Consider the following 288,358-nt stretch of genomic DNA (forward strand, 5'->3'; position numbering starts at 1 on the left):
CAAATATAGTGGGGTAGAAGTATGCAGAATTTTATGGAAATGGTTCCAGGTCCCTATCATTGTTAGAATGACAGAATTAGGGGTCTGCGCCACAGGTGTTTTATGACATTAGAGAATATCCAAACCTGGGCCACAATTGATCAAGGCTTGTTTCAGTATGACCCAGAAGGGAGGGTCTCTGGATTTTGGGTCCATGTGTATGAGTTGTGGCAAATGTAAGGATTGATAGTAATGTTGTACACTGGGTGCCCTAAGTCCACCACACCTCCCCTGTGCCAGCCGTCTTGTTTTTCCTGCTTCTCTGCTACCTTCTGCCTGGGTACAAAGACTGGATCTTCAACTGTCCCAGGACCTCCAGAGTGACTCAAAAGGCTATTTGCTCGTCTCCTATTCAGAGCCACAGGGACACAAAAGGCTCCCTCCATCTAGAACCTGTACCCATCCTGAGTGAGAAGTAACCCTAGAAGTGGTGCCCCCATGCCCCCAGTTCTGGACCCTTGGAAGTGGTGCTAAAGGTTGCCAGTAATCTAAAATCTAAAAGTGAGGGCATTAAAAAATATTGGCTATGATGTTGTTTTTAGAACCAGGAGTAGACTGGGACCAACCTGCTTGCCTGTCTGCCTGAGGTGCATCGACACTGACAGTCAGATTGACTTTGCACTTCATCCACTATGTTCTTCTCCACTGCAGCAAATCCGTTTCAGTGGTCCTTCGCCAAAGAGGTATCTGACCTTGTGAACTGTTGTCGGATACATTCCTCTGCCGCGTCCTGCTGGAGATTTTCAACTTCTATTTGAGAGACTCTGGGGCTCATTTGTGAGATTGTGGCGCAGTGCGGTGCAGCAAGTCACATTGCTGGGCTGCACTGCGTGACAGGGAAAGGTCAGGAATGCGCCCTATTTAAGGCAATATGGAGCATTCCTTTCCTTTACCTTGCACTGGCGCCTTTTTGGCAGCCTAGCGCCAATGCAGGTACCCTTGCACCATGGTGCAAAGGTGCCTGTGTTGCATGCAGGATTGTTTTTTTTCAGCAAGGGGCACTTTCTTGCACAAAAACAATTCAGGGAGGCATACTCCCCTTTCTATGTGGACTGCAGAATGCCAATGCAGAAACCCATTCCAAAAGTGTTCACCTCTGTGGTCATTAAGGGTATAGCACTGCTATTGTTCACAGCCTCCATATCAAGTCAAAATGGGCTCCTTTTTATCAAAAGCAGCCAATATACATTGCACGATGCCCTCTACATGACCTCCCGTATATCCATCTTGGCTTTCCAAGATTAGGTACTAATTGTAGGTGGATGATACCCAGCTCCATCTAAACATTGGTGATGAGCCTGGAAATCTAAACAAGCTGTCACGTTGCCTTTGCAACATCTGCTGGATGTAGTATAACAGCTGTGCCTTAGTAAAACAACGGAATTCCTGCACTTTGGTCTGGTAAGGCCATTCTCCTCCCTTTCATGGCCAAAGCATCTGGTTCCTTCACCAGCCCCCAGAAAACCATGCTGATGATCTAGGTGTGATTTTGAACAACAATCTCTCATTCTTTTCATAGATAAATGCCCTATGAAAGTCAACATTTTCCCACCAATGATAACTGATAGGCATTCTGCCTTTCCTACATATCGCCCAGAAAATCACACTGATACTGTCCTGACTGGATTGCTGTCAGGGCCTCTGCGCATTCCTCCACAGGGCATCTATGACCAAGCTGCAATTAGTACAGGACCAGGCCTTTGGCATGGTTCTGGGTCTGAAATGCCATGATCATATTACCCCGGCACTCAGAACCCTCTAATAGCTTCCGGTGAAATAAAACATTCATTTAAAACACTCTGAATTGTTCATCAGGCTGTACATGACAGAACTCTGAAATACATCTCCAGTGCCATAACGCAAAATTAAGCCCCTTCCATAGACTGTGAAGAGAGGCCCCTGAGTCTGCCATATCTTGAAGATATTCATTGGCCCTGGGCTGAATGTGGCCCTCTTGAATGGTTTGAGCCCCCTGACCGGTTTCCCCTTGTTAGACCTGTCCACCTTAGGGTAGTCTTCCCCAAAACCATTTGCCTACTCCCCTCCTGTTTGCTGAAATTAGTTTTCGTTGGCTTTAGGACTCTGTGCACTTTACCACTGCTAACCGGTGCTAAAGTGCCCTTGCTTGTGCTCACTCCTTAAAACGCAGTACAATTGGCCTATACTAGATTGCCACATTTAATTTAAGTCCCTAGTAAAGTGGTACAACACATGCCCAGGGTCTGTAAGTTAAATGCTACTAGTAGGCCACCCACTTAAGTGGCCTTTGAAAACATGTCTCAGGTCTGTCATTGCCATTGCAAGCAATATCTTCTATAGCTTTGTGTTGGTGGTCCTCACGAGCTGTCACTGCTGTAGCGTGAAGGGCAGGTCTTGCCTTGCTAGTTGCTTTGGATTGTTGCTGTCGTGGTCGGTGCGGAGAGCAGATTTCACCAGAGCTTTGCTTTAGTGGTCGTCGCGGGTGGCAGAGTCTTGGCGCGAATGAGTTTGTTCATAAGCAGCCCAAACTTCAGAATTTTCACATTTTCTTCAGGAAGGGTACACTTTTCATGCCAGCCGATGGTCCAGGGCCTGGAGCGGTACCTCTTAGGATCAGGACTCACTCCAGCAGAGCCCAGCAGGTCTTAGGCAGGCCCAATTGCAGGTGCAGGTAGGTCCAGTTGCAGCAGGTCAGCTTTGCAGTAGCAAGGAGTCCTCTGAAGCCTATAGTGTCCTTATAGCTTTTCAGGAGGTTAGACAACTGACCCTTGGTGTTACTCTGGGTAGCCTGGAATCAAGCCAAAAAATGTCCACACTTCCTTCATAGACAGAAAGGCAGTCCTTAAATCAGCAGGTTGGTCTTTCTTCTGAATCTCCAGAGTACCAGGAGTTTTCTGATGAGTGGTTTTTAGAGGTCCTCTTTTTATACCTGTTGCCAGCCTTTGTGTGGGGAATTCCCTGACCTACCCCTAGAACTGGGGGTCAGTTCTTCCCCTTCTCCTAGTCTACGCCCCAAATTGTCTGGGGTGACAAGCAGGTCAGGTCTGTTATCAGGTTCCTTTGTGTTTGCGATAGACAGAGTCCTTTGAAGTCTAAGTTAGGCTAGTTACAGGCCCTCTCCAGCCATCCAGGATGGCTTATCCTGTCCACACCTAAAACTCCTATGCCTCACTGGATGAAATACGCAAACCTCAGCAGCAGTTCCATTCACAGTCATGTGACCCAGGACACTGGCTCTTCAGCGGAAACTAACCTTGTCCCTGATTCGGACCCATACTCCATCATGGTCGGCCTGAACTTTTGACTTTCCCCCGGTCTAGACAAGATGACCGTGAGTGGTGATTTGTGCTTTTAGGCGCTGTTTTCACTAAGTCATTTATAATTCAATATCTCTGGTTCTACTGGATGGATTTTTGTCATTCAGGTATCATTTTATTTATAACAATTTACTCCATTCTTCTAAACTGGTCTGAGATTTTTCTTGTCTTGTGTTTACACTTAATTATTGTCTGTGTGCTGCATAAATTCCTTAAACATTGCCTCTAAGTTAAGCCTGACTGCTTTGTGCCAAGCTACTAGATAGTTAAGCACAGGTTAATTTAGTGACTTTTGTGGTTCATTCTGATTGTGGTTGTTGCCAAGTGGGGTTTCCATCCCTCTCAACTTACAACCACATTTCATACAATATTATCATTTAATGTGGGTAGTGAAGGAAGTAAGGTGCGGAACGTTGCGCAATTAATATACGTCTTCTAAATGTATCTCAAGCATCAAGATCCAGTGATTTCTAGAGTTGAAACCATACCAGATGGTTTTTCTCAGTTAAAAGGAAAATACATAAAGCCTTTGATAAGATTATCCTGATCGCAAAACTAATCACTGAAATATTTTACAAGTTCATCAGGGATATTTATCTGTCATACCCATTGAGTTCCCTTTTACCCTCCACACCTCGTACAGTCATTATTAACCTCTAAGACTATATTAGTTCCCAGAATGTCTTGTCAATGTATTGTAGTTGAGAGCTGATAAACCCCTTAATACCTATGAATTCATGGTATTCTGTGACCTTAGTTTTGAAACTGGCAACTGTTATGAAGAATAAACTACAATTATCAGTGTAAGAAATGACCATGTTTGGTGTAATTTCCCCCCAATGTACCCCCTATCTGTTATTCTGTCTTAAAACTCTTTACACATGCTAAACAGGAGTAAGGAGCATGTGATCCCCATTTAAACATATTTACATTGAATTCTCCCAGATTTAGATATATGACTTACATGCAAGTCCATAATACAAAAGAGGGGACCACAGGGGCTAGTTTACTTGAGGTCCAGTGTACATGCCCCAAACGACTGTAAACGAAACAAGGTACACAGTTCCTCATATACAGAGAAGAGATCAGGGAGTAAAGGAAGTGAATGTGAAGAATTAAACATCCACTAGCTACCAGGAGAGGACCAAGGGAAGACAAGGGGAATTCCCTTGGTGGAACTAGAGCTCTCACACACCGAGCAAGCTAGGTGTCATGCTTCATCATATGAGCAATGCCCCTCGTCAAGTCGGCGCTGCAATACTTGACGGGCTCCCGAAACCGGGGCTCTTTATCGGGGATCTTTTGTTCCTGCCGATTAGTGCATGGGGGTGAGGGGCCTAGTGTGTGTAGATGTAACAATGAGTGAGATAAAAAGGGTCAGTTAGTCCTAGTCGGTATTTATTCAGAAGGTAAACTACCCTATTAAAAAATAATATAGAGTGGCTGTGTACTAGAGATAATGGATCTAGTCATGTAGCTCTACTCTAGGGGATCAACATGTTTCATGCCTTGTGTGTCACGAGGATCTGGGCAATTCTTCAGGATCAGAAAATCTATCTACACTAAGTGGTAGCGTGCAGTCTACCTACCACGTCCTTAGGTCCGTGACCTGTGGAGAAAATGTAAGATAATTAAAACGTCTCTTCTTATTATCAACAGTGTATAGTACTGATATGATAAAATTAGATTACTGGTGTGACGAAATGACTATCACAAACACGTTGCCAGAAGTAGTTCAACTGAGAACTCTATATGGTGAGGTACCTTACAGGGCCGTGTGTGAGTAGTGAAAACGGGGGGGGGGGGGGAGAGAGAAGGAAGGTTTTTGTTAAAACAGCTGACTATCTGGCAAAAATAAATGGAAAAACGTAAGGGCGGATTCACCTAGTACGTTACTAGAAATTGCTAGCAACAGTTCTGGCGGAAACTAAAAGGACACCGATTTGGTCCTGTAAAACATAAAATGTATCAATGTAAACGAGGTGGTCACAAAGGGCTAATTAGATAAACCTCTAATGGTACTACAGAAATTATAATAAGCGTAACATCAGGGTACTGGGAGGTAGCAGCGTCAAATGCAAAACAAGACCCACTCCAGACCGAGCACCGACCGGTATCCGGTGCCTAGGCGAGGGTTGTGCATATGCCACCGCAAACGGAAGTCCGATCAGGTCGGTGGGGGAGGAAGGATGCATAGGCGGAGAAACTCACCATGGAATCCTGAGTACTGCTTATCGGACTACGAACGGACAGCAGGATCCAAAATGAGGTGTACTCACCAGCGTGGAAGCACGCAAAGCAGGAAGACTTACCCAAACCGCCAGGAACCGGGGTGGTGACTGACGGCGGTCTTAGTGGGAAGATATACTCTGTGAAAGAGTCAATTACGCTGCTACGTAGAGGGCGTATGGCAACGTGGTAACGCATATGATTGCTACGTTACGTCACATGATGTAAACAAATGGGCGGCCATATTGGTGCAGGATGGAAGTTTAGATCAAGTAAGTTATTCATGCGGATAAAGAACGAGAAGTTCAAGGTAGGTCCCTACATTAAAACACTGTCTCCTAGTAACATGAGATAGTAAAACAATAAGGAGGGAGGTAAGGTCGGAACAACCTCTACATCAGTACTCTCGTGAAGTCTGGCGGTCTAAGGAGTACATCTGCCTATAGAGGTGCTCTCTAGGGTTGTAATACCGTAGCCTAGTTAAGTACTATATCGATCCACCTCAGATGCCAAATTACAAGGTAGGTTGTGGCATCTGATTAGGAGAACAGACCCACTAGGAGATTGTGTGTATTGATGTCTGTAACAAGTAATGGAGTCAAAAACGTGAATAGCCACAATAACAGGGCTCAAGAAAGAACGCCAGTTTAGGGGAGGGAACTCCTTGGAATATCATCATTGAGACCCTCAGTGTGACATGCTAGTCTATGTACCCATCTCTGTTCTATCCTGAACAGAGAAAGTTTGGAGATCTGTACGTGGGATTCCAGTACAATCCAGTGTATTGAATCAGGGGTGTGTTGAGCCTCAGTGAAGTGTCTGTATAGTCTAGTGGTGGCCCGTTGACACCGTATGTTACTCCTGTGTTCAATTATGCGGGTTTTGACCGGTCGCATGGTCATACCTATATATTGTAAATCACATGGGCAGGTAATCAAATAGATGCACTGTTTGGTGTTGCAGTTGGTATGTTTTTGGATACACCACTTAAAATTAGGTCGCAAAGTGACTTCCTTAGTTATTGTTGTATATTTACAAACAGTACAAGTGCTGCAGGGATAGTGTCCCTTAACAGGTGGTAAGCCCCAAAGGGTGGTTTGTGATGGATTGGTATGATTATTAGGTCTCGTGTGAATCAGAATATCTCTCAGGCTGCAAATTCTAGTGTGAGCAAATCTCGGTTTTGGTATCTGTAGGTCTCCCGTGTTTAGAATGCCCCAGTGTTTCAAAATAATCTTCTTGGTTGGGGCAGAATTAGGTGTGTAAGAGGTGACACATGTGATCAAATCATCTGGTGGTTTACGGTGTACCTCTAATAAAGACTCTCTAGGGTTATTCCTAGCTCTCTTCATTGAGTCCTTGATAACTTTGGAGGGGTAACCTCTAGTCTTGAGACTGGTAGCTAGAGTGGCAGATTCTACTTTGTAGTCATCAGTAGATGTACAGTTGCGTCTAATGCGCAGAAACTGACCAAAGGGTAGGTTATCTTTCAGAGCTCTGGGGTGATGGCTTTGATATAAGAGTAGGCTGTTGCGATCGGTAGGTTTCTTATAAAAGCACGTCGAGAGTTGTCCCTCCGTGAGCCTAATGTTCAAGTCAAGAAATGCAACAGCGGTGTCTGAAATGGTATGTGAGAATTTCAGAAAAATGTTTTGCTGATTGATCCATTGTACAAAGGCATTGCAGGTATCAATGGAGCCATGCTAGAAAATTAAAATGTCATCAATAAACCGTTTCCAGAGTTTTAAATGTTGGAAGTACGGGTTGTTGTCATTATTGATGATTTCTTTTTCAAAGGCTGCCATATACAAACAGGCCAGGCTGGGAGCGAAGGTGCTTCCCATCGAAGTGCCCTGGCATTGATGGTATAGTTGTCCATTGTATTAAAAAAAAAAATCAGTTAGAGCTAGGGATACACACTCCATTATAAACGTAATAGGAGTAGAAGAATGCCACTCCAAGGAATTCAGGGCCGCTTCTACAACTATCAGGGTATCTCACTGGGGAATATTAGTGTAGAGGGCCTCTACGTCAAGGGTGATCAGAAAGTCAATATTGTTTGTATCCTCCATTGATTCAATTATTCTGAGGATATCAGTCGTATCTCTTATGAAAGATGGTGTGTTTCTCACCAGGGGTTATAGGAAGTGGTCAACAAACTTAGAAAGGGGCTCAAGTAGTGAGCCAATGCCCGAGACTATGGGACGCCCAGGGACCGGGATTATACCTTTGTGTATCTTAGGTAAGGTATAAAAGTAGGGGGTCCTGGGTTCTGTGGCGTTTAAGAAGGCTGCTTCTGTTTTTGCTGATCCACCCGTTAGTTAAAGCCTCATGTACTAGTATAGAAATGGTGTTGGCGAGGCGAGGGGTTGGATCAATAGTGATGGGAGCGTAGTATTTATCATTGTTAAGTTGACGTTTACACTCCTCATCGTAGTCATCTATGGATTGGATCACAGTAGCCCCACCTTTGTCAGCTTGTTTAATAATTATAGATTCAGCTCCTGCGAGGTCACTCGCAGTTCGCATCTCGGTTTTGGAAAGGTTGTGGAAGGGAGAAGGAACAGGTATAAGGGCTAGGTCCTTCAACACCGCCTTCTCAAATGTTAGAATTTCGACCGGGATCATAGCATTGTGGCGTGTAAAAGTGGAAGGATTACTCAATACTGAGTCATCCTCTTGGGTATGAGGTTTATCTCGAAAGTATGATTGTAGTCTTATCTTAGGAACAGTTTTTGGACCTCACATAGGTCCCTGAACTTATCCATTTTGGGGGTGGGAACGAAACCTAACCCCTTCTGTAATACTGATACTTCGGAGTCTGAGAGGGCACGTTTAGATAAATTCACTACTAGTTCTTCTTGTTTAGAGTTTTGCTCCTTGTGTCCATCCCTCCCGTGGGTAGGTCCTGCCATTGGACCTATTTCTGCGAGCCTCTTCTGTTGCGACCTCTTCCTCTGCCCCAACCTCTGTCTAAAAAAGCGGGGCCATTGTTGAAGAATTGAGGAGGTCCTTGTTGAAATGGCGGATATTGCCAATGGGGGGTGGTGGGTGGCCGGGAAATAAGGGTGGTCCCTGAAAGGCGGGGACATTGTAGTGATAGTTAGGGCGCTGATTTCTCCGACCATTATTACTGCCCCAACTACCTGTACTGGAATTACTGTCAGAGGAGTTTCTTCTGTCGGAGTTATCATCAGATGAGTAGCTATTCTTAACCGAAGTATAATCTGCTTTAAGATAGGGATATACTTTCTCTTTGTCGAATTTCTGAATGTCTTTCTGCAGTTTTGCTATTTTCTGTTTCATTAGATATTCCTTATTATCAGTGATCTCCGCATTGATCTCAGCGAGCTTGCTCTTGTATGCTGTGATCTGGATAGTAGTTTTGAGTGCTCCTTCTGCAATTTGAATTCTAACAAGAAGAGCCTCTGCTAAGCGTCTTGCTGTGTTAATGATGAGTACTAATAGGTCCCTGGTGCATTTCCACGCAACAAGGGACCATTCCTTTTTAAAGGTAGCATCATCTAGGAATAATCTTGGGAAAGTATTGACAATCAATCCTGTAGGTGCAATGTTGGCACGTAGGTATTCAGTCATGAGGGCGCCATGAAGAGTTATTTTAAGCCACTCCCTTTTCAGCGATGTCAGTGAGTTCCAATCATCTGACTGTGAACCTGATGCAGAGCTGCCGTCATGCCCTAAAAGGGATGGCGTTCTATCGAGTATATCGGAGACTGCTTCATCCTCGAAACTTAGGCCTTGGTTATCCATGAGAAAATGAGGAAGTAGGTTAGTAAGAGAAGGATAAATGGTCCAGACTGGATAGAATTGCTAATCCGCTGGTAACCTATTTGTACTGTCCCGCGGGAGTTACCCGCGCAAGGACTATAATACAAAAAGAGGAGACAACAGGGGCTAGTTTACTTGAGGTCCAGTGTACATGCCCCAAACGACTGTAAACGAAACAAGGTACACAGTTCCTCATATACAGAGAAGAGATCAGGGAGGAAAGGAACTGAATGTGAAGAATTAAACATCCACTAGCTACCAGGAGATGACCAAGGGAAGACAAGGGGAATTCCCTTGGTGGAACTAGAGCTCTCACACACCCAGCAAGCTAGGTGTCATGCTTCATCATATGAGCAATGCCCCTCGTCAAGTCGGCGCTGCATTACTTGACGGGCTCCCGAAACCAAACTTCGATGGGGAGCACCTTCGCTCCCAGCCTGGCCTGTTTGTACATGGCAGCCTTTGAAAAAGAAATCATCAATAGTGACAACAACCCGTACTTCCAACATTTAAAACTCTGGAAACAGTTTATTGATGACATTTTAATTTTCTGGCATGGCTCCATTGATACCTGCAATGCCTTTGTACAATGGATCAATCAGCAAAACATTTTTCTGAAATTCTCACATACCATTTCAGACACCGCTGTTGCATTTCTTGACTTGAACATTAGGCTCACGGAGGGACAACTCTCGACGTGCTTATATAAGAAACCTACAGATCGCAACAGCCTACTCTTATATCAAAGCCATCACCCCAGAGCTCTGAAAGATAACCTACCCTTTGGTCAGTTTCTGCGCATTAGACGCAACTGTACATCTACTGATGACTACAAAGTAGAATCTGCCACTCTAGCTACCAGTCTCAAGACTAGAGGTTACCCCTCCAAAGTTATCAAGGACTCAATGAAGAGAGCTAGAAATAACCCTAGAGAGTCTTTATTAGGGGTACACCGTAAACCACCAGATGATTTGATCACTTGTGTCACCTCTTACACACCTAATTCTGCCCCAGCCAAGAAGATTATTTTGAAACACTGGGGCATTCTAAACACGGGAGACCTACAGATACCAAAATCGAGATTTGCTCACACTAGAACTTGTAGCCTGAGAGATATTCTGATTCACACGAGACCTAAAAATCATACCAATCCATCACAAACCACCCTTTGGGGCTTACCACCTGTTAAGGGACACTATCCCTGCGGCACTTGTACTGTTTGTAAATATACAACAATAACTAAGGAAGTCACTTTGCGACCTAATTTTAAGTGGTGTATCTAAAAACATACCAACTGCAACACCAAACAGTGCATCTACTTGATTACCTGCCCATGTGATTTACAATATATAGGTATGACCATGCGACCGGTCAAAACCCGCATAATTGAACACAGGAGTAACATACGGTGTCAACGGGCCACCACTAGACTATACAGACACTTCACTGAGGCTCAACACTCCCCTGATTCAATACACTGAATTGTACTGGAATCCCACGTACAGATCTCCAAACTTTCTCTGTTCAGGATTGAACAGAGATGGGTACATAGACTAGCATGTCACACTCAGGGTCTCAATGATGATATTCCATGGAGTTCCCTCCCCTAAACTGGAGTTCTTTCTTGAGCCCTGTTATTGTGGCTATTCACGTTTTTGACTCCATTACTTGTTACAGACATCAATACACACAATCTCCTAGTGGGTCTGTTCTCCTAATCAGATGCCACAACCCACCTTGTAATTTGGCATCTGAGGTGGATCGATATAGTACTTAACTAGGCTACGGTATTACAACCCTAGAGAGCACCTCTATAGGCAGATGTACTCCTTACACCGCCAGACTTCATGAGAGTACTGATGGAGAGGTTGTTCCGACCTTACCTCCCTCCTTATTGTTTTACTATCTCATGTTACTAGGAGACAGTGTTTTAATGTAGGGACCTACATTGAACTTTGCGTCCCCTTTCTTTATCCGCATGACTACCTTACTTGATCTAAACTTCCACCCTGCACCAATATGGCCGCCCATTTGTTTACATCATGTGACGTAACGTAGCAATCATATGCGTTACCACGTTGCCATACGCCCTCTATGTAGCAGCGTAATTGACTCTTTCACATAGTATATCTTCCCGCTAAGACCGCCGTCAGTCACCAACCCGGTTCCTGGCTGTTTGGGTAGGTCTTCTTGCTTTGCATGCTTCCACGCTGGTGAGTACACCTCCTTTTGGATCCTGCTGTCCGTTCGTAGTCCGATAAGCAGTACTCGGGGTTCCATGGTGAGTTTCTCCGCCTACGCATCCTTCCTCCCCCACCGACCTGATCGGACTTCCGTGTGCGGTGGCATATGCACAACCCTCGCCTAGGCACCGGATATCGGTCGGTGCTCGGTCTGGAGTTGGTCTTATTTTGCATTTGACGCAGCTACCTCCCAGTACCCTGATGTTACGCTTATTATAATTTTCTGTAGTACCATTAGAGGTTTATCTAATTAGCCCTTTGTGACCACCTCGTTTACATTGATACATTTTATGTTTTACAGGACCCAATCGGTGTCCTTTTAGTTTCCACCAGAACTGTTGCTAGCAATTTCTAGTAACGTACTAGGTGAGTCCGGCCTTGCGTTTTTCCATTTATTTTTGCCAGCTAGACAGCTGTTTTAACTAAAACCTTCCTTCTCTCTCCACCCCCACCCCCCGTTTTCACTACTCACACTACTACTCACACTCGGCCCTGTAAGGTACCTCACCATATAGAGTTCTCAGTTGAACTACTTCTGGCACGGTGTTTGTGATAGTCATTTCGTCACACTAGTAATCTAATTTTATCATATCAGTACTATACACTGTTGATAATAAGAAGAGACGTTTTAATTATCTTACATTTTCTCCACAGGTCACGGACCTAGGGACGTGGTAGGTAGACTGCACGCTACCACTTAGTGTAGATAGATTTTCTGATCCTGAAGAATTGCCCAGATCCTCGTGACACACAAGGCATGAAACATGTTGATCCCCTAGAGTAGAGCTACATGCCTAGATACATTATCTCTAGTACACAGCCACTCTATATTATTTTTTAATAGGGTAGTTTACCTTCTGAATAAATACCGACTAGGACTAACTGACCCTTTTTATCTCACTCATTGTTACATCTACACACACTAGGCCCCTCACCCCCATGCACCAATCGGCAGGAACAAAAGATCCCTGATAAAGAGCCCCGGTTTTGGGAGCCCATCAAGTATTGCAGCGCTGACTTGACGAGGGGCATTGCTCATATGATGAAGCATGACACCTAGCTTGCTCGGTGTGTGAGAGCTCTAGTTCCACCAAGGGAATTCCCCTTGTCTTCCCTTGGTCATCTCCTGGTAGCTAGTGGATGTTTAATTCTTCACATTCACTTCCTTTCCTCCCTGATCTCTTCTCTGTATATGAGGAACTGTGTACCTTGTTTCGTTTACATGCAAGTCCTTAATAAATGGTGTAGAATATGCACCAAAGGCCTGGAAGTTAAATGCCACCTGTGGACGGCCGCACCTATTGTACCATCCATGGAGTAGGCCTGTAACACCTGAATTCAGGCCTGCTATGCATGGCCTGACAGCAGTTGCATAAAAGCCTGATGTCACATCTGTCTAAATACTCTTTTCTGACAGGGAGAAAATTCTGCTTTTAAATAATAATGTGACCCTTTTTAGCTCGCTAGATAGAGTGCCTGATATTTAAAAGTACAATGTGTGAAATTAAAGTTGACATGTTCCTCCTGTAACTTGCCCCCGAAAGCTATTTTCACTGACAGGTCTGTAGCTGGATCCAAGAAAATGTCAAAGTACAGATTATAAACTTTACTCTGTATTTGTGACAGGAAACAGCTAAACTAGTCATTTAAAGTCAATTTTTCCTATTTATTAAAAATCCAATTCATTAGTGGCGTTGTTATTTTGGTAAATATGTCGCAAAACTAACTTTTAGAAACTATACTTTTCCTGCCTGAGTTCCTCAAATTAGCATGTGCCTGGGAGAGCTGGCCTGCCAATGCTTACCTGACAATGAGGTGTCAAAATTGCTCCACAGAAGAGAAAGTAGCCCTGGCCTTTTGGCTCTCAATATCCTGAGTGTTGGGTGGTGTTTTCCTTTCCCTTGAAGGAAGGGCAGTTGTAGAGGGCCCAGTAACTTCATTCACTCAAAAGTAACCAACTGAGACCTACCCCTTTCACACATAGTTTTAAAATAGGACCTAGAGGAAGGAAAGTCTTTGCTCTCTAAGCCTACACTAGCTAGGCTGGCTCCACAACCAGTGGGAGGGAAGCTTCCCCCAAACACTGTTTGGAGTGGATGGAGGAGAGTTACTGCACATTTGCCTGTTTTCATCTCTGTGTGAACATAAAGGTTCTATACAAAGGAGGAAGGGTTGCCCCATCTTGAATTTTAGGAGTATAAGATCCTCTGTGATATTGTTTGCTGTAGAGCAAACAGGAAAAGTGGGTAGGGTACCCCTGGGAACTTTTGTGCTATTGGTCAGGGAGGAGCCAGGAGTCACCTCAACACACAGGCCAGTGCATCCATAAATGTGGTGCCTAAATGCACCCTGCTCAGAACACTTTCTGGACCTGGAAAGGATTGGAACCCACATAATGTAACCTGAGAGGAGCTCTGAAGGACTGGATCTGCTCCTCTTTCTATGCAGGACCTTCTTTAAGTGACTCCAGTGGTCAGTGGGCTGACCTCCAGCGTGGCTACAGGGACACAAAAAGCAGAAAAAACACTTTTTCCTGGATTCCTAATTTCTCACTTCGAACAGGGTTTGCTCTGGACCATGCTCAAGGCCTTTTCTGGATCAAGCTCAAAAGTCCCCAGTGCCTCACCTGATGTCTAAGAGCCTCAATGTTTTTTACAACTCTGCTCTACATGGTGGATGATTAGCTTATTTTGGCTCATGAATCCATAGTGAAGGTCTTATGTGCTGGTCCCTTTTAGGTTTTTGGCAATGGTTGAACATCTTAGAAGAAATTCCTACTTGAAGTTTGATATTTAAATGTAAAATGCATATTACCTATTTTTCAATGGTGATTTCAGTGGGTGAAGTTAACCAAGTTTTTCACTTATAATGCAGTGTGATTGAGCATGGATTGATTGATGGAGTTTATGGCATTTCAATGGAGGGGTGGCAGCACCAGGCACATGCTTTAAGTATACATGATGTCTGAATAGAGAGGGAAGAGTGGCCATGATGGGATGATTGCTTATGTGAGACGGCTGATGCTGACTATTACAGCAACAACATTTTTACAAATGTGGGATGCAAGATCTAAGCTTAATAATGACTGTAACAGAAGCATGTTTGAATGGCCTAAAGATTAAATAATGTTAAGATTAATGTAGTAAGATGCAAATCATAAAAGAATATTCCTTGAATGTGAATAGCTCAGGGGCCCATGTCCGGGACTGCCAAATGGCAGGTGTTAAAAATTGGGTTGTAGGTTGAGTGGGGTATGAGCCCTAGTCAAGCAGAAACCGCAATCTTAGTTGGGGTAAGAAGCAGGCAAACCCTAAATTAACCTGTGCTCGCTGGTAGCTTGGCGCAGAGCAGTCAGGCTTAACTTTTGAGGCAGTGTGTGAAGTATTTGTGAAACACTTCAAACAGTAAAACAGTGAAAACACCACACAAAAATATACCACACCTGTCTGAACCAGGACGTGGGACCCAAATGGGTATGGTCTCAACTTTGTCAGTCGCCCAACAAAAGCGTCTCTTTCAATGGCACTCTACCTCTGTTACCATGGAAGTAACCTCCTACGAACGATGGCTACCGATTGGTCTAGGACCTTCTCATTCAGCTGTGCCAAGACTGCCCCATGCCATGCTCTAAAGCAGTGTGTGAAAAAACAACAAGGGCACCCAAAGGAATTAAAAAGGGACCTTGGGTAGTTATCTATTACAGGAAACACTGGTCCCTGAAATCAAAATATAGTTAGTCATACAATGAATATAGCCAAGATTGGTAATATATTTCAGCCAATGTCCAGCCGGACAAGGCACCATTAATAAGTAGAAATGATTAACAATAATAACGAGAATGTAAGTAGATTCTTAGTGGGACACAAGCCTGTATCCTTAGACTTACATTTCGCGAGGACAACATGTGAAAAACATGCAGGCAATTTCAATGATGTTTCTATTTTGAAAAATTTAAACAATAGCGAAACATCAAATACAAATACTGTCACCTTCACAGTACATCAGTGTTTCCCAAACTGTGGTCCGCGGACCCCCAAGGGTCCGTGACACATTCCCAGGGGGTCCGCAGGAGGCAGTTTTAAAAACACTGCAAAGTTCCTTGTCTAATTAGCAGTTTTCGAGCAGCAATAAAAGTGTCAAAATAAAGCCAGTGATTAATGCACCTGCTGGAGAGATGAGAGTTTGTCCAGTGGCAGCTTTGAGTTATCTAGTGTAGCACAGAGGGTTAATATGCCTGCTGCAAAGAACGTGTACCATGCATTTTGAAAAACAGTATTTTTTGCGCATAGGTGAGTGTGTTACTGCTTTTTTGTCACAGAGAATATTTTGTTACTGTGCAGTGCATAAGTGACAACCAAAATCTAGCAAAGTGACCTATAAACTGTCATCAAAGAGCTGCTTGCAAACTGCATGGTACAAGTTAGTAACCTATGTTTTTTCCCAGTCTTTCATTATCCTGATGCTGCTAAAAAGGCTTATTTGGGCGGAAATATATTTTTATTGTTAAAGTCAATGCTGACCACTGGGTGAAGAGAGGCACTGTTGAAGGGTGATAATAAGGGAATCGTTGAAGAACCCCAACAAAGAATGTTGTATCCTAGTGTATAGTAAGGTCTTCATTTACTATTCGTTAAAAGCTAATACAATTTATTATATAATGATAAATGTGTTTTAGAATGCACCATTGCTTCCTACATTTCTTGGGGAGAGAGCCTCCCAAAGCCCCCTTTGTAGTGGTCAGGCTCACTCACTACACTTGGTGTGCACCGTATGGCGACTGGTTTGAAAACATTTGCCAGGGCTGCTTTGGGTTTCCAGTCTGTCCCAGGGCTGCACCATATTTACAAGAATATGGTGCAACCCTGCGTTTCCCCCAATGCTGCCGCTACACTTAGCAGTTTAGCGCCAACGCAGGCTCCCTTGCACTATGGCAAGGGTGTGTGCATGCAGGGGAAGATTCTTTATGTACAGGAAGGTCCCCCTTCCTGCACATAAACAATCTTGAAATGCCGTTTTGTCACTTCTATGTGTGCTGCCTAATGGCATTTAAAAAAAAGATTGTTTATGTGCAGGAAGGGTCACCTTCCTAAACTTAAACAATTCAGGGCGTTTTGCTTTTTCCATGTGTGCTGTACAAGGCAACCCACATGGAAAAAGCAAAAACGAGGAGAAATAAGGTATTTCTCCTTGTTTTGCCAAGTTAAGACCTGGTTTTCCCTGGTCTTAATTTTGGCGCTGCCTCCTATTTATGCTGCCCTTGTAAATAAGGGGCAGTGTCAAAATCAATTGGTGTTGCGGTGGCATTGCCTGACAGGGGGTCCTTATTTAAAAGGCAGCATAAGCCATGTTATGTGGCTTAACGCTGCCTTGTAAATAAGACAAAGCCTCTATCGACACGGTAATGTCGCAAAAAGTGTGCACATGTGTGTTTATTTTTTGGGAATTACTGTTTTAATTTTGACAAATTGCTTGGGGGTCCCCGACTTCCAGTGGTGACTCAATGGGGGTCCTCAGGAGTCAAAAGTTTGGGAACCACTGCAGTACATTATATACAGAGAATCGAGTGTGTAAGGTGAACAATTATGTCGACGGCGTTTCGATCCTTATCAGGGGGATATCGGATCATCATCAGGACTGAACAATAAAATTGCCCATATTCAGATGCCTGAATATACATAAAGTAAACATCAAAAACACAAAAGTTTGGGAAGAATTTGCAGGGAGAAAGGGGGGGGGGGAAATAACAACGTAGTAGTAATTAAATACGTTTTCAAGGTAGAACACATGACGTAGAAGAGAAAATTCGCGTCAGATCAGGCGGCTATCTACACTTACATGAATTAGAAATTGTTATGATAGTGGTGTTGTGGACAGCAAGCGTCCGAAGGATCTTTAAGAGGACATAGGAGGAGAGTAAAGTTATAGAGGTAAAAAGATCAAATACGAGTAAGAGCTTAAAGAACAGAGAGTGAGTGGAAGGTGAGTAAAACCACAACGGGTTAAAATTTACAAATTTGTGCGCACGCCTGCCCTCAATTACACTGCTGGGCATTTTTACGGCATGTCTCCGCCTCACAATAAATCTTTGACTACGATACTATCCTTCCTTTATCATCACAATTACACGCACAAATTTGTAAATTTTAACCCGTTGTGGTTTAACTCACCTTCCACTCACTCTCTGTTCTTTAAGCTCTTACTCGTATTTGATCTTTTTACCTCTATAACTTTACTCTCCTCCTATGTCCTCTTAAAGATCCTTCGGACGCTTGCTGTCCACAACACCACTATCATAACAATTTCTAATTCATGTAAGTGTAGATAGCCGCCTGATCTGACGCGAATTTTCTCTTCTACGTCATGTGTTCTACCTTGGCAACATATTTAATAACTACTACGTTGTTATTCCCCCCCCCCTTTCTCCCTGCAAATTCTTCCCAAACTTTTGTGTTTTTGATGTTTACTTTATGTATATTCAGGCATCTGAATATGGGCAATTTTATTGTTCAGTCCTGATGATGATCCGATATTCCCCCTGATAAGGATCGAAACGCCGTCGACATAATTGTTCACCTTACACACTCGATTCTCTGTATATAATGTACTGTGAAGGTGACAGTATTTGTATTTGATGTTTCGCTATTGTTTACATTTTTCAAAATAGAAACATCATTGAAATTGCCTGCATGTTTTTCACATGTTGTCCTCGCGAAATGTAAGTCTAAGGATACAGGCTTGTGTCCCACTAAGAATCTACTTACATTCTCATTATTATTGTTAATCATTTCTACTTATTAAAGGTGCCTTGTCCGGCTGGACATTAGCTGAAATATATTACCAATCTTGGCTATATTCATTGTATGACTAACTATATTTTGATTTCAGGGACCAGTGTTTCCTGTAATAAATATGCTCTAAAGCATCTGCATGCAGGTGCCTTGACCACGGGTACACATGGGTTCCTTGAGGGTAACAAAGGTTTTTTGGCAACCTTCTGTCCAGATCACCAATCTGGGCTGTTTCTTGGAAGTTAGCTCAGTTAAAGGGGAAACAATGGTGCCATAACCCTTAACAACGTTTTGGTTTTAGCCTGTGAAGCCTAGAAAAGCTCTCACTTCCCTCTGAGTTTTAGGTGGCTGCCAGGCCACGGTAGTTTCGGTCTTGGCCTCGAGGGGCTTCACATTGCCCCCACCTACCAGGTGACCCAGGTACACCACCAAACTCTGCCCAATCTGGCACTTGCTGGCCTTAGTGGCCAGGCCTGCCTGTTGCAGGACCTGAAGCACCTTGTAGAGGTGATGCAGGTGGTCTTCCCAGCTAGAGCTGTAGACAGCAATGTAGTCTATGTAGTTGGTGTAAAAATCCTCCTCCCCAGCCAGAACCCTATTAACCAACCTTTGGAAGGAAGCAGAGGCATTCTTCCAGCCAAAGGGTATCACCCAAAATTGGTCCACTGGGGTTGAAAATGTTGACCTCTCTTTAGCTCCCTCAGTCCGAGCAATCTGCCAATACCCTGATGTCAAATCAAAGTACTGAGAACTTGGCAGAGCCCAGCCTTTCAATGAACCCGTCAGCTCTGGGGATGGGGTGTGCATCAATCCTAGTGACGAAATTGAGTCCTCAGTAGCCTACTCAGAATTGGAGTTCTGGTGTGGCACCCAGTGGGGCAGCCTTTGGTACAAACACCACAGGGCTGGACCAGGGACTATTAGAGGGCTCAATTACCCCTAATGCCAGCATCTTGGAGACTCTCCCCTTGATGCTGGCCCTCACCCTGTCTGACAAACTGTAAAGTTTGTCTTCACATGGAAGCTGTCTCCAGCATTAATATCATCGAAGCATAGATATGTGAGTCCAGGGGCGAGTGAGAACATTGAGGCAAATTGTCCCAGCAACAGGTAACAGTCACTCTGCTGCTCTGGGGTTAGGGTGGAAGAGAGGTTGACACCGTTCACTGACCCATTGTGTTCCTGTGCAGACAAGAGGTCAGGGAGAGGTTTGCTATCCTCTTGCACCCCCTCATCTTTCACCATGAGCATGCTCACTTCGGACCTCTCGAAGCTTGAGTCTGTTCACATAGAGCACCCTTAGGGAGTTCCTAGGGGTCTGGAGACCCACCAAGTAGGTGGACTCACTCTTTCGCTTCTTAATTTCCTATGGGCCAGACCAGCAGCCCTGGAGAGCTATGGGCTATACTGGGTCATGAGCCATACTTTCTGACCAAGTTGTAATTCCATCAGAGTGGCCTTCTGGTCGTCCAGAGCTTCATGCCTTCTTGACTGGCCTCCAAATTACTTTTTGGCTTTTTCCAAGTGCAGTACATCTGGATTCAGAGAGCCAGCATGTAGCTGATGACAGCCTGGGGGGGGGGCAGGTGGAGGGCATTTCCAGGGAGCTTGCTCCCAACCCTCATTGACAAGGTCCCCTAACAGGGTGGCCATTGAGGAGTTCAAAGGGGCTGAACCCAGCTCCTATCTGTGGCACCTCCCTGTATGCAAAGAGAAGGCATGGCAAGAAGACTTCCTATTTACACCCCAAAATGGATCAAGATCCACATCACAGCTCTAGCCATCACTGGTCCAGTTACTGACTTCATAGGGATGGCTTCTGGGTACTGGGTGGCATGGTCCACCACGAACAGGACAAACCTGTTGCTTAAGGCTGTCTTATAGTCCAAGGGTCCAATTATGTTGATGCGCACCCTTTCCTTTGAATGGGATGAGGGGAGCTTTTTGTATTTTCCCTGATTTCCCACTGTCCTGGCAGGTTGGACAGGACCAGCAGAATGCATCTGAGGCTTTCTTCATTCAGGGTCAATAAAAGTGGGAGACCTGCCTGGTGAAGGTCTTGTCTTGACTTAAATGAGCCAAACCCAGTAGGAAGGTCCCGTAACACTGGGGGACCACCAGCACATGGCCTGCCCCAGCACTAGGAGTCTTAGGCTCATAGAGGTGATCATTCTCACAGTAAAATAGGTGATCCCTAAAGGCTTTACCTGCTGCATGGGCTGAGGCCTGATGTCTCAAGCCCTCAAGAGTAGGACACTCCTTTAGTGCTTGGCAGAATTCCACGCTGGTAGTCTTACCCTCAACTTGACAGCGAGCAAGTAACCTATGGTGGCAATGTTCTCCCCAGTTGGCTCAAGGGCCTCCTCCTCAGGGACCCTTGTCAACAGTGGCATCTTTAGCCCGTCTCCTTGGCAGTTGTCTGGGCTTTGTTCCAGGCTCCAGATGCCCTTGAACTCGCTTTCTGGGCAGCCATGGACCGTGCGGTCATACAGACCCACTCAGGCAATCCCATCATCTTCAAGTGAGACCTGAGCTCTACCTACCTGCATCTAGTGTGCTCCAATTTGTTGCCCGACAAACAATTGACAGGCATGGCAGGGCTCGCAGCCACTTTCATAGATCCTGAGGCATCCCCACTCAAAGGGAACCAGAGCCCCCACTAGATGGCTCTTCGATTTTCGGCGACTACGACTTTGTGGAGTATTTTCAGTAGGCCCTGCTCTGCAGACACCAGCTGATACCTGAAAGTAGTCATGCTGGCTACTGTGTCTCATAGAGCCTCCACCCATGACCCACTGCCTATACTTTGCAGGATTAGTAGGAATATGGGTGTTAGGCACCATCTCTTTACCCCCTATGGAAACTATGGTTACCTCTGTCTGTTCCCTAGAGATTACACAGACTATCTCATCCCCAAGCGCTACACTCGCCAACCCAGGTGTCTGCCCACCGGTGGTGGGCTTTGCCCTCTTGGGACATTTGGAGTAGACCTTGTAGTGCCCAGACTTGTAGCACTCAGTACATTGGGGTACAAACCTCCGTCTTGTGATAAAAGAACCCCTTTTTTCTTAGGATTGAACTGGGACTGGTTATCACTACTCCATTGAGAATTATTTTGGAGGCTATTTGAGAACTCCTTATTTTTAAGCTCCCCCCCTTCACTTTCTTCTGGTTGGAACTCTGACCACCTTTGTGGGAGTCTACCCAAGACACCTTCATGGACATTCTGATCCTAGCCCAGAGCTCTACATCATCTGAAAGCTTCCTGGGGTCAAACAGCTTACTGTCAACTAGGTGCTGGTGCAACTCAGGAAAACAGATACTGGGCATGTGCTCTCTGATAATTAAATGGTGCAATCCATTAAAAGCAATAACCTTCCTGCCCCCACCCGACCATTTAGTGGCTTACTGTAGTCCACAAATTCTACCATGAACCTTTGGCTATACTTTTCAGGGGTCAACCCAAAATTGACAATTAAAATGGTCTTCATAGGAGTATATGTGGTTTGGTCCACAACCTCTAGTGTAAGAAGTGTGACCCTTCCCAGATGAAGGCATGTGTTTCCACAGACCTCCCCCCCCCCCCAGTGCTCCTCAGGAACCCAGTGACCCTTCCATGGTACTTCATAAGCAGAAAACAATTTGTCAATGTCATCTCCCACTTCATAACTGGGCACCAAATCCATATGTATGCAAACTCTTTTCTCTCCTTCAGGTACTGAGGGTATGCTGCCACCATCACTGCTGGAATCAACCTGTCTGGCCTTGATATCCAGCTCCTTTAGGCTCTTCTAATTAGCCAACAACAACTTTTTCTCTTTTAAGACCCTTTCAGCCTTCTTCTTCTCCATGGCCAGCTTTGTTGCCTCCATTTTTAAGTTAGCCAGCTGTAGCTCAAATTCACTCTCCTCCCCACTCTCCGCCAGTTCCTCTCAGGGTAGGCCGCGGGAAGAGACGCTGCTCCTTGCCGACAGAGAGCTCCAATTCAGGGTGTTGACCCTCAGCCACTGCAGGTGGTTCCTTAGAAGAGCCATCCCCTTGGCTGTGTGGTCATCCTTCTAGGAGTGAGCTTCTGCCCAGGCCCTCAGTGCCTTTGTGACTCCACCTTCTTGGTGGCACTCTTGGCAGGAAGTCCAGACTACTTGCAAAAGTCTCAGAGCAGGGCCAAAGTATAGGTTTCCAGATTGAACAGCTCAAATTCCATGCTTCGAATTGTAGAACCAGCTGCCATAGACTTGATTTTGAAGAAAAATCTAAAATGTCAATCAGAGAATTTAAATTTCAAATTGGTCTTAGATGTGACTTGGTAGTGTGCACAAAGATACTGTATGGTACTGCACAAACGCAAGCCATGTTAGAAATTGGGTTGTGGGTTGACTAGAATACAAGCCCTAGTCAGCAGCAACCACAATCCTATTCAGGGTAAGAAGCAGGCTAACCCCAAATTTACCTATGCTCACTCTCTGGTAGCTTGGCACAGAGCAGTCAGGCTTAACTTAGAGGCAGTGTGTAAAGTATTTGTGCAAGACTTCAAACAATAAAACTGTGAAAACACTGCACAAAACAAACCACACCGAGTTAGAAAAATAGTTCCTACTTTAATAATTAAACAAGACTAAAATGACAAAAATCCAATATGTAGAACTTGAGATATTGAATCTTAAAGGGTTTAGGTAAAAATAGTGGCTAGAAGCAAAATGCGCTATTTGGGATATCTGGTCGTGCTGTATTGGGACAAAGTCAAAAGTTCCGGATGAATATGATAGAATGCAGGCTGGCTACATGCCTTTGACGTGTACAGAGGTCTTCCCTTCCTGCCCTGGCTGCAGACTCACTACAGGGGGGTATGCAGCCCGCTTTTTGGGGACAGGACACAGCCTATTTAGGTGTAAGTAAGGTGTAAGTAAGGTGTAAGTAAGGTTGGGTCCAGATCCACCTCCCATCCTGCCAGGATGGCCCATCAAGTCACAACTAAGCTCCCATTGTGTGTGGCTGTCTAAAGGAAATACACAAAGCCCAGCTGTCACTCATCCCAGACGTGATCACAGACAGGCACCAGGCACGAAATGGCTAAAATAAAAAAAGAGCCAACTTTCTAGAAGTGGCATTTTCAGAACTGCAATTTAAAATCCACTGTTTAAGATGCAATAAGGTAATCCCAATGTTATCCTATGGAATAGATAGGCCTTGCAGTATTGACAAGTATTTTTAATGCAATAGGTCTCGCATTTGTAAAAGTAAAAGCTACTGGTATTATAAATTATAATGCTTTTTATTGATATTTTTGGGTTTGCAGTAAAGTGATTATTTAGCAAATGTAATTCAGTTGCATTTTTTGAGATGTACTTTCCTGCAAGCTATTAAACTTAGTATGTGAATTTGATTTGTGTGACGATAATACTGTTTTTAGTGTGGGCTTGACAATATTGTTTTAAAATGTTGGGTTTGTGTTGCATATTGAAGCATTTCATACCGGAGTACAATTTTGTTGACCTAGATAGTGTAGCCTTTATAACACTACGAACCGTTTCAGTCAATAACAAAATAAAATAGTTGCCAAGTTCTGTAGGATATTGCCCATAAACCGTACATGCCTGCCTTTTTTTATGTGAAAACGATGGTACGTTTGTTTTGTGGCTTTGCGCGTTATTCCGATTTTTGTATTTTTCTTCTAAAGACCAGCATGTTTTCCAGGAATTATAAAGTAGAAAGGCTTTACATGTCAGTTCGCACTTGGTATCCTGTGCCTATAAAGGGGTTTCATGTAATTCTCTTTTAAACGGAATACTGGGTTCTGGTCTGGAACCACATTAAGGGAAGTAGAGCTTTACGGGCAGCCAAGTAAGGTCAAAACGCAGAGGCACAGGCTCTTTGCAGCCTGAGCTGAGGGGTTTGCTGACAGAGTTTGAGAGCTGTAACATATTACTCTAAGACAAAACAGATGCATACGCACAAATAACTGTACCTCTCTGTTCTTTAAGCTCTTACTCGTATTTGATCTTTTTACCTCTATAACTTTACTCTCCTCCTATGTCCTCTTAAAGATCCTTCGGACGCTTGCTGTCCACAACACCACTATCATAACAATTTCTAATTCATGTAAGTGTAGATAGCCGCCTGATCTGACGCGAATTTTCTCTTCTACGTCATGTGTTCTACCTTGAAAACATATTTAATAACTACTACGTTGTTATTCCCCCCCCCCTTTCTCCCTGCAAATTCTTCCCAAACTTTTGTGTTTTTGATGTTTACTTTATGTATATTCAGGCATCTGAATATGGGCAATTTTATTGTTCAGTCCTGATGATGATCCGATATTCCCCCTGATAAGGATCGAAACGCCGTCGACATAATTGTTCACCTTACACACTCGATTCTCTGTATATAATGTACTGTGAAGGTGACAGTATTTGTATTTGATGTTTCGCTATTGTTTACATTTTTCAAAATAGAAACATCATTGAAATTGCCTGCATGTTTTTCACATGTTGTCCTCGCGAAATGTAAGTCTAAGGATACAGGCTTGTGTCCCACTAAGAATCTACTTACATTCTCATTATTATTGTTAATCATTTCTACTTATTAAAGGTGCCTTGTCCGGCTGGACATTGGCTGAAATATATTACCAATCTTGGCTATATTCATTGTATGACTAACTATATTTTGATTTCAGGGACCAGTGTTTCCTGTAATAAATATGCTCTAAAGCATCTGCATGCAGGTGCCTTGACCACGGGTACACATGGGTTCCTTGAGGGTAACAAAGGTTTTTTGGCAACCTTCTGTCCAGATCACCAATCTGGGCTGTTTCTTGGAAGTTAGCTCAGTTAAAGGGGAAACAATGGTGCCATAACCCTTAACAACGTTTTGGTTTTAGCCTGTGAAGCCTAGAAAAGCTCTCACTTCCCTCTGAGTTTTAGGTGGCTGCCAGGCCACGGTAGTTTCGGTCTTGGCCTCGAGGGGCTTCACATTGCCCCCACCTACCAGGTGACCCAGGTACACCACCAAACTCTGCCCAATCTGGCACTTGCTGGCCTTAGTGGCCAGGCCTGCCTGTTGCAGGACCTGAAGCACCTTGTAGAGGTGATGCAGGTGGTCTTCCCAGCTAGAGCTGTAGACAGCAATGTAGTCTATGTAGTTGGTGTAAAAATCCTCCTCCCCAGCCAGAACCCTATTAACCAACCTTTGGAAGGAAGCAGAGGCATTCTTCCAGCCAAAGGGTATCACCCAAAATTGGTCCACTGGGGTTGAAAATGTTGACCTCTCTTTAGCTCCCTCAGTCCGAGCAATCTGCCAATACCCTGATGTCAAATCAAAGTACTGAGAACTTGGCAGAGCCCAGCCTTTCAATGAACCCGTCAGCTCTGGGGATGGGGTGTGCATCAATCCTAGTGACGAAATTGAGTCCTCAGTAGCCTACTCAGAATTGGAGTTCTGGTGTGGCACCCAGTGGGGCAGCCTTTGGTACAAACACCACAGGGCTGGACCAGGGACTATTAGAGGGCTCAATTACCCCTAATGCCAGCATCTTGGAGACTCTCCCCTTGATGCTGGCCCTCACCCTGTCTGACAAACTGTAAAGTTTGTCTTCACATGGAAGCTGTCTCCAGCATTAATATCATCGAAGCATAGATATGTGAGTCCAGGGGCGAGTGAGAACATTGAGGCAAATTGTCCCAGCAACAGGTAACAGTCACTCTGCTGCTCTGGGGTTAGGGTGGAAGAGAGGTTGACACCGTTCACTGACCCATTGTGTTCCTGTGCAGACAAGAGGTCAGGGAGAGGTTTGCTATCCTCTTGCACCCCCTCATCTTTCACCATGAGCATGCTCACTTCGGACCTCTCGAAGCTTGAGTCTGTTCACATAGAGCACCCTTAGGGAGTTCCTAGGGGTCTGGAGACCCACCAAGTAGGTGGACTCACTCTTTCGCTTCTTAATTTCCTATGGGCCAGACCAGCAGCCCTGGAGAGCTATGGGCTATACTGGGTCATGAGCCATACTTTCTGACCAAGTTGTAATTCCATCAGAGTGGCCTTCTGGTCGTCCAGAGCTTCATGCCTTCTTGACTGGCCTCCAAATTACTTTTTGGCTTTTTCCAAGTGCAGTACATCTGGATTCAGAGAGCCAGCATGTAGCTGATGACAGCCTGGGGGGGGGCAGGTGGAGGGCATTTCCAGGGAGCTTGCTCCCAACCCTCATTGACAAGGTCCCCTAACAGGGTGGCCATTGAGGAGTTCAAAGGGGCTGAACCCAGCTCCTATCTGTGGCACCTCCCTGTATGCAAAGAGAAGGCATGGCAAGAAGACTTCCTATTTACACCCCAAAATGGATCAAGATCCACATCACAGCTCTAGCCATCACTGGTCCAGTTACTGACTTCATAGGGATGGCTTCTGGGTACTGGGTGGCATGGTCCACCACGAACAGGACAAACCTGTTGCTTAAGGCTGTCTTATAGTCCAAGGGTCCAATTATGTTGATGCGCACCCTTTCCTTTGAATGGGATGAGGGGAGCTTTTTGTATTTTCCCTGATTTCCCACTGTCCTGGCAGGTTGGACAGGACCAGCAGAATGCATCTGAGGCTTTCTTCATTCAGGGTCAATAAAAGTGGGAGACCAGCCTGGTGAAGGTCTTGTCTTGACTTAAATGAGCCAAACCCAGTAGGAAGGTCCCGTAACACTGGGGGACCACCAGCACATGGCCTGCCCCAGCACTAGGAGTCTTAGGCTCATAGAGGTGATCATTCTCACAGTAAAATAGGTGATCCCTAAAGGCTTTACCTGCTGCATGGGCTGAGGCCTGATGTCTCAAGCCCTCAAGAGTAGGACACTCCTTTAGTGCTTGGCAGAATTCCACGCTGGTAGTCTTACCCTCAACTTGACAGCGAGCAAGTAACCTATGGTGGCAATGTTCTCCCCAGTTGGCTCAAGGGCCTCCTCCTCAGGGACCCTTGTCAACAGTGGCATCTTTAGCCCGTCTCCTTGGCAGTTGTCTGGGCTTTGTTCCAGGCTCCAGATGCCCTTGAACTCGCTTTCTGGGCAGCCATGGACCGTGCGGTCATACAGACCCACTCAGGCAATCCCATCATCTTCAAGTGAGACCTGAGCTCTACCTACCTGCATCTAGTGTGCTCCAATTTGTTGCCCGACAAACAATTGACAGGCATGGCAGGGCTCGCAGCCACTTTCATAGATCCTGAGGCATCCCCACTCAAAGGGAACCAGAGCCCCCACTAGATGGCTCTTCGATTTTCGGCGACTACGACTTTGTGGAGTATTTTCAGTAGGCCCTGCTCTGCAGACACCAGCTGATACCTGAAAGTAGTCATGCTGGCTACTGTGTCTCATAGAGCCTCCACCCATGACCCACTGCCTATACTTTGCAGGATTAGTAGGAATATGGGTGTTAGGCACCATCTCTTTACCCCCTATGGAAACTATGGTTACCTCTGTCTGTTCCCTAGAGATTACACAGACTATCTCATCCCCAAGCGCTACACTCGCCAACCCAGGTGTCTGCCCACCGGTGGTGGGCTTTGCCCTCTTGGGACATTTGGAGTAGACCTTGTAGTGCCCAGACTTGTAGCACTCAGTACATTGGGGTACAAACCTCCGTCTTGTGATAAAAGAACCCCTTTTTTCTTAGGATTGAACTGGGACTGGTTATCACTACTCCATTGAGAATTATTTTGGAGGCTATTTGAGAACTCCTTATTTTTAAGCTCCCCCCCTTCACTTTCTTCTGGTTGGAACTCTGACCACCTTTGTGGGAGTCTACCCAAGACACCTTCATGGACATTCTGATCCTAGCCCAGAGCTCTACATCATCTGAAAGCTTCCTGGGGTCAAACAGCTTACTGTCAACTAGGTGCTGGTGCAACTCAGGAAAACAGATACTGGGCATGTGCTCTCTGATAATTAAATGGTGCAATCCATTAAAAGCAATAACCTTCCTGCCCCCACCCGACCATTTAGTGGCTTACTGTAGTCCACAAATTCTACCATGAACCTTTGGCTATACTTTTCAGGGGTCAACCCAAAATTGACAATTAAAATGGTCTTCATAGGAGTATATGTGGTTTGGTCCACAACCTCTAGTGTAAGAAGTGTGACCCTTCCCAGATGAAGGCATGTGTTTCCACAGACCTCCCCCCCCCCCCCAGTGCTCCTCAGGAACCCAGTGACCCTTCCATGGTACTTCATAAGCAGAAAACAATTTGTCAATGTCATCTCCCACTTCATAACTGGGCACCAAATCCATATGTATGCAAACTCTTTTCTCTCCTTCAGGTACTGAGGGTATGCTGCCACCATCACTGCTGGAATCAACCTGTCTGGCCTTGATATCCAGCTCCTTTAGGCTCTTCTAATTAGCCAACAACAACTTTTTCTCTTTTAAGACCCTTTCAGCCTTCTTCTTCTCCATGGCCAGCTTTGTTGCCTCCATTTTTAAGTTAGCCAGCTGTAGCTCAAATTCACTCTCCTCCCCACTCTCCGCCAGTTCCTCTCAGGGTAGGCCGCGGGAAGAGACGCTGCTCCTTGCCGACAGAGAGCTCCAATTCAGGGTGTTGACCCTCAGCCACTGCAGGTGGTTCCTTAGAAGAGCCATCCCCTTGGCTGTGTGGTCATCCTTCTAGGAGTGAGCTTCTGCCCAGGCCCTCAGTGCCTTTGTGACTCCACCTTCTTGGTGGCACTCTTGGCAGGAAGTCCAGACTACTTGCAAAAGTCTCAGAGCAGGGCCAAAGTATAGGTTTCCAGATTGAACAGCTCAAATTCCATGCTTCGAATTGTAGAACCAGCTGCCATAGACTTGATTTTGAAGAAAAATCTAAAATGTCAATCAGAGAATTTAAATTTCAAATTGGTCTTAGATGTGACTTGGTAGTGTGCACAAAGATACTGTATGGTACTGCACAAACGCAAGCCATGTTAGAAATTGGGTTGTGGGTTGACTAGAATACAAGCCCTAGTCAGCAGCAACCACAATCCTATTCAGGGTAAGAAGCAGGCTAACCCCAAATTTACCTATGCTCACTCTCTGGTAGCTTGGCACAGAGCAGTCAGGCTTAACTTAGAGGCAGTGTGTAAAGTATTTGTGCAAGACTTCAAACAATAAAACTGTGAAAACACTGCACAAAACAAACCACACCGAGTTAGAAAAATAGTTCCTACTTTAATAATTAAACAAGACTAAAATGACAAAAATCCAATATGTAGAACTTGAGATATTGAATCTTAAAGGGTTTAGGTAAAAATAGTGGCTAGAAGCAAAATGCGCTATTTGGGATATCTGGTCGTGCTGTATTGGGACAAAGTCAAAAGTTCCGGATGAATATGATAGAATGCAGGCTGGCTACATGCCTTTGACGTGTACAGAGGTCTTCCCTTCCTGCCCTGGCTGCAGACTCACTACAGGGGGGTATGCAGCCCGCTTTTTGGGGACAGGACACAGCCTATTTAGGTGTAAGTAAGGTGTAAGTAAGGTGTAAGTAAGGTTGGGTCCAGATCCACCTCCCATCCTGCCAGGATGGCCCATCAAGTCACAACTAAGCTCCCATTGTGTGTGGCTGTCTAAAGGAAATACACAAAGCCCAGCTGTCACTCATCCCAGACGTGATCACAGACAGGCACCAGGCACGAAATGGCTAAAATAAAAAAAGAGCCAACTTTCTAGAAGTGGCATTTTCAGAACTGCAATTTAAAATCCACTGTTTAAGATGCAATAAGGTAATCCCAATGTTATCCTATGGAATAGATAGGCCTTGCAGTATTGACAAGTATTTTTAATGCAATAGGTCTCGCATTTGTAAAAGTAAAAGCTACTGGTATTATAAATTATAATGCTTTTTATTGATATTTTTGGGTTTGCAGTAAAGTGATTATTTAGCAAATGTAATTCAGTTGCATTTTTTGAGATGTACTTTCCTGCAAGCTATTAAACTTAGTATGTGAATTTGATTTGTGTGACGATAATACTGTTTTTAGTGTGGGCTTGACAATATTGTTTTAAAATGTTGGGTTTGTGTTGCATATTGAAGCATTTCATACCGGAGTACAATTTTGTTGACCTAGATAGTGTAGCCTTTATAACACTACGAACCGTTTCAGTCAATAACAAAATAAAATAGTTGCCAAGTTCTGTAGGATATTGCCCATAAACCGTACATGCCTGCCTTTTTTTATGTGAAAACGATGGTACGTTTGTTTTGTGGCTTTGCGCGTTATTCCGATTTTTGTATTTTTCTTCTAAAGACCAGCATGTTTTCCAGGAATTATAAAGTAGAAAGGCTTTACATGTCAGTTCGCACTTGGTATCCTGTGCCTATAAAGGGGTTTCATGTAATTCTCTTTTAAACGGAATACTGGGTTCTGGTCTGGAACCACATTAAGGGAAGTAGAGCTTTACGGGCAGCCAAGTAAGGTCAAAACGCAGAGGCACAGGCTCTTTGCAGCCTGAGCTGAGGGGTTTGCTGACAGAGTTTGAGAGCTGTAACATATTACTCTAAGACAAAACAGATGCATACGCACAAATAACTGTACCTCATTTATGAGGAACAAATGCTCTGAACTTTTGCCTGAGCAAATTATGGTGTTTGTCTTGGAAGCCAGGCAAACCATTATGTCCTTAGGAATGCCATTGATAAAAGTATAGTGCCCTGCCTGACTCTATGATGGTGGACTTGTGTCAACCCAGCTCCACCCCTACTGAGCAGTGCATGCACTATGGTGAAGGCTCATTCTGTGAGTTTTGCTCTGCAAGGCGGGGCGCCTCTGCAGCCATGTGAGGCCCAGGCAGAAAGAGAAGGCAGTGGTCTGCAGAATATGGCAACAGTGCGTGGCTGTAAAGAGGTGGCATGCCTGGCAGTGTAAAGTGAGCGAGGCCGCAGTGTGAGTTTCATGAATCAGCTGGGACCTGCAGCCCTTTATGCAGAACCTCTGCTCCTCCGCCTTTGCTACCCCCATGTCCAGAGAGGCACTGTCACCTCTGCCAGTGTTGTTGAGTTATGGTTATCCGGGCGGCCCTGGCAGATGAGCCTTTCGCTTTCACCTTCTTCTCCGGGTAGCTGGCTAAGGTTCCCTAGCCGAGCTGCATGCCACAGGCGCAGTGCTACAACTTGAAGCGCGGCGTCCGTGCATATTAAACTAGGCGGGCGCTGTGCTCAGACCGGGCACTGGGAGGCACCATGATGATACATATAAAAACATGAAAGAGGGTGCTGTGCTAGGCACCACAGTGATACAATATCTCTAGCACCAAATAAAAGAAGTAGTCCTTAAACCAAACCACTAAACACCTAGTAGCGTAAGTAAACTGTAGTTGGCCAGTGCTGCTTGCCATAAAACAGAAATGATGTATCAGGAGCACCAACCAATAAGAAGCCAGGAAACAAGAGCAACGTAGGTGTGAACCAGTGGCAAGCAGCAGGCAGGATTACACTCTGTATACTGATTACATCAGGTCTTGCGGACAGCGGATGCGTGTTGCCCTGGTCTCGACCTAAAAAACGACTTTGGGAGTTTTTTCCTACCAGGATTTGTAAAATTTTTAATTACCTGTCTTAGCTTTTAAATACACTACACCCTGCCCTCTGAGTTGTCCAGTGTCTTCCTTAAGGGTGAGTTATAGTTTTAAAAAGACATGGAAATCTACCCTAACACTGTTTACGTCAAAATGGCAAGGCACACTAAATAATACAGTCCAGGGGTGCCCGATGTGTGGTTATAAAAAGGAGGATGTTCCCCACTATTTACTATTTGCAGGAAGCTTGGTACAACAATTTAAGAGGAAGCCTACAGGATCCTTCAAACCAATATGACCCCACTTTTGGTATTTGCTTTATCTAGATATTTGTTTCATGTTTGTCTGATAAGTAACACAGAGGCTACCGAACTTAACTTCAATAGCCCGTCTAATTGAATTTTATAAATTCCTGTCTCCACTTCTTATACAGTAGTTGTTCTAACCCTTGGCTCAGTGGTGGCTGGCACAGGTAAGAGCGGTGAGGCGGGGCAGGGCGAGGAAGTCGACAGACGACGGGGTTGGTAAAATTAATTTTTTAAAAATTAATAAAACCACTCACCTTGCGCTCACCGCATCGTTGACTAGGCAATGCGGCAAGCGAAAGGTAAGTGGTTTTATTTATGTTTTATTTAATTTTACCTACCCCGTCGTCTGTAGATGCCTCCCCGCCCCATCTCCATCCCCACCTCCCAGCTCTTGCTTGTGCCGGCCACCACTGCCTTGGATTTATTTTACTTATGAAGCATGAAAAGGTAATTTGGTGTTTGTAGAGCATGTATTTTTATTTGTATCTTAATGGGCAGGTGCTGGCTTTACCTTTTTAACTAATGTTAACTTTAACCTATTTTAACTATTGTCTTTTTTGCACTGTTCATCTGTTTTATGGTATATTACCGAAATAAAGAGCATTATGATGATGTTATAAAAAGAGAAGGTTTGGGCCTGGCAAAATGGTTGCTTTGCCAGGTCGACATGGCAGTGTGAAACTACACCTACAGGCTCGGCAATGGCACTTCCAGAATTAATACATCCCTTTTCATGTCCCTCAAGGAAGTTCTTACAATGTTGTAAAATATGTAATCTATGCCTTCATGATCCTAATGTGTTTTTGAGTTTTGTGTGACTGCCACCTATTGTTTTATTTTACTTTTTCATCTTTCTCGTCTGTATCTGTATTTCCTCTTGTAACTTTCTTGGTTCTATTGTGAAGAGCTCTGACACCTTTGGGTACAGTCCGCGCTATATAAAATTGCATTAAATAAATAAATAAAAATGGCAGGCCTGAGCCATGGTTAGAGGGCTACTCAAGTGGGTGGCACAGTCAGTGTTACAGGCCCACTAGTAGCATTGATTTTGATTGACCTGGGTACATGTACCACAATACTAGGCACTCAAGTAAACTAAATATTGCAATTGGGATGAGGCAATATTACAATGTTTAGGGAAGAGAGCACTTAAGGACTGGTTAGCAGTGGTAAAGTGCAAAGGGTCCTAAAGCCAGCAAGAACGAGATTAGAAAAGTGGATGAGGTAGAAAAGTGACTATCCTAAGGTTGTCAGGTCTAACAGCAGGGGTGCCAACTACCACCTCAAACATTTTTACTCCACCACCAAACACACTCTGACCATGTATCCCACTTCTGCAGGTCCCTGCTTTCTCCCTTTGTCACGATCTTTCAATTTTTTGTCTTTCTTCTTCTTTCCTCCTTGTTTGTTTTTCTGTCTCTTGCTCTGTGTCAAAGTCTGATGAACGAAAATAATTGCCAATCCCCAACAAGAACTGTAGTGGGCCCTACCTGCAACTACCAGCTCAAATTAAGCACTGACACAGTGAATTAGCCACTTTGAGAAATAGTGACAGGACTGTAGGATGAGCCGGGGTTACTGATTACCTTTTTCATTTGTTTGTGCATTAATTGCAGATACTTCCATAGGGTGGACCTCACCTCAGGCCAGTAGATTTCTTCACATGTAACAACAGTGTTTATTTAGCCAATTAGAGCAACAACAGAATAAAGGAAAATGGGAAGGGTGGTTCATTCTTTGACCTTTTAAGAAACCTAGCATGTTCGAAACAAGTCCAAGTTGTTCAGGGAGGAAAGGCTCCGAGTTAGCTTAAGCCACTAATGAACTCGAAGGCTGTGTAACAGCACCCAAACTGAAGAATTGTAGACATTTCAATGAGTGGTACTTACTTGCAAACCTCACTGAGATTTAGTAAAAACTTTTTTTCATGTGTAAAATTCGGGATGACTGTCTGAGCTGTTGTGTTACAATGGACAGCTTTTGAAATGTGCTCGAAATGCAACACAAATAGTGGCAGAATTAAATGTCCTTCTTTCATCACCTACATTCTGAATGTAGTGATTCGCCGCACTCCTTTGTTATTGTGATTAATGGTAACCTGAAAGATGAACGGCTGTCCAACAGTGCTGTAAATACTCCCCTGCCTGACACCGTTCAGTACATGAGAACCTATTTTTCAGTGTCTGTGTACTTTGTAATGCGCCCTCGCAGGAAGGAACAATGTGTGCGTGTTATTGACTGGTGTGCAAATACGATGTACGAGGCTCCGACTGCTGGGAGCTGAGGCTGGACGCCTATACCAACAATGGCGAGCAAAATTTGAATGTTAAAAGGCTCAATTTCACAGCTTCAGAAATGTGCAGAGTTGCTAACGCCACTGCTGGTAACAGGCACTTATCTGCAAGGCGGGCTGGCTTGGCAGCAGCTCTGGCGGGGCAGCCATTTTAACAAGTCTGGGAGGAGGCCCTGTTTAGCAAAGAGTAGCCATAAGTGTGCACTAGTAGGTCTACTCAACCTCGCGATGCAATTTTACGGCTTCCTGTAAGTCACGGAACCTTACCGAGTTAAACATAGAAAGCTCTGCCAGTTTTACACTTTTTGTATTGTGAATTCTTAGCTCTGACATTTCCCCTGGTGTGATTGTGTGAAATTACATTAGATGTGGTTCCAGCACCTTAGTGAAAAAGCGCAGTATTTTTTATTTTCTGGTGTGGTAAAACCTAGTGTTTTGCACACCAACGAAGTTTGGGAGCAAACTATTTCCCGTCATGCCCTAGAATGGAAGAGGTTGAAGAGCAGTTTGTGAGAACTCAAAAACTCATGTTTGGATGTATGCAAAACTTGAAAACAAACTACTCTTTCTTTGGAGTGTCCACTTCTCACAAGCCTTTGCAATATTACACCAATGTGAGGTAGTATTTAGGCCTGGGCAGAGTTTGTGGAGTTCCGCTATATGCGGAACCACGTAAAGTGACCAAAAACCTCCGCCGTGCTATGCGGTGTTCCGCAAGCAACAGAATGTGTTAGGTTGCGCAATTCGCGTTGATTTTTAGCATCGGGTGTTTGTCCAGCACGAACGGCACCATGCGCATGCGCAGAGCAAAAGGGCGCTGCTTCTTTCTGCTGCTTGAGTAGATGTTCAACTCAAGTGGCTGCTTCGTCAAAGCGAACAGAAAGTTTCTCAACGCGAGCGGTTGCCACCATCCGCATTGAGAAATCTCGCTGGGAGGTGGTCTAGCATTAGATCTTCCTCACTCGCCAAACGATTATTGGAGAGCGAGAAAAAAACTTTGCTTCACGACATGGAGTGGAGTTTTTTGGAACACTGCATGTTCTGTGGAGTGAGGAGTGCAGAAAACTCTGCAAACTGCACTAACGGAGCGCCGTTCACCGCCCAGGCCTAGTAATATTGCATGTGGGTAAAAAGGTTTCTGACTGCAGGGTCACCTTCTGTGAATTGCTCTCAGCCAGAAATGAAAACGTATGAGCACAAATAGCTTTGCGAATCAGTCGTAAAGGGTTTACGATTGGATTGCCCCACACAGTGATTACAGAGTACAGAATTAGCGTATCCTGCACGTGGCAGTTGCACCTCTATGACAATTATCATGAAGGCAATCTTATAAGTATTTATTTATTTATTCAGGAGTTTTATATAGCGCTGGCCAGACCCGAAGTTATCGGAGCGCTTCACATCATGATCACTCGTAAGATACATAGACGATACTTAGACATACTAGTATATACAATGGCTCCAGACGTATCATAGTAATATTGTCGTAGAGCGAACAATGTCACTTGCAGGGTATGTTGTCACAGTAGAATGTACACGCCCTTGTCGTCAGAGAGAGCACAGTGACTCATGACGGGATTGGCCGGGGGGGGGGGGGGCAGGAGGGTATAGGGGATAGTGAGGTAAGGTTCTTTAATGTCAAAGTCTCTTGTGAGCAGTTGTGGGCCTGCTTCGATGGTTAGGTTGTGGCTATCCATACGGGAGAGATCAGTTGAGGAAGAGTTCTTTGAGCTGCCTTTTGAATTGTAGGTAGAAGGGGTTGGTCCTGATGTGGACTGGTATGGAGTTCTAAATTTTGGGAGCATTTCCTGTGAAGGATCGGGATGCGTTTTTTTGTTTGCGAGTTCTTGAAGGGATAAGGAGTAGGGTGTTGGTACTCCTTTGGCTTCTTGTCTGACCGGCCTTCTGGAGCAGGTAGGCGGGTTTGCCTGTGTGCAGCGCTTTGTGCGTGAGGCAGGCGGTTTTGAAATCGGCCCTCATTTTGATTGGAAGCCATTTGAGCTCTCTGAGTGCAGGGGAGATGTATTCATATTTCTTTACTTCGGTGACCATTCTGGCTGCTGCGTTCAGAGTTGATCTGAGGGGAGCTAGGTGAGATTTAGCTGATCCTGTGAGGGTTGCAATCCCATAGTCCAGTCTGGACAGCACCAGGGATTGAGTAGCTTGTTTGAGGTCATTCTGAGGGACGAAGGGTTTTATTTTGTTGAGTAGTTTCAGGATGAGGAAGGTGTTCTTTGCGGTGTTCTTGATGTATTTGTTCATGTCTAATTTGGGGTCCAGGGTGATTCCTAGTTATTTAGCAGAGTCTGCTACGGTAAGGTTGTAGTTGAGTGCTTCGATCACTTTTAGCCATTCGGGTTTTTTTTCTCATCATTAGAGATTAGGAAGATTTCTGTCTTGTCTTGATTGAGTTTTAGGTGGTTGAGTGATAGCCAGCGTTGGACTTCTCGTAGAGTGCCGTTCAGTCTCTGAATGTCTTCAGTGGAGGAGGTTTCCAGATATATCCGGGTATCGTCTGCATAGAGGTGGAAGGGAATGTTGGATTTTTTTAGTATGGTGGTGAGGGGTTCCATGTATATGTTGAAAAGTTACGGGGAGAGTACTGATCCTTGGGGGACGCCCCTGCTATCTGTGTGTGGGTCAAATGAGAAGTTTTTGATTTTTATACTTTGGGTGCGGTCCTGTAGAAAAGAGCTGAACCATTGTAGTACCATCTGTTCAGCTCCAGCCCTTTCTTGAAGTGTCTTGATGAGTAGATTATGATCAACCGTATCGAAGGCTGCCGAAAGGTCCAGGAGTGTGAGTAGGCAACATTGGCCAGTATTAAGAGAGTTGTGCATATCATCTATTATGTTTAGGATCGCTGTCTCAGTACTGCATCCTTTTCTGAAGCCTGATTGGTGAGGGTCTAGGAAGTTGGTGTTGTCTAGGAGAAGAACACATCTTTCCAGGATTTTCTCTAGGAGAGGGAGTTTGGAGACGGGTCTGAAGTTATTTAGATCATTTAAGTCCGCGCCCGGTTTTTTCAGTAGTTTTGACTTGGCCGCTTTTGACACAGTCAGGCATGACTCCAATACTCAAAGAGCTGTTTATGATCTTGGTCCAGTGCGGGGCTAGTGAGAGTTTGAGTTTGTTGGCCAGTTGGGCAGGGATGGGATCCAGGACGTGTGCTGAGGGTTTGGAGATGGAGATCATTTTGATGACCTCTGCTTCGGAGATGGGGTTGAAAGAGTTCCATAATTTAGGAGGGTGCTTGTGTGTGGGATCATCTTTTGTCTTTGTGGGCAATTTGCTGTTTGGGGGACTTGCTTTGAATGACCAAGGAGAGTTCTATCTTGGTGATTTTGTCATTGAATAAATTGGCAAAGTTGTCACACAGGTCTTTTGAAATCACTGATAACATATTAGGTGTCAGTTTAAAAACTGAAAAAATGGTGTAATAATATCAGGTGGCATTTAAACATAGTATCAAAAACACCTTTTAGCCACCATTTAAAGTACAAGGTCAAGCTGAAGAAGACCGGTCTGAAAGGAAAATCTAATTTGAGAAACATATTGATGTATATTGAAGTTTCTTGAATATGTACAAGTGTATTGTTCAATCTTTCTTCCATCAAACCCCATTTTATTCTGCACTGGAATCACCCAGGCTCCCAGACTCTCACAGCGCTGCATGAGCAGCGTTGTGATTTGTCTGAGTGGCCTGTTTGGCTGCTCAGGCAGAACATGGGTGGCTGGGCATGTTCTCCACTGGGCTGTGCAACATAGTCTAGTGGAGAACATGCCAAGTGCACATGAATGCCGGCCAAGCCATCACGTGCACATAGAGAGGGAGTGAAAAACACTCCTGCTCCCTCTGATGGCAGGGAGCCCAGCCCAGCCCAGCCGTGCCCCGCCTGACCTAGCTGGAGTTGCAAAGAAAAATAAAATGATAATAACTTCTTGTTATTATCATTCTATTTTTATTTTCCACTGCTCAACGAGCAATGGAGCTGCCACTGCAAATGATGCAATATATAGCCTGGTTAAGTCATTCATTTGGGTGAGCATGCTTTATTCTGCTAGTATTCTGGTGACAGAGATGCAGCATATCCGATTGTTTTGTTTCATTTCAGTGGTTAGCATCAGTAAGAGCGATTTCCTAAAACAACATGTTTGTACATGGGCTTCAATTTGATGCACATGTCCAGTAATTTGAAACAGTTCATATTTACTCGTGGCTATTTCTAGGTGCAAGCCGTGCTGCCAGTTTACATGACCAACACCTTTGCATTTGCTAATTATCCCCCTGGCACCTGGTTTGCAATCATTGATGCTCTCGGGTCTGTTCCTAAACAAAGTTGTACATTTGCACCCGCAGGTCTATAATCTTACATGGGTGCAGGTTTTTGAATTTCAGGGATTTGCACATTTTTCAGAAGTAAAGCTAGAAAGCTTCCACTGTCATAGGTTTGTTGTAAAGTTTTGCATGGGTGGGAATCCTGTCTCCGTTGTGCAGTGATACCTAAAAAAAAAGTCTCCTGGGGAATGAGGATTCGCCTCAGTAAATCACCCGACCCTGCTTTGGGCGTATCCATTTCCCCACGGGAGAGGGGTTTACTCCTACTCTTGTCATTTTTTTAAAGGGGTCGTAGAAATCGAACAGAACTTTGGGATTACCCACAAACATGCTAGCTTGTGGTTTTAGGCAGCGCATTCCAGCCCTCTGATATCCACTTCCTACTACCCCCCATCCTTGCGAGTAAATTTGCACATTTACGAACCTTTGTGTAGTGAACTAAGTGCAAAGCTAACATTTGTGAATTCCAGAAATGGTGTTTGCAGTCGTAAATAGGCTATTTGCATGCTCAAGCCAAACATACAAATCTTAGTGCCAGCAGGAGATCAGCTATATTAATTATGTGCGCCATCTACAGACTGTAGAAACCAGAAACTAAATAATACATCACATGGGCACTATTTCTTCTGTGGTTTCATCGTTTCTCTTCTATGCATCCAACGCTTCTTCTGGGAACCAGGGGCCCGATTCACAAAAGTAGTCTGAGACAAAATCCTATCTTTACGACTTTCGGTATTCACAAAAGGCATTTAGGAGGAGTAAAGTTAGGATTTTGTCTTATGTTTGTCTTAAGTTTTGGTCTTAAGACAAAATCCTAACTGAAGTTGAACTTCAGTTAGGATTTTGTTTTAAGACCAAAACTTAAGACATACTTAAGACAAAATCCTAACTTTACTACTCCTAAATGCCTTTTGTGAATACCGAAAGTCGTAAAGTTAGGATTTTGTCTCCGATTACTTTTGTGAATCGGGCCCCAGATCCTCTTAATGGCATTTAGACGTATTTTTTTCTGCAGAGTATTAATGCTCTTGAGTTTTGTGGTAGACCTGAAGGTTTAGAGCAGTGACATGAGTTTACCTGTAGGATTGTTTCTAAAATGTAAAACATCTTAGGAAATATATTTTGGAAAATATGTATAAAGATAAACTATTCAGCCATGTTTTCTTATTCTTCTATCAAAGTTTCTCTTAAAAAGGCTTGGTTTGAACACACGTACTCTCTGTGGGATACAGTGCTGTCTTATAACTCTGGGATTTCAAGGGAGATAGTCTTGTAGCTGCAAATGGCTACGTGGGATGAGATAGGACAATGTAGACGTTTTTTAAATGTCCCTAATTAATATAGGTATGGAGAACTATTCATGTTGGTGATCTCTAACTTGGTTGAATGTCGGAACAGCAAGTGTCGCCATCACAAATAACGTCAAAGCATATACTCAACAAGGAACACACAGCGCTCACGTCGGTTTTACAGCCAGAGAAAAGTCACATGGTGCAAAAACAAGCTTTATGTATTTTGAAAATATATTTAGAAACATTAAAAATGTCTATATTTAAACATATATTATATGTTAATTAGTACACTTAAATAGCGTAATTTTATTTACAATATGCTTCAGATGCTTTAAGGAATAAATGCCAGTTTCAATGCGTCAATAACATCATTATATAAATATACTCGAAATACAATAAATATTTATATTACACTTGGTGGATATATATATACATATATATATATATATAAATATATATATATATATATATATATTATATATAATTTTCTTTTTCATATTGAGAACAAGGCCACAGACAGTAACTTACATTTTTAGAGAGTCTCACTTTTAACAAAGCAGTAGGCCTGTCGACATGCATGAAGTACCTTTGCCACAAACAGACCACAGCAAGACTTAACAAAAGTGACATGGAGATACCTTTCCTTTATATCTCAGTGGTGCTCAAACTGCTAAGGCTGTGATCAGCGGTGTCCCAGTTTGGGTGTCTTGTTCCATTGCACTACACTGTTTGCTCACTCTCCCGCTTGCAGAAATGTTAAGCTCAACTCTGTGAATTACTTTGGGAAATAGTGGACAGAACAAATCTGTCATATGCATCCCTTAAAAAGGACCCAGTTCAATTTTTTGACATCCTGAAATGTAATACAAAATAAGAGTGCAAGTGTTTCCGCTAATGCTTCTTAATGTTAGTGGGGAACAAGTTATGGTTGAACTTCCATCAATTTTCAGCTGGTCTTTGACATTACCAAATAGGAACAACCTTGTGCCAATCAGCCCCTTTCCACCTCCAAAAGATGCAGCCTTGCCCAGACTGATAGGTCACACCTCGAAAGAGACAACACAGAACCATTAAGGTGTTTCGACCTTAGTTGCACTTCTATTGGTTAAGATTTAACCAAATTATGGCCTTCGTACTTTTGGTCGCCATAGAGACCTTCTACGTTAAGGTTACTAGAAGGCTTCAAATCACCATTAATACCTTGTTTTACCTCAGCCTTTTCCTCTACCAATGATTAGCATATGGAACATTAGACCAAATGGTCCAGCTTAGGTGAACCCTCGTTGAAGGTGTCCTGGAGGACATTGCCTCATCTGGTAACCTTACCCTCAGTTAAATAAAATGGGTTAATATTTATTTGGGATGTGTAGTCTGTGACTCTAGGCACAGAGAGAAATTAGCTACCTACCCTTCTCTACTGAAAAGGGTACATTGCCTACCAGTTCTGGGCAGACTGCTTGTGTTTTTTCCGATATGCAGATTTGTTCACCCTTTAGAAAACATTATAATATGTAAATGTTGTCCTTTGGGTTCAAGAATGCCTTGGATTATTGGCCTCCTTTGGAGGGTACATGGCCTACCAGTTCAAGAAAGACTGTTCCCTTTTTTTCAATGAAGATATTCTGATAGTTGACTAGAATATGGCCAGGAGTAAATTCCATTAGCTGAGATTCATTCAATCATACCACTTATTACTATTTTTTTTTTAGTGTCACAACTAGGCCTGGGCGGTAAATTCCGTTCCGCTCGCGGAATTTGCGTAATTTCGCGTTCCGCGGAAAACGCGAAATTGCTCTAAAGTCTGCTTTCTGCGATTTCGCAACATTTTTGCTTGTTCGCGTTCTCAAAATGCGTGTTCGCGAGATATTTCTCCCCGAGCACGCAAACAGCAATTGTGAACAGGAAAAAAGCATCGCGAACAAGCAATTACGCGTGTTCGCGGAATTTCTGCGTGTTCGCGGAGATTTTTTACCGTTTCGCGGAGATTTGCGTAACGCAATTACGCAAATTCCGCCCACCCCTAGTCACAACCTAGATTGATAGTTATGCCAAGGCACGGATTCTCTTGATCACTTTGACTTGAGATTCAAGTTGGGGTTACCTTTGTTATTCAGAGGGGACTGGGCCTGAAAGATAGTGCTGCACTGTTCCTATTGGAGAAGGACTAAGGCTGATTTGCATACGATTGTTCCTTGTCCGTAGCACAGATAAGAGTAAATGGACTAGGATGCAGCCCATAGTAATTACCAGCGGCTTCGATTAATTGTGGGTGAGATCGTCACATCAATTGTTCGAATTCAAGCAAGGTTGATGAGGTCAGTAAGTGAGTACCAACTTCAGTTGAGTGAAAATACCTGTATTTTAAAAGTGGTCTATGTGAAGCACGTTCGGTAAAAAACTATATAAATAACAAAATATTATTCAAGAATACTACCCATCAGTTTTTAAATTTTCTTGCATAGAACTAAAGCGGATAACAATGTGCCAAAATACATTAGAGGTTTCTTTATATTTAGACTAATGAAATCATCAATTGTTTTTCTTGCAGGCAATTGCTGCCTTAAGGTCAGTGTGGATTTCATTATTTGTGCCTGGGCTGATGCCACAGTTTTATAATCATTACAAAACGAAATTTCCTCTAGGAATCTTTGCTTCCCTTTCTTGTTTTTCTGTGAAGTTAAATTTTACCCGCTGTTTTCTCCATGTGGTCACCAGGCCAGTGGCGGTACAGTTGCTATGGTCCCAGAGATGGATGGGAGACAAGGCAAGACAGATATAAACATTAAAATATGTTTGAATTTGTTCCTGTTGCTTAAGTTGGTTTTCTAGCATGCATATCGGAACGCTCGGGTTTTCTTCACTAAAAACATTGAAAAAATAGATTATCTGAAAAATAACGCAGTGAAACCGGGTGCTCTATTTATATAATTCTGCCTGTCAATCGACAGTAAAGTCTGAACTTTGGGTGTCATTTTTGTGAAACAATCTATTGGGGTACGGGTGTCCAATGTACCTCCAAGAGTGCTGGATTCAGGCCAAATTTTCACACTATGTATGTAAAGTAAATTTACATACAGTGACTCAAATTCCAACTTACTTACGAAATCAATTGTTAAGCTGAAAATCTGGAATAGATCCAAACTGCCAGGAAATATGTCACACATTATTGGATTTGTTCTTGGATTTGTTGTAAAAGCTTGGATCTAACTTTTGTTCATGGTCCGTCAAGTCTGCTGAGCTATGGTGGGAACTCTAGCACAAGGAACACTGCCTGGCTCACTTTGATGCACTGTCGTTGCAATAGTTCTCCCAACTCTTTTCTTCTACACTTAACATTTCGCACATTTTGCAGAGACCCATGGGATCATATTTCTATACTCCATGATACATACCCAGAGGGAACAGTAACTAGTTCACGTACACGTCATACACTACGGCCTCATTTTCGGCTCAGTGATGTGCTTGGCTTTGGTCTTAGATGACCCACCCTGCCATCTCGGTCTTTGTTGCCGTTTGTTCAGTCGATGCAAACCTCATTGCTAATATATGCTTTTGGAAGGTGGTACGTGAAACTCCACGCTAACAGCAGACCCATTTGTGCTGCCATCTGAGAAGGCACTCTGTGAGTCCCCATGGCATTCCAAGGAAACCTAGGGTGCTAATGATTCCAACAGAGCCACATTATGTCTGGAAGCCATTTTGAAACTGGAAGGCTGAGGCAGATTTGATGCCTTTGGAAGATCATTAGAAGAACAGTATTCTGGTTGCAGAAACCATACATGCTATGGGTCACCAATTGGTGAGTCCATTGTGTCAACCTGAATTTCCTATCCAAACTTGCAAAAGAATTTCAGCGACAAACCACCCCCCAGGCCCCAGCCTATCACAACATGGTTACAACTAAGACTTAGGGCTGTGCATTAATTTAAAAAGCCCAAGAACATGAAGTTCCATCTCAAGTTGGCCAAGGCCACATAAATCTACTTTTTCATTGCATTTAGTTCACTGTCTTTTTGTAGAGGTCCTTAATTGAAACATTTGACCTGGTCATCCACGCCATTTTGTATCTCTTGCTGCATACACTATAATCATTATCATGCGGTGTTTTCTTCATGTTTTCACAAATTTCTGTGCTAGATTTGGATAACTTGTGCCATATCTTATAAAGCTTCCATAAAATGCTTTCCACCGCAACAAAGGGAACACACATTTTTAACAAAAAAAGTTACTGCACAAGAATAAACATAAACAGCGTGATGCATACGCAAGAGCGTACAAGAAATGCTGCTTGCAAACCTGTAGGATGCAGGCCGGAACATTTAACATCAGCATTCTTTTTCGGTTGCCTTACTTTTTTTATTCTTTTTTTTCAGTAGTCTGATTTGATATTGCAAACACCTTCACAACATACAAAATGAGTTAATTCTTGTCCAGAACAAGTCTCGATGATCGTGTTAACCTTTTGGGAATAAAAAAATAAACAGTAAAGCTATGACAACAGCACCGTGACATTGTTTTAATTCCAACGCTATCCGAAGTTAAAAGCAGTAAACAGATAGACCACTAACAGGAATAAAGATACTTACTGTCTAAAATGTAAACGGAATGTTTTGGTCAAATTTAGCCTGAAAGAGGACAATTGATCAATTCACAATTGAAGCAGCATGCATTTTAGTCGTTTCACTTTTTTTTACGCTTTCAATTCTTGGCAACGGCAACAAACCACAATGTAATCGAGGAATGTAATGCGGACTTAATTTTAAGTTGTGCGCAGATGACTTTTGATTCCCTCAAGGTCATGGATATGTTCAATAAATAGAGTGTAGAACCACTGTACTGTATAAACTTCATTTATACATGCAGTCCATAAAATAATTTTCTCGTACTGAATAATTTACCCTGTTATGTATATGTACAAATAGATAATTTCTGTCTCAATATAATCTATACATCATAAATTCACTATCTTCCCCTTTTAACGGTCAATGTACATACACATGAAGTGTCTATTCTGATGAACCGCCAGCCCACTTTCTTCTTGTTATCCATGGTGAGCGCGCGCACATACGACTGAGTAGTTCGGCACTGGGAGTTCCAGTACCTCTTGTCAATGCCCCTGCAGCCCTCCTTCATGTAACCCATAATGTTGCATTTGGTCTCGTAGAAGTATTGCTTCAGTTGGCCTTTGGGTACCGGAACCTTCTCGAGAACAGTTACCGTCTGCCCTGACATGTCCACGGCAGTCTTTTTGTCAGCTGCCGTCACCCACTCGCTAATACTGTCACACACACTCAGCTCCCCGCGGCGAGCGGGGTCGGAGTGTCGCCGGACCCTCATGGACATATTTGCAGCATCCAAGTAGTTTTTGTACTCCTCGAGCAGGAAGAGGAGTGGGGGCTCCAAAGGCACTTGACTGCTCAGCATGACTCGAGATGTAAACATGTCCGCGTCCTTGTTCTCCTCACTGGGCCTCATGCTCTGCTCATCTTCAAGCATCTCCTCAATGACTTGTTCGAAAGTGTCTGCTAGCGACGGCAGCCCCCCTCTTGAACTGCCTTTGGGACCACCTATGCTCTCCAGGGTCCCGTGGGTCCTCAGCCCTGGGTACACCAAGCTGCCTTGTCCTCTGATGCCGGCTTCTTTCATGGGGGCAGCTTTCATGCAACTGAAGTATGAAATAACCATAGTCAGGAAAAGGATGGTCATCACTCTTCTCACCTGGTGGAACTGCAGGAGGAGAAAAAGATCAGGTAGTTTTTAGCGCAATGCATTTGTGAAACATCAGCAAATGTTATGGCAATATTTATAGTGAAGGATACATTTCAAAAACACAAATATCACAAAAACTAAAGGCTCCTGCCAAGTTAGGATTTGAGCCCTCCCCTCATCCTGCCTTGCTGTACTGCAAATTGCTCAGGTATTCGCAAAATACCTGGCTTTTTGTGAAATACTTTTGCCAAAAATTCACAAACGGAACCCCTTATTTACAACTATGAATTTCTTCAAATCCTACATCACTTATTTTGTCGGTGTGCTGTTCATGCAATTTGCACAGTACTGCACAAGAGATGATATATTTGAAAGTAGGCTTCGGATCATATTTAAGGGTAGGCTGAGGTCTTGGCAAAGCTTGGTAATCAGGGCAATTCAGGAGGTTTAAGCCACCTTCAAGGAACTCGCATTTCCTAAGTACGGCCAGCTTCCCCTGAGCATTGCTAAAATTCAATTTCGGGGTCTGCACACCGCATTTTATAGCATTCGGTGTCCTGTGGGTGGACTATCCTGTTTAAGAAACCCCAAAGACAGGTATATGGTGTGTGTGTGGGAGAAACTGACAGTAAGGGTTGGTGATCAGCGGTAGCCCGGAGCTCTGGTGATGGCGGGGGAGGGAAACGTGGGAGCAGGGATAAGCATGGGAAATGAGGATGGTACTTTGTACTTCTTCCATGGGCAAGGGCCATGAGCTGGGGAGGGCGTTGGGGTACTGCAGAGTGGCTGTTTCCAACTGATATCCTACACTGTCTTTTGCTACAGCAGGAGCGTTTTCAAGATATAAATATGTATATGTTTATTGGTTAAGATTTAACCAAATCATAGCCTTCCTACTTTTGGTCTCAATAGAGACCTTCTACATTAAGGTTACTAGAAGGCTTCAAATCACCATTAATACCCTGTTTTACCTCAGCATTTTCCTCTGCCAATGATTAGCATATGGAACATTAGCCCAAATGGTCCAGCTTAGGTGAACCCTCGTTGAAGGTGTCCTGGAGGACATTGCCTCATCTGGTAACCTTACCCTCAGTTAAATAAAATGGGTTAACATTTATTTGTGATGTGTAGTCTGTGACTCTAGGCACAGAGAGAAATTAGCTACCTACCCTTCTCTACTGAAAAGGGTACATTGCCTACCAGTTCTGGGCAGACTGCTTGTGTTTTTTCCGTGAGATATGCAGATTTGTTCACCCTTTAGAAAACATTATAATATGTAAATGTTGTCCTTTTGGTTCAAGAATGCATTGGGTTATTGGTCTCCTTTGGAGGTTACATGGCCTACCAGTTCAAGAAAGACTGTTTCCTTTTTTTCAATGAAGATATTCTGAAAGTTGACTAGAATATGGCCAGGAGTAATTTCCATTAGCTGAGATTCATTCAATCATACCACTTATTACTATTTTTTATATATATATATATATATATATATATATATATATATATATATATATATATATATTCCACTCGAACTGGATGCTGAACGTAACAAATCCACGAGCCCTCTCGATATGGTAAGGTTGATTAATTTATTTCACAAAAACAAAAGGAAGCATTTCGACCACGTCCGTGGTCTTGATCATATACATATATGTATATGTGTGTGAGTATCTATTATATCTATATCTATATATATATATATATATATATATATATATATATATATATATATATATATATATATCTTCACTAATAAAAACAAAGGTAACAGGAACATAAAAAAAATAGGCTCCGATTTTACACGCACAAGACCATCGAAATTCAGCAATTATAGTTACCTGAGTTAACTATAACTTATGCCCCTGGAATGCACTGGTCATGACCTCACATATTACATCACTCATGGCATGGTCAGTGACGCCACTGATGACATCTCAAATTATATCACTGACAGATAGATATCTATAAACCTTTTTTACTTTAATAACTCAAAAACTACTGAACGGATTTACACCAAATTACAAAAAAAGGGCTTGTTCTGTCCCAAGAGGTAGCTTTCTGCCAAATTTGGTGTAATTCCATCCAGCGGTTCGGGCCGTAGTTGTGTTCAAAATCCCCATGAAAAATTGCATGGGGTAAATGCATTTTGGGACCCCCTTCTTTCTCAGCCCCCACTTCACAGACCAACCCAAAACTTTCCAAGCAGTACTAGGCAAAGGGGGCACTTTTTTTTTTAGAACATTTTGTGAAGATTCGTCAGTTATTAGCAAACCAATAGACGCTTTGTCTGTGGAAACTAGGTCCTAACTATAACATAATAATAAAAAACTATTTGATAACATAATTATATATTTATTATATATTATTATATATATGTTTAATATTATATATATGTATGTGTATATATATATATATAACATAATATATATATAGATCGATGTTGGCTTACAAATATATATTTTTATATAAATACATATCTATATATTATCAAGTACTTATGTACATATAAGTTCACTTTATATTGCTAGTAGATATTGTGGATTGTGGCTATAATATTTTGGCAGCATTATATTTAAAACAAATTATTTTGCTAGTATACCTTAGGACGATGGTGTGAAGGTCTTGAAAATTGGTAGACGTTTTAGTGAGAACAGATCATGGGGGTTGAAATCGATGCTCATCCTGCCATTCCTGTAACACTCATATTGTCAAATTTAGATAAACTTAGCACTTGGACAGATCAATGTTCTTCTTGCTATACTAGCTCAACCAAATAATGGTTTATCCCTTCAGTAATTACTCACTGATATCATAGCATCAGGATTTAGTAGATTATTCCCATATGACTTCATCAGCTTAGAACCTAAAAACCTTATATTATGATAGCAATATTTTACCACAGTATGACATTTATCACTTAATTTTTTGATGTCATAGCACTCCACAAAACCGCTTTTATTGTTACCTACCTTATTACTAGATGGCGAGAAATAGGTGCAACACCTAAATCCAGCCATTATGAGTTTAATCCCCAAAATGGGTAATAACTATGTGGACCCACAAATACAAGATGCAAATATGCGTGTCTTTCCCCATTTAGGAGACTTTTAAGGTGACACGTATGCCCTCTTGCATCAGCAGCTGTGATTCAGATGAAGGAAGGTTTATTCTGTTACTGCATGGTTTCAGGGTCATTATCATGCCTGTGGTGGCTAGCTCTTTCCACTAGACACATTCATCCTATATCCCAAGTGTGAAGTCTCGAAAGTGTGCCTAGAGCATTAAGGAGTCTGTACTTCATTTCAAACAGAACCACATCAAGTTATTTTAGTGCTGGCTTTGAAATTTCCCCAATCCATCCTGCATATGAGTCCATATTATTGCACGAATTCTGAATGCACCCCTTCATAAGCAAGTAACCAAAGTCACTAGTTCTTGTTAAAGGGCTCATGCTAACTGTGTGGTAAGAAAATTGGATTAGGGAAAGTTGTATTGGAACCTCCTAATGAAATTATGCGGCTGGGCATATTGAAACTTGAAAAATGCTATGGACCAGCTGTTCCCAATCTCAGACACACTTGGAGTTTTATCAAGACTTGAGAAAAATAACTGAGGTGGTATTTCTTCAAAATGGAAAGTGTGTGCCATGATACTTCAGCCTCCAATAGAGACTAGTGCCAAGAAAGGTAGAATTTCAAATTTTCCTTTAAATCCAAGAAAATATGATCACATGCACTAGGAATGATAAACTCTAATAGGAAATGTGTCTGTACTTCCAGACCACCCTTTGCCTAAAAGTTGCAAGAGATTGAGAAAGAAATGTACTGTGTAGCAAAGAATTTCAGAGTGTGTGTATAACCTCTGCCTGTGCCTTGCAGGAAATGTTGTACTATAGATACGTTTGTTACAGTGCACATGGTTCAAAATGCTATGTATGCGACACAGTACCCTTACTGTCGCTTGCATAAGTTGTATTCCTACTTCAAAAATATGTGTGGATATCCGGAATGTGTAAGTCATGAGGAACTAGGAGGCTAGAGAGACAGGAAATCTGACAGACAGGGAAAGAGACAGACTATCAAGCAGACAGGAATTGATATGTATATATGACACTTCACCATTAACTAACAATCTCACCTCTTCTTGTCATCCAATCCTTTGTGGGGAAAAAACTGCATAAGATGATATTGATATAGATGTCAATGGGATAAACAATTATGCTGCCAGCGCCAGGACGCTTCTCCGAAAGCAGCCGTGCGCTTTATAAATGTTATTGTATTGTATAAAAAAGTCTGGCTTGACTTCTGTTAGACCTGGTACCATTGGCGTGAGTCTCCCTTCCATTTTTTCTGATTGCCTCCTCTGTTTTTGATATGTTTTGCTGGTTTTGATGCTTTGGGCACTGTGCCACTGCTATTCAGTGCCACAGTGCAAGTGCTCCCTATGTTAACTTGATGTATTGATTAGTGACTCCATGATTGGGTTATTTGATTTACTTGTCAGACCCTAGTACAGTGCACCATGTGTGCCCAGGGCTTGTAAATCTAATGCTGCTGGTGGGCTTGCAGCACTGGTTGTGCCACCCACAGAAGCAGCTTGTAAAGTGTGTCTCGGGTCTGCCATTGCAGAGCCTATGTGCAGTCTGGTACTGCCATACCGACTGACCAAGTGCACCCACTTGCCAATCCCTAAACCTTCCCTTATCTTCATATCAGACACCCCTATGGTAGGCCCAAGGGCAGGGTGCATTCTAAGTATAAGGTAGAACATGCCCTGTTGTGTGTGGCATGTCCTCATAGTGAATTACAGCCATTTTCGTTTTTCAGTATTGCAAGGCTACCTGTTCCCCATACGCTAGAATGGTCAGTTTGATTATTACATCTTATAGTCCTAACTGACTCAGGGAACATGGTAGAAATTCGAATTTAGTATGCCTGAACTCAAAATGATAAAATACATCTTTTAGTAAAGTTGGTTTTAATATTCTGTGTTTGAAAATACCTCTTTTAGAAAGTAGGTATTTGCTTGCTTAACTGTCCAAGCCTGCCTCTGCTAGGTTGTGTATTGTGTGTCTGGTTTTGTGAGTGACAGGGGCTGGGGATTCCAGGGGAGAGGGTGAGTCAGCACAGGGCTGAATAGGAAGATCTGCATGTAGATGAATGGGAGGAGTTGCACCTGGGACCTGAATAGGGCTGTGCCTGCCCTTCACAATTTTGGCTCCACCTCCTGTGGAGTGTCTGATGTCTCTGCCCTGCACTCTGAAAGGAAAGAAGGAGTCAGGTAAACAAAGTGCTCCAGGACTGACCAGAACTGGTTTGGACTAGGCAAAGGCCTCTCTGCCTTCAGAGAACAAAGAGAAAAGTAGTATAAATATGGGGACCCAAACCCCAAGACTTTAGATCACTTCTGGAACAACAAGAAGAAACCTCTGCCAAGGAGAAGAACCAAAGGAAGCTGTAGGAGTTGGACTGCCCCCTGCCAGTGTGCTGTGTTGTTGGGTTGGCCTGCAGTGGGGTCTTCATTGCCAAGGAGAGGAGAAGGAACTTTTACAGAACTTTCATCATCTTGCAGAATATTTCTCCTTGAACTTGTGCTTGCCTCCTGCTGAAGTCTCAGGGACAACACGCTTCACCACCAGCTCCCCTCTGAATTTCCTTGCTGAGAATTCTATCTGCAGAAGCCTGCGTGTCGCTGGGAGCTGGAAGTGCGACGCAACGAGAAGAAGCGTGTCGCCGCCGCAGCTGTAGTCATCGCATCGCCGGAGGAGCGTGCTGCCGCTGCATCTCCCAGAAGCGTGCCTTCGTCGCAGCTGTCTGCTGTTGCATCACCGGAGAAGCGCGTCGCAACCATGAGGGTCGCCGTCGCATCATTGGAGAAGCGTGTCGCAGGGCCTGTCGTGGCTCCAAAGTACAGAGTCGCCGCAAGGCTGCCAGGGCGTGTCACATCGTCTCAACGTCGTCGCATCAAGGGCGCCATCTGATCACATCGCACCGGATTGGCGCATCGCATCGAGGCGCCATCTTCTCGCATCGCAACTGAGCTGCAACACGAGAATCTACGCATCACCTCCTCTCCGGTAAGGATCAAGACGCATCCCCTACTCTGCGCAAGCATTGAGGCATGACACATCGTCTCCCCCGAAGCAAGGAACCGACGCATCTCCAACGCTGCAAGCCTTTGGTTTATTTTGCGTTACGCATCCAGGTACTTTTGTGTCGCATTTACCAACAACTTGAACTAAGCTAATTCTACCATCTTTAAGTCAATTTTGAGTACAATATTGTGGATTTTTGTCGTTTGTGGTCTTGTGTTAAGTCTATATAAAGAATACTTATTTTTATAAAACTTGTGTGGTGTCCATCTGTAGTGTTTTCACTCTATTACTGTATGTGTTCACAATTGCTTTACACACTGCCTCTGAGATAAGCCTGTCTGCTCGTGCCAAGCTACCAAGGGGGTGTGCAGGGGTTATCCAGTAGTGTAATCCACTTTCCCTGACTTAGAAGCAAGGGTCCCTTAATCTGTCAAAGATACTTACCTCTGCCAACTAGAGACCCCCAGTTCTAACAACTTCCTAATCTAAATACAACTCTGCCTTATCCACAATTGCAGTTCCAGTGTTGTATGTTACTTTCCAGTGCACTCGCTTGAGCATACCATCAATTGCAAACCATTGATGCAAATATAAACCAAATATAATGTGGGTGCATGTTTAGATGGTGCCCTTATCTCCCTACAGTGCTTATGACTCCCCAAAGCATCCTTAAAATCTTTTCCTCAGACCCTTGTCCTTTGCTTTTCCACCATACAAAAATATAGCACTAATGTTCATCCTGTGCTCTTCCCAAGTACTGAATGATGCTACTCCAACCTTAAAAGTAAGAGAACGCATGAACCTACAGATTATTATAATTTATAGATCATGTACCTTCAAGCTTACCCATTTTAAACATCCTTCTTTCTGTAGATCCTCCTAGGTAACTACTTCTCTTTAGCTGGACTCCAATAATTTGTCAAAAATGGTGAGTGGGTTCTACAAGACTTCCTTGAAGCCTACCATCTTGTGAACTCATGTCAATCAGGAGTTCCACTCACACAGCATCGAAACCATTCTCTTCTTAGTTTGTGATTACATCCTCACAGGCCAGAGCTGCTTTACCATTTATTCCTTCTGGACCCCTCTACTACTTACGACAATAAGTCCACCCCAACCACCCAGAGAGACTGCTTAGATGCCCTTTGCACCATGCTAGCATGGCTTCACTCTTTCCGAACAAATGGAAACAACATGGCAATCTTTGGTTTTCCTCTATAACCACAACACATTTACTCATGGCAATCCCATGGCTACTCTCCCTCAATACTACTCTTTTGCAACGTCAGTCCAGCCCTTAGCGTTTCTGACTGACTGATTGACTGACTGATTGATTTCTAACATGCCTAAATCTATTAGGTAGCTTCATAGGAATCCAGGTGCTCGGCAATGACATCTTTAAGAAGTTCAGATCCAGATGACTCTGCTTCTGCACCTGATCAAAACCTCACTCCGGCTGGAGTAAATCATTTTCATGAGTAGGAAGCAGAATGAATCACTCCCAGATTTAGTGGAGATTGGGGTAAAGTTTTTCGCCATGGAGAAAAATATGTTCCCTGTGAAGGAAAAACCCAAAAATTAATGTACATTTGCACAGGGATCCTATTCCCCTTATGTGGAGGTCTCGGCTAGGAAGACCTCTACACACAGGAAACGTGATCCCACTGGGAATATCATGTGACCTTCCAATGAGTTTACATGGAAACCTGTGCTTCGCACAACTTTCCATGTTAATTCCCTGGAACTTTGGGGGATCTCAGAATGTAGCAAATGTTCAAAGGCACATCAATGTGTGATTGTAGATTTACTAATTGTTTGGTGAATGGGGACTCCGTCTCCTAGAAATACAAAGGCTTTGACCTAAATTGGCACCCCCAAGGAGTAGGGTCTCTTGTATTGCATGGGCTGCAGCGGCGTAGGTTATGCCCTTGGAATCTACCCGCCAACCATGATTTTGCATTACAGATCATCGGCCTTTGCATCGAGGACAGATTAGTTCTTTCAAAAAAGCCATCCATTTAAATGTGTTGATTTGAGCAGTTCACAGCTATTATTAATGAGATCAGCAAAGTGGAAGATGCAAGCAGCAAATGTCGAACAATACAGGCATATTACCTCAAAACACAGTAAATAGACTGTAAGCTCCTGATCTAATGCACGGAGTGGAGGTCTTTGTTTTCAAAAGGACACCAGTGTCATAGAATGTATATGAATATATAGACTGCTAATAAAGAATTTTTAGAAACAACAAAGTTCTCAAAATTTCGCCCACACATAAATGTATCTGTACGACCTGCACCTAAATTCATTATCCAGACTTTGCTCTATTTGTAAGGCCTGGAGATACAGAAGTAAATGTATGCAGTCCTAGCGTTTGAGAAAAGTGGGTTTGGAAGATTTAGGCATTAAAAAAAGGTTGGCACTTATGTAAGGTCGAGGTTTTGCCAGTTTTTATTTTGGATTTCTTGCTGAAAGTTCATGCTGCCCCACAAATCCAGCACGTGTGTACCTTCAGAGAAGACTAGATTGACAGAGGAGAGCGCCACATTTTGCTGAATCTGAGCATCTAAGAGTAGCCCTTTCCCAGATCTGCAGTGACATGGTTTAGATGGTGACATGGGTCTCACTATGTCCGTTTCTGATATTCAGATTGGAAGTGCATACATTTCGTTAAGCACTGCTCCTTTAACTCTGCCCATACTGCCCGTGCTTTTGTGTCTGTTGACATTCTTGCTTTGCATTTTCTTTTTACACTCGCCGACACATTTGTAGAAAGAAGCAGCCATTTCATTTCTCACAGGATTACGTTCAGGGTACTATTTAGCTACACAGAAGAATGGTTAGCCGCCCAGAGCAGATGGACCTCGGTTTATTTTGCTGCCACAGAGACATGTTTGTATTTACCTTCCTCCATGCACGGGCCCCACATGTCTTCACTTGTTTAAAATCATTCAATATCCAATGGTAAATTTATCAACAAATACTAAATGTACTGTTTGGATCAGAGGCATAGAGTGAAATGTATTTATTCTTTGTCTTACAGGAGAATTGTAAAATACAATATTTAAGGAGTGCAATTTTGTAGTCAGTGCATCTAAAAAATCTAAAAGATAAAACAATTCCTTAAATTACAGCCATTCTGCAACTATTAAAGCGTTATTGTACTCTGCTGAAGATAGTATTGAATGCCCCCTGTCGAGGGTTTAACTGCTGTTAATTGCTCTCCTTTCAAATATGGATCTGGGTTTAAGGCAAGATTTTATTTAATTTTGGTTTATAAAGCGCGTGGTTAACCAGAGGTATCCTGTAGCTAATGAGGTTAAATGAAATGACCAGAGACAAACACCTGTAAGACTGAAGCCAGAAAGGTGATTGGCCCTTAGCCTCACCTCCTACACAACATATGCAGACACACGCCCACTCTTGTCTGCCTCAAGTCTCCGTACCACATGGTCACTGAAGTTCTATAGCAGGCGAACAACAGTAGTTGATGTCAGCATTTTAAGCATACTGATTGGCTGCGCCAATCAGACTATTCCAAACGGTGCAGGTCAATGCTTAATTAGCTGCTTGTCGTTCTAAAGCGGCGATCAAAGCAGTAGACTAGGTCTGGAGCTAATGTCCTTCTGTACCAAGATCTGGAATGATATTCGCTGCTGCCGCTCATCTGAGAGTGTAATGAGAAATGTTACCTAGCAACCGTGATACAACTGCAAAAACAAGCCAAGAATTTCAAGGGACATCTACTCAATGTTGGAATGCTGGACTGGAACAGTAGCAACATGAATATTTACACAGTGCTCCATTGAAGATAGACACAATATGCGACGCTTGGGCCTCTCGTCTCGTCAAGCGGGCATGCCATGGTGTACACACCATCAGGTCTACACAGGCCTGCTGAACAGCAGGAGAAGCATTGGCTTAACTCAAGGAGTTGTTAAAACAACACGCACTACAGCCTGACTTAGCGAGTCATTATCTGCAGAGCACAGAGAAAAATGTTTAGGTCCACGATTGATGACTGTGTCTGCCTTGAAATTATTCAGTCTCTGAATATATGTATTTAGCTTTCAATGTTAAAGAAGAATGCTTCAATGGATTTTGTCCTTAGAGGTGTGGTCCCAGAATATTATTGTCAGATATTCGCCTAAAGTAAACATTGTGTTCTAAATATTCACTACAAAATATAGCCTCTTTGGAGCTTATAGTAGAAAATTTACACACAAAAGTAAGATATTTTTGTAAATGTTTATGATTATGTCATTAATATTGATTGACCAAAAGAAGGCTCAAGTCGTGGTGTTGTACTTTTCACTGTTAAAAACCTTAATAATAACAATTTTAAAAAAATAATGACTTTTATGATACAATATTAGGGCACTATGTTGATGTCTGCCGCTATTTCTATATACCATATTCCCAATGATGAAATAGGATATCAAATATTGTACTCATAGTGGGAAATTCCTTAAAGTGGTGTATTTTCAGAGGACACTTGTTGGGTTTAGAGTGCCTGGTTGAATTTGTTACACCTTGTAAACTAAAAAGCAGCAGTCCTACTACAACGAATTTTGTTTACAACCTGCCTCAACAACTCGACCCCCGCTAAGCATTATACCAGATTTAACAGTTCTCCTGCATGGTAGGGGAGCTAAATCATCATTAGAACTACCAATACATTCGTCCCAAACTATTCCACAAATCCAGATCTGCTAAAATGAGTCAATCTTGCAATTGACCTTTCTTCTCCCAAGAAAACTGCACCAACAAACTGACTAGGAGATTTTGTGAAAAGAGGTTCTTGGTTTCGAATCCTAACTTTGCCACTAGACTACGATGTTTGATCCTGAGCAAGTGAATTTAACTCACAGAGACATAGGCATTCAAATGGTTGGACGGGCACTCGCGTGGCACTGGGGAATACTCGCGTGGCACTGCGGAATACTGGTCGGCGCCAATAGGATTTTATAAAGGTAATTATATATACGGCTTTGCACCCGTACACAACCTTAGGAAAAAACATCAATGGTCTCAGGGCCATTTTGTTTTAGAATTTGGAGTGGTCAGCAATGGCAAACGTATTATATAAAATAAAGCAACTTCTCACGTATGAGGCTTCAAGGTAAAGTTGGTGGCTAACTGCAAATGACGCGCCCCTTTCATTTCCCGAATGTATATATCAACTTGAGACCACAATATGGCTGAAATGAGCCTCTGCAACCGCAATTTTTTTCATTTTTTATTTATTTGGTGGCGACATTTTCCAGCTCTGTTTCTCCAAGTCAGAGGAGACGTGAATTAGCCCCCATGTTCCACGAGTAGGGCAGGGGGCCTCTGGATGAAAGCGCCGGGCGTCTTTCTGGGGAATTCCTGCCTTCTGCGTCATGGGGCAGACTCTCAGTCACGGCGCGCGGAGCTCGTGCCGTCCGCCTTTATGACTAAACCGCTGCCTTGTGACACTGTCCTTCGTGAGTAGTCGTCCTTTATAAATCAGGAACAACATATTTCTATAACGCTTTGTAATGTCTCCACTGCAGAAACAAATAGCCCGGAAGCACTCGACGCACGCTTCTATTTCATGAATTACCAATAACTTTCACCCACGCATGTCACGAGTCAATGAAAGCGTCAATCAGCCGAGCTGCGAAGCCCTTCATAATGTGCTTGAAAGCGGAGGGCGAATTTACGTGCTCTGTGTTTTATGACTCGAGACGGACTGTCTGTAATCCGGCATTGTAACAGTTTTTAAACCGGAACACTGTGATCCAGATGTTACAGCGTCCTACACGGAATGGCGCGTCAGGTGCCTACCATCAGGCCAGCTTACATGACCCTGCGAGAGTCATCGAAAATACATCAGACTATTTAAACTACTTTCACTTTAAATGCACACACTGGCTCTGGAATTTTCTAAAGAAATTGTTTTCAGGCACCACTTAATCCAAACGTATTTCTCAAATTGGTTACTTATGTTAATGTATGTATTAGGCATAGCATGTAAATAGTGGAAGGCTAATCAGTTATTAATGTAATTAATAAGGTATGTAATAACGTATTCAGTAACTAATATACGATGCAATGTAATCTAGCACGTTTTCAAAGTACATACATGTACATAAATCTATAGCAATGGCTATTATATATATATATATATATACATATATATGCATATATATATATATATATATATATATATATATATATATATATATATATATATATATATATATATATATATATATATATATATATATATATATATATATATATATATATATATATAATCTACTGGCGGTCGCCAGTAGATAGTTATAGTTAGGACCGTGTTTCCATAGGAAATCCGCAACATTCTATTTGGAATAACTTTGGCGCCGATTGACGAATCCTCGCGAAATTTTCAAAATAGGTGGGACGCTCCGCTCCGCTCCTTCCCTGGAAGTCTCGGGGGGATTCATCAAGCGGGGGCTGAGAAAAAGGGGGGGTCCCAAAACACGTTTTCCCCATGCATTTTTCCATAGGACCTTTAGTCCAAGCTACAGCCCGAATGGCTGAACAGAATTACTTGAAATTTGGCAGAGAGGCAGTCCTCAGGTCAGGGATGTGCCTTTTACAGATCTGGTGTAAATCTGTTCAGTATTTCCTGAGAAAATAGCATTTAAATCAATATATATATCTGTAAGCGTGCACCGTGCGCGTACGGTAAAATGTACCGTACGCGCACGCTGCCGTGCGCGAGCGCGATTCTGATTGGTTGTTAGATCTTAGTAAACATTCGAATCGGTCGAAACCAGGAAGTGTCGGACGCCATTTTGTCTCTCGCAGTCTGAGGGGGTGAAAAACAAAGGTGGAGAATGTTAAAAGGGGGCAGGGTGGACAGTTCCAAACCCCCTTGCCTTTGTTAGGGGTGTCCCAGAAGGATCCCCAAGGCCCAAAATTTCTTTTAATTTTTTTTAGAAAAATCGCGGGGTGCGCGTAGCGTGCGCGTACGGTAGAAGCGGAAAAATTCCGCGAACTGCGTAACGTGGGCGTGCGGTGCGCTAAGCGCACTGTGCGCGTACGGTACGCACACGGTGAAAAACCTTAAAAAATAAATAAATAAATACATAACTTAGCATTTAAAAAAACGTACAAATTCACTGAAAAAACCATAGGTTTCACACACGTTATAGTTAGGAATTAGCATTTTAAAAACCTTCCAAATTCACTTAAAAAACCATAGGTTTCACACATGTTATAGTTAGCTGGACATTTCACTCATGAAAAACCATTGAAATTCCCCCGTTATAGTTAGTGCAGGCAACTATAACTCACGCGACCGCAATCCTCTGCTGATGACGTCAGATATTACATCACTGATGACATATGTGTCTTTCTGAAAAAAAAATATTTGTAACATATGTATAGCTAAAGATTAATGGAAGAAGACATGGGTAAATAGGTGTATAAATACAGTGATGTAATATCTGACGTCATCAGCAGAGGATTGCGGTCGCGTGAGTTATAGTTGCCTGCTCTAACTATAACGGGGGAATTTCAATGGTTTTTCACGAGTGAAATGTCCAGCTAACTATAACATGTGTGAAACCTATGGTTTTTTTAAGTGAATTTGCAAGGTTTTTAAAATGCTAATTCCTAACTATAACGTGTGTGAAACCTATGGATTTTTCAGTGAATATATATATATATATATATATATATATATATCTATATATATATATATAGATATATATATATATATATATATATATATGTTATCTAGGGGCGGTTGCCAGTAGGTATTCATAGTTAGGGCCTGGTTTCCATAGGGGCCTGGTCTCCATAGGAAAAGGGTCCTTTGACTTGCCTGTATCTTTGACTCGGATAATTAATCCTCACGAAGTTTAAAAAAAAATGTTCCACTGGGTTATATTGTGCATGGAAAGTTCGGAGTGATTCGTGAAGCAGGGGCCGAGAAAAAGGGGGGTCACAAAAAATGCATTTCTCATGTTAATTCCCTTGTGGATTTTGAACAAGACTACAACCCTAACCTCTGGATGTAATTACACCAAAATTGTCAGAAAGGTAGCTCTTGGTCCAGAAAGAGCCCTTTTTAGGTCTCGCCTGATCCAGCGCATGCGCTGGTCTGGCAAGATACATTGTGAGGGCTCAAAAAAGTGCTACCATGGCCAGGCTAGAGCTACAGTGCATGTGCGCGATCGCGCGCATAGGAGCAGAGGCTGGCAAGCCTCGTCATGCTCATTAAGCGCCCGTGATCACTTTCACTTTCGCCCGCGATCACTTTCGCAGCGCCCCTTTGATGTTCTCATTCAAAGAACATCAAACATCAAAGAACATGTTGTTGTGTTAATGCTTTGCTGCGCCCGTTTGACTTACAATGTGTTTTCTCTTTCCACAAACTCGATGTTTGTGTTCTTTTATTTTGAGATGCTTTTAGTATTACTGTTTTGTGACTTAAAGAACATTAAGGAAATGTTACTGTGAAACTGGACAACGTTCACAGTGTTTATTTCTGATCGTAGAGGCTGCTTCATGTCCGTTGCACCATTCAGGGAGTCCTTTCGTTGGTGCTTTCATGAGGACATGATGAGGAAGCTGGAAACTTTTGGCATATTCTCTTTAAAAGCACAGCATGTTGGCGACTGGTTAGTCGATTAGACCTATGTAGCGCTTTAGATCTCAAAGCGCTATGGTGGGTGCAGCAGTTATAACTCATGAAATATGGGGTGCAACTCACAAGGAGGGGGCAGGTTTGAGTGCACATTGGCTACAATCGAACTCTTAAGATGATGGGCTGTGTGTATCCATTATCAGAAGTCAGTCTTCGTTAAGTGATCTTGTTTTGTTGTTGCGTCAAAGCTTTGCTGCGCCCGTTTGACTTACAACGTGCTTTCTCTTTCCACAATCTCGATGCTTGTGTTCCTTTATTTTGAGATGCTTTTAGTATTACTGTCACACACACAACCACAACCACAACCACACACACAACCACACACACAACCACAACCACACGCACAACCACACACACACACAACCACACATACAACCACACACACACAACCACAAACACACACAACCACACATACACACACAACCACACACACAACCACACACACACAACCACACCCACAACCACACACACACAACCACACACACACAACCACACACACAACCACACACACAACCACACACACAACTACATGCACAACCCCACCCACACGCACAACCACACACACACAACCACACACAACCACACAATCACACACACAACCACACATACAACCACACACACAACCACAACCACACACACACACACAACCACACAAACAACCACACCCACAACCACACACACACACAACCACACACAACCACACGCACAACCACACACAACCACACACAACCACACACACACCACACACACACAACCACACCCACAACCACACCCACAACCACACACACACACAACCACACACAACCACACAACACACATAACCACACACAACCACACACACACATAACCACACACACACAACCACACACACACACAACCACATCCAACCACACATCCACACACACCCACAACCGCATCCACAACCACACACACAACCACACACACAACCACACACACACACAACCACACACACACACACATACACACACAAACACACAACCACACACACAACAGCACCAAGCATTGGCATAGCCAATATGTCTCGCCTTTGGGACCTTATAAGTGTTTAGCCACGTAACAGTTGATGTGGTTGCACCAAGGATATTGTGCTGCATAACTAAATACTTAGAAGGTCTCAAAAGCGAGACCTATTGGCTATGCCAATGCTTGTTGTTATTTGGTGTAAATCTGTTCAGTAGTTTTCAAGATATTTAAAGAAAAACACATTTGCATATCTAGATGCGTGAATATTTCGCGAATATTGACTATCTCGTGCAGAGATCTGATTGGCTGCCAGCACTTCAACCAGGAAGTGTTGGCAGCCATTTTGGAGGTCTTGTGCTGGGGTCCCCTAGGGACTCTGTCACGGCAAAAAAAGATTTATTTAAAAACAAAAGCAAATTGCAGCAAAATCATGAATATTCGTGAATTTGCTGCACATATTAAAAAAAACAAGTGCAGTGTCCTGTGCATGTTTATACTTTAGGCCTCAGGTGGGCCAGGCCCGGGGGCATGCTTAAATATTGGAAGGGTGTGCATGGTGCCCCCCTCCCACAGCTGTTTTGAGCCCCCGGGACCACCAAATCCCTGGGGCTTTATGTAAATAATGGAGGGGGGACACCAGGACCCCCGCCCTCCTACTCGTAAGAGCCTCTGGATCCACCAATCCCCTGGGGCATTATTACAAAATTGGAGCAGGGCCCCGTGGACCCCACTCCTATGCTTACAGCAGCCCCTGTTACCACAACCTCTCAAGGGCTTTAAAGCATAATCGGAGGGGGCTGCATGGACCTCCCCTCCTTGCCCCAGAAGGGCCCTGGATACCAGGGCCAGAAATTGAAACTAAAGAGGGAGGTGTGCCACTGGCAATTTAAGCTTTTTTCCACTATTTTCACTTACATTTAAAAAATTTTTTAAATCTCTGTATGAAGAAAGGCATACACTTATGATTCCAGGTTTGTGTTGGCTGAGTTGCCTTGTTTATAAAACAGATCAGTACAAGAATAGAGGAGCATTTTTATGACGCGTGTACCAGTTTTACCATCAAAACATAGGCAGTGTGGTCTTGAATGGCAGGCCTGCTTGTAACAGGAGGACTCCATTTATCCCTGACACAAGTAGATTGTGGAAAGGAAAACTTTAAATGACTACTTTTTATGAAATACATTCTTACTTACAGGAACCTTTGCGGATGTTTTCCTTGGACTAGCCTATTTGCAGTAGTGAGAAAAGATGGAATGACACAGAAATCAGCATCTATGATCGACCACAGTGCACTTTGAGTCTCACCTGCACTAACAAAGCGTGGTGTGCCTGAATGGAGAGTGTAGTCCCTTTAGGAGAGTATATGTTGTCCTTCCCTATTTTTTTGTGCACCTATACTGGGTATTTCGAGGGCAAGAGTTGGAATGAGCGAGCTGGGCCCAGGCCCAAGGAGCCAATCTTCAGAGCATGCCGGAAGCTGCCAGCAGCGCCACTCCCCCACCAGGTATAATGATTTAGACTAAACCACTTTTAATCATTAATTCCTCACCTGCCACAGGTGACATCCTCGGACCCTATAAACCTACCACCCATGAATCAACCACCCCATATGCCCCACAAACAACTTGTCTAAGTGGTGAATGAAACAGGTGAGCCGGGGAACGCCACTGAGAGACCTGAGGCTAGCCACCGCCTGATGCAGCCACCTACCGACTGACCGTGAACACAAAATGGTCCCCCATTGCTGCCTTACCCCAATCGCCAGCTGCAATGAGGGCACCAAATTTATTTCTGCCCAGGGTGCCACCCAAGCAAGGCCCGGCCCTAGGTACATCTTTAACTCTGGGCTCTCACTGATGGTCGGAGAGCGCAGCACCACATCAGGTTTTCAGTATAACCAATGACTATGCAAATATCCGGATTCATATGGTTTAATGTATGCAGATTCATCACATAAATGTTAAACGTAACAAAATGTCTGACTGAATGTAGCCATTGATTATTATCAGCTGAAACTAGTGTCTTGGTTTTGCTTAGGAACTATTGAAGCGACGATCCTGTAGCAAAGTAGGGCAAAGTGCAAATGAAAGTTGATCAAATGTCAATGTCATTTAGTTAAGTAAATTCACGCAGTATTTACAAATTGTTTTTATGTCTCATCACCACACATTGTCCGGAAACATAGCCTACTTGAGACTGTCCAGAGCAAGAGATCGAGCACTTCTTTGATATCCTCATATCTCCCTCATCATGGGAAATTGCCAGAGTGTAGCACTCCACATTGTGCTGGTATCATCCATATCTCTTCTCTTCAAGCTTTCAACAGAGCCTGGCGTCAGAACAAGGCCTACGGCTTCCCAGGCTTAGCATAAGAGATCTCACATAATGACACATCATGCTTTCTTGAGCTTAGTTCAGACGAGCATCAACTAAATCCTTAATCCCCTTTTAAAAAAAAAGAAAATTCAGAGCCAACATATCACCATTTCTAATGATGTTTTCAAAGCTGTTGAAGCTTCTGTTTTGATTTCAAGACAATAGTCAGGATCTTGACTCAGCTCCACCATTGGAGAAAAAGCCATATGGACCAAGTTCATTTAATAGCTTTTCACTATGCCGCCTCTATAACAAGATCCTGTGAAGCAGACGGATCCTCTAAGCATGCAGGTCTGCTGGTCACAAAAACAAACTCAACAATGATATTGTACAGGGTACAAATTATTCCATGCTTCTTATGACAGATGCACTGCATCGAGCAGAATATAGCGCTCACATTCAGCTCTAGTTGCTTCTTGGCTCTACATAACAGATGGTTATTGTTACCCAACAGTGCTCCTTTTATCAATCTCGGGAGGTTGAAAACTTGAGAGAAATTGCTGGTTTTCGAACCGATTGCCATGGGGTCAAACACAGATCCCTGCAGTAGATGCATTAGTCCACTGAGTCATGAGACCCAGCTGCATAAGACACACCGAATATATAAATCAGATTTTTAAAAGTATGTCTTGAGGAAAGAGAAAATGAAGAAGGATTTCGAACACTAAGTTCCAGAAGGGTTCGCCTGAAGTCCCTTTCTTTACTGGTGGAGAGTGAGCATAGGTCTGTCTTAAAGCTTGAGTCCACAGCTCCTTTAGGAAGGAAATGTTTCTTTCCAGCTTTGCTCATAGACCAGAGAAATATACCAATAATATATGAGTTGTCTAATATATACAATATTGAACATATTATTAACTCCAGGAAAAAAACAAGGTTTTGCTTTGGGCTTAGTAACTCCTCCATAAATATACATAATCATGTATTCAAGATTAGTAGTGTCACTGAATGAGGAAGGTAAAACTATGTGAACTGTGGCTTTGAAGTGCTGGGCCTATACGGTCCTCACTAGTTTATTATTTTTCTTTTTTTAGAGTTTTATATAGAGCGAACTAGACCTGAAGATATCGGGTATCAGAACGCTTTAAATGAACCCCAGTTTCTTTACACAAGGACGCATTAATTTTTGTTAGGCACGGGGAGATTAAGTGATTTGCCCAGAATCACAGGATGTTGAGCGCTGTTGCCGAGACTCGAAACCAGTTCCCCTGCTTCGAGGTCGACCGCTCTAGCCGTAAGGCTACATCATCTCCTCTGCTATTTAATATGCAAGCATCCCTCTTAAGGTGGACATGGGCAACATCGCGAATATAATCAGCACCCCGTGTTTGCTTCCCTACATTGACCACAGATATGTTGCTATTGTAAAGTGCATTGAAATGTTAATGGTGCCTTAAACAAAGCAGGAACGCAGGTCCTCTGCCCTTGGCACCAGATCTTAACAGTGGGTTGAGCCAGTGGGTAGCCAGTGTGTCATGGACCCTTCTGCAAGGAAGGAAATGCCCAATGGCTGCTGTTTGACCTGTAGAATCCAGCTATAATCACAGTTCAGCTGGCCCCTCAGGCCTCAATGCCCTGGTGCCTCCTGCACCTGCTGCACCGGTGGAAGCTACATCCCAGCTTAAGTCCTATATTTCTCTACTGATTAAGTGTGGTACGTTTTTTTTACATCCTCATTACAAAGAGAGCAGTTTGAGCAGGAATGGTACTGGACCTTTAGCACTCCAGACTGAATACAGTTTTTCCAGCTGGTGAGCTCCTCACAAACTGAAAGGAACTATTTTCATGCCTTTTTGCAGTAATTTAGCACAGCTGCTATCAAGCGCCGCAAGGCTGCTGCTATCCCTCACCTTATGGAAACGCCAGTTCTGAGTTTGACAGATCTGCTGTTACCAAGACAATACAGAGGATACGCAGCCTAAATATGCTGTATTAATGCATCATCTGAACAGGATGATAGTGGTTTTGTTAAAACTCTCCCTTCTTCATAATATCAAGATATATTTGTACCATAAAACTCCCAGCTACTAGCCCCCAGGCCCGGCTCTCACCCAAACAATCTATTTCTTCTTCATTTCACTTGCTATTCTTGACTCTCTGGCTGGTGGTGAAGTCCACCACACAGAGACAGGCAGACCTATGGCTGCTAGTATATTTCAATTCCCATGATTAATGTGATATCCCTATGCATCTCATAGCTCCTTGTATTCTAAGCAGATCAGTAAAAGCGCTATAAAAGGGTTCTTTGGGCTCTTTTGTTCCAATTCTTGCCAAGATCACCATCTTCTGACCTTGCACTGCTCATTTTTTACGTACAGCACATCATACGACGCTCAAATGGGCACACAGGGAACTACATTACATCCCAAACACAGACCAGTGAAGTGGGGGTATACGATTTTCATTCCCTGGCAGGAATTAAAAGCGAATTCACAAAAAATTCATCCACGCTTGGCAGGAAAATGATTCCAGTAGACTGTTGTTTCATTTACCTGCCTCTACTTTCTATGGTGGATGGGGCCCATGGGAAAAGGGCCCATCATGGCGAGTCTGAGAGAAGACTTCGGTGCTATAAATGTGGGTGTTAGCTCACAGTCCTAGAACTCTAACAGAGTTTTGGAATCAGGGGCATATCTTTTGGGGGAGGGGTGTTTGGGGTGTGACACCTTCCAAATAGATGCATTCTTGGTGTGGTAGGTGGCCCGTGGGGGCCGAAGTTAGGTCCTCTGTCTCTGTGCCGCTTCTTGTTCTCAGCCAAAATGAAACATAAAACATCAAACGTTGATGTACAGGCGAGAGACAGCTATGCCCATCTGGTGGCTGGATTTGAAAACCAGATAACCTGGAATCAAGACTGGTTTAGCTGCTTGTCCAAATTGTGTGATCCTAGGCAGATATTGTATTTCACAGAGCCTCCTTTTTTTATGATCACATATGAGAGTACTTTTAAATACTTGAGTTCAGAATGTGCGCTTCAGAAGTACCTCTTGTTTTTTATTTATTTGACTATAATGGTGCTCCATTTAAAACAAGAATCTAGGCCATGTTTAGGGTTTCCATACTACTGACTTGCCTCTTAGTTCACTCATGACATTGACCTTTGGAACCATGTACATGAGCCATGGTGCACTAGCGGCTTTCATGGAAGGGTTTTTCCCCCCTCAAAAGACACATTGTTCCAATATGGCTGCTGTTGCAGCTGCATGTGACACGCTGCTGCATTTTAAATGTTTTTTAAAACATTTTCACTATGCTTTAAAAATAAGCATCGGCAAAGTCTATAACTTAGTCTTCTGACTATAAAGGTTTGACCTGTAGCCGTTGTAATCTTAATGTTAGTGATTGTAATGGTACTGTAAAATATTGCATCTCTTTGTTCTAGAGGAAAGCACCCTAATCCCTCTCTTGATGTGGGGAGCACTATGTAAAATTGCTTGATAAATATACCCCACCATTAATAACATTCATTTTTTTCTATTTTAATTATATGTCATTGACCAGCATCTACTTTTTGCTTATGTATTGTTCCATTTGTAAAGTGCTCTGACACCCACAGTTATGGTTCCCCCATTATAAAAAGTATTCATAAATACATATAAGGTGCACTATTGAGAAGACCCGAGGGGATTTTACTCCGGGTGTACCACAGTGCGTAAACCTCTTTACAGAGTAAGGCAGCCGCTGCTCAGCCCCCCTTTGTCTCTCGTCTTCAATAGACTCACTGGGGCTCGGTCTCCGCCATTCAAGCGGCAAGCCTCGGTAACCTGCTTCACTACTGAGGATTACATGCCATCCACAACAATGGGCCAGGCTAAACGCCCCGTTCATCTCACACTGACAAACAGCCAAATCCGGAGAGTTCAGAGACAGCAAAGGAGCCCATGTTTGAGAAACTGACAAAGGACGCTAATAGCTGCGTTCAGTGACATGTTGACACGGCGCTAATCTATTATGAGCAGTCTCGCAGCACCTGATTAAATCAGAAACATGCCTTTCATTCATCAGTCAGCGAGCAGGCCCCTTTCTTACAGAAATCAAATTGGCTTCGCATTTCAAAAGCACTTGCAAAGCCCACTTTTATCAGGGTTGATATTTTAGCCTTTCGCAGAAGTTAAAAGGTAGGCACAGGGATCCGTGCACCGCTGCCTCAGGAGTGCACCATCAGCTCACCGGGGCTTTAAACTGATGCACAGAGTATGCACAGATTATGGTTATGCCCTGGGGATGCCTTCAAATTAGTACAGGGATTTAGTGGGAAAGATAAGGTTGGAATTTGCCTCATCAGGGGTAGTAAGCGCTATACAAATGCAATTACAATACAATACAATTTGAACAGTGGCGTAGCTAGACCTTTTGGCGCCCATGGCAGCCCCTGTGTTTGCTGCTCCGCCACAGCCACAAGTAAGAGCAGGAGTGAGATGCTGACGATCCCTGCATTTGCCGCAACGGCCGCAGGTAAGAGAAGGGGGGAAAGGTGCTGGTGATCCTTGCATTTGCCGCAACGGCCCCAGGTAGGAGCGGGGGTGAGGTGCTGGCGATCCCTGCATTTGCCGCAACGGCCGCAAGCAAGAGAAGGGGGGAAAGGTGCTGGTGATCTTTGCATTAGCCGCAACGGCCGCAGGTAGGAGCCGGGGTGAGGTGTTGGCGATCCCTGCACTTGCCGCAACGGCCGCAGGTAAGAGAAGGGGGGAAAGGTGCTGGCGATCCCTGCATTTGCCGCAACGGCCGCAGGTAGGAGCGGGAGTGAGGTGCTGGCGATCCCTGCATTTGCCGCAACGGCCGCAAGCAAGAGAAGGGGGGAAAGGTGCTGGTGATCTTTGCATTAGCCGCAACGGCCGCAGGTAGGAGCCGGGGTGAGGTGTTGGCGATCCCTGCACTTGCCGCAACGGCCGCAGGTAAGAGAAGGGGGGAAAGGTGCTGGCGATCCCTGCATTTGCCGCAACGGCCGCAGGTAGGAGCGGGAGTGAGGTGCTGGCGATCCCTGCATTTGCCACAACGGACGCAGGTAAGAACGGTGGGGAAAGAGCTGGCAATCCCTGCGTTTATTGCGACGGCTGCAGGTAAGAGTGGAAAAGTGGGGGGGTAGAGGGAACCGCCAACCCCAAAACTCGTGCCACCTGGTGCAGACAACCCCCTTTGCAACGCCACTGAATTTGGACCACACATGTGAATATGTGCTTAATTTCTGTTACACTAGTAAATATCGCCGCCAACAATATCGAGATGCAGGAATATAGAGATCAGAACATGGAGGAACAAAATATCGAACTGTAGATGCATATATGGAAGCATAGCTTTAATCTTCCTAACTCCACATCCACCGACCTGAAAGTTGCATGTCCCGTGTAGGTACATAAACATGAAGCTAGGTATAGAAAATCTACACTCACTTACCTATCAATGTGGTTTTCAATTTGTGCTCCTCAGTATTATGTCCTATTGATATTGTGGGTTGGATATTCAGGAAGCACACCCTGCATTTCCCATTATGAGCTACTTCCAGTGACTCACAAAAGACAATTACTCCATCAGACTTTTCTTCCCCACTTGAAGTCCACTCACTGACACCCTTGTTGAGTATTGTTGTTCTACAGTATTTTTTTTTATTTCCAAGTGTGACTCAAAAGGGTACATGTTTCTCTTCTCTCCGAAAAAGGTGCATAATATGCCTGAGTAGGAAACACACCAGTGAAAGTGTGCCTGCTCCAAGTTCATTCAGAAAATGTATTTTGATCTAACGTGTTTCAGGTCATAAATGCTTGCATTGGTCTTTTGCATTGGTTGGCGGTGTTGCCATCACTGGTAAGCTGTGTTTGTAATTTTCTTTTTACTCTTGGAATCCTGGAGTTGGCCGAAGAGGACCCAGAGGCGGCGGTCGGCCTGCAGGTAAGTAATTTCCACCCTGGCCATCATTTACGTTTTGAAGGACACCCAGTGGTTAATTTGAGCTGGTGGTTTCCGGTGATCGGCACGGTCAACATTAATCGTCAACACTGGCGCTTACACAATGAACTCGACCTAAAGGTATTAGAGTGCTTTTCATGAGCACCAGTTAAGGATACATTTATTTTTGGTAGTCACTGGGAGATTAAGTGATTTGCCCAGAATCACTGGATGTTGAGCATACACCGAGACTCGATAGGCACGGGGACATTAAGTGATTTGCCCAGAACCACAGCATGTTGCGCCTACGCTGAGATTCGAAACTGGTTTCCCGGCTCCAAAGTTGTCAGCTCTGGCCATTATGCCACATCCTCTACCCACTTGTACGGTTTCATGGTAGTTGGTTCTGTTATAGGCAGCACTAATAGGAGCTATGGGGCTGGCGCAAGCTGGCTCCTGTTGAGAGCCCCGGCACTTATTTTTTCACTCATTAACCGCTGCACTGGCTGCACCTGTTGATTCTGGGTGTACTGTTGTAAAAACTTCCATATGTTTTCTAGCTGAAATTACCAATTTATTGATATGGTATTATTAGATTAGTTTGCTAAATTATTTCAGGCAGGCGTTATATGAAACATCAAGATTATCACACTAGCCTACAATGTTTTGTAACTCACAGCAAACTTTCTTGATTCAGTTTATTGTACTTTTTAGCTAATCAATCTTTAGGAAGTTCAACTTGTGTCTTGTATGATTCAACAGACACCTGATGTGGAATTGGCTTGGAAATGTTTTCCATTACAGCCTCCAAATCCAATCAGAACATGTTCCATCCCTTCTATCCATCGATGTCAGGATGTGAATCTGCTCATCTCCTCATATTATCCATCCTCTGCCGATGACTCTTCTTGGCAACGCTTCTAAAAAGGACAACGGAGCGGGTCATTACCGACTGTCTCCAGGGCAGATGAACCGTGAGAGAGCCTCGCATTCTGTCAGGTTCGATTTAGAAGGCACTTAAAGAACTAAAGTTCAGCTGCCATTTTGAACATTGAAATGTTGTGTGAGGTCACAGTCAAGATGGAGGTAAATCACACCTTGACGCCAAACCATGAAACATCCCTGAAAAATGAGTTCCATTGAAGCACATTGATGTGTGAGTTCCACAGATGTTTGAAAGATTCTGTACTTCAGTCCTTCCAAGAATGCAGCCAACTCCACCCATATGGACGGAGTAATGTTAAGAATCAGGAAATGTGATTGGTTGCGCATGGGAAGACGAGGCCACGGTGATTCATTCGGCCAGACATGCTGCTTCTTACTGTGCTGTCTTGCATGAGAAGATGGGAAAACCCTTGCCAGCAAAAGAATTAGGAGCACAATAACCATGTGTATCATTTACGCCTTACTAGAACAACATGCAGCAACTTGGCAAGTATCATTGGCATTAACTCCAAAGCCAAATTGTGTCGCAATATCGAAAATCAAATATTATTCCGCATTCCAACATCTTATCTCGCAAATTTGGTATACTTGGAGCTGCCTTTTATGTCACTCATTCCATTCTAAAAGAATTTTAATATGTTTGTAGAATTCTTAAGTTTCTGACAGCTTATCCATAATAACTTACCACTAATGCGGAGACTTGGCAAGTCATTTTATTGTGTTGGTTAGTAATTTTATGACTGCCTTGCTTCAAAAGCTACACTGAACAACATTTTAATACTTCACAAGATGCAGGTAAATTGAGGGTCACGGGTTAATGTGAAAATTACGCTTTGCCTCCATCACACATTTTTTAGTCTGGAATTTGTGTCTTTCATCAGCCTCTATGTTCCAAGTGCTAGATTGTGTTAAACCGACATGGATGCACACAGAAATATCCACATTTATAACATATTGAAATACTTCTTTAGCTTTCTACAATGCCAACCAAATATACAGTGTTGTCACTTCAGGAGGTTTGTTACAAGTACTACAAGTGGTGTAAGTGAATTCCATTTGTGTGTGGGTGGCATAGTGAGATCACTTCTAGTTTACCGGTTTCAGTGGAATCGCTGGTTACCAACAGAGCAAGTATTTATTCCTTTGAGGGTTGGTCCACCTACCCTCCATTTCTAGTGCCTACTGTGTACGCCAATTACAATTCAAAGACGTGCTTGCTATAACAGCCCACAGTAGTTTCCAGCTGAAAAGGAAGTTTGCATTAGGCCAGAAAGTTGACTCAAAAGAATTCTAGGACTTTGAGCCCTATATCACAAAGAACCTTCTGCTGTGTTTTTCTGTAGTTCAACTCTGTTGGGAATGGTGACCCAAAAATGTATGGTCTTCAGTGGTGTATAGTAGGAACCATCTTATAAAGGTATCCCAGAACCGTGCCTTATGCACAGGTTAGAAACTTTGAACTTCACTGAACAGGAAGTCTTTGGTACATTTTAAGGTGAGCCACAAATGTTCTTATTAAGGTTCATATGAAGTCTTGCAATTTCCTTTTATATTCGTTGTAACCTCTCAATATGTTTTTTGGGGTGCCCCTTGTGCATATATGCACTAGTGTAAAAAGCCTTAACTAAGAATCTGACAGGTTTCAGGTGGTGATTTATTTGTGGGCGTGATATAACGTTTCTGATGGTGGACAGTTACAAATCCTCTGCCTTTATATGGGGAAGAGAAAGTCAATTCCGAGGCAAAAATTGTGGAACTGTGACCACGTGAAAATATATTATCCATATCCACTCTTTTTCTTCTTCTGTGTCTTAAAGCATAAGCAATCTCGGTAATTGTGGTGTTCAACTGACCTTCTGACTTGTTTGCTGGGTGGACCTGAATCTGAGTGCCGGACACCTTAGTCGTCTCTACCTGGAGATGTGCATACATTTGAAGCATGAGTGAGAAGGCCAATCCCAGAGTCACTGACAGAGACATCTTTATCTTAGAGGATACAGGGAGGGCCCAGTTGTAATTTGTTGAATTCCTATTTGTGTGCACATGATGTTGGAGAGCTGATTGGACTCACTTTAAGGGACTGCCAGAAATGTCCAACTGTCCTCAGTCATATGTTGTGGTCTACTATGTCCTACGAAGAGTAATGGGCAGTTCTACACTGTCTAGTAGTCTTTGAGAAGCACGTCATTGGTGGGGACAATTCATGATTGTCAATGCTTGCACCATTTTTGTAGTTAAATTGCCAAATCAATGCGGTCAACTCTAAATGAATGGAATCTATTTGCATTGGTGGTTGCTACTTAACGGGGGTGGCGGCCAGGAGGGAAATTACTTACCTGCAGGCCGACCGCCGCCTCTGGGTCCTCTACGGCTCTTCAGTCAACTCCAGGATTCCAGGAGCAGGAAGTACACAGACTCCCAGACTCCCTTATCCAATCATGACACTGCTGCATGACAGCAGCATTGTGATTGGTCTAAGCGCAGTGGATCGGCTCTCAGACAGGGACTGGGAGCATGTGTATGTTCCCACCCAGGCTGTGCATTACAGCTGGGCAGAGAACATGCTACTTGCGCATCACTGTTTACCGGCCCAAGACAGACAGCCAAACCATCATGCACACTTATGCGAGTGCTCATCACTTCTCCCCCTGCTCCTGTCACAGCCCAGCCCCACCCAGGGACATCTTAAGGATGTTGGAGGCCCTGGCAAACATATTTTTGCCCCTTTGTTTGGAACATCTCTGAATTCATGATCGAATTACAAGCTTTTTCATGCCCTCTTTAGCCAGGTCACTGACACTGCACAGGCAGACTGGTCCAAATTCTAAATATGTTTCCATCTAAGGGATAGCGAAGTGTGTTTTGAATAGTACAATATAGCAGCAGCTTACTAATATTATGGCAAATAAGAGCCCCATCGCCATTTCTCATATCTGAGGTCCTGTTTTGTTTTAAAAGAAACTTTTTTACAAATGTTGCATGGTGTTGAAAAATAAAAGTAAAACATTTTTCTGGAAAATGTCTGTAATAGACTCCCACGCATTAGCCATATTAAAAACAAATTGAAGGAAAATGGTATGTAAAATAATGTATGTTTTAAAATCATTCAAGCTCATCAGGGCAATACTGTGGAAAACAGAACCGGATTCATCAGTGGGCCCCCTGAAAAGCTAGGGCCCTGGGCCAGAGCCCACTTTGCTCATGCCTTAAAATGCCCCTGGCCCCGCCTGCCCTAACCAGCTGAGCCACGACGGAAAAATAAAATGATAATAACATTGTGTTATTATCATTTTACTTTTACTTTTTGAACAGCTCACAAAGCAGTGGGGCGACTCCTTCACCTTAGCGAAGGAGCCGCCACGGCGCAAAGAAACCGTTGCTTATGATTATGCTCAGCGCGTTTGCTTTTTTAGAGCAGTTATATATGCCCTGTAGAGATGTGTAGGTCATTCCTGCTTTAAATATATATTAAAGTATAATATAATGAAAAAATAACTCCATAAACAGGCTCAACATCAGTGTAAACAAGGCAGGCCACATGAGAATACATGCGCAAGATGAGGAAAAGGTACTGGGATCCTAAAGTTGCACTCATCACAAGTAACAATTGGAGAGACAGACAAGCCAGAATAGCCAGAAGAAGAGACAACAACAAAAGACAAACAGTTCCTTTACCTTAAATGTACGACTCAATTAAAGCAGAGCACATAGTCTCTTGGGGTGTTGTATTCCACTATTATAGTGTTATTGTGACAGACTTCTCACAATGACACCAGCACATTATGACATTCAGAGCAGGATGCTGTCTGTTATAGATCCTGTATCTGCTGAGAGCCAGTCTTTCAATTATCCATGAATAATTCAGTTCCCCGGACAATTAATTATCAACACTGTCTTCAAAATCAAATGATCATTACCATGTGTTAATCTAATGAGGCTCTCTCTGTGTACAGCGTGTCTGACCTAAAAAACCTACTTAACTGGAATCTTTTCAAATGACTAATCATCCTGGTGTCTAAGTAAACGTGTTCAGTGGCTATATGCGCGACCTTGACGCAAAATAATACATTTGTCCTACGTAAGTTGTATCTTATGTAAATTAAACTACAATAAAAATAAAATGTAATGTTTTGTTGTGCTAACTGTTTTGTTTTTATTTTTATTACAATTATAGGCATAGAGTTGTCAATAACTTGGCTGGTGTTCAATGAGAAGGTCCACGTGATATAAGATAGACTAGAGTGCAGCTCCGGTTGTCTAAGATGTCACTTAGAACCCCACCATATTATTGTCAGTTTCTCATCTACAATTTTATATTGCATATGGCTGCATCTATACCTTCTAGCTGTTCAGATCACAAGTGCAGGGGTAGAGGAGTATGGGGGAAGCCAAGCACAAAATTGTCTGGAAGCGTCCTACCATCCCTCTCCATCACACTCTGGAGAACCCTATTTTCTCTAGCTCAATCCAAAAACAAAAATACCGGATATAAACATTTGGCAGTTCACTTCCATCACCCTCATCTAAACTTGATAAAACAAACACAACTGGCATACCTGACATTGTCACATCTTCCCAGGGAGAGGTGTGGCGCAGCAGCCAGAGCTGCTGACTCCAGAGTGCAGGGCTCGCGATTCGATCCTCTGTACTGGCAGCAGCTCAACTCAGCATCATGTGACTCTGGGCAATAGCTCACTTAATCTCCCTGAAGGCCCCCAGGGCCTGGATACCCTTAGGGGTGATAAGTCGCACTTTACAAATCTAGAATTTACTCTTTGCAAGATACTTCCCTCACCACCAAGTAGCAGACTTTTTGCATCCCTCACAAGCACCACTCTAGCTCCCCCACACTCTAATCCACACTCTCCACTTTCACAGTAAGAGTGGAGATCAAGCACAGCACTAGCAGGGGGTTCTGTGAGAGCCGCTCTTAAGTCCACCCTGCTTTCCCCTGCCGGAGCAGGTCTGCGGGGATATGGCGGTTGGTCTAGCAGGAGAACCACTCATATCCTCCCTTCTCCGTTGGGTGTCCGGATGCCGGGGAGATTTGGAACATTGCCATCAGTCAGTGGATTAGTTTTGGGGCTCGACACTTCTACGCTCTGATATTAGAGCACTGGCAAAATTGAACAAGCAAGACTCATTTCACTGCTATGACGTGATGGCAGTGAAAAATTAAATTGCAAAGCCAGAGATCTAGATAATAGATTCCCATGAAAAACATTCAGAATTATATAAAATAGCTGTCAGGAATAAGGTTTTTTTCCACCACGGCGTTCTAGTTTATGATGTTATTCGGAATACAGTCTTGGAAACTCCATGTTACAGCCAGCTATCCATCTGCAATTTTAGGTTGCATATGCCCTACCATAAATGCCTACTGATATCATTGATCAGCTACGCCGATAGAGAGGAGTCATGGTAACATGACCATGCTTAATCAATCACAGTTTAATCAGCTACCATACCCCATCCAGTACATTAAAACAAATTCACCTTACATTATGTCCAACTCACCACTATGCAGCCAATGTTCAGCTCTTTTTAGGAACAGGAAGTACTGGGGTTCCTGCCACCATCACTAATCACTATCTTGGCCATCCTCCCCATCACAACCCTAGTGGCATGTCCTTCATTTTCAGTTCTTCACTCTTAGTTACAGCTGCGGCTCCTCTGCTAAGGCAGAGCAGAGTCACCACACTGCTCTCGGAGCAGTGCAAAGGAAAAATAAAATGCTAATTATGGAATGTTATTATCATTTTATTTTTAGTGCAGCTTGGAAGCAGGTTAGGGTGGGGGGGGGCTGGGCTCGCCGCTTCGGAGGGAGGAGAAGTGGTATAATGTGCACCTTAAGTGCGAATGACGGTGTGGCCGGCTGGCTTGGCTCGGCCATACTGTTATGCGCACTTACATGTTCTCCACGCTACTGTATTGTACATCCTGAGTGGAGAACATGTACAGGCTCCCTGTCCCTGACTGAGCACTAAACTAGAAAGCTCAGACCAATCACAACACTGCTGTCATGCTGGAACACAGCAGCATCGTGATTGGCTAGGGGAGTCAGGGAGCCTGGGTGCTGCCGGGGCCGGAAGAACAGCGAGGAGGGAGGAGAGGCTATGGCTGGATACTGGTGATGAGCAGGTAAGTCTTCTATTTTTTCCCATTTTTCTTACGCCCCGCCACCGTTCACTACCAGCCGCCCCTGCTCGATAAGAGACCTTCAGCAGAGACTAGACAGAGGTGGAAGAAAGGGAAGATGTGGTGTGATCTCCTGCCATTCCATGGCCCACGTCCTATCTCCGATGACCCGGTGTACATGACCGATCAGTGTCTGTACAAGCCCCAGCTTCAGAGCTAGGTATTACTCTGTTATGATATCAGAGCAGTGAATACGTGGGTTTCAATTGTCTGTCATTGATAATGTCTCACAGCGAGTGCACACAACCCAACAACAGATTGAATTATAGGTGTGGAATTGTGGATAACTGATGTTTTTCACCAAGAGAGCTATAGCAACTTTAACAGGTAATGAGAACAAATCTCGAGTTGGATCAGGCGCACAACACCCATTGGACTCACAGGGCTTCAGCCCCCTTCCGTCGTGTGTGGCAGCCCGGGATGAGAGAGCATCCAGGCGCACACACAGCCGCACCCGAGCACTTCACAGGTCTTTAAATGACCATTTGCGTGTTAATGAGGCCTCGCTGTTGTTTCGCCCCTTCTAAGAGCCCCTGCACCTCCACTCTGTCTATGGCTTAAAAGCTCAGCCCCGCCCCGAAATTTGGCTCTAGTTGCGCCTCTGAGTTGGATATAATGTCACTCAGAACCACAAGGTGAAAACATAGACTGTTTATTTTAAGTGGCAGAAGGTGGACAAGACAGATATCCATTTCTCCGTTCCACTCCTTTGCTGGCGTCCATGGAAATCCAGACAAGATGTGGGAACACATGGGAAGCAAGCATTTCTCGTGGCGATACATATAACAGCAGTGGGGAAAAGAACTTTAATGTTTCCATTGTTGTTATAGAATAACAGTAAATAACCAGATTTAGAATCGCAATATTAAGGCTAATGGCTCTCGACGAAAGCCCTTATTGAGGATGATGATGATAATAATGGCTTAAAAAAATAATCAGCAATAATATCATTGATATCAGTAATAAATCTGTATAATTCATGATTCATCAGGTTTGCATGTGTAAAAACAAAAGCTCGACGTGTTTACGCACATTGGACTCCATGAAGGGTGGACAAGGATGCTCTAAACATATATAATGTGTAAAGATCCTCACTTGCGGATACAGTCGGCGTAATCTGTGCCGCCATGCCTTTCACGGGCTATCCCTGCTGAACAAGACTCGCCATCTTGTAATCAGCTGCTTAGGGGCGTGTCCAGCCTGCCTCGAGGTCACGTGACTTCAAGCAAGCAATGCTCTTCTCGGACTGTGCCCTAAATGGAAGGGCTCGTGCGGCTCTCGCCAGACACGTGCTGTTTATTCCAAAGAAGCCCAGTTTATTGGTTCCTGTGGTATTGTGCTCGTGCGTCCTGCGCACCCAAGTAAGAGAACTGTCCAAGGGCACTTTCATACATAATATCCGGTCACAGTCCCGGGGAATTAAAGAGCGAGGCTCGATGCAATTTCAAATGTCTGGCATCAGCTGTTCCTGGAAGGCTTTTCAAGAAGGTGCAGGAATACATTACTGCGCGTGACGAGCAGCAGCCAGCACGGTTTCAATGAAGGGAATGTGTTACTTTACGCTACAAACTGCCAGGCTCACACAAAGCTAAAATAATAAATCCCCGTGGCCGCTTGGCCACAGGGCTTCAGATTGTCTTTTCATGCCGTAAAAAGTATGCAGAAACCCTTTTAAGAAATCAACCCAGTCTCTGGGGACACTCGACAGGAGCGTGCAAAACGATTCGTTAATGGGAACATTAAAGCAGGGCCACTGGAATTATGCTGCAAGGTTGACAAAATTATGCGGCAAGAAAAACCACTGTGTGCTGCACAATCTACAGCAGCACTATTTTGTAATTTTTAGGACTATTATTTGTGTTTTGGCATTAACCCCGTTTTAACACGTTAATGATGAAATTACCAACTGATAAGCGACCAGGTACCCTTTAAAATGGGTTGCCACTGCGAGCAACCACGTGGCACTTTTAGTTCAGTAACTTTTGATCCGTTTGAGGTATATTCGTTTTTGGTTAAGTCTGAAAATTATGCCGGGGTTGATGAATTATATGGCAAATGAGGCAAACCCATATGGACAGGGAATGTTCAGTGGTCAAAGAATCACATAATTCCAGTGCCTTGGATTAAGGGAGCACACATGCTTGTTTTCTCTTTAATATGATCTGGGACCATCGGAGAGCAGTGAGAACTCATTGTGCTTCTGGAGTAAAAAAGTAGCATGGTGCAGCCAGGGAAACAATCTCAAACGCACTCTGTTTGATGAAAAACAAAAAAAAGTGCTGATTTTTTCTAGTGGGCTCTGAACTTGGCTTTTGGCTCCTTACTTAAGTAGGATGAAAAAGGTTGGCAGTCTCGAAAAATAGTCTGTCCAAATAGGTAGCTTTTTAATTCTGACGTGGGCGAAAATCCCCCTTTGAGTGCAAACTTCCATGTGCACCCAAAATGTAATATAATTTGGCATAGTGGGCTTTTGTTCTTGTGATCTGTGCTAAATTTACAAGAGAACATAGTACAAATGTGCTGTTCTCAACCTAGTGATGGGAAATGAAATGAGCCATTAATGCTTTATGCCACATCTCTTGGTGCATAGTTAGCACTCGGGAGCAAATTGTGGATATCGTAATTTGTGCACCCCATGCTATCGCAAATGTGTACCCTAAGAACAGAAGGGTAAGAAGGATGATATGCTTGCTAATAAACACAGTGAAGTTGAGTGACTGAAGAGCTATCGTCTCTTCTGTTCACTATTGATTTAGAAGGAAATAGTTGTACTTATTTCGTTAATTTGTTGTGTTATAGACACCAGCATGCTACCTTGGGGTCACTTTATGGGGTGTCTATCCAACTTTGATGTGAATTACTACTCTGATTGGTTTGAATGGGGGTACTCCAAGAGAAAACATATATCCATGAAATCATGAGACTGCCACACTTTACAAAGAAGTACTTAGGGCCTGATGTTTCAAAGGATATTTCCAACTCTGCATCTATGGTACCATGATTTAGTATCTATGGAGCTCAGTTCCATGACCATACCCATGGCTTAGGTTCCCTTTGTCAACCCTTTCCTTGGAGTTAGATGTCGTACCTAACGTGGATCCGAACTGCAGACATCCCCCCCCCCCCCCCCCCCCCACCACCACCACTCAGTGCCTTGAGACCCTAACGGGTGAGAAGTTGCGCTTTACAAGAAACTTGATTGATTGGTTGACATTAGATCAGGGTGCATGAGAGTGTGTTTTGCATCCGTCACTCACTGCTATCCTAGCCTTGAGGAACTGGAGGGACACTCCTTAGCCATCAATCTGCAGCCTGTCATCTCCTTTCTTCACTGCCAGAAGTCCCACCCTCAGGTTTCTAGGGTGGGAAACTGAGAGGCAGAGCGCACTGCTCTTCCAGTGGTAAGTAACTTCAGAGTAGTGCGCTTCTGACCCTACGCAGCAGTGGGACCACTCCCACTGCAGCACAGGCCCTTTGCAGGGTTTTGTAATTTTTCACTCCCCTAACAAGATGTCATTAATGATTATTACGTGTATATCAGGGGTATTTGGACTTTGGCATGTGCTGCAGAAACTCTTCTGCTTTTGTGAGGAATGCAGTTGTGTGCATAGTGCTTTCAACAGGAGGCCCCCAGTTCCTCAGGCAGTTCTAGAGACTGCATAGGTCATAGAACCCGAGCTTTATAGGAGGGGTCCTTATCTAACACCACTCCACAACCTAAGTTCTGCCTCTGGTTTCTGTAAAGTGTGAGACCCACATTATTCTCATTTTATTTCCCAGTGCAAGTATTTGACTTCCAGTTTCAGTCCATCAACCGCCTCTGCTACTAAAGCGCGTGAAACACTGTTTTATTAAGGCTTCTACTCATCCAGAACGCCTCAGCCAGACTCATCCTCGACATCCCACGAACCAGCCACATCTCCGGACATCTGAGAGACCTTCACTGGCTCCCCGTCAACAAAAGAATCACCTTCCGCCTCCTCACCCACGCACACAAAGCCCTACACGACCAAGGCCCGAGCTACCTCAACAGCCTCATCAACTTCTACGCTCCCAAACGCCACCTCCGATCAGCCAACCACGCCCTCGCCGCCGTCCCCCGCATCCGAAGAGCGACTACAGGAGGAAGGTCCTTCTCCTACCTGGCCGCCAAGACCTGGAACTCCCTCCCGGCCGACCTGCGCCTGACCCAAGACCACCTCTCCTTCAGGAAGAAGCTGAAGACCTGGCTGTTCGAGCAGTAGCGGCACCCCCCCTCCCCCAGCGCCTTGAGACCCTACGGGTATGTAGCGCGCTCTATAAGTGTCTTTGATTGATTGATTGATTGATTGATTGATTGGGCTGTGCTGTGTAGTGTCTACGCACTCCGTTACCCAGACACCCACTCACAATCAACCACCTGCAAGTCATGCTTCCCTACATTTATTTTTTAATTTGGATGGCTTGCATAGCACTTACATGAAGCCAAGGGCTCTTTGCAGTGCTAGGTAACAGATGATGGTCCAGTTACTGATTCAAAAGCGATATGGTGAAAGGTTGTGCGAAAAATCGGTCAGACAGAAGGACTCAGCTGTCTTGTAGGGGCCCCACAATTTTGCACCAAATACAACTAATCACTGTGTAAGAAAGACATACATTGGAGTTACGTACCTTAATATGGACTCTTTTGCACTCATTCTGCGTTTTTTTTGCTTATGCTTTTGACTGTTCTTTGCCCTGCAGCGGTTTGGAATGCAGGCCTGCCTCGACAAGAGTACCACATTGTTACCAGATGGGCAGGTGAAGACGGCTTCATCCAGAAAACAATATGTAAACACAACGAGGACATATTCTGTGGTTTGTCTGGCATACTGAAGCCCACACTGACAGCACTGAGGGCATTTCCTCTCCTGCGACTCCAGCGTGACGCCTCTTGTTGGGCACGCAGACTGCCGCTCCATCTAGGATCTCCAAGAACTGCTTTGTGGTAACACCTCTTCCGGGTAAAAGTTCTATCTTTTTTAATCCCCTACTTCTACAATTACCTGTAGGCCTTGGCCACTGGAATTATGCGGCAGGGGAGGGCCGAATTATGTGGCAGAGTTGAACACATTATGCAGTGTATTGAAGCACATTTTCTGATAGTATTACTTCATTATTTTGCCATTTTTAGACTTGTTCACTCTCTCTGGGCATTCGTTGCACCTAATTAGTACCAGTTTAACCCCCAAATACAGAAGCAAGCAACAGAAAGTTGACCAGCCAAGGCTTGCAAAGGGCCTTCCACTGCACTGCAAAATGTGTCCCTGCATTTTTAGTAACTTTTTTGTTGTTGTTAAGGTCTGCATATTATGGCGCAGATGATGGATTATGTGGAAAATCTATAATATTGGAAAAAAGCAGCTGCCACAAATTCACATAATTCTAGTGGCCCTGCCTGCAGGTTATGAATGCGCTGTGCTACGGTGGGCATCTTGCCTGGTGGTGCGCACTGGGTGCAGAGCCAAGCAGACGCATCTGCAGCAAAATTAGCATAATACAATCAAGGAAAAAAAGGAATGTCACCTACAAAGAAGAAATAAAAAAATAGAGAATTGTTCCAATTCTCATAAAAAAGGATATATACGTGGCTGACTGCCATAAATCTATTACTTATTCTATTATTTATGTTCAATGCATTTTTGGGTGGGGGAGGGCACGGTGTACTATAGAGTGCACATTATCAGTCACAACTATAATAACCATTGGAGTCAAGCCCAGGAGTAAATATATGCAATTTCTAGTTATAATTTTGTATGTGGTCGATGTTACTCGGTGTTTCGAGATGGTGAAAGAACTGTCTTTTTGTATTTATGTATTTAATAAGTATTTAAACTTTATAATCTTTCAGCATCCCACGGGACATGTAAGGGATGGTGTGAAAGGGAATACATGTCGGGTTAGCAGGTTACTTTAGGTTTTTTAATTTCCCCACCGTTGCAACTATTTCTGCAACAGGTGTTCTGTCTGCAATAACGATTACTTCCTGATAATTTGAGAAAATAACCTTGGTGTCTCCAGCAGCCTTTAGCTCACAGGGAAGTTCAAAAAATCTTCACAATCCTGCTGATTAATAGTTTTTTCATGCAAAAACACATCATGGGGGTACCCATTTCGAAATAAACCGCCCCCAACACACACAACCCTTGAATACACAGGAAACCTATATTAAAACTGGTATGATAGTGTAGAAAAAAGGAAAGGAAATAAGGAGGGAGTGAAATGCTGTAGGAGCTGATGTATACTGCATGGGGGGTACCCAATGTATTCTCAAGGGAGACCCCTTAGTGGAGGGTTTCTGTGACACTTTAGGTTTGGACAATTCTACAGTACCGCAGTCAGGGAGTTTTCACGACCAGCAGCGGTTGATAGGAGTCGGTGGGCTCGTAAACGTCTTATGGTTTTAAGTTTGAAAAGAAGTTTATTATACTTGAATAAAATGCAATCAAACAATACTGTATGATCTAAAGTAGAAATACATTAAGATTTCTAAATAATTACAATTGTGTAGTGAGGAAAGAAAAAGGGGGGGGGGCATCTTATGGTTAGTTTGGGGTATACGCCTTAAATAAATATTTGGAGTTTTAAGTTTCGTGGTAAATGACAGACATTCTAGGCATGACATATGATCTATGAGTGTTCGTCATCTGCCAATAAATTCTTTATCAGAATGATTATATGTGTCATTTGCTCCATTGTTAGAATTTGCCACATCCTATGGAAGCAGAGTGCACTGGGAGGGGGGGCAGCCCTCTTCCAGTATAGGGTGAATATGTTGTTTGGCCGCCACGTCATAGGTTGAATAAGTAGTAAGTCCCCACTTGTCATGCCTCCCAAGTATGTGGCTTTATTCCCCAAATCAATATAGTAGGGTCGGAGGGTATCAGTTGTCCCACTGATGTGTCCCAGTATATCTTTCCAAAATGTTTGCATTAGTGCACAGGCCCACCATATGTGAAGGAAAGTACCAGATTATTGTTTGCATCTCTAGCAAGTAGCTCCTGTTGATGGAAATACTTGATTAATTCTCTCTGGGGCCATGTACCATTGGTAGATCACTTTATAAGCAGATTCCCTTTCAGGAATGCTTTTAAGCATCTTGGGGATATCTCTCCACTCTAGCTCCCAAGTTTTGTTTGGCATTTCCAGCTGCCAGTCACCCTCCCAACTCTTTTGAACCAGGTGTAGCGAATTCGCTTTGGAAGTTTGTAGGACTTGGTACGTTCGGCCCTTTTCTGCCAGAGGACATGCAGACTAGGGTGCAGCACCCAATGCCTTACTTGGCAGTAGCCAGGGAGGTTTTGCAGAAATATCCAGCAGAAACACAGTTTCTTACCATTATTCAAAAAAACTCCTGGATAAGTTTAACATACTAAACAACTTGCAGAGCGAAATGCAAATTCTCCCACTTGCATTTACTGCAATACTCTAACGCATCAGGGCCCCGGTTGCTCTCGGTGGGCGGAATCTCACGAGGGGAATCGCGAACATTTTACAGACCTTAAAACAGTGCAAACTGTACTAAGCTACATATCATAAAATGCCATCAGAATTCCTTGGAAACATCTCCATTTTTAAAAAGACCTTCAGGTAAGTACCTTCCGGTAAGTAGATGTGAAAACCCCAGCTCTGTCACCGAAAAAAGAAATATTAGAATGCCTATTGTTGGCGTAGAGCTGCAGGACTGGGAATGGAATATAGTTTTTTTGTTTTGGTTCACACTGGATGTCCCATTTATAGTAATAACATTTTATTTCAAATATAGGCTAAGAACGTAGCACCTGTCACAACCAAATTCTGACATTGGTTAGCTTTGGATATTTTATTAATTTTAGTAGAAGAATACCAGAGCACAAGTATTTTCAGCTTTCCAGGCAAAATGCTAAATTACCTCAGAGTGCCTCTCCAACATAAATTACATCGGGCCTTTTGCTGTTATTTGGCACTTGAATTAGGTGGTGATCCAAGGCCAATATTTTACATTTTACTGAAGCACTGGCCCTGACTACAAGGTCTTTACTGGCTACTGGGATTGATTTTTAGTTTAAATCAATGAAAAGAAACCCCATGTTCAGTAATCATACCGTCCCATTTTGTTGGGCTAGTCATGCCAGAAACATTTACAAAGCAAGAGGCAGCATATTCAAAATGTTTTATTTGGATCTTTATGTTTTTTTTGCAACAAGACAATTAAGACATTGTGAAAGGTGATGCATGAAAACTGGTGGACTGCTGATCCAGGACATGGCTGTGCTGGTTCCAGAGGGCAAGTTACCGGGGAGCTATTCTTCATTCTCAAGCCAACACATTCTCAACTGTACTGTTCATATTTTTACAGTAGGTTAATCATAGGGCATGTTCGCCAAACACCCCCTGCCAGGTGGATAAATATGACCGCTGCTGTTTTCATATGGTTTTAATGAACCCTACAGTGTTCTAGTCCCAGCAGCCCACAAACCACATTTTCCAGAGAACTTGCATAGGAGAAAACCACAAACGTGTGCCTTAGATATTTTGCCTAAAATGCAGCCATACTGCTCAAAGCAAGAGTGCAGAAACAGACACTACTTGAGCAAGGCAGACATATGGGCACTCTGCTGTGACTGAACAACAAATAGAAGCTGTTCTGAATCATCAGGGTTCTCACTGTTTGAAAGCAAGCTAGCTCTAGATTCAGTGTTTAGGCTTGGTCTCATCTACTATTCTTTTATGGTGCACATGCACCTTCACTGGCGGCTGAAGTGATCGCCCAAAAATTGGATTGTACTTTGAGTCTTTTGTTAGAACCTTTATTGTACCCATGAGCCCTATGCTTGTTTTCATGACATACTCTGCAATTGGATCCATTCCACATTTCAACCAGAGGTTTAGTTCTGTCAAATTGTTGTTTCCTAGAATCTTTATGCACTTTTTTAGGAAGAGAGAGATGAAGGAGGACAAAGGAGTCTGTGTCATGTTGCCTGACATGTCTAGCAGAGGTTTCGAGGCGGAAGAGTACCCTTTCGGAAAAAAAACTTTGCCCAGAAAAAACTTAAAAACTTTTTCAATCTTGGATGTGCGCTATACTGTGAAGCACACATGCAAAATCAGAAAAGTTTTTAGAAAAAACAACACCTTTAAGTTATGCCTCCAAGAGGCATTCATTTTTGGCACAACGTCTTTTTAACCATTGTCAGTAGATACGGCTTTGCTTCAAATGTCCATTTCCCACCCATGGAATACCCCCTTGATGCAAAGTAAGGCAAAGTTACTTTAAATAAAAAATGTGCATGGCTCTGTGTTGCTTTTGTGAAAAACCCTAATAGTTCTTCCCCAAGGAATTCCAATAGGTTATGTTGAAACACTTTTGGGATGTGCCTTCCCCACCGAAGCAGGTTTCATCTCATCGGGAGCAGTGAGATATGATCCTGGGAGGCTGACCATATGCATGTCCACAGGACAAAGAGGCACAATCCAGCCCCCTGCATAACCTGTTTCCTATTTCATTCATACCGGGGAGTAAAACCCTTCTTGTTCTTATTCCTTTCCATTATAAAGGCTGTGTTATGTGTCCATGCTCTGTCCAAACATGGATCTACGCAGGCAAAGTCAGAGATGCTTCCTCTCCTGCCCTCTGGTTCCTCTTACCATCTACATACATGTTAACATCTACAGCCACCAGACGAACTTCCACTATATATCGAGCTTCTTTCTGGCTCACTGGGCCTGATTCACACAGGAAAATGTACACTTCTGTAAAGTTTAGTATTTTTTGGGTAGTTGCAAACCACAAGTTTCATTTTACTGCTAATAATTTTGCAACTTCAGAAACTCTGCAGGCGGAGCCGAGACTTCGGCGCATAAAGACAGGACAGGTCTATCTTTTTATGCGCTGAGTCTCTGTTATGAGAGCGGAATCTCTGCACTCGTAGATTTACTATTGGTAAAATTAAAGTCATAGTTTGTGAATACGCCAAAAATAAAAACTTACGCAAAAGTATACGTTTACCTCCGTGAATAAGTCCCTCTTTATTCAGAGAGTGAGTGTAAACACGTTGTTATATAAATAGAGAACCTGGGACTACGCAATACATTTTGCTTATAACATTGCATGGCATGAGTAAATCACTGAGTCTAATAATGATAAAATTACTCTAATAATGACTGCTATTATAATACTGTTTGAGGCTCATATGGAAATAGAATTTCTCTGATTAGTTAAATCTGGTCCTGCAAAATGGTTCAGTGGAATAATCCTCATGTCTAACATTTGCAGTGATCCAAAAGTCATGAGATAGTTTACTCGAACACTTTGCCTTCCGTTTTCAGTAAACTGAGTACCATCATTTTGTGGTAAAAATATTATCTGTTATTTACAGCACTTATAGACGGCACACATGTGGCATAATGGAGGTACAACTATTGCCAGTGTTGTGCTAAGTTACTTGACACAAAAGTTTCTGTAACATATGCAGTGGTGGCTGATGCCTATCTAGGGTGGTGGGGCGCGTGGGGGAGGAGGAGGAGGAGTAGGTTTAGGTAATACATTTAACAAAAAAAAAAGACTTACCCTCCGCTCCTCTCCCGCTGACGCTCCTCTCCCGCTGACGCTCCTGGCCGCCTCGTTGCTCCTCTCGTCCGGCCTGGGTGTGGATGGGGCTCAAGGCACCGGCTCTCCACCCAATTCAGATGCTGCTCTCATAGCATGAGAGCAGCGCCAGGATTGGTCTGACCAGCTTCGTTTGCCACTCAGACAGTGCCTGAAAGTCTGTAGCTTTTCTCCAACCCGCGTAACATAGTGGGGTTGGAGAAACATAAGTGTGCATGTCTGTTTGGCCAGCCTAGGATGGCCAGCCAAACAGACATGCGCACTTATAGGTGCACACTACTCCTCCTTCCTGCCATGACATGCCCGGCCTCACCCTATACTTATTGCGCGGCTCAGACAGCAATGAATAAAACTATATTATCCTTGTGCTACGATCTTTTTTTTAATAATCTGCTGGCCCTGAGCAGTGGGGCAATGCTCCTACGCCACTATGGAGGAGCCGCCCCTGAACATATGGCTGCAATGCTCCTGCAAAGCCAGGTCCTTAAGTAAACAGAGCTGACACAATAGCTTCGGGTTTGCTGTCTGGAAAGACGTTTTCCAAATGTTCATCTCTGTAGCAAAACTCCTTTGAAAAAAAGTGACTTGTGAACTCAACAGGCAATTTGGAATCCGTCCAAGCCTGGGCCGCTGTACGTCCAGGAAACAGGAGGGAAGGAGGGAATCCCACTGCTGTATCCCACCTAAGGCAGCTTTAAAGAACTTTGCAGCTGGGCCCAAAGGAGACGATTAGCAGCGCAGAAATTTCACGGTTTCTGCAAAGCTGTGAATGAGGGAGACATGCCATATTTTGAAGAAATTCCATAGACTGTTAAAATGTTTTTTCGCCATGTACTCTACACTCCTGTTTCCTCCTGCGACAATTGTATTGCTGCATGGCTAATGGAATTGCACCCTTCGTCCATCTAAATGCACAGAGGCAGCCGCTGCAGGTAAGAGCTGTGGGGCCGGGGGGTGGGGGAGAGGAGGTGGGAGATTTCAGAGACGACTATGAGGTAAAATTAATTATTTATTTAATTTTACCTCGCGGTCATCTCTCGAAATACACCCCCCCCCCCCAACCCGACCCCCCCACCCCAAAGCTCTTAGCTGAGCGGCCGCGGCTGCACAGAGGATGTAATGTTAAGAGAGTAATTGTGTTATGAGCACAACAAAAATGGGAAAGAGGGCAACAACTGTAAAATATCACATAAAAAGGATAAATAAATACATGAATAAATGTGGGCATGAACTACATGTTTGCTGACAGCCTTTGAAGACAAAGACTGAAACTGAAGTGGGTGTTAGGTCTATAGTGCCATTTTTTGCAGTTAATGCACAAGTTTAGACACTGAAAGAATGTCAGCATTGACGCAACAGCTTTTAGTACATAGTGATTTCAAATGATTGCCTATTCCCAAGGTTTAGCCTGAAACACAGGCATCTTTCACATCTCATAAGATATTCAATTTATATTGTGAACTGTGACAAAAGTCCACCCACATAGACAGAAATAGAGAATGACATCATCAGTGAGGTACTTGTCTCTCAAGGCCAACCAGCAGCCATTTTGAATATAAATTCTGTGTTGCTATTTTCCCCTTTTGAAAATATGATTACTAGTCTAGCATCAGATGGCGTTTCCACCGTAGATTCTTCATGCATATGTCAGTATGCATAGTACAGTAGACGTATTTCAAATTTACATTGGAAGACAGCACTTGATCTTGCACAGAGGCAAGTTCTAGTCAAATCTCTTGGTCACACTCATAAAGTGGACAGCTACACTCAAGTATACCTCAAGGCTTTGAAGGTGATTTGTAGGACATCATAGACACATGCAGTTGTTTTACATTAGTTTGGGTGACACTACAATGCTTAGCTGTTTCTTCCTTCAGTTTTACTTTTCAAATACTACAATCAGTTTATGATGTAGCTTGAGTCCCACTTTAACAACGCCTTTATAGAGCAGTGTAGGAAAATGAGTTATTAGTTGGGTAGGATATGAGCCCTTCCCAAGTTGTAAGTCTAAAACCCTGTTACGCTCAACAGACAAGTTCATTAAATAATCTGGGCTGAATGAACCCCGATAAATATGACACAGAGAAAACAGGCTTAAACTAAGGAATTGTGTGTAAACTATTTAGCAGTGCCAAAACAATTATGATGTCAAAATACAGCACAATACAAATCCCCTAGCCATCTTTAAACATAGAGGATAATTTAACAAGAACAATTAAAACAAAACAACTTAAATCCAATAAAGGGAACCTGAGATATGAACTTTTAAATAATTAGGGCAAAAAAGTGAAAAGTAAAGCAAATCAAAAGTCACTGTTTGTGATCAAGATCTAGGTGCGTTCTCAGGCTAATCGCAATAGAGTGGAGGCCGCATATGCCAAGCGGGTTGTTGCAGTCAAAAATTTTACCTTCTAATTTAGTCTCTGCAATGCAAGTTGACTCTCCCAGTGGGGTTCGGCTGTAGGCTGTACCTGGCAAAGTCCTCTCAAAGCTGGATAGGCATTGAAGAAGGTCCCACAGAAGGCATTGATTATGGCGAGAAAAGCACTGAGCTGGAAAATTTGAATTTCATGCCAGCAAAGTCTTCTCATCGGGTGGATACTTTTTGTACCTTCTCTCAATCAAGAGTTCTGCCTTCAGACTTAGTCTCTTTTTATGGAGCTCAAAACCTTCCAGTGGGGCAAATCTGGATGCTGTATGCAATGAATTTGCTACGAGGTCCTGCAGATGCTCGCAGGTCTTGGAAGTCCAAATATTTTTTATGTCCCAACTTTTAAGACTTTCTGGAGCTGCCTCTTCTGTGGCTGCTAAGTCCTAGAGACAGTACATGGGGCCAGCACTCACCACAGCAGAAGCAACCAGTAGGGTTTAATACAGATCCAGTTGCTAATAGTCACTTAGTCACAACAGGAAAAAAGGCCTCTTGCAGCTTGTTGGGTCCCTGAAGTCACCTATCCCTTGGAGATTCTGTTTCAGTCTTGGATACAAGTGGGAGTAGGTACAGCTCTTCAGGTTCAGTTCATTCACAGGTCCAGATGTTTCCTGAAGAGCTGTTGTGGAGATGTCACTTTTGTAGAATTCACTAGCCAGTGGTGGGCTTCACTCCTGGACACTCCCTAACCAATGAGAAAAAAGGTCCCAGGGGCCTTCTTTCCCACATTTTCAACACATCCTGTTTGCCTTACTGCAAACTATACCACAGTGCACTATTATGAGTAAAATCTAAGATATCAACCCCCTTATGTCCTTGGAGGTTACTGGTGTTCCAGCCAGGGAGTGTGTTCAGGAAAATGAGTCCCCTCCTCAACTACACTAAACTGGTTCTGGGGCCCATTTCCCCTCCCATTTAAGCTGTCTGCAGATGGCCCTGGGAACAAAGGCTTTTCTTCCCCCTTTTCATTTAGCTATGAAAGGGCAGGCTTCACCCTGCTCTCTTTCAAGTTAATGACGTTTCTGGACCCTCCCCATCTGCCCTCCCTGAACTGAAACGAGTCACATGCCTCACATTCATGTCTTCCTGCCAAAAGGCCTAAGCAACTGTCTGTGCTCCTGAAGCAGCTTTCACACCTTATTAAGGGGAAGCACTGAGAGGAACCAGCTGGTCGTAGCCTAATGCTAATTAGCCAATTGGAGGTTTGGGCAAAGTTTAAATATTTAGCATTTTACTCAAATTCGACCACCAGTAAATTAGATTTTTAATAAACATTAAATATAGTGTTAAATCATTCTGATAGCTTGTCCCAAATCAAAAATAGCCAAAACTCTTATTTTATCTGAACTTTCGTGTTCATAATTGCAGCAGCTACAGCCCTTCACAGTGAAAATAGCTTTTAGGGGCTAGTCTCTGTAGGTACATGCCAACACTAAATTCATGCATGTACCACTTTCAAATATTGGGCACCCCACCTTGTGGGCTGCAAGACCTACTTAATGGTGAGTTATTTAATAGTTAATAGTGGGGTTCTTTCCGGTCAGAAAGCGTTATTTTGACAGGTTCACTTACAGGTTTAAAAGATGCACTAGTCAGGCCTCATAGGTAGGTCTGAAGCCATGCTTTATTTATCAGCTTAGTGGTTGGCACAAAATGTGCTGCAGTCCACTGATGACATTTAACTTCCCAGGCCACTGGTTTATGGTTTCCTGCACCATATACTATAGCCTTACTAGAAAGTTAAATATTCCAACTGGGGATTAGTTACTTTTACTATGTTTTAGGGGTCACAGCATATGCCATTAGGACTATACAGTAGTGCCCCAATGTACAGAGTTCAAAAGCAAGCCAGCCATGCCAGTCAGCCAAAAAAGGGAGCGATCACGCAAAACTGAGAATTTTCTCACCAGTATGAAAGACAGAAAGAGGGAAGGAAGGTCAGTACGATTAAGAAAAGAAACAGATGATCCCACTGTGACTTCCTATGAGCTTCTTTACTCAAATCATTAGAAGCATTGTTGCTTATGAGCAGAGCCACTGGACTTACGCAATTCTGCAGCCGTGATGCTTTCAGTTCTGTCATGGATTTCCCATATTTGCCACATGATCCATAACCTGATGCATATTTTTCAGATTTAACCAATCAAATAATCTTGTTTCTAGCGCAAAAAGATAAAAACAATTACTGAAAACGTTGCAACATGGGTTGCAGCACAATGGAAGGCCCTTTGCAAAAGATAACTGGTCACCTTTAAATTGTCTATTGTTGTATTTGAGTTTTAAACTGTTACTAATGAGGTTGAACCTTTGCCAACACAATGTTAACATGTAAAAAAGACAAAGTAATGCAGCAGTACTGTTAGAAAACGTGCTGCATTATGCCAAGTAATTTGCCCTTTCTTGCCATACAATTTAGTCAACCTTGCACATAATTTCGTCCTTCCCTGTTGCATAATTCCAGTGACCCTGCTTCGTCGGAGGGTCTTAGCTTGGAAAACCATAGAAAATGTGGCTCCTAGAACATAACTTTAAAAGAATAACGAAAGTACATGAAATTTGTGAGTTGGAGGCTCTTCTGAATCCACATAACTTTGTTGTTATTATTTGTATAGCCAAAACAAGAGAAAGCATGTTATGAACAAAACATATGTGCAGTGTGAATCAATGCAGACACATTGACAGCACTGTAGATTGTCACTTGTTTGTAAATGAGTGACTGGGAGGTGGGAAGCTAAGTATACAGATTCCTGGCCCGTATAATTGCAAGTCTAATACGCACTCCTCAGTCCACACGGCTAATATTTGATCACTTTTCCCACAGCTCACACTACAGATCAGATTTGGACAGAAGTGGACCTCTTTACAAGTGCCCATAAAAACTTGTTATTTCCTTCCAACGGGGCTCCTAGTGATTTTTTAAGTGAGGTCATAATGTGGATTGTGAGTTTTTGAGGACTATCATGATGAAACAGTGCTGATGTGGGGCATGGCTTTGTATGTATGTACACTTTATTTCCTAAGCATGAAGCTAGTCAATAGGCAGCAGAATGTTGCACAAGGGCAAAGACAAGCATAAAGCCAACTAGTTAGGAGAGGCAGCTGCTTTGTGGCTGAGTAATACTTTTGATATAGCATTCTTTAGAGGTACAGCTCCAGTGCTTTCCTTAACTGGAGCAGCCTTGAAACTGCCGTGATGGATACAGGGATGTTGTACCAGATCCTGGGTGCATAAATTGGACAGCCTATTGGCTTCTTTTTTCCTTATTTATTTTCTGTGTCCGCAGACAGATGAGGCCCTGGCTGCATGGTGTGCTGAGAACCACTGGAGATGGTGAGAGTGTTTGCATGAAAAGTAAGGGTGCTGGTCGTGATGGCTTTGTAAATGGTGCAGCTGGTTTTGAAGAAGGTGCAGGCCATCAAGGGGAGTCAGTGGAATTCCTACAGGATGGGCATCACATGTCTTCAGGCCCTCTATGAGAAATGCTGCAGCATACGATCTTGGCCCCTCAATTTTGGAATTCTCTACCTCTGGACATCAGATCACTGACCTCCTATGTTCAGTTCAGGAAACATCTTAAGACCTGGCTGTTCCGCCAGGCATATGACTAAATTATTTGAGAGGTAGTGTCCCCTGGACTTCAGCTCTATGTAACCTTCTGGTGTGCATGCGCTTTAGAAGTTCCTTTAACATAACATAACATGCCCTTAGGGTACCAGGGTGGGGTCTAGGAAGTCACTGAACAAGGTGTTACCATAATCCAGATACAAGAGTAAGAGTGTTTGAATAGGAGTTCTGAAGTCGCTTTCTGGAAGAACTTGCTTCACCTTCTTTAAAAACAGAGAGCTGGTATCAGGATATCTTTGTGTTTTTTTAGGAATGTGCTACTTGAGGTTGGGACTGGTGTTGAGGGTGAATATAATTGACTTAGCATTTGGTTAAACTTGGGTTTCAAACTGTCAATGTTAATGTCATTGAGCCAAGTTTTTACTAATTCTTGTTTGCTCTTGGCAAAAAATGTGAAGTCTACCTTGGTTGGGCTGAGCTTCAGGTAGAAGTTGAACATCCAGATCTGGTTGATGTGCAGGCGGTCTTATTGGTGAATCTTGATGCTTTTGTCTGTGATTAGAGCACTAGGCAGCTTCCTGTCGTGGTCGAAGATGACAGATGACAGTATGCAACACTAGGGGACTCAGCGGGTGATTTTGAGACTGGGAGTTCCCATGGTAAACAACTGGTGTCAGTTGGAATGGTAGAAGGAGACCCGATTAAGGAGTTTCCCATGATTCCCATTCCAGACTCCAGGGAGCATGATCAAAGGCAACCGAGAGGTCCAGCAATATCAGGAGGCAGGGGTCATCTTCATATGTGGTCGAGGACTTTATCTATTATCTGTAAGGTAGTAGTCGCCATGTTGCAGAGTAATCTCAACACAGACAAATATGCGGGTAGAACTAGCATTAATGTGATTTTGGAGTTGAACATAGACTGCTTTTCCAATGATCTTGCTCATGAATGGTAGGTGATTGATGGGCTGGTAGTTAGCAAGGTCAGCAGGGTCCAGTGTTGGGAGGATCTGGCCAGTCATGAGAACTTCTGGGAAGATTCCTTGAGTGAGAGAGGCATTGACAATAGTGGGTAGAGGAGAGAGAGAATGCCCAGCGAGAGATTTGATGAAGGACAAGGGTAAAATATCATCCTCATAACATGTAGCCTTGAGGGAGTTGAGTATGTCGGCAAGATCTCTGAGAGATGGGGCATTGGAGGATAACCATTGTGAGATTCTACAGGAAGGGGTAGGTGCTGTATGATCTTTTGTATTTTTTTTTTTTAAAGAGATGGATGGCATTGCAGTTTTCTGTTTTGTGAGGAATGGGTGGGTCTGGCAAGGAGTTGGTGCAGAGCTTGATGGTCTTGAAAAGTATTCTACTTCTGTTGGTGGTTATGGTGATATTAAAAATCACGTATTAAAATTACGTTAAAATTTTGCTTTACCTGCTCCATCAGTGGCTTCACTGATGATGTTTCTATGGTACTTTCGTTTGTATCTATACACTCTTCACAACCATATCATCGTATTATAGAGGAGTTTCCAAATCAGTATCCACATAGCTGTAGATCATTCAGAAATCATTTATTTCTTTTTTAGGAATGCAGCAGCCGACGCGCGTTTCGCCCCACCTAGGGCTTCCTCAAAGCACATTTATGTCGTAGCTCACACTCTGTTGTTATGTAACTATTCAAAAGTAATTGTCTCCAAACGACATGTTGTATCTCGCAGCATTCCAATGTTCAAAATTTCATACGTTGAAATTTTGAACATTGGAACGCTGCGAGATACATTACTCGGTGGAACGTATCATGGCTCCACGAGGTTATTGAAAAGGAGTTTTAGAGATTCATGGATTATAACATAGATCATAACAGAAATAAATATTGAGAACAGATGAAAACTTGAAGCTGACTGAATTCCTGACAACATGTCGTTTGGAGACAATTACTTTTTAATAGTCACATAACAACAGAGTGTGAGCTACGACATAAATGTGCCTTGAGGAAGCGCTAGGTGGGGCGAAACGCGCGTCGGCTGCTGCATTCCTAAAAAAGAAATAAAACAATTTCTGAATGATCTACAGCTACGTGGATACTGATTTGGAAACTCCTCTATAATACGATGATATGGTTGTGAAGAGTGTATAGATACACATGGGATTAGAGTTACTCGTGTATGGTGCGCTCTTGTGTCTTTTGTTTGTTAGGTTTGCTCTGGGACAAGGAAAGTTAAACAAATTTTCTTTGTACACCCAGGTTGTAACACTCTAGGTGGATGAGTGTTTGACACTGAGATTGCACCCAATATTAGAGTGTTAAAAAAATGAGTGTATTGTTGATTTAGTAACATTTGGAGACACTTTGATGAGCAGATCACATATAGCAAATCCACCGTAGTATTTGAAGATGGTACTTTCGTTTGGCTGATGTGATAAGCTGTCTGGATGTTGCACAGAGGGATTTTAGTCTCCTGAGACCCTCATTAGTTCTGTTTCTTCCTGGGTACTCCACTTGTAGATTTCACCTGCTTGAAGCAAGTAAACTCTTTGGGTAGAATACCATTAACCAATGGTGTTGCCACTATACTCATGATTCTAATGGGTCCTTCAGACTGCCATTACCGGGCCCATTGAAACTAATGAGCCACTCATAATGAGAGCCAAAGTAATTACACAGTGTACTTAGACAAACAAACTAAGATTGCTGCACTGTGGGGACAAAAACTGCATCTAACATATGGTATCCAACATATCAGACTATGCCTAGGGTTGCTTGTGTTCCAATACAGAGGACATGTGCCCTTTCCATTTAAGATGTCCTGCCCCTCGTGGGGAGGTACCAATACTAATTGCTATCTGATTGGTTCCCATCTGTAATGGGACCATTGTCCCAAATGACACTGGAATCCAGTGATACCCAGGAAATTCCAAGTAATTTTGATTAAATCAAGCATTCATACCCATCCCATTTTTCATAGTTAAACGGGAAGTCATGACCTCAGCATGTCACCAAACTTACATTGGTCCATATTCAAAAATGTATTTGCAAATCTAAGTGGCACATAAGATTTGCCGTGTGAATAAATCTGCTCACACCGACGAGTTGTGTGAGTGTTCGGTGTATTACAGCCGGATATTATTATTATTATCATTATTAAATTAAATTTCTAAGGCGCACGGCTACCCATAGGTTTCCCGGTGCCATCGGACACACGCAAGAAGACAGAGCTACACTATTGGTTATATAACCATGTTTTAAGATCTTTGCGGAATTTGAAGTAAATAGTTTAATGCCGGAGTTGTAAGGGGAGAGAATTCCACAGTGAAGGAGCTAAGCAGGCAAAGGACCGACCACCCATACGTACTTGTTTGATCCGGGGGACTTGAAACTTAGCCTGAGAAGAGGATCGAAGATGGCGCGTGGGAAGGTACGGCTGTACCAAAGCACTGAGATACTGTGGCACTGCACCCGATTTAATCTTATGCATATAGCATAGGGCTTTAAATTTAGTGCGATTTTCCACCCTCAGCCAATGAAGGTTGTGCAGGGATCCTAAAATTGAGGCCTTTCTAGGTAATTGGCAAAGTAGTCTGGCAGCGGAATTCTGGACGACCTGCAGCTTACGAACCACTGCCTTGTTGGCTCCCAAATATAGGAAATTGCAATAGTCCAGTCTGGACACAATCAGGACCTGTATAACTGTTCTTTGTGTAGACCTAGGCAGCATCCAAAGAATGTCTTTGAGCCATCTTAGGATGGTAAAACAGGTCGAGGCGACCTTAACCGCTTGCTGCCTCATAGAAAGTTGGTCTTCTATGATTATACCAAGATTACGGACTGATTGTGACGGTTGGGGGAGATCACCCATTTAAGGTGGCCAGTGTTGGGGACCCCAGAGATCTTTGTTTCTGCCGGATAGGAAGTGAACGCACACAACATGTGAGTTTATGGGTACTGATCATCACTAGGCAAACACATTCCCACCCTGGATGCTGTCAGAAATGTATTCATGTCACGGGCAGTAAAAATGTCTGTATCATGGTTGGGACTGAGAGTTTCTCCTAAGGGAAAAAGTTTTCTTCTATGGGGGGAAAAATAGCTTCTGCAGATCCACCTAAGCATGACTTTTGGCATTGAAAATGTGTGCTTAATTATTTTCTACATGTGTAAATTATTATTCAAGGCATGTTTTTGGGGAATCTGGGAATGCCACCAGTTCATGGAGTCCTGTGTGAATGCCAATGTGTAATGTATACAAGATGTATGCTTAAACCTACAAATATTTATATTAGACCTTACAACCATGGCTTTTCTGAATCAGGCCTTGAATATAGTCTGGTTTGAGTGCAAAACCTTAGGTTATATTCTATACATGCAGTGTACCACTAGTTGAAATTATGTTTTAGGAAAACTGGAGCAAAAGACTCAAATTGATAAGTGCTCAAAGTTATAGTCAGTGAATTTGGTTTATATATTTAATTGAATTAGTATAGCACATACTTATTAGTATAGCTTTTTTAATCAATGTAATCAAATATTAATTTAATTATTGCAAAGTCTGAATAATTATTCGATAATGGGAGTCAAACAGTGATCCTTTAAAGCACTTTTATATGCAAAAAAATAAATGCAACACCCATATACCTCTGAATAAAACAATATGTTAAATAACGGGATATGGAATCGTTTCTTGATATTTTAACACAATTTTGCCTGACACTCAGAATCTATTTTTAGTTGCAAGTTCAGGTCAAATTAATTTACAGTATAAAAGACTCTGACTCCTCATTATTGTAATGAAGACAGGGAAGGCCTGCTTCTTGAGTTTAATGAGACACCTATGGGGGACTCACGTGTACTTTCTTTAAGGGAAGCCCTTTGAAAAGAGCAATAAATGATGTGTCGCAGGTGTCTGGATCATGGCCACTCAGATGACTGATGCGTGTTTGTGGCCACTGTTCAGAGACCAGATTAGTCCCTTGCATCACAGGACCACATTAGTCCCTTGTTTAACTGCCCTTCAGTTCTGTTACCCTCGTGCCACTACGGTGCTTTTATATAGCACTCATTCCCCAGTTACTTGGGTCACCATTGCAAGCTCATTAGGAATTCTGGTGTAAATTGATACTTGTATAGCGCACTACTCACCTGCAAGGGTCTCAAGGCGCTTGTACGAATACCGCTGTGGAACCCATCCTGGCTTTCCCTGTGAGGCATCCACTCCTGGGCACCCCCAAGGTGGTGCAGTAATTCTGCATCCGATATTACCAACCACATGTGCAGCTGTCATGTCAGGAGCAGTTTCACATTGGAATTTAGTTGTGTCCACTATGGAATGGGAAATTACTATGAAAATGATTGTTACCATACTGATATATATTACCTAGTGGTGGTTGTCACTAGATAGTTATAACTAGCCCTGCTTTTCCAGTGGAAAAGTGTTTATTTTGTTGCTATTAACTTTGGTACTATTTGACGAATCTGCACAAAACTTTACACCAAGGTGCTACTTTGTGGCTAGTATGTTTGGGGGTGTTTTCCGTCAAGCGAGGGCTGATAAAACAGAGGGGTCCTAAAACGCAAAATCCCCATGCATTTTTCATTGACTTCTTTAAGACGCACTACTGTAAAAACTGCTGAATGAAATTACACCAAATTTGGCAGGAAGCTTGATCCTGGACTGCAGATTGTGCTGGTTGTGATTTAGTGTAAATCATTTCAGGAGTTTTTAAAGAAATGAAGGTTTAAAAATAATTGTATATCAGGACAGTTGGATCCACAAGAGTCTCGTGGGAGCACCAATTTGAAAATGGAGCATTCTGATTGGCCCAAGGAGCTTTATTTCTATTTGTGTGTGTGTGTGTGCCTGTCCTCTGTCAGCTCTGTTTTTCCCCTTACAGTCATGTGACTGCATCCCTCTTTACCATGTGCTAAACACGGGTTCTCATCATTTTCATTCAATGTCCCTACATTTTTGATTTCCTTATTTGTTCTTTGTGCTAAATTTTGTGCCTTGCTTCAGTTACACTTAACTAATAACCTACTCTCATGTCTTTCATGATCAATATCACTTTTTGTAAACTTTCACTTTATACTGTGTGTTTATCAAAAGCACTAGAAATAACATGAAAATATAAAAAAATATATATGAAGGTGTTATTTGCAGTGATAGTTATTCTGGTCCAAGTCCAGCTGACAGACTCCGTGTTTCTGCCACTGAGCACCTCAGTAGACTAGTAGTTAAATAAAATACTCAAAGAAGTCAATGGAGTATGTTACAAACTAAACCCAGCGTAGCAGGGGGCACCTGGCATATGGCTCTTGTAAAACAATCTGTAACTTGTCAACTGGAATTTCCACCTGGGGGAGTAGCTAGTCACCAATCCACATTGATGCTTTGCATTGAGTGTTCATTCAATCAATCAATCAATCAATCAGTAATTTATATAGCAAGGCTACTCACCCGTAAGGGCCTCAAGGCGCTGAGGGGACGTGGCGCTCTTCACCATCGTGAAGGAACTTGGCAAACCCAGCTCCAGCTCTAACAACATCCCGCCATCACAAGACCTCTGCGACTTGCTAGCCACCTTTATCCACTGCAAGATCATAGACATCCACGACAGCTTCAACACTCCGACCCCCCCCCCCGACAGCCGCCGACACCTCAGACTCACCGCCCCCCAGCCACACCGGCCTCCTGCTCTCCTGGAACCATGACGATGACACCATCAAAACCATGAACACCATCCACTCAGGCTCACCGTCAGACCCCTGCCCCCACCACATCTTCAACAAAATGATCTTCATCATCGCAACCCAACTCCGGAAGATCATCAACAGCTCCTTCGAGACCGCCACCTTCCCGGAGAACTGGAAACATGTCGAGATCAACACCCTACTCAAGAAACCCAAGGCAGACCCAACGGACCTCAAGAACTTCCGGCCCATCTCCCTGCTCCCGTTCCCAGCGAAAGTCATCGAGAAGATCGTCAACAGACAACTTACCCGCTTCCTCGAAGAGAACAACACCCTAGACTCGTCCCAATCCAGATTCCGCAGCAACCACAGCACCGGAACTGCCCTCATCGCAGCCACCGACGACATTAGGACCCTGCTGGACAATGGCAAAACCGCTGCCCTTATCCTCCTATTCCTCTTGGCCGCCTTCGACACCGTCTACCACCACACCCTACGCACTCGCCTCCACAACGTGGGGATCCACGACAAAGTCCTGGACTGGATCACCTCCCTCCTCACCGACAGAACCCAGAGAGTCCGCCTCCCTCTATTCCGATCAGAAGCCACCAAGATCATCTGCGGCGTACCCCAAGGATCATCCCTCAGCCCGTCCCTTTTCAACGTCTACATGACACCTCTTGCCAACATCGTCCGATCGCACAACCTCAACATCATCTCATACGCCGACAACGCCCAGCTGATCCTCTCCCTCACCAAGGACCCAGCCACCGCCAAGACTAACTTCCACAAAGGAATGAAGGTCTTCGCTGAGTGGATGAAGAACAGCCGCTTGAAGCTGAACTCGGACAAGACGGAGGTCCTCATCCTCGGCCCCACCCCCTCCACCTGGGATGACTCCTGGTGGCCGGCCTCGCTAGGTGTTGCACCGACACCCACCGAGCATGCACGCAACCTGGGGTTCATCCTGGACTCATCGCTGTCAATGACCCAGCAAGTCAACGCCGTCTCCTCCTCCTGCTTCAACAACCTCCGCATGCTTCGCAAGAACTACAGATGGATCCCCACCGAAACCAGAAGGACGGTCACCAAGGCCCTTATCACCAGCAGGCTAGACTAGGGCAACGCCCTCTACGCGGGAATCACGGCCAAACTCCAGAAAAGACTCCAACGCATACAGAATGCCTCCACACGCCTCGTCCTCGACATCCCACGCCACAGCCACATCACTGCCCACCTGAGAGACCTGCACTGGCTACCCGTCAACAAGAGGATCACCTTCAAGCTCCTCACCCATGCTCACAAAGCACTCCACGACGCCGGACCAACATACCTCAACAAACGACTCACCTTCTACACTATCAACCACCAGCTTCGCTCCGCTGACCTTTCCCTCGCCACCGTCCCATGCATCCACCAAACTACCTCCGGCGGCAGATCTTTTTCCCACCTCGCCGCCAAGACATGGAACACACTCCCCATCCACCTGCGACAGACCCAGGACCTGCTGTCCTTCAGGAGACTTCTCAAGACATGGCTGTTCGAACAGTAGCAGTCTTTCCCCCTGTCCCTCCTTAGCGCTTTGAGACCCTCGCGGGTGAGTAGTGCGCTCTACAAATGGTTGATTGATTGATTGATTTATTGGAGGCTGCTGATCCATCTGGCCGTGGAGGTCCAGTCAAAGAGCCAGGTCTGGAGATCCTTCCTGAATAGAGTCAGTGAGGGTGATTGACTGATATGGAGGGGCAGGGTGTTCCAGGTCTTGGTGGTGAGGTAGGAGAAGGACCTTCCTCCGGTTCTGGGCTTGTGGGACAGTGGCCAGGGCAAGTTGGGCAGAGCGAAGTTGTCTGTCGGGTGCATGGAAAGAGAGGCCGTGGTTCAGATATGCTAGTACTGAGTCATGGAGAGCCTTGTAGGCATGTGTGAGGATCTTGAAGGTGATTTTCTTATTGACTGCGAGCCAGTAGAGTTGACGGATGTGTTTAGTGATGTGGCTGTGGTGGGGGATGTCGAGGACCAGTCTGGCTGTGGCGTTTTGGAAGTTCTAACGTTTCCTGAGCTGTTTCTGGGTGATACCGGCATAGAGTGTTTTGCAGTAGTCTAGTCTGCTGGTGATGAGTGCATGGGTGACTGTCTTTCTGGATTCTGTGGGGATCCATCTGAATGTGTTTTGGAGTAGGTGGAACGTGTGGAAACAGGATGAGGATATCGCGCTGATCTGGCGGTTCATTGAGAGTGAGAAGTCCAGTACGATGCCGAGGTTGCATGCGTGGTCCATGGGGGTGGGAGAGGTTCCCAGACTAGCGGGCCACCAAGAGTCACCCCAGGCTGAGGGGACGGGTCCTAGGATGAGTACTTCTGTCTTGTCCGAGTTGAGCTAGAGGCCGCTATCTTTCATCCAGGTGGTCTCTGCCTTTATCCTGCTGTGGAAGTTGGTTCTGGCAGTTTTTAGTTTATTGGTGAGGCAAAGCATCAGCTGGGTGTCGCGATGCTGTTGAGTCCGTTGCTTCTGATGATAGCCGCAAGAGGGGCCATGTAGATTTTGAAGAGGGTGGGGTTTAGGGAGCAGGGGTCGGTCCAGGTTTCCGTGAAGGAGATGTCAGAAGTGACGTCGAGGAGGTCCCAGATTTCAGTGACATGTTTGTGGAGGGATTGTACGTTGCGGAGGATGCAGGTGAGCTGGTCGGGTGCGCTGTTGGTTTGGGCGGCGAGAGGATCTGGCGTGTTGGCGTGGGTGAAAGTGTGGCTACAGTTACAGCAGGAGAAGGCTCCTTAGGTCTCTTTCGGCGATGTGAGGTAGCAGACATCATTGTGTCCTGAGCTGTGGGTGAGGAGGGTGCTGGCGTCGTATCGGTGTAAGGACCGAGAGCCAGGGTCCCTGACGATGTGCGCTGTCCTGGCGCAGATGAGCTTGCTGGAGGGGTGGCGGGTCCACTGGAAATCACAGGGGCGAGGGCGGTGGAAGAAAAAAGGGAGGATTAGAAAAAAAGGCTGAATAAAGGCAGAAAGCAGAAAAAAGAGACAGAGGGGCATCCCAGCAGCAGAGCAGTGACCCTCTACCACTATACCACCATGGATGAGGCGCAGGCAGGAACCTGCGGGTGGAGGAGGGCCTCGAGCTCCTGACCAGAGAGTCAGCGCCAGCGAAGGGGGCAGCAGTAGCTACCAGGCGGAGCTGCGCTGCGAAGAGAACAAGTCCACTAGAAGGTTAAGTAAAATGTATATTTTAATCTCATTGTTAACTGAAAGGACATCGGATTTTATTTATTACTAGACGATGCTTCTCTGCCCATCTGGCCTTTCTCTCTGTGCTGATCACACTTTCACGAGCTGTTTGTAGAATATTTGTGTCTGCTGGTGTATGACATGTTAATCTGAACCTCCACATTTGAATATATACTTTGCCATAAAATGATGACATTGAATGCCAAACGCTGAATGAACACTTCGAATCTTTTCGATCCTTCCGTTTTCTTTCCTTTTCTGAGAATGCATAATGAGATTTAGGGAACAGCTGCCACTGGAGCATGAAAGCTTTCACTTGCAAATACCCTCGGCGAAGAGAATAAACACGGCGCAGTGTACATGCGGCTCGGCAGCAGGTAATATTAACAGGAGCGGTGCTGCCCCCTGGTTCACGAGGCTTCGTCGCCAGATAATCTATTTTAATACTTCAACTGGAGATTACTTCCTTCTTAACTATAAGTCTCGTCTAAAACCTATTCACTTGAGAAACACAGGAAAAGGTGCCGCGCGGTACCTACCAGCAGACAAAGGCTCTGGTCTGCATCTCTAGGTGGCGCTAGCGGTTCATATTTGGAGAGACTTTGAAATTATAGTCCACCATGGGACCTGCTCTTCTGTTTTCATCGCCTAATTGACGGCACAACAGCATGCGTAACTTTGAAAAGCTCAAAGCACGCCACAGGTCAAAATACATCGACCAAATATACAAAAAAAACTAAAGCCAGACCGACTGAAATGTAATGCTACAAGCGAACTCCATCACAGGCCTTAAAAACATATGAAGGGTTTCCAGAGTTCTGTGAAGCAAAACAAGATGTGACTTCTGGCGCCTTTTGGTTTCGAAGGCTTGCAAGAGAATCTTTTCCCACTTCAGATCCGAAAAGGGCTTTTCTTAATGAACAAAAGCCTTTATATCAAGCGCTTAGAGGCATTTTTGCTATCCTTTCCTCACTGCAGATAGGTGGGGTATGAAACAGAAGACCTCCACTGCAATGTCTGGCTCGGCTGTGACTTCAATTGCAGTCGCAAACCACTAATGAGGCTCCGACCCCGAGTAGGGGTGGCAACTTATTTGCAACGGGGAGGGTTTTCCCTTTTTTTTTTAATAGCAGCCTGCGCCTTTACTCGACATGGCTGCTTTAATAAAAGATATATTTCCCGTTTTGGAAAGCAAATACAGGGTCGGAGTTCAACTGGACCTGGCTGGCCTCCATCTCTGCATTGTCAACAAAACACAGGGGGTCATAGCTGCGACCTGCCTCATTAATATTCATTAGAGAGATCATTTTGAGAGCCCCTGGGAATGTGCACGTGGGGATCTAACCTATTAGCACCTAGGTTGTATCACAATTTGCATTCCCGTTTACAAACAAGTTAGAGTCTAAATTGCACTTCCCTTGTTTGTGAAGGGGAATGATACAGCGAGCCCATAGTGCCCGAATGCCAAGAAATTCTGATGTGTGTAGATTAAAGGATGATTGAGTCATCAGGAACACCATACTCCAGTCCAGGATTTTCTGCTGCAGGCCACTGTCATTTAAATCTTTTTCCCAATAGCTTGATTTGCAGAAGGCCAGGAGTATACTGCTCCCAGAATGAATGTGGTTGCTAAATAAAAGTCTGAGGGCGGAACATGTCGTCATGTGATCAGATTGACGATGTATGTTACGAACATCAATGCATTTGTTAAAATAAGGTGAATCTTTCGCCCCGTAAACCAGTTTTTACCCTGGACTGACAGGAATAGAGGGAATGTCCAGAAAGTTTCCTGTTTGCAACACAATATATATTTCCCGTAAATGCATGTTCTCTGCAGCGTTTAAGACTATGAAAAACTCATGTATCACAAGTGTAAGTAAATCAATGAAGCTAAATAAAAAAAATCAGAACATTACCATGCACTTTATGCCTTGCACCTTTTGCTAGCGCAGACTGCCGCATGCAATATCACGCAGCTGGCCACCTATTGAATGTGCACGTTTCCGCATATTTCGTGGTACTCCTGCACAAGATGTTCATGTGTGGTGGCCTGCTGCTGAGCTAACCCTTCATTTCCTTTTCAGAGAAGGGTTGTTTAACAGGACAAGCCTCAAAAATCCCATCCATAGCATTGTAAAATTAGCCTTGTTGGGCTGTGCATTTCACCAGCTTGGAGCCGTGGTTGTAGATTTGAAACGTGGGGACCTGCAAAGCACACTCATCCCTTAGTGTGCAGCTCGCTGGCATCAGCCTGGAGTTGTGGCCACTGAGCTTGATCTATAGGGCCGTGTAATATCTACCCATCCCTTAGTGTGCAGCTCGCTGGCATCAGCGTGGAGTTCTGGCCGCTGAGCTTGATCTATAGGGCCGAGTAATATCTACTCATCCCTTAGTGTGCAGCTCGCTGGCATCAGCCTGGAGTTGTGGCCGCTGAGCTTGATCTATAGGGCCGTGTAATATCTACCCATCCCTTAGTGTGCAGCTCGCTGGCATCAGCCTGGAGTTGTGGCCGCTGAGCTTGATCTATAGGTCCGAGTAATATCTACCCATCCCTTAGTGTGCAGCTCGCTGGCATCAGCGTGGAGTTCTGGCCGCTGAGCTTGATCTATAGGGCCGTGTAATATCTACCCACCCCTTAGTGTGCAGCTCGCTGGCATCAGCCTGGAGTTGTGGCCGCTGAGCTTGATCTATAGGTCCGAGTAATATCTACCCATCCCTTAGTGTGCAGCTCGCTGGCATCAGCGTGGAGTTGTGGCCGCTGAGCTTGATCTATAGGGCCGTGTAATATCTACCCATCCCTCAGTGTGCAGCTCGCTGGCATCAGCGTGGAGTTGTGGCCACTGAGCTTGATCTATAGGGCCGAGTAATATCTACCCATCCCTTAGTGTGCAGCTCACTGGCATCAGCCTGGAGTTGTGGCCGCTGAGCTTGATCTATATGTCCGAGTAATATCTACCTATCCCTTAGTGTGCAGCTCGCTGGCATCAGACTGGAGTTGTGGCCGCTGAACTTAATCTATAGGTCCGATTAATATCTACCCATCCCTTAGTGTGCAGCTCGCTGGCATCAGCCTGGAGTTGAGGCCGCTGAACTTGATCTATAGGTCCGAGTAATATCTACCCATCCCTTAATGTGCAGCTCACTGGCATCAGCGTGGAGTTGTGGCCACTGAGCTTGATCTATAGGGCCGTGTAATATCTACCCATCCCTTAGTGTGCAGCTCGCTGGCATCAGCCTGGAGTTGAGGCCACTGAACTTGATCTATAGGTCCGAGTAATATCTACCCATCCCTTAGTGTGCAGCTCGCTGGCATCAGCGTGGAGTTGTGGCCGTTGAACTTGATCTATAGGTCCGAGTAATATCTACCCATCCCTTAGTGTGCAGCTCGCTGGCATCAGCGTGGAGTTGTGGCCGCTGAACTTGATCTTAATCCATAGGGCCATGTAATATCTACTCATATCTACTCATCTATTAGTGTGCAGCTCACTTGAAGAAACATGTTATTGTGGTCAATGAACATCAGATATGAGGATGTGAAAAGTCTATCCCTTGTCTGCAGTACTTGCAGCAGCCTGGAGTTATATCCAATGGACATGAGATATGGGGAAGTGCAACGTCTACCTATCTATTAGTGTGCAGCTCACTTGCAGCACCCTGGAGATTTGACGAGTGAATTAGATATGGGGATGTGAAAACTCTACCTACCCCTGAGTGTGCAGCTCTCTTATAGGAGCCGGCAGATGTGTAGGTGAATGTGAGATACTGGGACATGCCAAGCCCAGCCATACATTAGTGAGCAGCTCACTTGCAGCAGTTTGGCTATGTGACCAATCAGCATCCGATGTGTGGATATGCAAAGCCCACCCACCCATTAGTATGTAGCTCACTTGAAGCAGTTTGGCTATGTGACCAGTCAGCATCCGATGTGTGGTTGTGCAAAGCCCACCCACCCATTAGTATGTAGCTCACTTGAAGCAGTTTAGCTATGTGACCAATCAGCATCCGATGTGTGGATATGCAAAGCCCACCCACCCATTAGTATGTGGCTCACTTGAAGCAGTTTGGCTATGTAACCAGTCAGCATCCGATGTGTGGTTGTGCAAAGCCCACCCACCCATTAGTATGTAGCTCACTTGAAGCAGTTTGGCTATGTGACCAGTCAGCATCCGATGTGTGGTTGTGCAAAGCCCACCCACCCATTAGTATGTAGCTCACTTGAAGCGGTTTGGCTATGTGACCAGTCAGCATCCGATGTGTGGTTGTGCAAAGCCCACCCACCCATTAGTATGTAGCTCACTTGAAGCAGTTTGGCTATGTGACCTATCAGCATCCGATGTGTGGATATGCAAAGCCCACCCACCCATTAGTATGTAGCTCACTTGAAGCAGTTTGGCTATGTGACCAGTCAGCATCCGATGTGTGGTTGTGCAAAGCCCACCCACCCATTAGTATGTAGCTCACTTGAAGCGGTTTGGCTATGTGACCAGTCAGCATCCGATGTGTGGTTGTGCAAAGCCCACCCACCCATTAGTATGTAGCTCACTTGAAGCAGTTTGGCTATGTGACCTATCAGCATCCGATGTGTGGATATGCAAAGCCCACCCACCCATTAGTATGTAGCTCACTTGAAGCAGTTTGGCTATGTGACCAGTCAGCATCCGATATGTGGTTGTGCAAAGCCCACCCACCCATTAGTATGTAGCTCACTTGCAGCAGCCTGGAGTTATACCGAAAGACATGAGAAATGGCGATGTGTAAAGTCTACTCATCACTCAGTGAACAAGACACATTCTCCTACTGGCTCAGACCACACCCACAGCTTTTTGTGGAGCCCCGGCTACATGATATTTCCACCTTTTTGTGTTCTATCTTCCATAAAAGGGCCATATTTGTAGCTTTTAGTTGCAATCTGGGGCCCAAAGACTATGGCTTACTAATGCCAAACAGTAGTGGCATCACATCATGTCACTACTTTGAAACTTACTAGGAGATGAGCAGTGCTTAGTAGTCCACCACAGCTTGCATCACCCACTGCCCCTGTCAGTGCAGCCATCACTGTACCTACACAACTACTAACCATCACACTGCTACAAGTGTGACAATTCAGACTGTTAGAAGCCCCCAAAGTTATAAGAATGGCTTGGGAGGCAAGTATGAATTGTTTTTGATGTATATTGAATTAATAAAATAAGTGTTGTTCCGCTTATCTCTAAATCACATAAACAGCGCCACCATGTGGCAGTTGTCGTAAGTGCCAGTGTTCACAATTAAGTGTTGGTGACAAGCACCGGAAACCACCGGCTCAAATTAAGCCCTGATGAGCAAATATCCCTTTAGAATACCTAACATGTGCAACTGAGCCCTGCAGATGAACTCCCATGCCCCTGCAGGGTGGGCAGTTGTGATACAAACCGAAATCTCTGTCTTCTCAGCGGACAGAACATGCCTTTAATGGTACAGCTCGTCAATACTACACTTTTTCGCGCTGTTACAGCTGCCATGAAAGCATGGAAATGTAGTTATCACTCTCACGTCCAGCGCGCCGCCCCATATACCTCATTTCCTGACAGCTGTCTCAATTAGGGATGCTGGTTTACACTTTCATGTCATGCCCTCCTCATGTCGGCGCGGCCAGGAGGACGCGATCACAATTCATCAGCGTGGCAGAAGTGAAGTCATCTGGTTTAAATTAGGGAACACTTAAAGGGGTGTCGGTTCCCTCCGTCTCATGCTCGGTGCTGGAACTGCTTCTGAAAAGTGCAGGTTCGCACCAATCTCTTACAAACCGAAACGATGCTGTCCCCGTTGTCCATTTATTTTTATAGGAGTTGGAAGAAGCTGCAAATGCAGAAAGGAAATGGCTTCCAGATTTGCACGAGATGAATAAGTGATAAACCACCGGCACTTTCTATAAGAAACAAACTCTACGTTGAAGAAGGCTATCGACATTTAGTTGTTTTCCTAACTCTTAGCAGTTTACTCCTGTTGCCTGGGTATCTTGGATACAAGTAGACTCAGGGCCGGCTTTAGTGCTGGTGGCTCCCAGTGCGAGAATCATTTTTGGCGCCCCCACACCACATGAATGCCTCCTCGGAATCTCTCACTACGACCGCGCCCTCATCTCTACAATCATAAATCTTTGCTAAACACAGCGCCCAACCCTCAGGTCAGCACCCCCTCCACAGGTCAGCGCCCAGTGCGGCCGCACCATTCGCACTGCCGTAAAGCCGGCCCTGAGTAGACAAAACTACGACTCTCATGAATGCCTCCGAGTGTCACGCGATATTGACTCACTTCACACTTTTAACTGGTGAATATCACACAGTGAGCACCTGGTGAGCTGGGAACAATTTCACAGTGGATTGTCCGCTTGTGTGTGGAGGTCTTGAGGGGCTGAAATTCATTACAGGTTTCACAAATCCGTTATGAAGTCGTTCGTCTTTTTGGCTCAGGTAAAGGGGGTGACGCACCCCCTCTCCAGGCTCTGCCCCTCCCATGTTTTTCCAAAGCAACTCAAGCTGTAGAATAATAATTTGTATTTATAAAGTGCAAACACTTCACCCCCTCAGGGGTTTCAATGCGCTGGGGGCCGTCGGGGAGACTGAGTGAGCTATTAATCAAAGTCACGTGATGCGAAGGTTTAAGCCCTGCCCCAAGTCTAGGCATTGTCAGTGTCCCTTCAAAGTACACCTGACCGTGACAGCCCAAAAGTCCCACTCCATGTCCAGGTTCCTCCACACTCACATGGTGAAGAAATGTTTCCAAGTTGGCAGCTCTGATACAAGGCTGAACAATTTTTTCTTTTACACCAAAGTTCCAACCTGTGATAAGCAGTTCAACCTTCAAAATATAACCTAGCATTTTATGAGTATTTGTTGAGTCATCAAAGTTTATAACAAAGTATTTGAACCATGATCTCAAGAGCAATGGGTGGCAGGGGTTGGGGGTGGCAATGGGGGTAAATCAGTGTGTTGGGGTGGAGCCAGAGGCGTGGCTAAAAAGAGCAAAATATTCTGTAACTATGATGGCTTTTCGACTTGAAGTACCTGTGCATCAAATATTTCATCCTATTAATCACAAACTGATAGTTAAACATGTTCTCACTTGATTTCTAATGCATAATTGTTGACATTTGAACCCCTTTGCAGGAGGTGAGCAATTTGTAATGTTTATCTACTCGTCTGCACATTACTAGAAGGAGTTAGCTTACTATATGAGTCTGTAACACAAGATACATACAGATCTCTTCTATTATATCTTTGTTGTAGGCACATCAACGCGCTGATCTAGCTCACTATGACTAGAAACTGTTTATTTAATATACCTTTCATATCTCTTTAATAGGTGCATTATCCCATGATCTTTCCTATTTGGATCATGTTAGACCTGGCACCTTGGCGTGGGTCTCCCATCCATTTTTTGCTGTTGCCTCGTGTTTTCGCTGGTGTTAGATGCTTTGGGCACTGTGCCACTGCTGTCCAGTGCCACAGTGCAAGTGCTCCCTATTGTAAATTGATGTATGGATTAGTGATTCCATGATTGGCTGGTTTGGGTTACCTGTCAGACCCTAGTACAGTGCACCAGGAGTGCCCAGGGCTGGTAATCCAAATGCTGCTGGCGGGCTTGCAGCACTGGTTGTGCCACCCACAGAAGCAGCCTGTAAAAGTGTGTTTAAGGCTTGTCATTGCAGAGCCTGTGTGCAGTCTGGTACTGCCATGCTGACTGGGCAAGTGCACCCACTTGCCAGTCCCTAAACCTTCCCTTTTCTTCATATCAGACACCCCTATGGTAGGCCCAAGGGCAGGGTGCATTTTAAGTATAACGTAGGACAAGCCCTGATGTATGTGGCATGTTCTAATAGTGAATTACAGCCATTTTCGTTTTTCAGTATTGCAAGGCTACCTGTTCCCCATAGGCCAGAATGGGCAGTTTGATTATTACATCTTATAATCCTAACTGACTCAGGGAACATGGTAGAAATACGAGTTTAGTATGCCTTAACTCAGAATTATAAAATACATCTTTTAGTGAAGTTCAAATTAACATTCTGTGTTTGAAAATACAACTTTTAGAAAGTAGGTATTTTCTTGTCTAACCATCCAAACCTGCCTCTGCCAGGTTGTGTATTCCTTGTCTGGAGTTTGACTGACAGGGGCTGGGTGATTCCAGGAGACAGGGCGAGTCAGCACAGGGCTGAATAGAGAGATCTACATCTAGATGGGTGGGTGAAGTTGCACCTGGGACCTGAATAGAGCTGTGCCTTCCGTCCACAATGCTGGCTCCACCTCCTGTGGTGCGTCTGATGTCTCAGAACTGCACTCTGAAAGGAAAGAAGGCGTCGTGTCAACAAAGTGCTCCAGGACTGACCAGAACTGGTTTGGACTAGGCAAAGGCCTCTCTGCCTTCAGAGAACAAAGAGAAACTGGGTATAAATATTGGGACCCAAACCCAAGAACTTTAGATCACTTTGGGAAACAAGAAGAAACCTTTGCTGAGGAGTGGAACCAGTAGAAACTGAGGAGAGACTAGCCCTAAACTGAAGTCCTGCTTGGGGATTGGCCTGCAGTGGTGCCTGACTGCCAAAGAAAGGAGAAAGGACTTTGTGTGCACTTTATTCAACTTGTGAAGGATTTCCAAGGGCTTGGAAGAGAGCTTGCCTCCTGCTGAAGTCTCAGGGACAACATACTTCAATCACCAGCTCCCCAAGAGTTCTTTGGAAGTGCCTGCTGTTTTGCGAGGCTTTCTGAGGGACTGCGTGTCGCAAGGAGCTGGAAGCGCGACTCATGAACAAGAAGCGTGCCGCCGAACTGCTGCTGCCACTTCACAATATGAAGCGCCTCGCATCGCCAGAGAAGAGGATCGACGTCGCAGCAGACGCCGCCGCATCACCGGTATCGTGTCGCAGTAGAATCATTGAGTCATCGCAGGTCCACCAAAGTGCCTCGCATCGTATGGGGAGAGGATCGACGTCGCAGCAGACGCCGCCGCATAACTGGGTAGCGTGTCGCATGGCCTGTCGTGGCTCATTGACGGAGAAGAGGATCGACGTCGCAGCAGACGACGCTGCTTTACCGGGAAGAGTGTCGCAGGGCCTGTCGCGGCTCGCATCATTGTGGAAGCAACTCGAATCGCCAGGGGAGAGGATCGACGTCTCAGCAGATGCTGCAGTATCACTGGGAAGCGTGTCTCAGGGCCTGTCGCGGCTCACATCGTGTGGAAGCCTCTCGCATCGTCGGAGAAGAGGATCGACGTTGCAGCAGATGCCACCACAACACCGGGAAGCGTGTCGCATAAAGAAGAAAGCACCATCTTTGTTTCTTTGCACCAGGTCTTCAACGCATCACCATCCTTGCAACACTTTCGTTGTCTTGCGTTACGCATCTTAAGGTACATTGAACTCTGAGTGTCGCATTTACCATCTTAAGAGAACTAAGCTAATTCTACAATTCTAAGTACAGTATTGTGGATTTTTGTCGTTTGTGGTCTTGTGATAAGTCTATATAAAGCATACTTATTATTTATATAAAACTTGTGTGGTGTCCATCTGTAGTGTTGTCACTTGATTACTGTATGTGCTCACAAATGCTTTACACACTGCCTCTGAGATAAGCCTGTCTGCTCGCGCTAAACTACCAAGGGGGTGAGCAGGGGTTATTTTAGGAGTGTACCCCCTTACCCTGACTAGACGTAAGGGCCCCTACTTGGACAAAGGTACCTACCTCTGCCAACTAGAGACCCCCAAATCTAACAGATCAGAATCTGTGACTTGCGTGATAAACATAGATCTCTGTAATAGGTGACTTTACGTATATAGCTTTCTTGCTGGATGTAGAATATGTGACCTGTAGGTTTTACATGGTTCTCTGTGGTTAGTCTGTTAACCTACTGAGCTGTCTTACACTGGTTGCACCCATTGCCCAGCAGATTAGATTTCGGATTAAAAAAGATTCTGCCACGTAATTTTTCTGAAGTTTTCCCTTCATTTACATTACTTTCCTTTTTAGATCCTTTGATATCTTTTCACTTGTTTTGGTGTGCTAATTTCTCTCTTTTATCCTTTTTCGCTTACACTCTTTATTTCTATTCCATTTGTCGAGCAGTTTCCTTCATTTTATCTTCTGTTTCTTCCTTAATCTGTCAGCCCCTGGATAGTTCTCTGCTTAATTTCTCCTTGTATTTTTCTAAACTATTCTTTCCCATTTTTCTAGCTCATCTTCATTGCAAAGTGTTCCGTTTCACCACTTTGTCTCGGGTGCACTTGAAATTAAAGGATATACCCAGGAACAGAACGGAATAGATTTAAAATTTGATTTCAATGAAGAGAGAGATTCAAAGCAAAGCAAAGTTCTGAAAGCTCTTCAGTGAGTTGTATGACCGAATATTGCATATAGAAATTTGTTTAACATAAACATCTTTAACCCCTTCCATGCTCATGACGAGCATGAGTCACAGTGGAGCTGTGCTCATGACGAGCTGAGCTCGTCAAAACGGCCGCAGCGGGGCCGTGATGAGCTCAACTCGTCATGAGCACAGCTCCATTGTGAGTCATGACCCCGCACCGTGGGGGAATTACCCCCGCAGGGAAGGGGTTAAGTCTAGATTTTCTATTATTAACTCTAATGAGACACTATATTTGTAAACGATATTTAAGCCACAATATTTGTCAAAAGATATCCTTACAATATTCTGTCAGAAGATTTTCTGATAACAATATTCTTTGTACCACACACTTTCCAGAACCATAATCTGGTTCAATTTTCTGGATACAGAGATAGTAGGTATCAGACAGTGCATTTATTTCAATCACAATCCTTTGACTTGAAGGGGAAGAGCACAAAATCAATGTTTCCCATATTCTGGGTCAGACGATTTTGTGGTTGTGAAAATCCAAGCAACAAATAAAGGTGCCTTTATATTAAGTAGTTGTTTTGTCATATTTTCTACACTTCAAAGAAAGAGGTCAAATGTCAGGCTATGTTTTCTGACAAATTGCTGCTTTTTAACAGGGGGATTGATGTTTACAAACTCCTCTCACTTTGCAGTCAGAGAAAGAAAGTAAAGTGAAGTGAACTATGTGGCATTTTTGCTGGGGTACAGAGACTGTGAAATGAAAAGTTGTAGGATGTCATTTTTGTAACACAAAACAAAATCTAAATACCTGTAAGTGAACTGTTCACATTCAGCCATTAGGGAAGCAAAAATGAAGCACATTTTCTGGTAATTCTGAAGTGTAATGGAAACAAAGATTTTAATAGACTTTACTTGGTGATGCAAAAATTATGAATATTCGCCGGCATCTGATTTCCAAACATTATCATTTTTGTGCAATACATTTTTATCAGGAAAATTGTATGACTGAAAATTTAGTGGCCATCTCAATGGAAAATGTTCTGTCTCTAAATGACAGTGCCCTGCCACATCGCTGCTTTAGTTACATTTAAAAAATCACCCGCCTCATGTCCATTAAAGCTAGGTGGGTTGTGAATGTTTGTCCTAAAAAGTCGGTCATGGTTCTAAAAGATGTGGGAAGCACTGCATTAGATAATTTTTAGATGCATTTACGTGCAGAAAGAAGTGCATAATAAAAATGATTGGTAAAAGGTGGATATCACGTTAATATATCAGAATACAACTATTATTATTAACTGCATACAATTTTGTATCGAATATGACCATCATTTTTAATTTCTTTTTTTGCAGGTTTATATATTGCAAACTTGAACCAATGGTTTTGGAGCACTTTACATGAGCACCATTTACATTACACATTTTTGGTAGGCACAAGGAGACTAAGTGGTTTGCCCAGAATCACAGGATGTTGAGCCGACGCCGAGACTTGAACCTTGCTCCCCAGCTCCAAAGTTGACAGCTCTGGCCGTTAGGCCACAGAACTAAAAGAAAGGATTGCGACCTAGCGCACACTTACTTCACAGGCTCTCCACGGAATGCTCTTAGCTCACCATGCTTGCAGTAGCCAATGACGTAAAGCTTCAGGGGAACCAGCCTGAGAATGTCTGCTCTGCTGCTGAAGCCTGCATTACAGGACAGGACATCTCATGGGACACAGCGTCCCTGGGTACACAGACAAAGGAGTAGCCTGTTGAAGGATTAAAATGCCTAGACAACTACACGAGTGGTATTTCAGAAACGTTCAGTCTGTATCACCACAGCAGGATCCCATAGCATGCCTGAACAGGGAACAGACCTTTGAAAGACTGGAGAAAGTCTTCTTCTAGGGAACTTCCGAGTGAGTGTCCCAACTGAAAAAATGGCGCAACTAGGGAGGGGCGGGCATAAAATGAGAGCAATCCGCAGGTTACATACTTCATTCTCTACTAAGCACTTCAGGAGGTTCTGTGTCCTTTCCAATGCTTTGTGTATAATCTGCGGTCAGATGTCCCAATGCCCATAAAAAAGGCACCTGCTGAACAAGTGTGGGTGTGTCTCATCAAGGCTATTTTTATTTCATGTTATGTACTTGATATAGCATGATCCTACCTCCTAAGAGCACTTTACAGAGACATTTTTATTTCAGCAGGATTAACTGTTCTGTAATACGGTCCTAGAATATTTCAAAGAATGCTTGGTCTGTGAAGAGAAACTGACCTTTCTATGTAGGAGTGGCGTCCCCATTACATTGTGTGTCTAGTTGGCTTCATTGAACTCTCTTTCACCTTTCTTCTCAGAATTCTGTATACTATTACTGTTTCTCCATCAATATTAACAAAAATTTGCTGCATTATGCCACAATTTGCCTTTTCTTGCCCCATAACTTAGTCGATCTTGCAATATAATTGGTGCATCCCTGCCACATAATTCCAGAACCCCTGAATATAGGTCACGTATTAACATCCCTTGCCTTTCGCCTCCAGTATACCATCAGATATTGTATTTTTTTCAATGTTCTCTCCTTGTGTTTGACAAGCATCCCTAATTAAGATAGTCGAATTTTGTACTCCATTCTATCCTTCACTCACATATTTGTGTCAAAATGTTCCTTTTTTTCTCTATAGCCACCTCTGTACACTAAAATACTATTTCCCATAACAAACCTTGTCTTCTACCAACAAATCCCAAATCGCAAAGAAAGATTTCCATCAGTAGTTGTGACTTACTTCTGGAAGATTAGAAAAAAGCCACAAGTAACTTATTTCAGCCACACCATCCCGAATCCCAAATATATTTTTATATCAGTAGGTGTGACATACTCCTGGAAAGTTTAAAATAAGCCACAAGTAACTCATAGTTGTTACTTACTCCTTAGAAATAAGTCACAAGTAACTCATTTTACCACAGCATCAGGAATCACACAGATATGTTTACATTAGTAGGTGTGACTTACTTCTGAAAAGTTAGAAATAAGCCACAAGTAACTTATTTCAGCCACACCATCCCGAATCCCAAATATATTTTTTCATCAGTAGGTGTGACATACTCCTGCCAAGTTTGAAATAAGCCACAAGTAATTCATAGGTGTGACTTACTCCTTAGAAATAAGTCCCAAGTAACTAATTTTACCACACCATCAGGAATCACATATCTATTTTTACATTAGTAGGTGTGACTTACTCCTGCAATTTAAGAAATAAGCCACAAGTAACTCATTTCAGCCACACCATCGCCTTCAACTCGATGTAAATTGGACCATACATTCTTTATTCACCTCACTTATTCCACATTTTTACACTGTCATTTTTTTTACAGTGTCTCACATGCAAAATATACAATAATGCACGCTGTCCTCGTTTTATCGTGTATGTTAAACGTGTGTTGTACTTTCGAACGTGCAGCACCGTACAGCATATTGTTCTGTGCATGAAATAAATGATTGAGTTAAACCATTTTACGGTAAATGTATACAGGCGAAAGTCTACAAATGTAGTATAAATTGTAAACGCAAATGAAATGCAGGCATGCAAATGTATAATAAGTCTACAATTTCTAACACCATTTGAACTAACAGTGAATGGCGTGCAGTTCATTTACTCCAAATGGGTTTGTTTAGCGTCACAGTCAGCTCATCCATTTCACGGCATCCCCATCCCTTCCTGCCGGCTCCATAATGTGCCTGGCTTCCAAACTCTTCAAACCCTGGCATGTTTTGAAGGGTATTTCAAATAATTCAGCTTCATTTTTCCATCCCGAATTTCCTCCTACCCATGACTGTTTGATGACTGTTCTCTTTGTCATAAATTATGGACAGACATAGTTGTCGTTTCATGGTGCGAGTGATGTGGTTTACCAACATGCTGTGTAGAAACAATGCTACTAAGTTCCAGAGGGTCCGGGAATGTAGCACAGTGCCTGCGGAGGTTCGAGCCAGGCGCCTCGCGGACAGGGGCTGTGGTGGGCTCCTCAACATCCGAATTAATAGAGCCCCACAAGTTAGTGCTTCATTTAAAATTAATAATAAAAATGAGTGCCAGGGCCTTTGTCCGGAGGGTGCTGCAGCTCGCGCCACCCATCGCCCCAACCAGCGCTGCCAATGACAGAACCAACACAATTACTAACCTCACACTCCTAAAAGTGTGATCATTCAGTCTATTCCAGTCTCCAAAAGCTATCAGAATGGCTTGGGCTGCAGTTATCAGTAATTTTTAATGTATACTGAATTAATAAGCTACTGTTCTTGTGCTCATCTCTAAATTAGACTCTCAGTACCACCATGTGGCAGACTGTCACAAGCGCCAGTGATGACAATTAAGTGCCGGGGATGAGAACCGAAAACCACCTGCCCAAATTAAGCACTAAAACAGGTGTGTCCTGTATGGAGGTGCCCACATTTGAAGCTGCCTAGAGCATGCCTGCCAACGCCTTACTTATATGGTGATGATGATGTCCCATGTTTGAGGAGTCCATTCCTGCTCGCAGTCCAACATGGAGCTCACAATGGCAGAGACAGCACAAATTATTGAGGCTGGAACCACGTTTTTCAAAACTATTATATATATTACTACTTTGAACTTAGTAAGGTAATGACCTCCATTTAACATACATATAAAATGAAATATGATAAAATGGAACAGAAAGTCAGCTCAATTCCTAACGAAGCAGTGATTCAGATGTGGGATAAGTGCATATTGGCATATAGAGGGATAGTAAAGGTCTGTGGGTATCCAGATCCCGCGGCTAGCTCTCAGCTGCACTTCTAAGAATCCTCCAGGGGAAGAAATGTGCATAGACTGAAATGGCCCTCGTTTAAAATTGTTGTTATAGCTCATTTCTCCACAATGGTCAAGAAATCATTCTTCAGGAAGCTACCTGCCTAAACTGGATCCCTGCTCAGGCATTCCCAAGCTGCCATAAGTTTACAACATAGTTATTTGAGGAAAGGAAGAGAGCACTGATATACAGAACAAACTATGACAACACACCGGCACATGTTTCGTCTTTCGGATATTGGCAGGATAGTAAGTGTTAGACCTGTCATCCTTAAGGTGGTCTTCCTCCCAACTTTTTGCCTTCCTCCTCTATTTTTCTGACCTCGTTTTTGCTGGCTTTAGGACTCAACACTTTACCACTGCAAACCAGTGCTAAAGTACATGTGCTCTCTCCTCTAAACATAGTAATATTGGCTCAAAACAAATTTGCATATTTAAAATGCAGAGCCATTGGGTCGATTCACAAAGGGCCTCTGCACTCGTGACAGAGGCCCCGCAGTCATGGCAGGGGTTCCACACTTGTGGTGGTACTTTTGCAATGGGTAACTGCAGCACAGAGGTCCTGCCACAAGTGCGGGGCCCCCACGATCACTATGCGGCCTCTGCACCCTTGACAGAGGCCCCGCAGTCATGGCAGATGTTCCGCACTCGTGGTGGGACTTTTGCAATGGGTAACTGCCGTACGGAGGTCCTGCCACAAGTGCGGGCCCCCCACGATGACTATGCGGCCTCTGCACTCGTGACAGAGGCCCCGCAGTCATGGCAGGGTTTCCACACTTGTGGTGGGGCTTTTGCAATGGGTAACTGCAGTACGGAGGTCTTGCCACAAGTGTGGGCCCCCCACGATGACTATGCGGCCTCTGCCACAACTGTGGAGCCTCTTTGTGAATCGGATGCTTAGTATGAAGTTTAAAATGCAATTTGAAACTGGTTAAGTAAAGCTTTTAAATTACAAAAGGTGGTTATTATACACATTTACTCCGAATTCATAGTGAGAATCAAAACAATTCTTTTATTCAAAATCTTAGTGTGCAGTGCCAGAGCGAGTCCTACCCAAACCCGCAAACAAATTGAGAACAGCTAGACCACCTAAGTGTGCTAGACCCAGCATGCACTGCCATCTGCCCATGGACTACCAGTAAACAATGCACATGTAATAATATTCAAATAAGAAAAACATATAAACATGAACATGAGCTTCTATTTTCGTTATACAATCTTTAATGAACCGATTCCAGGTTTGTGATGTTGTTGCAAATGTTGCTTCACACTTGCTAATGACGAAAAATAGTATTTCGTAATTGAAGAAGATACATGTGTTTGTTGATATAGCCCAATACATTTCAGGTACCAATACCCCTCATCGGGTATAACTATAAAACAAAGATAATCAGGATAAAACACCCCAGAAGTAATGTAAAATAAGTTTAATGAGCTTACATTCAGAAAGTGAGAAAGGCTAGGAGAGAAAAGCGTAAAAGAAGACATGAGAAAGCCTTCCGGTTCCCTAGACGAAGACATGTGAATGTATACAACATGCCTGCGTTCCAACCTTACATGCCGTTTGCCCCTGGTATGTGCCTAATGACAAAAAACAATCTACCATGCTGCAAATATGCAAACATATATTAGTGCAAGGGAGTTTTACTAGCTTTTTTGACCATAGTAAATCTCTATTCTCTTTGAAAGTGGGGACAGGTCAGACAGATGTCTGTGAATATACTCAAACATGTACTTCTCAGTGGCGGCTCCTCGTGGGAGTGCAGTGAGGCGGGGAGGGGCAGGGTGGGTGGTAGCAAACTCCGGCTTACGGCCGAACGGAGTAAAGTAAATAAATAAGGAAATAAAATGAATGACATTGCACGCGCTGCAACGCCTATTGGCGATGCAAAGCTCGCAATGTACTTCGTTATATTTATTACGTTTTTTTACTTAACTCCATTCTGACGTAAGCCAGAAGTTACTACCCCCACCCTGCCTCTCCCCCGCCTCACCCACTCCACCGCCCCGCAGCACTGCCACGAGGAGCCGCCACTGGTACTGTGCATCTTCATGAACTCACAGCACCTTTGTACCCTGTAATACCCACTTCCACCTCCTCCCCACCCCAGGACTTGGATTTACTTATGTGAAAAGCTTTGTGTGAGAAAATGCATGTGTGACTGGGAAACCAACTTATCTGAAATAAAAAAGTAGCATGGTAGTTCTAAATAAGACACGATGACCATAAGCTGCATGCACAAATAGGTTTGAGAATTGTCCCCATTCTGCTTTTTGTAATATGGGTTCAACTAGACCACAGGCACACAATGCACACCATACTCACCATGCACTTATGTGTGCAGAACTTTAATCACGAGATGCTACGGCTCATAGAAATGTGCTTTCTGTAAACACGCACATGCATACACGCACGCGCGCACACACACACATGCCCACAAGTACCAAGACACCATGGTGCTTGGGCTGCTAGAGTCTCACCAGTGTAAAGCTTTGTTCCTCCCAGGACTAAATTCGGGCAGGACATTTAGTGGCATATTTAATTTATCAGCAATTTCTACAGCCCACAGATACATCAGTATTCAAACAGCCTTAAAGGTCTTCAAGGAAGTTTGCCCTTTAAAATATTGTTTTACTTCCACTGACATCTCTTACACGTCCCCAATACTCTATAGCCCCCTACTTCTACTAATTGTACCATGTTTTTCGTATTTTTTGGGGCAGTTTTATATAGCACAAACTCAACCCGAAGGTATTGGAGTTTTATATGAGCACCAGTTACAGTACACAAGGACACGTTCATTTTTGGTACGCACGGGGAGATTAAGCAATTTGCCCAGAAACACAGGATGTTGAGTCGCCGCCGAGACTCGAACTTGGTTCCCCATAGTCGGTAGCTCTGGCGTTAAGCCACATCCTCTCCCCTGTTGTGTTGTTGGGTTGACCATGGTCACTGTCCAAGATACTTCCCACTTTGTAGCACCGTTAACTCTCATGTTTTGAGTTTCCAATGTTTGCAAAGAGATAACGTATCGATTTTTTCCAGCTGTGGAAAGATCACGTGAGACAAGTGCCACAAATAACCATTTTTGTTATTTTCTCAATTTATTCTTAATTATTTGTCCAATTTAATGTCCCGTAACTATTTATGGTTACTCAATTAAGTATAACAGAATGCGACTCCCCAGAATATCTGATACCAAAAGCATCATGATGGACAAACTAATCACTCCATGTTTCATTTATCCTGCAGGCAAAGCAAAAAACAAATGTAATTCCTAAGAAAAAGTTCAAATGTGGTGGATGTAAAAGAAAAAGTATATAGTAGGATCTCATCTACATAATGCTTCCTTCTCCATAAAATAGAATGTTTGTGCCAACACAGTGGGTCTATATTTTTCACCATGTATAATACATGTTAAAGGGAAATATGTATTGACAAAGGGAACATCATTAGCTTTAGTGTGTTATCAACCAATCAATCAATCAGTATTTGTAGAGCACGCTAATGTCCTGATGGGAATCAGGCACTGCTAGTGCGTGCAAGAAAAGGCATGCACCAATGTGTACATTCTACTTGTGCCATGTCTCTGCACATATAACCTTTTTTTGTCCTTCCTATGTTTGTGTCGTTCTAATTATTCCCAAGATTGTGGTGCCAAGCAGCAGGTACAAACAGTATGTGTGCATTTGTGCGAGCTTGTGTTTGCATGCATTAGCACAATAAAGTCAGACCTATTTGCTTTGCCAATGTTTGTTTCTTAATGATGTCTAGAAACCAATGGCTTCTTTATTCTGCCCCCTTTTTTTCTGTAGCTCATGTTTTATTCTTTTAAAGGTTTTATTCTCCACTCCAACTCAAATTAGCTTTCCGTCTCCTCTCTTGGGACCACGCCGCTGCAGTTTATGAAGTCAATCAGTGCTATCCTATCTCAGTCTCTCTTGTGTGTCTTCACCAACCACCACTCAGCTAACTTTCTTTTCATTACAGAACACCTTGCTCCTCTCCCATATCACTGGCGGTTTGAAAATAGGGAGGTGCGGTGCTTAGCAAATATGCAAAAACAATTATATAATTTTTCAGTTATAAATAATTTTACAATTTATAGGGAGAGGGTGTCAACACTGACAACCAGAACTCCCCAAAAACATATCAATACCCTAAATAAAACTTAAAAGAAGAATTTAACTTACTTTTAAGATGTACTGCAATGTTTTTATGGTCTGGCTTGAGAGTGCAGTCGTCACCAGACAATTTATGTGCTCATCACTTGAGGGGTCTTTGGCTCTGCACACAGGTTGGGATCCAGGAGTATATGTTTTGATTGGGTAGAAGATGTGTGCTTCCACAAAAATAGTGCTCGTCCTCCATGCAGCTGTCATCATTTTGTTTATTTATCCCTCTGCCTGAGGTTAAACCTTTAGGGTCAGACACATGTCTCCATAATGCTATTAAAGTATCTTAGATAACGAGATCATTGATTGTGTTTTTTACTGGCAGCAGCACAGACAAGAGGAGGGCAGTCATTAACCTACAAGGATTTTTAGGTCTGGCTTGACAGTTCAACTGCCACCTGACCTTTTAACCTACACCAAATATTATTGACTGCGTTTTGCTTCCACACAAAAACATATCTACTCCCATGCTATTTACTTGTAATGCTTCACATTACCATACAACATTCCTTTTAAGCCAGACCTGTTGGAATTGACAAATGCTTGTGTTCTTTTTTAACTTGAAGATTAAGGCAATCTTTGCACCTCATATTATTTGACTCCCAGGAATCACCAACTTTTCAGCATTATCCAATTGCAGCTTTTTGAAGCAGCTTTTCCTGCATTTTATGCTATATTTCTCCACCATGAATAGTGGATTTATGACTCCAAGCCATGAAGTGGTACTGATATTAGGCTGTTGTGTCTCGCTCTTCCTTGAGCGAGAGAGAAACAGTTCAATCCAGATGCCGAATTGATAATGAGATCGCCATTATTGTTTAGGTCTGGACTAGAGTCAGCTTAAGCTATTTTACATACTATGATGAACACAGCATGTTAGTTTTTATGTTTAAGCCCAGCCGCGGTCGGTAGTAGGAGTAACTGCAGGGCGGTGACGTGGGGAGGGGCAGGGTGGGGGTAGTAAACTATGGATTACGGAGATTTACAGGTGAGTTAACATATAAATTAATAAAACGAATTTCGTTGCGTGCACTGCATCCCCAAATGCGATGCAGTGCATGCAACGAAATAAGTTTTATTAATTTATATGTTAATTTACCTGTAAACCTCCGTAATCCATAGTTTACTACCTCCCAACCTGCCCCTCCCCCTCCCCACGTCACCGCCCTGCAGTTACTCCTACTACCGACCGCGGCTGTTTAAGCCACACCTTTAATTACACTGACCACGCCCCTTTGAGAGACCCCGCCCCGTTTTTTCATCCCACTTAAATCCCTGATGGCTTCTATTAAGGGTGTCATGGCTTCTTTGGTCGTTATACGCAGGCGTTAAAATAACTATGTTAGACAGTAAACACACTTACAGAATAGTTGCAGTCCATCTTCTATTATGCTGACAATACAGGTTTTCGCCAGTATTACAAAAATAAACAAGGTGATTGAGATTGAGAACCCCCTAAATCTCTCCTCTCTCCCCCATGGAAACGTAGCCAAACCACTTTACAAATTCGCCACCCGCACTGGTAGTAGGGAGGGAATCCCCCTCGCTGTGTGACTGGCGCGCGCGCCACTGAAAGAGACGGTATCGTTTATATTCCCGCAGCTACTAATTTTCAGTAATTTGCCCACGAAAAAGGGAAATAAAAAAACAGCTCTGAAATTCATCTGCCTTCCCTTTCCCCCTGCTTTAGATGCGGCACGCAGTTTGAAATCACAGAGCGTGCCGGAGTAGGGATCGCTGCATTAGAGGATCGAGGGTCTCGCAATTAGGCAGCAATTTTGCAATTAGGCGGAAGAGGAGTCCTCATAACAATGATTTGAAAACAAGTCAAGACAAGTTAGTAATTATCCCATTGAAAGGAGAGCTCCGCTTACACTGGAGCCCAGACTACTCGGAATCCGCATAAATTGAGCTCCTCAGAGCAGACAGAAAATGTAGGCGGGAAACTGCATTTCAGCCATTTACATAAATCAATGATTCAGACACATTTCAGATGGGGGAACCTTTTACTGTAATCCGACTAAGCGCACTTTCATTGTTTATACACACACTCTACAGATAGATATGTTTTCTTCTCTACAAATTTCCCTCCTACGCTCTACTTTCCCCACGAGATTTCAGATGCCGTTAAAAACTTTGCACGAGCTATAACAGGCACCGACTCACTTGCATATCATCTTTGTAACAAAGGCATGGAAAGCATTTTTTAAAAACTCTCGTCGTAGTAATGCTGACAGTTGAGGGGCTGTCAGCTGAAACGGGGACACTTTCTAAACCCTTCCCTCTGACTCGACCCCCTCCACCTCCTCTTTACTCCCCCAAACCCCCTCCTATTGCCATTCCCCCTTCTATCCCTCTCTTCTATTCCTCCAATATTCATTTTCAATGCAAATACCAGACAAACATGTCCATGACTCAAATTAATTTCATTTTTCCCTATACTAATTCCCAACTAATGCTGTTTGGGTTCCAGAGTAGCATGCTACTCGCCAAAATGGGCTTCAACACCTCATCAGGGGTAGCAAGCGCTATATAAATGCAAACCTTCTCCCTCTTCTATCCATCCACTATCCTTCTCAATTCAAATAACAGACTAACATATTCACCGCTCAAATTACGTTCATATTTCACTATACTAATTCACCATAAGTCCTTAATGAGTTACGGAGAAGCGTGCTACTCGCCGAAAAAGCATTTTGTCGCCTCGTCAGGGGTAGTCAGAGCTATATAAATGCAATTACAATACAATACAATGTAGTCTATGGAAAAGGGGCCATTTAACTGGGGCTTTTGTAACTTTTTGTGCATACTTACGGCCCAATGTACAAAGCATTTTTATACTTAGATTCGAAGTTTGCTACTGCAAAAAATGTTTTTTTATATGTACTGGCCACATTTGAGGAATCTGTAAACTTTTACCAATTCCTTTCAATTGAAGTGTAACCTCAAAACCGATTGGGTATTTGGAAGGGTATGAAACATATACATTTTTTGCAATCAAAATCTAGTTTCAAAACATTGAAAAATTACTGATTCGCGAGTTGGAGAGATGACCACACATTAGGATCTATTTTAGATTTACATTTTAAATAGATATTGTAATAAAACTAAAGATTGCAGTTGATAAGAAAAGACAATTGAACGGAAATATTTTTCTCTCAGCGTTTGTTATTTTGGGGTGCCCATATGTTTAGCGTATCAACATCACCAATTTTTAAACAGTGTATGTTAACGAGGTATCAGAAATAAGGTCAGTTGTGGAACTTATTTATGAATTTGTTTTGTGCACAATGAGAATGGAATGGTGGATTGGTAAGAAACATAACAATAATTCCATTCAATACAATTGTGATTGAGGATGAGATCACGGACTGTTACGTGTATTAGAACATTGGAAAGTTGGGAGCTCCATTTAAAATAATGGAGTGCTCCGGGCTTCTAATGGCTGATAGAAGCCCAGAGCTCCAACATCCCAATCACAGCTGTTGCTGTGAACAAAACGCCTCACGGAGCACGAGGAGATTTCAATCTCCTCAGGCTCCGTGAGGCCTTTGTTTTACAAATTAGAACATTCTGCCCTCTAGGGGCAGAATATTCTAATAGCCTTAGAGCACTCCATAGTAGGCTCTGCCGGCCATTAAAGGCCCCCTCCCTTTAACGCTGGGGTGGGCCTTTATTGGCTGGTACAGCCCGTTATGCTGGGCTATAAGGCTATAATAGGCACTGACACCAAGACTGTGCTGAGCACAGAACAGACTGCCAAGTGGCCAGCATTCTCCAGCATCATGAACTCTATCATGAAACGTATAACCTCAGAAAGGACAGAATCAAACTCCTTCAGTGTGTCCTTTTCTAGCCCAGAACCAAATTAACAGAGGTGTGGTAACACGTATACCTCTGTCACTGTGGATTATCCAGGCTCCATATCCTTTGTGTGGGAGAAAAGGACTCCTGCATGGGCTGGTGGACCCCTTTTGCAGAGCAGGTAATATTCTATCTGGATAGCTTATGAAACATTTATCAGTTTTAAGCCTCCGCAGGAAGTGGACGTTTTAGACTATATTTGGAGGTATCACTTTCTCTATGAAATGACAGCCCAATAGAATCTTCTACTACTCTCTTTCACTTCAGGTCTCCTCAAAAATCCCCAAAAGATACTGTCAGCTACTATTCTCCTTAGCATTTCCCACCAACTCGACCTTTAATCGCCATAATGGTTCTGCTGCAATTGTGTTAGACTTTGTACCTGCACTCATTTTATACGCTCACTGTTAACCCTCCTGCGTCTGGAAGATATGGTTTAAACTATTGTCCAGAGGACGGTTACATGACACCCAAGCTCATTCTGGATAACATTACAGCATATATCAATAAACATTTAATAAATGTCAATTTAAGTGTAGCTTAATTATATCACACTACAATTGACACAATCCATTAAAGTGTTCATACTCCTCCATTAATTATTTCAGAAAACAATGCACATCCCTTCTCTTCCTTCCAGTCTAGGCTATGACAACATACTCCTACCATGTGGTACTTTCCTGCCTTTTCATTTTTTTGTACTGAACCTAATTACAGCCTTGCAGCTTCATTTTAAAATCCACAGGTGTTTATTATTTATTGACTCATGGGTGCTTATGGTTTTACCTCAGAAGAATGAAAAACTGAGACAGCCCACTCATGGCCAAAACAGTGCAATACATGATGCACACAGCTCTTTAGTGCTCTGGGTGACGACCAAGTGATATAATTACCTTATTGGCTTATAAAAGTAACAGTATGTAGCAAAATGTCTTCCTACATGTATTGAAGAATCTGTCTAACTTATATCGACCTACAGTCAAGGTAAAAACTCATAGGCAGTAGGACTTTATTCATCGAGGCAACCAGGATCTGGAACAACATCTCCATGTCCATCATCATCATGACCACCCCAACACTGCTCCAATTTAGGAATGAGTTGAAGACCCACCTCTTTAGGGAACACTAATTCACAATGCATTAACCATCCACAACCCAGCTACCTCTCCTGTCACTCAAAGACTTTATGCTTGTGTTTGCCCCTGTAAGGTGTGTTGCTGCCTTTTGGCTAGGTTTTTGCTTTAGAAATACCACATACATAAACACCTACAGTTATTGCTGATTCAAGGCGATTTCTGTTGATAAAGCCAAGGGTAGAGGTTGGGACCCACCCACTCGTCCTAAGAGGGTATATTAATCAATGATAGCTTTTTGAACCATATGCTGTATGCCTTGCTGAGACGTGTTAAAAACTATTCTACAATGAATTACGCCAAAGAAAATCAGTCACTTTAGATGTCAGCCTATTTGCATCATATTTGATCTTAGTTTGAGTAATTTTATGACTATTGTCAAGAACCTCACCAAGAGATGTCAGCGTGAAGGGGAACGGACGGCGCGATGGAGCTCCACGCCTCCACGCGCACCTGAGGACTCCCGGCTCCTGGCTCCTGGCTCCTCCCTTTCCCCTCGAAGCTCTGCAGCTCCGGTGCGGTCGATGGCGGCTGTCGGCGGGAGCGGCTGGCGTCTCTGAAAACGGCGGGAGAGCAGCATACTACTACTGGCTTGCCTACTTTGCCGCGAAAGTTCGTTTCTTCATCAGCAGCTTGGTTCAAGGACGTCGAGACGTGCCGTTCCTGATACGTGTTGTATTTCGCTTTGCTGCATCGTGGGGAAGCGTCCACAGTATTATCTCATCACAGAGCCGGTGTTTCTACCTGCGTCCAGCATTGTTGTGGCGCTCGAGGTTCTTGGATGTGGCTGATACAATGAGAGGTGGTTGAGCTGCAAGCGCCAGGTGAGCCTCTACAAAACTGACTTAAAATCTCTTCTTTAACTTTTGAACTTCCATATCTCAGAACGAGCTTATGGTAGCAGCACTTGGTGACAACGACAACGGTTAAGGCATACAATTGGCCTATATTTGTTCTATCTGCTCTATCTGCTTTTTGGGATGGGGAAGCTGTTGAATATACGGAAGGCGAAGGCTTCCCGCCTTCAGGCTAAAGAGGAGCGGAATGCTGCCAAATTACTAAATAAGGGGCGCCTCGGTGATGGTACGGCAAAGGAGAGAAGTCACAGTGCAGAAAGTTCGGAAGAGCCCGAGGAATCTATCTGTGAGACTCTATCTCCATCCTCAGTTTTGAAAGCTTCCCACGGTACAGAAACCGCAGAAATTGCAGGGTCTTCGCTTGTTAGAGACGGGGCATCCACGCAGGCAAGCCCAGTGGAAGGGGTTAAAGGCACTAAATCATTTCCTCTTTTTGAAAAGAAAAATGTCGTGTCTGCCCAAGCTTCTTCTGCTCTCTCTCCTCCAATTATTCACCCTCCTAATTCTTCACCTAAAGTTAATTTGGGGGCACCTCCTTTGTTATTTATGCCTTCTATGCCTTCTATGCCTTCGCTGTGTGAGAATCCTTCCACTCATCCCCCAACAACTATGGTGGATGCTATGACCACTAAACTTGTCCCGAATGTCTCTAATGGGGGCCATCTTAGTCCTTTGTTTGATTTGGATACTGAGACAGTGGGGGAGATGAAGATGACAGTCAAGGATATGTTAAATTTAATCCTCGATGAGGTTAGAGAGCTGAAGAGGTTCCAGCGATCTGAGCTAGCTTTAATCCATCAACGTCTGGATAAAATGGAAGATCTCTTTTCCGCTTTCCCCGCCCGTTTACAAGAAGCCGAAACCCGCATTTCTAGTTTGGAGGATCAAATGATTAAGGTCAAACAGGACACAAATCAGCTCTCCCTTACCTCACGTGCTCTTGAATCCAAATTGGATGATTTGGAGAACTATAATCGTCGATCAAACCTACGCATAGTGGGGGTTCCGGAGGGTCTTGAAGGGCCCAGCACGCTGCAGTGGGTCACCTCTTTTTTGAAATCTAAAGTCATCCCTAATCATGACGGCGACCTGACTATTACGCGAGCGCATCGCGTTCCAGCTCAGCCTTTCCCAAATTCTTCCCTTCCTCGAACAATTTTATTGAATTTTTCGGACATACGGATTAAGGAGACTATTCTATCAACGGCAATTCAGCAAAGACAATTCTTCATCAATGAAACCGTGAAGTGCCGTATTTTTCCAGACATGTCTGCGTCTGCTGCTCGTAGAAGAAAAGAGTTTGTCCAGATGCTACAATTATTCAAAGCTAAGGGCGCCCAGGCCACGATAGCACAGCAATCTAAACTCAAAGTATTAGTGAAAGGCAAATTTTTTATGTTGTCAGATATTGCAGCAGCACAGGAATGACTCCGGGACATTTCCAGCTCCTTATAAGGATAAATTTGGAGGAGTTTGGTAAATTTATGGTCTTTAAGGACTTGGACTTGGATTTTGTTGGGCCTGGGGTTAGATGATGTTTTTCTTTTTTTTTTTTTGTTTGGCAGGTTTTTTGGGAGGGCGTGGGGAGGGTCAGGTGCACAGGATGGAGTGTGGAGTCCAGGGGGTCCAGGGGGTGAGAGATGTCACCCGATTGGCAGGGGGTTGGAACCATTGGTCTGCGTGGGTTGGGGAATCTTGGCCAATGGTGGGGTTGGGGGGGGGATTGGAGAGTAGGGGCTGGGGGGGTGGTGGGGGTGGAGGGAATGTTGGGGGTGTTCGGGTTGTGGGGGGTGGCTGGGTTGAAACTAAAAAGAAACTGATTGTGTCTGTCTGTCTATATTACTTATTTTGTCTACTTGTTAATATGGATTCATTGTATTCACGGGGCCAAGAGCAGATAATTCTCTATAGACAATTTAATTTTGGTCTTAATGTCTAATAAGGAGAGTTTGAAGCTGCTTTCTTTGAATGTTAATGGTTTAAATAATATTAAGAAAAGACGCGCTATGGAAGTTTGGTTAAAAGCTGAGAATCCCTCTGTTATTTTGTTACAGGAGACTCATATTCCCTCTTCTAAACTAGATGGGTTCTCTATGCTTAAATCCTGGGCCTCGTTTCGGTGCCTTTCATCATGTGATTTATCTCAGCGTGGGGTGGCAATATTTTTGAATAAGAATCTTTGCGCAGATATTATTCAATCACAACAGGGTGGCGCTGGACGTTGGTGTTGGGTCTTATGCAGAGTCAAAGCTAGGCAGAGACCTTTTATCTTTGTTTGTTGTTACGGGCCGTTAACAGATGATGCTAGTCTGTATGAAGACTTGTTTCAATCTCTATTGATGGTCTCAGGTGATATCGTGATTGGTGGGGACTTTAATTTGTTAATGGATCCGCACTTGGATACATCATCCCAATTATCTAAACAACTTAAACCGAAAGTCTTTCAAACCATTTCACATTATATTAAATTATTCGATCTCTCTGATCACTGGCGGGCTGATAATCCCTCTAAACGAGATTATACCTGCTGGTCGGGTAGATTTAAATCCTCATCCCGCATTGATTTTTTTTTTGCTTCAAGTAATCTTAAACTCGGTTTTTCTAATACAGTGTTCAATGTATTTTCAGATCACGCTATGCTTATTCGGGAGTTCGTTTTTGGGGACATTAGAAGATCCCCTAAAAGATGGGTCTTCAATAGAGCTTATCTCAGTGATGATAAATGGGTCTCTGAATTAAAAAACAAGATTAAAGACTTTATAACTCTTAATACGGGCACTGCCCCCATAAGTATTATTTGGGATGCCCTAAAGGCTTTCATTCGCGGAATCATCATAGGGAAAGATGCAGCTATGTTAAAGGCATCCAGGGCTCAAATCAAACTATTGCACTCTCGTATTCAGACACTTAGCGTCCAGAGGCAACAAAACCCCTCACGATTGGTCAAAGAACAATTAATGGAAGCTAAACAAAAATACACTACTTTTTTACATGACCAGGGTGAGGCATTTTTTCGTACCCAATATCAAAAAATATATGAAGAAAGTAATTTCACTGGGAGATTCTTGGCCTGGCAGGCCAAGGCACAAGCAGCATCTAATTTAATTCGGGAGTTAAAATGTCCGGTCTCACTTCAATCCACAACAGACCCAGATACAATAGGTGCGATAATGCTTCGTCATTATCAAAATATATATTCACACCAGCTTAACATTAACCAGTCCAAATTAAACTCTTTCTTACGGCAGGTTGAGATTCCTTCTCTTTCCCACCCCGAAGATTTAACCATGGCAGATGGATTTTCTTTGGAAGAGATAGAGGGGGTGGTAAAAAATCTTCCATCAGGGAAAGCTGCCGGTCCGGATGGACTCCCTGCGGAGTTTTTTATGGTTTTTTTTTCTTCTTTTTCTAATCTGTTGTTACTTCTGTTCAACTCTATGTTGTCTGGAGCCTCAATCCCTGACTCTTTTCGCGAGGGCACTGTGGTCAGTTTCTTGAAGAAGGGGAAAGATGCTACTGATCCTAATTCATATCGTCCCATTACCCTTTTAAATTCAGACTACAAGATCGTTACTAAACTATTGGCTATTCGATTTAATCGCATCTCTTCTGATTTGATCCATACAGACCAAAACGGTTTTATTACCGGTAGACAGCTTATGACTAATACTCACTATTTGGCAGAAGCTTTGGATTACCTGGAGACACGGAGAATCCCTGCACTTATTTTGTTATTCGACGCGGAAAAAGCTTTTGATTTGGTGGTTTGGGAGACACTCTTTGTTATATTGCAGCACTTTCATATTCCAGGCATCGTTATCAATTTCATTCGTAATCTTTATTCTGGCGCTAAAGCTAATATTATTATTAATTCACATTTAGTTGGGTCTGTTGCAGTTAACCGTGGAACTCGTCAGGGGTGCCCCTTATCACCGATTCTTTTTGCCTTTTTTATCGAACCCCTCGCAATAGCTATTCGTAAGTCCGCAGAGATTTCACCCCCAATCCCATTTATGTCTAAGATAAAACTTTATGCTGACGACATCATGTTGCTCATTAAATCCGATTTGCAGTCTCAAGCTCAGACATTTCGGATTTTTGAGCAATATGAATCTTTCGGGGGCTATAGGATTAATAAAAAAAAGACCGAAATATTGATTTGTGGCAATCACATTCCAGAATTACATCCGGATTTACGAGGTTGCATAAATAATAAACCTAAAAGATATTTGGGGGTGTTTTTTTCTTCTTCAGTTACAGATCTTTTTGGCTTGAATTTTGTTCCCCTTCTCCAAAGGGTTCGTTCGATGTTAATTCGCTGGAATAAATTACCTATATCATTACTAGGCAGAGTCGCCCTGATTAAAATGTCCATTTTACCATTGTTTAACTTTCTGTTTTCAACAATCCCGTGTTTTCTCCCTGGGTCTTTCTTTTCTAAAATAGAATCCTTATTCTCAAGTTTTTTGTGGTCACATAAAAAGCCCCGGATTGCGCTGACTACCCTTTACGAGGGTTTAGATAATGGCGGTCTGGCACTTCCAAACATTAGAGAGTATTACTACGCCTATTTTGCTCAGTACATAACTCGTCTCAAGGTCCCTTCCCCAAATCCAAATTATTATATTAGTTTTTTTTTCGATTTAATTTTTTCAGAGAGTCAAATATCCTCCCCTCTTCAAATACCTAAATCTCCAAAATTGGTTAGGTATAAAATAATTGCTTGGTTCTTTATGAAGCGTAAGGCTTTGATTAGTCGATACTCTATCTCTCTTTTCAATACCTCCTCTTTACTGATTAATTTACTTTCCTCAAGAGGACAGGTGGTAAGCCCGCATTTAATGGGCTATTGGTCTAAAGCCGGCTTTAGTACAGTAGGCGATTTTTTACATCACTCTAGGTGGTTAACTCCGCCCGAGATGCGCCTACTACTTTCAGGTAACTTTTTGTTAGCCGGGTCTTATGATTTAATCTATAAACTTTTAATGCCGTTCGCCCCCACCTCCTTTACTCAGATTTCCCCTTTTAACAACGATCTCCTGTTTAATACTACTTTAATAAGGAAACCTGGTGAGTGGAAACGTCATCTTGCTCAGATCAAACAAGACGATTTAGAATCGAAAGCAGTCCAAAAATGGTGGGAACACGAAAAGCAGGTTTTATCTTTAACGACGTGGCGGACTATTAATAAATATAATTTCTCCATTTTACGGGGAGCCAATTGGCGCAGAATGATATTTTTTGGGAAATGGCTCCTCTACTATACCCCGGCAGTAATTGCCAAAATGTTTAGTAATTATGCACCGATCTGTTTTCGCTGTCAAAATTTTGCCCCCGCTAACTGGACACACGTCACAGTTGAATGTTGCATGATCAAAGAGTTCTGGAGAGATATTTTTGCTTTTTTATCTTCTATTTTGCATATCCAGATATCTTTTAATTCCAATTTGATGCTGCACGGTTTGGACCAGAATTTAAATATCTCTGTTTCACATGCTAAACTCCTGTTTATCTGCATGGCAGTGGCAAGATCATTGCTTCTTCAGAATTGGCGATCAACTCAGACTCCATCTTTCTATGAATGGTTGCGTAAAATGCAAAGAGTTAAGATTAGCGAGCGTAACTATGCAGCGAGGATTGGAGGGGGGAGAAAATTCGAAAAAATTTGGGAAAACTTTTTTTGACTCTCTTTTCATTCAGGTCATCTTCTAATTGTTTTTGTTATTGTACAAAGATCTTGAATCATTGTATCTGAGATGTTTTTGGTTTTTTGTAATGCGATACTTTCTGTCTTAACTTGAATGTTGCATGACACCTTCAGTTTCAACAATAAAAAAAAAAATTAAAAAAAAAAAAAAAAAAAAAGAACCTCACCAAGAGACAAATGGGCTATATCACATAAAATGTGTAGCAGTAGTGGTAATCTAAGACATTGTTTTAGGCACAGTTTTGGTCTGATTTGTGTATTAAATAGCTGAGGAGCTGGAGCAGCGCTATTTTACTACCTTACACAGTGTTAAACTATTGCATGTCACTTGAACTTTCAAGGCAACTGATGTTTTTGACTAGAATGTAGCAGCATTTGTTGGGATAACTTAATCTCACATAAAATACACCATTCGACAGTGTAGCACTGTCAAATAACTCCATACATCCAAAGCAATCAAGGCATATCTAAGAGAAAAAAGTCAATTGCAGGTTGAACAGTTCCTGTAGGATAAGGATTAAGCAAAGATTGTAAAATATGCCCCCTAGGTTTAAAAATAAAAACTTTGCCCAAAGCACTAAATTCACATAGGAAAACAAACAAGACAAATATTGAGAGAGATATTTTACTGAGAGATACCATAAAATGTAACTCCTATGAACTGAGAGATAACAAAATTAGTTCAGTGCAATAACGCTATTGGTCGGCACAATTAGGGTGACCACCTCCTGCCAGGTCATTGAGGACATTGTTTCCAATAATCCACCCATCCCTTTTTCAGCTTTCTTCCTGCACTTAAACGAAGCAGAAAACATTGGAGTTATTTTATTCTATGCTAGTGATGTCCAACCGTAGCCTATGATTGCTGGATTTATGCCAGATAGTTAGTATCGCCACATTAATCTAAACGGGAATCATTTACTCAAGCTACTGTGTTCCTGAAAAGTGGCATGCAAGTGCTCGTCCTAGACCTAGAGCCTGATTATGAGACTGGTGGTCCGAGGACTGCCAGACTCATGGGGGTGCAGCAGTGGCGTTCCAGACTCCGCTGCACCAGAGATCCGATCGCCGTATTATAATTTTGATGGCCGAACTGCCATGCACCGCCGCAACCGCCCGGGAGGTTCCGCGGTGGTAAAGATCTCACAATATGCTGGCGGTGCCACGCCTGCACCGCCACGTCGTGATCAGGATTTAAGTTTAGAATATGGAATTCCATATGCTATTATGAGTTTGTCCTTTTTTGTATGACACTGCTTCAATCCAGAGATTTTTTAGATGCGCTATTAAAAATAAATTCCCTTTTTTTTCTTCAATATGTGTTAGTTCGGTGTTTATCTTCCATGAACCCAGGTGCCTTATTTTATCAATGGTGTATCAGATTACAAGAATGAAGTTTAATTAAAAAACTAAAATTAGATTATGCAGTCTAAAATCTGGACCCACAAGATATTTGGATCCAGAAAGATCGCTGGGAGGGCTGGTAAAGTTTAAAATAACAATCTCTTATCCCTACCCCTCCTCTCAAGCAGTCTGCCCTCTTAGAAGGGAGAGCCATGACGTTGAGCAGGTCCATTACAGAGCTATGTATATCTCCAAGCTTTCCCACTGAGGAGGATCTGCAATGGATTGCTTCATTGGCTGCTCTCTTTCTCTACACCATGTCGCGGTCTCCCTTGAGGATCTGCCAAAGAGTCTCAGTACATTCACCTTCAATGTCCAGGTCGCGCCTCATTTGTTTATCATTTTATTTCATTGCCAGAAATAGATTAATTTACATGTGTCTCTTTCAAAGCGAGAATGGGAGCTGGACCAGGGAGTGCTGAACAGAGAAAGCTGTGCTCTCAAGATAGGTTCCCCTGAATACATTAAAACTCAGTTACTAGAAGTGTAAATAAATAATGACTATTGATCACAAAATGGTAATAACCTCAAAACTGCCAACAATAATACCGAAGGAAGGTTGTATGCTAGATTTTTTTCACTTTGAATAGCAAAGTGAAAATTCTAATTGCATATCAGCTAAATTTCTGCCGCAATAATACACAATTTCCCCGCCTGGCGCAATCTATAAAGAAGTGAACTGTTGGCAACTCATCCCAATGTGGCGACTGTGAATATTATTTTATTTTTCTTCAGGAAGGAAAGGGAGGATCATTAAGTAATTATTGAATGAGCTATTTATGTAATTTTGTGTACACTAGAATACAGCAAATATATCAGAAATTAAAATGCACCTCATTATTATATTTTCTACAAGAAATATGCATCCGTTGGGAACTGTCACTTATAGCACTGAGCCTTATACAACTGCAGACTGGTAATGCATGCCTCTTTGTGCCCATCGCTGCTAGGGGAAATAAATTATGTTGACTGCCACCCTCCCATAAGATAAGACAGAGTCAACATAAATAACACACATGAAAACATACAGACACACACTGAGGCTTTGGACACTGATACATCGTTGAATGTATAACAATGTCATCTAAATATGAAGCTGGTTTTGAAAATTTGCATGGATCTGTGTAAATGTAGTGCATTTATATAGCGCTCCGCACACCCCCGAAAGGGTCTCTCAGGCGCTGTGCACATACCGCTGTGGAACCCTTCCTGGCTTTTCCCTGTGAAGTGCCCACTCCTGGGAACCCCCAAGGTGAAGCCAGGCATCCTAGCACTGTTGGGGCCGTTGTGGAGATTAAGCAAGCTATTGCCCAGAGTTGCAGAGTGTGACCCATGCTTAGAATAGGCACGGAGGCGAGAATTATCGGGTCCGGGGAAATTGAGCCCAAGACCCGCCGAGGCGGGAACTGAACCCTGGTCAGGGCCAGACCTCTGCATCAGGGTCTGCCGCTCTAACCATTGAGCCACACTTCCCCACCCACTTTCACCTGCCCCGTTAGACCACAGATTATTGAATTGGTGGCAAGATCTTGCATGGACTGTAGGCCCCCGAACATGTGTGTGTATGTGCGTGCGTGAGTGTGTGTTATATTTATTAAGGGACAGCTAATACTTGGTTTAGATGTCTGTTCTGTGCCCTTCATTTGTCATTAGCTCAAACATCTAGACTTCTAGACTTTCATTACTGAGTCACCTAAGGTGTTCAATACACGATTCACTTGGGCTTCCTACTTTTGAGTAATTCATGCAAATTCTCTTCCCTTTCACTGTTAGTACCCTGTAACCTACCCCGCAGTAGTTGAGTGGTGCAGAAACTGAAGATCCCATGTACCGCTGGTGTTCCACAACTACTTTGAGAATGAGCCTCCAGTCTCTAATTTGGGATGTAAAATTGATGATGTGAACACAATGGTCAAAGGAAACAAAAACCATGGACGGGCGTGAGTACTAAGAGGTTCTGAGAGCCAAAAACTACTCCAACAGGCTGTTGCCTGGATTTACAACATTCAACCATTTTAAAGAGTTAAACGATAGACCCTTCAGTGTGTTTGCTTTGAATGCTGGCTCAGACATGGGCACAATATCACTTTAATGCCAGGAGTAGCTGAAGTAACATTATGTACCATTCGACATTTAATACACAATATTAAAACTCAAGCGAACCCTGAAGACAATGGAAGGGAGCCATATCAGTAATATTAACACAGCATTAAAGACGTCTTGCCCACCTTTCACCTATAATCTGCAATACGTCAACACGATTTGGTCCCTGCTGTATTAAAAGAAGCATTAAAAAAAAGATATATATTTTTAAATTGTATTATCAAAAATATGCGCAAACATATAATGCATCAAAAAGGTTCATCAATATAAGATGCCACTCTTCATACCCACTCGTTCACACTCTAATATATGGTTTCTGGAATATATGGGATCACCTTCAGTAGATAGTTCATAGTTTGAAGATTCAAATGTACTGTGATCACCAACCAGTAAATCAAGTTAAAAAAATTTTACATATGTTTTGGTGGGCTTCAATGACTCCTTCCACCTTCTTCAGGACACATGCAAAATGCAATCAAAGCAAGCGCAGGGAAAGACTCCGTTATTTTTAAGAGTATGAAAATCATTTGATATATGTTTAGTAAATTGACCCACCACGAAACAATTCATTATAACTCAATACACAACAAATATTATGAGTACCATAATTATTAGTCAAAGCATCAAATTAAATGAAAGTGAGAAAAATCATTCTAAAAATGTTCTCAAATCGAAAATTTGAGTGTGATAGGTAGAGAAAAGAGACGGAAGACCACATCAAAGTGTTACACTAAAAATGTGATAATGCTGCACAGAAACGTGCTTCTCTCTTCCATTTTAATATGATGTAAAACACATAATCTCTCCACAATGGTTTTCCTTGGTATACAGGGTTCACCTAGTAATCACCCTGTAATGTTTTGGAGCATACGAAGTAAAGGAACCTCAGCTCCATTTATATGTCTAAGATATTTGCATGGTATAATTCAAATAATTCAAATTCAGTGAGGCCTTCACTGCCTTTTTCCTCCTTTTAAGTTAGTCACGCTCGATCCTTCTTTGGTATGTCTCAGGGTCTTTAAAATATGCATAAGGTATATCATATGCAAGATGACTTCTCTATTTTACACAACCAGATCTACAAAACTTAGTATGGAAAGACATCAATCAGAAGAGTAGCCAGCTCTCTCTCTACATAAGCCCCAAGCACTAATCTATACATCTCACTAAACCGCAATATTATAAAAGCAACAAAGAAGAAAGAAAAAACATCAATCACTAGGCATAATGTAATGCAAAGATGTTTGCAAAGTCATTGTATTAGAATCAGTGTCCCATTAGTGCTGTACAGAAGGCACCTTGCTGGTGCCTGAAGTAACACAAAGCAAGGAATTATACAGTCTCAATAGTAATTCCTCTTAAAATATGTGATTTATTGTTGCAAAACTGCTGACTAGCTAACACCCGCCAAATAAAGAAGCCAAAATGCATAACAGGGCACAAGCGCTTACCAAAGTCCCTGACAGGAACAAAATTATCCTTATAAAAATATACTCAGTGTGCCTGTAACAAATTGGGTTATTAGAAGGAGTTTGAGAGCAGGTCACCACTGGAGCAACTTGTTGGCGCTAGACGCATTCAGTTACTGTTTGGTGTGCAGAGCAGGGCACTGTCGGAACTTCGCCGTTGGTGGGAGACGCTGCGATAATTGCTGATGCGAGGAACCCACAGGTGGCTGCAAAGAGCCCCAAACGTCAGGAATTTCCCCTGCAGCTTATTTGTAAGTCAGGTGGAGTATACTCTAATGCCAGCCAAGGGTCCAGGACCTAGTGGGCACCTCTTGGAGATGGGGATTCAATCCTGCAGAGGTCAGAAGCAGGGCTCAGACATGTCCAGTTTTTGTTAGTCAACAGGGAAGTTTCAGGGAAAGCCAATGGAAGCGTGTTATTTCAATGTAGTTCAAGCAGAAGGTCAGCCAACTGACCCATGGAGTCATGTCAGGGGGTCTTGAGTTCAGTGTAAGAAAGCACAGTCTTCCTTTTTCAAACAGCAGGTTAGTCCTTCTTCTAAATTTTCCACAGGTCTATGAGTGTTCTGATAAGAGGTTCCCAGTGGCAGCTTGTAGGTGGTGGTGCCCACTTTATCTAACCTTCCGCCTTTCCTAGTCTTGTCTCCAATCTGTCCAACGGGAAGAATAGCTGGCAGGCCTAGGTAGGCGGTGCATTTGTCAGTGGCAAAGCAAGCAACCTTAGAAGTCAGAAAGGGTGGGTAAAGCCTTCAGGCTTCCCTTTGAAACTCAGGAAGAGAGGAGTACAACCCCCAGGCCATCCTGCTCAGGAGAAGAACCCCCTGCCCCACACCCAAGGCCCTTTTGTCCCCATGTCTGAGAGAAATACACATCACACCACAGGAGGGCTATCACAGTCATAGGACCCTGGAAACTGGCAGAAAGGCACATTTGGTTAAAGCTGAAAAAAAGCCAAGTTTCAAAATGAGATATTTTCAGAATAGTACCTAAACATATGACTTTACCATTAAAGAAGTCTTTCAATTTCAGTTCAAATGAGTGGAAGAAGCAATTCTCTATCTGTTCTCAAACTGAAGTTATCACTTATTAAGTGTAATAAAGTAACCCTGTGTTAGTCTATGGGACATATAGCCTTGATAAAGTGAAAAGATAGTTTTCCCCTGTAAGGACATGTAAAACTCAAGTTCACATGTCACACTTTTTAAATACAAGGCACTCCAGCCCTGTGAATCTTTGCCTACCATAGGGGTGACTTATAAGTATTAAAAAGGTAGAGTTACGCCTGGCAAAAGGTTTATTTTTCCAGGTTGAAATGACAGTTTAAAATTTCCATAAAGGCTGCAGTGACAGGCTGAGACAAGCTTTACAGTGCTACTTAAGTGGGATGGACAATGAGTGTTGCTGCCCACTAGATGCATTCAATTAATAGGCTCTGGGTACACGTAGTATGGTTTTCTAGGGACTTTTCAGTAAATTAAAGGCGCCAATTAGGAGCCTACCATTTCTACTATGCTTAAGTGAGAGAGCACAGGTACTTTACCTCTGATTAGTGCACAGAGTCCTAAAGCCCCAAAAACAAATCGAGCAAAAAGAAGGGAGTGAAGGCGAAATATCTGGGGGATTCCCACGCCAGGTATGTCAGGACTAATAGTGCCTCTAGAGTCTGACATCATCACGCTGTGTATGGAGAATACTATCATTACACTGTTGGCTGAACTCCACAGCCACAAAGAAGAAAAGTTATTTTCCAAGAAAAAGCTGGAATGCCAACCTCTATGACCCTAAACATAGTCAAATAAAGTATACATTGTAAAATTGCAATAACAATAAAGTGTAAATCTCACGATCGGGAAATAGGCTCTCCTACTGTCCTATTTAATCAAGGGATAGAGAATTAAAATGAGAATTCAATGAGTATAAATCAACATCATCACAAACTATGACACTGATCTGTTTCTACACCAGCCTTACAAACAAATATAAATTATATGACCTTCAATACCACATAGCTAGTGAATACATAGATCCAAAATTGTTCTCACAATCTCTAAAGTCCGAGACAAAAACATTATATGTGCATGGGGCTCAATCATTTGCTTTTTAAAAACGAATGTAGTATACTAAATGGCATTGAAACAGTCGGTAGAAATAGGTCAAATCCATCTACAATAGCACATAACTGTCAAAAGGTCCAAGACTATTCACAGACTAAAGACAGAAATATTAACATACTAATGACTTATATCTTCTTTGGGTAAACATAATGGTTTAGATGGCATTGGTCTAAAAAAGAAACAGTACAGTATCCACAGGGAGTTACACTGTCCAATGGAATTTTTGTTATTAAGGCCTGATTCGTGAGTGTAGGAAGTGAAATTCCAAGTTGTCTTCTTTGTGTAATTTCTCCACCTGTGCTGCAGATCACAATCTACTGAACAATATTCCACTTTAAATTGTTTTCTTTATAATGCAGTTCCAAACAATGCAGTACTAAAGTAGCAGCTAATTGTTTTAGTGCACCCACCTGATGTATGCTCACAGAAGCCTATCCTCGTCTCTCTGCCTATTTCCGCTACATATCCTTAATAGAATTGCAGAAGAATAGCCTTAGAACCCACCATAGCGGGCTCTACCGGCCATTAAAAGCCTGCTCCAGTGTTAAAGTTCAACAAGGGAGCAGGCCTTTAATAGCTGGTAGAGCCCGCTACATAAGGCTCTAAGGCCATTAGAACATTCCACCCCTAGAAGGCAGAAAGTTCCAATTTGTATAACAAAGGACTCACAGAGCCCGAGGGGATGAGGCCTTTTGTTCATAGCAACAGCTCTGATCAAACATTGAAATGTTGGACCTCTGGCTTCAACCGGTCATTAGAAGCCCAGAGCACTCCATTGTATTCAATGGAGCTCCCAACATTCCAATGTTCTACTAATCAGATAAATCACATTTTTAGTGCTGCAATTCGTCATCTGATGAGATACCTAATATTTCCATTAAAGTCAAGTTTGTCAATAACCAGGCTGCTTTACATTACTGGCTTGTTCCACGTATATGAATACCTTTTACAAAAGACAAGTTATCAAAGATCCTCCGAAGTACCTGTACATTTCCTAAGGATATTGTGTATCAGATTGTCTCTCAATTTAATATTTTGTCTCCTGGATTATTTTCTACTTCGACATTGAGAATCTATCAGTTAGCATTAATCACACTGTTTTCGAATAGCATGTGACACATACCCTATCTGTTTTATATGCTATTCCTTTTATTACTGGTGAAAATGAATTCGCTATCAAAATAGTTGCCATTTTACAGGATTAAATCCGCAAATCCCATCTCAATGTGTTTCTCTTTCAAAACAGAAGCAGATTTTTTAAAAATATTCCAAAGTGGTGCTGCTGCCCCAGAAACAGAACTGACCAAAAGGTCAACTCTATCTCTTTGTGGTATAAAAAGCTAGACACATTTTTATAAAGTATGTTGGGAAGTTGGCTTTGTGTATAAATCAACCTCAGAAAGATCATTTAAGTTACGGATCCGAATACGTAGAATAGTTCATTTTTTGCTGTAAAATTTAGGTTTTTGTCGCAGAGATTCAGTCAGAGGAGAAACTCCTCAACCAAATTAGAAGAAACTTCCCCACTCCAAATCAAAACCAAAATGTTGTCTATATATTGTTACCAAGATAGCATGTTCTCAGAGAAAGATACAATTTCATTATCTTTCGGCAAAGCTTCCATATACACATTTGCTACACTATGGGAGCATTAACCCCATACTAATACTTTTAGGTTGATAATCTTCTAGAATGTTCATGTAAAGTGCTATTGCATAACTTATGTTTCCTGGTCTGCATTAAAGGGATGATGTTCAATTTTCTGGAACATTTACAGTCTCCTTGATGTAAAACATTAACGAGCAGACTGTAGGCTTTAGAAAATGTGTCCATACATGTGGAAATTGGTTCAGTATATGCATTAAGGAATAAACTATGGGTCTTCAAAGATGACCATGTCTTCTTTGTGTGTTTTAGGGAGACTATAACATGTCAGCATTGGAGTACCTTTGTGTGGTTATTATTAAGAAAGGCATTCTCCTGCTCACAAATGTCTCCTCACAACAGAACTACTGTGTCACCTTCAAAATCTTCCTCTGAAGATTCTTATGAGTGCTGAACCTAATCTTCTCATGGCATCTCCTCTACTTTCTTATTATACGTAGCAGTATCCGTCTGCAGTATAACACTGCCTTTGTCACACAACTTAATGCTGAAGGTATCAATGGCCATAAAAACGTTTGAGACCCCTTTTTTCTAGGATGATACACTGGAAGGGACATGTGGAAAAGATTTAGTCAAGTTGTTCAAGCCTGCCAAAATGATGTTTTTAAAAATTGCAACATCTGGTGGTACGGTATCCAGGTATTAGGGTAAAGGTGAAACCTGGTGGTGAAGGTCAGTTTCAAACTAGACACCCTCACATCTTTCAGGCTCACTAGCTCTTTGCATATAATACTTCTTGGTCTGATTTTCTTTTTAAAAAGCATGCATATCACTCTGTTGGACCTGGCTGTTTTTGCAGGGTTACCCTAAACTTTTTGCCTTCATACTCCTGTTCTTCTGACCCGCTTTTTGTTGGCTTTAGGACTCTAGGCACTTTACCCCTGCTAATCAGAACTAAAGTGTGTGTGCTTTCCTCTTAAAACACAGTATAATTGGATTACACCTGTTTGGCATATTTAACCCCTTCAGTGCCCGCCCCTTTCCCCGCCCAGTGCCGGCCGTTGCATTAGCGGGCGGGGTCTATGACGAGTGGTATATCATATACCCAGGGTGAGTAAAATAAATGCTACCAGTGGGCCTGCAGCACTGGTTGTGCCACACACCCACCCTTGCCCCCCCAAGTAGCCTTTCAAACCTTCCTCAGGCCTGCCATTGCACGGTCTGTGTGTAGTTTTCTGCCACCCCTAAGGTAGGCCCTAAGAGACCCTAAAGGCAGGGTGCTGTGTAACTAAAAGGCAGGACATGTACTTTCAAGTTTTACATGTCCTGTCCTTGACAAACAGCTACATTCATTGTTCACTGCTGTGAGGCAGACTCCTTCCATAGGCCAGCATTGGGCATTCCCTTATATACTTTTAAGTGGTAATTCCTGATCAGAAAGAAGAAATTATGTCATGTTTGGTAGGGTTGGAATATTAATGATAGCTCTCTTTAATAGTAAAGCTGGCTTTATCACTACAATTTTAGAAATGCCACTTTTAGAAAGTGGCTATTCCCTTTGCTCTGTGTGCCTACACCCTGTCTCCAATCCATGTCTGGCCAGGGTGACAGCTACACTTTTGTGCATACTCTCTAGACAGCCACAAACATAGGAAGGATTGGGTGCCATCTGCATTCATCTACATACTGATAGCCTCCCTGATCTGGGAGAGTGAGAGGGAGCTGTAGTTCACATCTGAATGGGTTGTGTCCTGCTCTCTCACAAAGGGCTAATCTACCCCCTCCACCCACCAGTAGTCTGGAGCCTGGACTGTGCTGAAAGGGACCCTTGATCACTCCTGAAGGCCACTTTGAAGTCACCCCCATCAAAGGCATTTTGGGGTATAAGTATGAGGGTTCTGGCCCTATCAAAGTAGTACAATACTGGACCTGCAAGAAACTCTACTGGAGTAAATGCTGCTGTGCTAGAAGGATTGCCTCTTTGCTGTGTCTGGCGGTTCCCAGGAACTGCTGCCCAGTTTTTTTTGCTTCCCTGCTGCGTGCTGACCTCTGTCCTACTAGAAAAACTAAGGATTCAGTCCAGGGTGATTCCAAGGGCTTGCTGACTTGCCTCCTGTTCTCCATAAGGTCTCAGAGACAGCAAAGACTTTGTGATCGGCTACTTTACAGCCCACCATACCATTCTACCCTTGCCAGGACTCTGTCATGTGAGAGCACGCTGAAGTCATAGCTGGTGCTGCTGAGAAGTGAGTGTGGTATTACTGTCGGTGCATCTTTATGCTTCTTCAATCCTCCATTCATTTGTGCCTGTTGACAGAGTTACCAGCACCCAGGACATTTGAGCTTACTGGAGTCATCACCTCTCTTCGTGTGGGCCCAAAGTTCATCGAGGGGAAGCCCCGAGGCCAAGAGGAACCATCACCTGTTCAGCAATTTCCCCAGGGCTGCACCTCGGGAACCTCCCTCAGCGTGGTCCCCCTTCTAGTAAGCGGTTGTACCAGTGCCAAAGCTGCACTGAAAGAAACCTTCAGTGCGGCTTTATGTGGCCGACGTATTGCCAAGTGACGCCAAAGAGACCTGTGACCCTCAGCAGCCGCGCAACAACACAGCTCTGAGAGTGCTCTCCACAAGGTAGCAGGAGCCAACCTGCTGTACATGTCTCTTCCCCCACGCCGGTGCCTGGTATTCGCAATCTCAATACCTTTGAACCCAGTGGTTCAATTTTCATCAGTGCCGCCAAATTCTGATAACCCAAAGCTTTTCGCTGTTTTTTTCCTTATATGTACAAACTTGATACCTTTGAACCCAATAATTGGGTTTTTATCATTTTTACCATATCCTGATAATATAAAGATTCTCTATTTTTTTTTTATAAATCTGTATAGAGTCTTTTTGTGGTGCTTCACTGTGTGCTGTGTGTGTTACACAAATACTTTACATATTACTTCTAAGGGAAGCCTGCCTGCTTTGCGCCAAGCTACCAGAAGGTGAGCACAGGTTATCCTGGTGTGCTTCTAACTTATCCTGACTAGAGTGGTGGTCCATACTTGGACAAGGTGAATACTCCTGCCAACTAGAAACCCCATTTCTAACACAATCTATAACTCGAAACCAATTCAATATCTGAGACGCCACAAACAGGTGTCTTTTACTTATAACCCTAATTTCATTCCAATGGAAGGCTTTAGAGGTTAGATTGAAGACAGCTTTTCTGGACTTATATTCTGTTGTTTACAATGCTCTTACAGTACTGTTATCTCCTTCTCTTTAAATAATCCTGGGAAGGGTACTGTCATTGGTACCTGCCTATGCATGAGTCTTGAAATGCCCATCTCTGTCGACCTCTGCGGTTCTCCAAAAAAGGAGAGAAAAGCACATATATTATTCATTTAGAGCAAGAATATTGTGGGCCTCACCAGCTAGCTTCAACCCTGAAGGGCCTTCTCCATCTGAATCCAAAGAAAAAGTAGTAGAGCAAGTCACCACCTTTATCTGTTATCAGAGCTTGATGTAGTGTATAATCCAGAAGAAAGATAAGGGACATTTCTTCTATGGAGTAATTCCTAATATCTTTCTTTAAATTGTCCTTTTCATTAGACAGTGATCAAGCTTTTTCATTTCACCATTTATTTCTTCATGTTTTTTTCTTAGCTTCCTTCAAAGTATTTGAATGTTTTAGTTTTTCTTTCAATTGTTTAATTTCTTTTTTTTAAATATAATTACTATCTCCTTTGCTGTATCAATAGGTAACATCATCCATTCCCTAGAACATCTGTTCATAATCAGGGGCATTTTTCCAGAAACAACTTCTTTTCTGGAGAGAGAGCTGGTATATTCTTGACATAAAGACCTGCCAGAATAATTCCAATCTGCATCTTTCTAACATAAAATGTGCATATGATTCTGTTCGTTTTTCTTTTTCTTTTAGAATTTGTAACTTGAGACACTATTCATTATCAGTAGTTTAGTGTACTACCACCTTATCCAGGACAGAGGGATTTCTAATAAATTTGGTATGTTCATCTTCTGAAAAACGGAGTCTTCCAAAACTGAAACATAAACCAGGCACTAGATATATAGGAGAGTGAAACGAAAATGAAAAATAGACCAAATTAAAAATAAAAACAGCCAAATAGGGTGAAATCCTGACGCCAAAGAGTCATGCACAATACACAATATCAAACCTCTGGGGTTTTAATATCTAATGGCACAGGGTTGCCCCACCCCCCTTTTCTCCATGTCAGTACTTAAACAGCCTCCTATATTCAACCGAAGGACTATAAAATTTACATTTTAGGGGCCTATTACGATCTCGCTAGGAAAGCCCTCGGATCCAGAGGGCTTTCCTAGCGAATTGCGCTCCGCGAGTCCGAGCGACCGATTCCGATGCACCCGTATGGTGACGAACTTGTTTCGCTCTAACTCCCATTGAACTCTATGGGAACCTGTATACCAAACGCATACACAGGCTCCCATGGCAAAAAGGGGTGGGTGGGGAAAAGCGTACACCCTCTGACGTGCACCCTATGGTGCCCGCCACACTGTACATGCATGGAAAGGGGGGACCCATCGGTCCCCCGCGGGACTGATTCGGAGGACCCCGGGTGAAGGGGGGCCTGCTACAGCCCCCTGAAGTACGATTCCCACAGCAGTTTCATCTCACTGAGACTGAGTAGATATGGCTGTCCGAATCGTGCATCGTACTTGCTCGTTCGAAAGCCGGCTACATTGCGCGGCCCGATTCGGCTGCGAACGAGTCGGAGTGACTGGATCTGGTTTGCAAATGATTTGGTCAACGCAGACGAGATCTTCACATCGTACTTGGTCATTCGGAACGGGAGAAGATTCGTATGGAAACATAGGCTCTGTATCAGATTTGCTCATTCCAGAACCCGCCTAGAGGCCTTCCTAGCGAGTATACTAAACTCTCATCCATGTATGTGTCATGTAGGCACAAAAACCCTCTAGTTCCCATGCCGCTGAACTAAAATTCCAAAACACTAAAATACTGAAATATGGCAGACATATTTTAAAGGGCCCACCCTTCTGACTTGCTTTCCACATACTGCAACCATCACATCTTTTGATATATTGTCACCTGGCTTTCAGCCACCTGGCTGTGATTTTTTTAGCTATGCTCCCGTTTCATTCCCACTTCGAGGTGCTTCTCTGGGAGCCTATCAATCAATAATGACTCAATCCCTCTCTTCACTGCTGAACCCTACCCCGGCGGGCTGCAAGTCAGGGCCCGGCACATGTACATTTAGAGATGTTTGCACTGGTGAAAGCTTTGCATCTTGCTGAGCACATGGACTCTATCATCACAAATCCAATTATTTACCCAGGGTTCTCCTGTTTACTCTCCAATGTCATATGAAGCAGAAGAAAAGAAGAAAGATTATTTGGCGCTGGAATTCGAGTTATGGTAGCCAGCGTGTTTAAAATTCCAGTAAAGGTTACATTTGAACAGGAGAATATTTTTTTAATTAAAGGAACAGCCTGTTGCTTTTGTAAACAGGCTATTCTAGCGCTGGGGCAATCTTCAACAGCAGTCTAGTATTTTAGTGTTTCCAACCAACGCTTTCTAGAATCAAACCTCTTTCTAAATACAGATACACTTTCCTTCTGTTGTTTTTACGAGTATTACATAGACTAAAGAATGTTATTAAGGCTACAGCTATTGTGAAACTTGCCTCGGGCGAGGCAGGCATGTTACTAGACACATGGCAGCGATAAGTACATTCAGAATCACAAACGCTTTTCATTAAGTTTAAGGACCCGTAATGTCTCTAATTGTAAAATGTGACTCCACGCAATACTACAGGACGGCACACATGAAAGAAACACTCAAATAAAGCCTGCGCGCTGTTTCCATGAAACATATTGCAGTCTGTTCCTTCTCAGCATGGTGGTGAAAATATATATATATATATTTATCTTGAACACTAGAATGAGGCTCCCTCACTAAATTCGGAGCCCTAAACCAGAACATACCCTTCGTTTTAGATGTAGAGTAATATGTTATCGTGATATAATCCCTGAATAGACATTATTTTTCCTGGTTTGGTTGATTTGCACTAAACATATCCTCATAGGTAGTTAGCACTATATAAAATGAATGATATTAAATGTAAACAAAACATCACAAAAATTAGCCAAAATATTGGTTTAGTAATCCGAAGTTCTATTGTAACCTCTTTAAGAGACATTGAACTCCTCTGAGTGAGTTGACAGCAGTCAACTGCCTGCACCCGCAGTTAAGTGCAGAAGGCAGGGGAGCTTAATTTGGTGTAAGGGCCATTAAGAGCTATAAATGCCTAACATGAGGTCATTAACGCTGTTAGCACCCCTCTCGCCAAGCTCACCACCCAAGCACACAGAGGTACATGTTCCTTGTCCATCTTCACCTCATGTACCAGCTGAATATTTTCACTGAAGTCAGTGAAATTCGGAATGCAGGAAACACTGCATTCTACATCTTAATTCCAAACCCTCTGATTGGATTAGCTACTATCATTTTTCCATAGCGGGAGTTAAGATAGCATTAATGGATGATCTAGAGGGCAATTTCACCAGTTAATTGCCAGCTCATCACCCAGGTGACACGTATGAGCTAAATGTGAGGGTACATAACTAGTCTGAGATCCAATTATCTCACTCATAATGCCCTCTCGACTGTTCATTAATGCCATTAGAGCATTTCCACAGGGAAGAGCAGTTCTAGACAAACCTTTCTTATTTTTACGTTTTAAAAAAAGATCACATATAGCTTGCTGTATCGTCTTATATATTCACCATGAAATATCAATTACCGGGATAGTTTGACATCGTAATCAGTACCTGGAGATGAGAACTGCAGAATCTGTAGGAGCTGGATTTTGATTGGCTGATGGACTATTATTGCATCACATGATACTGTGTTATAGAAATCATCCTTCAATTGCCATTAGTGCTTGAACATTCCACTGCATGTTCTAATGTACATTACAGTTTTCCCTGACGAAGGGCCCTTGAGGCCCGAAATGCATTGGATTTTGAATAAACTGCTATGAATGAATTTGCCTCCAGTCGTGTTCTTGAAGAGAGGTTCGGATGGCCCGGCAGGAACATCAGAAATATGTAAAATGGCTTAACGCTTGCATGAAGATCTAAACCATTCCAAAAGGGAATACATGGAGTATTTATGGAAAATTAACGTTTTGAACAATGGATAAGATGAATATGAGATGAATGATTTATTGCGAATGCAGTTTTGGCTGTGCCAGTGGATTTGGGCAGAAGGTTGTCCCGAAAATGCTAATGTACATTACAGCATCAGTCTAGGGAGAGGTCTACAATCAGTTACCTGGGATCATGCCAAGACATTTGTTTCTCCTAATACCTTCCATACCTACGTGCTCTATCCAGGAGACAAACTACATTCACTGCATCCTCACACCATCTTACTCAATGCTTGAACCCTGTACATCTCTTGTCCGACAGCTGCATTTGCCCTGGTCGCCACTACCAATGCAATATGTCTGAACGTAATTATAGTAACTGTAACTTGCTGTACCCTTGTATCATGCTACTGATGTAGAGAGCTCTGATGCCTGCGGGCCATTATAAAAAAAATCATCTTTCCTGAAGGAAACTCATTTGGCTACTGGTAGCTAACTCAAATAGATGCTGACAGAAACTAAATTGTCACAGTTCATATACCAGACCCTAGAAGGTATGCACATACTTGAAACAGTTTGACATCACAAAATGTTCTATTTCAGCTCACTTGTCCAAGGTCATGACAACAAGCAGAGAGATGCACGGACCATGCTCAGTGCAATACAAATGTCAAGGTGCTTTTTTTTTTATATATATAGCGTGAACTTGACCCGAATGGGGTGTCAGAGCACTTTACATAGCACCAGTTACATTACATGAGAACTCATTCATTTTTGTTAGGCACGAGGAGATTAAGTGATTTTCCCAGAATCACAGGATGTTCAGCGTCATTGCCGAGACTCAAACCCAGTTCCCCAGATTCGAGGTCCACCGCCCTAGCGGTTCGGCCAACTCCTCTCCCCAAGGTGTTACAAGCCTTTTACCTCTAGACTATACAGATGTTTAATTCCCACCTCTGACTATTACACTTCAGTGTAGATGTATGAAATGGATTTGTGGCTATCAGACCAACTCTTGAGGCCATAATGCTAGGTTAGTCAAGTGGAATTCCTGGCCTAGTGCCCCACACCCAGATTTGTGAAACAGTGTGTGTTACCCTCTGGATACTTCATGGCGCTGAAGAGAAGGCAAAACTATAGGTTAATGAGGAGGAGGGGAGGGGAAGTTAGAATCTAATTGGGAAAAGTGAGTGACTGTGTTCGATGTGCTTCAGTCATAAACCCCATTCTGTTTGGATATCAGCTGAAAGCAAGCCTAAATAGCTCAGCTGTCAGAAGTTTCCTGAATCCTGAATCCCTGGCATGTTTATATATCATAATAGTGCATGATGGGTTCTCAGTCAGGGCCTTGTGTACACATTGAGAGGCCACAACGTTTCATCCTCTTGAAAGAGAGTTGGTTGCTCACCTGTGGCATTCCGTTGCACAACAGCCACAATCTTGCCACATTCTCCAATCAGCTTCACGTCTCAACTCTGGCAATCTCTTGCACCCTGCAGAAGCCATCCTGATGTATGGATCAACTGAGAAACATCTGCCACCCTCTGTGGTAGGCAACCTGTTCCACGGATCCCACACTTTGTGTGGGACTCTGGCACAAAATGGGGCAATCTGTCACACGCCGCATTAGCTAACTCATAGCATGGTACACCTAGGACAGCCTAATAAACACTGCACTGCTGAATGGCTCAACTGAGAAAACTGCTGCACGCTGCTGTAGTTATCCTGTTGCTTAGAGTACTTCTGTTAGTTTGCAGAAGCTATCCTGATGAATGTTTGAACTAAGGGAATCTGCAGTCCTGTTGCATGGCTGGAGTTAGCTGTTAGCTGCTCTGTTGCATGGCAGTGCAGTAGCTAAGCTGCTGCCTGGTGGAATTGAAGAAATCTGCTATCCACTATGATGGCTATCCCACTGCTTGGCTGAACTTCAGAAACTTTACACACTACAGTGGTTTTGCCGCTACATGCATGAACTGAGAGAAACAGCTACAAACTGCACTATCTATGACACTGCATGGATAAACCGAGGAAATATGATACACACAGGAGTAGCTATCACATTGCATAACTGGGGTAAGGCAATCTTACAATGCAGTGGCTATTGTGCTGCATGACTGAGATAAGGCAGTCTGTTACATGGTGAACAAGCAACACCATTGTATGGAAAAACTGAAGCAAGCTGTTACTGCATTAGCTATGCCACGCGTACCTGAACAGAGGCAATATGGCAATATGATACACCCTGCAGTAAATATAACACTGCATGACTATACTAAGGCAATTTTACACACTGCAGTAGCTGTTCTGCATGGCTTAACTCAATCAATCAGTCATTTGTAAAGCGCGGCACTGTCACCCCTCAGGGTAGCTGGGCGCTGAGGGTTCTAGGTCTCTGTCGAAGAGCCAGGTCCTGAGTCTCTTTCTGCAGCTCGCCAGAGACGGTGCCGTTTGGAGGTGGAGGGGCAGGTCGTTCCAGGCATTGGCGGCGATGTAGGTGAAGGAGCGCTCCCAACTGCGACGGTTGCGGGGAATATGTGCGAGGGCAAGTGAAGCCGAGTGCAAGTGTCTTGGGGGCTGATAGAAGTTTAGTTGATGGTTGATGTAGGATGGTCCTTGGTTGTAGAGGGCTTTATAGGCGTGTGTGAGTATCTTGACATGGCATCTTTTCTGAGTGGCGAGTCAGAGGAGGTTGCTGAGGTGAGGAGTGATGTAGGTCTGTTTTGGGGAGGTCCAAGATGTGTCTGCTTGCAGCGTTCTGTATGGTCTGGAGTCTTCTGAGGAGCTGGGTGGTGATTCCAGCGTAGAGAGCATTGCTGTAGTCGAGGCGACTGGTGACGAGGGTCTATGTGGTGTTTTTTCTGGTGTTAACTGGGATCCATTTGAAGATTCTGTGGAGCATGCGGAGGGTGTGAAAGCAGGAGTCAGCTGCATTGATTTGTCGCTTCTTGGTCAGGTGGTTGTTGAGGATGATACTGAGCTTGCATGTATGGTCGGTCGGGTGAGTGTAGGTCCGTGTTCTTCTGGTCACCAGCTGTGGTCCCATGCAGAGGTGTTGTTCCTGAGGATCAGTACGTCTGTTTTGTCAGAGTTAAGTTTGAGGTAGTTGTCTCTCATCCAATTTGCTACGTTGGTCATCGAGTTGCGGAAGTTGGTTTTGGTGTCAAGTGGGTCCTCGGTATATCACGTGTGGTGAAACTGAGGTAATACGATGCTCACTGCAGGAGATGTCATACTGCATGACTGAGTTAAGGCAATCTGTTACATGGTGCCTAGGCTACCCCACCGCATGGGTGGATTGAGGCGCTACGTTACACCTTGCAGAAGCTGTATGGGCTGATTGGTGATGAGAAGCATACAGTCCCACGTTCCAAGTTGGTGCAATAGTGTCTGGGGGTGCGTGTATTTTGAACTATATTTAGTACAACACAAGTACGTTCCGTACATAAATGGATGTGTTATTGTGTCCGTTGATTTGTGAGATTGTTTGTCTTTACTGCAGGGTCACGTTGGTACGCTCGTTTTTTGTTGATGGAGGGTTTCAGCTGAATCGGCGGCAGAAGCCCTGGACACTGACTTAATGGCACGACGCGCCCCTGTACTCTGGCGGCCTACATTAATCCGTTCCCTATGGGGACGAGAGTGGAAACTGGGGTCGCCCCGGCCCTCCGGTTCGTTTACACGCTGTGTGCGAGTGGGTGCGCTGTTTACACGCTGTGTGAGTGGGTGCGACGGGAGGTGCCGTCCGCGGCGCACTGGGACTTCTTGAACCGCCAGGGCCGTCTCTTCTGACAGAAACGGTCTGGAAACGATGCATCATGCGGGACTCGGCACCCACCCCGCACAGCTACCGCGGCCAGCCTCCTGCACGCCTGCATTACCACCTATGCCATGTTTTCGGATGTGGCACGTGCCTGCTGGCGAGCAGAACTTTTCAGTTGATAGAAAAAGGCGCGCAGGCAAGTCCCAGAGAAAGGACAAACTTCTCGGGGCCAGCGCAGGCACACGCCAGCCGTGTTTCCGTTGCTGCTCTTGAACACACCCCTCCCAAACATTCTTAAAAAGACACCACCCGTAGAAATGACCAGATATATCTGCGATGCCCCCGCCCGTTCAACGCAGCATCATGCCCCTCTACTAGAGTGTGGATGGTTCAGTGCCGCCACCTGCCGGTACCTTCGCCTCCTGGTTCTCTCACAGTCTGTGTGGCTGACGTCTATCTGTCAACCAGCCTCTTTGTCTATGCCTCACACTGCATACCCTCTTTATACCCATCTCTCTCTGCCTGGCATGTCTCACACTCCTGTTCTCACCGCTGTCTACATCCGTCTGTCTAGATGTTTCTGCTTGTCTCTCTGTCCACCTTCCTGTCACTTCACGTCTTTTTTTTCCGCATATGTGTCCGCCTGTCTGTGCTTCACTCTCTTGGCCAGACCACGGTGTCTCTTTGCTCGCCTGTCTACCCTTCTCTGTCTGTCTGTCTACCTTCGTATTGTTCTTTCTTTCCATATAATTTCAAGCTGTCTCTTTCCATGCAATAGCTTCACTCCATAGCCCTAACTCTTTCTATAAGACGGCCTGTCTGTCTGTACATATGCCTGTCACTCCATAGACCTCTCCCGCTTTCTATCCACCTGTGCCTGTCCCCGTCTGTTCTCTACACGTGTCGGTCTATCTGTCTGCGTCCCATTGCCCCCTACCCCTGGTGTGCGCCTGTTTCCCCGGTGCCACTCTTCTCCCTTCCCCCAACGCCCCCTCTAGCTGTCCTGCTAAGTTCCAAGAATCACCAGCAGAAGGCGCTCTTACCCTTCGCTCCGGCGCACCACCACATGCGCGCACACAAACACCCTCGAGGCTTCCTCTCAGTTTGTTTCCTGCGGTGCATTCTTGTTCCTACAGGGCTCGGGGAGCCTCGCGTGCAAGGGTAGAGATCTGTGTACCAGCTTTGAACGTCCCCCTCACCCCAGGCCCCGCTGTGAGCGGGTCCGGGGAACCCCCCGCGGCCGCAGCGAGGCCTGAAGCGGAAACTGCTACACACACTCTCCCGACCACACACACAGCAACACACACAACCAAAATCTGCAGCGGCCGAGGGAAGGCGAGCCCAACCCATCACCCTCTCCAACAGAAAACAGCACAACACGTCCATCCGTGCATTGCATAACAACCCCACCCGGTTCCTCACGAAACGTGGGCTCAAAAAGTTCTTACGTTGCGGCGTGCGGGGAGTAGTCATATTAATTACAAGGGCCCACTGGTAAGCATCAAGAAAAACATATATATCGCCTTCATATAGGAGCGTTGAGTGTGGGCATTCATCCTTTAGCCTAGACACAAACCGATCTAGACTTTCTTGCGGATCAAGCGCCTTGAAGCGTTGGTATCAGTGCGCTTTACAAACACAGCAAACAGAATCATAAGACACTGAAATTTTGACGCTGTAAACAAGGGCGCGGAGACTGGAGAACATTGGGGGCTGGGGTGGGGATTAACGACTATATCCGAAAGACCAAGTACGGGTCTCGGGCCACGAATCAGCGGGGCGCCACCTGCTAAAATAGTGTGACATCTGCATGTAAACGTGAGCCATCCTTCTACTTTACTGTACTTGGAATCAGGGGGACGCTACGAACATTACCACCCAAAACTTCTGAATGTGGAGGCGGGGTCTGATGGGCAGAGGTGGGGGGGAGGGGGGTCGTCGACGTTCGACGTCTGCCCCCGAACATAAACCTGCCGACTATTTATTGGTTTGAGTTTAGAACTCATAAAAAGCGAGGCGGGCTTCAACCGGGCTCTCCCGGTAGTCAGAGCCCGTTGTTAGTCCTGGGTGCTACAGCACACCGTGGTAGTCAATGTCAAGAGTTTTCCTGTGTGCCACAGCACCAATGAAAGTGAGAGCCAGGAGCTCTCTAGTACGTGGGAGTCACAGCACCAGGTGGAGTCACATGTGGGGGGCATGGGGGCCACAGCACACCGTGGGAGTCAATGTCAAGAGTTTTCCTGTGTGCCACAGCACCAATAAAAGGGAAAGCCAGGATCTTTCTAGTACGTGAGAGTCACAGCATCTTATGGGAGTCTGGGGCGGGGGAGCATGGGGGGGCCACAGCACACCGTGGGAGTCAACGTCAAGAGTTTTCCTGTGTGCCACAGCACCAATGAAATGAGAGCCAGGAGCTCTGTAGTATGTGGGAGTCACAGCATCCAGTGGGAGTCACAGGCAGGGGCTGCCCCGTGGGGACCACAGCACACCGTGGGAGTCACAGGGAGGGCCTGCCCGTGGGGGCCACAGCACCCCCAGGGAGTCATAGGCAAGGGCTGCCCCGTGTCACAGATAGGGTCTGCCTGTGTGTGCCACAGCATACTGTGGGAGTCACAGATAGGGGCTGCCTATGTGTGCTACTGCTCCCCGTGGGCGTTACAGGCAGGGGCTGTCCAGTGTGCCACAGCACCCTGTGGGAGTGACAGGGAGGGGCTCCCCAGTCTGTGCCATAGCACCTTACCGGAGCCTGTCACAGGTGTTGACCCACGTGCCAATATAACCCGTGGGGCTCAGAGGCAGAGGCCGGCCAAGTGAGCCAACGCCAGGAGCCGTCCTGCGTGTGGGCAGCACCTTGGGGGAGCCAGGGCCAGGTGCTCCCTCACCTGCCAAAGTCCCTCAGAGGAGTCAACGCCAGGAGCTGTCCAGGTTGTGTCACCGCACCGGTGCTTGAATCGGAAAAATAGAACTGCGGGACGGGTACTTTGTTACCAGGGCACCTGCCTGCCTCTGAGAAGTGCCGGGACTCTCCAAATTATCGGATTACGTTTTTCTTGACACATGCAGGTACTCTCCCTCTCAAAATAAAAAGGTGCCGGTACTCAGGACCGGAAATTACTGGCCCATTTAAAGCACCGCATCGCACCCTACGTAAGTGAGAGCCCGGAGTTATCCAGCGTGTGTAACAACACCCTACTATAGTCAAACCAGGAGTTACCCCGTGTGTGCAATAATACCCTACTACAGTCAGGCCAGGAGTTCTCGTGTGTGCGCAACAACACCCTACGAAAGTCAGAGCCAGGAGTTATGCTGTGTGTGCCACAACAGCCTACGGGAGTCAGAGCCAGGAGGTATGCCGTGTGTGCCACGACACCTCACGGAAGACAGACCACGGAATTATCTCGTGTGTGCCACAACACCTTATGGAAGTCAGAGACAAGGGCTGTCCCGTGTGAGCCACAACAGCCATGGGGAGTCAGCAGTTATCCCGTGTGTGCCAGAATATCCAACATAAGTCAGAGCCAAGAGGTATGTCGTGTGTGCCACTACACCCTACGGTAGTCAGAGCCAGGAGTAGACTAGTGTGTGCCAGAACCCCCCTGGCTTTGAGTCAAACCCAGAGGATGCCCTGTATGCCACCGCCACGAGCTCTCTATCCCGTGTGCGCCACAGCACCTTATGGGTTTCAAATCCAGGAGCGACCCTATGTGCGCCACATGCGAACCCCTCACATATAGAATAGAGTACAGGTGGTCTCCTGCCCTGCTCCGGGCGGTCCATGCGGATCTCCACCTCGCCCCCTCCACCCCCAAAAATCCAGCCTGTTCCAATCCACTCGCTTGCCTGGATGAGGCTGACTGACCTGTGTGCGCCTCGTTCCCCGCTGCAGGGCCCGGCTCCTCTCCAGGGAACGCCAGGGACACGGCATGCCTGGGGTGCAGCCCCCCGGGGGTCACATCTGAGCCCTGGTCCAGCTCTCCGCTCCCCTGGCTCTTCTTCCCTTAAAGAGCGGCGTGTTTATGTCCTGGGGCTCGCTCCCCTCCACGGGGTCATTGTCCCGTCCAGGCAGCCTCTCTCCTCAGGCTCTCGCGGGTCGGGGAGGCTCGTTCACCGGCGGGTCACGCACTCCCGGGACCGTGCCCAGGCACCGCTGCGCAGCCCGTATCGGATCCTCCTGGAGCGGCCTCTCGGGGCTTCTGACAGCCGGAGATCCCGGTCTTCCTCTCTCCGACTTCCTATTGGTCCGGTCTCCAACTTCTCGAAACTTAAAGGGGCCGTGGCAAACTACCCCTTGTACCCACCCCCTTCACCTCCAGCACACTCCCTGCACACTGCACTCCCTGGGGCGGAAGCCAGGGGGTGGAGCCCGGCAGCGCCGTGTGCGCATCAGCATGAAATTAGTACCCCGCGCCCCTTGAACTTCAAGACGTGTTTTCATCTTGGTAGTAGCAATAGTTACGCAAATGATACTCTCATTATGTGTATGTATATATATATATATATATATATATATATATATATATAGAGAGAGAGAGAGAGAGAGAGAGAGAGAGAGAGAGAGAGAGAGAGAGAGAGAGAGAGAGAGAGAGAGAGAGAGATACTCATACAATAATGCCTCTACATGCTGCATGTGAATAACATGCATGAAGAGCAAATGCCACTCAGAAGACATGAAAAAACCTAAACAATCATAACACCGTATATGTACACATGCCTATATATGTATGCCTGTCCATATATGGAATATATATTTTATACACACATATATTATAAGGTATATATATACACACAAATTAGTCTGGAAGGTTTCATAGCATAAGTCACGAAATTCCTCGCTAGTGCCTCGCGCAACATTTTTACGCTTTTCCACTTGTAAAACAAAGTTGGCGCTGGGCGCTTGGGGGGCGAGAGCCGGTCTCTGGAGAGTCAGGTGAGTGCGGCGGAGTTGTGTGTCAGCCCCATCGGGCGGGGGCACTCTCATTAGCCGTAAGAGAAGCTGCGGCATTGAAAGCTCGGGGCAGAGCGCGGTAACGCAGCCCCTGACCCCCGCGCAGCTCGCCCATTAAGAATTCAATCGAGGTAATGTCAGCATGCCTTATTCATGACCGGCTCGGCTCGCCTTCCCGCCGTCACTTTCTGCGTGCAGCCGGGCTCGGGGCAGCGCGCAGGACACACACACAGACCCACCTGCTCAGTGACTGCTGGTAAACATCAAGCCCGTGGCATGGGTAGCGCGGGCTGGGTGCTGCTCGTGGCGGGGCGGCTCTGCTGGGCGCTCACTCTCTGCCCGGATGCGCCCCTCTGGCAGGCAGTAGCGGCGGCGGCAGCAGCAGTTAAATTATTGATAGCGGAAACTGCATGGCGGAGCAGGTAATGGCATCCCCCGCTGGAGCGCCTGCTCCATCTGATCCTGCGCCGTCCGGCGGGGAGGGGATGGCATGCTCCGGAGTTGACTCGTGTCTGGACGGCGCTCGGGAGATGTGAATGGAGCTGTGGGTGGGAATCCACACTAGTGCCGCTGGCTCCGCGCTCTGACGTGCCCGGCCCACGTGACCCGCCTCTAAATAGACACACAGTGTGCTGCCTGCATTACCGGCAGCCTCGCGTCCCAGGGTGATGCGTCCCTCGCTGACAGCTCGGCTCGTCAGCTTCTCACTTCCGTCATCCCGGTGACTCCTCCGCCCCCGAACTCTGGTGGGCTTTTCTTGCAGATTAAATCAGCTCGAGGCCGGTCCGCGGACCCCTCCAATTATCTCACAAGTGTGTGCCTTTCATTAAGTGTGTGTCAGTGGTTATGTGTGTGTGGCAGTACACAGCGTGTGCCTGACAGTTTGTGTTGGTTACCTGTGTCTTTGTGTTTATTGAAGTGTGTGTGAGAGAGCTGTATATCACTGGGTGCATGTGTCTGCCTATGTGGGCTTGTGTGTTTTGCGTCTGCATGACTATCTCTGTGTATCAATGTGCAAATGACTCTGCGTGTCTGTGTGACAATTTGTCAGTGCGCACCTGTGCACTAGTACGTGTCTACCGATGTGAGCCTGTGTGTGCGCGTGGTGGCCTATGCGCCTGCCTATATGGGCCTTTGTTTGCCTCTTTCTGTGCAATAATGTGTGTGTGTGTCAGTGTCTGCTGGTAGGCGTGTCTGTGTGACAATCTTTGAATGTCTTACTGTGCTTTCTGACATAAATTTGAGGGGTCTTGAGTATATTTGTGTGCGAATGGACTTTTGCGTAGAGGCGCGGAGGTGTAAATGGGTTATAAACTACTTGTCTGCATTTGCCTGTGTCTTTGTGTGTGTCTGAGGCTGTATGTCTGTGTGACTGTGTCTGCTTTAATGTCTGTGTTTGTCTATCTGTTTTAGCGTGTCTGTCTCAGTCAGTGTGTGGCTTCGCATGTGTGTGTGTGTGTGTGTGTGTGTGTGTGTGAGAGTGCTGGATTGTTTATTGATGTCTGTGTGTGTGAGTCTGTGTTCGTGTCTGTTTGCTGCAATGATAGTGAGCTGTTGCTGCTAACTTGATTTTATCAACATCTTGGTTTTAATTCGAAAAGGAGTGTGTGTTTTTGCATGATTGTCTGTGTGTTTGTCTCTGTGATTTTATGTGTGACTGATTTCTTTGTGTGTGCCTTTACATGTGTCCGTTTTTGTGTATCCCGTTTTCCAGGCGCATTCCTCTCTTTCTGTTCGATTCTGTCAGTGTGTTTGTGTTATGTGCGTGTGTGTGTGTGTATGTATATAAATGTGTGTTTTAGACTGTGCTTTAGCTCGTCTTTTGATATGTGTCTGTTTTTGCGTTGTAAATACTCCTTATACTCGCCAAACATGTGTGTTTTCGTATGTGTGTATATGTGCGCGTGTTGTCTGCCCATTAGCCGCATTTGTGTGTGGCAGCTGTGTGTAGCTGGTCGGTAATAATTACAGGATTGCCGGTATCAGCGTTATTTTCAAGGACTGGTGTTATTAATATTCCAGCAAATCTACCGGCATTCTCTGGTTTCTGTTCACGCTTGTTTTGTTCTCAGCCACACACTCGAGAGACAGATAAAATCGTGTTGCTCCCCCAGCCCCTCCCTCTTAACACCTTTGTAGCGCATACATTTTGGGCCAGAAGACGCGCGCCTGATAATGAGGGTTGTGATCTGCTGTCAGACATGTTTTTTTCCCCATAAGGAGTGCCCCACACCCCTCCCCCTCCTGGGGATTCCCCGAGCTGCGGGGATCCTAGCCACGCACGTGCCTGGCGTCCAATAGACTCGTCGCCACACTGTAGTAGCCCCTTGGCTAACGGGGACGAGGAGCTTTCTCGGGGACGCTGACGCACGGATTTTAAAAACGCTGACCCTATGCGAAGCTGCCTTTTTGTGGTTTGAAATGCGGCAAATAAACAGCGCTCCCCGGGGTATCTAGAAACAAACGGCACCTCGATTCCAGTCACGGAGCGCCGACAACTAGCGCCAAGGGCGTGAGGACCAACAGTTTAGTCAGCTTTTGTCGTGAAAGGCCCTTGTGCCACCTCCTCCGGCTCCCCCCCCCCCCATCTTTTCATGCTGCCTCCTACCTCCGGAGGCGGAGGACAATGGACCACGACGAGCCGCGGTGCCCACGCCAATTAGGCGGGGGGCACTCCGGGAGAGGGGACACCGAGTGTCTGGGAGGACACATCTGGCGGGGGGTGGCACCGAGTGTTGGAAGGACAGCCTTACAGAGTGGGCTCTGGGGGGCCGGGGTGGGAGGGGGATATCTTCAGAGGGGACACTGGCCTAGAAAGGTGGCTGAAAGGACAGACCTCAGGAGGTCGCAGTCACAGAAAGGGCGGTACGGGTGGGGACGCATTGCACCCTAGGCGTTAGCGGGGGGTACCAGGAGCCATAGAGAGGGACACTGGGCAGGAGCGTGACTACAATTGGGCCAGACCCTGACGATGCTGTATTTTACTACCTTAACAGCAGTCAAATGGCACATTTTCCCCGCGTGTACTAGGGCCCGTGGCATTCTTGCTGCGCTACTGGGTGGTAAGAGGACAGCATTTGAAAGCTCAGGAGCCGGGTGAGGGGCACCAGGCTTGGTTCAGCCCGCGTGCATTGGTACTGGGGCGTGGGTGAGTCTTAGATGGGCGAAGCAGGTGCTGGAAAAGCAGACCTTGAGAAAGGTACTCTAGGAGCGAGGATGAGGGGCACTGAAGACAGGGCACGGGGAACCAGACAGCTATGAGGGCAGCCAGGTGTCAGGGCATCGGGTGACACGGAGGTTCTTCTGGGAGAAGGGGGACGGGTGCCGACGAGCGTCCTCCAGTGTTGGGTCGCCCATCTATGAAGGGTGTGTGCCCCTGGGCGGTCCTTCAGGGCTAACCATTAGCGAGAGAGACGGTGAGCTTTGATAAGGGAAGCGGGGGTCCGGGGGAGTGGCCTGGGAGAACAGCTTGATGTCAGATAACCGTGCGCGTGGAGGGGCATAGAGTGTTCTCATGAGAAAGCACCAGCCAGATTAAGAGGGGCGAGCTTGTCCTGGGGGGCACAGAGGCAGGCAGTAAGAGAATGTGCACAGTGCAGTCTGGAAGTAAACTCCTAGAAGGAGAGGGGGAGGGGTAACATCAGGCATCCAGGGCGCCAGCTCATAAGGGGCATCTGGTGCCCTAGGTAGGGTGGCCTTTAAGGGGTGGAGGAGAGATCGGGGGTGGGGAGGCGAACAGGCTGCCTTGCAGTGTTGTCCTTGAGGGGGAATAGAGCACTCTGGAAAGGAGGTCCGTGAGAGAGCACCTGGCAGCGCACCTGTATAACCTAGCGGTCAGCCCATCTGAGCACCTGGGTGGTTAGCCCACGATGAGACCGCCGGGCATCCTAGAAGGCCGGCCCTTCACAGGGCACCTGGATACCCTGGTGGTGAGTCCACCTGAGCACCAGGGGGGTGAGCCCATCTGAGCACCTGGGTGGTTAGCCCACGATGAGATCGCCTGGCAACCTAGAAAGCCAGCCCTTCACAGGGCATGTTGAAACCTGGGCACTGGACAACCTGGGAGGGCAGCCCTTCACCGAGCACCAGGAAACCTGGTGCCCATCACAGCCCTTCAACGAGCACCTGGAATTCTGGTGCCCATGAGGAAGACAACCCTTCACAGAGAACCTGGAAACCTGGGAGGCCAGCCCATCTGTACTCCTAGAGGGTGAGCCTATCCGAACTCCTGGGGGGCGAGGCCATCTGAACACCTGGGAAGCGAGCCCAGAAGAAGACCACTTGGCATCCTAGAAGGCCGGCCCTTCACAGGGTACCTGGAAACCTGGGAGGCCAGCCCATCTGTACTCCTAGAGGGTGAGCCTATCCGAACTCCTGGGGGGTGAGGCCATCTGAACACCTGGGAAGCGAGCCCAGAAGAAGACCACTTGGCATCCTAGAAGGCCGGCCCTTCACAGGGTACCTGGAAACCTGGGAGGTCAGCTATGCATCCAGCACCTGGAGCTCTGGTGCCCATGAAGAGGGCGCTAGGCATCATGGGAGGGGGCGCTTCACCGAGCACCTACACCTAGAACTCTGGTGCTCGTGAGGAGCGAAGCCCTTCACAGAGCACCTGGAAACCTGGGAGGTCAGTCCATCTGGAAGGCACCCTGGGGGACAGCCTTTATGGGTGGCACCTGGGTGCCTGAAGTGCGACACACGAGGGTAGAACTGAGCATCCTGAAGCCCACGAGGGGCACACTTAGAAGCCTGGGCGGGTGGCCCAGGAGAGGAGCACCGGGCAGCCTAAGAAGGCCCTGGACCGCCCGGGGAGGTGCAGACTACGAGGTCGGCAGAGCCTGCGAGTGCAGTCCTCTAGGGGGCACAGATCAACCTGGGTAGGCATCTCATGAGGGGGGCATCGTGCAGCCTGCTCCGAGGGCCTGGGAGGAGGCGAGGTGGGAGGCGCACGTGAACTTGGGGGTGTCGTCATGGGCGTCCGCAGAAATGTTTCCAGGGGGGGGCAAACTTTTTACTTCATCACCGTCCTCCGACATGATTGAGCACAAGTATTAAATACATTTAAAAAAAAATCTATAACCACCTCTCTCTCTCCGTTTTCTGCTCTTCTCCCTTTCCCTTCTTTGGAAGTGAGCAGAGCCCATTGTTATGTGAGGTCACTCTGTTTTTTCTTGTTGTGAGCCCTGCAGGATGCTCTGCGTTCCATTCATGCAGGGGCAGGGCTCACTTCACACCTCACCCCAGTTCAAGTGTCTGCCTAATGCTGTTATCATGCAGATGCAGCGATTAAGCTAAAAGAAAGAGATAAAGGGAAAGCTAATCACGGCCACAAACTCTGCCCTGCCCAGTCTGCAGCACCTCAAAGGGATGCGGTGTCATGTTGCCATTTCAGTCCATGGCAGCCGGCCCAGGAGAGGGCTCCCCCCTCACCCCCCCCACCCCGCCTTGTGTCTTTCACAGTTCACCAAATCTGCGAAACAAAGGGAGGGGGTTGCCCACCTGTAACTACAATGGCACCATTTCAAAAGCATGATGGACTCGTGGGGGGGCCCATTCTAGTTAGACAGCCGCGAGGTCCAGCTGCCCACACTGCCCATGCCTAGCGCCGGCCCTGTCTGGGCCTGCACCAGCGATCCAGGGGGGGGGGGCAAGTGCCCCCTTTGCCCCCCCCCCTGCGGACGCCCATGGGTGTCGTTCATGATGGGGCGCATGGTTAGTCTGGATAGGCGGCGGTGGTGGGGGCACCCGAGAGACTACACCGTAGTCTGTGGGGTGGCACTGGGTAGACCAGTAGAGGGGCGTCGAACTGGGCAGCCAACAAGCGTGCCTGAGGCACTCTGGAATCCAAACGTGTTAAGTTCAAGCTTGGGCTGTCGAGCCATGTGAATCATGTCCATGCAGGGGCCGGCTCCCGCCCGCCCTCTCCTCGGCATTTTCGCAGCCACAGCCTCAAAATGTAAATATTTTATCAGGACAGGCAGCCCTGAAATGAAAAGACCGCCTCCGTCGCCACGACTGCCCCGGGCTGAAGGTTCTAAACGATGCTGCTATTTCTTAACATGATCTGTTCGTGTCAGCACTGAAAGGATCTGGCCCTGATAGGGCCGTCTGTGCTGCATGGCCGTCAGTGGGCCTGCCGGGGGCGCCCCTCCCTCATCCGTTGGTGGGCCCCGTGGGTGGACGCACAGGTCAGCTCTCAGAGGTGGGCAGGTTAGAGGCGCCCGCTCCCGGGAGGCCTGCCGTTCCCATGGCTATCTCTGGCTGGCGTAGGCATGAATAATGCATCCCTGCAGCTCTGCCGAGAGGCAGGTACGTGCACCGGCGCAATGCACTGTGTCCACGTCAGAACCGATGCACGGCACCTGCAACCGCATAATTCACCCTCGCTCCCCGCACAGGAGGCGGCGCACAGCTTCTATCCGCCTGCTCCAAAGGGATACAAAACAAACCACACACAAAAAACACAACACGAACACCAGCCCCGGGGTGGCTTCTTTTTCCAACGTAAATCAGTGTAGGGAACGAGCCGAGCTTCCCGGGGCGTGGGCGTGACAAGGACTCCATGGGAATCCAATGCACCAAAGATAGCCCCAGGTATGGCATGCATGGTACCTCTCTCGTGTGATTGTGTGTTTGTACGGTGCTTTTGTGTATTTGCCTGTGTGACTGTATAAACTGCACGTGCAGGCTAGTGTATGAGTGGGTGTTCCCACCTTTGGTGTGCGCCTGCGACCTACACCCGTGTGTGTGACTTACTGTCAGTATGTGTGAGTCCGTGCTTGTGTGTGCACCTGTGCTTTTTGTGAGCACGTGCTGGCATAACTGCGTATGCATGTATCCGGTGTATGCTATGCGTTATCTACCTGGCTTGGATGTTAGAGTGAGGGAATGACTGCATGTACCCGTGTACGTGTTTGTGTGTACATGCCTAATTTTTATACAATTGTATGTGTGCGTGTTTAACATCCTTCGGTCAATGTTAGGGTGTGCATGCTCATGTGCTGTGTATTATACGTGCCTCTTTGTTCTATGAAAGTGTGTGTGTGTGTGGTTGTTTTTATGTGTGTGGTCATTGTACATTGGTTGTGCGAGTATGCGTGCTTCTGTCTTGTATGTGTGTGTTTATGTGTGTGCTCTTGTGCGATTATGCATGCTTCTGTTTTGAATATGTAAGTTTGTGTGTGCTCTTGTGCTGCGCGTGTGCGAGTATGCGAGCTTCTGTCTTCTATGAGTGCGTGTGTTGGTGTGTGTGCGTGCTTCTGTCTTCTATGAGTGCGTGTGTTGGTGTGTGTGCGTGCTTCTGTCTTCTATGAATGTTTGTGAGGTTATGTGCGTGCGCTCTTGTGCCGTATTTGTGCATACGTGTGCGTGTTGTGCATGTTTGTGTATGCTTCCATTGGCGTGGCCCAGGGTCACTAGAGGCAACAGTGGGCATTCACGCGCCCACGCTATGCACTGGCGGTTGCAGTGCCCATCCCCCAACAAGCAATACAATTACATGCCAATGATGAATTATTGAACACACTTCACGTCTTCCAAACCACAGGGGTATCCCTCCTTCGACTGGCGCAGGTCCCTAGTCCCCAGCGGGGTTCCCTGGCGTGCGAGTGCCCTGCTAAAACATAATCTCTTTAGAGCCACCCACGGTTTATTAATATATGGCGGGCGGGCGGACGATCCCCTGTTCGTAAGTGTCCTTCTGGGTCTTACTACAGCGCCAGTCTTAAGAACCCGCATTCACCTGCGCGCTTTTCCTTCATTCAAACAGTTATTTCACATCGCACCTCCTTGAGCGCCAAGCCGTGTTAGAGGTACCTGTCATAAAATGCGAAATAACCTTTCCTGCAGCTCTTCTGGGGAGGCGGAGGGCCGCGTTTGAACCGCAGCATTTCCTCCTATTAATAATTTTAATTGGCTGGGGTCAGGTGCACTGGAAGGCGACACGTGTGTGGTATACGAGCACGTGTTTGTCTCCTAGTTACATCTGCCGCTTATACGTGAAATAACAGGATCGGAAAGTTGATGGAAAACGACGTTATAAGCTCCGAGGGATGAATTGACACATCACACCAGATACCGGAAATGCAGGCACGGTTTCAGGAAAAGGCTAATTAGCTAAGGATAATTGTGTTTATTTGTGAAAGACGGCGATTGACGAGGGCTTCTGGTGACATTTGTACGTTAATCCACACAGGGGCGTCATTCAGGGGAAACCGATGGGCAAACTCGCTATCAAAATCAGAATGATGAGACTTGAAACTTCCGTGATAAACCCACCCTCATTTCTGAGCTTTTCAAATTAAGTATGCCCCAACATGGTTTCTAGATTTAATACATAGGAAAACCGCCAATTTACTTGCCACAGCCAATATTTTTCAAATTAAGTCTGTCAATAATGATAACAAAAATAACTGGAGATCAATTGTCAGGTTTGATATCTATATCATGTCACGTCCAATGATGTCATCTTTGGGTGTCGAACTCGTGATTTCACTTCCGTCGCAACTACAACCTTTGTGAACTGAAGCCACCACTGCCAGTTAGCGCCCCCTACTGATGAGAACCGTCCCAGGAAGTAGAACCAATCAGGGGACTATTTTGAAAAAGAATGTTTGGAGTGAAAATCGAACCTCTAGCCTATGAGACCACCACTTGCCAAGAGGCCTTTTATGCACCAGAACCTGTACACCACACGCGTGGAATTTCTACATTAATAACACAATTTACTGTGTGAGTTCTCTGGATTTTTTGGGGGTAAATCCATTCGGGCTTTAGTGCTGTTTACTTTTGATTATATTTCAGAGAGTCACAGACTGACTAAAGCAATTACATTGGGCTGTGGGTGGCCGTGGGTTGGGGGCGGGGGGGGGGGGGGGGGGCAGGGCTTGTGTATCACACACTTGCAAGGGAGCCACCAGGCTCTACCCTGTTTTAGATGAAAACAACAGCACTTCATGCTGAAAAGCTGAGCTGTGATCGCTGATGGGCCATGATAATGTCGTGTGTGTTGTGTCCTTGCTGGGAGTGGGTGTCCCAGGGGCCCTCCAAATAACAACCAGAACCCATCCCCTAATTGCTGCCAGAAGCGAACGCAGTACACGTTTTTGGGGTAACAGGTCTGCCAGCCGCATGTTGGCCATCAGTTTCGAGAGAGCTTTTGAGAGGGGTCGCAGTGATGTTGACTTACCGAGTGGCTTCGTCACTCTGTGCCGCCTCACCGGCCAGTCCTTGCGCCCTGAGGCTTGAAGTTTCGCTTTCAGCACTGACAGGACGGGCTCAAAAACCCAGAATGGAAAGTGTTTTGGGCTAAAATGGTAGGACTGGATGAAGGTGGCACGCATGACCTGGGGCACATTGTCAGCTAGGCATGGGAAAAGACGAGGGTGAACCCCCATGCTTCCCACGATGGTCAGTGGGAAGGCTCCTTTGCTTACGATACATTTTTTAATCTCACATAATAGATCTAATATATTCGTTTTAAATGCCCCTCTGCTGCACAGTCTCACTTGAAATGTGTGCCTTGCTTGCTGTCTTTTACAACGTATACATTTACTGAGATGCCTTGAAAACCACTATTGAATAACAGGTTTTCTTGTCATAGTCATGTGCTTTGTCCCCATGGCTCACGCCAATTCCACAGCCTGCTTGCAGTGTTTAGCGTCACAGAATGTGTGAAGAATATATTTCCATTTTGGGAGCCCGATGAGATTTTATCACGCAGGGACGGGTGGCATGCGAAAACGTTGGAGACCATTGGACCAGAGGGTGAGCCTCATTCCAGGCAAGTGAAGGGTTAATGAAAAGGGAGCAGCCAGAAAAATACAATCTAGCAACCTAGAGCCAGATGGCTCGAAGTCAGCAAAGTCGGCAACCTAGACGCTTCCCAAAGGCTGCAGGAATTGTTCAGTGACAAGGGGTTGGAAAACATGGTGCAAAATTATGCATTGTAGGACATGATTGGAAACAAAATTGGTCAAAAACGACGTTTAAAAAACTCTGTTTCCTTCTTTCATTCTCTGTTTCCTTAAGTCTTTCCTTTTATTCTTCCTTCATTATTCCATTTGTTCTTTCCAGTTCTCTGTAGTTCACTCTTTCCTTCTTTCTTTCATACTTTCTGTTATTCATCATCTACTTTTTACCATTCTACTTTTATTCTTTCCATCTTTTTTTTCTGTCAATTTCTCTATTATTCTATGTTTTACTATCTTTCAGTCCTTCCTCATAACATAGTTTCATTTTCTTTCCTTCTTTCCATATTTCCTTTATTTTTTACACTGATCTTTCCTTTTTCATGTCATCCTCCATTTTCTCTTGCCATCATTTTTCTTTCTGTTCCTTTCCCTTCATGAATTCTTTCTTAGTATTCTTATTCCTATCACCTTTCTTCCCTCCAATCTGTCATTCGTTCTTTTCTTTATCTCATTCTGCATTCATGCTTTCCCTTTCCCTTCCCTTCTTTTATTTTTCCTTTCACTTCTTTGTATTTTTTGTTCTTACTGCTCTTTTATCAAATCTTATTCATTTCTATCCTAATTTTGTTCCTTATTGATCCTTTATTTCTCTTTCTTCCTTTCCATCTTATAATATAAATGTATTTAACATATTATTAGTATACAATAATACAAAATTATAGTTTTTTTGCTAGAACATTCATTTTAATTTCATTACATATTTAATAAAAAGTTGTTTTTGGATTCAGGAGAATACATAATACTCCTACCCCAAATATATGTACTTTCCACCATGCTTGTGTGATTGAAGTGAGAACAGTAAATCTGGCCTCTCCAAATACATGCACTTTCACCAATGTTTGTAAGATTGGAGTGAGGCTATTCAATCAGACCCCAACAAATATATGTACTTACACAATGCTCGTGGGACTGGGGTTAGAATAGTAAATCCCACTCCCTACAAATATTTTCAGTTTCCTCAGTGTTTGCGGGAGTAGAGTTAGAAGCGTACATGAGACCCCTGAAATATATGCACTTTCCAGATGTTTTGGAACCAGGATTAGAATATTAAATCTGACCACCCAAATATAAGCAGTTATCACTATGTTCACGAGTCTGAGGTTAGAATTTTAAAATCTGACGGTATCCTAATCTATGTACTTTTCTTAATGTTTGCTGCACTGGCATTAGAATAGTAAATCTAACCAACTGAATATATGCACTGTGCCCAATGTTTGTGGGACTTGCACTGGAATACTAATTCGGACCCCTTTTATGTAGGCAGTTTTCCTCACTTTTAGTTGGACTAGGTAAGAAGAATACATCTCACCCCACAGATTGATGCACTTCCTCAATATTTGGTGTCTTGGAGTTAGAATGATCAATGTTAACCCTCCAAAAAACTACATGTATTTTTTGTTGTTTGGAGGATTGTAATAAATACATTTTAATTTACACTTGTTTGCTCTTCTTTTCTAAAGTTTAGTTGTAGCTTTAGCCTTGAAATTACTTTATAACCGTTTATGATATTTAATAAAGGATTTAAACATTTAAAAAACATTTTACTTTTAATTAAGTTATTTTTTATATTATTTATCATGGAGTGAAGAATTGTATGTGTATATACATGTGATATATCTATATATATTTGTGGTTGATACTCAAAACGCATCAGAGTCTCATAAACAGTTGAAAAATACTGTACAATTGCTATAGTTCAATATGATGTAACATATCACTGCGTAATATGAATTTATTTGAAAATTGGGCCTCCCGTAACTATTTGTTTTCATTCCATACTTTCTGAATGTCATCAGCTAAACAGTCTGCTCCCTCTTGTCCATTAGTTTGCCACTAATTTGCTCAACTGGTTCATTTGGTATGAACACCATATACTATTCTCAATTAGTAAATGGTCGCAAACACCGAACACTGCTTAAAGCAGCGCGGTCTGAGTGCAGTTACTATAAGGTGGAAAGTTTCAATGAATGTTTGCAGACAGGTATCCTTGTCAATGCCTAAAGATTACTGTGAAATGGGGGCCTGCAATGCTCCTTCCAAAACTTTGTAACAGTTCATAGACTTCGCTCTTCACTATCCTACTCATTGCTAACAAGTGCAAAAAAACAGAAACCTTGTGGCAATCGCAGTCAGGTACAACAGTAATTTGGAAGTGAAATGGGAGGTATTGAATATTTCGGGCAGGTGGGTTTCATTGTTTGGGACAGAAAACCTATCTTCTGGATTAGGACTAAAAAGTAACCATCCCTTAAAATGGGGATCTCTCTCTCCTAACCTGGGAATCATAGAAACTCTTTGCCAGTTGCTCCTTAGTCGGACAGGAGAAACCTTGACAATGAATGGGGCAACCACCTTTGGTTCCACAGATATGGTGTGGTAGGCAGCAGGAACAAAGGGCTCACAATGAACCATCATACCCTTCTCCTTCTCAATCTGGCTAGCACAAAGACCAGCTGAGTTCTGAATGTCAAAAGATACGCAAATGCTGGACGGAATGCAGAACAAAGCAAACATTCAGCCCCAGTCAAGAAAGCTTGGTTAAATTCATCGTTCTTTTGCTCCCATGCCATTCCAGTTTAGACCCAGCCATATGCAAATCAGTCTTGACCCTGCTCCTCGTGGGAGCAGTCCAGCCCGAACTGCCAAGCCAGGTCATCCCTGGACCAGAAACAAACATCCTTGAACTGGTTTCAGGGTATCACCCCTCATCAGCCAGACTAGATTCAATCTAGTGGCACAGTGAGCCTGGGACCCACGTCTGGGCATACCCGGCGCACTTAGTTCTGAACCTCAGCACAAAGGGCATGGTAAAATAAAGAACGCAAGAGGGATTCTTGAGGATGTGTCCTCGTATCTGGACTCTTTGGCTTGGCTGGAAGCTTCCACCCAAGGAAGGTCAGGAGTATTGAAGGGCTGCAGAAGTTAGGCAGGACCCCCATTTGTGTTCACAGCCCAGAAGAAGCAGAAAAACCTTGGCTCCAAGTTTTTAGTTAGTACCAGTCGGAACAGCTGCCACAAAGTCAGGTCATATAGAACCCCCAAAGGGCCAAACTTGCATATTGCCCTACACATTTGCTACACCTATGGTGGAATAAAGAACATGATACAGATGTGTAGTAAGTCATGGGGTTGTTCTTATTGTCTGCTTTGAGCAACATCCATGTTCGATCTCTCAGTGGTGATGGTTGCAAAAAACAGATACCCATCTCCACATACGTGTAACTGTAGAAAACCAGATTGGGAACCTATGTGGGAGCGAAACCCCTGCCTTGATGAAAGCTGTGGCGGAGCTCTAACACCCTAAAATAACATACCACATAGAGGCAAACACTGACTTCTGTGTGAAATCCTGAACTTACCCATGCACGCTTGGCATAAGTCACAAGGCCTTTCGCATAGAGAAGCACAGGGCGGTCAGGCGAGGTATGGCCGACCCTGTGATGAAAAGACAGAAATGTCCTAACATGCTGGGCGAACACTTCCTGCACATCAGGGATATTTGTTTATTTTCCCTTCCTGCCAACTTTAGGTGTTTGTTTCTGCAAATAAATCAGAGTGGACCACAACAACATGGCAGCTTGCTCTGCAATCACCTGTGCACACAAGTGTCAGGAAGCTCTTTCAGCAAAGAGATCCCTGCTAAGCAGGTGAGATCCCTAAAGGTGGCTCCAGTAGGGGGAGGGGCAGCGTGGGCCATCCTCTGGCCGACAGATGTGGCCCATAATTCCTCCAATGTTTAAGGAACTATAGATCTAAGTTCTTTTCCACTCTTCTAAGACTCCATGTGCAGGCCCATCACACAAGCCAGCAGTTGACCGTACAGTAATCCCACAAATGCACACTGATGTACCAGGCCCTCAAACCCTCACACTACGCAAAAAACACAGAGGACCATGACCACGGCAGGCACCAGGCTCACCTGCATGAACGGCCTGCTGGACGGACTCTTCTTTGTGCACAGAATTCATATGGCTACAACATTCTCATGGCAATCTGATATGTTCTGTTCTGCATGTAATTTATAATCTCAGGATCTTTCCTCTACAGTGGAAATTATTTTAGAATGAAACGTGTCCTGTGCTCTGTTCTGGCTTGGTTTCATTTTGCCACATGCACGTGAGAGGGCTGCAGAGGTAAAACTGAGGCTCCGGGTCGGTTCTTTATTTGTTGATACATATTAGGAAGCGAATGCAACGTAAAACAGAAGAAAAGTGCACCCCAAGAAAGGTCTTTGTCAATTCTGATCATCTTTCCTTTATACACAGTGTTTCTATAATTCAAAAGGTGTCTCCGCATCTATAAACAACCACTTCTGCCCATTTCAGTCCCTGAAATTGACAGGATAGGTTAGGTGTCTTTACATGTAAAGCAAGCCGTTTGTGCGGAATCCGATCCTCCCTCGTTGGAGCAGCGAAACCACAAACAGGGGTGCGTATGGTGTACATGACACCGCCAGCCGAGCAGGTGAGCTCTACCCGTGCATTCATCCTCGGACCTTCCTGGGCAACCAACAAAAAGAGCTTGCAATGGCCCATTTGACCTCACTGAGCCGGCAATTTTCGTGCTGCCACCGGTTCCACTTGTTTTCTTTGACTTTAGATGCCACAGGTTGACTCTCAGAAATCTGCTGTAGTGTATTTCATGAGCGGGGGATTCCTGTGTCTCGGATTCTTAACCAGTGCTTGCTTATTCTGTGACTTAGGTTGCTAACCTATCGCCACCCCCCACACTTCCTACAAACTGCCTCCCTCCTGACAGTCACAAAATGACATATCATATGTCAGGATCTACAACGGCACCCCCAGTCTTCAGCCAGACAACCCCCCCTGCTAGAATGTGATGGTGGTATTCTCGGCTTGATTGTTTTACAAGGCCTTTTTGAGTAGGAAGGGTGGCGGTGCAGAATGGCCCTTCAGCTCAGAGCAGGTTCGAGTATTGGCGTCAGCTCAACATCCTCAGATTCTGGGCAAATCACTCAGTCTCCTGTGTCCTTAACTGGTGCTCATGAAAAGAACAGGTGTTGATGATTAAGTGCTTCTGCTGAGCACTGGAAGCAACCAGCTCAAATTAAGCACTGCTTGTATAGCAACATAGATGTTGACTTAAGAGAAGTGCCACCCGGTCAATTCCGTCATGACAGCGTACACGTACAAGCCGTCTTCTCCATAACTCCTTGTTTTCGTCACCATATCTTTTACACCACATTAACTGAGCTGCAGTTCTCTGCTGCCTTTCATTACCTTTTTCTTGAAAAACCTTTCTAGCCCCTGGCTCTCTTTTTCTCCAGTCCTCCTCCCTGATTTCTTGGTGTGTTCTTCAATGAGGTCCACCTACCAGCCAGTGAACTCAGTGAAGGACAATCACTTGCCATAGCCTAGTTAGGGCCTGATTTTGAGTTTGACAGACTGGGAACCCAACTTATTCATTTATTTGTATTTATTTATTTAATGCATTTTTATATAGCGTGGACTGTGCCCGAAGGTGTCAGAGCGCTGTACAACAGAACCAGTTACGTTACATGAGAGAAATGGTACAAAATAGAACGTTACAAAAATAAACAGGAGACTAGAAGAGGTAGGGTAAAACCATATAGGCAATAACACAATATCAAACACAGCAATCAAGGGGGGGAATGAACAAGAACATATTACAAATTTACAATGATGAACTAACTTCCCAGAGGGGTCTGAGAATGAGGGTATTATCAATATATATGTATGTATATACATATATGTATACCAATGCATCCCTGGCAATCTTTTTGGACCAGCTGGGGGGATAGAGAGGGGCGCATGCACAATTGAAGCACTGCTGCTTTTGTTACTTGGGGCCGATATTACAGCACAGCTAGAAAACCAGCCCCCAGTAACAAAACCGGCCCCCACTGGGGCAAAACCAGCCCCAACCCTTCCAGCATCCTGGGGAAATGCCAGATGCCCGCAACGGCCAGTCCGGTCCTGTTGACAGAAATTCTAGCATCCATCAGAATGGCATTTAGTCTGCGGTCCTGACAATACTCTATCCGTCAAATTCAGATATGCCTGCTGGCCCAGCCATCATCTCTGTACCTTGAAAGGAATCGCCGTTATTTTTTTTTTGTTTTTCAGAAACAAACTCAAAAAGCAGGATATTGTTTCTAAAAACAAAAAAAATCCATTAAAGTGGTTGAGGGTCATTATTTGTTTTATAATGCCCCTCACTGCCAGCTTTTGCCTACGGTGTCTGTGATGGACAGCTGGGCTGTGAAATGCCTCTCCTCCCACTACCCCTACACTGTCAGGCCATTGGAAAAAGCTTTCCATCGATGGAACTCCATCGCCGGAGCGTGAATGGTCCACTCCACAGTAAATTATTCTATTTTTTTTTTTACGGAGTTTTATATTGCACGAACTTGACCCAAAGGTATCGGTATCAGAGCGCTTTACAAGAGCACCAGTTGCGTTATATGAGGACACATTCATTTTTGGCACGGGGAGAATAAGTGATTTGCCCAGAATCACAGGATGTTGCACGTCGTTGCCGAGACTCAAACCCGGTTCCCCATCTTTGAGGTCGACCGCCCTAGCCGTTAAGCCAACTCCTCTCCCAACTCATCTCTTACCTAAAACATGTGCATTTTTATCCAATTATGTATTAGAATTACCTAGGTGTTAGGTTTAAAGACATATTAATGTGTGGCATTTAACATAAAAGCTTCTATGAGGCTCGCACAGTCTAATGGTGCCATCCATACTGGCTTTTTATATGCAGAAGGAGGGCTGCTTGGTAAAAGCAGCAGTGGAAGTATGCCAGGCTCAGTGCTCATTGAAGGCTCTATGCAGTACTGCCAGTCAAACCCCTAACATTTGACCGTCTCTAAACTCCACACAGAACCTTTTTTGTTAAAAATATATTCGCCATTCCATTAGCCACAAATGTTTCATAGGAGTTAGGCTTAAATGGACGTCATTTAGGGGTCAACAGGGGTCGCAGCTGCAGCCCTTTGCTACCCCTAGCACTACCTTTGTGATTCCTGGCCTCCAAGGTGGCCAATTCAGTGCCAGAAACACAGGGGCAGCTGGGGCTCTACTTTCCCCATTTTCTGTCAATTCTTTATTACACTAATAGTGAATAAAGAAAATATATTATTCACTAATAGTGTAATAAAAATGGAGTACAATAAGTTGCAATACTGCCTTCCATGGCAGCTGAGGAAAGTGAGAAATGCTTTTAAATGTATACTGTGTGCGTGCTTGTGGGTGAGTGTGTGTCTATGTATATAGGTGTGAATTTGTGTGTATGTGTAAGTATGCCTGTGTGAGTGAAAGTGGAGGTCATAGGGCGTGTGATGTAACATCCACTACCCCTGGCGTTTTTGTGAATTGGCATCCATGTAGGCTTACCTACATTAGAGAAAAACACGAAAGCTACAGCCAGTATATATTGTGTACGTTTCTGTTAATAAAGAAACATTACTAAATCTACGATCAGCAACCCACCGTCTCTGAACAGCGACCCTGGCCGGTACTTGGTTTGCACTTAAGGCATTGTCGGCCATTGGGTTACAGTCTTGGTTCATCAAAGCAGCCTAGCAACCACATGAAAAGAAACTCACTTTGCCAAAAAACGATTCCTGGTAAAAAAGCAGATGAGAGATTCTGATGCTGCACTGGGGTGAATTTTTGCTCATGAAATTGCCTTTGCACAATAGCTTCTCTTCAGACCTGCTGATGTTGCACCAAGATTGTTTTTTCACCTAAATGTCACTTTGCAACCAACGTTTTTACACTTTCCCATTGAAATCGCCGCAAGGGCTATTTTGCACCTACATCTGGCTTTGCACCTGAATTACTTTTAGCTCCCTCTTGGCTGTCATTACTCCTATTCACGTGTCACCAAGAATGATTGTGCGTTTAAATGTGAACATGCATTTTGTTATTCCTCTTTAACATGATTTATGCTCCTCAATGTGTTTTTCACACTCCTGCTTATGTTGAACCTAAATGTGATATGGCTCCTAAATATGATGCTACAATCCTGCATGCGTGCTACCACGGGTGGTTTTACACATAAAAGTGATTTTGCACTGGGTAGTGAGATGTGCACCTAAATGTGATTTTGCACCTCAATGCACTAACAATGATTTTGCACCTCAATGCACTGTCATCCAAATGCGAGCTTAACTGATGCTCATCTTTTGCACCTAATGTCACATTACTAGCAGGTTTTTCTCTCTGCGCAAAGTGATATCCCAGGCTTCCATTCTGCTGCTGTCCCACGCCAAATCTCTTGATCAGTGAGCGTATTAGAACCACACCTTGGGGATCCTATTCCCATTTTCTATCCAACTTCTTCTCAAATACTGACAACATCAAGCGGTAAGGGCCAACCTGGTTAACCTAATCAGTGACAAGCACCATAGTCTCAGCCTGGGATTCATTAGAATTGAGCAACTTTTTTTAAATCTAAAGACATACCCTATGAACCAGTGCACCATGCATTTTTTTCTTAGTCTCAAAAGCCACAAAATCCCTTAGGGGGAATCATTTTAATTGTATGCTAAGATAAGCATGATAACCATAATTATCACCCACAAACCACCCGGAGCATGGCAGCTGAAGCCATAATGCCAGCATAAATCAAAGTGGTCATATCCACAGCATGGACTACACCTATTCCTACAATGATACAGGCTGAAATATTGTCAAGGACCAAGACACAGACCTTCTGGTGGCCACCACCACTCTGTGTATATCTTCTCTCTGCCTATTAATCAACCTTCCATTCCAGGCCAGCTATATGACAACAAAGATACACACACTGATTCTGTACTGAAGTACTTAACCTCCCAAAGGCACGATTCGCATGAGAAGTGCGCTTACTCATTTCCTGTGCCATTCTGGACACTTGTGACGGACCAGAGCACACATCTTTAATCTAGTTCCCAAAATAAACAGTTTGGCATTAAACAGATGCTGACCCTCGTGGATTAGATGGCACTAAAGGTTTCATGATAAAGATGACCATCACCATGTCATTGGGCCGTCTGCCCTGTTGAGAGATTTCCAACTACCCGTGAGCGATCTCTCCGCTGGAAAGGGACCCACCGCTACTGTGTCTCCTTTCATACCCGGCAGGTTTGCAAAGCAGGTTCATTTTTTAGAGCACCTGCTTGGCAACATTTACGTTTAAAGAAAACAAACTTCCAAATCAGGACTTTGTTTACTCGAAAAAAAATAGCCTTTCATGGTGGGGCCATTTTGCATTTTTGCCACCTGTTTCTTCCATGAATTGGGTGGTGGAGAAAGTCAGGAATAATCATTGATAATCGCCTTGCCCTCATTAGGGTGGCATGACCATTACTTTGAACTGGCAGTACCATGGCATAGAGGTCTTCAGGTTAGAGATTTTCTTTGACAGAGCTAGTGGAGGATCCACTGGTGGCAACCTGGCACTCCCAACACAACTCTAAATAGAGCTGAGGAGCCCTAAGTTCTAAACATGTCCCAAAAGTCTCTCGCTCCCACAAGCACTCTTCTTACAGGGACTGCTAACCCACCCCCTTTACACTTCACTCAATACACCTACTTCTGAGGAGTCCAAAACACACACCAACATTACCCCAAAACATGCAACTCACCCAAATACTTCTCTGACTACGGGTTTGGGAAGCGCTGCCCATTACTGGATGTCCTAAACACAATTAAAGATAAATCTGTCCCAGCCATCTCCAGCCTTTTAAACCAGTGACCTATTTCCTGGAACTCTTGACCTGTAGGTCTGGGGTTTCTACTTAAAGTTCTACATCTGCCCTCAACCAGTTCAATGACCAATTATTGTACTCGCAGGAGAGTCCTCCACACTACTCTCTTATCACAAAGATGCAACGTTCTCCACATTGATGGAGAAACATCTGGCGTGGGTGCCATTATCCCCATGGAATCCATTAAGTGCTAATTGATTACTCAATAAACTCTGTCTGTTCTGAATCACCCGCTGTTGAGATTAAAAACATGAAATCTAAACCTCAGAGAAAGGATCATATTATTCTGCCCAACTGGAAGCCAAACAGGGTTGTACATTATTGATTAAAAATTCTGGGTTTAATGCACTAACAGATTCAAACCCAGGCATGTACAAATGAACACATGGTATTTCTGTCATGACCCTGTGCCTTCGTCTCTTTCTGTACTGCCTACTTGTGTGCCCATGCTTCTCGTCCCCCAAGCCTGTGGGGCTGTTGCTTTTTATTCTCTGAGCATGTGGTGCTGGTGCCGTGCAGCTGTTGGTGGGGATTTCTTGTTCATATCCTTAATTTGTAGAGAATGTATAACAGTAATCATAATAAGAAAACAATTATATAATACATGGCACAAGTGACCCTTAATTATTTGAAATTTAATTTCTACAAGAGCAACAGGCTTGACAGAGCAATCGATTTTGTGAAAAATAACTTGCTTTTAGTAATCATATGGAATTTTTAACATAATCTACAATAAAAATAATGTACCAAATATTATTGTTAAAAACCCTATAGGCAACAAATATTCACAAAACAATTACTGAGTCTGTCTTATATTTTTCTAGCCCACCTCAAATACGTCTGCAATGAAAATGGCCCAGTGCACATCTAGATGACATCCATAATGTTTAGACTTCCAAGGTTCACAACTGTCAGCTCACAAATATATTAAGCACACATTTTGATATTGGCTTTTCTGAACTCTCTGCAGATCACATACATGGTCCAGCCTTGATGAGTATCACTGGTCACAAAGTGAAAAACCTTGATTAGGTGTGAACAGTCCGTTTTTCTTATCCTAATTCAAATTTCTGTGGATCAAATAACTTTGGGAATCCAAGATGTGTGACAAATCTTTCCTTCCAAAGTGTTACTGCGTGAGTCTGCTAATTGTATCCAATTAATGCTTAGTGAGGCTTCGAAATAGAATTTTTTGTTACAAATTGAGTTCAGAATTGTATGAAATTGTAGTATTAGTTAGTGGGGGGGTGAGAACAAAGCGACAACCGCAGGTATCTGGCCGCACTAGACTGGGGCAAAGTAAAAAATCAAGGCTGACCGCGATGGAGCGTGGGTCAGAAACAGGAACTAGGTTTGTCGCAGTAGAAAGTTTACCTTTTGACTTAGAAACTTTTGTGGAGAAAAGCAGTAATTGATGATTTGTCAGCAGGGCATGCTGCTAGAGAAGCAAGACTCAACAAAGGCGGGTCGCTGAAAAGTGGGGTCCCAGCAAAGATGTTGGAGAAGACGGGAAAGCTCAGAGGGATGAAGTCTAAAGTCCATGCCCAGGGAGGCCCTGAAGACGATTGGATGCTTCTCGGCGTCAGTCCTGGTGAAGTCTTTTACATTCAGACTTAGAAACTACCTGGAAGTTGAATCCCCTTTAGCGCATTAAGCTGGCAAGGGAAAGCCAACCAGCGATTCAACGTTAATGGTTAAGTCTCCGAAAGCTACACCGGTCTCCGTCAGTTCTCCAAGCAAAAAGTTGGCAAAAAGTTTCTAACTCCCACTTCTTGCAGTTTTGGGAAAGAGGAGTACACTATATCACCAGCCAAGGGAACAGCAGCTGGGGGCCACTACTTGGGGCTTAGGACTCACTCCAGCAAAGGCTAGCAGCAGGGCCCCGGGGACAGGGTTGGTCCACTTGGAACAGATTCACGTGGCAGTCGTGGGAGAGAGGCCTCTGGAAGCTTGTTGTGGCCCTGTAGCTCAAACAAGAGGTTAGCCAACTAACCTTTGTAGTCACTGCAGGACTTATGGGTTCAAGGCAAGCAGGTACAGTTTTCTTTCAGGTTCTCCAGACATCAGGGCCGTCCGTCTTCTGATTCTTCAGTGGTCCTGTAGTTTTCCAGAAGAGGTCTGTGGAGTCCTCATTCATGCCGAGTGCCTGCCTCTTGGTGAAGGTCAATCCTTTGTCCACCCCTAAATCAATCCTGTTCTGGCCAGTTTCTACCATCTCCCTGGATTTTTAGCCAGCCTGACTAAAGAGACTAAAGGGAGGCAGCCCCAGCTGTGAGCTTTGTCCGCCAGTGACAAGATAGACATTGTTTAAAGCACAGGAAGGGACTTGCCACAGTCCCTAGGCCATCCTGTCAAGGGAGGAGACTCCCTCCCCACACAAATAGCCCTTTATACACTGTTGGAAAGCAATAGACATCTCACCACAGGGGAGGCACCAGGGGTCAGTTGACAGCTGGATACAAGCAGGAAAGCCTTTTTTGGTTTTAGGCAAGAAAAAGAAAACTTTATAAAAGTTTAATTTGTAAATCAGTAAAATAAAATCTGATTTCACATTAAGTTGGATTTTAAATTACTTTTAAATGAGTCCTTGAAACATTTTCTAGATGCTCCCAAACTGAAATTAGTACTTATTAAATGTTATAGGGTATACTAGTGTTAACCGATGGGAGAGCCAGCCATGACATAGTGAAAAATGGCTTCGAAGGTTTTTCTCTGTCGGAACATGTAAAACATGAAATGTACATGCTCTATTGTTAAATACCACGCACCATGTCAAGTAGACTTTTCAGACCTACAATAGAGTTGACTTATTCATATTAAATAAGGTACGCTTAGGCCTGGATTTTTTTTTATTTTGCCAGGTCTAAAATTCTGTTTAAAACTACACACCCAGGCTGCAGTAGCCTGGAGACATGTTTTACAGTGCTACTTCCGTGGGTGGCACAATGAGTGCTGACGTCCTCCAGTAGCATTTACTTTGCAGGCCCTCTGTACAGGTGGTATTGTATCCCAGGGACTTACAAGCAAATTTAATGTGCAAATAAAAAGTATACCAATTTGGATATGTTTGAAAGAGAGAGCACAAGTACTTTACCGCTGGATAGCCGGGGTACAGTATAGAGAGTCCATTGGCAACAAAAACAGGTTCAGCAACAGAAGGCAAAAATCTGGTAACCTTCCACACAAACTATGGTAATTTCCAACAATAATGTTTGAATCTGAGTTGCTATATTAGGCAAGATTCTCCATGGATTTATATCACTTATGCTTGAATAAATAGAGGCTAATTGGCATGGCATGTGTACTTTTTTGTATTACCCTTATTGGCACAATTCCTCCTATAAAGCTGTCCATCATCCTCAGAGGTGAAATACTCCAGTTATAAACTGAACATATGAATGAGATAATGATGCTGCATGCTGAAAGATCTGATGTCACTGCTGACCTCTAAAATACCAATGAGAAAGCTTTCTTTGAGAAGGCTGTCATTGCATTGGTTCTATTTAGAGCATGCCTGGAGCCATTATCGGGCAACAATAGCCAAACATCATCTCTGCTTTGCAAGACCGAGGTTTTTGTCAATGTTCCTTACACATTTCTAAACCTTCCTCTAAAAGAATGACTCAACCAACATTGTTTGGCAAGAACAAATACAACTTGAAATACATTGAATTATTTTAGTTTGGAACTGTCATGCTCTGTTGGGAACAGCAAAGATGTTGATGATGTACCATCGACCTTGCAGCGGGCAAATCGCGCACACTGTCTGACTCATCAAGTGACTGTATTCACCCACCATGCTGTAGGAGGAAAGAGACATTTTATCAGACTGCCTTCTTTTGGACGTTCCACACTGGGGGACTCTACACCAAAAAGAGTGTTATTCGACCTATGGGCAGCCCAATAATGTCAGGGAAGCCAGGATAAAGTATTTGCTTGTAAAGAGACGTTCTTTAAACCGCGAGACTGCTAAAGATCAGGCCGAGAAGGGTTTTCATTGGTACAAAGAGCGCGGGTCGCCACTTTAATATGTACGTCCATAGGCCAAGAGATGGCTGGCATAGTCACAGCAGTAGATAAAGCTTTCAGGTGTCTTGGAAAACACCTGGAACAGTGCTCTCTGTGTATGGTTTAGATCTGCTGAAAATGTGGTATGGACCTATGCGGGGACATAGTGATGGTAAGGTCAGGTTTCTCCACCACCACTGAAGGCTGCTACCATGTCTTGGGCATCCCACCACCACTTGGGAATCAGAACATTAGTGGACTTGGAGAGGGCAAGAAGGGGATGCCTGCTCTCTTCCTGGAAAAGGACTCAGGCCTTGGACTGTGCCCTCCCTTGTAACCAAGCACTGGAGGTGATTCTGAAAGGGTCTCAGATAGAGGCTGGCCTGCTATAGTCCAAGGGGACATCAAGGACCATATAGCATTATGAGCGAAGGGTTCAGCAGGCCCAATAGATTGTTGCCCAAGGAAATGGGGTAGAAAAGTCTGCCCTGAGCAAGCGGCATGAATCTCTCAAAAAGGCTCCTGAAAGTTTGAGAGCGTTTGGACCATTCCATAAGAATGCATTGAACCTTTGTGAAAATATAGACTTAGATATCTTTACTCTCCACAGAACCCGGGCTATCCAAGAAAGCTTTCGACCTAGAAGGCCTCGCTTTCTAGAGCCCTTCTTCTGTGTTTCAGCTAACCTTGCACACAAGTTACCTGGACGTTGGAATCCAGCCTGTGAGCCCAGCTAAGGGTCACAGGCGGCATCATTTTGAGTAGTTACTAAGTCTGAAAGTAGAGCTCGAGAGAAGGAAAAGGCATCGCAGCAAGCCCAGTGGCTTGAGACCTGCTGCAGGACCTTTTCAACTTTGTCATTCAGCTATTGTCACCAAATTTCAAGACTGCATCGGAACGAGAGTCAACATTCCTGAACACGTGGGGCGCAATGAACAGTGTGCTGTCTTTCCGCACTGAAGGATGTGTAGCTCCTTAGCCTTTTAACCATCTTACTAAATTGGTGTGAGAATGCTACCTGTTTCATTTCTTGACTTTGGTATTGTTTTGGTGCTGCTAAAATGCGTATTTTCTCTGAGAGAAGCCTGTCAATTTAAGCCACATTATTTGAGATTCGACACACTGAGATATCGAAGTGGTCATCAATTAGCTCTGTGTTAATGCAAGAACGAATATGAGAGGATGTAGGAGAATGCTATATTATGTGCTTAAAGTAGTGAATAATTTGCAATAGAATGAGCGCCGATGCCCAAAATCTGCTCAGAAGCCCACAGCTTAAATGTCGGTGCACCGAACACCAAGCCTGCATAATAGTGAATCCCTCTCACATCTATTTAATCCACTACCAAACACTCCTTGAACCGTCAGGTCACTCTTGCAGGTTTCTGCTTACTCCATTTGTGACGAGTTTTCCATCTTTCTCCTTCTCTTTCTCATTCTCTTACTTCTTTTGATTCGCTTTCTACTTCTCTTACTCTTTCTCGTTCTCGTTCTCTTACTTCTTCTCCTTCTCTTTCTCTTTCTTGTTCTCTTCTTCTCCTTCTCTTTCTCCTTCTCTTTCTCATTCTCTTCTTCTCCTCTTTCTCATCCTCTTACTTCTTCTCCTTCTCTTTCTCTTTTTCCTTCTCCTTCTCTTTCTCGTTCTCCTTCTCTTTCTCTTTCTCTTTCTTGTTCTCTTACTCATTCTCCTTCTCTTTCTCGTTCTCTTACTTCTGCTCCTTCTCTTTCTCCTTCTCTTTCTCGTTCTCTTACTCATTCTCTTTCTCTTTCTCGTCCTCCTACTCTTTCTCGTTCTCTTAATTCTTCTCTTTCTCATTCTCTTAGTCATTCTCCTTCTCTTTCTCTTTCTCCTTCTCCTTCTCTTTCTCTTTATCTTACTTCTTCTCGTTCTCATTCTCTTAGTCATTCTCCTACTCTTCTCGTTCTCTTACTTCTTCTCCTTCTCTTTCTTTTCCCTTGGTGTGTTTAAACTCTCTTGCTCTCGCTAAATGACTCTAAGCAGGACAAATAAGTGCCGGTCCCCAGAAATAACTATTTGGTCAAGTTAAGCACTAGCTGAAAGTGTTCCTCAAATGTATTTGGGAAAGGAATAACGATAAAGTGAAGAAAGAGAAGACATTGATGGAGGAACAAAAACTATTTGAAGATAGGAATCGTATTGTGTTATTATAATTAGAAACGTTTTTTATATTCCCCAGGCAGAAGAGGCCACCATGGCCTACCAAGCATATGGTGGAAGCAGACATCATAAAGGCAGTAACTTGTTTGTCATACTGATTATGACACCACGACAGCCCAGCCACCTCGTAAAGGGGTGTTACTAACGGGTCCCACAAGTGGGGTGCAGGTGGCACGTGGGTAGAGACAGTCCTTCCACTTAAATGAAAAAGATGTCTTTAATGTCTGAAGTTCTCCTTTTGTCTTTAGTGCAGTACTTAAAGATCTCGCCGAGCAGTAATTCTGACATTAACCAGCCTCGTTGGAGACACCTGCTAGGTTTCAGCTACTATGGTTTCAGACTCCAACTGGGGCACTGAACAACTAAACAGAGGACATGCTGGTTTCAGACTCCAACTGGGGCACTGAACAACTAAACAGAGGACATGCTGGTTGAAAGACTTTGTCTTTTCATCCAATTGTCTTGCTTTTAGGACACAGATTTAAAACCCGACCCTACTTTTCTGCTACATCCAAAAAAGAGGAAGAAACGTTTGCTTCTGCAATAAATTATTCAGGTTGTGACCCTCCTTCAAAAAGTGTTAAAACTGGTTTGGAAAGAAGAATGGTGCTCTTGTAAAGCGCTCCAATACCTTCGGGTCGAGTTCGCCCATATAAATATGCAACAACAACAACAAAAAGAATGACGGAGGAGAGACCAGGAAACGCCCATATTTCTGATCACGGGGGAAAATGTGCAGTTAACATCATGGGATGGTTGGCTAAAGATAAAGAGGGGGTGATTTCAACTTGATGCATGTCACTGCTACCCCCGCCCTCACCCTGCCCCCGCCTACACCCAACTCTGCGTAGTGCAAAGGCTGATAACATAATAAGACGTTAGAACGACGGCATTGCACTTGGTCAACAAACCCTGCTTGTTGCTGAAACTGCAGGCCCCAAGCTCTTCCAACATGGTGGTTCCCCAGGGAGTGGGGGACACTCCGTGGTCCAGATGTAAATGTTGGTGGTAAGGGGTAAGGTATTTTTACAGCGCGTGGTAAATACAAACACCCTGAGGGTGCCTTGTTTATTTGGGTGCGATGTACAGAGCAGATTCTTATTGTTACTTTGGAAAATGATACACTAAACGCATAATTAGTATATCAGATGCATAGTACATTTTCTTTGGTTTCTCAGGGGAAAATTGTAGGAGTGTGATATTTACAGACTTAGTCATAATTCTGATCCCTCCGTAACCTTCCTTCTGCACAGGGATCAAAATCCCCCCCCCCCCCACCTCTTAATCATGGCCTAAGTTGAAAGAGATAACATGCTCTGATGCAAACCCTACATGTGCTAAAAGCTTCTTTGCTTCGCCTGTGCCCGAATTACCCACCACAGCATCATAGCTCGAGATGTTATATACAACTTTACAAAATGTACAACATACATTCTGAATACTGCGGGAAGCAAATTATAGGAGTCGAGTTCTTTTTCAGATAAAATTTACTTCTGATATTTATTTTTGCCACACAATATTTATTTCATAAAGCTGAACTAACGTTTTGAAATCAGCTATGAGGTTAATGTGTTTGCTCAAGGGACTCATGTACAAGAGACCATAAACACATCCAATTGATAATAGTTTCGATAACACTACTCTAATTAGTACCCATTTCATACTCTTTAAGGAAGATGAAGAACGTTACTAATTAAGAAAAGGTCACATTTACATTTGAAACATGGTACTTGTTGAACAATCTTTTAAAAGTTAATCCTATGGTAAATTAGTTAATGTGACCTTTAGTATTTAAAAAATTACACGATGAACATTTCTCGAATTTTAAAACTAATGAGAGTAAGCAGTGGTCAATAAGTTTTCTTATTTACACTTGGGTATTGTTGGGAGTGCGTGGCTATACTAGCACCACACACAAATTATTCCCAAGAGCAGCCAAGTACAAATCATTTTTCAATAATACCTAAAAGATGATCTTTTTGAATAAGTAAGACTAAAAAGGTCCAGGTGAAGTCCTTTCACATGACTTTGTGAGTAGACCAAAACATATACATCATTCAAAGTCAACCAAAAGTCAAAGCTTCAAATAACGGTGCAGGAGGGCTATACAAGCTGTTATCAGCCCTAGCAGCGTCATTGTTTTCAATGGAGCTCCTAACATTCCAGTGTTCATACGGACATATCAGACTCAACTGCAGTATGTAAAAGAAGTTCATGAAGGTGGGGGCAAACATGAACTTTTTTTATCATCAAAACTGCTTTTGGGGCTTTTTTCAATAAAGGGAGCTTGTAGGAGCAGAAGTGCTTCCTGTGCTAACTGGACTCAGTGATGCGCACCTTTGGATACCGAAGGGCTAACAAGGCACTTCTGTAATATCAAATGTATGTTCAGGTGATTTTCCATCCCTTGCGCATTCTAAAAAATGCGTTCTCTCATTTGATGAGGACCTAATGCAAATGAGTCCATAATTTCTTTCCATATACATATGTCAGCAATGTAAAGATGTCCAATGCCAATCAGGGCTCTCGTGTCACACTCGCTGACAGTCATATAAAGGATGGCAAACATTAGTGTCAGCCATGGAGTCCTAGAGTGGAGTCATGGAGAACTACAGGGAACCCACAAAAGAAGGATGATGGATTCAACCCAGATCTGTGACTGGGGGTGAGTGTCTGAAAAGTTTCAGCGCTCCGTCCATCATCTCCTTGTGTTTGCTTTGTTCGCCCTAAGTTAGGGTATGCCCAGACATTGGTCCCCTTCTCACTTTTCCACTGGATTCAAGCTAGCCTGGCTGATGAGGGGTGTTACTCCGAAACCGCTACCATGATGCTTGTTTCCATCATCTCCTTGTGTTTGCTTTGTTTGCCCTAAGTTGGCAGGGTATGCCCAGACGTAGGTCGCTTGCTCACTTTGCCACAGGATTCAAGCTAGCCTGGCTGATGAGGGGTGTTAGCCCGAAACCGGTCCCAGGATGCTTGTTTCCGGTCCAGGAAAGACATTACTTGGCAGTATGGTCTTGACTGTTCCCATGAGGCACAGGGTCAAGTCTGATTTGCATATAGCTGTGTCTGAACTGGGGCGGCGAAGTGAGCTAAAGAATGGTGATGGATTCAACCCAGATCTGTGACTGGGGGTGAGTAACTGAAAAGTTTCCGCACTCCGTCTATCATCTCCTTGTGTTTGCTTTGTCCTAGAGTTGAGTCATGGAGAACCACAGGGAACTCACATCCCCAGCAGTTGGACTTTTACCCTTTGTGTGGGACTTTGAAATTCTGGCAAATGTAAAAACACCAAGTACTTTTTGTGCAGCTGCACAGATGGGATATGCATACAGTGTTTCCATGATGATGGATGCAGACTGTGAGTCTATATAGCCCCTCATCCAAATATTAGCGAGACCTGCAGCACACTCTGCATGAACGATGAGTGGATCTGTTGCTCAGCAATCGCAGATGCACCATCTGCTGTTCAGGTTACGAGGACTTTGTGGGCCTATGATCAGCTGGTAATATTGCACATGGGCCTAGTTAACTGACATTTTTCAGACTTTAATGATATGCTTAGTCTGTATACCATGAACTAATTCTTTATATAGGCAGACACTGGCCCAAATTAAAGTTTGTGTGTCTTGCCCGAATATTATTTTGTGTCAATTACAGTTAGAAAACTAAGTAAGTAGTCTTATTCAGAGAGTATTGGAGTAATAAAACCCTATATTATGCCACCAGTCTGTGACTCTCGGAAGAATTGTATCTATGTATTGCATTGAGCTCGTAAACTTGTGTTTTGGGACTGTTATTACCCAGAAGTTGGAAGATTGAGGTTAAACATTGAATGTTTTGATCAAGCCTTCAAAAAAGGCTTCTGCACCCACCAGACTCATATGTAATCAGCTCTTCTGCATCCTCATGGGTAATTGACTCAAACAGGAAGGCATGTATTGGCCAACTGGCCTGTGATAGAACCCCCGTCTTCTGGCAATCTGTAATAAGCAAGTACTGAAGGCAGTAGCGGCCCGTGGTGGAAGTGCTGCTGGGCGCTGACGTGGGGCGGGGGAGGGGCAGGGTGGGAGGTAGTAAACTACAGATTATGGCTGATTAGAGGTAAGTAAACATATAAATAAATAAAATGAATTTCGTTGCGCGCGCTGCATCGCCAAATGCGATGCAGCTCGCACAACAAAATTCGTTTTATTTATTTATATGTTTACTTACCTATAATCAGCCATAATCCGTAGTTTACTACCCCCCCACCCCACGACAGCGCCCAGCAGCACTCCCACCACGGGCCGCTACTGACTGAAGGTATACTGGTTTGGAAATGTCACTATAGCCCAAGATTGCAAAATAAATATAAATATGTTGCCCATTTTGAATTTTTAACCCTTTCAATGCTGAAGATGTTTTCAAATAATTCACCTTTGAATTGTTGAAGCAAATGTAACTCTTTGGTCTCTTTGTGCACCCATACAAACTAAAAGTGTTTTTTTTTTCTCCACATTCAGTCTGTGGTTTGGTGCAAATCCCGCATCAGAACTTCACTGCAGAATGAATTTATAATAAAACATGCAGATACATTTTCGTTTTCATATTTTGATGTATTACTTAAATGGACAAACATGCATCTGCAAATCCCAATGAATGAAAATTTGCCCTGAATGTATGGAGTCTGACAATACCAAACATGTGGAGGTTTTCTCTGGTAATATAGTCTGCACAATAAAAAAATTAATATTATTGCAAATCAAACAAAATTTCTGTTTAGGGTACACTGTTCATTTCAATCAATCAATCAATCAATCAATCAATCAATCAATCAATCAGTACTTGTAGAGTGCGGCTTATGACCCGTGACGGTGTCTATGCGCTGTTTGCTTTTAGTAACGTGTGCTATGCATTCAGCCATGCCATTTGATGAAAAATATGAAACTGAGAACTATTCAGAGAGCGAAATGGTATATACGTTTAATTCAATACAACCTAAGAAATATCGTGTTGCAAACCAGGCCTCCCTTAACCTGATTGACTGGACAGTATTGTATTGTATCATAGATTTGTATAGCGCAGACTGTCACCCTAAGGGTATCCTGGCGCTTCGACTTATCAGGTGGCACCAGCAAAACAGAAATCCTATTTGCAAAGTAAAGAGCTCGTTTTATTCATTCCTAGGGAAGAGCCAGGTCTTCAAGCTTTTCCTGAAGAGAAATAGGGAGTTAGATTGTCTAATACTCTGGGGCAGATCATTCCAGAGGCGTGAAGCTGCTACTCCAAATGCTCTGCCTCCCATCCTGGTTTTCTTGAATCTGGTAGCAGTTACCAGATTTGCATTGGAGGAACGAAGGTTTCTCCCAGGTTTATACCAGGTGAGTTACTCCTGCAGAGGTACTGGGCCCAAACCATGTATTGCTCTGAATAAAGTACAGAGAGACTTAAAATGAATTCTCTCCTTAATGGGTAGCCAATGCAGGTCCTTTAAAGCCAACATCGTTAAAGATCTACGCTGCCTGTTTAACACCAGTTTTGCTGCTATAGACTGGATTCTCTGCAATTTCTGCAATACTGATTGTGGTGCTCCTAGGTACAGAGAATTGCAGTAATCCAGTCTGCTTAAAATTATATTCCTCACTACAAGAGGTCTACCGGCGTTAGGTAGTAGTGGGAAAATCTGGCAAAGCGCTCTTAGCAAGGAGAAGCAGCTACTAACCTTTTTATTGGCTTGTAACTCCATTTGGAAGTTGGCATCTACTGAGACCCCTAGGTTACACACTGTTTTAACTGGAACCAGTGGTTTGTCCTTAGGGGTGAATCTCAACTCCAGCAGCAGGTGCAGAGACATTTTAGCTGTGGAGCAGTACACAACCTCAGTTTTTCCCCCATTAAATTGTAGTGAGTTTGTCCTAAGCCAATTGGAGGTCTGTTGCATACACTCCTGGAATGTGTCCATAGTTACTGCTTGATTCCCATCCAGGGAAAACACCAATTGAGTGTCATACGCATAATTAAATAGGTCAATTCCGAAAGACTTGATAATAGGGATCAAAGGGCGCAAGTATTTGTTAAATAGAATGGGGCTTATTTCGGAGCCCTACAGCACCCCATGGCGCACCGGGATCTTAGTGGATGTGAACGGTATAATGGTCACAACCTGTTGTCTACCCGTCAAATAAGATTGCAGCCACTTCAGTGCTCGTCCTTTCACACCTATATTCTCCAGTCTTTTCAGCAGTATTATATGGTTCACCGTGTCGAATGTGGCCGACATGTCTAGTAACATTAGTACAGATGGATTACCACCGTCGGCTCGCATTCTTAGATTGTCCAGTACAGTCACTAGGGCTGTTTCAGTTCCATGTCCTGGTCGGAACCCAAACTGGTCCTTGTCTAAAAGATGATTTTCCTCTAGATATAGGGACAGAGATTTACTAACTGCCTTCTCCAGGATTTTTACCAGGTATGGCAGGAGAGAGATTGGTCTGAAGTTAATTGGACTTGTAGGGTCAAGAGACGGTTTCTTAAGCAGCGGAGTCACCACTGCCTGCTTACAAACTTCTGGGACCATTCCTTCTTCCAGTGACTGGCAGCAGATCTGCCGCAGCCAGGGGATTAATTCTTGCCGAAACGCCTTCCAAATCCTATGTGGAAGAGGGTCCAGAGGAGAACCCATGGATACACTTTGGGCAAGGCTGTTAAACGTATCCTCGGTAAGAGGTTGAAAACACTCTAAAGTGGGCGACTGACGGCTATGAGATGTTTCTATTTGTGACTCTTCGGCTGGTGTCTGAAGTAATTCATCCTGACAGCTGCTGTTGCTGGGGTTGAAACCCCAACAATTTTGATGATCTTCTCGTCAAAATGGGCGGTAATGTCATCACAGAGGTTTTGCATTGCGACCACCTTATTGCCCATACAGATTGGATTGGATAGGTCCTTTATAATATTAAAAAGCGCTTCAGTACTGTTAGGCGCTTGCAGAATGGATTAAGCATAAAATTCTGATTTGGACCTAGAAATAGTTTCCTTATACAGAGCCTGCAATAGTTTCAACTCTTTATATCTGACTCTATATACGACCTTCTCAATTTCCTCTCGGCCTCTTTGCATTTTTTCTGCATCAATTTCAACTCCTCACTGTACCAAGGGGCTGAGGGCTTCTTTCTATTCTTCAATCTTTTTACTGGGGCAATCAGATCCAGGGTACAGTTTATATAGTTACAGTAGACTTGATAGTTTTCTTCTACTGAGTCATAAGGGGCAACAAAATTCTGTTCTAGGAATGTCGGGCGTAGTCTATTTTTTCTATCTTGGCCCATTCTCTTCCCTTACGATAGGTCACCGGCCGATTTGCGTTATTCACTAAACTAGGCAGTGTTATCCGGAAGTGGATTAGAAAATGGTTGGTCCAACTTTGGGGCAGTACATCCATCACCTCTGTCTCATTCCGATTAGCAAACCGGAGGTCTAAGACATGCCCTCCTTGGTGAGTTGGCTGATGTACCAGCTGATGTAGGCTGAGGCTTTCACAGGTTTGCCTCAAATCTCTCAGATGGGGTCCTAGGTTCCCTTTATCCCAGAGATTGAAGTCCCCTAATATAACCATTCTTGAGTGCGCTACGGTCAGGTTGGCGAGGGTGTCGAATAGGGCTCGATATTGGGTATTTAGACCTGGGGGTCTATAACAAACTCCTCCTGTTAGCAATCTTCCTCTTGCCTCTTGCAATGTGAAGTCTAGTAATTCAATACCAACGACATCATCGACATGTAATGGAGCAAAATCCAATTTTTCTTTAAAAATCACCCGACCCCCCCTCCTCTCCCAGAAGACCTTGGTTTATGAAAGATTTTGTATCCTCCTGGGCATGCAAAGCCCAGCTCTATGGAGGAGTCGGTGCTAGTCCAGGTTTCCGTTAAGAATAAGACATCTAGGTCCAGGCACTCTAACATATTTGACTACTCATGGTAATGCTTCCTCAAGGACCTGCTATTAATCAAACCACACTTTAGTATATCTTTGGTCTGATCAGCAACAGTAGTATTATTGTTATTGGTCACAGCTACTTGTGTCCCCCTAACATCCCTCTTGCCTATATAGAGGAGTTGTTCTCTGGGATAGCATAATCTGCCGTGTCCTTGAGTGGAACAGGCAGCATGGCTGGCGCTGAGCGCGACTGAGGCGCGGACGGGCGCAGACGAACTTGCCTCTGGCGCGCCATTGGCGCGCACGCTGTGCGCTTGCATCACCCTTCCTAAATAGGGAGGCGTGTGCTAAGCGACCAACCACTAGCACGCTGACCAAAATGGCGCCAATTGGGAGTTGCGAATATCGGATAATTCCTGCTAAGCAGCGAGATGCAGGATTGTTTTTTAAAGTGCGGGTAAGTGGTCTTATTGGTGCTAATTTAAAAGATTAAAAAGCTAATATCAACAATGAAATACAACTTTACAATTCCCCCTATTCCCAAACCTCACGTATCAGCAGCATACAAAGTGATGATAGTTTTAAAAGAAAGCTTATTTAGCAAAATCGAGCGAGCAGCAGATAGCGTTTTGGGCTGTAAGTCTATGGTGTTCTGGTTGTGCATGCTTGCATCACCCTTCCTAAATAGGGAGGCGGTGCTAAGCGACCAACCACTAACGCACTGACCAAAATGGCGCTGATTGGGAGATGCGAGTATCGGATAGTTCCCGCTAAGCAGCGAGATGCAGGATTGTTTTTTAAAGTGCGTGTAAGTGGTCTTATTGGTGCTAATTTAAAAGATTAAAAAGCTACTATCAGCAATGAATTACAACTTTACAATTCCCCCTATTCCCAAACCTCACATATCAGCAGCATACAAAGTGATGATAGTTTTAAAAGAAAGCTTATTTAGCAAAATCGAGCGAGCAGCAGATAGCGTTTTGAGCTGTAAGTCTACGGTGTTCTGGTTGTGCATGCTTGCATCACCCTTCCTAAATAGGGAGGCGTGTGCTAAGCGGCCAACCACTAGCGCACTGACCAAAATGGCGCTGATTGGGAGATGCGAGTATCGGATAGTTCCAGCTAAGCAGCGAGATGCAGGATTGTTTTTTAAAGTGCGGGTAAGTGGTCTTATTGGTGCTAATTTAAAAGATTAAAAAGCTACCATCAGCAGTAGAAAACACTGATGCTGATGTTTATCAGATTATTAGCAATTTACTTTCTAAAATGTTAATTCTATTCAGTCTCTCTTGCGCAGGAACATATTCCAGCTAGAGCACGACCTCTTCTTCAGGGTCTCTAGTCTGTGTGTGTACCAGACATACGTGGGTTTTCTATGGATTGGGGCATACACAGATGAACGGCCGCAGTGCATTTAGGAGATTTGGAAAGCAACTGAAAGTGAAGTCCTGGTTTAAGGTACTGTGCTTTAGTCACAAATATGACCTGTGGGCTGTTTGGAAACACGTGGCAACCAGATGTATTTAATATCTTCACATTCTGAATTTTCTATTGGCAGGAGCCAGATCTCCCCCTCCCTGACTGGCTGCAAATAGAATCAGCTGACACATGAGGTTTTCCAATGTTTGCTTGTATTTTTTTCTAACACATGGTAGTTTCTACTAGTCTGCCTTATCCAGGAACATGTCCAATACAAGATTTGGCATCTAATCTGTATTCCTCCAGGTCTTCTTACCATGGAGGCATCAGATATGTATGGGTCTGCTATGCAATAAAATCATAGCAACGAAAGAGTGTGCCTTTTTGAGAGTAGAGCACAAATGTAGAATCCAAGTAGGTTCTTAATAAAGCCCTCACTCATCAATCTGGTTGGTGACATGCTTAATCATTGGGCCCCACCAGGAGAGGCCGAATGCCACCCTGGTGTGCTTTAATGCCAGAATTACTGCGGAGCTGGTATTGTGTGTTCAGTGAAATGTGAGAGTGACTTAAAAATGTCTTGATTGTGTCAAAAAACTAATTTTAATAATAGCCAATCGGACATGTATAAAAACAAGGTGTGGGATATAGATACTGAATAAATTGTTCAGCAATATCCACTAGTGTGTGGGTCTGCTATGCGTCGAGGGTGCCTACTGGTGCCTACTGGTGAGTGTGCAGTACATTTGGGTATACTGGGAAGGAACTCAAATCAAAATGTCGATTAAGGGGACCTGTCTTTTGGTTGCAGGTATCACACCTGAATTGTACAGAAACACGTCAAACATATATTTTCAACATATAGGCATCCTAAGGTTCCTAGAGCTGGGTTCCAGACCTCGCTCTCCCTTTGTGGCTGGTGAGAGAATGCACTGAAACATGACAATTGACAGATGTTTTGCATTTGGTTTCTAAAACATGGATGTCTCCCACACACACATCCATAACTAGGCTTGGCCCCAATCCGTGTTCCAAAGGGTCTCCTTAGAATGGAGTTATAAGAGATAATCTTGGGTTCTGTGGGATCATGGCTCCCATGGGTGATAAACTGGATTTTGTGCATTTGGGATATTAGAATGGAATTGAAATCAAAATGCAGGTCCTGGACTCTATGGAAACACACCACACCCGTATATTGTTAGCATCTACACAACCTAAGGTTCCATAACCATATATTTCGAACATTTACAGATTCTAAGGTCTCTATCACTAGGTGCCAGAGCTCCCTCATCCTGAATGTCTGACCAGAAGTATGGTGTTTTTCAATATTTTTAGCACATGCGTTTGAACCATGGCAATTCCCTTCAGTTGGAGAAACATAAAGAAGTGGTGGTGGAATACCTGAATCAATCTCAGGCACTGGTAACTACTCAGGAACTCAACCTAGTCTATTTTCTTTTTGCTCACCATGCTACCTCAGACTCGAGCATCTCATATGTGAATAAACCTTGGTCCTGCTCAAAAAGGACTTGTCCACCCCAAACCGCCAGACTAGGTGCCCTTTGACCGGAATACAAGCATCTTTCAGCCTGTGTGTGCCTTATCAATAGGGAACAACTTAGTTCCAGTGGCACAGTGAGCACGGGACCCATGGCTAGGTATACCCATCACACTTAGTGTGTCTCACTGAGGAACATAAAAAAGTGATGGGTGAAATGCTTGAATTAGGCTCAGCTGCTGTCTCACTGATGAGGCTTAACAAGATTGCAACTGGTCTGGTGTTGCTTGTTTTGCATTCTGGAGTTTGGGGTAAACTGTTACCAAGAGGAGCACAGTCATTCTGCTTTGCCTCTGTCTCTGCACGGCGGGAAAAAATTATGGATTGGAATGCTACGCAGAGTTGCTGCAAATGCTTTAGACTATTTGAAGCATTTCCCCCATTCCCTTGTGTGTGTGTTGATGCAATGTTCTAAGTGGCCAAACGTTTGCGGGGATGTGGGGCAATTCCTAGTTTTACCAAAGTATCCAAGCTATACCTCACTGATAAGACCTAACAAGGCCAAAACCCATCTGAGGCTGCTTGTTTTTCCTTCTGGAGAAAGCCTCTCCAGGCAGTTCTGGATGGATTGTTCTTATGAGGACCAGGGGCAGTTCTGATTTGCATAAGGTAGAGTGGTAGAGTGGTACAGAGGATAAAAAATGTGGGTTAAAGTTCTGATTTGCATAAGGTAGAGTGGTAGAGTGGTACAGAGGATAAAAAATGTGGGTTAAAATGCTGTGGCCAGAGCAATTACGAGTGGTTTACAATATTTGTTAGCATTCTTCCTATCACTTCTGTGTGTTTGATTCCCTCCAGTCTCCCTTGTGAAGGCAGATATACTTGCCAAGGCCTGACCTATATCTGTTTTCCTCTGGATCTCCTGAGTGTGAAGTACTTTGAGCAGAGATCCACACACAAGACACCGTGGAGTGCTTTTGATAAGGAGCTTCCATAGAAGATGTCTACAGTTTTTAGGCCCAAAGTCATGCAGCTCCCAGTAAAACCTACCATTTCATGACATTTCTAAAAAGCACAAAACAAGGGGAACCCAGCATGATGTGGCTTGCATGAATCTTGGCATATTTAATTACCCAGAATGCTCTGAAATATCAAAGTGTGGGTAAAACAAATCACAATTTTTCCAACTTTCTGGCACTCCTACTCATAAAAATGGTACCCCCAAATATGTGTGGGTGTCTATTGCATGGTAAACATTGTGAAAAGATTTAGTTGTGTGAAATTTAATCGGTGACGATTGCTCCTCACCTTCCAATCCCCATCTTCTAATTAATTGTTTCTGCTATTGAGGTAGGAAGGCGAGAGGGTTTCAGGAGCTAGGCTGTCCTCCATTCCACCTCCTTCCCTCACCAACTCCAGTAAACAAAAGTGCACTGGGCCAGTGGGCATTGCTAGCGAGGAGCTGAGGGCAGTGATAGGTGGATCCTTAGCCCCTCCTGTAGCCCCTCTTACCAGCTTGATCCATGAAAGAACTCCAAAAGACATGAGACTTTCTCTCAGGTCCTTTAGATATGTGGGTGCATATCAATCAGATGGCAAGGAAGTGAGCACAGGTATGCCTCATTCAGAGGGTTGCCAGTGCCCAAAAGAATTGGACACTTCAAACCCTCGTCTAGGCCACCACCGGGGACAGCCAAAGATTAAAGTAATGGGTGCCTGGCCTGGGGGCAAAAAATATTATGCTTATATACATGTCAAGAGGACATCCTGGTGACATATTTCCATGATGTACGTATACATCCTAAGCACAATACAAGGATTAATATTACATTTGTTTTGCAGCAGTTAGATACCAAAGCTTTTTTACAAATGAGGAAATTATTATTGAAAAGAGTGAGTGAAAATCTGGACCATACTGTTTGCCCGTAGTAAAATAGAAAGAAAAGAGTTATGCAGTTAAAAATGTAGAATTTTTTTTTAAAACTTCCCTTGCTGTGGTAAAAAAATCACATTCTTTCTGAAGCGAGGAGAAATGCTATAGCTGGTCTCTCGAGGGCGCTGCTGTTAATGGACACTGATTGGAATTAGAATGTTCAGAATTTGTTTCCCTTTCATGACCTGGATATTGATTCAACAATGGACAATGTAAAGGATCGGCAGAGTGGTTTGGGGCTGCAATTATGATGAACCTCATATATTATAGAGACTGCGCAATGCTGCCAGAAAAGGATTCAATAAATTTTCCTTTCTTTTATGACATGCCATTGGAGCGCAAGCTGTTCCTTGCTTCACCATAAACTGAGTTTTTTTCTACTTAACTCTGGCTGATTGGACTTCCCTCTAAGAAAAATCAAAGGGAGGATCCGGCCAGGCATGTCTCAATGGGCTGCTTGAGAAGAGGCTGAAGAAGCACCGAGGAGAATGGAGCCATATTTAGTCCTATATTTCAGGCGAGAAGTGGTACCTGCTCTCAAAGAGCTCCTCATTTTGACCAGCACTTGCCCTTAAGCTGGGTGAGGCTCCCAGCACACTTAGGAGATGCTGGGTGCTGGTACCAAAGACTGCTCCCTCTGCGGCCCTGTAAAAGTAACTATAGCCTGTAAGCGGAGCATCCAAATTGGTTAGGCTGATTCTTCTTATGTTCATATCTGTAAGGAGTAGGTAGGGTAATTATTGGGGTGCCATGCATAACATGGCCTCCTTACCCATGATGTATGTAAATTAAACATTGCAGCCACCCTATCATCGTTGGCATAACCCTCCCCTCCACCACCCAAATTTTCAGGCATAACTGGTGTCCGCCACTTATCACTACTGCCTGCAGTATTTCCTTCTCCTTTCCACTCAAATATTTACAATTGCTGAGAGTCTTTCCGCCTACAATACCATCTGGGGGCTCGCCCCCTCTCTCACCCAAATAATACTGTTTACTGGGACTTCTGTCACACTGATACCACCCTCTGCAGCTCCTCTTCCCTCCCCCTCCCCACCCAAAGCCATGCTCTCAGTCAGAGCAGAGAGCTGACGGGATCTCTGGATTCAGCTTAGAATTCCCTGTTAGTGCGGGGCTGCATAGGCTTGTGCTGACAGATAATGTGGCAAGTGGTGGAGGCAGCAGGGGCGGCATAACCGTTGGAGCGGAGGAGCATCATCCCAATGGTTAAATGGCCCTCCATGCCCCAGAATGAAAAAAAATGGAAGTAAAGTTGGTCTATTACCATTTTATGTTTCAATATAACCCCGTCCTGATGCTCGCGTCAAGACGGGGACGGGGCCACTGCTTAGTGACAGCAGCAGGGAGGAGAGTAGGCTGTCTCGGCAATTTTCAAAGTGTGCATGTCTTTTTGGCCAGTGGTCCTGCTACGGCCAGCCAGACATGCTCAGTTTGAAACCTCACCCAGCTGTTTAAAGCTGGGTTAGATTAAGTGCAGGGCTCTATTGTCCTCAGGAGTGGCGTGCGGCCGCTCCCTCCAATCAGTGCACTGCTCTCACAGCATGAGATCAGCGGCAGGATTGGTTACAGCACTTATCAAGGGCTCGTGCTGCAGGAGGAAAACGTGCAGCAAGGAAGGGGTCGCATTCGGACGTGTCGCAGGTGGTTTTTATTTTTTATTTTTACCCACCACCCATTTGCCTGCCCCGCCACTGGGAGGCAGAACACTGCCCCATGTTTTCTCTCTTTCCTCAAGATTGCGGTCAACAAAGGAGGTCCAAGAAGTTAGGTGAGACTGTCGATGACCATTCTGCCTCTTTGCTCAGGGCTCTGCAGTCCCAGAAGAGGCGTGGAAAAATAGGAACGCCCTCCCTTCCCACTGACGTCACAACAATGGAAACAAGCTTTTCTATTGCAGCTGCTGTGAATAACCGGGTTTAGAATCTCATATTCAGTTTACGACTTTGAGAGAGGGAGGTAAGTACTGAAACAGTGAAACACTTCTTAGTACATTTTCTGCTGGGAAAGACTGAAACCTAAACGCTGTTGAGTTGGACTATGACGAGTTTATAAAATCAATGCCTGGCTGTCTGGCAGAACGTCATTCACAACCCGCGCGTGCCAAACGCTGTCCAGCCGTCACTAAAATCAAACCCGCCTTTGTGAGCGGTTTCCAGGTTTCCAACACCTACGCCACTCCTTAATTATCTCCACAGCCACGAGCTAGTTCGAGCCTGATGCATCCCATCTTCTGCATGTCAGGATGCCCGCACACCCCTGCAATCAGTGGGCTCCCAAACCCTTTTCATATTCCCCCTAGTTGGTCTAGCTAATTATCCGTCACCTCAGCCGTTCCTTGAATTATTCATGGGGCAGACTGGATTTCCAGGTACTCCTTCTTTGGTTTTGGAAAAAAGAAAATAAATTGTATCATTAAACTCTCCGACAGAAAGAAAACAGCTGCAGCTCCCGAACCTGCAGCTTCCACATCTGCCTCCTCCGGCTTCCTCCAGTAATCTCTGGCCCTGCCATTTCCGCCCACTGCAAAGAGTGTGGGAAGGCGCTACATCACAGACACGGGCGCTCCCTAACAGTTCAGCGGATGTCACGTCACTTAAGCAATACATGTTTCACGGCAGACTGTACTCTGCTAAATAATTAAGCCATAATGAAAAAACGAGGGCATTCTTTGGCAGATTTAAGGAGAGCCGAGGTGAAACTGAGACCCATGCATCTGTAAAGATGTTATCCCTCATTGCAATATAAGGCTGATGTCATCATTCAGATCTGGTCTTTAAAAGCTGGATTAACTATAACCTCGGTTAAAATGCCAGTTGTTGCTAATTGCAGCTTGGGATGGGTTGTGTCTAATGATGTCTGATATTTTGGGCTTGTTTATTCATCCCAACGTCACCAGTAAGTGTATACCATTGCAATTTCCTCTTCTCAGAAAAACCTACATAATTCCTTCCTATGGCGCTTTTCTACCTCATGTCGAAACCCCAAAGAACTTACAACTGGGTCCAGTACAAATCATTTGTAACTAGTTGGCCGGCTGCTGTGTAACCTTACTCAAAATGGTGACCCGGAGGGTAAAATGGACGAATAAATGCCCTGCTCCCCCAGCCCAAAAAGTAGAGCACAAAAGAGCCTGATTGGGCCCGGGCCGCAACACTGGCACAAAACCCCCAGAATGTGCAAGCCTCCTGAGTGATCCGCCCCCCACCCCCAAAGCCCCATTCCCCAGGACTTAGAATCAAAGGACATTAGGGGAAACAAAGTCAGGGAAAGAAACACAGGCGGATTCACAAAGCTGATCAATCGATTCATGTGTGGCTCTTGCTTACACATCGAACACAAAAGAGGTGATGGGAGGAATTCTTGCAATAAGTCTAAGCACTGGCAATTGCTTGCGTAGCATTCTAAAATATCATTCTCTTGGTCACCATGCCAGCTCAGTTCCTACCCAGTAAAATGCAAATCGGGCTTGACCCTGCTTCTAAAAGAGCAGGGCAGCCCGAACTGCCAGGCTAGGTCCTCCCTGAACCAGAACACAAGCAACCCCAAACTGGCTTTGTCCTAATTGAGGCCCTCTAGTTAGTTGTAGCTTAGGCATACACATGGCAGAAATTTACCACAGACGTCTGGGTTGACAAAATCTCTAGGCATGCATGAGGCACAAACCTTGCTTCTTTACCCCTAGTCCTGACTGGTATCCGGACTGCAGATATTCTTGAAGCATATTGTTGGATAATTGTTATAGACATAGTGAGATTAATAAACTGCATCTTTTAATTTTCTTTTCTTTAAGGACATAGTTTCCCCACTCCAGCTGTGAACAAAGGGTGTAATGTTGCATTTAAGAAAGTGAATCATTAGTTGGGGTGGATGGTCCACCGCAAATAATAAAGTCACAAACCAGTTAAAGCCAAATTTCTTTAATTTATACCCAAGCTCAACAGCTGGTAGCTATGGCACAGAGCAGACAAACTGTACTTAGAAAAATGTGTGAAGCTTTTAGAAGTCCCAAAGCAGTAAAAGTGTCAAAAATACATACAAAAAATCACCCTCATAATTTAGAATAAGAGAGGAAAATGTAACAAACAAATTAACAAAGAAACAACAAAAATCAAATAAGGGAAACTGGAGATATGATTTTGGGAAAATGTAAGGCAACCCCCCTTCCCCAAAAAAAGCGTCAACCAGAGGACATAGTGATACTGAGAGCGCAAGGTAAGTGGTTTTATTCCTTTATTATTTTACTTTAACTCATCCCGTCGTATGTCAAGTTCCACAACCCCCACCTTGCCCCCCCACGCTCACCGCTCTTACCGGTGGTGGCTGCCACTGATAAAATACTGCCTCTAAAATACTGGAGGGAATGTTTGAGATATCGGCCATCTATGGTATGTGAGCAATACCAGTGGCGAAATTCTGGTACAGGAATATAGAATGTAGTTATTGCCTTAGAGAGTACCCATAACAAAATGCTGGCATTGGCACATTGAATGTAATTATTAATATATGAGCAACTTTGAAGCAAATTTAGAAAATAATGGGGCGGCCTCCTAGCATGTATTACACCCCGCCACCTTTAAAGAGTACCAGCTACCACTGCACAGAACTGAACCTTTAGCAACATGAATCGGGAATTTTTGTGAAATCCAGAATATCTATGTGGTACAATATGTCTTAAATAACATGAACAAACCATTGCCCCGCAGGAGTTAGTGATACCAAAGTGGATGATGGACAGAGCGTTTGAGCAAATGACAGAAAATCTACAATCAAAGTGCAATATTTTTGATAAACCACATTTAGGAGACAATACTTCTGTATATGAAATTATGATATACAACCATCTATGTGCCTAGTAACACAAGTCACCAAGGGTCGCTGGATTCAACTGCTTGGGTATAGTTGAACAGTAACAAATTAGCCTGCTACTATATTCGGAAATTTTTAAAAAATGGCATTTATTTTTTATGTGGACCCCAAGTGTGCACTAGCAATTAACAAGCTAGCCACAAGACAAAGAGAGAAAATAAAGCAGTCTATTTTCTTAAGTTCTCAGAGAAGAAAAACATTTCCAATGAAAAAATGAATACAGTGTATATTATAGTAGAAGAACAATGGAGACACAGCAGAAATAACTGTCTTCAGGTGTGGTAAGGAACATCACATCTCCACAAGGAACATTCTTTGTAACAAACTGTATGCAAGCACATCATTGTGAAAAAATCTTCTAATAATGACCATATATGAAACAAACGAAATTGGTTCTATGACCTCAAAAAAGGCTGTTAATTAAAACTCAGCATAATGGTACTTATTTCAACAACTTTTGAAAAATGAAAAGTTTGAGAGAACGTTGCTTAGCTACAAACCTACTCTATAATAAGCTGCATTACCAGAACTGGGATTTTTTAACTTGTCAATCCATTTGTGGCTCTCCTCTTATGTCGGTTCTACCGCATTTGGCGAACCTGTGACCAGCCTGTGGCTAAGTGGACTGCATGCGTATGGACCATTACAAAATCCATTCTTTTATCGGCCTTCCATGGTCTGATATTTTAGTTATTTTAGATTTATGATTAATATAGGTTTATCCAATTGTTGTTAGTGCATCTTTTCGTTGGTGTATTTGTGTGGTAAAATTATCAACAACAAAGTGTAGAAAATCTTTTCTGCACTTAGGTGCAGAAAAAGGTTTTCAAATTGTACATTTACAGCACACCATAAGGTAGAGGAGGCAATGCAATCATACTAATAAAAGAGTTGCTGATGGAGAGGAACTAAACATACTCTGAGGGCCCTCATAGAAGGAGGGCTCAGATGTGCCAGGGATCCCACTTGATCAATGAGGGCTGTGTCTGGAAACAGGTAGACCAGATGAAGTACGCTGGGGATAATGACACAGGGGACTTGAGAAAGGATGAAGGGTGGTAGAGTGGAACTGACAATGCAGCCTTGCAGAAAGTAGCAGACATTAAAAATTCACTGAGCAACAGAGACTGCATGAATCAGAACAAAGTGAACCTTTCAGCTTCAACATGAGATCTATACCTTTGATTGGGCACAGTGATAACAGACAGAAGTATTGCTTTTCGGCAAATTGAATTCAGTAGTATTGTTTGGGCATAACTGCCATGCATGTTGTTAGAAATGGGGTTCTCTAGTTGGTAGTGCTTTACACCCTGTTCAATAGAGACAGCCAGTCTAGTCAGGGAAAGTAAGTTACAAAGCTAAGATAACCCCTGCTTACCCCCTTGGTATCTTGACACAGAGCAGTCAGCCTTACCCTAGAGGCAAAGTGTAAAGTATTTGTACACACATACACACACACACACACATACACGAAAACAGTGAAAACACTACAAAAGGACTCCACACCAGTTTAGCAAAATAGTCAATATTTATCAGAACAAAATAAGACCAGATTGACAACGCTCCAACATACAAAAGTCAAGATTTGAATTTCCAAAGATTAAATAAAGTTCAGTTCCTTAAAAATCAATGGTTGTGCTTGATCAGGACAAAGTATCTTAGATGCGTCAAAAATCAAAGATGATGTGTGGCGCATGGGAGGCAAGGTGCTGAAAAAGAAGGCAATGCATCAGTTCCTTAGTGCTACAGGGGACGTGATGTATCGGTTCCTTACTGTTAGACAGGGGGAGGTGATGCGTAGGTTCCTTACTGGCGCAGAGGAAGTGGTGTGTCTTTTTCAGGCATGAACCCTGGGTTCCTTACTGCAGTGTGGTGTCAATGAAGAAAACGGCATCCAGAAACGATGTGTTGAAAGTCAAGTTGGTCTGGGTCGATCCCACAGTGTTGAAGCAGGCTCTGTGTCGGAGTTGGAGTGATGCGTCACAGACTTCAGTGATGCATTGTTTGAGATTCACGCAGCAGCAGTTCTTCGGAGGCGCTGCGATGAAACGCTGGGGCCTGCATTGTAGCTGCAGTCGTCGTGTCAAGCGGAAACCATGCTCTGCTGCAGGCACTGGTGATGTGGTGAGTTTTTGCGGTGCTGCACCAATTCCACACAACATTTGCTGACAACTCATGGATTTTCTTGTCTCACCAGAACTCACTTCCAAGGGTCCAGGAACTGGATTTGGCACCACTTGGCAGAGAAAGACTCACAGCAGCAGAGCTCAGGTGATTGCAAGTGAAGTTTTTGATGGCTCTGAGACTTCTTAACTGGAGGCAAGCTCTAATCAAGTCCTTGGAGAACCTTGGAAGCAGGATGTAGAAAGCAAAGTCCAGTCCTTTCACTTCCAGAACAGAAGTTGCAGCAGCAGGCCAGCACAGCAAAGCAAACAACAAAGTGACAGTCTCTCCTGACAGCAATACAGCTCTTCTTCCTGCCAGAATGTCCTCAACCCAGAAGTGTTCTGAGTATATGGTGTCATATTTATACCCATTTCAGCCTTGAAGTAGGCAAACATCAAAGAAAAGTCCTTGTAGTGCACAAGACCATGCCTTTCCTTTCCCTGGCCCCAGACACACCACAGGGATTGGAGACTTCTTTGTGTGAGGAAAGGCACAGCCCTATTCAGGTGTCAGTGTCAACTCCTCCTAACACTCTAGCTCAGGAAGACCCATCAGCCTGGTGATGGGCCATCAGGATATGCTAGGCACACCTCATCTCTATTTGTGTGAATGCCTAGAGTAAATGCACAAACAACCCAACTGTGATCCTGACCCAGAAGAATATTCAGAGGCACAGAACGGTTAAAGTAAGAAAATGCCAACTTTCTAAAAGTAATTGTGGGGATGAGGGATGCACTCATTACTTCTCACTTCTTGTCAATTATTTTCAGAGAGTGCGTGCTGATTGGATAAGTGCCCCGCCCGAATGGCACCTGGGAACATTGGAGGAACAGGGGCGACGTCTCGCCCCAAACCAAACGCACAGCAAAATTATGCCTGTTATGGCAGTCAAATGTTTCTTTCATATTAATCCGTGTAATCTCATTAATCAGAACTTTTTAGTAACCATTTTCGATTGTATCAACATTGTATACATCCACACGTGGAATGGAATGCCAATTTTCAATTTTCCAGTGTAAATGGTGGGCCATCCGAACCTCATCCAGAAACACGAATGACGCAAATTCATCCAAAACAGCATTTTATTTATGTAAAAACCCAATGCATTTCGGGCCGAAATTGCCCTTCATCAGGGATCACTGTCATAAATGTTAAAAGCGGACCGCTTCATCTCTCGTCCGTCGGAGCGTTCGCTACACTCAAGGCTGTAATCCACGAGCAACTTTCTAAAAGTGGCATTTTTAGACTCCCAATTTATGGGAGAGATAGGCCTTGCTGTAGTTAAAAACGAAATTAGCATTCTGCTACCAGGACATGTAAAACACAAAAGTAAGTGTCCTACCTCTTAAATACAGTGCACTCTTCCTTTGGGGGTAGCTTGGGCCTACCTTACATGCAATAAAAGGGATGGTTTGGGTCTGCAAAGTGGATGCACTTGCCAGGTTGACATGGCAGTTTAAAACTGCACACACAGACATTGCAGTGGCAGGCCTGAGACATTTTGCATTGCTACTCGGGTGGGGTGCACAATCAGTGCTGCAGGCCCACTAGTAGCATTTGATTTACAGGCCTTGGCCACACATGGTGCACTGTACCAGGGACTTACTAGTAAATAAAATAGGCCAATCATGGAGAAACCGAATACCATTACATTTTAGATAGGGTGCACGTGCACTTTGACACTGGTCAGCAGTGGTAATGGGGCCAGAGGGCCAACACCAGCAAAAATGAAATTTAGCTCACAGTCAAAAACTGGAGCTGAGAGGCAAAAAGGCATGGGAAACTACGCCAAAACATGCCAGGTCTTAAACTAGTATACCAAAGCAAGGCACAACTGGAGTACAAAATGTTTCTAGTACTGTCAGTGGTGTATTGAAACTCCCATCTGACTACCAGCCAGTTACCATTCTAAACTGCAACAAACGTTTAGAAGAATGGTTTCCAGACTGAACCAATGCCTTATCCATGCATATATAGCATTTTCTAATGATCCTGGGAGAAAAGATTGTGGATCAGAGGTAATGCCTGGTGACTCTTTAGTTACTTGCTGTTTCTTCCGGATGTAGTGAGGCAGGTATCTTGCTGCAGTGGTATAGGACAAAGCAAACCTCCCCTAGCAAGAGTGTGGAAGGGGATGGGGGAATGGCACAATAAAGTCAATCTGTAGAAGAGAAGCATCTCATGCTATCAGGGGGAGCAAAGATAACATTAAGTATTTTGCTTTGTAGTGTACGGGTTTGGTGTAATATTAATGATAGCTGTAGTAGGGCTGGGTTCTCCAGCGTTTTACACACATTGACATAACAGTCACTTTACACTTATCATTGCTGTAAAAGACATCCGTGGCAGACAGCATTTGACCATAGTTATCATATTCTGTCTGAGAATAGATTGGTGAAGCTGGCTCAACACCAGGGAGAAAGATAGTATGTAAGAGGACAGTATTGGAAGAGGGTGACAATCAGACTAGTCAAGTGGCAGGGTACCTATGTCAGTCACCTCTATGGATGTAATCCAATGGAGGGGCAGGGTTTATGATAAACATTCGATTGAACTATTTGGTGGTAAAATCAAGAGAGTGTCCAGCATCCGTATTGCCTTTCCAGTACCTGTACAAACAGTACTGAAACTGACATTTGTTTTATTTCAAAGGATTTATCCTTTGACCCCCCAAACTGAAATTTGCACGGTGAGAATTAAAATAACCTATCATCTGCTAAATATATAAATTGCCCCAGGTTGTAATCTTTTCTAGGCTGCAATTCAGTATGAAACTGGAACTCCACATAATTAATTTTTTTCGTGAAATGACAAGCATCACAGAGCTAGAATAATGAAATATCTTTAACCTAAAATGCTCAGTCATCTGCTATTAGCTTGTGCACATCTGGGCTACGTGCCCACTCTGTCACAGATTTATATAAGGAATCTGAGCGGATATAGGTGGGATGTCCACAGAATGGACAGACATGATGCAACAGTGTCAGCCAAGTAGAACTCTACCTTCTGCTTCTGTCCCTACACTGAAAGTGTTGAAGTGAACAAGGGTTAGGATTGTAAAGTGTTTTACAGAACTCTTACATAATGCAACTGGCAGGTGGTGCTCATAAATGCTTCACTTTTTTCCCCTTCAAGTTAACCTCTATCTTTTCATGGACATACAGTGTCCACTGTGGTTGTGTGGGTGCAATTGCATGATGTTGATTATTGTGCTGTGCTGGAGACTTGATCTGTCTGCCATTTGAGCATGATAAATAGTAAAGGTAGCAGATCCACCTTTTCTGCATGGTCACCTCAGATGTTTCGCCTTTTTCTAGACCCTATTTTTGCTGGTTTTTTAACTCTGTGCATTTTACCACTGCTAAACAGGTGTTAAAGCCTGTGCTCCACCTTTAAACATTATTCAATTAGCTTACATATTTGACTTGCCTTTAAGCCTCTAGGATATTGTGTAGGAAATACTCTCAGGGCCCTGAAGTTAGATGCCACCCTTGGACTGCAGCACCTACTGTGCCATCAACAGACTGTGCCTGTAAAACTGTGTTTAGGCGTACCCTGGCTGCAGCAGCCTAACAACCTGCTGTCCAACATGTAAAAATAGCTCTTTTTGACCGGCGGGAAATCATACTTTTAAATATTAATAAGTCTCCAATTAGTATACCTTGTCACCCAGAAGGTGGGATGCCTGTGTTTTAAAAGTGGAACATGTGAGAAATTAAAGTTGGTGCGTTTCTCCAGTGACTAGCCCCCAAAATCTATTTTCACTGACAGAGCAATGGCTAAGTACTATAAAAAATATCAAAGTACAGATTACAAACTTTAATCTGTTACTTTTTACATTAAATGACAAAACTAGTCTTCTAAAGGCTAATTTTCATATTTATTAAGTGCAGTTCTAAAGTTAGATTTTTAATAAACATGTAGGGACAGTAACTTTCCGAAAGTTACCTTTTCCCTGCATGAAGCTCCTGGAGGCTAATTTACATTAGCCAGTAGGCAGCTGCCCAGCACGTGATTGACATTAATAAGATGTGAAAACAGCTTCTGGAGTAGGACAATAGCATAGGGCTGGCTGGAGTATGGTCTGCGTGTGCAGCATTTCACACCTATAAGACAGTTACTGTGGACGAAGGAGCTTAATTAACTTGAAAGGGAGAGAGGTGAGGCCTACCCAGTCGCAGTTTATTTTAAGGAGAGACCAGATTAAAGGAAAGCCTTTGTTTCCAAGGATCACATTACCCAGGTTGACTCTGAACCCAGTTGGAGGGGAGAACTGGGTTGAAGTGAACACAGGGGAGGGAACATACCCATTTCCCTGGCTACACCTCTGGTTGGACACAAGAGCTCTACACAAGAGAGAAAGGTTCCCCCACCTTGGATTGTAAGAGTTAGGGGCACTATGGGATTGTTTGCAGAAGGGCAAACAGTAACCGCTGAAAACTTGGGTAGGGTTCCCACAGAGAACTGTTACCCCATTGGTTATGGAGTGTCCAGGAGTCATCCCTACCCAATCACAAATGTGGCATCCGAAGGAACCCACCTCAGAACACTTTCTGGACCTGTGGAAGATCAGACTATGATTGAAACCACTGTCTGTGAGATAAGAGGACCCCTAAAGGACTGTACCTGACCCTTTTGTATCTAGAGGAAAAACATGGACTCCAGGGGGCTGTTGACTGGCCTCCTGTGTGGCCACAGGGACACAACAAACTCTAGGAAGCCTTTTTCGTGAAGTGAGCAGCTGACCAGTACCAATTGAACCTGTACTGGACTGAGCTGGTGGTCTCTGCTGGAGTTAGTCCTGGCCACTAAGTACTGTCCCTGAAGTCCTGATAGCATTAGAAGTGAGCCAAAAGAGCTGCTCCAGAAACCCTGAAAAGTTGTGACTTAGCAAATGTTTGGATTTCCAAAATCAGTGGAGCTATCAGGAAGACCTTGTGTCGAAGGTGCCCAGCTATAATGCACCTCTGTCAGTCAAAAGGTAAAATCTTTGACCAGGACAAACCTGATTGGTGTATCCGAACCACGCCCCATCGCAGTCAGCCTGAATTCCCACATAGGTCTCTGCTTACCACTTCCTCAGTCAATCAATGATGCATAGTGATTTTTGGTGCTATTGTATTTGTACTTGAAACTTGAAAAAAATCATATCTCAGGTTTCATGTATTGAATTTCTGTTGTCATGGTGTTATTTGGTTCATTAAAGTTAACTCTGTTTTTCTATATTGGCTTAGGATATTTATTATATGGTGTTTTGACTTAATTAATATTTTGTTGATGCATAATTACCTGAGACATTGCCATAAGTTAGGCCTGGCTACTCTGTGCCAAAACTACCAGGGGGTGAAGCTCAGGTTCATTTAGTGACTTTCGCGTTCCCCCCGACAAGTTAGTGTCATTATTCATGAGACATTATACCTCCCCCATCTTGCAGGAATTCAGAAAAGGTCTGGAACATGGCTGTTTGACTAACCACAACCAGCAGTGTAACCCCCCAGCACCAGGATACCCTCACGGGTAATAAGCAGTGCTTTGCAAATTCAGTTTGATTGATTGATTCCTGGAGGCACCCATGCCAAACAATAATCCATGTCCTTACAGTAAACCTTCAAACAAAAAAAAGATACACATGTAAGATGCCTTCTGTAATGAGGTAATCTGATTTCAACTAGCATAGGTTGGGTCTGGGCATTCGAGGTACACATGGCTCTCATTTTAGATCCAGTTTAAATAAAGATTACACTCTACCACTGCTATTGGTACACGCAATAACATTGTAAAAGTTAGAGCACGGGATTTGTTTTCTTTCACAAGCATTAGTCATCATCTGTTTAAATGTGCATTTTCCCTACTAAATAAACAATAGGGTTCACACCACTATTTTATGTGACAGGTTTGAAAATCACATGTTGGCCAGTGTTTCTGACAGGTCGTATGAGTTTATGGGTTTACCCTAGATTGTTGTGATAATAGTGAATGTTGACTCTACCATAGTCAGGGGTTTGCTGGCCAGATCCTCAAAAGTTCTTCACTGGGAAAAAGTGGAACACAATTCTAAATACAAAGTGGCTGGATATGGTTCAGACGAAGGGGACTTGCCGCATGGAATTCCGCTCCACCCAAACGCCCAAGAGCTAAATTAATTTATTTAAATTATCAGTCTGCTCCTTTTTTTATAATGAGGGGTATTATGGCAAGGGTGCCCTTTATCACCTTTATTATTTGCCTTTTATATAAAGCCGTTTATTAGATCATTACTTATTAACCCACATATCCCGTCAGTTTTATTAGGCTCTGAAGAACTGAGAGTTACGGCTTACGCTGATGACATCGCCTTTTTTTCTGTGGATCCAGCCAGGGCTATAGAGGCCATCCAAATTGAAGCTAGTACATTTGGGGACTTTTCTGGATATAAACTAAATGTCAACAAGACCCAGATTATTCTTAACTTTCAGGCAGATAGGGCGATAACTAGGGATCGCCACATCAGCAATTTATCTAGGAGTGCAGATTACTGTAGACTTGGAACAGGTCATAAAACTGAATTATGATTCTTTATTTAAATCTATGGTTTCAAAAATTAAGGATTGGCATAAACTGCCTATTAGTATTATAGGACGTTGCAATATTATCAAAATGATTGTTTTGCCCAAATTCCTTTATCTATTTAGGGCAATGCTACTATGCGTCCCGAACTATTTCTTTAAAAAACTTGAGGGGGCTATTAGCAGCTTTATATGGAGTTATAAACAACCGAGACATGCTATAACATTTTTAAAACTACCCTATAGACATGGAGGATTTCAATTACCCGATTTTAAATGACACTTTTGGGCCTCTTTTGTAGGGCGTCTCTGTGACCTCCTTGTTCCTAATAGGCAACATTGCTGCTATAATCTTGCTGTTGGTAATGATAGTACTATGTTCTTGTACAGGATTAATGACCCAAACTATTTTAAAAGAGTACGGTTTAAGACCCTGAGGGACCTAGTGTACATATGGCGGGATGTCACAGCTAAGTGTACCTTGCCTTTGATGCATCTCAGTACGCACTTATGGGGCAATCCGATGCTCCTGGAAATTTTTTCATGATACTCAAGCTAAATCCTGGAATACATATGTCATCAGCCAACTCAGTCACTTATATAATGCCACTGGGTTTCATACATTTTTAGATCTTCAGAAGACATTTGGTATCCCTAGGAATATGTTCTATAAATACCTACAGATTAGAGACTGCTTATGGGGGCGTAGAGAAATAAGACATCCTACGGGATCAGATATACTGACTTACCTACACCTAGGGGGAAAATTGACCTTTAGTAAGGCTAACCAACTATTCTCTCAAATATGGGAGAATGATAGTCTTAAAACAGCATCTAAATGGAGCGAGGTAGTGAGACAGGATGTAGGTCCTGTGGATATAGAAGAATCACTAGAGAGCTCAGATACTGCAGCACATTCTATTAATTTGAAGTTGCAACAGTTCAAAACTGTGTATATGCTCTACTATACCCCAGAACGATTAGCTAAATGGATAGAGCCCAATGGTATAAATACGAATGGTAAATGTGTAAAGTGCGGATTGGTTGCTGCTGACATCCTGCACATGTTTATTACTTGTCTATTCTGGAAGGATGTTTTTTGTATAATAACCAATCTTTTAAAAATGAATATACACTTAACGGATAAAGAACTGATATTTGGCTATAAGCCAGATGTAGCTTTGGGAATAAGATCTTTTATATTGATTATCATAGCACCAGCAAGACTCTGCATTGCCTGCACATGGATATCCAAAATTCCACCTAGGGCGAATGAATGGTGAGCAATGCTAAGGGAAACTTTTGAAAGGGAGATGTCTATAGCCAAGAGTAGAGGTGTCCACTCTGGAAAGAAGTTTTATCGAATTTGGGAGCCTATGCTAAATTAGACCAAAGCAGGACTGTAATGGTTTTGAACTTTTGAATATTAGCAAAATATTGCACTTCTTTTTTTTCCTTTTTTTTCTTGTGTGTATTTCTTACATATGTTTATTTATCTAATGTATTACGAATTCCTCTGAAGCCCTGTTTGTTTTTTTATGTTTACTCCTTGTGACAAATACAAAATCTACATAAAAATTTAAAAAAGGACTTCCGCTCCACCTGATTACCAGAGCGTCAGTTTTCCCACACTCTTATTTTATCATTGTGGAAGAACCATATGCAATTGTTCTGGTTTGTAATTCTGACTAGTCTTTGGCAGCTGCAGCAGCCAATGTTCTAGTCGAGAAGGAAAGGGGGAGTTTTCTTTAACCCCTTCGCTGCGGCGGAAATTCCGCCGCAGCGCTGGGAGGTGCGGGGGGGCAGCGCGGTGGCGCGGTGCTCATGACGGAGCCACTCCGTCATGAGCCACGGTTGGGCTGTGCTCATGACGGAGTGGTTCCGTCATGACTCCGCCCACGGCGCTAATCGCCCGCACAGGCGGGGAATTAGCGCCGCGTGGGCGGCGCGGCCGCCAACGGCCGCAGCATGACGGAACCACTCCGTCATGAGCACACGGCAACCGTGGCTCATGACGGCGTGGTTCCGTCATGAGCATGGAAAGAGTTAAAAGGAGAATCATAACATTCTTCCCTTGCTAGGAAAAAGTGTCACATTTGTTCTTCTACTCTGCCCAACTTCTCCCCACCCACTATCCCGCCCACAGGGCTGTGCTTATATTTAGCACCTGTTCAAAGCAGGTGTTAAATGTGTGCGGAATTACCGCATGGAATGGGGATCCGTGGGGATTTACAACAGCAAAATCAGTACCACGCAGTATTTCCCTTTCCATGAGTTTCACATGGAGTGGCATGGTACTGGCGCACAATTACCACACTGTAACATGCACCTTGGTATCATGGCCTGAGTATAATTTCTTTGCCTTCCTGTCTTCATGAATGTGAGTAGTTTTATATACGTCTAATAGACTGTGGACATCTTGTTGAGACTATGTGGTAATTAGAGTTTATTTGTACCAAGCCTCAAGAACTGTACCTCTACTGTCACGGAAATAACACCGGGCGCTAATTTTACTGAAGGCAGGGATACATGCACATTTGTTGCGGAGCCAGGGAGGCGATATGGCAAAGCGGATAGGCCTATCAAATTTGGGATGGGTGCAGGTGGTCTGAATCCCAGCCTCAGTTCAACATCCTTCGATCCTGGGCAAATCAGCAATCTCCCGTGCCCAAAAATGTGTAACATATGGTGCTCTTGTAAAGGGTTCTGATGTCCTTGGGTCAAGTTGATGCAATAAAAACTGCAAAAACGAATCCACTAATGTTGGCCCGATGCTAGTGTTGTTCCCTGTTCTGGCCCTGAAACAAAAAAAGCGGAAGGGAGCATACTGCCTAGTGTACCAGCACACAATTTGCCCAGATGCATTGTGGTAAATGCAATGCATGATAAAAAATACTTGAGTAAAAACGCTTTACACGAGTCATCATTGTGTACAAAGCCAATGCTGTGTATCTCTAGATATCTGTTTCAGGATAGGTGTCCTTCTTTAGCATTTATAACAATGTATTTGTGACAATTCATAGTGAGTCGCAAATTGGAATCTGCTTAATTAAATATTAATTAAGCAGGTTGGTCTGCACCCCACTAAGATTACGTATTTTTGAAAATGAACTTTTAATACATAGTCCAGTTAACAAACATGATACTGTTCACAAAAAAAAGAGTTGCATTTTGCAGCCACTTTTAGCGACCAGTATCTCGGTACATCTGACCCTTTATTATTAGTAAAACGTATAGGAACATTTAAGTTATTTAGGGCTACATGTTCAAAAGGTGTTAGCGGTCGCAAACGGAGAATTGGGGCGTTTGCGATCGCTAAATAGCCTTTTGACATTTACTAACCCTATTTTGAGAGTCAGTAGCCTAATATCGGCTCGCAAAATACAGTTTGAAGTTGGTAATAGGTAGAGAGGTATTAATGGCGTCGCTTCCTCATAACAAGTCGCAGGGTTATGTATGAATGTTTTGAAACCAAAATGCGGTCACAAATCATTCACATTTTACTGTCTACTCCAAGTAGGTGGTAAGCCAGTCGCAAACAGGAAGAGGTCCACAGGGGACCCCATCCCCTTTGTGAATGGTTGCGAAAACATTTTTTAAGAGCAGGTAGTGGTCCCACAGACACTGACTACTCTTAAAAAATGAAACTGTAACGTTTAATTTTTCTTTTTGAAACACATCCCATTTTTCTTAAAGGAAAATGGACTGTATTTAAAAAAAAAAGATGCTTTATTTAAAAGCAAACACAGGCATGGTGGTCTGCTGTCCCATGCAGGCCACTTGGCCTTTGTTTTTAGCGATTCCCAAAGGGTCTCAAATTACGACCTGCCTCATGAGGCAGGTCCAAAATCACAAACATATTTTTGTATATCGCACTTTGCAACTTCCTAATTGCGAGTCGCAAAAAGGTGCAATTCGGAACTTCCAAAATGTTGCAGTCATACATGTGGCCCTTAGCTTCTGAACTGTGTTTTTGTTAGGTTCCTATTGTGGCTACACATCTAATTCACATGTAAACAGTTATTTGACTTGCTGCTCGGGACACGTTACCAAAGGTGAGTCACAGATAGATGCTTGTCAAGATTGTGACATTTCTCTGTCACAAAGACGTCTGGTCAGATTCCCTATGTTTATATGTGGATAAATGCTACATTTTGGCATTTTGCATGGCGTTTACATTTTGAAAATGTATTCACACACCGATTATTTGCAAGCTTCACTTGAAATGTATGTCTTTTTTACTGTCTCTTTCAATATCTGTCATTCGAACATTGTGTGAGAATTTCGGTAGCTAAAAGGGAAAGCAATGCTGCCATGAAAGAGAAGTAAAGACTCACTTGCAGTGCCCGAGTTGTTTCAGAAGTTAGTTCTAATGCTGTAGCAGGTTTTTGAAGTCCCAGTCTTGGCTCCAATCAATTGGAATTATCTATTTTTTCAGTATCAGCAAGCTAGTCAGAAATATCTTAAAGATTTGACAAATGCATTGAGTTTTTACCTAAAACAGTTCTTCATTTTAAAAAGTATGAAGTCGCTGGAGGCCTCCAGGAACATGCTGGGTTTGCCCCCCTTGGAGAGTCACCTGGAGGGCCTGGGGGCTCCCAAGATGAATCTAAGACACGCGGAGTGGACGATTGTGTGCAGGTGGTGGAGGAGCAGAAAGCCAGACTACATGAGATCGAAGCGGGCAAGGGACGGCTCCTCTCAGCTGAGACAGGCAGCTGGGGAGTCCTCAAGGCCCTCTTCCATGGGGGACGATGCAGAGCCACCCGATGATTCGACCGAGGGCCCCTGACGCGCAGGCCAACAGATTCTTGCAGAGCAAGATCGGACATCTTCCATTTGTTAACGCCCTGCAGGAGAGGGTGTGCCCTGGAGGAGGGTATAGAGGGATAAACACTGGACTTTGACCTTCCTGCGCATTGATAAGAGCTGTTGTTTTCTGTGGGGAGCAAGCCCTGAGATACTGGAACTTTCCCAGATGCCTTTATCAAATTTTGTTGGCTCTAAAACCCTACAGTTGGTTACCCCAGTTTTATTGTTTTGGTTGGGAAATTCCTTGGGATTGAGCCACCATGGCCTCAATACAAACCTGGGCAGCACCCCATTTCAGCACATGCAGGGCAACACAGAGGAGATACCTACGCTATGATATTCCCAATGCAGGCACCAAACACTCTACAGGTAGTGACATGTAATGTCCAGGGCCTCAACAACCCCACCAAACACCAATGTATTTTGGGGAAACTGATGCAACCTGGGGGGAGGGGGTATATGTTTCTTACAAGAGACCCATTTGTTTAATGATGACCAACAAAGGCTGCACTCTAGAGCATTCCCGATCAAATACCATTCTTCTACTCTGTCTACGAAGGCAAGAGTTGCAATACTCATTAGGAGCAACACAAAGCTCCATAAGCGGCAAGTCCTAGTGGACGATCAGGGCTGATGGCTTGTGGTGGTGATGGGGGAATGGCACAGGACACTTGTAGCAATTGGTAATGTTTTTCAACTCCCTGTTTCTAAAAGTTTGCGAGGGTCACAGATGCTCCCCTCCTGATAGGAGGTGACGTCAATAGCATTATGCACACTACCTTGGATAAATCCCAATAGAGGGGGGGTACACCGACAGTATGAGCGGGGGCCAGATGCTTCTCACAGACCTGGGCCTGACAGATGCCTGGCGTTATCGACACCCAACGGCCTTCAACTTTTCACATTTTTCCACTGCATACAACACCTATGCCAGAATTGACTACCTCCTTCTTGATCAGCGACTGCTCTCCTGTGTTGAAGATTTTACTCAGGAGCCAATGACTATATCGGACCATGGCCTGGTACAGATTGCTCAGTCTTGGCTGGTCTTACCTTAGGAGTGCAGGCAAAGCACCTGGAGACTGAATGACCGGTGGTGCAGCACGAGGTGATGACTGCTATATGAGAATACTTGCAGCTCAATCACACAGGCGAGTTATCACTTTTAGTGGTATGGGATGCCCTGAAGGTGGTCATGCAGGGGGATCTTTATGAAGGAGGCTAGGCACCTTAAGAGCATGAGTGAGCTAAAATTGATCCGGTTGCAGGAGGAAATCATCCGGGTGGGGAAGGACCATAAGGACGGTCCCTCCAAGAAATGCTGGAGGTGCCTAATAACCGCCCCCAACCAGATTAGGGCCGTGGAATATGAAAGGGTTAAGTACATCTTAGCTTGCTTGGGTGCTCGATACTATGAGGGCGGAAAATAGACAGTGTCCCTCCTAGCTAATGTAATTCAGGCACAGCACACTAGGGGGTTTATCCGAGATGTCAAAAATACAACTGGGAATTCTTGCACCTCAGACACTGATAAGGCTGAGGTCTTTCATGAATTCTGCTCTGCATACAGCTTAACCCCCGGAGATGGGCTAGAGGCAGCACACATATTTGCAGGGTCTTCATGCCTGGACTACAGTAGCTCTTGATACCTCGGCTCCCCCAAAGCAGGCTACAAGTACTGTAGAATGATGTGGCCAGAACCATCTATAAGATTCCTAAAGGTTCCTCAGCCAGGAGAGCCCTGACCTCATTACACTGGCTCCCGGTGTAACATAGAATTACATTCTAATCTAAACACTATGTCTGACTCACAGGGAAATTAATGGGAAGAGTCCTCGTATGATCAGAGCCCTTCAGACCACCTACATTCCAAGCAGGACTCTAAGATCCTCCAATACTGGTCTTCTAACAGTTCCACACATTTAAATGCCAAATGGGGCAGAAGGTCTTTCTTTAATCTCTCCTCCAAACTTTGGAACACATTGCCAGTCAGTCTGAGAACTGAGTTGTATGATAAGATTAGATAAGACAAGATAAAATAAAATAGGTGCTGGAGTAGTACACCACCCTGGCAGGCTTTAAAACTAAATCAGGGAAGTCTGTGGGGCTTGTGGTGTGGGGAGGAAAGACTCTTCTCTGAAAGCTGAGCTTGGACTGTGGACTCTCTGCTGTATACTTAGGCGTAACCTTGGCTCTAGATATGCAATCTTCGTGCACTCTCCTCGGTTTGGCAAATCGCCTCTTTTAGCATGACTGCTCTCCCTAAGAATCTAAATATGCTTCAGGCACTCCCCATTCCCTTACATCACTCCAAATTTGACCAGCTGACTGTCATTTGCACAACATTTATCTTGGCCTAGAGACACCCGAGACTCAGGTACCACACAAGTACCTATTCTCAACAACAGGTGGGACTGAGGATACCCAATGTTCGCCTCTACTATCTAGAGGTGTGGGTAAGATATGTGGTGGAGTGGCACCCAGGGAATACTGACAAACCATGGTGCTTTATAGATCAGAATATGACTGCCTGACTGTTAGCCGGAGTTCTCTGGCTTCATCAGTCACAGCGCTATCGCAAACCTTACAGATCCCCTGTTACGAGAGACACCCTGGATGCCTGGTTCTATCTGTTAGATGCTAAGGGATTATGGAGTATTTGTTACACCGATACACAGGAATAGAGATTTCACCCCTGGTTTAGATAGATCACAATTTCAAATATGGATTGAGAGCAGTTGTTACAGACTCCAAGGCATGACTAATAAAGGTAGCGAGTGCACCTTTGAAGATATTAAACTTTATCCTTTCTGACACTGGGAGCCAATGTAGCTCTGCCGGCGCTTGTGATGCGGATGAATATCTTGGTCTTGTTAAAGCCATTTTGGCTGCCATCGCCTGGACCCTCTGCAGTCTCTCAATTAAGTACTTTGGAGACTCTAGCAGCAGTGCGTTACAGTAGTCTAGTCTACTCAAGATAACGCTTCTAACTACCAGTGCTCTGGCCTGTGAGGGTAGCATCGGTAGGATCTTTCAGAGCGCCCTGATAAGAGCAAAACAGCAACCAGCAGTTTTGTTCACCTGGGTTTCAAGGCTCAGTTTGTCATCGAATATCATTCCTAAATTACGCACCGTCTCTGAAGATCTTAAAGGAGTATCGGTCAGTATAGGCCAGAAATCGTCTGGTAGTAGACAAGGAGCTTTACCTGCTGCACAGCACAAGATCTCTGTTTTGTCTGCATTAAATTGAAGAGAGTTTTCTCTCAGCCAGCCAGAGGCATCCTTCATGCAGGTGTGGAAATCTTCCAGTGAGGTGAAATGGTCCCCCTCCACTGACAAGATGAGCAGCGTGTCATCAGCGTAATTAATAAGGCTAACGTTATGAGCTTTAATGTCAGCCAGCAATGGTCTCAAATACATGTTAAATAATATTGGGCTGATAGCCGATCCCTGAGGAACACCGTATGGGTTGTTAGTGAACTCAGATTGAAACGGTGAGAGAGCCACTACCTGTCATCTCTTGGAGAGTTATGATTGAAACCATTTCCATGCTGTACCCACTATCCCTACGTCCTTGAGCCTGGCCAGAAGTATCTCATGGTTAACCATGTCGAAAGCAGCGGACAGGTCAAGCAGAATCAGTATTGCTGACTGCCCCCTGTCCATCCGCATTCGAAGGTCATCCAACACGGTTACCAGAGCAGTCTCCGTTCCATGCCCTGGATGGAAGCCAAATTGCACGTCCTCCAGTATATTGTTAGTTTCCAAAAACTGGGAGAGTGCTTTACTGATCACCCGCTCTATGATCTTTATTGGGTAGGGCAGTAGGGAGATAGGTCTATAATTCTTAGGGCAGCCTGGATTCAGTGTTGCTTTTTTCAGCAAGGTGTCCACTTTGGGTCCACTGCAGTGCCGGTGTGCAGTTTACTGTCACTTTGACTTGGCATTAAAAATTATTTGTCAAGCCTTAAACTCCCCTTTTATTACATATATGTCACCACTAACGTAGGCCCTAAGTAACCCCAAGGACAGGATGCTATGTAAGTAAAAGATAGGATATGTACTTTATTGTTCTTCATGTCCTTGTAGTACTAATTTTGTTTTTCCCCACTGTGAGGCCTACCCCTCTCTTAGGCCAGCATTGGGAATTCCTTCATATTACTCCTAAACTGTAATTCCTGATCAGAGAGGAATAACCTTTTCATGTTTCATATTTTTGGAATGGTAATGATAAATCCTCCTTATTGTTGAAGTTGGATTTAACATTGCTGTTTTAGAAATGTCACTTTTAGAAAGTGGACATTTGTAAGCACTTAATGCTCTTTGTGCCTGACAGCCTGTCTCCAATGCATGTCTTGGTTGATTGACAGCTACACTTTGTGCATTCCCTCTAGACAGCCACAAACACAGGAAGGTAAGGCCAATATGCATTCTGAGCACTCGTCTGCGTTCATCTCTCTGATTCTGCTGAGTCTTCCTGGGCAGCGAGGAATGGGAGGGCCCGACACACTTCAATGGGCAGTGTCGTGTCCACACACAAAGCCCTGGTTTATCCTCCACAGGTAGCCTGGCAGACAAGACTGGGTTGAAATGGATCCTTGTGCACTTCAGAGATATTCTTTGAAGTCATTTCCTACATTACAGGCACTTTTTGGTAGAAGCACAGGGGCTCTGACCCTATCAAATCAGATAATTCTGGATCTTAAAATAAACCTCTGTCAGAAGGACTACTGTGCTGCTTGAAGGACTCAACTAGACTGATTTTCTGGAAGGGCTGCCTTTTTGCTTGTTGCCCTGCTGCCTGCTGCTCTCTGGCTCTGCTGCCTTCCCTCCAAGTGGTCTACAAGGGCTTGCTGTCCTGCCTCTTGTTTTCTGAAGTCTCAGGGACACAAAAGGTTTCCAACATTTCTACTGGTGCTGGTTGTCTCTGGTTTCTGTGAGTCCTACACCTGCCTGAGGTTTCCTCTCCAAGCTCAAGGCCTGAGAATTGGGTTCTGCAGCTGTTTTCACCAGAAAGCAACTCATTGCATCGACTGCATGAGAAATTTCGCTGCATCGCCCTTTGATGCTGGAGCAGAGTCTGTCCATTGACAATGGTTCCTTAGCCTGCATGGCTCGACGACAAATCTCTGCATGGCTGCATGAGGATGCAACTCCAGAGTATTCTCTCATACATGAGAGTTAGTCTGGTGGAGGCACAGAAGCTCCACAGAAGATTTCAAATTAATTTTGAATAATGTTTTGTGTCATTGTTTTTGGGGTTGTAAAGGATGTTGATGATGCTAAATCATTATGTTTAGTGGCAATGATGGGTGTGGTAGGAGGGCCATGTGTGCTCTATGGTGCAGTCTATGGCACCCTGTTTAGCTAGAAGAGTTGTGAGAGGGGTATTGTGGGTGATTTTCCCCTTACTGGGTTTAGGGTTTTCTTTGTTTTTTTGGCCACACTGGGTTCTTGGGGTTGGTTGAAGGGGTGGTGGGGAGCACCTATAGTGAAGCAGAGCAGAATCGAAAAAGGATATGATGTATTAATGATTAGCGACATAAGAGTTCTATTAGTTAGAAAGAGGTACATAAGTAATGAGTCTTAAAGTGAGATTTATCATGTGTAATGTTAATAGCATGCCAAGTAGGCAATATTATGGTGGCCTGATTAGATGGTTGGTCTCCTTCTATCTAGCAGTCTGATTTTTACAGGAATCCCATCTCCGGAAGCTTACATTCAAAAGCAGTACCCACATACCAATTTAGCTTCAGCTATGATAGCAGCAAGAGTGGTTGCGGTTTTACTAGACAGGGGGCTTGACTGGCTGGTAAGTGACATAATTAAAGATCCTCATTGTAGGTGGCTATGGCTTAAAGTTTTAGCTAATGGGACCAATCTAAATTTGGTCAACTATTACACACCAGTTTTTGATGAGGAAGATTGATTATCACGGATCTACACTATTGCAAAGGGAGCAGTGGAGACGATAATTTTATTGGGTGATTTTAATTATATACAGGATTTGGCGTTGGACGCATCGAATAAAGCGAATAAACAACTGAAGCCCCATACTAAAAAAGTGATTGGCCATCTGAAGCAGGAGTTCCCAATAATCGATTCATGGTGTGGTGACCACAGAGGTATTTTACAATACACTTGCTTCCCACATCGATTTCACATAGCCTCCCATTTGATTTTTTTCAAATTTCTCATTCTATTAAAAGGCCGGATGCGGATATTTGAGCTAACTTTTTTTCTGATCATTGGCTGGGTACCATTGTGATAGAACTGGATACAATTGGGGGGGATAGGCCCATGTGGCAGCTGGACCGGACCCTTGTCACTGATTCAGCGTGGCTTAAAGAAATGAGGTAATTTATTCAGGATTTCTTCAGGTTAAATAAGGATACAGCATCTTTGTTTTCAGTGTGGGAAGCCTTTAAGGCTGTAGCCCAGGAAAAATGATTGTTTATAAGGCTTTTGGCCAGATCAAATAGCGGAGTTGCAATCGGCAGTAGCTCTTCAGACCAAGAATAGGCATCAAGATTCACAGCTTCCTTTAGAGTACCAACTTGAAAAGGCAGGGCAAAATTTAAGGCGCTTTTTTTATTATGGAAAAAAGTAACGGTTCTAGGAAATTTCAACATTGAGTATATGAAGAGAGTCAACCGATTGGCAAATTCTTGGCATGGTCAACATGGGTTAAGCGGGATGCTGCACTTGTTAAGAAGTTACAGAACCCTGTTACTGGAGAGCTGGTCTTAGAGAAGGCTGAAGTGTCCTAAGCTTTTCTGCAGCATTATAGAACCATTTATGAAACTAGTTATCCAATTCCACAGTCAAGTATATCCCAATATTATCAGTTCATCACAGTTCCTAGTTTTATCAATCCATACATTCTTATCAGCTTACTGAATGCTGACTGTAAGATAAAAAAAAATATGGGCTATTTGTATTACTCCGGCAGCTCTAAGTCACATAGATCAGACGGACTTTTGGCTATTCGTTTGATGACTGCGAATACAGCTTTTTAATACATGTGCTGGGTTATTTCTTAGTTAACCAGATCACAGCAGCAGTGATAATATTTAATGCAGAGAAAGCATTCAACCGGTTGAATGGGATCCGCTCTTTTATGGCGTTGAGAAGTTTGGTTGTCCGGCTCAATTCACTTCAATCCTGGGGCTATTTATATCAGGGGGTACAAGCAAAGGTACCTGTGAATTCCAACCTTGTGGAAACAGTGGCTGTTAACAGAGGAACTCCTCAAAGGTGTCCGCTGCCCCCAATTCTATTTACTTTCTTTATTGAGCCTCTGGCTTTCAGGATTCAGGTCAATGATGTGATTGAGGCTCCATGTCTGGTATGGCCAAATTAAAGATATTCGCTGTGACATTATCCTATATTTTAAGCCCCATAAGGAAAATGTCCAGAGGGTGCTAGATGAGTTTGAGCAGTTTAAAAGGATTGGGGGATATAATATTTATCAAAATAAAAATGAGCTGCTTCTTTTTAATACTTCAACTAGTAATCTCCCCATTTCTTTGCAGCAGCAAGCCCGTTTTCAAAGCCTGATACGTTACTTGGGGGTGTTTGTGATGAACACCTACTCCCAGCTCTTTCAATTAAATTATGCAGCAATGTTGAAGAAAATTAATGGGTTACTTGATAGGTGGGCACTTCCTCCCCTGACATTGGTATTAAAATGTAAATTCTACCTGTGCCTTTATTTCTGTTCTCTAATGTCCCTATTCAAGTTAGTAAGAGTTATTTAAGGACCTCAATGTACGTTTCCTACATTTTGTTTGGAACAGGAAGGTATCGATGGATGGCTTATTGTACTCCTTCAGCCATTCATAGAATGTATCCATCGGTTGAGGATCGCTGCATGCGATGCCAGAAGCAGGGGTGGGTGCGATGCAAAACAATATTTGTTATACTTGCCGCATGCTGAGCTATTGCCCTCCATGCAACTGGAGGCAAGCTATCTTGGCTGATGAGGGCTGAAAGCCCGAAACCGGTCCTAGGATGCTTGTTTCCAGTCCGGGGACGACCTGGCCTGGCAGTTCGGGCTGGACTGTTCCCATTGGGCGCAGGGTCAAGACTGATTTGCAGATGGCTGGGTCCAAACTGGAATGGCATGGTGAGCAAAAAAACGATGGATTTCAGCCCAGATCTCTGTACCGGGGTGAATGTATGACATTGTTCTGCATTCTGTCCATCAATAGTTCTTTTTGCATTTGTCACCCCGAGTGGGACGGGTATGCTCAGACTTGAGGCCCGTGCTCTCCATGCCACTGGAATCAAGCCATCCTGGCTGAAGAGGTGTGAAACCCCGAAACCGGTCCTAGGATGCTTATTTCCAGTCCAGGGAGGACCTGGCCTAGCAGTTCGGGCTGGACTGTTCCCATGGGGCACAGGGTCAAGACTGATTTGCCTATGGCTGGGTCCAAACTGGAATGGCATGGTGAGCAAAAAAACGATGGATTTAGGCCCAGATCTCTGTACTGGGGTGAATGTATGACATTGTTCTGCATTCTGTCCATCAATTGTTCTTTTTGCAGAAGTAGGGGTAGGGACCTGGCTCCATATTTGTTATACTTGCCGCATCCTGGGACAGTTTTGGGAACAGCTCTTCTCCACTCGCAGTTTTAGCCTCCAGGTTACTATTGATCCAAATGTTTGTTTGTAACATTTGGGGCTTATTAAGCAGAGCCAGTGCGCCGGCATGAGCAAATGAAGGCAGATGTTTATATCAATTGCATTCTCAATTGCTCACTCCTTGATTTTACAAATCTGGAGCGCATACCGAGTTCCAGCATACCAGGACTGGATGAATAAAATGCGTAGAAAAGGGAAGTTAGAGGAAATGTGTGCAAAACGTGCTGGGGCTTAAAGATAGTCAATGCGTCTTGGAAATCTCTTGATGTAATTGAAAAGGAGGCCTGATCTTGCATCAGTACTACCTGAGATAACTTGACGGCTGTGTTAAGTCCGGAATTTTAAAATGGTGAAGGTGTCTTTCAAAATGTGTGTCAACTGTAAGTTTTTAAACATGGGTAGGCAGCCACGGCACAATTGCACTTTAATATCCTGTTTTTTGAGAATCAGGGGGCTTAGGGATGCTTTGCTTCTTGACAATGGCATTTTTTACTGAGTTGCTACTAAAAGCTTGGTTTTGCTAATTGCTGCTATCCTACTTTTATCAATGAAATAATGTGTTAATTGTACAACCAGGGATTCTAAGAGGCACAAAGGCACTTAATGCATTATATCTCTGCTGTATAAAACTTGAGTTCTTATTTATTTTTTTGCTATTTCTAATTTATCGCCTACCCTGTGTTAACTTTTAGGACTTTTTGTTTCAGTCTTTTTTTTGTACAGGTTTTTTTATATATATTGTGGACAAATAGGTCTGATGTGATAAACTATTCTATTTTTATAGTGTATCTTTTGTCTTTTGCAGTGTATTAATTACACTGGCTAATATAATATTACTTGATTCTGCTCAATGAGGAAAAAAAGAGAAATATTTTATCGTCAGTAGCAGATGTTTATTGTTCCTTAACTCAGTGCTACTTAACTTTTTGTACAGGAAGAGTACCCTTCCAATACATAACCAATGGTAGACTCATGAAAACACATTGGCACTATGGTGCAAAAGTTTGTTCAAGGCAGTCAAATTGCGCCAACCCTTGGAAAGAGTATCATGCAACAATGCCTCAATGGAAGTCAATGAGGGTGTATCATTTTTAGATAGTAAATTAATTACAAACACACACGTAATCTCAACATTTTATTTTCATGTAGTTATATTACCAGAAAAAGCATTGACTTAGATTTTACAAAGGTTATATTTCAGCATCACCCATGCTTTTTTGGTTGTGTACTAAGTGCAAAGTGAACACATTGTGCTCATGCAAGATTTAAACAGCGCAAGTGAAATACATGCGTATTTCTTGAGAGTATTTTGGGAGCAATATTATGTAAAATCATGTCATAATTAACAATCCCAATTTAGCTGATACATGTTCTACAGATATTCAATTCACCATTGAGCACAACAGAGCAACCATCAATTTCCTGGACATTACTATAAAATCTGAGTCTGGCAAATTATACACTAGCCTTTACAGGAAGAGCAGTGAACGCAATACCTTATTGCGTTACTCTAGCCATCATCCCCGCAACCTCAGGGATAATCTACCCTTTGGACAATTCCTGAGGTTGCGTAGGAATTGTTCAAAAAAGGAAGACTTTTTCAATGAATCAGCGGGCCTCCTCGCCAGACTTGTCGAACGTGGCTACCCTGTGCGCCTTTTGAAAAAGGCACGGAAACGTGCCTGGCATAACCATAGAGAATTGCTTCTGACCCCCAAAACAAATGCTAAACCTAAAGAAGAAAGGCTGGTATGTGTAACCACATTTAACACAAAAAGCAACATCATTAAAAAGGCCATTAATCAGCACTGGCACCTTGTGTCTGATGAACTGGGCAGTATACCAACCCCACTTCATGCTTTTAAGAAAGGTAAGAACATAAGGGATCATTTGGTGAAATCCCTTTTACCCTTTTCCAAGACCCCCACTCAAACCACCTTATGGGGTATTCCGTTAGTCAGGGGACACCACAAATGTGGCTCATGTAAAGCCTGTCTTCTGACTAGGAATATTCAAGAATTTACTCATGATAATCACACATATGTCCTTAATGAGCACAGCAACTGCAATACATCAGGAGTGATCTATGCGATTGTGTGCCCGTGTGAGTTGATGTATGTGGGACAGACAATCCAGAGGGTGAAATGCCGGATTCTGCAACATTGCAGCTGTATCCGTTGCAAGACACCGGGGGCCCCCCTGGTAGAACATTTTTTGAATGCTGAACACAATGCGGACAGTCTGAGGTGGTGGATTATTGAAAAAGTCAAGCCCAACCCCAGAGGGGGTGACTTCGCTGCTATCCTCAACAAACGTGAATGTAGGTGGATACATTCTTTGGACACAATTGCTAAAGGTTTGAACTCATTTGAGGAGATTACCAAACAAGTGGCCATTATCAACAGTAGATAATACATCTTCCTTCTTGCTGTATGAACCCAGGCTTTCCTACTTCTGCATATCCACATATGATTATTGAAGTTACCAGTATGACTGCATGTATACACACTTACTTTTTCTCCTGGATATGAGACTATGTAATTGGATGTAATGCTTTCACAATGTCGTTTTTGTTATTAATATATACTTTGTCCATCAAAAGTTTTTTGTATGTATTGTCATGTGACATACGTGCTCTGTTTATTGTTGCAGATGTTAATTGTATAAGAATATTTTATTTGTAATTATACGTGCCACACATGGCACGCTGAATTTAATTATATACATTGAGCCAACACACTATTGCGTGGGTTACTTTCATGTACAGCTATGGTACTATCCACGGAGCACCAAGCCGTTGCCTGCCAAACCACAATATAGTCTTTTTACCCTTTCCCCCGCGCATCTAAATATCACGTTGCCGGTTGCTCCGGTAACCGACGTCCTCGCGGTCCAGCGCGGAGTCAGCTACCTGCGCGTTGAGAGGTTTCTACACACCGATTCATTCGGCGTTTGGTAAATGGCTTAATTCTTTTACCTGAATTCCGTCAACTCTTTTAGTCGGTCACCTTGCTTGTCAGCCTTTTGATTAGCTAATGCACCCTCTTGTTCATTGACAGTTCATCCCTGAACCTGATCAACTAAAGAGGTTCATACCCTGTTGAGAGAAGAACCAGGTAATTATTGCTCCTCCTTACCGACAATCTGATATTGGAAATGAGACGCAATTGTTAGGTAACATTATATATATTTTTGCAGACAACCCACCTCTAAATCACGAGGGACGTCTGGAATTGTCATCTCGCATGCCCCTAACTATATCGGGCCCCTGATAATTCAGGTAAGCGGCCTTCAGGTCCCCTTTTTAATAACTCATCCTAACTCTGCCCAACATCCTGATCACCCCCTTTTGTTTTTAATTCCCTAGGCACATTCTTGCTTCTAGGAGTCACTCAGGTCGCCCTTCTGGTCCTGATGAAGACCCGCATGGGCGAGGTTCAAATCTCCCTCCAGGCCCCCTAGTCGGGTCGAAACGTCGACGCCCCCTTCCTACCTGGGACACGCCATTTTTTCTTCGTGCCAGACAATTGAATTGTCTCTAATTAATTATGTAACATGAATTGCTATAAATTGTGTACGTGACCAGGTTTTGTTCGTGACGGTGAATTATAAACCGTTCACCTCTGTGAATCCAAAGAATATCTTTTACAACTATGCTCTATTATTCCTTTCCTCTTATACTCACTCTTCAGCACTTGCACCTATTGCACGTTCCTTCTGGAGCAACCTTGAGTCCAACACTGTATTAAAAATTGTAATTGAATTGTCCAAATGAAGTAAAGATTTGGTGATTTATATTTTGGATGTTGTGGTTTATATTCAAATGTTAGATTGAACATTGTGAGCTTTCTATAATTGTTTTCTTCCCCAGCTCATGACTTAGCAGATCAATTAACTAATGTAAGTGCCTTTGCCACTTTGTATGAATCATTAATTTAGGACCATTGTCATAGTTCATACAGCATGCATCCTTTAAATCATGTTTTTCTATCTATCTTAATAGATTCATCCATAATCGTTTAGGACCCTCATTAGGCCTAGTGATTTATCACACCCTCCAGACCAAGAAGTTATTGTATTTGTCACACTGGCCAAGTAAAGTCCGGCTGCTTTTTATTTGAAGTCTAGACTCACCACATGGGTTAATTCCTAATCGTGTATCTTTGATTATGCTAGGTTGCCGTCCCCTGTCAATTTCTGACAAGGTTGCCCTCATTTGTCTTACACAGTACTCAGAACTGCTTTATTCATGCATAAGCCTTGAGGAGCAGCAGTGGACTTCTTGCCTGATTATCAGTTAGACTGCCCAGGACCAAGCACACATACTCCATTGGTTCCCACGTGAGTGTGATTGCCATCCTTTTGTTGAATTTGAGTAGGCTGCTTCATCCCAGCTATGCTAGTGGTGGCTAAAGATGGCCCTTCTTCTCTTCTCCTTTTCCCTAAGGGGCCTTGGAATTCATTCAGTTACCTTTACACAAGTACCTCATACATCCCAACATTAGTTTAAGTTTATTTGACGTTTGGGTTAATTTAACATTTTCTTCTTCATTAGGCAGCATGCCTCCTTTTTGTGCTCTCTTGTCCTGATGATGACCTCGAGTCATGAAGGTCGAAACGCAGTCGACTCATATCAGCTATATTGGGATTGTTAATTATGGAATGATTTTTCATTATTTGTGTTATACTTATAAAGAAAACGTTCAAGCATAATAATGCTTACAAAATACTCCCAAGAAATATGCTGTTTTACATTTCTCACGTGTTTCACCTGCACCGTTTAAATCTTCTACATTCACAATGTGTTCACTTTGCCCTTAGTACACAACCTAAAAAACATGGGCGATGCTGAAATATAACCCTTGTAAAGTCTACGTTTATGCCTTTTCTGTTAATATAACTATGTGAAAACAAAATGTTTAGACTACATGTGTGTTTGTAATTAATTTACTCTCTAAAAATTGTACCCCCTCATTGACTCCCATAGAGGCATTGTTGAATGATACTGTAACCACCCAGGTCTCAGCTGGGGATACAGGCTTCTTACATAGTTTCAAACAACAATTAGAAACAGAGCGGCAGCACCATACCTTAGTAGACATGGCACTGTCCTGCTCTCACCCTCTCAGACAATGTAGCACAGCAGCTAAAGTTGCTGCGATGCATGAGATATTAGTAAACTTGCTCCAGACAGTCAGATTTCACATTTTACTTAATCAAAATGGCCATTTTTTTAAAAAGACAATTGTTTCTTTATCACTCTAACCTAAACACATTTTCATCTTTATTATATAATCATAGTACCCAGTGCTGTCTCTCAACAGCTGCAAAATGTTTTGCAGGGCATATAAACTAAAAAATACATCGATATCTCACAATTAACAATATTTTTATGCACCTAGGTCTCACTTAGAAACATAGTAGGTGTCATACTTAGGCACAAATTGCAAGCAAGATGGCCCAGATATACTATACTTGATGATTTTATACTGGCCAGTCCAGACACGCACCATTTCATACATTTACAAGGGGTGGCACATAGAGGTTTGGGTATTGCATGAGGGTCGACTTTTGAAGCAAAATTGTTTTGCGCATGAAAGTTGATACGATGCTGCTTGCACCATTTTGCAATGGTGGATTGGAACCAACAGCACTAACTTTCAGTAAGTCTGGGTTACATTCAAAAAATCTGATTCTGCAGACATTTATGGAGGCAAATATTATTGGGAAACTATGGCCGAATGACACATTTTCCACAATTGTACATTTTCTTCTAAGGTTAACAATAAGTGGTTTTCAGGGCCTGGGAGGTCACTCAGAAGTTGTTGAAGACCCAAAAAGTGAAACCTTGTTGCACAGTTTCACATATTTCAAAATAAATGTGTTCCCTAGTGCTAAACAATGCTGGAGTAAGTTTGTTAAGTAAATGTGAACACCACAAACACCACCAAAGTTTCAAGGATTGTGGGAGAAGATTTTTTGACTTCAAAAATATTTGAATGTTGCAGGAAAAAAAGAAGATGAAAGTTAAAATGCATTCAGATCTTGACTGTAACGATATACCAGAGAATAATCTATACTTCTATGCCTAGGAAGGTTAGAAAAAAGACTCTCCTTATCATTGGCATATTCCTAAGGCTCATAACATTACTCTTGCCATGAATGAGGCCCACCTTTATTGTATTGTTCCACAATGTTCTTAAACGTAATTTGAACGAGATTTGTGAAGGACCTTTCATTGAGTGTGTCTTAAGGTGCAAACAATACCCATCCAATTCACCATTAGGCAAAAACGAATATTTCTTTTCACTACTTATATATAAATTGATATTGATCACATGTATACTTCATATATTTTTGCAGTCGTTTTGTGTGTAAAAACCTACTGCAAAAATATATACAGAACCATAATGCCAGAACACTGGGGGCCATGCAGAATCTTTCAATCTTACAATTGTACTCCATTCAATTACTGATTCCTTGTTGTTGCTTTGCCGATAGGCAGTTTCTGTTGGTGAACCCGGGCAGGTGATAAGTGGAAAGAATGGCCTTGACCCAGACACAGAGTTACTACCGGGGGATGAGGCCATAATGTGCTGTGAGATCCGGCTCAAAACATAAGATGAAGCCTCTCAAGATAATAATTGTATGTTGTTAACCCCTTCGCCGCGGCACGAATTCCGCCGCGGCGCTGGGGGGGTTTGGGGGCAGCGCGGCGCTGCCATGCTCATGACGGAACCACGCCGTCATGAGTCACGGGCGAGCTGTGCTCATGACGGAGTGGTTCCGCCACGGCTCCGCCCACTCGCGCTAATCGCCCGCACAGGCGGGGAATCAGCGCCACGTGGGCGGAGCGGCCGCCAACAGCCGCAGCATGACGGAACCACTCCGTCATGAGCACACGGCGCCCGTGGCTCATGACGGAGTGGTTCCGTCATGAGCAGCGATGCGGTTAAGGACTGTGTGGCTGTAGAGCAGTTGTAGAGGAAACTCAGATATGAGCCCCCGTTTTTCAGATTTGCTTCTGGAGATGAATGTTCCTTGTGTCACCTCTTCTAATATTGTTCTCCAACAAAACACATATCCTCTTCACCAGCAATGAACTGATAACACTTTGAGAATATGTATTAAATAAGCATTCCATAAGCCAGCGATCCGCCAGGATTCCGTAGATTTGTAGACATGTTGGGTAGATATATTATGGAGAGCAATCCACTGGTGATAGAGGAATTGTGCATAAGAGGCTATCCCTGTGAATCTCTCTATTTCATCAGGACACATCACAGGTGGACTTTAAAACAGCATCTTTATCTTTGCAATGTGGAGGGGAATAGAATAAACCTCTTCATGCCCAATTTTACTAATATGAGGTAATAAGGGAAATCTTGTGACCAGTGCCTGGTGCTTTACAAAACATCAGTTATTCCCTGACTCGGTTTTAAATCAGAGTTCTTAAAAACGAAAAGAAAAATGAGGCATCAACAATTATAAGCGAGAAATTATTACTTTGTGGTTGGTCAGTAACTTTTTAAAGTAAAAGTAAGGTTGTATTTCCTATTTTGTTTCACTTCACAAATTATGCTGCTTTTCTGTTGCATAAAATTAATCAATAAAAAGATGGCTTCTAAATCAATGGATTTGATTATAGAATTAAAATAGCTTTGAATCTGTTCCACATAGTTGATGCAGACAAATCCAATATTGCATGTTTTGTGGCTTTTCGACAAATCCAATCTTGGATGTGATTTCAGCTGGAGTGTTTTGCAACGCCTTGTCGCTTTTTCAAGGCTTGTATTTCTCAATGTCGGCACAGAAATGTCAATCAATTAGCAAATGAAAATAATACCTTCTCGGTAAAGAGGAGAACCCCTGATGCGGTCTTGGAGCATCCTGCATTTTTCAGTCCCAGGTACAATATTGTGGTACAGTATATGATTCAACATAATACAAAAAATCCATTTTACATAAAAATGAAAAGCCCTGATATTGTCTCCATCCAACATTAGGGTATGCCCTCTGAGATACAGAAAATCTTTTCCTGTATGTGTAATCTAGTGATGGATCATTCATGGATGTTCATGCATCGCTTAAAAGGTTCCTTGAATCACTTCACAGTCTTGGAGGCGAGGCCGCGGATTCAGTCATTTTCTGTGTCGTGGCCATCAAACCGTCTCCAGGGACATACTCGGAGCTGGATGAGCAGGTGACTGAATGATGCTGTTTATAGCTACCTGATGCATTGCATGAGGTTAGTACTTTCATTTACTTTGAAGCTTTGATAGGTATGAAGTTCGAAGCCTTGAGAGCTGTATTCCGTATAAAGGCTGCAAAAGTCAATATTCTATAAAACTGGCAACTCTGAACATATTTAGCAATTCAAGCATTGAAGTTAAGTTTAGTTATCCGTTTTAAAAATGTAATCAAATGCTTGATTGCCAACTTGCTAGTGATAGCCGAGCTGGAACTCCCTAAAAGTCAAAAAGGATTCATGAGATCCTTTAGCAGAAATGAGGGAAGACATTTGAGGATTAGTTGGAGCCCTCCGTCCTCCTCCTTACACCTACTTCCAGCCGGGACATGGGTGAAGAAAGACATCACCGATGTCCCATAACAGAGAAGTTCACTAGCACTTTATTTTCTTTCACTAAAAATACAGCAGTGTCTTAAGCTTGATGTGTTTTTTCTGTTTCCGAGGGGCATAAGAAATGCTCCTCTTGGCCAGAGCACGGCAACCCCATAAAATCAATATAGGCTACTCCCAGATTAAAGAACCTTCCCCTGCTTGTTTTCTCCTTTTATTTGACTGATTGTCGATGTATCGTTTGAGGAGGGCAGTGGCCCTGCAGTCTCACAGAAGTCACAGTAGTACACTAGAAATGAGGCACGGATGTCACCCTGCTGCCCCTTTCAATTTGAACTACCCCTTTGCAACGTTCTTTCCAATACAATTGAGCACATGTTTATTAGACAAATAGAATGCCTCTTGGAAAACATTCCATTCCTTCCTTCAATTTAGCAAGATGGTTGATAATTGAAAGGAAGTGATGCTGCCCTTGAGAAGTCTGGGGCAAATGTCTTATGAAGGCTGATTATTCAGAGGACATCCTACCCATTTGCACCCACCCACAGCATTGAATAGAGTGGATTGTGATGCCTTCCCAGCAACACTGAGGGAAGGAATAAGCAAATGTATTCCTGCTGTGACTCAGATATTTATTTTCCAAAAGTAAAATATTTACCTTTTTCATAGGAGGTGCTATACAAAACCCGTGGAAATCCTAGGGGTTTAATCAGACTTTGATCTTCTTATGACCCCCTCGTTCATCGCTTACAATCATTTCTCTTAATGGCGCTATTTTATTGTGATGGTAAACAGTAGGCTTTCAAGGAGTCTCAACTTTTTAATGAGTGCTCGGTAGTCTCCTCATTTTCAATTGTGAAAAGATGGAGATCATGACTCTTGCACCGGAGACCAATTGGGATGAGTGAACGGCCAGACTTCAATACTAACACTGACAACTCTCCGAGTAGAGAACAGCATGAGACACCAAGGAGCACCTTCAATGAAGAAACTAGTTTGGAAATGCAGGTGCAATCTGGTCAATCTATCCAGAGTGCACCTGCATTTAGAGACTGTTTCTTACATTAGTCTTGTATCAAAGAACCCTTCCTAATCATTAAAAATAGGTTCCTCAACATAGGCTCTAATCATTATCATCGTGAGAGATCTAAATACACTACTAATTAATTCAGGAAATAGGTTAGCAAAGGCCCAAACAATGATAGTCTGTGTATCTTCAGCTAGAAGGCACCGTCTGCCCCTGGGACAACATCAGAATTTAAAATTGAATGATCGGCATATACATTTGTTCTCTAGTTATGTCCCCCGTACTTCTAGGCCAAAGTATAGAAATATTATCCAGACAAGACTCTGCACTGGCTGTGTGCAATCTCCTAGACTCGTTTAAGGGGCCATAGAGTGTAGAGATAAAATAAAACAGTTCTCTTTGACCAGTCCTGCATCTCTAACACTCTCCAGCAATAGGCTCACCAGAATGATCCTTTGTGTGATGACATCTGGTTGAGTTCTGAGACCTGTTGTGACACCATCCACCAGAAGATCCCTTTAAGATTTAAAATGACTCAATAGAAGGAAGATAGAACTATTGGATGTACTCGACAGCCGTAGACTGATCTACCCAAGGAAGAAACATCTTGTAGCGCAAGACCAGCTCCTGCACAGCAGGAATGATAGAGGGAACTACATATGTTCAGTTCATCAATCAGAAAAGTTAATCCCGCACTCTTAATGTTTATAAAGAGAACATAATATCCAGGGAAGAGCAGATGTTGTAGTTAGATCTATGCTTCTTGGTGTGTGCTGAATATCTTTAGCTATATTTGTGCCTGGCATTGGTGAAACTGCACCTAAAGGATCAGTTTATAACCTGCCCCTGCCCTCGTCCCATAGCCATCGTAGTTGCCACCATTGTTTTGAAATGAGGTCCTTTTGCGGGAGTGATTTTCAGTTTCTCATACTAAAGGTATGCATGGGAAAGCAAAGCAAGCAAGTCAACCATATCAAATGAGCACACCCCAATGACACCTACTCCCAGCTAGGACATGACCGATCAAAGGTGTTACTGATTACTCATTACAGAGTGGGCTAGGGCCACTTTCTTTTCTTTCACCAAAATCACAGCACTGTTTTTCAATGTTTATCTGTGTTCTCCGGTGGTTTACTAAATGCACCCCTTAGTCAGAGTTGCCTCCCTCACACCCCCATGCCCCAACATCAATTCACAATGCCCCATAGTTTGAAGACCTCTGATTTCAACCAACTGATCACAGACAAATCAATTGTTTGGATTTCAAAAAATAGGATTGGGATTATTACTGCTTCCATTGTTCCCACATAGGGTTTACTGTAAGGTTTAAAGTTGATTTGTCAGAAGAAAAATCATTCGAAAAAGGGAAAGGATAAAAGAGAACATATAAATCATAACACATAATTCATAAAGCAAAGGAATGGTAATGCTGGTTTTGAGGGTTTTTGGCAATAAAGGCTTAAAAACATGACAGGAATACCGTGCAGTATACTAAGCACATAATTGTTCGGTTTAGTGATAATAGTTCCAGGAGCATTACATAAAGCAGTTGATCTATGTTTTGACCAGATGTAGAGCAGTCTAGGGCTATTATAAGAACCTGCCATATTTGTATGGATCTTCTTATGTGCTGAGGAACTTGTTTAGAGATGAGCCCCTCAGACATACTATTCCATCATTACCTCGTTAGACTCTACGTGGTGGAGGGAGCTCATCTCAGTTGAATTGTATGCTTCTCTTGAAGCATACCAAAAACCGAGTCATATGATAACCGTATGTGGATCTTGCTGGAGGTCATTCTGTCATTAAATGTACATTTATGATTCTTTGTGGGGAGCATGTGTGTGTGTGTTTGTGTATGTGCGCACACCTCCGCTGATACCTGTAATGACTCAGGGCCACTAAATGGGCCATTTCAAACATATACTTAGATTTGGGCAGGCAAGCGCAGTGGGGCCGGGAGGGAGGGAGGGGTAGTCGAAAGACGACTAAATAGGGAAAAATAAATAAACAAATTAATCCTGTTCCGTTGTCTGACCCCCCCCCTCTCCTCCCCCCCTGCACGGACCGCTGCTGGATTTGGGGACATGGTCCCAGGACCCATTGGAGTCTGTATGCTGGCTTTTGATTAGCTCAAGGCACCTGAGACAAACTTCTTGCAAATGTACCTTTTGCAAAGTCTACCTGCAGGAACTTGCAATGGAATGGTCTTTTGTAAACCTTTTTTTAGCATGTTGAATGTGATAATTTTCCTAAAAATGAACACCCACCCAGTTTAGGTATGTTTATGTTAGCTCAAATAGCTACATCACCTCCTACCTCCACCTCGGGATAAGCACGCCTTCCTTCAGATAAAACTGCTAAATAGCACAAATGGTGTGCTCCCCTTTACTTGTTGGTGGTTAAAACTATCTCCCCAGGTAACGAACGTTAGTGAGATACCTTACTAGTGATCTGATCTATTTATAAGTGCCCAGTGACTCTCAATTGTGTCCTGAAGGCTGAGTGATCACTCGTGTTTTCCTCTTTACTGGTATTGTTTTTTGAGAAATTTCTTTTAACTAGTGTGGGACCGTTTGTCACACTTTAGAGTGGGTAAAAATAAAAATGTATATTCATTACCCTTGTACATGTGTCCTTCTCATAAAGTGAGTATTATCACAGATTATTGAAACCAGAGCTCAAAAAGACCCACAAGAACAATAGGGTTTACTTGAACCAGTTTGGGCTTGATATTTTGGGGGAAAACCTGCTCAGCAACCTTCAATTGGGTAAAATGCAACAACAAAGGCACTTACCACCTGGTGTGAAGCCTGGCGGTATACCCCCTGCTGCAGTTTTCTTGAGGCATCCATGGTTTTCAGAATGCATACAAACTATTATGATTTGCAGCTACAGGGGGCACGGCTTGAAAGTCACCCCTGTATTCAGCAGGCCACCTCAGTATTCACTCGCTTGAACTACCGCCAACTATGCATTTCCCATACATCCCTGCCACTGTGCTGAATACCAATATTTTGGCATCTCTTTCTTTTTTTGTTTTTCCCCTGCCATGCTGCAGACCGTACCTCATTGCTAGGGCATCCATCTCACAGCATCTCGGCCCAGAAGGAGAAGCTGCATGAAGGAAAGCGAGGAGCAGTGGATCAAAACTGCCACTATTGTTGGTAAGCTTGACCCCGCCTCAACACTAGCCCATAAAACAAAAAAGTGCACTGCAGAAGCTAAATCCACAGCTGCAAGAGCGAATCACAGTTTGCAGTTTCATTAACCGCTTAACCGCGGCGCGAATTCCGCAGTTTGAAAAAGTGCGCGGGCGCCTCGGCCAACGGACATGCGCAGCACTAGCCAGGTAGTGCTTGCGACGCCCGTTGGCTGACGTGAGCACGGAAGGGATTAAGGGCAGGGATGGCAACAATCCCATTAAGCTCAGAAGAAGATATCACTCCCACATTTGAGGAAAGTGAACTGGGGCCTGTAAGTGTCCCTTTGGAGTTGGGAATGGAAGGTGTAGTAGCTGAGACGGACTAGCAATCAAGGGTGGAAAATGGGAAGCATAACAACCAGACCTACATAATTAATAAGAATGCTGAGAATAACGAGAAGAATGTTACAACTAAGGCTAAAATGAAAGATTATCCTTTGTTTGTTAAAGGAAAAGTGGCATCATCAGGCTAGTCAAAGTAACCTCCGCCCTGTGATAATCAGGCACCAGGGGAATTACAGGCCCTTTCAGCAGGCTTGACTACAGAGTCATCTCACTCACAAGCCATCGATTATCAGATATCTCAGTCTTTCAGCCCATTCCAAAGACAGATTCACAAGTGCAGCTCCAGACTGAGAAGTAATCTTAGTCTCGGGAGGTTCGGCAGAAGAATATCCAGAAGGACATAAGAGTCTCTGCTTAATGTTGTATCAAGAATATGCTCAGTATCATCTGGGGTGAAATTCGAGATTTAAAGGTCTCTCAAGCAATTGAAATCACAGCCTTGTATCAAGACTGTTTACAATCAAAGAAACTATGTTGCATCTCCCAGAAAGGTTGCAGGAAACTAAATTGAGAATATGGCAGCTGGAGGATCAAGTCAGTTTAATGCAGGAAGAAATGAGCGCATTCAGGACTCAAATATCCTCGTTGGAATTTAAAATTGAAGAGTTAGAAAACCATTCACAACGCTCTAATCTACAGATATGTGGGATTCCGGAGGGTTGTGAGGGCCCTCAGGTCATTTAATGGGTGGACTCTTTTATTAAAACTCATGTCTTGCCAGAACATTCCAGTGACTTGACCATTGCCCAAGCCCATCGGGTCCCAGCTCAACAGTTTTAAAATTTGCAGCCGCCACGTACTATCTTGGTGAACTTTGCTGACTATCATGTCAACAAGTGCATATTAGCCAAGGCCATTGAGAAAAAATTCTCAACATCAGAAATATCTCATTGTCCTATATTTGCAGATATGTCGGCCATGGCAGCTCGCCGTCGATAAGCATTTGTCAAAATATTATATCTGTTTAAGGCACACTGTGCTCAAGCAACTATTGCACAACAATAAGTTAAAGGTCTTGGTGAAAGAGCAGTTTCATCGGTCTACTAGCTTAACGGAGGCTTAGGAGCTCCTGCAAAAGATCTCTAACTGATTAGAATCATGAAAGTCATTCTGAATGCTGGGCCAGGTCAATGACCTTAATGATGCTGCCAGAGAATGCAATGTGTTAGACGCTTGAGATCCTTTTGATATAAATGAGGCATAGGCAGCTATCTTTAGTGGCTGAGGTAGACTAATGGGGAGGGGGTAGGGTGTTGGGGGAGCGCATAAGGTAAAAAGGAGCAGAAACATTATTGTTCATGAATTTCTTGCTACATGTTATGTAGGTATATTACCATTGGGGGCAAAAGCTTATTTACATAATGTGTTTTGAAGCAAAATGTGCTTCATGCAATGTTAATTATATAGCAAGTAAGCGGAAGTACAGGGGGGCTGATTAGATGGCTGACTTCTTTCACTCCAGAAATATTATTTTTGCAGTAGACCCATTTGAAAAGTCATTCTCCGGAACTATTTTTTCTGAAGTTTTACTCAAATGTTTATTTTGCTTTGGCTGGTCTGGCAGTGAGCGGAGCAGCAGTGCATCTAGAACAGAGGGCTGGACTGGTTGGCTTCCCATGTGATAAGAGATGCCCAGGCAAGGTGGATTTGGTTAAAAGCCAGCATAAATGGTAAACTTGATTCACTAAGATAGATGTAGTCGGTCCGACAATCTTAGGGGGGAGTTTTAACTTTATCCAGTACCTGGCATGGGATGCATCTAATAAAAATAAAAACGTTTGAAGCCCAAAACGAAAAAGGTGGTTGATGCACTGAAGCAAGATTTTCAACTACAGGAACCCTGGCATAGTGATCATCCTGGTTTGTCACAATATCCCTGCTAGTCACACCGTTTTCATTCAGCTTTTCCTATTGACATTTTTTTGATTTCCCATTCACTTAGATGGGTCAGCTCAGATAGCTGGGAAATCTAATTTTCGGATCACTCCCTGGCGATCATTGCAATTGAGTGTGATACAGTCAGAGGGAAAAAAACCTAGATGGCAGCTGCCTTGGAATCTTCTTACTCCCACATAGAGGGAAATTTGAGTAAAGCATAGCAGGATCTGAGGGAATTCTTTATCATGGAGAAGATCAATAGCTCGAGGGCCTTTCAGCAGCTGGTTTATGAAGAAAGTCAGATTGGGAAATTGTTCTCATGGTCAACGTCGGTCAAGCGCGACGCAGCGTTTGTCCCTCAGTTACAGAAGCCAGATACTGGGGAGTTGGCCTTTGGTAAGGCTGGAGTGTCCCAAGTTTTCCTGCAGCATTATAAGGCTTTGTATGAAAGCGAATATATGATGTCACAGGACAATATAATTGAATATTTTCAATCCATTAGGCTTCTGCAGCTGACAACTTCACAGGGTGAAAGACTGGCCTCTATTACATCAGGGAAAAAGGGTTCAGGAAGCTCGGGCCAGAATGCCTAGTGGGACGGCATGTGGAAACTATTTATTTCTGGTTGAGTTTAAGTATTTGCAAGGGAACTTATACCTTTTTGGACTGAGTTGTTCAATTTATTAAAAGAAGGGGTGAAGTTCCTTTGTCCTTAAAGGCGTCCACGGTTGTCAGTTTCTTAAAGAAGAATAAGAACCCAAAGGATGTTAATTCCTACTGACCAATCAGCTTATTGAACACGGACTATAACCTTCTAATGAAAATATGGGTACGTATTACCCCGGTAGCCCTGGCTTTAACAAATAATGATCCGACTGGGTTTGTGGCAGGTCAGGTGATGTCAGCGGATCTGGGCTTCTTGATACATGCAGTCAATTACTTTACTGTTAACCCGGCTCATGTACCAGTAATAATGATCGATGCAGAGAAAGCATATGACCTGGTTAGCTGGGATGCGCTTCTTTATGGCCTGGCAAGGTTTGGTTTTTCTGCCCTATTCATATCTACACTACGGAATTTGTATGAAGGCCTGCATGAATTCTAATCTTGCAGGGGTAGTAAATATATGTAGGGCAACGTGACAGGGGTGTCCTCTGTCCCCAATTGTATTCACTTTTTTATAGAGCCCCTGGCTGTTAGGCTTCGGGAGCATGAGATTATTATGGCGTCCTGTAATGCAGATGCTCAAGCTAAAAATGTTTGCAGATGGTATTATCCGATATCTCAGGCCAGAGATGCAGATCATCCAATGGGTGCTGGATGAGTTAGAGCAGTTTAAAGGGATTGGGTGTATAAAATGAATCAGAACAAAACAGAATTTCTTCTTTTTAATTCCTCAGCTACTGATCCCTTCTTGTTTGCAGCAACAGGCCAGCCTACAAAATCTTCACAATGAATAATTACTGCCAGCTTTTTAGGTCTCTCCTATGCAGCGCGCATGCGCTGCGAGCTGCATAGGAAAAGAGACCTTTAGCCATCAGCACAGCTTTGCGGGCAAAAATGTGCACGCGTTGCATTGCTTCCAATGGCAACGTGTGCACGTCTGGCGATTCCCTTGCGGGTGCGAGCTTTCAAACCATGTGTTAATTACAAACATATGGTTCCTGCTCGCTCCCGCAAGGGAAACAGGCGCAGGCCCCCTCCTCTCTCCCCTCCCCCTGCTGCCTCCTTTCAGCGCGAGGTGCACATGCTTGTTGATGTGATGCGGTTGCAATTGTAAACTGTTTGCATTCCGCTGCTATTGTGTGTTTGGCAATGGTGTACTAATTGTTTGTCTAAATGCACTGACATTTAGTTCGCTGTAGGGTGCTTTTTAGCGCACGCCTCACTAAATTAACTTCTTTACAAATGTCCGATGTTCCCCAGCATTAACAAGAAATAATTATTGCCATCGTAGTGAGAAAGTTGGAGCAAGACACCTTAAGAGGGAGAGCCAACCAAAGTGTGGCTAATAATTGGGGGTGGTGCTGACATTAACTGCCTGGAAAGCCCGTTAAAAAACAGTCTTTGGGGTTTGTATGCACACGCATGTGCTCTCTACTCATCATAGCAGCCACCCAGTGATAGTTATACTTCAATTGCTATGTAATGATCGTGGTTACAAAGAGGCGTGTAAATCCTTAGTGAATCCTGGCTGTACAGACTCAGTTCGTCTTCACCCTGCTTCTCACAGCTCCTGATGTTCCCTGATTTGAACAGAATAACTGTGGTATACCCACCCATTCCAGCAGCCACTGTCATGGAAATGCAGCATGTCAGCCGGGTTGTGGATGCAAACCCTCCTATTCAGAGCGGTTTTTAATATCCTGAAAGTCCTATTTCATATTTGATTTTGTGTGAACCCTTTGCAGGAAGCTGCATTGGGCAAGATCCACAGGTGGTGCAGTTGTAGTCGCGTTTTATTCGGTTAGATTTTCCTTCTTTCTAAGTCCATGGGGTTTCTCATGCACATTCACCTCTAGTGCATGGTGTCATCTGTGCTGAAAGCTGGCACCCAGTCGCTGGTGCTTATTGTGAAGATTTCCACACTGGCAGCCTCTTGGGCAGGGAATTGTGAAAAAAACTGTGGTGTAGATTTTCCTGAAAAACATTACATTCCCATATCTCATTTTATCATCTTAGCTTAAAAATGTTATACTCTAGCCATTAATTACTTAGGAATCTTCTCACATTGGTAAATCTCATGCAATAGGGCTGTCCTTTGTTTTTGGGAGAGACAGTCTGGAAAGAACACAATAGTGTATGAAATTTGAAGTGCTGTGCGACTTTGTCCATCACAGCCTTTTTTTCATAGAATTTTTACTTCTAGCTCCACATCCTTACACCTGTGTTTTTAAAAAACAAACCAAAAAAACAAGCATTGGCATAGCCAATAGGTGTCGCCTTTGGGACCTTGTAAGTAAAAAAAAAACTGTGTAAGACTTCACATTTACATTTACTGCATCCTAAATACGAAGTAAACTTAAACGTGAAGTCTTCTACTTCAGTTTTTTTTTTTTTACTTACAAGGTCCCAAAGGCGAGACCTATTGGCTATGCCAATGCTTGTTTAATGAATCTATCTGGTAATGCTCAAGAAGATCAATGAATTATTAGATAGATGGGCACTAATACCCCTTACATTAGGTGGTAGAGTATCTCTTCTTAAAATGTCGATGTTACCTCTGCAGTTATTTCTTTTTTCAAATGTCCCCATAAAAGGTAAGAAGAGCTATTTTACTGAGCTGGAAACACTTTTGAGAAACTTTATGAGGGAACAAGAAGCACCCAGGATACAACTTTCTGTACTCCAATTAGATATTAGTCGGGGGATGGCATTGCCCCATGTACAGACATGTTATGAAGCAGATTTGTTAGATGTGTTAGCAATATGAATAGACGGCAAGATGACGGTCGATCTTTTCTTTATAGAGAAAATGATCCAGGAAGCGGACTCCCAGTTGCCAGTGTTTTTTTAAACAGCTAAACTCCCAAACACACCAAAATACAAGGTGTTACAAGAGAGTAGGGCCCAACTTCACTTGCTTTATCTGTCAAAAAGCATTTTAGCAGGCTTTGAGTATCTTACATTCCAGGAGTGTAAATATGCTGGTTTGTCAAATCCACAAAATCAGTTAAGATTTTGGAATGCTAATGGTTTCAAAGAATTAAGCCACTTTATGTAAAGGGGTAAGTGTATTACTTGGCAAGAATTGCAAGCATGGTACGGTGAAAGTTGCAAGTAGTTTTTTCTGGGGTTTCATCAGATCACTTTTTTTAAAAAAACATCCCTGCACAGTATCCAGCTTAAACCCCCACCCCATCATACAATTATTTTTAAGATCGAAAATTAAGGGAATTGGTAATTGGTATAGACTACAAGTGATCAGGGGGCAGACATCAGGTGCAAAGTTTTTTAGATACATTCAGCCTGTCCAAACAAGGCAATCGTTCGGAGGCAGATTTGCACTTGATTTCGTTATTAGGTATATGGCTTTAAGGGCAGCAAATTTCAAGGGATGTCCTTCCTATCTCGCAGGATAACTTACTATACTCCGGAGGCCCTTCATAGAATGTACCCAGTGGTAGGGGATAGGTGCTTCCTCTGTTAGCAACAGGGGATGGTAGGCTGGTTACATACTTTTTTTACTTGTCGGTTGTTGGAACAGTTTTCGCAAACGGTCTTTACAGCTCTGAGTCTTGGCCTCCAGACGAATTTTGACCTGGGGGCAGGTACAGCACTTTTTGGATAAGTTAGTCAGTATCTGGGAGCTAGTATTGGCAAGTGAGGAAAAGTTAGTATTTCAATTGCCTCTATATTTGCTCATTTGTTGATTTTACAGCCCTGGAAATCACCCAGGGTTCCATCATTTCAAAAGTAGTAAGAACATGTTTCTTTTCCACAGTTCATAGATAATTATAGAAAACCTTTGTGCATGATTCTACACATTCTGAACTACTTCAGTCTTGTATTGGACTGATTCTCAAATGTTTTTGCAAAAATTATGAACAGGCATGTGTTTAATTTTGCACTTGAGGTTCTATTGTTCTCATTCATGGTTGCAAACATGCTCCCTCTTTCATACGAAAGAGCAACACACCCAGGATTTAAGTGGTTTGTGAGAAATGTGATGGTGTTACCATGTATTATATGAGATAAAGTAACCCCTGCTGTACATGATAAGGCTATTGAAAGTTTCCTAGAAGTTCCATAGCATTATAAGGAACTCAACCTTCAACCTTGTTCCTCTATAGGGTTATGCAACTCCTCGGTGACTTGCAATATCCTTATAACATACGGCAGAAGGTACTTTATCCCTTACATAACTGGCTAATTTTAACGCACCCAAAGCTGATTATAAAAAATTATGTCAAAACTCAACTATAATAACTTGCTAGAGCTGAGTTCTGACCTCGCTATGCTGCTGCTAAAGGCAACAGTTAAAGGCAAAGGCAGGACAGGTCACGTACCATAGCCAAAACAGCTGTTTATAGAAAGAAAATGAAACATGGCTTCTCTTTCTTCTGCCCTGGTGTTCTAGCCATTCACTGACAACCAGAAAGAAGATATTTATGGCAGCATATTTATTTTTGCACTCCTTAGTCAAATATGGAAAAGTTGGAATCTCCTTTCATGTTTCTACACATTCTGAGCATCTGCGCCTTTTGTTTTAAAAACTGACTTGCATAAAATTGTTTCTAAAAACTTCTAATAACAAATATCTCTCAGCTTTTAAGATGCGTGTGATTTTGCATTAGAGATTCTATCTTTATTCTTCATGTTTGCAAACATGTTCTCTCTTTTATATGAAAGAGGTACTACAAAGGATTTAAGTGATTTGTGGCAAAGGAGATGGTGTGACCATGTATATTAAAAAATAAAGTATCCCCTGCCATACATATTAAGGATATTGCAAGTCACCTCAGAGCTCCATAACCTTATAAAGGAACTAGGCCTTCTGCCTCGTTCCTCTATATAGTTATGGAACTCCTCAGTGACTTGCAATATCACTATAGTATACGTCAGTGAATAATTTAGCCCAGATATAAAAACCCACAGAATGCCCTACGAATGGTATAGGTTTCCGCTGGGGATTCACAACCCCTCAAATGCTGAACATTTTCACCATCGCTTTTTCATCTGCCACGTCTTCACATATGATCTGAATTCTTCATGATAGGGATCACTGGCTTTCTAGTTTCCTTGCCCCTGGATGTGGATTTATAGTATTTGGGTATTTTGTAATTGTGTTTATAAATAGTGACAACATAACCCGTTGGCATCAGGGCACCATAGAATGACTCCATTAAAATATTTGTTCTGAACCGCCCCTTGCAATAAAGATAAATTATTTAGGCTACAGCCAGGTTTTCAGGGCTTTTCTAAACTTAAAAAAACGTTTGTTTCTTTATAAATTGAAAAAGGCATCAATTGCCAAAGTGAAGTGTTGCAATCGAAAAAGCACTGGTGCTAAATCTTCCATATTTAAATTGAAAGAGACAGTAACCAGCAGACCTGACCTTATGGGATGGTTTGTATCAGTTACATGATTGGGCTGAAGGTAAAGCAGTAAGATTATTAAGCCATTTATGGACATGGCAGAGTGACTTGAAGTTCATTCTCTCACTGGCATGCAACCAAGGTAGCGATATCAGCGCAGATAATGTGTTCACTTCTCGCGAGTCTACTAACTCGCCCAGGTACAGAAGTTTAACTAAATTGGACTTTGTACAGTCACTTCTTAGGTAAATCCAGGCAGAGTGTATTACGTTAGTCTACTCTGGACCATACAGTTGTTACTTTATAGAAAAGGTAAAGAAGTGCAGGATATTTTTTAGAGCATAAATAGGGAAAAACTGGCTCTAATAACTGAAACTTCTGGCTAAACTTCTGGACTCGAAACCAGGATTTAAGGTGATGCTGGAGCAATCGCTATTGCCCTTTGCCTCTTCTCCTTTTTCAGCTGAAACTGGGTATGCATAAAACAGGTTTAAGGCTAGCAAGAATAGCTGAACAACACAACAGAACCAAGATCTCCCATAGTGATCCTAATCCTTGACACCCACCCTACTCCTAGATCTGCTCTAATGGACAAAGTCTCAGATAATAAATCAGAAGTCTTGAATTATAGCCCAGCTTTCAAACCAGATCAAGTCATGTGATGTTTGGTGAATTGCTATGGGCTCAGAACTCACAGCTTGGGGGAAACCAAATGCAAAGCTAGCAGCACACAATGTTAAGAAGGTATCCATTTCAGACACTGGGTTCACCTATAAAATCACAACTTTGTAGGGATTTACTGACATTCGCAATGGACTGCATAGTCTAAATGCACCTATATTGTGACTCGAAAAAAATGCAGGTAACGTGACAACAGGCATGTAGTACCCCTATGTTTGAGGGTGTTTCCACTTGGAAAAATGTTGTCATTGCTGCAAACAAAGCTAGAACTTAAATAAAATTGCTAATGCATATTTACCCTCATCTTATGACTATGGATCTCTGTACTGAAGATAATTTGCAAAACATGATTAAGACTACTAAGCATATTCCTGAGGAAATACAAAATTGTAAAAAGGAATATATTTATGAAAGTTGTAGGGATACACCTAAAACAGTTCGGATATAATGAATATTTTCATTGCATGAAAAAAATGGAAAGAGCTTAGAAACAGTTTAATTGCTGGTAGGTCGTCCTTACTATAAAACATCTAATAACAGGGTAGGATTAAAAAATAAGTTGGACATTTTCATTCAGATGAAAGGCCGAGACTTGTTAGTCACCCTACGGACAAATGTGATGCTCGTCATTCATTGTTGGAAGAGGAACTATTACAAGTGGGTACCTCTCCCACCTTCCCCACTTAGTCAACGTTTGTAGTTTTGTATATATATCTAGGGCTGGTTTCGCTTACCTGCCAAAATATTGGAGAGCTTTGAATCAGACCCGACAATGGTTTTATTGCTGCATAAAAATACTGGCGGCTAAGAAGCTCAGTCACCGCACCACCTAGTGTAATCACAGTTGTAATATTACATTAGTATTGCCCACCTCAAACGACCAGCTACCAAATTGTCATAAGTCTAACTTTTTGATATCACGCGTGGCTTTGGACATGACTGGCCGGAGGCTTCTGCCGTACACGGTACTTTACCCAACTGAATCATGATACCTGAATTAAAGACTATTCATTTGGAACTGTGACTCTGAAAATGATCTAGTGTTCCTGATTGCTCCAGCTTCTATTTATATTTCAATGAAGTGGAAAGTATGACGAAGGACTCCAGTAGGACACTGACATTTTTTTCATTACATTGCTACTGCCTTGATAACACTGCCCTGAAGAAGCCCATGCTTGGGCAAAACTCATTGTCTGCGTATGCTTATTCTGTCCTCCGGATGTAAGAAGAGCAATAAAAGAACAATCAAGCATAAATAGACTTGTCGTGCATTTTACAAAGAACTCATTTTGCCTCTCACCCTTTGTAATATAAAAATACTGGATTGGAGCACTAAAAGACTCGCCATTTTCCTGCAAGAACCATATATGAACCTTGCCATCGGCTAGCAATCAAAGTACAATTTTCCCTGAGGCTGCCCAGTTCCATTTTCCCTATGATATGTTCAAGTTTTTTGCTTAGTGTCATAGAGTAAGGAATCAGTTGTGTTATGCTGTTTGACATTATTTAGTGCCAATAGTCATTTCTACTGAATTCTAGCACATTTTCACAACAAGGCTGTCCATCAATCATGTTTGATGTTTACTGGTGGTGGTTGATTATGAGAGGTTAGTAGTGAGATGTTCATTTTATAAGTGATTTGAGAGAATGCATGAGCAGTTTTTAATTTGTAAAAAGTGCCAGGGCTCCTGTCATGCTGCCAATGATAGTAACCACAATCAAGAGAGGGAGCCAAGAGGTTCAGCAAGCTATGGACTCAGCCTCCTCTATAAATTGTGAAAAAACAAAGAAAGTCTGTACTTCATTCATAGAAAATTCTATCCTTCCAGATTCGGTTCTAAAGTGAGTGTGAGAAAACAATGAGTTTTCCTAAAAGTGTATAGGAAAACAAAATGTTTTGTTAAAATAACCCTCACCCACCAAAAGGTCCCTAGGTGGCATGCTTCAACATTGGGTTCTTCCCCCCCCGCTGCGGGACGGGGCGTGGTGCGACCGACGGAGACGTGGGAGCACTTGTTTGTGAGGTGATTCTATGTGTTGGTGTTGGATTATGAGCAGTGGGAAATCTGCTGCACACACTGCATCCATCAAATCAAAAGCTAAGCTAGTGACGTATGCCCTTTGCAAATTGGACTCCAGACTAAGTAGCCCGACAACAGGACCCATTAGAAAGGTTATAAGAGCTAAGTTACTCTCTTCAATTACATACGGCCAACTAGCATTCCCCGCGGCATCAATTAACATCATGGAACGTGCAAACTGCCGGGCATTTAAACAGATCTTCCATATACCCGCTCATGCTCGGAACACCTTGTACGTCTGGAATTTGGGCTAAACAAACAGGGCTATGAACATTGGGCATCGATTGTTCGGTACTATCGAGTGGTCTGTGCTGCCCCCCAAACACAATGAAGGCAATCTTAAAGGAAGTTTTCGCGAAAAGTAACAACTCGTGGGCCAACGGTCTCTTAACTGCTTGCACTGAATTGCACCGTGACTTGACCAACTGGCAGGATTTTATTTACCAACCTGAAATCTTAATAAACATTTTAAAGAAACAAGTTAGACTTTTATCTAAAGGAGACGACATGAAGGAACTAGAGTCCTCTAGCAGCAACATCAGGCTACTAGCTAGTTCCTTCCATGAAAAACTGAGTCAGCCATGCCTTGACTCTGCCCTGAAGAAGTCAATTCTAAGGCAAATTTTGTCAGTGAGACTGATGGTACTACCGATAAAAGACATCAACACCCATTGGAAAACCCTAGAGGCAGTTACTACTTGCAGATTGTGCCACCAGTTATGAGTAATACATGACCCACATGATCTGCATATGCCATCGGTTGAACTATGCACGTCGCATTTTATTGAACCCCTTGGTCTTAAAATATGGGATACGTTCCTGTACAGAGGCGATGAAGTTTCTCTTCAACCTGGAGATTCCAATGGAACTGGCAAGACTAGTGAAATTTGTACACAAGGTGAAAGAACTACTACAAAACGACGCAGTCAAAGGCTAGAGACAAATTGTAATTTCATCCACCTTTCATTGTTGTAATTATGAGAATGGCCAAAGATATGATCACGTTCTAAATACGATTACACTCTTGTCAAATGAAATGACCATGTTTAATAATGATTGAATCTAACCAGTCTTTTTCTTTTTTTTTTTACAATTTTCTCTTTTTTAGCAATTTTAACTTTGAGAATGGCTTAAGATATGACGTTTTAGATATAACCAACAGTCTTGTTAAATGAAATGACTACGTCTACCGAAGATCGAATTCAACCAGTCTTTTCTTTTGTAACAATTTTAATTAATTGAAACAATAAACAAACTACTACTACTACTATGTGTTCGTGTGAGAGTGGAAGGGTCAGAGGCAATGTAGTGAGTTAAAAAATACCTGGCCGTGTGGAAACTAAACTTTAATATTCCATGTAGCTGGTATTAGTAATGAAAAGGAGAGAGGTGGAATGTATGCTATAATGGGCTGTTTCCTCCCTTGTCTACATGTTTCAAAGCCTTCCCCTCAGCTTTTCTTCAGGACCAAAGTGGTTGATCCCTAAACCACTCTACTAGAAACCTATGTGGTCTACCAGATCAACGTCAGACTCTAGTGTGCATATTGTAAAACATGCAATCATACAATACCTAATTGGTGTATTCCTGTAAATTAATACTTTTGGTGGTAAACTAATGCCCCATGAGAGAAACAACACAACTACTAACCATCAGACTCCTACAAGCGTGACAATTCGGACTATTTTAGACCCTCAAAGCTATAAGAATGGCTGAGGCAGCAGGTATTAGTGATTTCTAATGTATATTGAATTAATCATTAACTGTTGTTGTGGTCATCTCTAAATTGGCCAGGCAGTGCCACTTGTGGAAGACTGTCATAAGCACCAGTGTTGACAATTAGGTTCCGATGCTGAGCACCGGAAACCACCAGCACAAATTAAGCAATGAGCATAAAATGTGTTCAATTTTGGGAGATCTTTGAATAGTTTTATGTGTATGTCTTGTTCGAATGTCCATGCCTCTGCCAGAGTAAAATATTCTCTATATAAGCTTTATGGTCCAAGTATGTACTTGTGGTCCTTTTTTGTGCATGAGGAAGTGGTGTTTAATGCTAGGTCATTGAGGTGCGCCAGTGATATGTGTTACTGTGATAAAGAACAGTATGTGTTTTGCCAGCTGTATGGATAAATTGACATATTGTCTGTATGAAGATGCTAGGGCTTGTCTAACCGCTGCTTGTGGAGAGACCCCTTTCATGCCTGTAATCTTTTCCTTACTCTCTCTAAATGTACTTTCTTTTCTTTAACTCTTTTTCTGCTGTAATAATAGAAATAAGTATCCATACTAGGATTTGCAGTGGAGTACATACTTTTTTAACATTTTTTTTTTACTCAGTGTATACTTTCTAACTGTTCTTGATGTATTTGCTATGGTTTTCTTAAAATTGAATTTCTTTTCATTCATTTTACCTTTAAGTGCGTTTTTGTGTTCTTTGGGTTTTCAGAAATGGGTTTCTTTTAGTTTGGAATTTTCAAAAAATTATACATTAAGGTCTATGGAACTTCAGGTTGTCCTCGACCCTCCAGTGGGTCATTCCATGACTAGGAGCGTGATTATGTAAGCTTCTATCACGAGCTCTAACTCTGCAAAAGTTTGTCACGACCAGAGAAACCAAGATAACTAGATGTCTTTCCAGAGAGAAATCAGTATGTCAGTTATAGACCCACGGATATTATATATGGACAGCCGGGAGGAAGCAGCTGCTTGGCTGATGTGGGGTGATACCCTGAAACCGGTCCTATAATGCTTATTTCCTGTCCCGGGATGGCATGGCACTTCGGGCTGGACTGCTCCCATGAGTAGCAGGGTAAGACTGATTTGCATATAGATGGGTCCAAAAACCGGGGTGGCATAGTGAGCAAAAGAACAATGGATTAAACCCAGATCTCTTGATTGGGGATGAGTGGTTAAAAAGTTTCAGCACCCCGTCCATCATCTTGTTGTGATTGTCATGAAGGCAGTGACAGGAAAAGAAAGTAAGTAGAGCTCTGGTTTTGCCCTTTCCCCTTGCACTCCTGTCCTTGCTGCTATACTTGCCCCACAGTAACAAACAAGAGCCTGCTGAGGGCCGAAGTGCGTGATAAAGGGTCAAGCTATTGATATTATTGAACATTAAAGGTCATCTGATGCTACTTCTGTTATGATTGGTATTCTGGTTCACTGAAATACATCGATAGTAATTTAAAATTAATCCGAATGTTCACTGGCAGTCAGAGCTCCTGGCTGGGAGTTTGAGGTGTAAAGTGCTTACTTTGAGCCGGTGATGGTAGGTGGGGCCCACCAGCACTAATGTTTGGCACTGGCACTTATTTGTCCTCATCAGACTTTGACCCAGAGCAAGAGAGCAAAGAACACAAAAGAGGGAAAGAGGGAGGAAGAGAAAGATGAAAAACTTTAAGAAGGAAAGAAAGTGTGATGAGGAAGAACTTGAAACAGTGAATTAAAGGGACAGGGGATGCCTGGTGGTGGATTAATGAGGCATCTGGTGAAATCAAGTTTACGCAGCCTTGGTACCGTGTCCTTCGATACTGTCAGTCAACAGCTTCTGAACAAAACTTTGGACCCCAAAACTTATTCTTTTCCAAAGTAAACTGTGAGACATATGTTCTTTTAGGATTTTTAATAACAGTTTTGGCAATTTCGTTTCGCTGAACAGAGGGCAAAAGATTTTCGGAGCCACAGGCAATATGATTTTTTACCTTTTGTGCACTCTTTTACTCCTAGTATCAACTTTTTTTTAAACTCTTTTGTTCTAAACGTGGGCCCCTTTTTTGGCCATTTGCGGAGCAGCCTTTCGCGGGTGAGTACAATGGCCTTAACTCACCATTCCCTGGTTATGTGTCAGACCAAGGGAGGGCTCCGCACAAAGGGCATTGCAGTAAAATTACCCTGCGACTGCAGTGAGGAGGTGGCGCATGGAAGGCAGAACACATCTGCCAATAAGTGGGATGTTATCCTATCTCTTTACATTTACATAAATTAAAATACCGGAATTAGGTCCACTATGTGGTTGGTCTCTAATTAGACACTTTAAGGACTTTAAAGGTCTCCTGAGCACAGCGATGATGAGATCCTAGTGAAGACAGACTCCGCCTATTCTCCTCCGCGTGTAGGTAAAATGAGGACACATTCCAGCTAACCCACACTATGCTATGAGAAATTCAGCCCTTAACCTTTAAAAATATTTGCTCATGGGCTCACTCGAGAGACCCAGCTGTTTTCTGCAAGTTCTTGAGAGACGAATTTGTCACAACACATTCGCAAGAAGCTAGTGCAATATCGCATTCGTTTTTATATAAGAGGGGAAGCGAGGAGCGTCAAGGGTGACTCACTGAAATCTATTTGCATGCATTATTCATGATAAAAGGCTCGCTGTAAATCTGGTAATTTTTATTTTGCGTTTACTAGGGCTGTCACGTCGAAGCTTGTGTTTTGACTAATATTACCTGTTAATGTTCGGTGGCGTGTGCGGCAGTGGACCTTGGGCGCACGCTTTTTGGCGCTCACTTGCCGTGGGGTGTGACGCACTGACGCCTCAGAGCGGAGAAGGCGTGCCACCCCCCCAGCTCGCGCTTAAATAACCGGAGGAGGAGACCGCTCCAGCACTCTGCAATGTTTCCTGGTAGGAAGGAAAACATCCCTCCCACCAGAGCAGGCGGCGATCTACAATTTGCTCAGTTCAACTGTCAAATAAATTGCCATGTACACTAAAAGGATAATACCCCTTAATGATGCGTTTATTTGAAACCCTAGCAACTGAATTAGGCCGAGGCGAGGATTTACCAGCACGGCAGCCCACCAGGAAAGTGAACCGAGCAATTTCCAGTGACAACCGGTGTTTTTCACATCCATCAAGTCGACGCGAAATGTAATAATATTGACTGCTCCGTACGTCATGTTCTGCGCGCGTTACGGGGGGAAGAAGGAGGGGTGGTCGGTAAGAAAGATGGTTTCCGGGGGCGGGGAGGAGGCACGGGGGCGGGAGAAGCCACCGTGCCTTTAATTGCTCTGCTTTAATCAATCTCCAATTTAAGCGCGCATCCCTGCGGGTCCTTATTTAAAACAGCGCCATCTGGGAAGGTGGGTGGCGCTGGCGGAGGCTTGGAGTTCCTTTGCAGCATGCCTGGAATTTCATCAGAATGGATCGCTAGCCCCACCACCTGCCCCCCACCTTGAAGGAGCTGGGTGAAAACGGGGCGATCTCAGAACACGATTTTACCTTGTCCTAGGTCAAATTGTGCAGTCGTGGCTGTGGTGTATATTAAGGTATTTTATTTAGCAATGATCATATTATATTAATATCAATGGGGGGGGGGGGGTGTTTAGATGAAAGCAGACAAGCAGATAGATAGACATATAGATAGATAGATCCCACACTACATTCAAATATCTCTTGCAGTGCATGCACTTAAAACCCCTGCACTTCTACAGGCATTTCTTTTTGTTTCCGCTTTTGCTTACGTCTGTACAGGCTTATGGTTGAGGTTAGCTGCGGGGAGACGACACCCTGAGGAGAGGGGATTGCGAGCAGGTGCAGCGATGGCTGAGAACGATAGTGCCTCCCTTTGTGCAAAAGATAAAACAAGGGAACTGCAAAACAAGGCAAAGAGCTCGAAGAAGAGAGCGAGGGAACAAAAGGCGACAGAGGGGGAAACGTCTCACTCGCAGCTTGTTGAAAGGGCAGCGGGGGCAGCGGCAACGAGGCGGAAATGTCAGGACACAGATGAGTGTAAAAATGTGCATCTCTATCAGTCCACCCTGATGGTAGATGTGGGGGCGGTGGGTGGGAGATCAGCAAGGGGGGCTTAGAATAATAATAGAACCGTAGATGCAAGGAAGTCAGATAGATAGATAGATAGATAGATAGATAGATAGATAGATAGATAGATAGATAGATAGATAGGTAGGTAGATAGATAGATAGATAGATAGATAGATAGATAGATAGATAGATAGATAGATAGATAGATAGATAGATAGATAGATAGATAGATAGATAGATAGATAGATAGATAGATAATATGAAGATGATACATAGATAGGTAGATAGATTTAATATGAAGATGATAGATAATTGATAGATAGATAATATGAATATGAAAGATAATTGATATATAATATGAAGATGATATCTAGATAGGTAGATAGATATAATATGAAGATGATAGGTAGATAATATGAAGATTATAGATAATTGATAGATAATATGAAGATCATAGATAATTGATAGATGGATAGATATGGAGATGATAGATAATAGATAATATGAAGATAGAAGACAGATAATATGAATATGATAGATAATGGATAGACAGATGCATATGAAGATGATAGATAATTAACATAGATAATATGAAGATAGATAGATAGATAGATAGATGTGCATCACTTCAACTTCTTAAAACCAAGCCATTCTCTCAGTGTGAGGCTGGAGGTGCTCTTCCACCCAGTGAAGCAGCTTACAATGTTCTTCCCACTGTAAACAGTTAAGGAGTGGGCTGTCAGTGGAGTTAACCCTTCGGTTGCTGGAACTGCAGGGATGTTTCTATCAGAGCCCGCCGCCTGCCTAGTCCCCGCACAGACCGCACAGAGGAAAGACGTCTGCTCCGAAGGCTGGGGTGGGGCGTTGCGCGGGGTGGGAGGATTTCCTTAAGCCTTCACCCTCTTCGGTTGATGACAGCCTCCGCCTGCATGCTGTGCAGCGCCCACGCTCCCCTCCCCCCTCTCTGGTGATGCTGCCTCGGGTCTCCCCTGCTATGAAAGCTTTCTGCAGAGTAGCACAGGCCCTGTGAACAGAATCGGCCCAGTCCCTCTCTCTGCACTTTCTCTCCAGTGCCTATGCACTCTCCCCTCCTCTGGCCACAGTCCCTCTCTCTGCACTCTCTCCAGTGCCAATGCACTCTCCCTTCCTCTGGTGGCAGTCCCTCTCTCTGCACTCTCTCTGGTGCCCTTGCACTCTCCCTTCCTCTTCCCACAGTCCCTCTCCCTGCACTCTCTCTCCAGTGCCCATGCACTCTACCCTCCTCTGGCCACAGTCCCTCTCTCTGCACTCTCCAGTGCCCATGCACTCTCCCTTCCTCTGGCCGCAGTCCCTCTCTCTGCACTCTTCAGTGCCCATGCACTCTCCCTTTCTCTGCCCACTCTCCCTCTCCCTGCACTCTCTCTCCAGGGCGCATGCACTCTTCCCCCTCTGGCCACAGCCCCTCTCTCTGCACTCTCTCTCCAGTGCCCATGCACTCTTCCCCCTCTGGCCGCAGTCCCTCTCTCTGCACTCTCTCCAGTGTCCATGCACTCTCCCTTCCTCTGGTGGCAGTCCCTCTATCTGCACTCTCTCCGGTGCCCTTGCACTCTCCCTTCCTCTTCCCACAGTCCCTCTCCCTGCACTCTCACTCCAGTGCCCATGCACTCTACCCTCCTCTGGCCACAGTCCCTCTCTCTGCACTTTCCAGTGCCCATGCACTCTCCCTTCCTCTGGCCGCAGTCCCTCCCTCTGCACTCTCCAGTGCCCATGCATTCTCCCTTCTTCTTCCCCTCTCCCTGCACTCTCTCTCCAGTGCCCATGCACTCTCACTCCCTCTGACCGCAGTCCCGCTCTTTGCACTCTCTCTTCCAGTGCCCATGCACTCTTCCTCCCTCTGGCCGCAGTCCCTCTCTCTGCACCTTCTCCCAGTGCCCATGAACTCTTCCTTCCTTTGCCCATAGTCCCTCTCCCTGCACATTCTCTCGAGTGCCCATGCACTCCCCCCTCTGGCCACAGTCCCTCTCTCTGCACTCTCTCTCCAGTGCCCGTGCTCCCTCCCTTCCTCTGGCTACAGTCTCTCTACTCGCACTTTCTCCCAGTGCCCATGCACTCTCCCTCCATCTCCCTACACCCCCTCTCTCTGCACTCGGTCCGGTACCCATGCACTCTCCCTTCCACTGGCCGCAGTCCCTCTCTCTGCACTCTCTCTCCAGTGCCCATGCACTCTCCCTCACTCTTGCCGAAGTGCCTCTCTCCGCACTCTGTCCGGTGCCCATGCACTCTACCTTCCTCTGGCTGCAGTCCCTCTCTCTGCACTCTCTCTCCAGTGCCCAAACACTCTCCCTCCCTCTGGCTGCAGTCCCTCTCTCTGCTTGTTCTCCTAGTGACCATGCACTCTCCCTTCCTCTGCCCATAGTCCCTCTCTTTGCCCTCTCTCTCCAGTGCCCATGCACTCTCCCTCCCTCTGGCCGCAGTTCCTCTCTCTGCACTCTCTTTCAGTGCCCATGCACTGTCCCTCTGCCCATAGTTCCTCTCCTGCCCTCTCTCTCTGATGCCATGCACTCTCCCTTCCTCTTGCCGAAGTCCCTCTCTCTGCACTCTCTCCAGTGCCCATGCACTCTCCCTCCCTCTGACTGCAGTCTCTCTCTCTGCACTCTCTCTCCAGTGCCCATGCACTCTCTGCCCACAGTCCTCCTCTCTGCACTCTCTCCAGTGCCCATGCACTCTCCTTTCATCTGCCCACAGTCCCTCTCTTTGCACTCTCTCTCCAGTGCCCATGCACTCTCCCTCCCTCTGGCTGCAGTCTCCCTCTCTACACTCTCTCTCAGTGCCCATGCATTCTCCCTTCTTCTTCCCCTCTCCCTGCACTCTCTCCAGTGCCCATGTAACCCCTCACTGTAACTGCAATCCCTCTCTCTGCACTGTTTCTCCAGTACCTATCCACTCCCCCTTCCTCTGCATAAAGTCCCTCTCTCTACACTCTCTCTGCAGTTCCTATCTACTCTCCCTCCCTCTGCCCACAACCCCACTCTCTGAACTCTATCTCCAAGCACCCACGTACTCTCCCTTCCAATAGCTGCCGTCCCTTTCTGTGCACTCTCTCCCAGTGCTGAGGTACTCTCCATTCCACTAGCCGCAATCCATCTCTCTGCACTCACTCTCTAGTGCCCATGCACTCTCCCTCCCTCTGGCTACAGTACCTCTCACTGCACCCTCTCCACTAGTGCCCATGCACTCTCCCTCCCTCTCACCGCAGTCCCTCGCTCCGCACCCTGTCCGATGCCCATGCACTCTCCCTTCCTCTGTCCACAGCCCCGCTCCCTGCCCTCTCTCTCCAGTGCCCTTGCACTCTCCCTCCCTCTGTGCACAGTCCCTCTCTCTGCAGCCGTCCAGTGCCCATGCACTCTCCTTTCCCTTGCACACAGTTCCTTTCCCTGCACTCTCTCTCCATTGCCCACACACTCTCCCTCCATTCTGGCCGCAGTCCCTCTCTCTGCACTCTCTCCAGTGCCCATGCACTATACCTCCCTCTGGCCGCAGTCCCTCTCGGTGCACTCTCTCCAGTGCCCATGTACTCTCCCTACCTCTCCCCGCAGTCCCTCTCCCTGCACTCTCTCTCCAGTACCCATGCACTCTCCCTCCCACTGTCCGCAGTCCCTCTCTTTGCACTATCTCCAGTGCCCATGCACTCGCCCTCCATCTGGCCGCAGTCCCTCTCTCTGCACTCTTCCTCCATCTGTCCGCAGTGCCTCTCTCTGCACTCTCCCTCCCTCTGGCCGCAGTCCCTCTCTCTGCACTCTCCCTCCCTCTGGCCGCAGTCCCTCTCTCTGCACTCTCCCTCCCTCTGGCCACAGTCCCTCTCTCTGCTCTCTCCCTTCCTCTGGCCGCAGTCCCTCTCTCTGCACTCTCCCTCCATCTGGCCGCAGTCCCTCTCTCTGCACTCTCCCTCCCTCTGGCCGCAGTCCCTCTCTCTGCACTCTCCCTCCCTCTGGCCGCAGTCCCTCTCTCTACACTCTCCCTCCGTCTGGCCGCAGTCCCTCTCTCTGCACTCTCCCTCCCTCTGGCCGCAGTCCCTCTCTCTGCACTCTCCCTCCATCTGGCCACAGTCCCTCTCTCTGCACTCTCCGTCCCTCTGGTCGCAGTCCCTCTCTCTGCACTCTCCCTCTGGCCGCAGTCCCTCTCTCTGCACTTCTCCGGTGGCCATGCACTCTCTGTCCGCACACTTTCTATCTGTGCTTTCTTTTCTGTATGCTCTCTTCTGTGTCTGTAGTCTCCCTTGCTCTCCACTCTCCGTGTGCTCTCTCCTTCTTTTCTGCCCCTGTCCCCTCTCTCCTCTGCCTACGCATGCACTCTATTGGTCTGCTTTGTCCATGAGCTCTCCTCTCCCTGCACTCTCTCTCCATTGCCCACACACTCTCCCTCCATTCTGGCCGCAGTCCCTCTCTCTGCACTCTCTCCAGTGCCCATGCACTATACCTCCCTCTGGCCGCAGTCCCTCTCGGTGCACTCTCTCCAGTGCCCATGTACTCTCCCTACCTCTCCCCGCAGTCCCTCTCCCTGCACTGTCTCTCCAGTACCCATGCACTCTCCCTCCCGCTGTCCGCAGTCCCTCTCTTTGCACTATCTCCAGTGCCCATGCACTCGCCCTCCATCTGGCCGCAGTCCCTCTCTCTGCACTCTTCCTCCATCTGTCCGCAGTGCCTCTCTCTGCACTCTCCCTCCCTCTGGCCGCAGTCCCTCTCTCTGCACTCTCCCTCCCTCTGGCCGCAGTCCCTCTCTCTGCACTCTCCCTCCCTCTGGCCGCAGTCCCTCTCTCTGCACTCTCCCTCCATCTGGCCACAGTCCCTCTCTCTGCACTCTCCCTCCCTCTGGTCACAGTCCCTCTCTCTGCACTCTCCCTCCCTCTGGCCGCAGTCCCTCTCTCTGCACTTCTCCGGTGGCCATGCACTCTCTGTCCGCACACTTTCTATCTGTGCTTTCTTTTCTGTATGCTCTCTTCTGTGTCTGTAGTCTCCCTAGCTCTCCACTCTCCGTGTGCTCTCTCCTTCTTTTCTGCCCCTGTCCCCTCTCTCCTCTGCCTACGCATGCACTCTATTGGTCTGCTTTGTCCATGAGCTCTCACCCGATATTGAGTTCATGCACTTCTCCCTCTCCTCTGTCTTTGCACTGTCCCTCCTCTGGGCATACATCCTCGTCCCTCTTCCCATAGACTTGACTCTCTGGGCGAGATTCACAAAGGTAAAATAAGACAAAAGTCTAACTTTACGATTTTCGGTATCCACAAAGGGCATTTACAGCTCGTAAATGGCCTTTGTGAATACCGAAAGTCATAAAGTTTAACTTTTGGTATTCACAAAGGGCATTAACGAGTAGTAAATGCCCTCTGTGAATACCAAAAGTTGTAAAGTTAGACTTTCGTCTCGGTTTACTTTTGTGAATCGGGCTCTCTATTTCCTTTGTCTATGAAATCTCGTGTCTGTTCTTGTGGTCTCTTTCCTTTGGTCCTGCACTTTATCACACCCTCTCTTCTGTCCATTCACTATCGTTCCTCTACACATGTGCTCACTCTCTCGCTCCACTATCCGTTCCTCTGTTCATGCACTTTTTACGACCTGTCAATGCACCTGCTCTCATCTGCCCTTTGCCCATGCACCTCCTCTCCTCTGCTCATGCACCTCCTTTGCTCTGCCCTCCGCCCATGCACCTCCTCTCCTCTGCCCATGCACCTCCTCTCCTCTGCCCATGCACCTTCTCTCCTCTGCCCATGCAACTTCTCTCCTCTGCCCATGCACCTGCCCTCTGCCCATGCACCTCCTCTCTTCTACCCATGCACCTCCTCTCCTCTGGACTCGGCCCATGCGCCTTTTCTTCTCTGCCCATGCACCTCCTCTCCTCTGCCCATGGACCTCCACTTCTCTGCCTCTGCCCATGCACCTCCTCTCCTCTGCCCTCTGCCCATGCACCTCCTCTCCTCTGCCATCTGCAGATGCACCTTCTCTCCTCTGCCCATGCACCTCCTCTCCTCTGCCCATGGACCTCCTCTTCTCTGCCTCTGCCCATGCACCTCCTCTCCTTTGCCCTCTGCCGATGCACCTTCTCTCCTCTGCCCATGCACCTCCTCTCCTCTGCCCATGGACCTCCTCTTCTCTGCCTCTGCCCATGCACCTCCTCTCATTTGCCCTCTGCCCATGCACCTCCTCTCCTCTGACCATGGACCTCCTCGTCTCTGCCTCTGCCCATTCACCTCCTCTCCTTTGCCCTCTGCCCATGCACCTCTTCTCCTCTGCCCATGCACCTCCTCTCCTCTGCCCATGGACCTCCTCTTCTCTGCCTCTGCCCATGCACCTCCTCTCATTTGCCCTCTGCCCATGCACCTCCTCTCCTCTGACCATGGACCTCCTCGTCTCTGCCTCTGCCCATGCACCTCCTCTCCTTTGCCCTCTGCCCATGCACCTCTTCTCCTCTGCCCATGCACCTCCTCTCCTCTGCCCATGCACCTCCTCTCCTCTGCCCATGCACCTCCTCTGCGCTGCCCTCTGCCCATGCATCTCTTCTCTGGTCATGCACCTCCTCTTCTCTGCCCATGCACCTCCTCTCCTCTGCCCTTCTCTTGTCATTCTATGGTTCCTCTCCTCTGCACGTGTTTTCTCTCTTCCACTGTCCGTGCACTCTGTACTCAGCAGATTTAGCCTCGCTCCTCAACCTGTCTACTCCCGTCTCTGCAACCCACGCAGGTTCTGTCCTAATGTCACGAACTATCTCCCTCCTGTGCCCAGGAGCACCTCCTCTCCTCTACCTAGGGGCGCTCTCTTCCTCAACTCTGCACTCTCTCTTAATGCCAGCAACCCCCTCCCTCCTCTGCCTATGGGCACCTACCCTCATCTACCCAGGGGTGCTCTCTTCCTCAACTCTGCACTCTCTCTCTTGTCATGCCATGAACCCCCTCCCTCCCCTGCCTAGAACTACCTCCCCTCCTCTCCCTAGGGGCGCCCTCTTCCTCAACCCGCGCACACTCTCTCTCTCTTCTCTGCCCGGGCTCTCCCTCCACCCTAAGGGCCCTCTCTTTTTCTCTCTCTCTCACGTCTCTTTTCCTGCTAACTCTAGACCGCCCTATTCACTCTACGTCTTCAGCATATCCACTGTTACTCCTCAGCCTAGGCATTAGCTGTCTCTCCTCTACCAAGGGGCACTCTCTCCTCATCCCATGAGTGCATTCTCTCCTTTCCTCTCACGCACCCTTGCTCAAGCACCCTCTCTACTGCCTGTGGTCTCTCTCGCCAGCCCAGGTGTAATCTCTCTCTCCACTCCATGCACTCTGTCCCAGCCCATGCTGTCTCACTCCTCGGCCACGCTCTCTCTCTCCTCAGCCCGCGCACCCTCTTTCCCCATTCATTGGTCTCTCTCAGTCTCCCCTCTGTCTTACTCCCCTCTCCTTGCATCCTCTCGTAATCGCAACGTTATGTCACTCTTCTGTCGCCCGCTCCCTGTCTTTTCTTGTTCGAAGCAATCTGTCTCTCTTCTGCACGCCTTGTCCCCAGCCCTCTCTCACTCTCCTCTATTCATGCACTCTCTCCTCTGCCCACGCACTCTCACTCCCCTCTTCATGCCCCTCTCTGAGCCCAGGCCATGCACTCTCTCCTCTGCGCATACTCTCCCTCTTCTAGCCCTCTCCCTCACACATGCACCCCCTCTTCGGCCTATGCACTCGCTCTCCACAGCCTATGCGCCCCTTCTCTCCCCTGCCATGGTGGCACATTCTCTTCACAGCCCGTACACTTTCTCTCCTCTTCCCATGCACTCTCTCCCGCAAACCCATGCTCACTCTCTTCCAGCTCGGGCACTCTCTCCTTTCGCCCACTGCACAGTCTCTAAGCCCGTGCGTCCCACGCCCAGGTGCGCTTCTCCAGGGGGGTACGCACAGTCTCTAAGCCGGTGCGCCCCCCCCCCCCCGCGTCCCCCAGCCTCCCTGCCCAGGTGCGCTTCTCCAGGGGTACGCACAGGATCTCAGCACGTGCGCCCTCCCCCCCCCCCACACACACACAGGTGCGCTTCTCCCGGGGTACGCACAGTCTCTCAGCACGTGCGCCTTCCCCCCTCTACCCCGTCTCCCTGCCCAGGTGCGCTTCTCCAACGGTACGCACAGTCCCGTGCGCCCCCCCCCCCTCACAAACACACACACGCTCCCCTGCCCAAGTGCGCCCCTCCAGGGGTACCCGCTGCCCATCCAGCCTGCCTCGCTCCAGTGAAACAACGAAGAGCTCTTCTCAGAGCCCGGGACCGCAGGCGTACCTGTGATCTGCTCAAACTGCTGACTGGGGGACTTGTATTTTTAGCTACGAGACTAAAATATTATTAGCTACAGCGCTAGGAAGAAATGAGAAAAAAACGAAGGCTGTCCTTAATTGTCTCACGGGCTGTCTTCTTTTCATTGTCAGAGCCTGAATGTTGGCAGAAACAGGCGAGGCGCGATAAAATAGTGTTCATTCGCGCGAAAGTGGGGCCGGCTACGAAGACATTTCACTGTTTACTTTCACAAGTACGTTGCTACCAATTGGAGTTTTGAACTCACTTTACCCCCCGCCCCCACCTAATATGCACGTAGGCAGTATGCACACACATCCCGGTGAAAGTGAACTCTCCCATATGAATCAGCGTTCGTCGTGTGCAAGAGTGGTTTCCGTTCGGCGTCATCTGTCTCACAACAGTGCCCCAGGCACGTATGTGATCTGGTGTTAAGGTTCAAGGAGATGCCAGGATAGGGTGGGCTCCGTCTGGGAGTGTGTAAGATGCTGTATGTGTGTGTGTGGGGGGAGGAAGGGTATACGTGTGGGTGGGAGGGAGGGGGGCGTGCGTCTTCTAACTCGCGAGTAACTGTGCCGGGAGTACTCCCTGAGCCACAACAAGCAGCCGAGACCCCCTTCCAAACTTAGCAGAGCCCTCCAAAGTGCGTCAAAAATCAGACCCGAGAACTGCCCTTGCTGTCCCTCCCACGGATTACGCGCCCCCGCCCCCCTCCGGGTGCCCTTGCTTGTGTTCCAAGGCCGTGTGTCTCCAAGGACGGAGCTCCCTCCCGGCCTCTCCCCGCCTCGCTGCCTCTGTCCAAAGTGCTGAACCGCTCCGCGTGTCGCAGGCGGCACTTCACAGCGCAGAGCCGCAACTCCAAGCATCTCAAAGTTAACGCTGCAGCTTCCCGCGCTCATCCCGTGTACGCAGCCTTCAGCCAAACTAGCCGGGTCCACGCCGCTCGGGGGGCAGCCAGACCCTTCCTTCCGCATCCACACGTGGCAGGGACCCTGCGCCATGAGACAGCAATCCAGTACTCCTTCCCGCCTCATGCAGTCTGCCGTGCGTCTTTCTGCCCCCTGGATATGCCCGAAACACAGTCCCAGAGCAGTAACCGCCAACCGCCCGGTAACGCGCACAGATCCCAAACGCGTCCCCACTGCAGATCCGGTGCGCTACAACGTTTCAGAGAACACATAACACCCGCAAACACACCAGCAGCCTGAATGCTGCAGCCCAAGACACAGTCGGCAATAAAAGCAGTCCTGGGTCACTTAAAGTTATCCAAAAAAGCATTGGTTCCAGGTGGCCCCCGCGCGCTGCCTGGTCCCGTTGGCGCCAGGAGAGCGCACCGGGCGGCACAAACCCCCAGTTTTTACGCAGCACGCGCTGTGCTGCGGCGATAAAGAATGGCTTCATTGCTACTCACCATTGTCTTGCCTGCTGTCCTGGAGACAGAACGCCTTAAAATCCCGTCTCTCCAACAGATGCTGGAAGGTATTGTGCCGTGTTTGAAGTCATCATGTGAGAAGTTGCGCCGTGCTCAGTGCATCGCCCACCACTCGGTGTGACTTATGAATCTAATAACCCTTTGCAATATCCGCGAGCTTAAACCCTCATCCACCCTGGTGACTACAGGAGGCGACTGGCGGCCCGTTTTAAGAACCTATACGTTTACGCAACGCCTGAGCTCAGAGGCGCGCTCCTGCACTTGATCCCACGTGCCCCCTCCACCCGGTGCACGAGAGGGGGGTTACCCCTTGCACGCCCAACGCGATGCCGGCCTGCGGGAGCGGGCAGGTTGTATAAATAGCTCCCGGGAGAGAAAGTTCCCCGGGAAGCCCTTCTAGGACACTGCCTAAAATAGAGGGAGTGGGGCTCCCAGCTCGGGGCTCCATCACGCCTGCAGGTGGAGGGGGGAGATCGCTGGCATGCTGGCAGGTAAGGGGGAGCACCGTGGGATGCGCATTCACTGATCGGTCTCGAGAAATGAAGAGATGCAAAGACTTGTTGCATACATTAGCAAGTGACGGCTGAAGGCGCCTGCGGGGCTCCGAAATTTGAACAGGCACCGACGCTGGGACCCCCCCCCTCCCCTCCCCCCACACACACACTTCGTGGGGGGTGGGAGGGGGGGGGGGGCTGGGTGTCTAGGACAATTTCCCCATCTTACGGTGACCAACTGGAATCAATCCAGATTGTATCTACAGTGGGAGATGAAAATGCAGAGCCAGCCCTGGTTTCTTTTCACCCAGGACCCCCAGCAGCACACTTCTTTCCTTCTTCAGCTGTGGCTGATTTGATGTGTTTTTAAGCCTGGCCTTCTATCTAGTGACCCCGTCGCACCCTGGTGATTGAGGTGGGGTTACACTCTCGGCTCACCCTTTGATCTATTGTTGATTCGTGGCAGTGCCAAACCGCAGCCTTTTGAAAGCAAGTTAACAACAACCAGTCACTGCCTCTTCGTGAATATGCTGCAGCCCCTAATACAAGCGCTCGTCTGTTTCTAAGGGCTACGCAGTTTTGCAGCGAATAAAAGCGAGGTAGGACCTGGAAAGGAGTCACTCTGTCTAAAATCATTTTTTCCCGCCGAGGATCCTCGGATTCGCTCAGATAGTTCCGCAGCTGGCACATGAACCACCACATTCCATCTCCCACTTCTGCCTGTACAATGGAAACATTTCTTAATCATACACATTCCGTGAATTCTTGCAATATTTTCATTTTATCGATGCACTATATTCGTTTCTTCATCATACACAATACATTCGTACAACATCTTTTCTTGCAGTTAATATCCAAAGTTCTCAAAATGTGTAAGTAAAACGACTGGCGTAGAGCAACAGGGATGGGTTCCGGTATCTTGCCATCTGTCGACCTTAGCAGAAAGCGAATTGCCAAATCACACAGTGCGATCAAGCTAGGAAATTGGGAGATAGTGACTTGCCCAGGATCACACAACATGGCCAGTGGGTGAAATGGCGTCGCAACTCAGGTCTTCTGCTTGCACAGACCACGTGTGCAGAAGATCACATGCTGCGTGCCTGCTGCTACGCACTTTCTGTCCAGTCGTATAATCCAATGATGTTTAGGTCCGGTTCATGTTTAGTGCTTACTTGCAGGATTTGACCCTTTATGTTTTACTCACAAGCTGAGATTACCAGGAACAGAGGACCCGCCACTTAACCCGCACTAGCCCGAGATCAGACCATCAAGCCAAGTGGTGGGGCGGGATTCAAACAATGCATCCTGGTGCCATGGTTGAAACATTATCCACCAGCTCACACATGGGGCCGTAGGCCAAGCTGACAGCGAGGCTGGGTGCTACATGCCTTCAGAAGATGTCCACTGTAATGAGAGCCCTGCCCAGCTCTTTTATGGACCGCTTGCTGCCGGGCACGTCTCCAGTGCCAATCCAGCTACGTAAGGCCAGCATATGGATACAATACATGAGCTACAACAACCCTCAAAACCACAGTACTTACTTTTAAAATCCTGTAATAGACTTTACATTCCAAATGACCAAGCACCCCTGCTCCATCTTCTGCTGTATTCCGAGGAAAAGGCTTGAATGCAGTGTGCCTAGTAAAAAGAGAGCGGTACCAGAACAGCAGCTCTAAAACACGTCTCAGGCCACAAGGAGGAGCTGTCCGTACTGGCGAGGTGGTAAACCCATACCTGTGGAAACCAGTATGGTGCAGTACCGCGCCGGCGGTACCAGGCAATTGCAAGTGTATCCTCATGGGTGGGAAAGAACTATGTGGACATGGTTTTGCCAGATGCAATCAGCACAGTATTGACTTTTCTGTTGGGATTTCAGTTGACATTCACTCCCTGCTTTGAGTAAGTGGTACATGTAAGTGGGCCAGCTGCTGCTGGGCATGGAGGAGAAAGGGTAGGAGGGTGGGAGTAGGCCTGGATGCTGTTATCTGGCCTGTTCCATGGCTGAGAGTTAAGCGTGGACAGAAAAACAGGTCCTGTCCTCAAAGTGATTCTACAGACTAGGTTGCCCATCTGGCAATAGTAGGTCCTTTATTCCTGAGCCCGGTAAATCTGGGCGCAAGAACAGCCCACTCATGACTGAGGCGAGCAGAATTTGATACAGGAATTTCACCTTCAATAAAGGAATTTCAATTTCTCCTCGCAACCTGTACCACAAGCACATTTGATCCCAAGCTTCTGGCCTCTAAATCTGGAAGGCTTTGTACCCACACCCCGGACAATCACAAGACTTGGCTTTGCACTTAGTCCGTTCCTCAACTTTAACCCTCAAATCTGCAAGATAGCAAAAGCTGCAACCTTTCATCTACATGCTGTTAAAAAACACCATGTCCCCTATCCCTCCCAATCTTCTACAAACAGTTGTCCATGCCCTGGTCAATTCATGACTAGATCCCGGAAACCCTCCTCTGGTTGGAGTTCTTCAATCATCACTGGTACTCCAGTCAGCGGCTGGGTCAGTCCATTCTGCTGTTAGATTCAATCACAAATCCCCACCTTCCGCACGCGACATTGTTTGCCGTTTCAGTGAGAATGACTTTTTAAATCTGATTCTTTGTCCTCAGGGCTCTTCATGATGTCACTCCACCCCACCCTGTGGACCTGCTCAAGATTTTGGGTGGTCAAAGAGGTCCAAGAGGTGAGATGTATCTCCTACTCGATTTACTCAAATCTAGAACTGCTACCGCTTCCAGACAGTCTTTTGCTATGAAGGCCTCTCCAACCTGGAATCCTCTTACTACAGCCCTCAGAACCATGACATCATACATTACTCTACAAAAACCATTGTAGGGCCATTTTTCAAACACAACTTACTATAATATTTTACAGCTAACTGATGATTTGTCTCTCAGGCTGGCCTTCACCAGTTCTTTACACCTGTTCAATACTTTAAAGTTCTCCCGGCCACCCTTCTCGATGCAACTCTGTTACTTTTGGAAGTTTCATTGTAAACAGCATTAATACTGTTCAGATCCAGTTGCAATATATAAAGGTCAACATAATAAAAAAGTGTAATTATTAACAAGTAAATAAATACATTGACTAACAATGAAGATATACATATCAAAACCAATTCAATAACACATTAACTATGAAAACAAAAAGATACTGTAAAAAGAAGAGAGAAATAGAAAAATTGTTGAAAAATGATTGAAAAAAGACTGTTGCTGTACAGAAAAAAATTCAAAACGTATTTTTTTTCATTTTCTCTAATATTTCTGCTTTTATGATTATACAAATTTAATATAAATTTCCATTCATTTATTAATATTATATTTCTGCATTTTGTGAGGTGCTCCGTTAAGAGTGATATTATGATTTCTGTCAATTGTTGTGGTGATTATACATTTTTGTGTAGTATGCATGTTTATGTATTTTTCTATTTTGCTTTTCAACCTTGATAAAGATACCTGTGGAGCTATGAAACGTGTTTTGGCTGCTTTACTTCATATGTCTACTTTGATGTTTAACACACACACCAGACTGATTTAATTTTAGTATTTTTTGTATTTTGAGTTATCTATTTATTATGATGAAATCTTAATGAGTACTATCAGATCATGGTAATAACCATAAGGTTAACTTGGAATTTGAGTGAACAATGCAGGCAGTGAATTTATATACTTTATCAAACAGTCTTTAGATTTTGCTGTTGTATATCTAATCAAAGGTATAGCAGAATATATATAGATCTGGACATTAAATCTCAACAGACCATGACTAGCTATTAACTATATCTGCACTTACGCTACAAGTATGAAGGAACACAATTGTCCCTAGGGGTATTTAGCCAAATATACTTAACCTTTAAGAAGCAAAACAGAGGCAACAAAGACCTATTTCACTAGCACATAAAAGGCTGCAAAAGAGAGCACAGTAATAAACAAATAGCAAGACATTTTAGTATGGTTAATAAATATTTCAGCACTTGTTCCTAGTGGGGATCACTGTTTTTTAATTTCATGTCTATTCCTGCCACACCTTTGCACTGACCACAGTACTCCCCACACTCTTCCTCTTCCGATGCGATCGCGGCTTGTAATATTGTAGGGTTACATTATGGTTCATCGTATATCATATGTGGACTGGTTCTAAATTTTGATTGTGGTGTTCGACACTCATGTTATGAGTGCCATTCATAACTACATACTGTCCCAATCAGTCACATGTATATATTTGTATATAACACAAGGGCAGTTTTACAATAACTTTAGTAACTCTTGCTGCTCTGCTACTGTGTAGAAGCACCTTGTCTTTTGAGAAATGTCAATGCTTTGTCATATTATCATGAGCCGTCTTTACATGATATGAATATCCTTAACAACATAAAGGCACTTTTCGCATAACTGAAATAACTTGCAGAAAACTTTCTTTACGTCGCTAATGACATGGAAGTCCGGGGCTAAACTTCCCCAATAGGAACCACTTATTGATGATAATGATCATATATCTAGGTATGTTCTTTCTTTAGCAACATTATTTCTGCTGCATGTAAGCATCTTTATTAAAATCACACAGTACAACCCTTGTTCTTCTTGCACTATAATCACCAAAGTAAGACGTGGACTAGGGCTGTCCTATTCGCCTCTGTTAAGTGATACTCTGAGGCTATAGGAACCCCAGTTATTGTAGTTGTCCACTACTTCAGTTTGATCCCCACTACCCAGCAGGCTGAAATAATCCCTCTTTTCCCCAAGGCTAAGCATTTTGTTTGATCTCTATTGACGGTGGCCCTTTTCTCAGTCCAATAATGATCAGCAGTGGCCTAGCTACGCCACTGATGGGCAGGAACAGTGCTTTAAATGGGCCGGTACTGACCGGTACTGAGTACCAGCACTTTTTAATTTTGAGAGGGAGAGTACCAGCACTTCTCAAGAGAGGCGTGATACTTTTAATTGGAGAGCACTGGCACTTCTCAGAAACACGCAGGTACTCTGGTTACAGAGTACCTGCACTTCTGTTTTTCCATTTCAAGCACTGGGCAGGAAGATCTGATTGATGCCGCAAGCCAAGTGCAGTTGAGTATGACAAGGCCACCAGTATGAAAAACAGGCACTTACATGCAGCCACTGAATTAGGAGGAAAAGGCCTCCTCCATATGAGGCAAACTAGGGAGAGCATCAACGAATAAGCCCCAAGCAGTACCTCAAGGACGTACGCCTGTTTGAGACCATTCCAGTTGTAGATCCAGTGGGTCGGCATACAGCTTTTAATAACCTTCACCTGAGCACAGTTCCTCGGATGGAGGGCTGGCACCATAGAGAGCAGACCAGGCAGCACCCCCCCAATATCTCATCTTGTTTCACAGGGTAAAGCTGGCCATTGTGTCAAAAGTTGCATTGGAGTAAACAGAACACCAACATAGACTTCCTATTTGCCCAATCAGTCTACACGCCGAACGCAAAACTGCAAAACCATGGTCAGTTGAAGTGTAGCCAGCTCTCAGGCCCACCTAGTAGGAGCGGTGGTGCCCTTCTAATGGAGGAACTCAAGATAACTGAGCACAGGGCACAGATGTGGCGCAACGTTCAGACCTGAGGATGCTGGTTCCACTCCTGGCCCTGGTACTTGACTGAAAATGTGGTCAATCTGGGCACATTATTTTATCTCCCTGTAACTACAACTTTCGAAATGTAATTTAATTGTTCGCATGTGAAATGTAACATAATAATGCAATTCATATGTGTAATCCCCAGTTGATGTGCAATATGTTGTAATAGCTTCCAAACCCCCCCATTACTGTACAGCGCTCTGTTGCTCCCAAGCTAGGTTTGATGACATAAATAGACTCACATACTAACAGGCTTGTCTTATTTTTGCAGCTAGATCATAGGGAGTAAATAGCTGTAAGGCTGGGAGTTGCCATTTAGTGGAATGGAACTCATATTCGATGTCTTCCTATTTTATGTTGTTGTTGGCATCAGCGGTTAGTAGGTTTTTAAGTGTTATACAGTAGACCAGGAGCACAGTGACGCAGGCGACCATATTCACTTAAAATGCACAGCTATCTACGTACAGCACCTGCTTTTCATAAATACTTTAACTGCCCTGCACTTAATCCTGAAGACTGTAAGTGAGGCAGCAATGTGCATTTTCGCGTTTTCCTTTTTACTCCTCTCCACATAGGATTTCTCCACAAGGAAAACATTTTTTTTCATCGATTCCCAGAAAAACGGGAGACATTTTCCATTGTTGAAGAAAGTTTTCTATCTCATTTGCACAAATCCTTTACCTGTGAAGATGTCGTGGATAAGCCATTCAGAATGGTTGTAAATAAACATAAAATGACCTTTTTTTAGCGTCCACTACCTTTCCAAGAGTCACTCCTGTAAATTATTTTGTTATTATCACTATTATAAGTATTGTTATTTGTCTCTCCTACACGTGAGCTGCAGGTATTACAGTAACATTCACCACATGAACAGATTTCGCCTTGTCGTAAGTGGCATTTAAGTTTACAGAAAGTCACAACTCCTGGGTGTATGCACTAAGATCTGTGATTTGTATCCACGAATTGTCCACCTACTAGACAATTAGCCAGCAGGATGTTTCATTGCACTGAACACATGCTGCTAACACTTGTGATGGCTATGAGTCTAAATCTGACAAAGCCAATTCCCCCTCCATCCTTCCAGACTGGTAAAGCTAGTTTCATTATAGGGAGAAATGGTAATACAATGTGGAATCACAATGTGTAAGGATATTTATAACTCCTAGCAATGCACGAAGAGTGGTATGAAGTGCTAGAAACACAGAATTCTTCTTTCACCATTATTATTATCATTAGTAGCATTGGTAATAATTGTATCAGATGTGGCATTAAAGTGGTGGAAATATTTTGGGAAACAGGCTCAAAATATTTAGCCTAGGGCCACACAATATATTTACGTGGAGATTCTGGAATGGGAACCCAAGGCTTGTCTTGGTGGAAGGTTTCATAATGAACCACATCTAGAAGGGATGCTGGCCAGGCAGTGAGTCTGATATTCAGTGACGGCCCGTGCAGGTAAGAGCGGTGGGCTAGGTTGGGAAGGGGGGAATCGATAGATGACCACGAGGGAAAATTAAATAACTAATTATTTTCGTCATTGACGTCTATTGAAATCCCTCAACACCCGGCCCCACCGATCTTACCTGCACGGGCCACGGCTGCTGATAATCCTGGTGAAACTGAGGCACAAGGTATAGGGAGATGTGTGGTTGGCTTAGCCTTGTAAACAATATGATCGGGCAATGCCAGAGCTTGCCAAAGGAAGCTATGCTTCCCAACCCCTTAATTTGGCAATGGTCCTGGTGTGGCACTACAGCGTTCCATTAAAGTGAGCACATCTATGTCTTGCTGTGTCCTCTTCCAGAAAGCACCATCTGTCTTCCTCAGGGCTCATGATGTTTCCTTTGGGATGGTCTCATCGTAGAAGAAAAATACAAATATGTTTCTCTTTTGCAGATAGGTTAGCATTAAATACCCACTACACATGCAGCTACATCTTGCATGCGTTGTACAGCAACAATAAGACAACCTATGGAAAGTATGTAAATTACAAGGGTATCCAAAGAATAGGTGAATATGATTTCATTTAATGCATGCATTTATATTGTTTTCCATCATTTTTCACTTAGAGGTACATTTTCTGCGCGACATGCTGAATTCCACCCATTTGTGGAACACCATGGAATCTTGCAGAGTTTTTATGTGACTCAGTAGAATTCTGCAGAGTAAAACTCCGCGAGCTCTGCCCACCCCTAGTTTATAGTCACCGACACACATAACCGAACATGTAAAAGCTCTTACACACACAAATACGGAGCAATAGACACATTGGGCTATTCAAAAACGTAACATACACTTGTGAGTAATTTACATGTGTAATTTACATTTACATTTTTGATTAAACTGCTTTGGTCTTTTCACAAAACTAGAGCGTAAAATTACTCAACAGTGTAGACTTACACGTCTCCACCCACTGAAAAAGGGAGTTGAGCAAATTTAGGAGTGTAAGTTACTACTGCCAAAAAAGAAACTATATTATGCCCAGCACTACATATCGCAAACCACTGGTTCTGCAACACCCTCCTATAAAGAACAGTGGAAATAGGGACTTTAAATAAAACCTCGCAGGAAATAATTGTACAATAAATTAAATTATTTAACATAGTTACAAATCTAAATAAATATAATCCAATGTTAAGAAAAATAATACATATGAATCTTTTGATTATTATAATTTTGAAAACATTTAAATTGAAAAATCAATGCAAATAATCAAAGAAAATGAAACTACTTTAAATTAATTCTATTAGTTTTGATTATTATTATGTAGAATAAAATGTTTTAACATTAAGTGAGAGTTACATTTTTAATTTTACATTCAACATTTTTCCTTTTAGTTAATATATTTAAATCAATTAAATATATATTTCAAAATTAAGTTGAGAGTGTAGCAGCATTTTTTATTACGCTATGCATTTAGAATAAAAATATAAAATTAATTTATTAATATTTAACCTAAAATATTTCTCGAATTTATTATAAAGTTTAATAAACTTTTTTCCTTTTCACTATACTTTATCACGAGGAAACTCCACCTCAACTGTGAAGTCCCCCTATGGTAAAGTATACTCCTTGATGTTTGCTGAACTTGTTTTTGTTTGCATTAGGACTCTGCACTTTACCATACCATTGCTAACAAGTGTTAAAGTGCTGGTGCTCTCTGCTTAAAACATTGTTACATTGATCTACACCTAATTGGCACATTTAATTTACTTGTAAGTTCCTCGTAAATGCAGTGGTGTAAGGAAACTAGAGCCCCCCCCCCCTGCAAAATACATGCAGGGGGCCTCCACACACCAGAGCCAGTCTGGAGCTCTCGGACCATGGACCTGCCAGTGCCAGGAGGGCCCCTCTGGAGCTTGGGTTCGCACCCACACCACGGAGGCTTTTGTTAAACGACTGCATAAATGGTATAACCTGTACCTAAGGCCTCTAAAATAAATGCTAATAGTGGACAGAAGCATTCATTGTGCCAGCCACTAAGGCAGCACTGTAAAACATGTCCCAGGCCTGTCACTGTGTCATGTAGTTCAGTTGTAAACTGACATTTTGACCTGCCAAAATACCTTTTGCCAGGCCTAAACCATCATTTTTAAAACTAAAAAGTCACCCCTTAGCTAGGCCCTAACCCACCTCATGGCAGGGTGCATAGTATTTAAAATGAAGAACATGTGTGGTTAAATTGTACATGAATTTGAAGTGAAAAACTCCGAAAGTCGTTTTTCACTGTTGAAAGGCTAGCTCTACCATTGACTAACACTGGTTACCTTATTACATTTAATAAATGCAAATTTTATATTGGAAGCGCATAGAGATATGCTGTTTACACTCAAATTATAATTTAAACCCCCCTTTCATAGTAAAGTCAGATTTTAAGTTACTATTCAGAAAATGCCACTTTTAGAAAGCTAAACCAACATTGGAAACTGCCAATACTGACACAACTCTGTAGGATTTTTTAATTGACTGATCACGACACTTAGTCTACATGATCACAAACATTTTGTATTCTTGTTTACATTGAGAAAGCTGGCATTTTTCTGCCTAAACCAATATGCCATTATTGCAATGTCCAGATTTACATGACTGTGAGTAACACCCAGTCAGTAAAATCTACTCTATTTTTCTAAATTGTTTTGGTATTTTTTTGACTTATACTCCCTTGTGTCTGGACAAAGCTATACCTCTCTGAAGAGCTCAAATTAGAGCAAAACACCGTGTCAGGGGTTGCTTTTATTCATTTCAGGTTGGCTTGGTTGGTATTTTACCAATTCAAAGCTATAATACTGTGCCTGGAGTGATAAATGGCTTTTGTCATTTTACAGCTTGGCAAGGACAGCACTGTGCTAGTCCTATGCTTAAAGACTTTGCTGTGGCAATGGCAAAAGACTTTGTCCATTTCTATCTCGGCGTGGATAGCACTGTGCTAGTCCTATGCTTACAAACTTTGATAGAAAAGCAGACATTTGAGGTGAGCAGATCTAGAGTGTCGCTGGTGTTGAGAGTGCTCTATTCAGGAGCTGCTTTCCACCTAAACTTGAGAACTACCCAGAGTTCTCTGCTTCTTTTTTGCATAATTTATTTGTCACTCTATGCCTGAAAGGGTATTTTTTTGACTTTACGCATTGCCACTAACTTAGGCCTGACTGCTTTGTGCCATTTTACCAGGGAGTTAAGTAGAAGTCCATTTACTGACTGTGGTTCACCTTGAGAGGGATTGAGAGTATTACTTGAGTTGGGCTTCCACCCCTCTGGACCAATAACCACATTTCTTTCAGACCCCATCAGGTAAAGTGCTTGGTCACTCATAGAAGAGCAATAGTGGTACTTTGGTCAGAATGCGCAATTCTCTGTGGCAGCAATACATCTTGATGAATCAGAAGGAACCTTATACCCCTTTATCTAAGCCTTAACACATCATTAGCAAATCCACAATGGTGCATGAAAAAGTGGCAAATACTGAAGTCCTGGAGGTCTGATATTTCAGGCCATGTGCCTGGAGAAGTGCAAATCCCTGAAAGGACAGATGGCGTACATTTTTTATGCCTAGAAAGGAGGCATTTGGGAGTGGGCAATAATGGACCCCTTAGAAGTGCCTGGTGCCAAAGTGCGACAGTATGACACCACTGTCTACATTTGTACTAACCCTTCTGACTGGCCTATGTGCTCTCATGAGAGCAGGTGAAAACAGAGTCAGCTCTCCCCTTTGTTGAGGTTTCATGCCTCCTTCACAGAGGCAAAGGGGCGCCGATAAACACTATTAGTGCAGATTGTGGGAGTTTCCATCACTCTCTGAGAGTGTACCTGGCTTTTGAGAGTGCTGGTGCAAACTCACACCGTTTAATTGCAAGTTTGAGCTCTTTCTAAAAATTGGGGCACCCTGATAGGAGTATCATATTTTCACACATGCACCTCTCCACAAATATAGATAAACCCACTTAATGTCTCACACCTACATAGAGATACATCTGCGGTTGCATGTCAGAATATCAAGTCCAAAAATGTCGTCAGTCCTACAAAAACACGGTAGCCACTGCCACAATATCATAAATTCTGGCCAGGAGATTTTTGTAAGACAATATCTAAAACACGACATTCTGGAAGAAAACCATATATTCTTATGGAGCCAGGCTTTAAAACTAATTGTATGATTCCAGAATACATTTTTATGATATAGAACTTATTTCCAATTGATTTATGTATCAATTCAATAAATCGGTTTTAAAAAAGCAGTAATACTTATTTAGAGGATTTAACACATTTACCAATTACTGAGTTGCTTCATCAGGGCTGAAAAAAGTGGCTACCTAAACAGAGACATGGTATATTTCAAAGTCCAGAAATCGTTGAGTTGTACAAAGAAAATAGAGGAAATAATGTCTTTACATTTGGTCTTTGGATGGAAGGATAGTTCGCAGGGTGTACGTTCACAGCGTCCTGGTTGCATCAGCTCCAAGGGCCGCAGACTCACACAGACTACACTCGTATGTTCATTTGGTAGAGTTTGGAAGCTCTGCCAGCAGGGATGCATCTCGGCCTTCCTTCCCAACCCGTTTTTTCTTTTTAAATGAAAACCATGAATTCTTACGCACACTTGCTGCTGTATGATTCGTGAGTCCTTTTTCTGCCAACAGACCTTTGTCCTATCATTTAATTCTTTTTTTTTTGCATATTTATATAGAGCGAACTCGACCCGAAGGTATTGGAGCGCTTTACATAGCACCGTATTTACATTACACATTCAGGCACGGGGAAATTAAGTGATTTGCCCAGAATCACAGGATGTGGACGCAACCTCGCGGCTCGAACCCTGGTTTCCTACACCAGAGGCGCCAGCGCAGCCGACGGACCACGTCTTCTCCCATTAGCGGAGCCCAACATGACACCGGGCGAATGTTTTATGAAATCATAAGCCAGCCTTTGAAAGGTCCTGAATTGCAGGGTCCTAAAGAGAAGGGCCAAAGAAACCTGGTTTATATAATACTGATTTTCAAGTAGACCATGTAATGCTGTTTACAACAATAACCTATACTATTCATAACATAAGGTCCTCGTAATAATACTTGTTTCAGCCTCGACGCAAATTCGACACGTTAGAAATGATTGGTATCCTATGATCTCCTGCCACACCACACACCACAACTCACCACGCCACACCACGCCACGCCACACCACACCATGCCACGTCATGCCACACCACGAGACGCAACGCCACACCACACGCCACGCCACACCACACGCCATACCATGCTCAAATATACCATAAGATTTCACGATATATATAGTATAACATATATAATATAGCATACCATACCATAACATGTAACATAACATGACATGATGCGATGTCTCAATATTTAAACACAACGAAACATGACATGGCACGATATGAAATAACACATCAAAAAGTGCAGTTAGCATACAGTAACATGCCATAAGGTGTCATAACATAAAATAATACAATGTGACATACCATTAACAGACCAGATATCTTTATTTCTTATTTTCTTTCTTTCAAATATAACATTAAATTACGTCACACAATTACATAACAATAACAGGAAGCACGCAATTAATACGAACCTTTCCCTAGAATTATCAAAATCGTAGCCACTCTAAATTCTATCTTACATTTCGTTACTGAGGTACCAGCAGCACCTTCTCTTATAACTAATGCGCGTGGAGCAGGTTGCTAACCAGGACTGGTGTAAATATTGGTCGCTAACGAGCAGTCCTGCTTCGATCCGCCCCCCGCCTCGGTGCACTGCAGCAGCTCAGCAGAGTGGAGGAAGCAGCTGTTGTTCTTGCGTGCACCCACGCTGAACAGGGAGACACGTACATGCCCTTGAGATGCGCGTCTCACTTTATAAGTAAAGTTCTGCACGTTCTACCTGGTGTGGTACCCGGATGCACTCGGAGTCAGGGCAGTGACGACAATGAGGCCGCGTGACTATTCGGGTTTGTGGGCCCCACCGCGGAAAATATAAGCTTCCTTTTTGTTTGCAAGCCACCAAGTGATGCTCCTGATGGGGCCATAGATAGTGGACGACTTCCCATAGAAGGGTATTGTGTTTTGTGCTGTACACGTTTGTGAACCAGGCCCGGCGCCAGGATGCGGCCCTGAAGAAGCAAGGATGGGCCATAACGAGGAATGGACACCTGAAGGTGTCTGAGAGCTGACTCTGTACCTGCGAGATAGTCTTGCACAGAGATGAGGAGATGACCCTGCCTACTCTCTTGATTGGGTCTAATAGTTGTATTCTTTTTTTTTTCGGGGTTGTATCCACCCCAAACTTCTATTTCTCTGCTACACCCTCTTTCTCTCCACCTCATCCTTCTTTCTCCTTGCTGTACCCACCTCTCTCTCTCTGTCTCTTCCTCACGCTCTCTCCACCTCACGCTTCTCTTTCCACCTCATCTTCGTATCTCACTCCAATCAGCCATCCTCTCGCTGTGCATCTCCCTCCTCTCTCCCCACCCCACCTTTATGTCTGCAATGCACCCTTCTCTCTCCGCCTCACCCTTCTCTCTCCCCCTCCTCTCAATCTTTGCACCATCCACATCTGTATTTCCATCAAACCCTTTTTTCTTCACTTCGCTGTCTTCCCTCGTTTTCTCGCTGACCTCACCATGCTCTCGCCCACTAATTCCCTTACACATTGCCCTCTTTTCTCTGTTTTACCTTCTCCTCTCTCCACCTCACTCTCTTCTCTCTCCACTTCATCGTCTTCTGTCAGCACCACCTTCACTGCTGCTACATAGGGGGTGTGTATGTAAAGAAAGCTTCATCTGCTACCCTAAAAGTGTGTTTGAGTGAACTTGTGCTAGTATCAAGGGGCCCGATTCACAGAACTAACTTAAGACAAAATCCTAAACTTACTACTTTTGGTATTCACAGAAGTTAGGATTTTAAGACAGACTTAAGACAAACTTAAGACTGACTTAAGACAGACTTAAGACAGACTTAAGTTAGGATTTTGTCTTAAGTTTGTCTTAAGTTTGTCTTAAGTCTGTCTTAAGTTTGTCTTAAGTCTGTCTTAAGTCTGTCTTAAGTCTGTCTTAAATTTGTCTTAAGTCTGTCTTAAGTCTGTCTTAAGTCTGTCCTAAGTTTGTCTTAAGACAAACTTAAGACAAAATCCTAACTTCTGTGAATACCAAAAGTAGTAAGTTTAGGATTTTGTCTTAAGTTAGTTCTGTGAATCGGCCCCACTGTGTGCACTCAATCGTTGAATAGTGGCAGTTCCAAGGCCTGGATTATATAGATGCACAAAATCCACAAGGACCTGAAGCCATGTATATTTTAAAGAGATAGCAAGGAGAGGTACAACATTTTAAAGGTGTGGGTAATTCATGCTGCTGTACATTTACTCCACAAAGTGCAATAACAATGGAAGGGTAATCAAGGTTGGCAACCTGCGGAGAACCAACCAAACCTCAAATGTGGGTCTGCTTCTACCCGTAGCTTCCCACTGTGTGGAGATTACAGCTCCTGAGGTTGGCGTTTGTACTTCTCATTGGGTGACTATGTTTCTTAAGGAATATTTGGTTGCCAGTTTCATGAGCAGAATGTATTTTAAGAGGAACAAAGAGGAAATGTACAGCTAATGCGAGTGCCTCAAATCTGAACTGCCATCTAAATTGTGACCGGCACATTCTGCTACCTCATTCACGTTCTCTTCCTCTTTCCACTGTTCTCTTTTTTTCTTCATCACTCTCTCTGATTGTCTCTTTTGTTTCACCAATCCCCCTCAATCACACACCTTCTCTAGTCTCTACCCCCACCACTGACCATTTGTTCATCAACTTCTCTCAGACCACCTTTCTTTTTCATCGCACTCATACTTCAACAGCCTCATTCTTTGCCTTCACCCTTCCTATTCTTTTTCCTCTACTCACATCTGATGGCCCACTTTCAGTACATGCCTACCCTTTGCCAAACTCTCATCAAACACTTTATCAGTCTCCTGCTCCATCAATCTCCATAATCCTACTCCCTCAACCACCTCTGACTTCCTCCTTTATGTACTTCTCACAGCATCCGTATTGCTTTCTCTACCAGCCATGGTCTGTGCAGGTAACAGCGGTGGGGCCACGTGGGGGAGGAGGATTTCAAGGGACAAAGCAGAGGGAAAAGTAAATAAACAATTAATTATCCCTCGGCATCATCCCTCACAATCCCCCCCACACGGCCCTACTGCCCCACCGCAGTTGATTGAGCAAGGACTCGTATAAAAGGAGATTTGCTAGCAAGCAATTCCCTCAAATAACTCATAACTCCGTAATAATTGTGTTTGTAAGTGATAGAGCGCGGGTCACCAGCTCGGGTTAAACACACTATACCTAATAATCACCTGGGCCCAATTCATTCACACAAGTGAGCTAGCAAACCCCGCTAATATCAATTTAGAATTTTACCTGCAATTTAATTTCACCTTTACCAAGTCTTACCACTTTTATCTCCTTAATAATTTCTTTCTCGATGAATCAAGTTTTTGAGATAGTTTAAGGTAGAAAATGACATTTATCTTATTCCCGAAATAACCACAACCTCAGAAAGTTTGGAAAACCTTTATCTAAATTAATAATTTTGTGAGTCAAAATCAATCACAGCTTTAAACACATTATTTCAAGAGGCAAAATTAAGTCAACAAAACATAGTCAAAATAATGATCAATGAAGACGGTTCCCGAAAAAGGAAAAGAGAGAGAGAGAGAGCAGGTACAATGACAGTCTTCGCAGATTTATATTTACCTAAGGTGACAGATGAATCCAACTCTTTGAAAATAAGCCAGATAGAATCTGCCAGGACAGGATGCAGACGGAGGATTTGGACAGATTCGTATCTGCGAAGGTGACCTCTTCTAAGTGCAACACCAGCTTCGCACTACTCTCCTCGGGTGTCCCTCTTCCGAAATTCCCTCTAGATGATTAGATTACCGATCAGTAACTCAATTTCTCGAGCAGAGTTTCTGGCAGCAGCAGGGTCTAAGACAGCGTCTCAGACAGAATAGCAGCATACACGTTGGGTAGGTGACGAGTCGGAATGGTTGATCTGACAAGTCTGACAAACTATCTAACTAACTTACCTTTTTTATATTATTCTTTATTCATGTACCACCCCCAATGTATCCAAGTTTGTATTTTCCCTTATTGTAATAGGTCAGGGCGAGAGGTGAGTTCATCACACCATATTAAAAGTAATAATTTTACTGTGGACTATTGTTCTATATTTCTGCCCCTTCATTTACTTTCCCATAGCTTTATTCCCACCTGCATTTCACATTATGTTCAATAAGATTTTGCAACAATTATTTGTTTCAAGCTTTAGGTCCAGAAATTCAGTTTCCCAGGCAACTTCAGCTTGAGGTGGCCTTGGATGTGATTCAAGTTCCTTCGTGCGTTTCCGGCCAGTCTTTATGCGCGTGCGCACTGGTCAGATGGGATATGGATTTCAGTCACCCTCCGAGGCCCAAATAAGAACTAATAATAAAATCAGAAAGAGATACGTTAGAACACGGAACAAATGATTTCAATGTATACCACTTATCTCTACTCTATCCCCATTTACTTATATTAATCTTTTGCATTAGTGTTTGGTAGAACTAACGAGGTTTAATTTAGCAGTAGCATATGCGTTAATGTGTGAGTTTCAAGCGGCCATTTTAAAAGCTATTGCGCAGCTGCAAAGTTTTCCCACCAAGCGATAGAATACATCATACTATGTAGGTGCAGTAGACGCATGCACAATGAAGTTACCGCGTTTTTGGCGGCCATATTAAAACACTCGGATTACTTGTTAGTAATACACATAGGAAAGTTTCCCCTGGATACTGTATGTCGTGTTTAATGTAATATTAATATTCACAAAAGCATGGGAAAGTAAATTAAGGGGCGGGAACATAGAACAATGAGCTTAAAGAAAAGTATTAAACCTAGCATGGTGTGATGATCATCTTCCCTTCCCCTGTCCAATCAGAGTTAGGAGTTTCATAAATTTGAAACATTTAGGGGTGGGACATGTCATTAGAAAGGTATAATAGAGGTAGTTTAGTTAGATTAGGGACCCACAGCGAGACGGAGAATGCTGAGAGACCGAGATGCTGTCCAGGTATTAAGAAAATACTGAAGAAGATCAATTTCTAGACTTAGAACTTTTGAGACAATTAATTAGAAGAACATCACAGAAGAATCGAGGAGGCACATAATAGAAGAACATCACGGAAAAATCGAGGAGGAAATAGTGTCAGAGAGGGGTGCGACGCAGGCGTCGTATCTAGAGGAAGTCATCTATCCTGTCCTGAATCCTTTCTTGAGCCTTTGTCACCTGATCTGTCCCAAGGGACCCTTTCCAATTCCTTGGTCAAGGGGGTTGGGTTCCACACCATTCTAGGTAAATATAATTCTGTGTAGTATGTCATTTTACTGCTCTCTCTGTTTGCTCCCTTTCCAGGTACTGTCATTATTTTAACTTAGTCTGAAATCTCTAAACTTAAATTGATTTTCCTTCCTTGAGAAAACGGTGTTCAAACATTCTTTGGTTCACATGAAATTTACTATATAAACATTTAAAACTCTCTTGAGTCAGTGGTTATTTAAAGTGTATATTTAGATGGTATTACACCTATACTGCTAATAACTAGATCCATTGATTAGAAGAAATTATATATGGACTAAGAGTTGGTAAGAATTGGTAAGTTAACACACACTTTGCAGGTGAGGAAATATGAATTTTGTGATCAGTTATGTCCCCTATCGTAGAACCCAACGGCTCCATGTGCATGCTATAAGTACATGTATGTTCCCTCCTATTCCACTTTTGAAGACGCAAATATATGTGTGTCCACCGTCAACATGTCCTCTTTCAGATCCGCCATGAATGGGTCAGATATTCCATTCCTAAGTATGAAAGGCCACCGACTTTATATGGTTCACTTTCCACATTTTACAGATTCAGGCGAGTAGGCCCGAATTCTGTCATCAAGCCTTTTCCTGCCTTCTGCCTCTGAAAGCTCCAGTCTGAGCCTGCATCTGTGACCATGAACTTTGTCCTACTCCTTGCGCGGCTAACGGAGCCTGATCCAGCCTGTCGCCTGCCAAAAACTGTATTTCACCTTCGAGATTATCTCCTTCGCTCCTCATCCGATGCATTCCTGTCTAGTAGTTTAGGTAAACATTCCTCCAGCTACCGTGCAAAGGGCCAGGCCTCGCTGTCCTCATGCAAGTAATTCATAGCCCCGTTACCATGGAATATTCCTACCCCCTCGCATCTAGTGTAGACACTTAGACGCTTGTACACGCACTAACAGTCAGTATAGTCAGTATAGAATAAGATTCTATCCTAAGAGACCTCTCTTTTTGGATAACACAGTTCTTTAAACATAGGATATTAGACATGATTCGGGATTAGGTTGACATAACCCCAGACTTCTGTCTCCACATGTAGAGCTAAATGTCAAGTCCCCTTCACCCTCTCGTTGCACGTCAATCACACGTCATGCGGCTGCGCGCGCATCTCTGCCAACTATTTCTGCTGACATTGCAGGATTCTCTTATGGATCCACCCACTTATGACATCATGTATGATGACGTTTATTAAATTACGCCCTCTATTAGCTACGTATGCACCTTTTATCAGCTGTTACGCCTCTTGCATCTGTTTCACTGTAATGTATTTTCTATAAAACTGCCTATCTGTTAATAATATATGCTCCCTTCCTTCCTGAACTTTCGTGGTGATGGAATAGAAGGCCCACAATTCGAATTGTCTTCCTTTTTATAGGAATAAAGCATTTTTAAACCTCTAATACCATGGATTCTGCCTCTTATATTTACTGAGTTATTCTTGATAGACTTTACCGCATAAAAAATAGTACCGGTAACGAAATATTTACCACATAAATTGGCGCCCGAATAGGGACATCTCTTTCCCCACACGCCGGAGATGAAAGTCCAGTTTTGCCCCCTTCCATAGCCGTGACGGACTTCAAGCGCGCACGTCGCGGGTCTTCCCGCCAACTCCCTCAGGCCAACGAAGGGGACAGACTGCGACCAGGCATCCATACGAGGCGGTGAGGAACGCAGATTGTCCTACCCAGAGCCCACCTGCGAGAGAGCTGTGTCCGAGGTATACAGAGGCCCACCAGATTCCGAAGTTCCAAAGTATCCAGGTCACGAGTCGAGTCCAGTCCAGTCCAGTTTGGTCTAGTCCAGTTCAGTTCCGAGGCCTTCCGTTCCGTGCTACCCGGTGAGTACCGTTGCTGGGGAGGCAGTTAGACGTGCACATTAGGTTGTGCCGGTCAAGACGGGTTTGGGTACACAAATCCGGTCTGCACTGTTTCAGCAGTGTATCTGTACTGTTTAGCAGTATATCTAGTATGTCTTGCATATAATTCAGTATTCTCTAGTGTTAGTATTATGTCAGTAACTAGTTTCCTATTAGTTATCATTGTTCGTAAACCTGTTAAGTGTTAAATGTTTTAAAATACGTTCTATATACTGTGGTGTGAATGACTGTTCATTATTGTGTTTTTATAAAGTGTGTTCTAGTAATAAGGTCTAAAAATGCCGCTCTTTTCGAAACTAAGACAAATCAAAACTAGAAAAGGTGTACTCGAAGAAGCTGTTCCCATCCCACCTAGGGACACTCCAGGGTACTTCATGTATCATAAGCATGGTCTAGATGCCGTATTATTTCTTGATTTATGGGTGGACTACACCAAAGAATTACCAGAGAGTCAGAGATGGCCCGCAGCGGGGACCTGGGATGCAGATTGCATCATGCGAGTAGAAGAAGAATTATGGAAAAAGAAAGCCAGACAGTCACAGAAAGATGCCATTGAATTATGGCGTAAAGAATCATATAGACGTACAGAAAAAGCACTTAGACAGGAAGATAAGGGTAAGGAGAATTCAAATAAAACACGAGAAAATCTATTACTTGAGGAAGGTACCCGAGTAAAATCAGAACAAGTAGATAGGCAAAGAAACGCCCTTATGAATGGTATGTATCCACTTCTGGCCGAAGGGTTACCTAAGGCTACTCCGGAAATACCAAAAGACTTGCCACCTCCATTGTTTCCGATAAAAGCACATCCCAAATCACATCCCAAAACAGCAAAGGACGTTTTTCTTTCGTCCTATTTAGATGACGCAGCTCCCGAGTATGCTAATGCCATACCACCCACACCGCTTGCCGATGGTGTTCAACACCAAGAGCATCCGTCTGTATCCCCGCAATTACAAACTCCTACACAAGTTCCAACAGACCCGTCCGTTTCTACAGTTTTTCCCGCATCTACAATCTCTATCCTACGCCCAACGAATCCTTTCGTGCCTAGCACCTCAGACGGTGCTACAGGAGGTACGACAGACATGTTTGCCACTCCGCCGCGAAATAAACAGACTCTTAGAGATTTAGCCCTCCAACGTACGCCCAAACTAGCAACTCCCGACATGCTTAAGGAACTTCTAGTAGATTGTAGATATGATCCTGTGCCCGGTAAACGGGACGAAATGCTGCTGTCATCATTACGTATTCGACGAACTGCAATATATTTAACGAAGCTACCAGGAATGACTACACATTTAGAAAATATGTATCACTTTGTCCAGTCAGGGCGAAGTCCTGAAAGTATTAGCAGAGCCATGGAGTACCAGAAAGCGGAGGTACAGGGACAACTGTTACGTTTCCTCATAAACTGTGTAATCAGAAATCAAGACCGGCCTGGGGTAAATCCGGAAGAAATGCAAAAACTTGTCACTTGGGGTCAGCATATATCAGAAGGGAGACATGATAAACAGTTATGTATAGTAGCTATGTACCGAAAGATCCGCAAAGAGGTAGAACGAATACACGAAGAAAGATTAGAGGTAGACGCCGCTGACCTAAACAGAGAGGAGGAGGAGCAAGAGTCAGAGCAAGTAGAAACGATAGCTTATGTAGGTAGAGGAAGACCCCATAATAATACCAGAGGTTTTAACGACCCAATACGTCCAATACGTCCAGAATATAATAGACATCTTCCAAACCCTATGCTAAATACAAAATCCCCTGATCACATATTCCAAGCCGCTGATAAATTACTCCGAGATCGAAGGGGGTACCACATGCTCGATTCCATGGACGAACAAGAATTAGCCAGGTCAGCAGTACAATGGGCTGACAGTCCCAGCGAATACAATGACGATGTACTTGCACACACGTTTCTGAATCTAGACCCATATGAACAGCGTTTAGCTAGTATATACATGATTCAACACCTCCTTATATTATATAAAAACCAACACTCCGATCCAGGACCCTTACCTGACATATTGACAGAACTACTCACGAACATATGGAAAGGGTCAGGTACTGATTTGATTAAAGAAATACTAGAATCCCGAAACCAATATTTAAATTTCGTATGCCCAGAACACGTTCCAGTTCCCATCATGGGAAGAAAAATGTATCACATAGATAGACAGAATCCGTTACGCGAAGTACACCCAATCAGAGGTGCCGGTGATAATTTTACACGCGTGTTTGTGTACACGCCTATAACTAAATTAGAATTATTAGAAATGAAGAAAGTAGTACCCAGCCATGACAAAGACCCAGCAGGTTTCCACCGTGAGATAAAAGACATGTTACTCATGGGAGAGTATACCTACCCCGACATTATGAAAATATTAAAAGTCCTACTACCCGCCGGTGTTTATGAGAAACTCAAAGAAAAGGAATGGGAGGTGGGAGACCAAAAGATAGATTGGACAGCGTTGGAAAACGAAGAAAAGGCCCGAGCTGCAGGAGCAGGGCTTGGGGAAAAGACTACAGCACTAGCAGGATTACTAATACAGGTACTGCCACGTTTATTAACTACGAAAAAGGAAGACTGGGGTGCAATCTCAGCCTGTAAACAAAAGCCAGACGAAGATACTAGTGATTTCTATTCCCGATTTGAAAAATGTTTTGGTATAAATAGTGGCATAAAAGCCAGTAGTGAGTCATACCCACATCTGTTTGTGACAAAATTAGTTGAAAATTCTCTGATACAAGTTAAGAATAGAGTATTGAAATTCGAAAGTACCTGGCAAGGTAATACCCCATCACAGATGCTACAGATGTTACAATATCATCACAATAGAATTAGAGAAGAACAAGAACACGAACAAAGACGTATGAAAGATACAAAAATGAAAATGCTTGTTGCACAGTCAGTTCCAGCCGATAGTCATCAAAAGGGTGATTCCGCAGGCCCTGCGAAAGGGACATGCAACTATTGTAAACAACCAGGTCATTATATACACGATTGTCCAGTCCTGAAACATAATATTGCCACAGGTAGAACGCATGAGAGACCACGTCCACCTAGACAGGATCAGAATCAACAACAAATACCTCAGCATGCACAACCTAGGTTAGCTCCGCAACAATTAGCTCCGCAACAGGCAGCTCCACAACAGATCGTAGCACCACCACAAACGCAGCCTATTGCTGCGACACAAGCAACGACACAACAGATGTATCAGTATGCACAAGCAGATTATCCCGATTATCAGCGATACTCATGAGATAGCCTAGAGAGGGAAGTTGGCTTACCCCTTATTGAGGTTCCTGTAGACCAAGAAGGACCTTATATACATAGCAAATTATTAGGGGAAGACAGAAAGTTTTTACTTGATACAGGGGCAAGCAGAACGACTATAAGACGCAGTGAAGTTCCAGGGGCACCCCTCTCAGGCTCACAGAATATTTCCCTTGGATTCTCAGGAAAACCTATAATTAATGACGTAACACAACCTCTTCCACTTACAGTCGGTCCATTGACACGTACTACAGATTTATTGCTTACTAAATCATGTCCAGAAAACTTGTTAGACATAAAGACATTGAAAGCTCTAGGAGCTATAATATGTTGTTCCCCGGAAGGAGTACGACTATTTCTACGTGACTTTAAAGGTCACTACGTATCCAGAGACATGGATCACCGACTGCAGAATTTACCTACACATTTATGGGCACAAGGCCCCACTGATGTTGGTTGCATGAACATTACACCATATCGAGTTACACTGAAAACAGGAATAGTACTACCACGAATACGACAATACAAGTTACCACCAGATGCTGTAGTGGCTTTACTGCAAATAATTGACGAGCTCATTGCACAAGGAGTGGTTGTCGAAACCGACTCCAATGTATGTAATTCTCCGATAATTCCGATTCTTAAAAGAACGGATCCAAAAGCTCCACCAGTATATCGATTAGTTATTGATCTGCGCGAATTAAATAAATGTATTGTACCACAATACCCCGTGGTCCCAGATATCTCTTCATTACTCACAGCTATTGACTCAGAAGCAACGTTCTTCACTGTAATTGATCTCAAGAATGCTTTCTTTAGTGTCCCAATCGATCCGGAAAGTCAATATTTATTCGGATTTAGTTTAAATGGACGAAGTTTTAAATTCACACGCGCACCTCAAGGATTTACAGAAAGCCCCAGCATCTATAGCCAAGCACTGAAACGAGAACTGGACAGTATCCACATGCCAGTTAACACTGCCTTGCTTCAATATGTCGATGATCTGCTGATCACCGCCCGAAGCGAACCTGAATGTGAAAAAGCGTCACTGACGGTTTTAAAATTTTTGGCTGACAAGGGGCACAAGGTGTCCCCTTCTAAGCTGCAATTCTGTGTCCAGCGAGTTGTTTACCTTGGGCACTCGCTGTCCAAGGAGGGAAGGCAGCTTACATCCGACCGCATCCAGTTAATCGCTAACATGC

The 288,358-nt window shown here is 44.1% G+C and overlaps 1 protein-coding gene across 2 annotated transcripts; it reads right to left on the reverse strand.

The window, feature by feature from the left end:
• Positions 1 to 44,970: 44,970 nt before the first annotated feature.
• Positions 44,971 to 159,460, reverse strand: BDNF (brain derived neurotrophic factor). Of its 2 annotated transcripts, none has more exons than XM_085643640.1 (2): positions 159,195 to 159,460; positions 44,971 to 45,863 (listed from the first exon to the last, which is right to left on the reverse strand). In XM_085643640.1, the coding sequence occupies exon 2, from the start codon at positions 45,840 to 45,842 to the stop codon at positions 45,099 to 45,101; it is 744 nt and encodes a 247-aa protein (XP_085499766.1). In that variant the 5' UTR covers positions 45,843 to 45,863; positions 159,195 to 159,460; the 3' UTR covers positions 44,971 to 45,098. The 2 variants fall into 2 exon arrangements, with proteins under 2 accessions (XP_085499766.1, XP_085499765.1); XM_085643639.1 differs by lacking the exon at positions 159,195 to 159,460 and adding an exon at positions 157,870 to 158,231.
• Positions 159,461 to 288,358: the final 128,898 nt, after the last annotated feature.

This window comes from Triturus cristatus, chromosome 3_1 (genome assembly GCF_964204655.1).
Source record: "Triturus cristatus chromosome 3_1, aTriCri1.1, whole genome shotgun sequence".
Classification (NCBI taxonomy): domain Eukaryota; kingdom Metazoa; phylum Chordata; class Amphibia; order Caudata; family Salamandridae; genus Triturus; species Triturus cristatus.

What these genes read in the sequence shown, in the direction of transcription:
- BDNF (XM_085643639.1), bottom strand. Translation starts at nt 157,935, where the DNA reads ATGCCGTGTCCCTGGCGTTCCCTGGAGAGGAGCCGGGCCCTGCAGCGG. An exon ending in GGGGAACGAGGCGCACACAG is followed by an intron (nt 45,864 to 157,869) that starts GTCAGTCAGCCT and finishes CTCCTCCTGCAG; the next exon opens with TTCCACCAGGTGAGAAGAGT.